Source organism: Photinus pyralis, unplaced genomic scaffold (assembly GCF_008802855.1).
Source record: "Photinus pyralis isolate 1611_PpyrPB1 unplaced genomic scaffold, Ppyr1.3 Ppyr1.4_LG3a, whole genome shotgun sequence".
Taxonomy (NCBI): Eukaryota; Metazoa; Arthropoda; class Insecta; order Coleoptera; family Lampyridae; genus Photinus; species Photinus pyralis.
The window spans coordinates 7,973,039-8,261,396 of record NW_022170509.1 but is presented as its reverse complement, the minus strand read 5'-3'; the positions used below and the strand labels follow the sequence as shown (position 1 = coordinate 8,261,396).

General features: G+C 36.1%; 4 protein-coding genes and 1 long non-coding RNA gene across 16 annotated transcripts; 3 read left to right on the top strand and 2 right to left on the bottom strand.

Moving 5' to 3' along the window:
- The first annotated feature begins 80,913 nt into the window (after positions 1-80,913).
- On the top strand, positions 80,914-229,439 carry LOC116165551 (protein grainyhead). Of its 5 annotated transcripts, XM_031480094.1 has the most exons (15): positions 80,915-81,096; positions 81,917-82,725; positions 200,111-200,407; positions 206,837-207,140; positions 207,358-208,026; positions 208,209-208,384; positions 209,181-209,343; positions 218,503-218,614; positions 219,743-219,837; positions 219,888-219,944; positions 219,998-220,096; positions 220,162-220,341; positions 227,363-227,743; positions 228,029-228,093; positions 228,221-229,437. In XM_031480094.1, the coding sequence occupies exons 2-15, from the start codon at positions 82,067-82,069 to the stop codon at positions 228,345-228,347; spliced, it is 3,384 nt and encodes a 1,127-aa protein (XP_031335954.1). In that variant the 5' UTR covers positions 80,915-81,096; positions 81,917-82,066; the 3' UTR covers positions 228,348-229,437. The 5 variants fall into 5 exon arrangements, with proteins under 5 accessions (XP_031335957.1, XP_031335954.1, XP_031335955.1 ...); XM_031480097.1 differs by lacking the exon at positions 207,358-208,026 and having other exon boundaries at positions 80,914-81,096; positions 228,221-229,439; XM_031480095.1 differs by lacking the exon at positions 228,029-228,093.
- On the bottom strand, positions 164,331-184,105 carry LOC116165552. The gene is made up of 3 exons (XR_004144165.1): positions 184,014-184,105; positions 164,793-165,010; positions 164,331-164,733 (listed from the first exon to the last, which is right to left on the bottom strand). It is a non-coding gene; the product is annotated as an uncharacterized LOC116165552 (long non-coding RNA).
- A 3,885-nt stretch (positions 229,440-233,324) lies between the features above and the next one.
- Positions 233,325-237,747, top strand: LOC116166278 (kinesin-like protein KIF3A). The gene is made up of 9 exons (XM_031481165.1): positions 233,325-233,561; positions 233,642-233,870; positions 233,921-234,448; positions 234,494-234,691; positions 236,141-236,347; positions 236,394-236,455; positions 236,506-236,686; positions 236,942-237,178; positions 237,227-237,747. The coding sequence occupies exons 2-9, from the start codon at positions 233,652-233,654 to the stop codon at positions 237,479-237,481; spliced, it is 1,887 nt and encodes a 628-aa protein (XP_031337025.1). The 5' UTR covers positions 233,325-233,561; positions 233,642-233,651; the 3' UTR covers positions 237,482-237,747.
- Positions 237,748-239,428: 1,681 nt separating this feature from the next.
- LOC116166279 (cysteine protease ATG4D) lies at positions 239,429-250,787 on the top strand. 4 transcript variants are annotated; one of them, XM_031481169.1, is made up of 7 exons: positions 239,429-239,745; positions 239,791-240,014; positions 243,824-244,127; positions 244,179-244,383; positions 249,755-249,831; positions 249,887-250,290; positions 250,343-250,787. In XM_031481169.1, the coding sequence occupies exons 2-7, from the start codon at positions 240,012-240,014 to the stop codon at positions 250,517-250,519; spliced, it is 1,170 nt and encodes a 389-aa protein (XP_031337029.1). In that variant the 5' UTR covers positions 239,429-239,745; positions 239,791-240,011; the 3' UTR covers positions 250,520-250,787. The 4 variants fall into 4 exon arrangements, with proteins under 4 accessions (XP_031337029.1, XP_031337027.1, XP_031337026.1 ...); XM_031481167.1 differs by having other exon boundaries at positions 239,430-239,708; positions 243,795-244,127; XM_031481166.1 differs by having other exon boundaries at positions 239,430-239,745; positions 243,795-244,127.
- Positions 250,788-259,425: 8,638 nt separating this feature from the next.
- On the bottom strand, positions 259,426-262,394 carry LOC116166277. Of its 5 annotated transcripts, XM_031481162.1 has the most exons (5): positions 262,091-262,393; positions 260,215-261,035; positions 260,068-260,169; positions 259,776-260,016; positions 259,426-259,728 (listed from the first exon to the last, which is right to left on the bottom strand). In XM_031481162.1, the coding sequence occupies exons 1-5, from the start codon at positions 262,224-262,226 to the stop codon at positions 259,571-259,573; spliced, it is 1,458 nt and encodes a 485-aa protein (XP_031337022.1). In that variant the 5' UTR covers positions 262,227-262,393; the 3' UTR covers positions 259,426-259,570. The 5 variants fall into 5 exon arrangements, with proteins under 5 accessions (XP_031337022.1, XP_031337021.1, XP_031337024.1 ...); XM_031481161.1 differs by having other exon boundaries at positions 260,068-261,035; positions 262,091-262,392; XM_031481164.1 differs by lacking the exon at positions 262,091-262,393 and adding an exon at positions 261,599-261,712 and having other exon boundaries at positions 260,068-261,035.
- Between the last annotated feature and the right edge of the window lie 25,964 nt (positions 262,395-288,358).

The window sequence follows — 288,358 nt, the reverse complement described above, 5'->3', positions numbered from 1 at the left end:
GAAGCTGAGCACGACGGTTTTTGCAAAACTCACATCTTGACCAAGTACTTCCAACGGCTTTACGCAAACTAAAGAACCAATTTTCGGTCGGATTTGATTCGCTACTCGCTCAACGCCTTGGTGCATACTCTTCACGTGGTAGTAGTCCAAAATTAACTTCGTGATGTGGTGATTTGACGACAGTATTGCAGGTTTTTTACGGTTTAAGTCACATTTGAACCTCCAATGAGTCCAGCAATTCGGTAAAGGCACTACGAAGGCATGACAAGCAAATAATAATGGCCTTCCTTATCTATCTGCTAATCACGGCACATAATTTCTCCTGTTATGCGTATTTTAAGGACTTTCTTTAGCATTCTGCAGCTAAAAAATATTAGCTTTCATAAAATGTATCTGGTAATGTAACTAGGTAGGAAAGTCTCACTGATTTCTTTGTTACTTAAATACTTAAAGATAATCTGTCCAAATTATTTTGTAAAATCTTACTTTTATGGGCTACTACGCGGTAAATATGTGGAGTGACTGTAGTAAGATATGCCATATGTCCGCAAAATAGGTACATGTTACCTGAAGCAACACCTTTATTCACAGAATTTCGCAAGAACACAAAGAAGAGTATAAACTCCTACACCAAAGTATAATTTTTTAGCCCCACTATGGCGACCTGAACCAGCGACCAATCAAAAACGAGCAAACATGCAAACCTGTTTTTACAGGTTTTTAAGTTTTTGGTACATCCGCAAATTTAAAAATAAATTCATTCATACAACAAAAGTCATGGCTATTATTATAGCGTGTATTCCTGAAGGTCAAGGTGAAAGTCGTGTGCGACGTGCGGTGACCTTGAAAAGTAGGTCGCGGTAAAGTTCAAAGGACAACCTGTAGTTATCGTATTTCATTTTCTGGGGTGTCAAATTACATTTATAAGGTCATACAAGGCCAATGACCAAAATTCTTGGGGTGTTCAATTACTTTTTAAGGGCATACAAGGTCAATGGCCCCATATTTTCGATGTTAATTAAATGTTCCAGGTCATCCAAGGTCAGTGATTTCAATTGTAATATCAAATTACATGTTCAATGTCATCTATGGCCAATGGCACTATTTTTACGTTGCGTTCAAATTACAATTTCAAGAACATTCAAGGTTTTATTGTTATGTAGTGTCTAACTACATTTTTGAAGTCATCCAAGGACAATGAACCCATTTTTGTGCTCTCATATTACATTTTTAAGGTTTAGGGGCAATTCCCTCTTTTTGTTGTGTATAATTACATTCTCGACGTCATACAAGGTCAATTAACCCATTTGTTTGCTGTATCTAATAACATTTTCAAGAGCATACAAGGTCAATAGCACCAAGCTTTGCGGTCCCAAATTATATGCTAGAGTTTATCCAAGGTCAAAGATTTTTTTTTGTAGTGATTTTTTGCTGTCAAATTATATTTTCAGTCCATCAAGATCCATGAATCAATTTTTCTGCGGTGTAAAATTTGCATTTTCAAAGGCATACAATGTCAATGGTCCCATGTGTTGTGGTTTGAAATTATATGTCCGAGGTCAATAGCCTCATCTTTATGGGTTGTTTAATTACATTCTCAAGGTCATCCAAGCTCAAGGAACCCATTTTTGCGGCGCCAAATTGCATTTCCAAGGTCGCCGAAGGTCAATGGCTTGGTTTTTATCTGGTATCTATTTACATTATCAAGGTCATCCAAGGTCAATTGCCCTGTTTTTTTGCGGTGTCAGATTACATTCTCATGGTCATCCAAGGTCAGTCCCCACTTTTGTCTGGAGTATAATTACATTTTTAAAGATCATCCAAGGTCAATGTCCCATTTGATTTTTAAATAATCTACCATTTTTAAGGTTATGGACATTCTTCTTTCTCTAAAGATGTCACAGTATTATTTGCGGTGTAATAGACATTATGTATTAGACGGTTATGTGACTTTTTACATGCTTATAAACAACGTTCTTGCTTTTTCTTACATCTACTTAACCTGTGCTTGAGTCCGAGCACGCTTTCTTCTCCTTCACATACTTTCATCGATCATCGATACTTCTTACATTCCCAGACACCGTGTCCGGCAATGTTGCAATATAGCTTTATACAACTGTTGAATGTGCAAGATTTTGTTGATTTTGTCACGCGGTAAAGTTGGTGAAGAAAGTAGGCTATTCTTCAGGATGACCAGAAAATTCAGGCAAGTTTTTAAACATGGATTGTCTTGACATCAGCTGTTTCAATGTTGTATCCGATGAACTGGAAATTTTGATAAATGACAAAATCGAAACGATCTACCTGAGTCTCCATTTCGAAATTTCGAAATAGAGTTTTTTTGGGCAACGAAGCCCTGACGATCCAACGTATTTAATGGCGGTTGTCGGTTTAGTCATCAACTTGTAGACTCCAGGGAATAACATCGGAAGAGGCGTTCTGATCGGGTTCAGAACATGAGTCTTCAGACTCTGACATGCTTGCTGTGACTTTCGTCCTGTTCTTCGTGGATTCTTGCTTCTTCTAGCTTCTTAAAAGCTATAGTTCAATGCGTTCGGGTTCTCTCGGAGTACTTGTCCTTCTATAGCATCCAGATCCAATTAGACAATTTTCGGCTCTGCCACGTAGAGCTTGACAACGTTCCTGTCATCGACATCATGGCAGAAAAATGAGTATTGACGCGGGTTGTGTCGTCGGGAGCAGTTGCTCTTTTAAAACCTAAACGGTTCAGCGGAGTGCACGGCTTGATCTTTTCAGACTATTTTCTGTATTGACACCAGACTAGATATCGTAACGGCTTCGAAGGACCAATGGAACATTTCATATGGTTTTTATTTTATAATTCTGACAATTCTATTTTTTGAAACATCAAACTAAAAAACAATTATTTCTTGGTCACCTCACTTATGGCACCGACACCAACACCGATGGTCAAAATTGATTAATCATATTGTAAAACTAGATGGAATAATTGAACCAGTTGAGGGGGAAGTTTACATGTATGTGGAAGAATCATCTGTAGAAGAAGTCGAAAGGTATTTTTATTTTATTGCCTTTATTTTATAGTGGGCGGAGTGTTAGCTAATTAGCTATTCTCCCTACTCAACCCATTATACAATCACAAACAGCCATGCCTTACCTAGGATTCGAACCCAGGACCCTTGTAGCCAGAGCTAAAGCTACTAACGTATAAACTCATTTGAGCTACGCAGGTCGTTCGAATTTCAATTTTTGTTTTTAGATGTAGGTACGTAGCAATAGAAAAAGTAGATTTCATAGGACAATAACCGTTGCCCCTGTATAGGGATAACAAAAATCAAATGCTAGCCGTTTCGCATTTCAGATATCCTGTTCTTACATATTAACTACAATGTATCCCTAAAAATCTGTATTTTACTTTATCTGTTACCTTCCTTGATCACTTTTAGTGTTAAACACCTTCAATTGCCACAAAACCATGATGTACTTTCACTTTACACGTTGCATAAAATATTAATGACTGCTTTAATCCTTGTGATTTGGTATTCGGCACGAAGGGTGGTTTACATTAAAGCCCTGTTTCAGAAGCTTCGTTGGGCGGTAACGACAACACGTTGAATATACTTTCCCGAAAAGAAATTTTCATTCGAGTGAACACCTTTGCTGCACAATTTTCGCGAGCGTACTTTCAGAGGAATACTGGCTCAACAGATAAAGCGAACTGAAAGCATTTCCAAATCGTTGAATTCTTTTCCGCACAGTACATGGGTGGTATTAGTAGTTTTGTTTTCAACTACACGTGTACATTTTGTTACGCATTCTTTTGATTGCGCCGGTTACAGTCCGAAATGTATCTATACAGCTGAAATAATAGTATTGTATTCATACTGTACATTCAGTAAATGCAAAGGTAAATGTAACAAATGTTTGTTATAGGTAGCTCTGGTCTCTTCTATACGCCCTTCTGATGCAAATATACGCGAGTTGTTAGCGCTCATTGTTATTGCTATCTTCAACTCTTAAAAAAGGTTTCTCCTCCTTTTGAACGCATACATTTCCTCAACCGTGCCCAATTTAAACGCGTAGTTACAGACATATTGTGGCATTTTATAGGTACCTACGATCTTCCGGTAGACGTTACTTATTCATATGTTATCACCAGTATTATGTTCATATAATAGATAGATAATTTAGGCATTTCAATGCCCTATAGAATATGGCACCAGCCTCGTTATCTCTAATTTTATTTATATTGTACAAGATTTCAAGAATCGCATTTCAAAAGATATATATCTCTAAAGTGTTTCTACAGAATCCTTACATGAACACCCAACAATGAAAAACAAGTTTAAAAAGTCATTATGCAATCATAAATGACGAGAGCGTATTTTCCTCCTAATAATATTAATGCCAGGACCAGGAAAAAATACCGGTAGGCACGAGATCCTTATCCCATTCTCTTTAAAATGAGCTGCCTACCGTTTAATGAAAAATAGTGGACCGTATATAAAAATACAAACAAATTTTGAAATGGGCATTAGTTTTACTTTTATTCGAAGTGTCTACATACGAAACTTTTTTTTAATGCTTTCGTAAATAGCATTACGCGTTGTCTACATTAGAAATTTCATTGCATACCTTCATAAATAAAACATACAGCATGCGTTTACAGTAATTTTGAAACCGGTATTAGTTTTAGTTTCATTCAAGATGCCTACATATGATATTTCGTTTAACTGTTTTCATAAATAGTCCATGGGCCAGCCGACATGACGGTATAATTTGGGGGTACCAATTTTCCTTTTTACAGTGGTTATACAGGTTTATTAGGATGCCAAAAAGCCATGATTGCCATCTCAAAGCGATAGCTAATAGAAATGGCGGTCAAACAAAGATGGCGGATGTTGAGTTGTATAAAATCTGGAATTTATTGATCCAATTTCATTATTCTTTTTTTTTCATCAAAGCTCTTTATATGTGCTATATTGTTATAAGTACTTTTTCGATAAAATCAACTGTTAATGAGTAATTTAAAAAAAGTTTTTTTTAAATTTTTTTCTGAATTTTCTTTACTGCCTGTATTACCTAATACACAATAAATGGTAAAATTGTGCGCATATATATGCAGAATATTAGTGAAAAATATGACTTACTAAACTATGAGATACATCGGATAAACTGTGTACACATACAGGCTTCTTCTGATAGTGAAAGTTCAATCTCATAACAACCAATCCAGAAGCGTTTGAAACGAAAAAAATCAGGCCTAGAAATTCAATATAAATATAAGAAGGAAAGTCGATCTATGGAACCATTACTTCATCAGGTTCTTCACCTTAGCACTGAGAAGAAACTTCGTTACTAAATACAAAAATCATTACGTCTACAAAAATATTGTAGCTGAAGCGGCATGATCAAATACAAAATGATGATGAAATTGGTATGTGCGGTTTATGTTTCTATAACTTCACTTCTCTACTTTAATGGAACTTGTATCTCAATTTGGACGACACTGGGTTCATTGTAATTACAGATGTAAAAGTGACTGACTGTCTTGCAATAAATACGATCAAATACGACTTTTAGCCATAACGTCAGCAAAGAGTTTGTTAATATTGGTGTAGGCATATTGTGCCAGATAATTTGACATAGATTATGTGAAAACAAAAAATACATTGGAAAATTGTACGTCAAAATCAAAGAGATGCTATTCTGGAAGCAGCAAAACGATGAAAGATAACCCTTAGTTTGGCTTCCATATCACCTCACGTAGAATTACCAAGCTGGCTTTTGACAACTACCATTATGTAATGCTAATAGCTTCAAATGTAGAAGCGCATGCCGCATGCAAACTGCCAACTTGTGGAAACGTCACTGAATAAAAGGAAGAAGGAGCAGATTTTAGTGTATATGAAACCTTTGAAAGTACCGAAGGAGTTGATTTAGTTTTCATTAAATGTTAAGAGTCAAAAAAAATTCCGTTCGTTTACATCATGCATTAGTTACTAATTGTTGATTTTATCGGAAATGTAGTTATGACAATATTGTACCACACACAAAAGCTTTTATTTAAGAAAGTGATGAAGTCGGACCAATAGTTCTAAAGATAGGTATAGTTGATTTTATAAAACTCAACATCCGCCAGCTGGGATTGGCCGCCATTTCTATTAGCTACCACTTTGAGATGGCAATTATCGTTTTTTTACATACTAATGTATGTGTCTAACCGTGGAAAAAAAGAAAATTGGTACCCCCAAATTATACCATTTCCTTATAATTTAGCCAGTTGGCCCATAGACTAAAATAAGAAAGTTGCCATTGCGCATGCGCAAAGCCAAACTTTAAAACTGGTGTTAGATTTGCTTGTATTCGAAGTGCCTATGTATCAAATTTCATTTAATTGCTTTCATAAATAGGAAAGTTGGCAATACGCATGCGCAAAACAACCTTTTGAAAACGTCGTTAATTTTACTTATATTCGTAGTGTCTACAATAAAGTTTCATTTAAATATCTCCATAAATAAAAAAGTTAGCATTGCGCACGCGTTAATCCAAATTTGTGACACTGCGCATACGCAAAACCAAAAAATATTGATATGCACGCAATCCTTGGACCAAGCCCTTTCAAATGAGCCCTATATCACCCAAATCGGTTCAGTGGTGTAGACGGAGTACATGTGACGGACGGACAGACGGACGACAAAGTGCAGCCAATAGCGATTTTTGCCTTTGAGGAAAATACGCTAAAAACCAGATAAGTGTAATTTAATTTCCGATCATTGTGATTTTCAAACGTAACAGAAAATTAATCATTCTCTCCAATAGGCGGCGACAAAGTGACTATTGAAATACGGAAAGGTGGCTGACATAGAAGGTTCAAATCAGTCGGATTTTGGTAGGCAGCTAATTGTTCGGTTATTTTGATGGAACAACAGACAAACCACTACCTACAGATCCTAATTTAAGATGGAAGAAATCAGATGCCAAAGTAAGGTGAGCCATTTCAATCGCTTGCACGAAGCAGTGCTGCATATTATGAACTATGACACAGCAAAGAAGATATGGACAAAGGTCAAAGGTACTTGCCAGTCATCAAAGTACTCGCGTAAAACATTCCATTTTTGCAACAAAAACAGTATGGTTACAAGAAGGAGCGGAACGATGCTATGGGAACGTTCTCAACCAAATTATTGTACAGCAATTGAAGATTGAAATCATCGTTTTCGCAGTGAATGTCTCTATTACACATATGAACAAATAGTGACTAATTAGGGCTACGTTTGATTGGCGAAAATATCAAATTGGTGAACTGATGACCAAGTGAACTTTTTTCAATCAAAGCATAAACTTGAAGAAAGGAAATAGTACAGGCAATATGGGTCTTATAGAGACAAGCTAATTGTTTTTTTAATGTCTAGAGGAGACATCTTTCTTATGAACATTCTAAAAGTCCCAGTCGATCCCACTATGCCAAATATTTAAAAAAATGTCCGTCATCTTTTTTTTTAAGTTTTGGACAATAACATATTTATTTATGTAGTTAGCAAAAATTATGTAGATATATAGTTTTTGGAGCATACAGACGCGCATATTTTGGCACCAAAATTATAATTGTCGGTTTAAAATTAAATAGTTACAGCATTTAAATGGCAAAAATATAAAATTTTCAATTTAACCTGATTTAAGTAATATTTTCATTTTTATAAATAAATTTAAGTTCGTAGATACATTATTTACAACAAAAACAGTCCGTTATTACTTCATGTTCCACGTCAAAAACTGCATTACTGGTAGGAAAAATTTGCTATGAGATGTTTTCAACTGGATGCATGCTTGAAAAACCTACGGACTTGAAATATCCTCTAAGCAATGGCTCTTTGGATTGAATTTTTTTGACGATTGATTGTGAAGTACAGGCGGGTTCCTGATGCTAATTCTTTTGTTGATCAGTAAAATTTTGTTCCGAAAGTGCATTGGCATAACACGCAATTTAGTTGGATTGATATTAAAACTGACGTTAGGAAATCTCTTAGGTAAACTTTTACACTAACTGCCTGTTTCCTTAGCGGCACGAATATTGCACTTGAATATTAGTTAACTTTACTAACAGTTTTCCGCGTTGTAATTTCTAGCGACACATGAAATTAGATTAATCTCTCTTTTACATTATTATACTTCGTCAATACATTTTTTTAGGAATTTGTTGATGAGCGCGTTCGTTTATAATGACGGGCAATGTTCCTTACTAACTGAAATGGACACGGTACGAGCTTTTTCAGATTCCCACCCTGGAATGCGTAAATATCCCTTGGTGTAATTTTATACCACTTTAATCTCTTGTGAACTGACCCCTCACAATTTATGCACGTAATTTATGCTGAATATTGCGGAACTACAATTCGCCTTCTGTAATGATCCAAAATGAAACTTTGACTTTATCGCCGCGTAATTTTGCCACTGGTGCCAATGATGATCTTCCAAAAAACTTGTTAAAAATGATCGCGTTGAAAGTACTTAAACTTAAATATGGTTTTGTGTTTTGACTCAAAGGCCGCTATTCGAATCTTTCGCATTGACTCTTGATACACAAAAACCAAACACTATTCTGATCAGGTTGACCACCCAAACCAGAATCTATTCGCTTTTACTCTCCAAACGCCAAAAAGAGTATGTTTTAATTTTGTTTAACTTTTAACTTTTAACTTTCAACTTTCAACTTTCAACTTTCAACTTTCAACTTTTAACTTTTAACTTTTAACGCCTACTTAATGATGGAATAGTAATGGCGGAGACATATTATTAATTTTCATTGGTTCACTGGGTTTTCAGGGTTGTCTACGGAAATTCTGAATCTGCAAATTCAGCTTATTTGTCCCCAAGGAATGCTTAGTTTGCAACGTAGTAGAAGTCACGACGCATCGAAAATACTTATTGTTATTATAATATGATACCTAAGGCTGTTTTAAAGAATAATCGACGTAAGGAAATGTCGGCGAGTTGAGTACACTTGAGTGCGTTATAAATTGAATGATAAATTGTGATCTTTATTTGTAATTAGAAAATTAAGTAAATTACGCGTTCAAGCTAATTCAAGACAGCGTCTATAAATAAACACCAAAAATCGACAATGGGGCGCCAAATTCAAATTAGAAAAATTAATTCATTGACGATCGTGTGAGAAACGAAAGAATGTTCGCCGTATTATAATCGACAAAATAAAAATTTGAACTTGAGAATAAGTAATATTTGTTCGGTTGAATGTTAATGAGACCTTGATTCTTTTTAAACTTAGAAATTTTCTTCCGCATACTTCAATGAAAAAATCGCAAAAAAATTAAGTACATAAATGCTCTGTAACGACAAAGGGCGCGAAGAAGCATCCATTGATTCAGTCATGAGAACACTTCAATGAGCGGTGACAAGGAGATGTGTGTTTTGGATTCAAGTGCAATCGACATGAGTCATCAACAAGACTTGTTCGAGCATTGCAAACAAATATCGGAAGAGGTGAAAATAGGTTCATTATTTATGCACGACTTTCAATCATACCTATATAGACAAGATGGTGCACTAAAGAAACAATTTCTCTTATGTGATGGTTTTGTCCGTCTGTTCGTCTGTTCCTCGTCTAATTCAAGAACGAAAAGACAATGATGTTAAACCTTCGCCAATCGATTTCTACGAGTTCAAAGATCAGTTCTATTGAATATGAGCCGGATTAATAGTTTGATTTCCGAATACGAGCTGAGTGGCAAAAAATCCCCCACTGTAATTCGTATGAGATTCTTCGGATCTTGTTTGTTTGTATAACGATTTAATTTTTTACGTCGGTTTTACGTAGAGTTACGCAAATGAAAATTTGCATATTTCTAAAAATGCTTTTAACAAATAATTGTTACACCTCTCGTTCCTCCATATACATTTATTATACGGGCCGTTATAAAAGCTTTCGTTAAAATAAAATAATTGTACACCAAATTACCATAAAGCAAACATTTTCGTCTATATTTTGCATTTAAATAAATTTGACAAATTTTAAATTTTACGTTTTTGCTGCTTAGAGGTTTCCTATCACTTGTAATTTGGAAAATAACGTTTTATTTTCGTGCGAAGAGTTTTCATACAATTTAGAATCCGCGGGGAACCAAGGAAAACTGGGTAAATGCAAATATAGCCCGCATCAATCACAATGCAAAAGCGGCTTTTTATGGATTTCAATTTCCTTACCCATATTGATGATTAAAGCAACGATAAGCTCCTATAAATTAGATAGAGGGGACGCATTCGGCTTCGATTTGAGAAAAAATGGGAAGGTGACACTAAAACCTTTTTCGATCTAGAAAATTACTTACCCACACTTTCGTTTCGTTCTTTGTTCTTATAGTTTAATTGCAATGATAATCGATTTTGTTTAGACGTATTCGTAAATTACGTCCAAAGTAGCACAAAGATGTCGAACAATAGTTGCGTCGTCTCAAACCTGTACAATGTAGCGTGACTGCCTCGCATGCGACGCTCTGACCGTCGTCCTTTGGGGGGTTAATTCTACGGACTTAATTACCACTATTATCTAGTTGGCTATCGTTTCATAATCCTAAATAATAGATACTGTATATTACTTGCTTATTCGTTTTACCATAAATCACAAGATTCCCTACCAAAAAATAAACGAATAGCATTTTGTTAGGTATGCTATAGGGATGCAAAACATCGAAATAAAGAGAATGTATCGGTAAACAAAATGAATTTGAACTATCAAAAAAACCATCAATGAATTTCTAATTCTACATGGAGGGGTTCAAAACTTGACCGATCACTGTAGTTTATCAAATAAATATTGTGGGTTCTAATGTCGAAATCGATTTCATAAAGAAAAAATAAAGACTAAGTTTTATCATTTTTCTGTTATTTTTATTACCCTACTAAAGAGTTCATTCTTATTTCAAACTCTAGTCCCCTATTATGTACTTTCCCCGTTCTCCCTCCGCATTGTTCTACTCTAATAGTAAGTTCTTCCCAGAAGGTATTTTGCGTTATTTGAATACAGCCAAGAATGGACAGTGTAGACACTTTGGAGTGCCCAGAAATGCTTCAATCTCAGTTCACAGGCTTAATTTGCCACTACCAAGATTTGTCTTGTAGCAAATACTTGTGTAATAAAGTCCCGAGCAGGGTCCCGAGCGATTTCGGTGCTGCCAGGAGGAGGAGAGGGGGTTGAATAGGTACAGTTTTGAACTTTTTCGGCTATATTTCGAAAATGGCGGGTCGTAGTAAAAAATTTTCTTTTCAAAATGGAAAGCTCATAAAATTTTCTACAACTCTGTTTCTATGCATTTTTTTCAAAATTCGGTCGAACTTTTCTTCGAGTTCATTACCTGTTCACTTTTAACGTAGGTACAATAAGTGATTTGGTATATAAATACAATGGAGGAAGATTATCTTCGTGGATCAGGACCATGGAGCCAATTTTGATTTGTTGTCGAGTTGTGGACTTCCATTTCGTACGGCGTTGCAATCCGGTCAGATATTCTTTGTGCCATCGGCTCCATACGTGTTGATACAGCTTTTGGATCAACCGGTAGCGTTTCTGAGAACTCAGAGATATGTTTACATCACAACTTTGAGGTATTGCATTCATTGGTGCCCCGATGATGAAATGCCCAGGCGTCAAGGGTTGCAGATCATTCGGGTCATTGGATAATGAGGATAAGGGTCTAGAATTTAGGATGGTTTCGATATGACAAAGTAGGGTATAAAATTCCTCATACGTAAAACTAACATTTTTTGTAACCCTTTTTAAATGGTGCTTCATTGATTTAACAGAGGACTCCCACAAACCTCCAAAGTGGGGAGATCTCGGAGGACTGAAGTGCCAATTAATGGAAGATTTCAAAATGAAGTCTTTAAAATTAACGTCATTACTAACAGTTTTTAAGTACGATTTGAATTCATTGTTTGCCCCAATGAAATTCGACGCGTTATCTGAATAAATATCAGTGCACGGGCCACGTCGTGCAATAAACCGAGTTAATGCATTAATAAATACTTGAGTAGACAGATCAGTTAAAAGCTCAATATGCACAGCTTTTGTAACCATGCAGACGAAAATGCAAACATAAGTTTTAATAAATTTTGTGTTACGGTGCAATTTTTCTTTAATTTGAAACGGACCTGCGGCGTCGATACCACACTTAAGAAAGGGCGGTTCAGCGGAAACCCTACATTTAGGTAAATTGCCCATTTGAGGTATATTAAATTTAGGACTTGCTCGAAAACATGTTACACAATTGTTAATAATTTTTTTAGTCAATTGAATCCCCCTTAATGGCCAAAATTTTGACGCACCGAGTATAAAGTAGATTGTATTCCCGAATGAAGATTTTTGATATGTTCAAACCGAATATTGAGAGTAGTAAATGGATGATTGAACGGTAATAAAGCTGGATATTTAAATTCGTAATTTGCATCTAAATGTTTTAGTCTACCTCCAATACGCAGTAAACCCCGGTCGTCTAAAAAGGGATTTAAAGAAATAATGTGACTGGATTTTGGAAGCAACTTATTATTCTTTAATATCTGAATTTCTTTATGAAATTCTCTTTGAGCAAATTTGGTTAAGATATCATTAGCTACATTGATTTCTTGGCCATTTTGAAACCCTAAACGTTTCTGATCGGGAAATTGACAATTGTGCAAAAACCTTAACATATAAGTGAAGACTCTTTGTAATTTCGTGAGCGATGAAAATCTGTTCAATAAATCATGTGCAAAATTATTTACGTGAGAATGTAGACATGTACTCTTATTTGCAGTTATTAATTCCAGCTTCTGTTCAGAATGAACGAAGGCTTGGGGTTGTGGCGGCCAAATAGCTTCGTTACCTTTGAGAAAATATATTGGTATAGTTTAATTTCAAAGAGTGTGTCACTTTATTTGCGAGTCTCGATAATAATACTGCGCCAGACAACTCTAGGCGAGGAATAGTTACAGTTTTGAGAGGACTTACCCTCGATTTGGAGCATAGTAGAGACACTTGGTACTCATTATTTTTATTTTTCGAACGTACAAGCAGCATAGGCGCGTTCCGAAGCGTCACTAAAACCGTGAATTTCTACATTTATTGACTCGTTTATTAAAATAAAACGTGGTATGCTGATTTTGTTCAAGTCTTTTAGACCTTTACAAAAATGCAAAAAATTAGTATGCATTTCGAAAGGAACCAATTCGTCCCAGTCTAACTTCTTCAGCCACAAACAAATTTTGCATTAATAATTTCGCAAGAACAACTACGGGACCCAGTAGTCCCAAAGGGTCAAAAACCTGAGATATGAAAGACAGAATCAATCTCTTGGTATTTTTAATGTGATCTATGTGAACGTTAGAACTTGTTTCGCTCGCGATTATGTAATTTTCAATTTGAGGATTATCGATCAAAATAGACGTATCATTTGAATTCCATTGACGAAAATAAAAAAAACCCTCACCTTAAAATATTTTCAACGTTTTGCTTAATAACACGCGCTTCTTGAGGATCGTCGGCTCCCGTAATAAGATCATCGACATAAAAATCAAATTTGATAATTTCACACTCTTTCGGGAAAGTAAATTGGTTTTCAAACGCCAATTGTTTCAAGCATCCAGTCGAAATGAACGATGCCGTACTTGTGCCGTAGGTTAAAGTATTAAGACGATAGACCTTTAATTTTTCATTGGGACCTTTGCGCCAGAAGATCCTCTGAAAGTCGCGCTGATTATTTTCAATTAAAATTTGCCGAAACATTTTGATTATATCAGCCGTTATTCCTATTCTATGTTGACGAAAACGCAATAAAATGGAAATAATATCGCTTTGGATCGTAGGGCCTACCTTAAGTACATCATTAAAGGAGATACCGGTGTCCGTTTTTGTGCTGGCATTGAAGACCACTCTGTATTTTGTAGTCAGACTGGTATGTTTTTCAACAACGTGATGAGGTAAATAATAAACATTGCCATTTGAAGTTGATAATTCTTGAGAGGAGATTTGAGACATATGTCCCAATGCTTCATATTCGTCCAAAAACCTAGTGTACTGATTCTTAAGAGTGTCGTTTTTCAGTAAACGTCGTTCTAACTGATAGAATTGCTTTAGGGTTGATTTGTACGAATTACCGAGATTGGAAATATTATCGCGTAATGGGTATTGGCATATGAAACGACCATTTTGTCGTTTGTGCGTACTATTAAAATACTGCTCGCATTCTCTTTCTTCTTGTGAATAAAGTAGTGATCGATTCTGTGGTTTGGTATTTAATTGGCCAGATAAAACCCAACCAAACTTTGTTTTTTGTAGGATTGGCATACATATGCCAAGCTTTATTTGTCCAACACATAGTAACTCGTAAAATAAATTCGCTCCTATTAATAAATCAATTGAGGCTGGGTGGTTAAAATTTGTATCAGCTAAATTAATATTTTGAGGTATATTTAAATGTCTAGGGTCGATTCCGAATTGAGGAAGCAAATCGGTAATTTTTTCGAGAACTCCTGTTTGTGTTTGATTAATTCCTCCAATCGCCATGTTTCAACTGGCCGTTTTTAATTTTAATTTATTTAAAAAGTTCGTCGAAATAAAATTAGAAGTTGAGCTGCTATCAAGCAATGCGCGGCCTTTTATTAATTCGTTATTACAATCGAAAACATGAATGATTGCTGTCGATAAGAGCCCTACAGAACTATCACTAGAAAAATGAGATAATATTGAATCCTGCGCTTGCAACTGGGCCCCGGCCTCCACGCCATCGGGCGGACTATCATCGGGTCCGATAGAATTATCTTCAGCTACATACGAATTGCCTTGAGCTCGGTACGATTGGGTAGGCGTGGGTGCCTTATACAAATTATCTCTATGAAGAGTATTATGCCGTTTATGACATTTTTTACAGCTGGATGATTTGCATTCCCACGTGGAATGCCCTGAGCGCAGACAATTAACACACAATTGAAGTTTTTTAATTTCATTATATCGTTCAGGTATCGGTTTGTCTAGAAACTGTTTGCACGTTTGAAGGATATGATCTTCCTTACAAAGCACGCATTTTGATTGTGAAGAAACGTGAACTAGAGGTTTTTCCCTTTTGAAATACGATGGTGGATTTATTTGTGGAAATTTGTTCCAGCAAATTACATCGGTCATTTAAAAAATCTAAAAAAATCGTTAATTGTTGCTCGTTCAATGGTTTTACGCTTACAATAAAGATGCCATTCGCTAATTGAAGGTGCATCTAATTTTGAAATAAGAATGTGTATTAAAATGGTACTCCAGTCTTCGACTCTTCGACATTTTCATTTAGCGTTTTCAACGATCTGAAGTGAGTTTGAAAATTATCTAAAAGTTGACGTAAGCGGTTAGCAGATTCCTTAGATATTGAGGATAAATTTAAGATGCCATCTAAATGCGAAGAGATAATTATTGCTTGCTTGTTTTCGTAACGCTTTTTTAATAATTTTATTGCTTCGTCATAATTTGTTTCTGTTAGCTGTAATGAACTAATTGTTTTGCTTGCTTCTCCCTTAATTGAACTTTGAAGATTAGTTAAGAGCGTGTTTTTGTCAATTAAAGATTCAAATGTATTAAAAAAGTGAGTCCATTTATCATATTCCCCGTAAAACTGAGGTAAAGTTATTGTCGGTAATTTGATTTCTGCAAAATTCCTTAAGGGAAGGGCTGCGTTTGGAGTGAGCGGACTGGTAGCTGAACAAGTTAATTGAGATTTCAATTCATGGAGCCTGTTGTGACCCTTGGAAATTAAAGAAAAATAGGTTGATTCGAAATCGGACCGTTCTTGCAAGTGACTGTCCCTAGTTGTTTGACTTTGATTTTCAAAATTAATTTCTTCAATTTCCGTCTGCACACACAAATGTTAGCCTCCCCTTTATTTGAGCGCGGCGATACGTTAATAATTTTATATCTTCCATGATTTACGTAAATTTTTTTAAAAAAGGTAACAAAGCTAGTTTGTGAACATACGATAAAAATTTTATGGTGAATGCGATAACGAGGACTATAATGGACGGTAATTATTGATGATAAAGAACTGAAAGGACTGACCTAATCCGGCTCGAAGGACCACATATATGTGTTTCTCTTCTTCTCTTCCCAATGTTGTAAATAAAATAAGATTCACTGTGTTGTAAATGTTTAATAAAAATGGCAGACTTTACTCGTAAAAAGACAAACACATTCCTCGCTCAAAGTCGCACGAAAACGCCAAGCGCACGCCACCTCGCCGCAATCACATAAAATGACAGTATTAATTAAATTTCCTTCAAGAATCATTGACATGTGTGGTGTAACATGCTTCAACATTTCGACTGAGCGAAGATAATGTCCAATTCCGATGTACGTACAATTCCTCTCCATGAGGATAGTCTACGTGCTCTTCATCTTCTTCCAGGACTGTTGGAGAAATAAATCAGCCCCCTTGCCAGTTGGCACAGAGAATGGTACAAAATATACCAGCCTTCTTGCACCCACAGCTAGCCCCGCAGTTCGTAGTAAAGCAACGGCAAAAAATGGCTTGTAAAATTTCCTCCGAGGCTGGCGGAGCGGTGTTCCTTACTTCACCTCTTTTCCAACCCCATTGTTCAGGAGGGAGTGATTTCTCCGGCCATTGCTGAACTTGGAGAAACTCTCTAAGATAGTGTTGCTGATGGCGGAAAAGAGGGAAGATTTGGTTTTAATTTGATGGTTGACTTAACAAATACTCTGTAACTGTGGTGGTCAAGGTCATTTTGATCGCTGGGGGCCTGGTACATATGGAGTAACATCTGTTTCTCCGCTTGAATAACTGCGTCAGGTGTTGAGTTGGGGTTGTAAAAAACTTAAGCGATTAAACTGATTTTCTTAGGGTTCTTCTCAAATAATTTGAGGATTGTTGTTTTGCTACGTCTGAAAATGGCAGAAGTAGTGTCACAACCCGTGAAGCCGTGTAAGAAGAGAATATACCCACTAAACCGAAGTTGTTGGAGTTGCTAGCTTGAAAATACTTTGGTCTCCGTTTTCCCCCTCCCAGGTTTGAGGAAGAAAATATTTTTCTCAGACGGTGTCAGTGCGATGAGTACCACCACTAGGTCGACATCCTCTCCAACAACTAGCATTGTGGGATGGGTAGAAAATTTTTTACTACGACTTACCATTTTCGAAATATAGTCGAAAAACTGCAAAACTGTACCTTCAACCCCCTCCCCTCCCCCCGGCGGCACCGAAATCGCTCGGGACTTTATTACACAATCATCAGGGGACCTTCAACCACACAATCCCGAAAAAATTGGAACTACACGAATTATTTTTTCTATTTGCCGTTTTTTGGCATAGAATGACTGGAGGATAACGCGACGAACCCGAGATCGAGAAATAATTGAACCATCCAGTAGTCCTTAGTGCTCCTGTAATGCTAGTGAAGAAGGAAAATAGCAGCATGAGTTTTTGCGTAGATTATAGGCAACTAAACTACAACTTAACGAACCGTGAATAGATGGGTACGCTTACCGGTACTACATAAATGGTCTTGAACATCGCATCCTTTAGGGTGGGATCGGGTTTATGACAATTTACAGCCATGCCATTTGGTCTGTGCCACGCTGCCGCAACGTTCGAGAGATTAATGGAACTGTTCTTGATAGGTCTGTCTTCGAAGAGGTTATATGCATTGGCGTTGCGAACCTCCAACTTAGTACCAATAGATGCAACCTTTTCCAAAAGGTTGGTCATCTGATTTCGGAGAATGGATTGACAGTGAACCCCTTGTCTTGCAGTATAAAAATGGCCTAGTGAAAGCACGAAAGTCGAGTTTCCTGGGCCTGTGCTGTGCACGTATAACTACTGACCATTTGTTCGTGGATTTGCAGATATTGAAAGATTTGAAATAGTATGGTAAGGGGACGTTTGAATAATCTTAGCTTTACTTACGGATCCGGTGCACAGCTATCCCAAAAGAGAAGGAAACTTGGTGTTAGATTCGGACGCATGTCGTAGCGTTTGCCGCCCTTCATTACGCACAAAACATTGAATATTCTTTCAAGTTGAGCTTCACCCATTTACTCGATTCAAATGGAGTCCTTCATTGTTATTATTATAATATAACGTGTAATTAAAAGATGATTATGAGCGATCCGATACCTACCACTTTTTCTATCTAGAATTCCAGACCAGCCTATTTAAATGTTTTAAATTTGAATTGAATTCAGACAGCTCTTCCTACGTTCAATAAACGGTTCACTTGTCAATAAAGCACTTTTAAGGGTGCAGAAAATATGATACTGGCAAGCGCCGATGTAAGGCAATGATAAATGTTTCATAGCGGAAACTGTATTTGCGTATTTAATGAGTATGTAAAGGCGCATGTGAACATAGAAATCATTCTTGGCTTCTGATAAACATCCCCGGTACGTTATTATTTTATGCCAAGATTGCTGATTTAGGGCAGTGAGTTACAACGGAATTACGAGAAGTGCTCCATTATTTCTGGAAAAAAAGCTGCTCGGAGTTATCATTCGAAACGCGCACTATTAAAACGTTATTATCTTTCCAGTTCTCCTAGAAAAACACACTTACGGTATTTTCTTATTGCAGAGGCGTCGGGGTTGCGGAGGATAGTGAGTGAAATGAGTTTTTAAATTACCTTTTTTAGGTGATGAAGGATAGAGAGAAATTTCATTATCTATGTGTACGCAAGATGCATCTATCTGTTTGTGCTCGAGGGACTTGCACGTATATACCGTTTCGTCGTAATTAATTGCGTTGCATCCTATTTACCAAATACGATGTTCATTAATAATTCCTGACAATATCGTCATTGCAAATATGATTTAGTTTAACACGCGGTTCTCTGCTTAGTATGCAAATATCAGCAATTTTGTGGCATGTTTTCTTTGGGTTGATTAAATATTGTAATAATTTGCATGTTCCAACTCATTTTATACGTAAATGTTAATACCTTTATTTAAAATCCCTTTCAGCGCATTGTGATGTTGCGTAGAGTATTGTTCTAATGTTTTTAATTAAACACGGAGGTATCAAATGTGCGACGCATACTTTGGGAATATTGTAGAGGTGGTTCAAAGGAGAAGCAATGAAAACTAAACCGCGACCTGGGCGTCAAATCATGTATTACAGTTATTGGAGTTGCTTCCCTTGACAAGAATGATAATAACATAATCATTTAAAAAAAACGCCAACAGGGTCTCTGGGCTTACAGCTCTTGCGTGTCGGGGCGAAATTCATCACCTTTTGCAAGGCGCGCGCGTCTTCGAGAGGTAGTTGACTTTCTTATAGGCGAAACCTGCTTATCTTCAAGCTATTCAGCTGACGCAACCATAACAAATTCTTATCGCAACGACCGGATTTAAATGAGATAACTTTATCAAAACATTATTTCCAAATGTTAGGGACATATGGAAATAATGTTTTGATGCTGCTTTACGCTTTAAGAGGAGTAAGAGGATACCGGAAACTATCAATCCTCGATGATATTTAGCTGAAAACTCCAAAATTTTGGGGATAAGAACCGCTACATTTCTAGGGCTATACTTTTATATGAATATTCCTTCTTAAAATTTTTCAGTAACAAATTTTTCCTGCTCTACAATGAAACCTGCAATGATCGTCTCATTACGTACCTTAAAGCCGAGATACCAGTCTGCGGGCGACTGTATCCTCGTGTAAAAGCGGTCTTGGACGCATACCTCTCGCATGCAGTATCGGCTACTAAATTTCGGTCGCCCGCTGAGACTGTATCTCGGATACAATATCTCGCAGACAGTATCCCAGTGTAAAAGAGCTCTTAGTACTCACTTTTTATTGCCCGAGGTATTGATTTTAGAAACATGGTAACTTACTGTTCTCATTAGGGACGGCGCACTCGTTGTTTGCGTAGATCCCACAAACAAATGCTTAGAACTTTATATCGGTTATAAGTAGTGTAACAACTTTGTTTTAGAAGCGAGTTAAACTTCGTAGTTGATGCTTAAATCAAACATTGTCATTATGTAGTATTAATTCCGGTACTTAATCTGTATCCCTTAAACACCGCACAAATGTCTTTCTGAACACCCTATACAAAAGACATGCACTACAACTATTATTTTAGAATATTGAGGTTAAGATCAAATGTTTTTTCCTGTATAAAGCATTTACTGTAATTTGTCTATTCGCATATCTATAAAATCGCAGGAAGCTCGCAATTTTTTCACAAATGCGAAGTTGTTTAATGTTTTTCTATGACGTACTCGAAAATTAGGATGTCCACTACTTAATATGCTTTTACCCGACGTTAAACTGCTAATTCTTTAGTGCTATTCGGATAGATTTCACTTAGATCTAACCTAGCGACCTTTTTAAACGAATAGTAAACCGGCATCTTTATCAAACACTCGGCTTTAAACAGAACGGAACGAAACTCTGAGGTTCGAAGAGATCGTGACAACCACGCTCGCTTTCCCCAATATGTTTCTTGTTATCTCTTCTTATCGCCAGACATACTTTTGTTCGTGTTGACTATCAAGCGGTATATGTGTAAATTTTGCTGTTTTAAAAAATACAAATTCAAAACATGTTGGTATATTTTGAGGAAGCGCTAAGCACATTTCTTGAAAAAAAGGTACGTAGATTTGTTAATCACAAACTACAGAATCTACAAAATATGTTCATAATTTTTACAATTTTCTATTGCCAGTAACATGAGTAAGTTCGCATATCCGCTTGGTTATACACCTTTGCCGTTCTAACACATGGCGTTTGGGTTAGACGTTAGAGACCACGTGGGTATCTAGTTTTACGAACCGCGGGTGGCCAACTAAAGAATGATGTGGTTTGTTATAGGTATTTTAAATGGAGGTGGCTGCGTTTCTAAAACAACGGCTAAAAGATCCTTTTCATCGGCTTACTTGTTCAGAATCTCAACATTTTATTTATTTTATTTTATTTTGGGCGGAGTGTTATCAATTTGCTACTCTTCCCACTCAACCCACTATATAATCACAAACAGCCATGCATTACCTGGGATTCGAACCCAGGACCCTTGTAGCCAAAGTTAGAGCTACTAACGTAAGTTCATCTGAGCAACACAGGACATTTGTGCACAAGCTTTGCTGAAACGGAAAATGCGGAAGCAACGTGATCTTGTCGTGATTTGGTGTGCTACTCAAAAATTAATGACCTTATCCGGTGCGGTGTGAGCTTATGAAAATCGCCAAAATTCTGTTTCGCACTTGCCCAATCAAGGTCGAACATCCACATGGTGCACACATGCACACTTATTGCTGTGTGTAATAGTATGTGGTCAACTACATCACTCACTAACAATTTTTTAACAACTTTCTTCTGTTCAGAATTATTATACCAATCACAAACTACGTCTTCAATCAATCAAATAGAGCGCACTCCCTGAGTTAAAAATGGAGAGACGTACGCTTTCAAACCGCCGCGAAACAGCTAGCCGCATTTTTCCTTGTCTGCGGTATTTAAGGGAACACCACCTCTACCATCCAATAATCTCCTTCTTCCAGTATTTACAAATAAAGTGCCAATTAAAATTGAATTAGATTCGAAGAAACACGTTCCTGCTCCGAACTAACACACACATATAGTAGCATCTGCATCTCAGTTATCTCTTCTAACAGCGATAAGAACACGTGCACTAATTAAACAAAAATTCTTATCGCAAGCAACCAGATATGTCTACATAAACACGCAATTTCACGTTGTACCATCAAATAAACAAATTTAAATAAACAATACGCAATTACAACAATTCTAAAAGGAAAAAAATAGCACTACAGAAATACGAATTCAAATGGAATAGACCAACTCTGTACTTATTTGTAAATACCCCCCACTTCCGAGTGATTTCAATAAATTAAAATAATTTCTATCCAGGGTGTCCCATTATTATTTATAACGTAACGTTTACACAACAATATCTACCCATGACAGCAGCCAAATGAAATTCCTCTAACGCGAGGAGATAGAGATAGACAGTCTATCTAGTTGCAGAACAATGAGATAATTTTAAACCTACCTGCAACTGTGTATAACTCTCAACAACTGGGAGCCTTGAAACGGAATCCAAACCAATGCAGTAATAACGATTTGCTGATTCTGAAATAAAAGTAAATTCTTGAATAGAATTGATACTCTATATCTAACAGAACATAAATTATGTTGCGGATTGATCTTAACTAAGGGAGTAGTGTGAGGTCATAAGGTTGAAAGACTAAGCTGCAATTGAATATGGGTGTAAGGTCGGATTACATCCCTTTAATAGGATGCGGAAGTTAACGCATTCCACAGATAATAGTTTATTCAACGATCTTGATTAATTAAAGGAAAAGTTCTTCCGTATAAAGATAACAACACAAACATAATTGAACCGGAATAAAGTAGTACAAAAACGATTGACCGATGTTTAGACACACGCACCCTTACTTTGGCAATAAGTCTATTATCCCCATTAGTCGGCGCTTGCCCTATAGATCTGATTGGAAACACGAAACAACTTAATGCGCTATAAATACCGGTATTAAATTGGTTAAAAGTTTTATGTGTAACTTAAAAAGTATTATCGATTCGAAAAACTTATTTCCTTATATGTGTCACTTCGGATATTCAAGGGGTGGAAACGATTTTACGAAGGGAGATAAGGCACAAAGCTTTTAATAAAAAAAAAACGTTCTGTTCATTTTTAGGTAACGGAATCCTTCCACAAACCCGATTCATGCCTATCAAATAATAACGAATTCCTTTTTCCATTGTACAGGGGGTTACGCATTACATCATCATGGATGTTCAGATGACGAGTTGGAAGGACTCTAAATTTGTAAATGACCCTAGCCAATATTTCTCAAGGCGCCATCTCCCAAACTTGAAAAACCGTACATAGCACATAATAATCTTCTGAGATGATAAATAGGTCCAATGTAAATTTGTGTAAATTACAACTCTTTTGAATAGAATTTACAATTCTAATTACTCCACAGCTATTGTAAGGGTCTCAAAGGCCTTTAAGTCAGTACGTTGTTCATCGCATTAACTACACTAAATCGGATAAGAAAATCTTTTAAGCGGAAATCGGTACTCTTCCTAGACATATTTTGTATCCATTTTTCAATAAGCCCATAGATTCCATTTACTCAGTCAACGCAGTAATATTCTGGTACTCGATATTTGATATTAAAATGTGTGATCAATAACCAGGCAAAGCAATTGCGGCAAATAGGAAATCGGTGCGGTACATTATCAATCCGGCCGCTGTAATTCGATTTAAATTCAGGTGTGATTCGTGCCCTTAATTGCCCACCGATATTCCGGGCGCTTTTTATTGCTGTATAAAAGACCGAGTGGTGTAATTAAAAAATCCCTAAGCGCACACGTTTACCGGCTTTGAGCGTCCAGCGCCATAATTCGCCCTGAAATTAAGGATATAAATGTAACGTTTAGAGCTCCTGAGCACCTATCTACGACGACCGACGTTGAGGTTAGACAAACTACTTCTTTGTTAATACTTGGGCTTGCTCCATAGGGGCTCGTAAGGCATCCAACAGTATGCAACTAATTAATTATTTAGACTTAGGTAACGATGTTGTGTTATGTTAGGACATTCTATACATTGCTGTCTTTCTTGGACTAACTCTAAAATTCCCATTATTGTCATTGTTTCAGAATTTATTTGTGTTTCTCTGTTTGTGATTGTGTAAGTAATTTAGTAATGTAGAAGCGAAGGATTTGTGTTTGCGTAATGCGTTACTTCAATTTGAGATACGGTGTTTGCGAAGTAGATACATTGAACATGATTCTTTTATTTATTATTATTATTAATAATTTATTCTCGTTATACACTCTGTCCAAGATAAGGATGTCTATCATGGATATCTCGGAAACCAAAGAAGATACTAAGATGGTTAAATTAGAGATCGGATGCGTAATTAAAGAGTGATTGCCATACTGTAAAGAAAACCAGAAAATTCCGATCGTTTCCGAAAAAAACCGAACTTTGCTGATTTGGTTGTGTTTTTTTCTGTTATTTAAACAACAGGAACAAAAAATTTAAAAAAACAACACTTTCTCATTACCAGCTGTACAACACGCCGTTGAAAAATCTACAACCTTTGGTTTAGGAGGACTAATCATCAATTTTATTTTTTGTATGGCCCGTAAAAAAGTACATACTGTATTGAGCAGCATTTTATGAGGAAGACAACGATGTATCGCACACACACACCAAAGAAAAGTTAGAAATTGTTGGTTCCAACAGGATGGTGCACCCGCGCACAAAGCCCTAATCGTGAGAAGACCAATATTGGCGCATGCTTTTTGCAAAAAGACGATAGAAGGTAAAGGTAATTGATTTAATTTCAGCCTCCGCTACAGTAGTTAGCTCAGCAATTAATCTGCCCACCGTTTGTAACCGTTCTTGTCCGGATATTTCAGTGGGTTTTATTGCATCCAAAACTTTTGTCATTTAGGAGAAGAGGGCAAATTAATAATTTCGAATTTCAGCCATGGTAAGCCATTTTGTCTCTTATTGTAAATGAAAACCAGCATTGGAACAGCAAGGCCATCTAGGTTTACGCCATTTTATATCCCTCGCTCAACATGCTTTACTAATTGTAGAGGGGGATATTGCTCGCTTTCCTGCCATTGCTTTTCCACCGCGTCAGCCGACTTGTGTCTAGGGACTCTGCTGTCATTTTGTTTTAGTTTTGCCAAGGGGATCGTCGTCATCTGTTGGACCTGGCCAATTCTGGCTGCCGTTTCTCCGGTTGCGTTTACTCGACGCTACCGAGACCAACCCGCCCGTCCGTGGCTACCGCCGACCTCGACCAGGCGCAAAATTTTCGCTTGGTGGCGACCGAGTCCATCCGTACGTCCATTCGTGCTGTTTCTTGCCGCCCTTCCATCGACAGAACTGGTTATCTCCGATTGCAGGTACTAGATATAAAAAGGCACCTTTAAAGCATTATGTGGGTCACTCTGTAATTGAGCGCAAGTCTGTTGAGGGCCCAGAACAAGAGAGGGATAAAAAAATAAGAAATAAATAAAAATAAAAAATAAAATAATTACAATATAATTTGTCTGTTTATTTATTTTTCTTTTAGAAATTGTAACTATTATTCCGCTAACACTCTTTCATTTTTAAAGCAAATATTAAAGGAATTTAAGTTTAATAACATCACATCACATTGAATTTATAAAGTATGCGTATGAAGGATTAACTACTTGTTAAAACAAATGAGCAAGAAAACGAGGAAACAGTGATGCAATTACCTTTATTTAATCTACAGTACTTAATCCTTATAATTAAAATAGGATTATTTAGAGATTCCCTTTCCAGCTGCATTGCAAATGTAAAGCTGCGAAAGCGCTTTATCAAGCATTACGAAAATGCAGACGGTTTACTTATGGTTAGTTTCATACATTTGTGACACTCCCTAAAGGTTTGTATTTCAATAAAGCAAATTTGTGTATTGGTACACTGTCTTAATTAATTAATTATACACTTAAAATGAAACAAACTTTTCTTATTCTGCTTCAAGCCACATCAAACACGTGATGAAATGAAGGGAACCAAAGTAACAAAATGAGGAGATGTGCAAACGCTCTCGTGGTGTTGTAATTGCTTCTTAGCCGAGTACGGGATTATTAATCACTTCTACCAAAGTTAAGAGGTGAGATCCCTTTCTTACGCTGTACAAACAGAATAACTTTCCACTTGGGTGTTGCAATACCGAAAGCTATTACACTGTTAAGTTGGCTTCCGTAAACCAAGTGTAATTTAAAAAAAATAGAATACTGCTCTTCAACTTTTACTACACATACACTATAATCATTTGGACAAGAGAAGTGTGAAAATAATTAAAAAGATAGCAAGAGGTTAGTTTTCGTATTATTGAATGACTGATAAGATTTTTTTCAGCACACAATAAAATTCATTATTCATGCTGGTAATGAGAATGGATTTGTTTCCGGTACAGCTTTAGTATTTTCTTCTAAGAGAAGTGGGGATTATCATGGCGAGATTAACCAAGAAAACTTCTTGCGTTGGTTTGAGAATCAATTAATTAGAAATCTAAACATATCATATTCATTTACAATGCTCACCACCTTGTAAAAATGTGATTGTCTACACTGAATATATGATTACAGCTTGAACTCTTGTTACAAGTTGTAACTTGAAAGTATTCACAATGTTTATAGATGTACATAGATTTGATTTTTATTTTGTTTTCAGAAATCAACTACAAAAAATGTATTTGGTTGCCCAATTAGTAGAGCAGTATGGGCATAATGTTTTAAGACTACCTCCCTATCACTGCATTTTCACCCCTATCCAGTTAGTATGGGCCAAATAAACGTAATAAGCCTGTGGAAGACCTACGCATTGCTTAAATATGTCGACTGAAGCACTCAGTTTTGTCTCAGAATTAAGCTCCAATTGTTCGTGAGCGAGAATTTTACAACCCCCTGTGCAGAAAACCGCGCGAAAAGACAACTCTTACAATAAAGCGGATCTATAGACCCTTTTCAATGTTGTGGTCTAGGAATGTGTAGTAATTTGGATATTATTTTATTTATTTAAATAAATAAAGTTTATGAAGTAATGGCGCATTGTATACTGCTTGAAAAGTGGAGTTATAAGCATAAATGAAATATTTCTGAGCTGATAAGGAATGAAATTCAGCATTTCTCGCGCTTGTCTTGCCCTGCTTAAAATTTTTTATTACATTTTAGTTCAAACGTTTTACTTCGAAACTTGGCACTTTAATTATTAATGCCACTCGCCCCTTATGAAGTGTCAGATTAAGCTTGAGAGAAAATCGGTCTTCAAAAAAGAAACATTAAAAATAATTTTGCGGTGAAGCGGGTATTAGTCAGGTGACATTACGTAAGTTAAGGGAAATATGTGCACTCCTCGCAGACTATAACTGATTAGATTGCGGTAGTAAACAGCAGCGCAGTTGAAAAACAAACAAATTTAAAATTTTAATAAGCTCTTTTGGAGACGCCTGAGATAAATCGAAATGGACTCCGCTAGATTCACTTATAAGTTTTAAACTGCCGAAAGCTCCACCATTAGTGGATATTAAATAAGACAGCGTAGTTTTTAAGACTTTTCAAACATTTGAATGAAGCCACGGAATTATCATATCGTAATTAGGGTAGAACAAATTTGTCAAAAAGATAACAATATGCAATCCAAACTGCTGTCTTCGTTAGTTTCTCATTTATTATTTTCCACGGAATAAATAGTTTGTTATGAAAATGCCGATGCAATTCACTAACCATGTCTTGGAATAATAAATACATTGTTGTAATGCTTTATTTGTATAATAAATTGAAGCTACACATTTGGCATCATTAGTTATTCCTTTTTTTGTGAACGAGAAAAACTGATATTCAACGTTTTTTGCTCCATGCCCGTATACGCTGTTTTTGTTTTAAAATTCCGTTTCATATTGTATGTAATTTTTCTTCTGTACTGTATTGGATATATTTCTACAATACCACGCATAATTTTCTTTACGTATTTTGTTTGTTTATTAGAAAGATTGATCATCCTACAGATAGTTCGTCTTTCTTTATTTAATTTAATGTGGTAGGCTATTATTTAATATGCGAGATTATTGCTCTTATTTAAATTGATAGGACATTATTTATAAGTGGTGAAATTTTGCAGGTCTTTCTGTGTGTGCAATTTCTTTGTTAGGCATTATTTTTCTATGCATAGGGTAAGTCTGTCAAAAGTTAATGGATATGGATAATAACATTTTGTTTACATGGTAAGACAAGTGCTTTTGAAATACGGGTTATAAGTAGAACTGTAGATTAACGTTGACGTTATGGTTATGAAAGGTACTAAACACAATGTGATGCTTAGATCGTCCGTTTTGACAGCAATAAGGTTTCTCGCCGTTTTTTATTTATTTATTTTATTTAGTGTTACTGAAGATAATTAAATGTTTGCGTTACACCGGTATCCAGTTTTGAGTCAGTGAAGTTCTCACAATACAATAATTGGTCGATCTGTATCGTTTTTTTTTAAATAAGTGCACTGAAGTTTATCAGCATAAATTCATAACATAAAGATACGCATTTCCACAATAACCATCTATTTTGAAAAAAAAATTGTTACTCCAGCCAAAATAGGATTTAATTCAAATTTCGGAAAAAGCGCCCACAATTAAAAAAGTTGTCTCTGCGCAAACGCGATCCTATTCTTGTCATCTGTTTTCAATTTGATTTTCTAAAATGTATTTCAAAAAGCGGGCCTACAAATAAGATAATTAGCACAGCGCATGCGTAATCCATTTTTGACGCGTTATTTAATTTAATTTTATAAGAAGCGTCTTACAGTGAATTTTTGGTTGCGTATTTTTAGTCTGCGTATGCACAATCTGTTTTTTGACGTTCAGTTAATTTCTTCCTTCTCTTAAAATTTTAGAAACATCCGTCCACAAATAAGATAGTTGAGTCTGCGCATGCGCAGTACATTTTTTAAAGATTTATACATTCATAGATAGTGAGCAACGTAACGACCGTGGCTGACAGGAGCTTTAATTTTCTTTGTCTCCGTCAATGTATGTAACCGCTTCCTAGATCAAATTGGGGTGTAGATCAAGATTTTGAGTTTCTCTGTTCAAAAATGGTCCCTAAAACAAAGCAAACTTTAGGTTTAGTTTTGGCATTTCAAGAAGCAAAATCGCCGAATGGATGAAAAAATCTCCCGGAATTACTCCATCCTTATAAATTTCATACTGATTAATGAACGCCTACAAAATGGCGTCTTATTAACAAAATGGGACATTTCTATTAGTTGATTCGTTTGCTTCATTTTACAGACAAATATCAAACAAGAACTGGGGCAATAAATCATTACTCAACACGGCCAACATATGCTACGTTGCATTGTCCACCAATGCTGAAAGGACCTCATGCCGAATTCCACCGGATCCACGCAATATTTATTCTTAAAATTCCACTACAAAATCTTTAGAGCCGTGAAAAATGGATCAGAATCTTGTACGTACGTAGTAAGTAAGGTTTAGTTTGCAGAAGCGCAAGACCCTACGCAAAGATCCCGAAGAGTTCGACAATTTGTTTTTTTTTTGTAAAATATGATTTGAACGTCGAAAATCGATGTCTGGAGTACATAAATGTGTTGGTTTATGAAGTTAAGGTTAAGATCCTGATACAACATTTTCAGTTAATTCAGTTTAAATTACTAATGGAAAACACTAATATTGTAACCCCAATTTGGTCATATATGGATAATTTTGTTAAAAGTTAAATAATGGCCTACACTGAGGCCTACAACATAAAAGTCAAAAAACTGTTGGTTGAGTGGATAGTTGAAAAACATCTCTCATAAAAACATGCCGGCCGGTGCCGCTTGAAAACCATGATAGAATAAAAGCGGCTTATTTTGACTTTAACACTTCTTTACCATCCCAAAACGTCAAATGAATGCGAGCAAAAGTTGAGAATTATTAAATGTATTACCACGAATAAAATATCTGGCAGCCCTAATAGAACTGACAAAGTTATTTCGTTCAGTAAATTTAATCCGCGAGTACGTCAATTTGAATGTCGAAACTATTACGTAAAAGTCTATACACTCTTTCTCCGGTTTATGTTTGCATTTTGCTTCCGAATTTGTTTCATTCTAATGCGGGACGTCGACCGTCAAGTGGTAATATATCCACTTATCATGTTTTTGCTTTGTTACATTCCGGAAGAAAGATCTGGTGGACGGAGTCGCGACGGATCATGGATTTTTATTCTTTTGCATTAGTAAATAGATGAGATGTCAATTCTTTATTTTCATCCTTTTAAAGGAAACGTTTTCTAAAAACATCACTCCTATGATTTCTAAAAATACAATGAAATCCACGTGGTTTGATTTTTATTGCCTTTCTTTTCGATTCTTGAGTGAAAATATATCACTTACATCTCCAGACGAGTACACTAACTTGAAAGGTGACAATTTCTACAACATGAAAAGGGCAGCTCATTGAAAACTCAGTTGACCGAAATACATACATCGTTGCCGGTTTCAATTGCAATGAATTATTGAACTAGATAATATGACGTATCGTTAAAGAATAGTAATTTATACATAATATTTAGTTGTATTGCTGTAGAAAATGTCAGACCCTTAATCTCCTAAAACGTGCTTGGGAATAAACAGTAATCATTTTCTTATTAAAATAACTTTTCCTTTTATGTGTTTCTTTCCAAAACGGCAGGATCTTGGACGGAGATTATAAAAGCTCATTAATAAAAATTACCCATTTCCTGAACAAATAAGCCTTGTAAATTCCGAGCGCCTGCAACGTTTTAAATATGGGAGTATATATTTTCCGAACCTTTTTATACTAAGACTTTGCAGTTGTGTTCTTGTTTAACTTCATTTATCGTCTGCAAGTATTTGAAAGAGGGTCTTATCCTGTTTCTCAAGTTACTTTAAGCTTACATTCTTTGTGTTCAGCTAATGAAAGGTTTTCAATATGATCCTAATATAAACTACAATTTCCAGAAAACCTAAGCAAATCAACTGTATCCAAACGCAATACTACACCTATAACCGTATTGTCATTCAAAAGAATCTTTGTTTGTACTAAACGTGAATTTAGACAGTGAACGTTCAATTTCGTCGGTAAAGATGCACGAAGCGTAGACTCCGCTCATTTACATTGTCGTACGCGTACTTACATACCATTCCAAACTTAAACCACCAATAGGTAATAACTTAATAAGGCACTCAGGGCCTGACAAAACACACCACGCAACAAGCGATCGATAGAACAATTAATTATCTTGTTTAGTGTTAATAATCCATAATATTTTCAGACACACAATATCAATCAACACAAACTTACCTTCACTTGAATCTTGATTTTAACTAACTATCTTTCGTGTAATTTTGATAGGAAATGTTGCTTTTCAGTTGTGCACAACTTTACTTTCACAGGTTCTTAGAACGACTCTCCGTATACGTAACAACACAGCGCCTTCTTAACTCTAACTACTTCTTTGTATGAGTGAACAAACCAACGCTTTATTCGATTCGACTATACACTTTTCTAACGATGACATCAAACTTTCTTCTACAATTGAAGTGAAGGTTTGTAGGGTGAGTAGGCACCTGTTTTCTTATCGGCGAACAAACACGTCTTTATCTTTAAACTAATTAACTTTACAGCGATAAGAAAACTTCTTATCTACGACCGGAGAAAAACTTTTACAAATACTACCCACAGAATTCCGGATGTATAAACTTAATCTTATAATAAGTAATTACCAAAACAAGATAAACAAAGCAATTGCTTAAACAAAATCAAACATCATTAACTTTGGTACAAAACATTGACCTCGAAACCAAACCAGGATGATCGAGATCTGAATTAACGACCAACATTTAAAATAAATGAAATTTACATACAGGGTGTTCAATCGTTATTGCAGATTCCGAAACGAAATAAAACGTCCGCCTGACGTACATACAATACATTTCTCAAAGGAATCCAATATTTGTCTATATTTTTGAACGCGTTTCAGAATGTCGCCAGAAGATTTGGGTCATCAATCAAACTCCGTGTTGCCAATGACCACAACCTCCATCTTCACACCTGACTTTTGAATGGCAAACTACGTGATCCGAATGAAAAGAATGCGGAGTACACAAGGCCTCATTCCTTAACCGACAATGGAACCACTTGCTTCTCACGACCTGCTTCAGTAACTGCAAGAAAGGTGGTACCAAAAATTATGGTTGAAGGAAAGCGGGACTGCTTGCCGAAGTGTACTTTGTGACTTTTGCCGTAACTTGGATCATTTGTGGTAAAAATAGCCAAGAACTTTAATTTTTAGTAATTGTAGGATAAAGTTCCTGATGCAGTTCTGTCGAATTGTTTGCAAATAGTGGCTTGTGGATTCATTGACGAGATGGAATAAAATTAGCAAGAAAACGTGTCAGATGAATCATATCAATTTGGGTTAAGTATACGAGAGAGGAAATCTTAATACGGGTTGAGCCGTAGTAGTAACGAATATGAGGGTTCGCGTTGGATCTTTGGCTGAACTCAGGTCAGGACTCCTCGTTAAAATGAGCGCGGAACTGTTCGTATGTCCAAATTGGAAGAGTTAGATATGTCGCGCACATCGTGAAAACACGCCCTTGCATAGATAGCTGCCTACCACGATGTGTTGTTTTAAAAGTAAAAGTTGTAATATTTGGAAAGGAAAAACAGGAAAAGAAATTTGATTCGCTGCCAAGGACCAATATCTTGAAGCGCTTTTTTTTAAGTAAATCTAAGTATTTTAAAATGTCGTTTCACTTTTTAGTTGAAATTTGGTAAATGCTTAAAGTTTTCAGTTGAATAGAATTTGGTTTCTTTAAAATCATGTACACTAAAGGACTTCCGTAATATGCACACTTTGCCCAAAATCTGCAATCTAACAAATCCGTGTGATCGACCATATTGTCTTTTTGAACTGCACCAGCTTACCGTTGTAACAGGTGTCCCCTCTACCATGTTAAAGATTTCTTTCAGCCGAGTAATCGTACGTAATATTTTTATTACCAAAGTGGAAGTTAATTGCCGAATAACAAGGGAAAACTGTGCCGCCAATTCAACGAAATTATTATCGGGTGTGCTTTTACATTCATTACCAGAGTTACCATCACGAGTAAAACGAATATAAAGTGGCGTATTCAGATGAGCGAATAATTTCATTTTGTTGCATTATTCGATCAGCCCGATCGCGTTTAAATAAATTGTTACCACGAAACCAGTGCAGGTGCAGAACGTTTCATTGCGTTTATACTTGAAGTTAGATCGCACCTATTTAGAAATAACTTTGTTTGAAATCAGGCATCACTATAAAACATTCATACCTATCGTTCTTTCATCTAAGAAAACGACCACCCAATTAAAGTTTTAACATGTCCCTTAATGTTTATTAAGAGCTAACCCAAAACGTAAAAGGCGATTAATTGTAAAACGCAAAGATCTTGCTTGTCTTTCTTGATATTCTCATTATATTATAACCTAAAGTATTACTTCCAGAATAGGTACCTAACGTAATTACATTTGTCTTTTATTATTGAGTTTCGGATGCCAGCAGTTGATTGTTTTAGATAAATCAAGCCAACACAAACGTATTGTTTTGAAAAATCAAGCACAGGAAAGGTGTACATTTCCGTTGGAAATCCCACTTTACATTTCTAATTTGCGACAAGGGCCAGTGTTCAACTGCGACGTAACAGTACCTATCGTAATTTTAAATTTGCGAAACTTCTAATTAAAAAAGTTCCCGCCTTCTGTTCCTCCAAAATTGAACTAATTTAATCGGGATTCGTGAGTGGCGCTCTTATACCCTGTCAAAGGCTAAAAAATCAAATGAAACCAAATTCGATCAGTCATAAGCCCAATTTCCTAGACTTATAATGTAATAAGGAATTTCCCGATCTCTCTGGCGTAAAAGCATCAAAATCTATTACCCGCATCGTATTTTTTCCTTTTAGAAATTTAGATCGGAAACCCAACTTGCACAAATCCGAAGCCTGCACGAGTTCAAAAGAAATAAATTTCAATGAAGGGAAGGCGTTTGTAGTTCCAGATTTAGGTAGGTACAATACTTACTTGTTTACAGACGCATTCTGTCGCACCTCTACGCCTTTTGCTATAGAGCTTTCCCCTGAATAGCCAACGAATACAATATCGTACTACAAGAGGCAAGATACAGAATTGGTTATTAAAACTCGCAGGAAAGGTTAGAAGAGAGACTTCAAAGAAAAACTTGGCAACGATCTTTTTACGAATTTGAAGAAACAAAACGGTCAGATAAACAAAAAGCGCTTTGATGTTGCATTGAAACAAGGATATTGGTTTATACCTGTTACGCGAAGTTTACATACGAAATGTCTTCACGCCGGTGGGTGTACAAATACGATGAGACCGGAATATGTAGATCAGAAAATGTCTGCTTTGCTTCTGAAAACAGAAACCCTTTAGTTATATTAAATGGTTTCTAATTTAAAACAAATGCATTATTTTTAAATTTGTTAATTCCCGAATGAAAGTTATAAACCATACACGTTACAGCTTCATCAATTTCTTTTTTCAACTCCGCCTTTATATTCCGATATTGTCGTCTTAATTTTTTCTTCGCTACTGATGTTTTTGTACTCTCTCCTCTCTTACACTTTTTCAAAAATTAGGCTTCTTTGATATTATCTTTTCTTATATCCAACTTTATCCTCAGCTGCTTTCATTTTTCCAAGCGTCTTGGTGGGTTAATAACAGTTCTGTCTTTCATGGTATTCTAATGAATGCTTGCCAAATGTCGTCCCCTCTCCCATCCCGTCGTGACAAAGTAGATTTAAAATCTTTGGTATTGGTGTTTCTTTGAGCCAGTCCATGCCGAGACAGCATTGGGGGGGGGGGGGGCGAATTCGAAGGAACATTTTTGCATTAAATAAAATCATGTATCATGACAAAGAAACGAAAACTTTTCGTTTTTGTAAAGAAAATCAGTAGGATTATCAGTGAGCTTTTGACTGATGTATGCACTAAACTTTGCCCTAAAAAAAATTGCACCAAATGACGAATGTTCAAGACGCTAAAACAACCCCAACGAGTCGTTATCTTCAAAATTTTTCCCGGAGTCTTCAATTGCAAGGTGATTTGGAAGCGGCAATCGCTTTTCGATCAAAGATCCAGTCGAAATCTGATAACTATAAACAGTTTGTTACATTGCACAGCAAAACCGCCCATCAACGATCCATCGGCAAATTTCCACTGCCGGAAAATATTTCATAATTATGTACATCTGTTTACTTAAAGATCTATTGACACGGAGGTAACTTCTTGGGAATTTAATAAAAACTTTCGTGTTACAAGGTTTATGGTATAAATATGTATATTTAACGGTGAAAAAATTAACGCTAATTTGGAAATTAAGTTCCTGTCTAGAAAGTAAACACACTCAGGAGTCAGAAAGGCGTAATAAACGAGACCCCGAATTCTAAATGTTGGGGAAAAGGGTTAGATTTGGAAAAGTGTCATCGGATCTTAAGGTGAAAATTTGTAAAGGATTGGAGCTGGATTGAGTTTTTCGTTTGGGTCCAACTTAATAATAGAACAACACCATTAATCTCATATCCACATGATCCTCATACCATGTTTTTGTGCTTATTTTGCGCTGATTCGGAGAAATTTAAAATTTTCCGTTATCTTAACGCAGCACCCTTTATAATCGGAACGACTTCAAACATATGGCATACTTGTGTGCTTGTTTTGCGCCATGTGCGCATATACCGATACCCAGGTTTTTTGCGCCTTACCACAAAAAAACTAAAGTACAGGAGTACTAGCAACACTGGTAATTTTGTAGAATGCTTACCACGCCGCGCCGATAACACTGATTGTGCAATCTCACAGATGTCACTGCTGCCGGCCGTTGCCACCGCAAGTGAATTCCAATAGTAATTAAGTAGGTACCTAGAAAGGCATTTTAGTTAGGTGGTATTTAAAGTTATAGGATCTGGTCTAAATTATTTATCTAAGCGTATTTACGTGAATGGTATTTGATTGTATTTTTTCCGTGGTAAAGTTACTTTCATAGGATTCCTTAATTCGTTAATAATTAATTAAAGTTAATTTCTTTTTAGGTTATGCCATATGTTTTAATTTAATTACCTTTTTCTGTTATCTAAAAAAAACCTATTTATTAATGGGGTACGTCTGATATTGCTATTGAAGCTCCTGTATGTAATTTTTTGTGTACGTTACGAGCATTGGGGTCGTGTTAAAGCAGTACCTTTTTCTGAATTAAATGCCAACACTCATTTTTGAATCGGGCAACTTTCTTCATAAAAAACAAATTTCATTACGAAATATCTAACAACCTATCAGCAAATAAATTTGCGTTTGGCAGAGGATGTAAACAACGACGACGATCCGGAATGTCCTGGAATCGTGGAACTGAAAGCATTTAACGTCAATATATTAAGAAAAATAGCAAGTCGTTTAGTATGTATTTAAAGATGGCGTCCTGTAATCGCTTTAAACTCATTCTAGCTTTTTCCTACGAAAATTCAGTTTTTCCAGGTTTTTTTAACTGGAATGCATTGAAGAGTAAATCTGAAATCTCATGTCTCGTATGTGTTATTTATAACGAGGTACCTGAAATCCAACTTGTTACAGGATATCCCGACTGTGCCACTAGGGAGGTCGTGGGACTTTTTTGAGTGTCATCCTGGAAGGTGTCCCAACATATTCCAAAAGGTCCCGGTTAGTAATTATGAACGTCTGGGTCAAAACCTAATTTTACTGTAGTAATAGCAGAACAGTTTTTTCCAAAGATATGTTACTTGCGCTGTCATGCCAGTTGACATTTTAATATAACGAGGAAGTTTTATCGGGAAACATGTCCCCTTCGTACCTATAATGTACGTGCCCTAGCGCGGAAATTCAATTTTTGCACACTCGCAAATAGCCTTCATTGGAATACGCGGAATACGTGTAAATATAGTAGCCAAAATATTTCACAAAAGCGTAGGAAAAGCAAATAACAGAGCGTCACAAACATATGTAACACCGAAGGCACATAAATTCTTCGAAACGCCCGAGATATCTACACACGGAATCCCTGTGACAATTGTAAAAATTTGGTGGGTACCGTTTTCCCTGTTTATTTAAAGCGCAAAACTCAAAGAAATTTATGCAAAGTTATCTGCCGCAATGCAAAAAAAATATTTCAAATTGAATGAAATTCAGTGGTTATTTTTATAACTAAGTATACGAAAAATAAGACAAACAATATGCAAAGAAGCGAATTGCAAATGAAGAAGTCGCCGCATTCCAATAAAAAGAGGTTCATGAAATTCAAGTAGGTGTAGGTTAGAACGCCGAAAAAGTCGGAATTTTAAGTGCTTTTGCATAGTTACCAAAAGATTAAAACTTTGTTCGCCCCTAATACCCGATTTTATCTAGTAATAAGAAGCGGAATTTAGTAAAGATTGTTTTAAACTAGGAGAGTAAAGTTACACCATGCTCTGACAATCAAATTTATTACGTAGCTTAATTTCTGTTAAGGAAATTTAATTCCTTCCACCCACTAGTAATTGGCGTACCAGAATATCGCAGCGCAACGATCATATTGGGGCGAAAAATCGTTTGTTTTACTAAACCCATTAATTTTGGAGTAACGTCAAAATTAGCGATTCGGTTAATTTATGAATCGGCCTCTGTGTTTATAACCACCACTCCCACGTAATTGGTGCGCACTTTATTTATCTGAAAAAATTGTGCAAATAAATTCTTTTCAGAAACTATAACACTAAACCTTGAAAATATATACATATATTTATAGCTAATCTAATATAGATTCTTAAGGTGTAATCAATATTCACGGCAGTTTCCCGTTTCGCCTTCGGAACTATTTTTGCTCAACTAGTGCATGAACGTTGCATTTTCAGCCCCAAGCTTTCATTTTCCAATTTTCTAGTTTCGATAAATAACGTCGAATTGAGCCCCAACGACGACAATGAACCAGAATTTATTATTCAAGTATAGCTTTTATGCTTACAAGAGGAAAATACACATTGAGCGAAAAACACCTCCACGGATCGTGGTCTATTTGACATAGGTACGGCGATACCGCACCTCTAATGATGTCCGCAACGCGTGGTGGCCAACTCAAGAAGACCATTATTATAAATCAATGAATCTACTTCAATTGCTGTAAACAGGGTGGAAAAGTGCTTCCACCAAACCGCTTCATAATGTAGGTAATTATTATATCAACTAAAATCACGTAATATTTCATAAAGCGCGTTTTACATGCTGCAAGTTTTTGTGAAGGTTGAAAATCTCTTAGCCGAAGTCATACGCAATAGGTACTTTTCTTGAAAGAGAAATTTCTCAAAAATATTACAAATAGGTCACTGTATACAGACCTGCTATGCCAATATTTGGAGTTAAATTAGTTTTTGGTAAAGAGGGGGATAACACGTATATTAATATCAAAACAGACTTCCTCAGAAAACAACGGAGCTATAATCGTTAAGTGAATACCAAGCAAATATAATAAATATAATTCGATTGTATTGAAAACCAATATGTAAACAAACTTTAAGTCACGGAATCGACGAAAATAACAGAATTTACCTTTGAACTTCGGGTCGCAACCTTTTGAGCTCAGAAGGATGCGTTCTGCTAATCTGTAACAGCTTAAAACAGAATAAACGAATAAAAGAGTTAGCGAATCGCGCTGCACATAATATTACTAAATAGGAGTGCCAACGTCTGACACGGAGGCCAATCGTCTACTAAAACTGTAATTCATACTCAAAAAGAATCAATAATCCGAAAATAGAGAACCACAGTAACGATAAATCTACTACAGTATGCTATAGAAAAACCTTTGATATTTAAAAAAACATTTTTTAGAGCACTGCTAATAAAAAGCGAACTTTCAAGAGTAAAGCGGCGTAAAAAAAATTAGTGTAAAAATCTCCTTGTACATAGTCAGAAAAAACATTAGCAAAAAGATATATCGACCAAATTTTCAAATAAATTTCAACAAATTTTAGACACAATATTCATTCGAAATTTTTTACGAAAACTTAGCGTTGAGTGAAGACATTCAACGCTTATAAATGTACAGTAAGCAACGCATCATACGTGCGATTTATTATTTGTTATTATGTGATTTATTTTTTGACGAATCAAAGTTTGCATTTTTTCCGAATTAGACGTTTTTTGTAACACCTCAAAAATTTGAGTGTGATACAAATTTGACATTATTTCCATGTGGCATCGATCTTTCGGAAAGAGAGTTTGCTTAAAAAGCGTTAGTTTGCATTCATTTTGTGTTGTACCCGAAATCAAATACTGATTTAATCAAAGTGATCCGATATTTGTGAAATTTTGCATTTGGTAATTTTATATTCTAAACAACTTTTCATAATAACAGTTTGCGTTTTATTGACCAAAATGGCTCTTTACCTCAACATAAATTTACTTTTTTCTCAAATATTCACAAATTTTTTTATCAATTACACGTATAGTGAACTCAATTCGGAGACACACTGTATATATCACCAATTTTTACGGACAATAAAATTCGTTATCGAGTCAAAATTTTGCTTTTGTTTAGTTAACGTGAATTGATTTATTGGTCTTTAATGAGTGTTAACACCGGTTTTAGTACACGAGTTCTCTCATATTAGTGTCAAACGTTAGGCATTTCTATCGCAATTTTTATCTGTTACAGATAAGGTAGAAAAGCAGCGTTCTGAGCTCAAACGGCCGTTACGACTAGAGTTCAAAGGTAATATTTTTATTTTCGAAGACTCCCTGATATACCGTTTGATTACATACTCGTTTTCGATACAATCGAATTATAATTATTATTTTTGTATGAGTAGGCATTTAAGAATTAAACCTCTGTTTTTTTGCGGAAGCCTGTTTTGATACCGATAATATTCCATTGATTCCCTTTTTGCGAAAAATTGAGTTAAATTTAACGTTTGTACTAATTTAGCTACTAAGCATCAGATGTTATGCACATAGGAATGTCTATTGTACCGATAGCGTAAACATATTTGAACCTTTAGAAATTTTCGGGGGCTGTTGAAATAATCGTAAACGTTACAGTTCAAATGAATAAATGAACGTTTGTGAATAGGTAGGTACACATTACTTTTGTGTATTATGCGAAAGGCATTCAGTTTTCAACCCATTCCGTAGTTCGATTCTTTTATTATTTTTTTAATATAGTAGACCTTTCTCCACACAACGGATTCATCGTTTGGAGTTAATAAACGACACATTCAATCAAATTATATGTTCAATATTAATGGACTAATCATAATTTACCTCAAATTACAGTACCTAATATTACATGACATGAATTGGAAGGAAAATTGCCACAGGGTTTAAGCTCGTGTCCACATCTGACAAAGCAGTTTCAGCATTAAAGCTTTTAGTACACTACCACTTAATATAGTCGAAAAGCGACTGTGTTTACCTTGCAACGTATAGGTATCTAATGGCGTGTATGGCGCGACTCCATTTAATAATATATAGAGAGTTTGTTAATAGTGCCGTTCATCTCGCCTTACGTACCTTGGAATCAAGCAATTGGCATCAAGGGTGTTTTTAACGTTATACATACAATATAAAAAGTCGCACGCAATAGTACAAAATAATGTAATAATGAATGCGGTTACATTGTTGGTTTTTGGTATATATAATATTTATACCTATTGATTCTCCTACCTACCAACAGTGAAATATTATTCCCTAGATCATAATTCTCGTATAATTTACCTGATTAAAAGTAATTTCAATTAGGTATATTCTCCCAAATTTCTATTCAGATTTGCTTGATCTTTGAGGTTAAATCTTTTGACTGAGCTCTGGAATTTCGATTTCGATTTACGAGTAGGTACTCTTCGTTGCACCAGTCCGGAAGTTGACTCCGTTTTTGGTTCCTTTTAGGTTCTCGTCAAACAACTTGAATAACACTTTTCACCGAAGGATCCATCCGATACCTTCAACAGGTTTACTCCTTGGTGGCGACCGTCGGGTATTGTTTCATTGCGTTGAATTGAATTTTAGATTTTTAATTAATTTTGCTTTAATTTTAACGCTGAATCTTACAATAAGCAGATAAGAAATCTTAATTCAGTTCAAGAGGCAGCACACATTACCAACCTTCACTTCCATCTTGAAAGGTCTGATTCCAACACGAATTTTACATTTTGTTGGTAACATACCTACCAACTTTCACGTATATGCGCGCAGTTCGAATAGTTCGGTGAACGTTCCAACCGAAATTAAAACCACCTGCACCGTAATGAAAGTTAAGGGTAGAATAGAGCGATTAATAACATTTTCCGCATCTGGCGGCTGTTAAATTGCAATGTAATGCCGTAAAATTGAGGCTTTAGGTAGATACCTATATGAACGATATTGATAATATGTGATGGAATATGATGTTTTGGATTGCATGTAACATAAATTTAAGTATGGGTTAGGCAAAGGAATGGAAACTTCCTTATATATCTTTTGCGCATTTTCACACAAATAAAAAATGCGTTATTGTAGCAACTTTATCTGTCCGTCTGTCCGTCCCTTAGGCGCGATTCATACTATACGTACCGACACCGTCACTGTCGCATATTTATTTATTTGTATAAAATTTATTAATATTAAATCAGATTACGAAGTCATGGCCATGTATAAGGAGTGACATTGGTCATTTCGATAGAAGGTATTGTTCGTACGCGACGTACATTTTTCAATAAATTTCATTTTTGGATAGTTACAATACATAATTTGTTTCGGATCGTGTTTTGTGCAATAACCACCATAAACTTCCCCCTCGACAATAATCAATCAACAATTCCTCCGTTTTCCTAATTGTTATATCCCTTCTTACACCACCTTCACAGAAGAAAGTCCGACGGTCCAACACATTTGGGGTAAGTGGATTGATTATTTTTTTATACTTCAAGCTTACAAATTAGAAAGATACTTAACATCAAAGATTATAGTCCATTCAAAGTCGAACAGTCACGTCGCCGTACAGAAAACGTAACGTAAAATATTCTCGTTGATAAATCTTGACGGTCCGAACGGTGTCGATACTTATAGCATAGTATAATACACAATATTATGCTTATAGTATGAATCGCGCTTTAAGCTGTGTCGCCACTAGGTCTTTATCTTAAGAGCTACACATATTATTCTCCTTTTTTCGCTATTTGGTTCGTGATGGTGTCGAGGTTTGTACGAAGGCAGGAATTTTTTCGGCGTTTATTACTAAAAAGTTATAGTACAACATCTGGTTCAAATTCATTTTTTTTCACGTACCTACTATAATTCTACACTTTGTCGTTTATTGTGCGTATAAATTTTATACGTTTGTTGCATTTTGATTTTTGATTAGCCAAAACTTAAACATGAAACTTGCTAGAGCGATAATATCGGATTAAAGAAACCCAACATTTGATTGAAGCAACGATTAAATGCATTGATAGAGAAATTGGTTCTGTTGGATACAACTGTTGTGGTATCATGGGAAACTGTTAACCCGTTGGGTCATTATGTACACTTTTTGAAAAAATAGATTGCGCATGGGCAGACCCAAACTTTTTATTTATGAGTGGTTTTTTTCTCAAATGAACTGTATAGTAATCCAGTAACCCGTAACAGACTGCCCAATTTTTTGAATTGTTTAATTTTTCAATGTTTTAGCTCCAAACTTGCAAAATTAGCTACAAAGGTAAGTAATTAAGTAACATACAATACAGATGTTATAACACTCAAGGGTATGATCTGAGCTCTTTCAGTGCGGGTAGCCTACCCCCTTTTGGTGCAACAGATACGTCATTTACGATTTATCTAGCGCCTCGCCATGCGCAAAACGGGCTAACCATGGTTAGCTGCTAAAGCTAGGGTTTCCTGAAAAACGGTACCGTATTTTAGCAGCCGTCAAAGTACGGAGGGTGACGTCACAGAAACTGAGGTACTGAATAAAATTGATCTGCAACGTTAGACCATCGGGTCGTATGTCACCATTCTAAAGGCGTCTTAACCTTTAAAAGCACACTGAAAAAGTCAGAACCGTATTTGATCTCATTCGCTCACTATACACTGTGTCCAAGATGTATATGGTATTTCCTGGAAAGTGGCAGATACGTACGATTGTCGCACGATTAGTGCGTTGTGGATGGATGCACCATCCTGTTGAACCCAACAGTTACCATCTTTTGTTGTTTTGTATGCCTCACAACTTTGTATTCATATCAAAAAACGCTACTCTACGCACTATGTGCCTGTTTTTACGGGCAATATAAAAAAATAAAGTTGATGATTTCTCTGAAACGTCAAAATGAATCATCTGGACGAGACATATCTATTGGTGAAGTAAAAGTGAATATCTTAAAAACGAAGTGTAGGAAGATGATACTCAAAAGGCAAGTGGAACGTCAGGATGAGACATATCTACTAGTGATGGCAAAACTTTCAGTGCAAATATCCGCGGAACTTAGTGTCGGAGGATACTCTCAAAGGGCGGAAAGATGGTCTAAACTGAGAATATCGTGATATACGTGAATATCTCGAAAGTGTGGGAGGAAGGTACCAAGGAAAGGAATAATACAATATTTCGGATGGCTTCATTGTTCTTGCATCATATGCAGTGCTGTATTGGAGGGTATACGCTGGTATACGTCGTATATGTTTAACAGTAAAATTTAGTTAGCGTACATAGCAATGTGTTAAATACCCAAATATACGGTCGTATACGAAACTTTAAAGTTTAAAACATTGATAAAAATCTTGTACTGATAATAGCGTTGAATTCTTTGCGTCGATTACTTTAGAACGTGCTTTTGCTGTTACTGTAACTTCTAGGTAGCCAGCTTTGAAATTCCTAAGGAGACTGCAAGAGTTCCCAGGCAGTTTCTAGCACCCGACTCTTCAATATAACATCTTGGTGGCAGATGACACTAGATCAAAAAATTATTCCGTCTACGGGCGCAGATTGTGCACTCGAATTTCTTTGGAAAATTTTCTGTTTTCAAAAAAATTACAATAACTGAGGAATTTTAAACCCCTCGCAGCCCCACCCCCCATATAACAGGTACTCATTCTACCCCCCCCTTCCTTTTAAACTGATCATATGCTGCTACCATTTACTCAGTTTAAAAAACGCGCTTCCTCTTAAGTAATCGGAATTTTCTGGTTTTCTTTACAGCATTATATCTTTTAAATTGCGCAACTTGTGACGTTATTTTCTTTACCATCTAACCTTTGGTTTGGCTTGCATTTGAATTACGATGTGGAATCCTTCTCGAATAACATTATACGAACTCTTACCTTTATATAACGCCATCTAGGTGTTCACATTGTAACCCGATCCGTTATTTGTGATATAGCTTTCTTTTAAAATTTTCCCGTCTAGATTTCTGTTGCGCGTTTTCTCCTACTTTCTGTTGGCGCGCGCAAACCTTGTTGAAGAACTCGAATCGATCTTGACTTGTACTTGAGCTACACGCCATTACACTTACTTGACATTATTGTCTACCTTTTTGGGATATTATATGTAGTGGTTGTATTAAGATTAGTGGAGTTTTTCTCTTATTATCTTACTGCCAACTTCGCTGACGCATTTCTGCGGATTTATCTTACAAGTTTAAGGCCGTTTACGGTATGTTATCTTTTTACTTTAAATAATCCATTTCAGGCTACTTTCGTACTCCCTGAGTTTTCTGACTTCTTATTTTGGAGTTACCAATTGCTTCCTGATTGTGCATTGATATTTCTAAGGGGAAACGCGAATTCCCGATTTTCGACATTGTGCAAGAGAATTCCAATTAAATTTCGACGCCATTACCAGTCAAAAACCCACTGCATATTTCTACCTTATCGACTGAAGAATTACCGCCATTTCGTGCGAAACCGATTTGAACTGATGACCCAATTTTGCGAAGTTCGTTGACCTACGATTGATTCTTCCGAAACGCAAGTACCTAAATAACAAGACGTGTGGAGTTGGTACTGTGTAAATCGTTCGTATATATTTGTATACCCAGTTACCGATTACGTTTAGTTTTGTCGTTACCGAAGTTTAGATTAACGATAATATCATCTACGATCGACATCATATTTGTGTTACCCCTGTTGAAGTACGATCATAAAATATTTTATAAATTATAAAGTGTGTTGATGTTAAAAAAAATATATGATGAATATTGAATGACATTTATGAACTTCTTTATTTTTCTATTATTTTGAAGCTCAAGACGTTTTATTAATGTTCTAACATTAATCTTTCAACAGATTATGAGACTTACGCGTTAGTGTTTCAAAAATTAAATCCGGAAAAGTGTTACATAGAATCACGTGTGTGTTACTGTAACTGGATTAAAGACGTCGTGCAGGTACATTTTTTCGATCGGTAGTTAGCAGAGTTTACGTATCCAGACATCAAGGAGGAGTGTAGCTGTCTCATCACATTTAGAAGGAGTAATAATGACGATGAACAATTACAATGATGGTCTTGATCGAGGACTCAAACTCACAGACGACAACTATTTCGCATGGCATATTAAGGCCAGGGCGATCATGGAGCAGCGAGAATGCTGGGATGCAGTTGATCCTGGTTTTGGCGGTGAAGATTTGATAGAAGGCTTCAACGCAGGGGAGAAGAAGAAGAACTCCAGAGCGTTGTCACTTATTTTACTTTCGGTAAGTGATAAATATATTGACTATATAGGAGGACATAAAACGGCAGAAAAAGCGTGGATAACCCTATCTAGTTTACACCAAGATTTTAGTGTGATGCATCAACTTGAATTTCTGGAAGATTTAACTACCATAAAGAAAGGAGATACTTCAATGACCGAGTACATTTCAAAAATTCTTGATCTCAACCGAAAAATATTACGTTGCGGTATAACTTTTGATGAACATGCTCTCTCATTGTTTATTCTGAGGGGTCTTCCAAGGGACAAATATGAAATCTTCATTAGAACACTGGAACATCAAGAAAGTTTAAGTCGTGATGACATCATAAGTAAATTGTTGGTGGAAGAGAAACGTCAAATCAGATTAGACGGACTGTCGACAAAAACAGACGAAGTCAAAGCTATGAAAGCAGTGCAGAACTCAAAAGCAAACCAAAGTATGAAATCGAAAAACTATGGAAACAATACTCACCGAGCTAAAGGAGAAAATAGAAATGACAATCGAGTCTATCATGGAAACAGTACTCAACGAGTTAAAGGAGAAAGTAGAAATGAAGATAGAGTCTACAAGTGCTACACCTGTGGAAATTTAGGACACAAATCTTGTGACTGTCCAGAGTTGAAGGAATTCTTGAGACAACAACGATACAAGAAGGAAGGTATGGCAAGTAGTGCTATAAGTGAAATTGTCGATTCAGTCCACAAAGCCAAAGCGTATTGTTCAGTAGGAGTTAAAGGCAATATGAAGCGGAAATGTTGGTATTTAGACTCTTGTTCATCAGATCACATGACACCATTGAAAGAAGAATTTGTCGAACTGGATGAAGATTACTGTGGCATCATCAAGATGGGAAATGGGGACGAAGCTCAAATAGAAGGCAAAGGCATCGTCATGATTCGTACACCTGAAGAAGACGGAGGATTCAGGATCACGTTGTCTGAGACACTTTTCGTTCCAGATCTTGAATGTGCTTTGATGTCTGTTTCAAGGTTGACAGATAAAGGTTTGGACGTCATGTTCACTGCTGAAAGAGGAGTAGTTTTGGATAATGATGAGCTGATCTTTAGAGTCAAGAAGGATAATCGGGTATACGTTGTAAATACTGCGGATATCAGAAGTGAAATTTTTAACATTGGACAGAAGAATGGATTAGCATGTAGAGCAGTCAACAACATGCAGCTATGGCATCGAAGATTTGGACATGTGAATAAAAGGGATTTGTTGAGAATTCCTTTTCTCAAAAATTTAAAAGAAGAACCAAATAAAGATGATGAGAAATGTGAAGTTTGCATTCAAGGAAAATTCAGTCGTTTTAGTTTTCCTAAGAAAAGAAGTGGGAAAACAACAGCAGTATTACAGATCATACACAGCGACCTAATGGGTAAAATTTCACCACCATCTATTGGCGGATCATTATTTATTATGACTCTTATTGACGATTACTCTCATTATATCGTTGCCAAATGTTTGAAGACGAAGGATGAGGCGTTTCTTGAATTTGTTAGATTTCATAAGGAAGCGGAAAATCAACAGAAAAAGTTACTGACCTGCAAAGTGACAATGGTGGCGAGTACATATCAAATGTTTTCGAGAAGTACTTGCATGAAAATGGAATAAAAGATAGGAGAAGTGCACCAGGTTGTCCGCAGCAAAATGGTCTGGCAGAACGGCAGAACCGCGCGTTCTGGTAGAAATGGCAAGATGCATATGATGTTAGAATCCGGTGTACTCATGAATTTTTGGGCAGAAGCAATTATGACATCAGTTTTTATCAGAAATCGGTGCCCCTCATCTGCAATTGACCTTACGAAATCTGGCACAGTAAGAAATTAAAGTTAGATACAGCAAATTTAATTAAGATTTTTGGTTGCCAAGCATGGGCAAAGAAATCTAAATCAACGAAATTTGAATCAAAAGCTGAAACATGTGTGCTTATTGGATTCGGCGAAAATACGAAGGACGGTTATCGATTATGGAGTTTGAAGCGAAGAAAGGTAATCATCAGGAGAGATGTAATTTTTCAGGAAGAGATTTTTCCATTTAAACAACCTGTATTGAAAGTACCAAGTGAATGTCGAAACCAAACTCAGACATTTAAGATTAACAATTTTGACTGCAATTTCCTAAGCGAGTTAAACAAAAACGAAGGATTGTTTTCTGAAATCTCTACAGATAAAAATTATTCTATTGAAATTGTACCCGAAGGAGAGATGGTTGCTCAAAATCAAGACGTGTTAGATGGAGAGCTGGAAATTCAAAATCAAAAAGCTGTAATAGCAGAAATGATTCATAACCAAGGAGAAGAGCAAACTGAAATCGATAATACTGACGATAAGGACCTGTACAATTAAGAAAATCTAGTAGAGCACCAGTAACAAGAAAATGATGTAAATTGCCATGTTGTATGTTTGCTCTACGATTATGAAGAGAAGATTCCGTCCAGTTATGAGGAAGCTGTGAATGGCTCAAACGCACTTGCATGGGAGGATGCCATTATAATAACGAATTTCGGAATTTAAATTTGCAAGAAACCTGGAAAATTATAAAACGACAACCAGGTGCAAGGGTAATAGCCTGCAAGTGGGTGTTCACAATCAAAAACGGAGATGGAAACATTAAGTAAGTATAAAGCCCGACTTGTTGCACAAGGTTTTCGTCAAACTCACGGAGTAAACTATTTCGAAACTATGAGTCCTGTAGTGGAGCAGAAATCAATCAGACTTCTGACGTATCTAGCTGTACATCATGGATGGAGGTTGGATCATGTAGATATGTAGTCGGAGCGTACCTCAATAGCAGTTTGGATGAGGAAGTATTGATGGAAGTACCTGATGGATTAGAACTCGATAAAGGTACATTCGTTTGTAAACTTAAAAAAAGTCTGTACGGCCTTAAGCAATCAGGTAGAAACTGGTATAATCACGTAACATCCATTATGTTAAGTTTAGATTTTGCCAAATGTATCAGTGAACCTTGCATATTTTTTAAGAAAGACATTATAGTGGCCGTTTATGTTGACGATTTTTTGGTTTCGGGAATTGAAGAAGAAGTTTTAAAATTTAAAGAAATTATTGGAAAAATTATCAAACTTAAAGATTTAGGTCCCGTAAGATCATTTATATCAATACAGTTTGATCGACCTAGTAAGAATGTTATAACCATAAATCAGAGTCAGTACATAAAATCCATATTAAATGAGTACAATATGTCAGAATCTAAAGGCACTTCTTGTCCACTTCAAGTAGGAGCGCATTTTGAAGTGAAAGGCGAAGGAGAAATTTTTGACCGTGAATTGTATCAAAAGGCGATAGGTTCTCTTCTTTATATTAGCACTTGTACTCGGCCTGACATTGCAAATGCTGTATGTAAATTGAGTCAATGCAACCAGAGACCCACTGTAAGAAATTGGAGAGGTGTTCAAAATGTGTTAAAGTATTTAAAGAAAACAATAGGTTATAGATTAACTTATAAGAAAAATGGTGTTTTCTCATGTTATGGTGATTCAGACTGGGCTAGTGATAAAAATGACGCAAAATCAATAACTGGTTATGTTTTTAATTTTGGGAATGGAGCAGTTATTTGGAAAAGCCGAAAACAGAAATGCGTAGCCAGTTCATCAACTCATGCAGAGTATATATCGCCCTTTATGAGTCAATGTGTGAATTTCTGTGGCTACAAACTTTGTTACGTGAATTAAGTGAAGAAGATTTAATTTATGGAAGAGAAATTGTTTATTGTGATAATCAAGGTTCGATTGCAGAGAGAGAGAAGTAAGCATTTTGTTGTTAAATACAATTTTGTGAGAGAATGTATTAATAACAGAATGATCAAAGTAGAATATATACCTTCATCAGAAAACCTTGCTGACCTCTTCACGAAATCCCTGTCGGGGCCCAAAACAGGAATGTTTGCTAAGGCTATAGGTCTACTCTAAGAATCAAGATTTTTTAAATATGAAATAAGGGGAGGTAATTTGTATTTTATATTTAAAAAACTGTATATTCCCTATTTTGAACTTAGAAGTAAGTTTTGATGTAGTATTCTTTATATGAATTTATAAATATTTTTAATCGAGGGGAGGTGTTGAAGTACGATCATAAAATATTTTATAAATTATAAAGTGTGTTGATGTTAAAAAAAATATATGATGAATATTGAATGACATTTATGAACTTCTTTATTTTTCTATTATTTTGAAGCTCAATACGTTTTATTAATGTTCTAACATTAATCTTTCAACAACCCCGATACTTTCATTTGTTAGTTTACTGTATTTTATCCTTCATATTAACTACTTTTGTTTGTGATCTAGTTCTTAAAATTGCCGAGACTTTGTCCGAAGTAAATTTCTACAATTTTAATTAACGTTAGGTATTTTGCTCTGAAGAACTTGCTCGTGTAAGTTTGCTTTCATTTGAATTGATAAGATTGCTTTGTCATTTAAGAGAAATTCAGTTATTTGTACATTTTATAGTATTTTTTTCCCTTAAGACTTCATGTCACTTTTTGATATACCGATTGTAAAAACCAAATCTTAGTCGAACCAAATTTTGTTTTGTCGTAAAGTCATTTGAATTTTTGATTCTTTTTAGTATTGATTGCAATTCTACGTATAAGAATAACCCTTAGTGTCTTACGTTAACCATTGCTTATGCGATATATTGTGCAACGCGAATCATTATCCCTCTTATATTTTTTTGTTTGTGTGTCTGTCTGTTTACAGATTTGCAGTTTCGCGTCCTCTGAGCTCAACAGGTTGCGACCGTAGTTTAAAGGTAAATTTAGTTGTTTTCGTTGTTTTTCCCTTTTAACGTTTGATTACATTTTGGGTTTTGATACAAACGAATTGTGACTATTACTTTCACTAGAGAGGAAAATCACATTTTGTTCATCCTTTTTAGAGACGAAAGTAGTTGTTTCTAAAGTAGTCTCAGAAAATAGTTATTTATATAACAAGAGCGCGGCGAAGTTCAATTTCGCGCATTGAGACTGAAGGTATTTTGACGAGGCGAAGCCGAGTTAAAATATCAGTCAAATGCGCGAAATAACTTCGCGCTAGCGTTATATACAATATTTTTTCTACAACTGAACCGATTGTTAATTAAATTTGCTGTTTAAGTTCAACTTTGTCACGTGCGCGAAATACTTTTTTTCACTGTTGACGATTTCGCGCACGTTGTCAAGGGCAACCTTACTTATTAATTAACCGTTTAAAAATCTAGTACTTCGCGCTTCGAAATTCGTCAGAAAATGACAGGTTTTTTTGACAGTTGTAGAAAAAAATATTTTCCACACTGGATACAATTAACCACTGTACATATAGAACAGTGGTAGAGCGTTGGGCTACATAGTCGGAGGTCGGGTGTTCGAACCTGGGGTAAAAATGTTCATCTATGGTAGAGATGGGAATTTTCTTAGATCAGTTTCGAGCATTCTACCGGCTTCTCCGAATTAGGTTTTCCTGCAGTTTTCCTAATTCGTAAGGTAAATATTGGAATAGTACGGAACAACTTAAGACTTAAGAGGGAGAATAAATAAATAAGTTTTGTACGCTGGACCTCCTTTAGAGTTTGTGTTCAAAGCATTGTTTTTTGATATTTTAAGGTATCTACAGTTTTTATTTCGTTTGGAAAACAAATTTCATTTCAGCATGTAAAGACTTGTTGCGTTTGTTTTAAGATGCACTTAATATAAACCTGTTAATAGTGTTCCACTAAAACGTTTTGTGTTTTACTTTGGTTTATCACCTATAGGTACTTTAAAAGCGTTATGTCGAAATCGCGGTACTAATTTAAAGGCAACTTCCAAGAATGGATTTGATTAAAACAGCTTTCGTAATTACCAGTCATCTGTCGGTTCTAAGACTTTATCAGATTTAGGTATTTCGCTACGTACGATACTGGCAACCTATTCAATTCAACTACATCTATAGGTAAGTCCTCTTAAGGGTTTGATCTACATTAAGAGTATTAAACTTTCACATGCCACGAAATAACATAGTCATACAAATTAACATGAATAATAATTGGTATTAATCCTCCTCTCCAGTTTTCGGGCTTGTGAATCACCTAGCTTGTATAGTACATACAAGATACAACACTTAACGATTGCACTTACGAAGTGATGAGAGCACAACTGAATTTCATAATTTCCAGTGAAAGCGTTTTTATCCAATTCAACTTGGGCTAACTTTATACTTTACAGCGTGACCGTGGTTCTTAGCGACGTTGTATTTCAAGTAGAAGTAATTTAATTACTTCTTGTTCTGTATTAATTAACGTTGCGTAGGGCAAGTATATCGAAATCTCTTGCCAATCATTTTCAAAGAAATTTACTTTAAATTACTGACAGATTCAGAAAACTTATGGGTTGGTCGAGTCTTTATAGAAAAACAATGTAAAAGTAATGTCGTCACCAGTGTTTCCTCTTTAGATAATTGAATGTCTCCTTGTAAATGATATACTATCCTCGTGCATTGTGTTTCCAGCCCCTTCCAATGTAAAACTGGGAAACGATTTAATAATATCGAAGGCTTGCCTCTCATTTGTAGACGACTGTATGGACTATGTCTTCTTCGCCAACTTTGCTAATTTAACTCTAAACTGATGCTTCGAATGAAGGTAGGTAATACATTTCTGTCACCACCGAAACAGAAACATTTTGATTAACTTGAGGCTACGTGGAAGACATCAATCTTCATCCTTTAAATATTATCTCGACGAAGAATGGGTGATCATTACCGCAACGTACAGAAATAAATAAAACGAGTTTTCATGTCACTGGGACGATGCGTGACGTCTCATAAAAGATAATAAAACTGAAATGGAGTAATTAAAAACGGAATGAAAGTTTTCGCGATAAATTGGTATTTATAAAAGGGGCACCATATTATGTTTAACGTCTTCCCTTGATTGCAACTTCAAAATTAAAGCGGATTAATGGCGCCCTTAAGAATTGGTGTCTATATATACACGCCGGCGTAATTGATTATATACCCTTTTCAATCTATGCGATACCGACTAATTACATTCGAATTGTCTGCGACGCCTTCAGCTAACACGTCACCGAATTAAATGGGAACATATTTTACATTTTCAGTCAAATTTTTCATTTGTTTATTGGAAATGTGCTCTCCATAAGTTGAAGGCCAGCCATTAATATACCTAGGTAATGATGAACGCTTGTTTCCAGAGTGTGTGATTTTTACGTGCACTACCTATTCATTCGTATATGTATACAATGCAAATGCAGAAACTCAAGGGGTGCAGAATTGGAATTGAATTGCAAAAAGACTCTAAACCTCCTTGATACTCGTTTACTACTTAAAGAGGGTGTGTTGGTTGCTACATGTTTAGACAGTACGTAATTAGTCACGCGTTCTGAATAAGACATTAATTTCGAGACGAAATTTTCAATAAATTAAAGTGAACTACATTTTGATAGGTGCTATGCTAAAAACTATAATTAAAGGATGATCTCATAAAATTTAAAAACACTTACGGAAAAAAAAATGAAAATCATTTGTACCATTTATTTTGGATTATTTACTAACATGGACCTATCCAACGATTGCTACACCCAACGAACACACTGAGTCCACCTCTTTTTCCGTTTCTTTCCCAAGTGCATCCAAATCAAGGCGAAAAACAATTGCCCTCAAGCAAAAAACGCAATCCGCCCAGGAAATATATATATCATTGGGATCAAGAAAGAAGTCCTATTTTTTTCTAAACAATATGTTGATGACAGGTTTTGGATGAAGCAGAACTACCCTTCATTCTTGTTTTAATGCCCTTAACACCCTCTACCCTAACTTAGAAGTCGAATCTATCAATAAATCTTTAGACCTAACTCTCGACTCGACTTTCCTGGAAACCAGTGTCAATAAAAACCTACCAACCCCTAACACACATCTTATCCTCCTTCAAATTCCGTTTTACAAACTTATGAACATTCCCCTCAATCGCGCCAGTTATTCTACTGAATTTCACGTTATACTGCACAATTTCCAAACCAAATAAATACACGAAGAAATTGATACCAGACCCTTGCCAAACAATTTCTCCTCCGTTCCAAACAAAATTTGCCGCAAGCCGGAATTGGCTTAAGCTTTTCGCTTAAACTTTCGACCTTTCGGAGTTCTCATTACTCAATATACCGGGTGATTTATTAGAACTGATGACAGTTTGAATGTCCCGCAAAACAAAAAATTTTAAAGGTTGGTAATAATAGATTATCATTTGCCTAATTCCAGTGGTGTATGTAGAATCACTCTCCAAGGAGTAATAATTTATTTTTAATTTACAAATAAGTTGTTGTTATTTAAATTGTTATTAAATCAATCACAATAATTACGTCGATTCTCATAATCAAGAGCATGCAGTTGCTGTAGAACAGAAACCCGGTACGGGTATATGTATACGTAGATCTTTATGCAAAATTCGTTGGCATGTTGCATAAGACACTCCTGTAATTCGAAAATAAAGTTAGTAGGTATAATATTCATTCTACGTGTACCACTTACCAGCTTGGGCACTTAACTGATGGATTGATTTTCTGGAACTCGCTTCCATTCTTTGTCTTCGACCACTTCATCGTTTCTTAGTAATGGTTGACCTGTTTTTTCTTCTTTGCAAATGCAATTCTTGTTTTCAAATCTATCAACGATTCGTTTCTTATGATTGGCAAATGCTTTATAAGAAATAATAACATCGGGAAACTCTTCCTTCCATAAACTGCTCTCAATAGGACTGGAGGATCCTCAAGAAGGGGATTTTTAACCTACAAATGCACATTAGTCTGATTTAACCGTTATTTAATTACTTACATCAACAAATTCTTGAATTTACAGCGTAGTATGGGAAAGAACTGTTTGATAATACGGATTGGAAAAGTAAATTAAAAACAACAACAAATTAACGAAATAACGACGGCACTGGTGACTAATAAGAATTAGTAAAATAACTAAAAATATATCATCGCCAATTCTATCCCGTAAAAAACACTAGAATTTTACGCGCGAAATTCAAACTGACATCAGTTCTAATGATTCACCCGGTATTTTTAACCCGAAGTGAAACTGTTAATTTTTTACTACCAGTGTGATAAATTTCACTCAGTAAATGCAAAACTCTCATATACAAAATGGTACGCGCTTTTTTTACTTCGCTATGAATTCAATTTCAACGTACTTAAAATGTTGGCAATCGAGCTCGCTTTCCGCAATACGTTTCTTGTTATTGCTTATTATTACCAGACATACTTTCGTTCACGTTCACTATGAAGCGGTACATGCGGAAATTTTCCTATGCTGAACAAACTACAAATTCAAAAACTACGAGAGGCACCGACGCTCAATTCAAAAATACTAATTACCGAACCATTCCGATCTTGGCAGTGGCGGCTCACTGCCCCGATTCAGTTTGGCTGCACTATCGTAATCGCGAACTGGTTGCGCTTCCCGACGGCATGATCCAGTCGCATGGATTGGAAAGCGTCTTATACATATATCTATTGAGAAATGCCCCGCAACCAGGGTGGTGTTGCCGGATCGCTACTGCCCAGATCGGAATGGTACCTTTTTCCGTTTGAAGAAAACTTTGGTGAGGTACTGACATCTAAATACATTTGTCCATGACTTAATTCGTCCTTTTCGCGCACTATACGATGCAGTCAATACTACTGAAGTATGGCATGGAAACAGTTTTCAAGGTTCTTTCTAATACATTTTTTTCAATTTGTTTATTTATCCTGGCAGTTTTAAGCGTTTGCTGGAGTCAAGAATCTTAGAGTCGAATAAATGGGAATCACCGGAGACAAGCTTTAAATGCAATATCCTCAAACTGATAAGAAGGTAGGTAGTTATGGGTTGATTGCGTAGCATTTCTAGGGTAACACAAAGAAGTTGAGGTAACACTTATGTGCTCGATTTTCCGTCGTCTGTCTGTTCCATTACATAAGAAAAAGGTATACAGCATTGGTAATCAAGTAAAGGCAGAAATGGAAAACGAAAAATTGACCAACTGAACATTTCAATGAATACCTTTACTTACAAATAAAAGGAAATAGCTCAAAATGAAAAATTGGGAAGTGAAACCGTAAGAAAATTGATGAAATGAAGGACACTGATAAATGTTCGACGTGAAAGCAGAAAATAACACACAATTTGGAATTTGGAAGTGGACAGCTTGAGTAAAAAAAATGATGATTGAGTATAGGAATGACAAAAAATCGAAACAGAAATTTAACGTAAAAGACAGGTTAGGCGAGTTAGCGAAAGGGATGTAAAGTCATAAAGTGGAACTGGACTTTCCGTTATCTTTTAACACACTCCATTAGTATTCGACCAATCGGCGTGGTAATTGTTTCAAATTTTAAGCAATTAGAGATTTGGTATGTGATTAAAAGCTATGTAGATTTTTATCAGCGATTAAAAGCTTCTTATTAGCGATAAAAATGCGTGGAGGAATGCGCAAAAATGAACTGTTTTTGTGAAATTTTATATTGTCTTAATTAATCTTCCTAAAACGCACTCGATCGTGTTTTTAATCAGGATAATTTTATTTCTAATTCACTCAAGTTTTGTTGCCTCCTGGAGAAAATCGTGAAATTCGTGTAAAAATTATCCTATTAAAAATGAAGCTCTTGTATACATATTTAACCCCGATTAAAGTTGAACACAAACTTATTTTCAGACGAATATTAGCAAAATCAAAGAGTACCCGACTCTTTGGCAAAATGTCTACACTATATAGGGGTATTGAGTCTCACTTTTCTAAATTGTCGAATTTCTACAAAAATGCATTATGCAGTTTATGCGACACAATGATAAATTCTAATCATACCTCAGTAGCTTTATCAGTACAAAGGAATTACCATCCACAACGACCTACAAATACTAAAGATAAGTAGTTCCTTTTCCGTTTGCATTGCAGCATTGAATACACTCGGCATTCGATTTGTAGGTATAATACATACCTTGCAATACTTGCAGTTTCTGCATCGCTGCATTTGGATTAGACGATCAAGTTCCCCAATAATACGAGTAGGCAAAAGGTATAGATGGAATAAAGTGACTGAGCTTTACAATTGAAGGATGGAATAGAAACTCTGTTGTACTGATATATACTTTCAATCTATGAAAGTGTTCATTGCGTTTCTAAATATTTACTTCAGTCCAGGTACATAATATGCGTTCATATTAAATTCGTCGTTATAGATCATCGCAAATAGTCATTTTTGAATCGATGATTAGTATAATAAGTAAGTAAATCCATGAATGTGGGATTTCATCAAGATCGCGGTGTCTCTAGCGCACAAGGTAAGCATGCTAAATTGTGCACAAAGATCATAGGTAGACGGTAGACGTGTGCTTGTTGAATTTTGTGTCGTTCGTTTTTGTATAAATATATTAAAGTTAATTGCTAATTGGATTTACATTTTGCATCGGTATATTCTCGTAGCACTGGCGGCATGTGCCACTAGCGTGCCATTATTGTAATTTGGAGTTTCAATTTATAGTGCGCATTTGTCGTTTAGATTTTGATGTTCGTTATATTAATTAGTTAATTTAATTAATTAATGTTTTAATTGTATTATACATTACTTGCACTTTATTTTCGAGTCTCTTAAGGTTTCATAACAACATAATTCACTCTAGTTAACTAGAGAAATATTATCTGCTATATGGTTATTTTCAATCATAATGTGCCAAATGCTAGATTTATTCTTTAGTGATCTCTTTGTGTGCCCAATGTATTGTTTTGTAAACTACAAGGGGGTGTCATTTCTGCAGGCTGAAACAATGCCAAAGATAAGAGCGGGCCACCCTGTAATGAAAGTTAAACGTATTGTTAACGAAATTTGGAAATAGCAGTCGGGACATCCTGTGTCTCAGAGTTATTTCATAGAATCTGGGGAATTTTATTTCAAATAGACACAGAATTAGAAAAATTTGTTAAATTGTCATTTACCTAGTGTTAATTATGTATTGTAAATTTAGTGAGTAATTGTTTAATTTATTTAATTCTTTTCTTCTTCTTTCTTGTATTTAGCTTAGGTATATGAGAAATTTGAAACGTATAAGTAGGAGAACATGTAATCGAAATTTAATCGTAACGTTTTGTATAATCTGGTCAGGTTTAGTAAAAAGGTCCTATTGGACGCCAATTAATTGGTTTTGCGATAAACAACGCCATGTGCAAGATAAGCAATGCAGTTCAGACAATGGTGACAGAGTAGCGAGTGTCGCCGGGGAACAACGATATTTAATTTATGAGTGGAGGGTTTTTTTATATAGGTCACTGTTGTGCTAAATTTTATGAGCAGTTTCGCCGAATAAACAAGTTTTTAAGATTTTGAGCTTGAAGTTGCTACGCATAAGGTTCCGAAGTTGAGAAGACAGAGTTATTGTAAAGTGTGTAATAAAAAAAATCATCCGATCATCCACATCAGTAATTGATTAATCTCATTAATCCAGTTATGGATAACCAAAGTTACGCGTTAAATAAATGTGAGTTTCTAAAAGCTGTCAGGTTTGTGTAAGGTGTTCGCCTTTCATCGCGTTCCTCATGTCCTGACCAGATAATTTGGATATCAGTTAACTGAACTGTGATAATTTTTTTGAGATCGCTTCATTATTTTTTAAATCGACCGTTTTGCAAACGGGGTGTATGTCTTCAAAAAGACACCATTAGCCTTATATTTTTCTTACAGTTTTTTGTTTTGTATTTGATTTTCTTCTCATGATGTGTGTTCGAATAAATGTTTGTAATTTCTTTTTATTATTTTTATTATCATTGATGTGTCAATTTGAATCCTAATTTGAAATCCAGGTAGAGTTTTATTTTTCTGTGTCAGATTTTTCTAATTTCTTTTTATCCCAATGTTAATTTCAATTCAAATTTGAGTACTGATTTCACTGGAATTTACGGAATTTCATTGTCGTTTTCGTGACTTCCAAATTTATAGGATGTCAATGTTAAAATTTTTTATGGTTGCGAAACCCAGTCGTGTCCTGAGAAAAATTTAAAAAGGAAAGGAAACTAAATGGTATCAAAATGAAAATGTAGGTTTTTGGTAACCGCCCAACTGAAGTAACCGTGACAGGGCAGCGTTAGAGTTGGTAACAGTCGTAAAAATGGCTGATCTGTAAGAGAATGGGAAAACACTTCGATATAATTTCACTAAGGCATCGAACGGGGTTAGTTAGGAAGCGCCTATTGTGCGTGGGGAGGTCGAGATTTCGTGAACGTGTCGAAATACGATGACCTACGTAAACTTCACATTTTGATAAAATATATACATTCTGAGGACGTCTACATGAAAAGGTTCGTCGAGTTATGCTTCAGAGTAGCAAATGTCTCGACAGGAAGCCTGTAGATGGAGCAGGAACTTTTCAGGGACCGGATGGATGCTACGAGCTAGTAATACAGGTGACAATGAGGCAATCAACGGAACACATGATAGCCAACAATGTTTACACGGGCAGAAAATGACACTGGATGAGAGGAAAATCATTTTGGTTAAGAAAATAGCTTGTTATAAATGTTTGAAAATTGTGCATCAGGCCAGGAAATGTCGAACGAGTACCCATGTCTTCCTTAAAACTTTATGTTGAGCTCTGATCGACACTGGATCAAAGCGCAATTACATTTTAAAATCAACGGTGTTTTATCTCAATTTAAAACTAAAAAGGGCAGAAAAGATTATCTATTATTATTTTGACGTTTTGGATCAGGCTCGCATTTGCAATGATGTTGCACCAGTTTTTTTATGGGCCACGGATGCAAGTGCTAAGGATACTCAACGTACAATTATCAGGTACAAATAGTCAGGGTCCCATTGAGATATTGTTGGGAGCAGATGTTGTCGGATTGTTATATATCGGAAGGCGACGCCTACTGAAATATGAACTCGCGGAAAATGAGATTTATGTTGGTTGGACTCTAAAAGGAAAAATTCCTACCGATAAATCAACTACCATGATAGTTCTCAATTTGTTTGCACAGTCCTCAATAACTGACTCATGGCAATTGGATAACTGGGTCTTTGTTTGTTAAGTGCAAGGTGTTCAGAAAACTGCTCTACACCAGGTTGCGAATATATCAGAGAAACTTTAGAGAATGTTGTCATGAGTTTTTAGGTTGACAGCGGTGTAGCCAAACTGCGAAATCTTGCATCTCTTTTTTAAAGAATCGTTACAGGCGATGAGCAAAGCGCCCTTTGAGCTGAGAGGGTGGGAGTTTTCTGGAAGTTCGAACAGAAACAGAGAGCGTGGCTTGGATTGAACTGGTTTTCAAAGAAGGATATTTTGACTATCAACTCAGATTTGTTGAAACTAGAAACAGATGACACGAACGTAAGAATCGGCTGATCGGAAATGACTTTAGTAAACGTATAGAGTGGCCTTTGGGATGTCTCATCGAAACAATACCGGGGAAAGATGGACGTGTGAGACTCGTGCGAGTTCGTACCCAACGCGGAGAACTATTTCGACCGATGCAAAGATTATTTCCTCTTGAATATGATAGAATTGTTTCAGACTTTCTAGAAGAACCTGGAGTTCTGGGATTTCCAAAAAAAAAGAAATAGAAGATGTGTATTGAAAGAATACGTTTCCGAAAGTGATGATCGTTTAGCTAATCAAGGTGTTACTGTTACACAGATTGCGCGTAAGATTAAATACCCAGTAGGTTCTTAGAATAACAAAAAGAAAGAGGGTTATAACGTTTGACTTGTTTGGTAATCTCATTGTTTCATGTTGAGTGAGAAAAGTTTTGTAGAAGCTTTTTCTCTAGTGGAAGAATGTAATTTTATACTTATATAAAATTGATAATTTAGGAAAGAAGGCAGTGAAATAAAGGTATTTTTGTATTAATTTCTAATCGTAGTAAATGTTTCGAACCGCCCAACTGAAGTAGCTGGTAGTGCTTACAGTTTGGCAAAGTATTTTGTGGAGAATACGCTACTTGCAAATATTATATCTCTAAGTCAATTAAATAGCGTTAATTGAAAATAATTTACCTTGTGCTCCGATAGTAAACTATATGCATGAAAAAAATTATCAAAGTCCTCGTTTGAGATCGAAGGGACTTCAGCGCATTTTTGTGTGGCAGATCAGTATTCTATTAGCCACTTTCGATTGAACCATCAATAACAGATCTTGTCGAAGGCTACTACATTCACTAACCGCTTCCCACTTTCCTCGTGCACCCGCAATTCGCTTTTAAAAATTTGACTCCACCATCAGGAAGATCGTGTCGGGGGCTACCACATTCCCTTTGACGGTACCCACTTCCGACGTTCGGTTCACCCGCAATTCGCGTTTGAAGATTTGACTCCGCCATCAGGAAGATCGTGTCGGGGGCTACCACATTTCCGTTGACGGTACCCCCTTCCGACGTCCCGTTCGCCCGCAATTCGCGATTGAAGATTTGACACCACCATCAGTGAGATCGTGCCGCGGGCTACCACATTCCCTTTTACGGTACCCACTTCCGACGTCCCGTTCACCCGCAATTCGCGTTTGAAGATTTGGCTCCACCATCAGGAAGATCGTGTCGGGGGCTACCACATTCCCTTTGACGGTACCTCCTTCCGACGTCCCGTTCACCAGCAATTCGCGTTTGAAGATTTGACTCCACCATCAGGAAAATCGTGTCGGGGGCTACCACATTTCCTTTGACGGTACCCCCTTCCGACGTCCCGTTCACCCGCAATTCGCGTTTGAAGATTTGACTCCACCATCAGGAAGATCGTGTCGGGGGCTCCACATTCCCGTTGACGGTACCCCCTTCCGACGTCCCGTTCACCCGCAATTCGCGTTTGAAGATTTGACTCCACCATCAGTGAGATCGTGTCGCGGGCTACACATTCTCTTTTACGGTACCCACTTCCGACGTCCCGTTCACTCGCAATTCACTTCTATTGGCGACACGAGAAAGAGAGACAGCGATTCGAGATTCACGAAACGTTAAACCGCGTGAGTTCGCAACGGAAGGTAAAAGGCGCCTGTCTACTTCTCGAAGACGCGCGCGCGCGCCTCGCAAAAGGTCGTTAATTTCGCCCCTATGACAAAAAACAAAATTCCGCCACGCAGGAGTTGTGCGCGTTTACAACATCTTTTCGACGACACCAATTTCAAAAGAATCGGACCAAAACTGTAGTAGAAGATAGGAAAAAACTGAAAAACCTTCACGTTAGTATACTACGCTCGAGGATGACGCCCAGATGTCGCCAACCCCACATCATGTAGCCATGTCCCTAAGGTTGACAAATTTCACGGCCCTGTAGATACACGTACACCCGTTGCCTTTCTACAAGAGTTCTTCTACGCGCCCACATTTGCTGCCAGCCAGCCAGCCAGCCAGCCAGCCAAAGTGAGATTAAAAGCTACTTTTTACAAAAAAAATTTTTGCAAAAATGCGCTAAAAATTAAAGCGATTAAAAAAAAACTAAAAAAAATATTCAAACAGGTTTTTAAAGGTTAATAAAGGTCCAAATGATTAAAAAAACTTTTTTGAATTGAATCAATTTGTTTGAATTGAATCAATTTAAAAAATGAGGTTAGGTCCGATAACTTGTTTACCTGACCCCGTATACTTATTATTACAAACAAAATTTTGTAATAAACACTTTTCCGAAAACTGTATTTTCCAAGAAAAACGAACTTTTACAGCTGGTGGTATTTGTGCGAAACACGGCAAATTATTATTTCGCCCGTCCGCTCTGTAGATTTTGTGGCCCGGTCTTCGCTACCACGCCTTGTATAAATCAGCAACGTTGGGCTTTCACATCTCAACTCAAAAAGTTCTCAAAATGGGAGAGTAACCCCTTGCATAAACATACTTTATTTCCATAATTCTGGACACCAGGTTATTTTAAGTGATTTAATTAATGTATACGAAATTTTGTATAAATATACAAGGCCTAGTAGCCAATCATGGGCATGGGTTGCTGAAGTTGTTTCCTAAACTCCATAGTCTCCTATTTTCTAAGAAATCTAAGATACTTGGATGTTAATATTTTAATAGTCCACTTATTTATTGTTTTCATTTATTTTAATTTTTATTATTATTATTTTATTATTTATTTATTTTGCTTTTATTTATTTTTTTTAAGTCGTTTTTAAAGGAGTGAGCTGATGATGCACTACCCACTGTACAAGCTATACATTGTGGGTTTCGTTAATTTTTGATTAAAGTTCTGTTTTCGCTGCGTTTTCATGAATTCGTCAAAATATCAAATGCTGTCTGTCCGTTTGTCTGTCCACCTGTCTGTCCGTCTGTGTGTCCGTGTGCACAATAACTTTGTATAAAAATTGATACACATGTTCTTAGGGACATAACAAAAATCGTTATTGTTATTCAGCTGCGTATCTAGACCAACGGGCCCAAAAAATTACAGCCCAAAAATTGCCCAGACTTAAAAAAAAAGGGTTTCTTTTATAATTCTTGTTACAAATAAAATATGAATCCCCGGTTTTCTGTGTTGGTAAATATTAAATTTGCCCATTCATAAGTATCAATAGTACCTCAAATACGAAAAGAAGTGTGAATGAATAGACGGATGAGCAAAGGACGTAGGTACCTACTAAATATACTAGTTTGGGAGAGAAGGGAAAAAGGTTCAAATTTTTGCGTAGAATTATGAAAATTGGCACATATGCTCCTTTGATCGTCTCTTTTAAAGTTTCGACGTGGGGCCACGCTGAATTGCCTCTGGAAGTCCCATTAAGGAGATTGCCTACGCAAATGTTGATTGCTAATCACTGGACCATTTTTTTCGACTCTACTAAGCTCCATGGTTATGAAAATACGTTTAGTATGGGTCAACCACTGGGGCACCAGGTAAGACCAAATAAGTAGGAATTGCGTACTTATTTAGGCGCTTTAGACGATTTCTATATTTTTGGATTTTTCCCAGTATTTTAGCAACACCCTAAGGGATAGGAACCTGCACTGAAAGGGCTCAGAATATACCCCTGATGAGTACCATAAAAACTGTATGTGATTTATTACTTTACTTGGTGGCTACTTATGCAAGTTTGGAGTTAAAGCACAGAAAAAATTAAACAAATATAGAAATCGACTAGTTAGCGCCTGAATGGGTACTCCTACTCGTATGAGCTTACCTGTGCCCTACTGGTCGACCCCAAATATTCTAAAGGTGTTTTCACAACGAGGCGAAAAAAATGGTCCAGTCACTAGCAATCAACATTTGCGTAGACACCCCCCTCTCCTCCTCCACGGAGGTTCCAGGGGTAAATACTTGTTCCAATATTCTAAATGCACCAATAGTTTCCCTTTAAAATGCAGGGTTTTTAAACAGCTGGAAAAAACCTGTTGCAACACCCAAATATTGACAGATAAAAATCAGGTAAGCCTTAATTATTGACATTGACGTTGAATTACTAATGGGGGTTGAATAAAACTTTATCTGAGAAGCTTGTGTTGTATTTAGAGTTTCGAAACAAGCATCAGGACTTTTTATAACAAAATAACTTTTTTTCCGAAAACAAAAAAAAATAGTCGATTGTAGGTGTAGGTACTGTACCTCACCTCGAGACATCCGTCCGTCCGTCTGTGGACAAGATAACTCCCGAACGGTTTCGAATTTTCCAATTCTATGTAGTACTGTACCTATAGATGCAGCAAGATTGCTCTAATGCTGGGCGCAAATCTTAAAATGGTGACGATGATGGCCATTAAATTAAAATAATTTAAATTGCAAACTAAAAAGTGAATTAAATTCCTTTGGAAAGAAATAGAACGTTCTTGTGAATACCAAAGCTTCAAGCTCAAAGCATATCCAAAGCTTTACGTGTAGAAAGCCTTAATGGGCTCTTACACCCTTATGGAGTCCAGTCTTCTATAAGTGTTTTAACAAGGACAAATCGATAAGTTATCTATACCCTACTCTATATATGAAAAAAATTCGGCAACTATTCGCAATGATAAAATTCGCATCTTTTACGTAAACTATTTTCTTGGGGTGGGTTTGTTCTCTTCCGCGGAGACTCTGAATTTTACTACGCCCAGATTTCGAGCATTGGTGGAATTTGCAAATCTAGTTTCTCATTGCCACCAGAATAAATTGATGCACTGTAAATACTGGAATAAAAAAACTACTGTAGTTTTCTCAGCTCGTACGTAAAATATAGGTAATTAGCAAGTCGATGTATAATTCAATCGGAAGTGACAGAGATTTGTATAAATTATAAGACTAAATCATTTAGATACCAACCTGCTATTTATTTTTCTAATTCCCTTCGTAGGTAATTATAGCGAACTCATTTTCTTTGCGGTAATGAGTTAATAAGTACGCTAATGTGCATTAATAAACCAAATAAATTCCAGAGTTAAGACTAAAGTTCAGTAAACACACCTAAAAATATGTCCATTTTTTACCTTAAAATACACATGTCCTTGAAAGACCTTCACATATTTTATGTCTAGATGGTATCTTGTCTCGAAATTGTGTTTTAAAATTGTTTATGATTTTTTAGTATAATTTCTTGTTATTTTATACATTTTATATCTGCAGATCAAATGGACACGTTTATGATTGTTTACAACTTTATCTGGTCAAGTCCTTGTTTGTATAAATGTTGCAAGTAATATAGTGAAATGAATGGAATTTTCTATTAAACAGCTTTGTAATTAGTTTTCACGCTAGTAAATTGTAAGTTAATAGCGACAATTTTCACATAGGTATTGACTTTTCCGTAACTTTAGCTGTTTGAATGGAAATTTAGGCATGACGTTATTTATATACTTTTTCCGCCGATCACTTCTCTGTAAAATATTATGCACATTAACGCCAACCAACGCATAATTTATTTGAAGCTTATAAGTACTAAATTCCTGTTTATTCAAAATAAATATACAGTTAACATCTGTCAGCCATTTTGAAATGTGTTTGAAGAAAATCGCTTCACGCACCGAGTATGTAGACGGATAATTGTATGTGGAAGTAAAAATGCACTGCTATGTTACAATGGCAATTTGCGGCCCGCAAAACAGTCGCAATGCCTTGCTTTAACGACAAGTATTGACGACAAGACGATAGTAGAATATCAATAAACTTTTATTGAATGCAATATTGACAACAGGTAAACGACCCGGTTTTGCTGACATTTTTCTGCGAGAAAAAAATTTTCCTGCAAATATTACTTTTTCTTATTCCTTTCTTCACTCGAATGAATATACGTGTAATTAAAATAGTTATAATCTTATACTGTAATTATTATTATCAAATTTAGGGAGCAATTAAATATAATTTCGTTCATTATAAGTTAATAATTCATAAATCCTAATCATTGGGAATGATGGAAGGTTGCCATTGTCTTTACTTTTTATCATGGGGACTAGAGAGAGGAGGGAAAAAAACGCCCACGTACTGTAAACAAAATAATTAAGATCAAAAGTAAATTAAAATTTATTTATTTATTTATTTCCAAACCCAAATCGAAATAATTGAAAAAAAATGTGTCTTCACGTAAGAAAATATAACATCGTTTACAGATCACATAAACAAACTGACTAGAAAAGGCTTTAGATGTAAACTATGGTTTATTTACAGTCACTTCGGGTGCTTTTTGATGGAAGGTCCATCAGCACCTTATTCTCATCATTTAATTCATTAAGTATAGCTACTCCTTTATTTCTTACTTGTAATGGACAGATTAATCTACCTACAGAACGGGCGGGCGAGGTGATAATTTACCGTGTCCCGTACCACCCGCTGTAGAACTTTGTTTTTCTTGATGGAAAATACAATTCGTATAATTTGGTAGCATAGGTATAATGTTTAATTTAATACAAACAAAAACAAGCACATTTTCAAAAGCTTTTCAGCTCAGGTCATTTGTAGATTTGTAGATACTACGTATTGCAGGTAGTAAAGGTGTTAATTAAAATGATAATATTCTACGTATATCATACGAGGATAATGTAAAAAATAGGGTTCCCACATTTTTTCAGGTACCTATAAGTCACTTTTAATTTTAACTGAAAAATACGCCATTGGAATTAGCTTCATCTTTTACCTATTTTTCAACATAATCACCAGATTTGTCTACACATTTTTGTTGAATCCACTTTATGGAAACCTACTAAAAAAGTCCACCACCAGTCCATTGAAATATTCTTCTTGGATCTCTTTAATTTTGGGAACAAGTGGAAATCATTCGGCGTGTGATCAGTGTTGTAAGGCTAAGGGGTATGTTGCAGGAGATCCCAGCCAAATTTGGCGATTACACCCGTGGTTTGGCGATAGACGTGCGGGCGTGAATTGTCATGGTGATGCAACCTTATGTCTTTGGTCAGTCTTCCTCTTCAACGATTTTGGATTGCCCGTCCAAGTTTTTCCAAGGTCTTGCAATAACGTTTTAACATCAGATTGTACAATTCAAAAATCGAATCACTGCACGAATTTCGCCCCTGGCGGTGACGGGGGTGGAAGGTTCCATCGCGGATGGCTGTCAGGCCGATACCGAGCCCCCCAGCGAGCTCTACCATGGTGATAAATAAAAGGGAACTTTATCGTCACAAGTACTCAGGGTTGTGGGATGCCCTAGGGACTGACCACCCCTGCCCAGTGTTAATAGGAAACACCTCCTTAATTAATATCGCCATTGAAGTAGTTGAACTTTTCTATCTCTTCTTTTTGTTAAATTTTCCAAAAACCAAGGTTTCAGTCTAGTTTTCTTCGAATGCTTAAAAGACCAAATCAGACATTCTTTGGTGAGACATCGAATACCTTTGTAACTTATTAATTCGTGTGACTATTGAAAATGAGGACCATTCACATCACACCAGCCGAAAAACCTAACACTGCAATTGTTGCATATAGCTAGGCATATAGCTTGTACGTTTTTTAAAAGCTTCCTTTTGAGAAGATTTTGAGCTAAACTAGGTGTTGAAAACCAAACTGACCTTTTTTTATTTTTGAGGTATGGCCAAAAGTTGCATTTTTCGATTTTTAGATAAAAGCCCTTTTATATTAAGTTATCGGAAATGTCTTTGTTATTATTGTTGTTTAATTTGCTCCTTTTAAAATAAGTATACGGGGTCAGGGTAAGAAGTTATCGGACCTAACCCTATTTTTTAAACGGATTCAATTCAAAAAGATTAAAAAAGAACTTTTTAAAGAAATTTAAAAATCATTCTTTTCATTTCATTCTTTAAAACTCGTTTTAAATCTTTTTGAATCTGTTTTAATTTGTTTGAACCACTTCAATCTTTGATTAATGTTATCCTTGGTCTGTTATAGTTTTGAAAAGATAATTGAATATGCTGTCTATTTAGTTTAGATTAAATTATGCAGGATGTTCCATCTAAAAAATGATAACTTTTTGATTTGAACCCGTATAATTAATTTGAAAACGGTAGATTATGCAACAATTTGTAATAAACACATTTCCCATAACTCAATAAACACAGAAATCATAGGATTTTATCTAAATTTTGAAACTTATGCCCATAATTCAAAAACAAAAAGACTGTAGGCCAGTTTGGTTTTCAACATTGAGTTTATCTCAAAAAAATACATCGAGACTGTGGGACGTCACTCATGGTTTAAGAGTTACCCCATACTAACGACCATTTGGTCACCCTGTAGGTACAGAGAAAGTAATTTAATATTGCTCTCTAAACAATAGTCTTTGCTGCTGTGGAGATACTTGTGATGTGACTTTCCTCGTGACGGTAGCTGGATGAAGATGATGGTTAGCTCTTTGCTTAATTTCTGTCTTCGTGATACGCCGATCGGACCGACCCGCTTCATTCGGCTCATTCCGAATATACACACATACTGCACTACAAATATTAATTTACTCTGCAAGTAAATAGAATAACCAGTAGGTTGTACGTACAACGACATAATTAATTTACTCTATTTAAATCTGAAATAATATTGCGCTTCTAACCGCGCTTGTTACTTTATGTTGCTAATTCCCTTTTAGCTTCAACGGTTAAAACTACAACTGTCTTCCGCGATTCTTTTTCGAGATTAGTGATTGGTGCCGGAGAGATATTGGTTTTATCTGTTTATCTGTTTCCTACCAACTACCGCCCTTCTCTCTTACCACCTATCAATTGAGGAGGAAGGGAGACCAATGACTTTTTCTTCTTGGTACTCTAATAAAAGGTCTTGACGAAAGGAATTAATTTCTACCAACTATAGATCTCTTCCTCAACCCCTTATTGTGATCGGATATACTTCCTTATATTTCAAAAACGGATTGTCGGAGGAGGGTACTCACAAAGCGCGATTGGGATGTGTGAATGAAAGGTATATATCAATTGGCGATGTCAAAGCTTTAAGACGGTTTGTCGGAGAAGAGTACTCACATAGGCAAAATGAATCGTCGACACGAGACGGATCTATTAGTGAAGTCGAAGCGCATATTTTGAAAACGAAGTTTCGGAAGAGGGTACTCATAAAGGGCAAGTGGAACGTCTTTACTTTACTTTTTGCCTTGGCTGTGCGGAGTGCGGTACCATGACGGCCCAAAATCCCACTGCTAAACAAAACACAGAAAAATCAATGTGGAGCATTTTTACCAATTTTTGCTACTGATCTCATTACTAGTCCCATACAATAAAAAACGAAGGGGGTAGGATAATATGATACAGTGTTACTTTACCTAACGCAAGACTTTACCTTACCCCGCTCCTGTACGTCCTGGTGTTGATTCTCATAATCTCTTAGCTTGTAATATTACAGCAGTAAATACTTACCAACATTCTACCAAAATTTTGATCACTGCTGATCAAAAAACTCTATCACCAGGCTATTTAAATTGTAAAATGTTGTACAGTTTGGGCCAATTCCAGCAATGTATTCATATTTTGCAGTTTTTTCTAATAAGATTAATGTTCGCGAATTTTGGAATAAGACGTGGAAAAATACAAAGCTGAACAAGGTCATATTACTATATAGGTTATACAGTTCACTATCTACGCTCGGATGATAATTAGTCAAATTTGAACCAAATTAATATCATTTTTTTATCGAAAGCTAAGGCATACCGCAGAGGACGAATTTAATCTACCTATAATTATATGGAAACAAGGATTTATGAGTAACTATCCAAAATATTATGTTCTCGAAAACGCCACAATGAAATTATTTGTACGTACAAATATGGTAACGTTACAAAAAAATTTTTACTGACTTTGCATTTAAGGTCTTAAGGTGTGAAAGCAACAAATCATTGCAATGAAGATTATCGAAGACCTCTAAAAATTTTCCCGAAGATGAGCTATAAACAATTTGACAGCATCTGGTTTTGAACTTGCGTCCGGTCAAGAGCAAAATCCAGTTTCACCTTTAATTTACTGTACGGCCCTGTACTTGATTCTAATTGGGTATTTAGTGGAATTAAATTTATAGCAAACTTAAATTTCAGTTAGATTAACCTTGTTGTACATAACCTCGTCTATTGTACGCTTTGCATACTTGACTAAACTCGCAATTGTTACAAATAACATTTAGATTCATAATATACGTTGGCTTACTTAAGAGTCGAAAAACATGAAGATTAACATAAAAATTCACAATTGCCTTACCTTGACGCAATTAATTCAGAAAAATTAAACTTAATTGCTCTACTGAATGAAAATTAAGACGCTAACTAACCGTCATTTGACCTGTCATTTGACAAAAGGTAAGGCTACGCTTTCTCAGTGCCAATAGGATAGAGTAATTTTTTGCTTCACGAGAACCAGGGTGGTTTCCACCTTTTCCGCAAATCCAAGATCTTATGGAGCTGAAAGTATGAAACTGTTGTTCAGAGATCATTACACCCTAGGGCGCCAGTTTCATTTAGCCTTTGAAATCCCTTTTTAAAAATAGCCCAAGTATACGTGTTTGCTACTGAAAAACTATTTCTAAATTTCAAATTTTGGAAGAGCCTGATTCGATTAAGGGGTTGGGGCCATGGGAATCGCCCCTTAGTATAGTTTCCTATACAAGACCGAAACGAGATTTAAGCTTCGTAGTAGCTTAGTTATTGCCTTTTGCATTCCACGCATGTTATATACGTGTTTATGAATTCCACATGAGGTGCGAATTCTCATTTCGATCAAACGCAAAAATTGGTAACAATAGCAAGGCCTCGTTAAAGCACCGACTTCTGATTATATCGGCGGTTTTGTTTTAAGGAAATTCGTTATTAAAATTCCTTCTGAAGGTTTTTAATAAGGTGATACGTCGCAGAAAAACATTGCATATTATTCGCCTAACTATAATATTCGTTATTCCTTGTTAACTTCAAGGTAAACATTAAATGAACACCTTTAATAATATAATTATTTTAATGACTTTCTTACTCAATTCATTCGGAGAGATGTATTTATTATAAATACGCATTTCAGAAAGAATAAGCACTGTCGTAATTATTCAGGATCTTCACTCCTCAGATCCTTTATAGTTTTGTATTGTTGTCCGTTCGCCTGTCCGTGTTGCGCTAAAAGTGGCCGATCGTATTAAAATTTGGCGTTCGGGTACTTTGGGTATTAAGGTAGGACGTCTTGAGGGTACTCTAATGAAAGGTCTCAATGTCTACCAACCATAGCCCTCCTTCTCGACCTCTTATCGTGATCGGGTATATTCCCTTATACCTCAAGAACGGATTGTTGGACGAGGGTACTCACAAAGGGAGCGATTGAGACGTCTGCAAGAAATATATCCATTGGTCATGTCAAAACAAAAGCTATTTCGCTTAAAAAAATGCGCTTTATCTGCACAGGAGTTGTGCACAATTTATACTTGTTAGTATTGGGCTCAATTTCTCCATCCACGTCTTAAAACAAGTGTAGGCTGATTATTGTATTGCCCTCAAAATCCCGATTTACACAACTTCACCTTATTTAATATTTTGGTTGTTACTTTGTGTGCAGTACAATCAACAGTATGTCTCAACCAAGTTTACGAACTGTTTTTACACGTTAAATTACCTTACAAAACGATAGCCAAAACATAGTTCTTTTAATTACTGTTTAAAATACAATGTTTGTATACAGCAAAATAATTTGTATTCATTTACAAAAAGGCCTTCAAGGTGAATTTTGTAGGGGCGTGTAAACGCGTAACGCAACAAATTTAATATACGAAATGTAATTATTAAAATGATTTTTAACGACATTTGCAGTCGTAAGCAATTAACATTAAATTACCTTCCTTCTCTAGACCTCCCATGATATTAAACGCGCAGTTACTTAATTGTCTACAAAATTAAGCAATCTTTTCAAATTTGTGCCAAATCCAAACATATGTTTTGTTTCCAGCAATTCATCTTTTAACCCTTTTAACCTTTAACTTTCATACTCTGAACTACTAAACCCAAATTCTGTCTTTTAAATTGAAACAGTGGAAAATATTTTGGAACTGTTTAGCTGTTCCGTTTGTACGGCCATATTTAACTGCTCCACTTATTTTTGCTGGCGATTGTATTAGGTTGATCTGTTTTTTTTTTAAGTGAACGTAGGCATTATTACATTGTCCACTTTTAAGAAAAACTATGCAGGTTATGGTCCTATAAATCTAATAGATGCTGATCCATCCCAAATCGAAAATATTTAACAGCAATAAATGAAATTTTGCAAATTATATTAATGAAAAACAAAAAAGCTTAAACGTTTTATTTATACCAAGGTTTATACGTGACATCTTATACAGGGTGGTGACTTGCGTAACGCATCATAGGGATTTCAATATAAAATTCATAACATGCGATTATTGGCTCCCCAAATTATTTTCGACCAAAAATGTATTAAGGTTTTTTGTAGAAAAAAATTTTTTACGTCAATCAACCGTATTAGTTTTCCATTTTTTGCATAATAAAGACAGAAAATTGGAAAAATAAAACCCCCATCTTTTTCAATAATCTGTGACGCCATGGAATTTTATAATACAAAAACTACGTCAATATCCGTCATGCCATGGAATGTCTGCTATAAAACAAATCAAATTCTATCAAAAAGTACTATATTTAGAACAGCGAATTCAACTTAAAGAAAGACCAAATGACTAAAAACGGTTTCCTAATATAACAATTTACAATAAATGTTCGAATAAGTCACCATTAACTGCAAGACAGTAATCAAGTCGATCATAAAATCCATTTCGAACTGCTGCTAATTGATAACTGGATATTTTTTTGTTTTAGAAAATTCCATGGCATCGCAGATTATTGAAAAAGATGCGGGTTTTATTTTTCCAATTTTCCGCCTTTCTCTGAAAAAAATTGAAAACTAATACGGTTGATTGGCGTAAAAAAAATTTTTCTGCAAAAAACTTTTTTGCTCTAAAATAATTTGGGGAGCCAATAATCGCATGTTATGAATTTTACATTGAAATCCCTGTGATGCGTTACGCAAGTCACCACCCTGTATACCTACATGGCACAACGAAAACGAAATAGACTCAATCACTCGTAAGGAAATACTTTTTGGAAAAAAGGCAAAAGCAAGTCGATTTTAGTTCGAAAATTTACACCCCTGGCGTCAACCTCCGCAACAGAGCTGCCGCCCTTTCAATAATTTTAAATCGAATGTTCGGTCGATTCCCTACACGCCTATGGTTTAAGTTTTTAAATTTGAGCGACTCTGTTGGAAGATACACTCGGGGCTCAGGTAACAAACTATATATGTAACATAAGTACGTCTGGTCCACTAAAATAAAATCGTATCAGTGTGTGTGTCACTAGACCCAGGTTCAGTTATTGAAGGGGTGGCAACCCTGCCTAGGGTGTCAATTTTTAAGTAAAACATGCTCCCTTCCAACCAAAATCGATCTATTTTTGCGTTATTTCCAAAAACTATTTCCTTATGAGTTATTCGGTCTGTTTCGATTTGGTTGTGCCACCCTGTATTTGCATAGGTAGATAATCGAATACTATTAATCAAAGGGAAAAGATTTTGTTTGTTAATTGAGTTCCTTTTATTTCTGCAACGTTGTACAGGGCGAATCTTTTTTCACTTTCACTATGGGGATCTCGTACACCGTATGAAGTCGTTTAAGTGGACAAAGTTATGCAGAATTTTAGCTGATTAATTTTGTAACTCTACAAATAGAGAAGTTAGGGCCAAACAACCGAAAAACGACATTTTCGAAAATGCGCGGGCGTTCATTTATTTTCAAAGATATCAAAAAATAATTTCAACAAACCCTTAGTGATCTTTTCCCAACTTTCTTAAGATGCCAAAATACAATTTTTATGACTTGTGGGTTTCTAGTAAAGCACATCAACTTCTTATTTCTTAAGGGCGCCATATTGGATTTTCACGTCACTCGATACATGCTGGCCCGTGTGGCGCAGTTCAGTTGAAACTGGACTGTGGTGCTAAGGGTCCCTGGTTCGAATCCGGGTTCGGGCATGGATATTTGTAAATGTATAGTGGGTTGGGTTGGTAGAGCAAATAAATAAATAAAATGCGATGCTAAATAGTTAGTACTTCATGTAGAAATTAATCTTGAATTTTTGCTTTGAAGTTTACAATGTCTTTCTTGTGGCAATGAACGAATGAATTTGGTTTCAATCACAATCGGCGAAAGCAAAAACCAAATGAAATACTAAGTATGTGGTATTGCCGATTTTGTAATTTTTTCTACATCGCCTTACGTAAAAATCGAATATGGCGTAAGAAATAAGAAAGTTGATGTGATTTCATTTTAGCACCATCACAAAGCTGAGGGTTTATTAAAATTATCCTTTTATATCTTTGAAAATAAATGAACGCCAGCGCATTTTCGAAAATGACATTGTTCGGTTTTTAGGCCATAACTTTACTATTTATAGAGCTACAAGAAAATCAATCAGCATGACTCCGAACAACTTTGCCCATTTAACCGACTTTGTATCCCTTACGGTTTACCAGATTTCCATAGTGAAAGCGAAAAAGGCTCACCCTGTATATGTATACCAAATTTATACAATTATATTTTTATTGTATTAAGTGTACTTTATATGACTCAACACTGGGTTCTATATATTTAAATGGGCCGACCACAGACTTCTCTTAAACTTGCCTTCTATTCTATATATTTGTACCTATGTTTCAAGATTTAATACTTAGCATTTATTGGCGCTTTTTTGAAATTTTTTTGAAATTTTTGGAAATAATTTGTAACACGAACTTTTAAACACCACAGCAGAAAGTGTGCTTTGTCATGGAATCAGCTTTAATAATCACTTTTGCTGTCCTGACGCTCCTCTTGCCCTTTATGAGTACGCTCTTCCGACACTTCGTTTTCAAGATATTTGCTTCGACTGCGCCAGACGATCCATTTTGCCTGTGATAGTACTTTCCTCCGATAAACCGTTTTCGAGATATTCGCTCTTAGAATTTTGACATCACCAATGTGGATTTCTTACAGACGCCCCAATCGCTCTTTGAGAGTACCACCTCCGACCATCTGTTCTTGAGGAGGGCGGTAGTAGGTAGAACGCAGTTCCTTGTATATTTAATTCTTAAAAATTGTTTGTATTATAGTCCTTCCAGAGTGATTGGTTCGGAAATTGTTCTGGTTGATGAAACGACTGTCCACGTTTTGAATTTTCATTGTATTCATAATACACTCCCATCAAGAATACATTGTGCTAGGATAGGAGCTTGATAAAGCAAAAATCTTTAGAATTACTAATACATTTACAATGTAATAGGCTCGGTAATAGACATTAGGCAATCAGTCGAAAATGCATTGTCACAATACAAATGTAGCGTACCAAGACGTGGAATCTTGAATCTTGAATACGAGCATTGGTCTATGGTAATGCCAAACCTTGCATCGACTGTTGGTTGGGTATGATTTTCATTCACAAATCAGGAAGAGACTCAAAATGTTTGAAAAAATGATTATGCCATTACAGTTAATTTTTTGTATTTACTAATTTACTATGAAACTGTACCAACTAACGTTTATTAGGCTTAGAAAGCGCAAGGTTTTTAATATGATTAGAGCTCATGACAAACTAACCGTTACTCTTTTGTAGTTGGGAAGGGAAGGAAAACCCTATTCTAAGAAATATTTATTGAAGTACTGGATAGTGAGTATCAATTTTCTAGCAGGTATATTATATCTATATTCATTACATTGTATTGATTACCTACCTTTTTCACAGTTGGTATGACTGTTGGAGATTTTCATGTATATGTTGCAACGATACATCTTCATTTAACCATAAGCATGAGTGTTTACCATTTTTATGTATTGCAGCCGTAAAAGGACTTGGCGGTTGCTAAAAATATTTATGACAGCAAAGCAGAAACTATTAAATACTAAAGGTAGGTAGATCACTTATATAGTGATTTATGGCTCTATGACAATTTGATGCTCTTTGTAAACGACCGAGGCGTGTTCCAAATTGCAACAGTTAATGTTATATTATTTGCGTTTACAACTTAAAAAACAACTTAAAAAATTACTACTTATTCAATGCTTAAAAACAATTATGTTTGGTCTTGTGTATACCACTTAGTGAGATGTTTTAATATAGGCGAAAGAATTGTGTACATGTACATAGTGCGTGCCAATACAATAAATAATTTTTCACTACCATTTAAAACATGTAAGTGCTTATATTATGAATACGACTATATTTTAGCAATTTTGGTCTGTAATTCCTAAATTATTTTCTGTGCGGGTTTAAGAACGACCCCTTGGATCCATTTGATGATTTCGTTGCTACCCATCTTCTCAAAAATCATTGAAAAGATCGTCTGCGAGAGACTGACGTCATTTTTGAACAACAACTTGTTAAGCCCATCTCGGAATGACTTAAGAGAAAACCATTCCACTGAAGCAGTCACAGTAGACTTTAAAAGTAGATCATAATGAACATGTATCATGGTATAATAACTATGTTTGCGGAGTTTTAATAAACATTTCACGTGCGTCGATACCATTGATCATAACTCATAAGATTCTGTATGTGACACTAAATACGGTTGATATTAGAGGGAAAATGAACGCTGTTCCTGATCTACATTACCGACATGATAATATGTAATGATGTAAAAAGGTATACTGTAGCGAATTTTCTAGAACGATATCAAGGCGCCATCAAGTCGATAAAGGATTAGGCACCGGAGATAAGCAATAAAAGCGGATGTCACTGGCCCTTTGGGATATGATACGCCTTCTAGATTTCTCTAGAATGTTAATTGTTTGCTATATAAGCAAATTGAATTATGTTTAGTCACAATCTTAACATGTAACGTGCCGAAGTCACGACACTAAAATGATAAAGCACTGTGTCGCCTTCTAGTTGCTGGATGATGCGCTCGCACCTATGGAAGTGATAGTTGAAGTATCGAAAGCTTAAATATAATAAATAAACCTATGGCAAGTAAGGAAAAAATGGCAGCCATCATGAATTTTTCCATTTTTAGCGCAATTTTTAAGGATTAAAAAAGTGTGCTATTAAATGCGTTTTGTCCATCCGTCCGTCCGGACCCACTTCTGCTTCTGCGGTTTTGAACTACTCCTATACCACTGAACCGATTTGGACGATATAAGGCTCATTTGAAAGGGCTTGGTTCAAGGATTCCGTGCATTTTTGGTTTTGCGCATGCGCAGTGTCAAAAATTTGGTTTAACGCATGTGCAATGCTAACTTTTTTATTTATGAAGATATTTCTAATGTAGACAACGCGCAATGGTATTTACGAAAGCATTTAAAAAAAGTTTCATATGTAGGCACTTACTTCGAATAAAAGTAAAACTAATGCCCATTTCAAACTTTGTTTGTATTCGTATACGCTCCACTATTTTTCATTATAAACTTTAACTTCGACGATAGGCGGCTCATTTGGAGAATGGGGTAAGAATCGCGTGCCTACCAGTATTTTTTCCCGGTCCTAGCATTAATATTATGAGGAAAATACGCTCTCGTCATTAATGTTTGCATAATGACTGTTGAATTTGTTTAATTTTAGACCTACAATTATTATATGTTGGTGCCAAAATATGTGCGTCAATATGTTCTAAAAACGATGTATACCAACATAATAATAATATTTTATTCGTCATGCTATACCATTGGTTTACGACACGTCAAGTTCTACACATAAACAATATAAAATACACAGTAAAATAATTTTTGGTAAATACATAAATAAATGATAAAAATTTAAAAAAAAGATGGCGGACATTTGTTTTATATTTACCATAGTGGGATCGAATGGGATTTTTAGTACCTATGTTGATATAAAAGATTGCCTACACATTCTAATTTGTTCTACCCTAAGACCAATATTGCCTGTACTAGTTGGGGATTGTTGCGCGCGAATTCCATAACTTGAACCTTGTAGAACAGTGTAACTTGTTCAGCAAGAAATAGCTAATAAACAAATAAAAAGAAAAATTCAAAAAAAAGGCAAAATGGCGTGCATACATAAATTTGCGTATTATAACGATACAAATTAATGTATAATTATGGGGAGGAATCTGTACCTATACTAGGGGTTGTAACTTAAGTTGTGACTCCAATATTGATTGGATCCTAGTGGTTGAAACTTAGTGGCACAAAATTTGATATTTACGTTACACATGAGCAGGGCCATAGCCAGCGCAGGGTACAACAGGGCGATTTTATGAAAAATATCCATGCCATCTTAGAAATTATTGCGACAAACGAAAATAGGAGGAATGGCAATGTGTGGTCCGAGATTGGTGAATGCGTTCACATGAAATTCCTAAAGAAATACTAGACAAGCATAAATTTTGCATTTCTGCATTTTTTTTAAATAGCTTAATAAATTATTGGGTTACAAGGTACTAGCTCGTACTTATCCTATCGATGTATCTTCTGATAGATATTAATAGGGAGGAAGCTCTTTACACATAAACATTTAAATACCGTCTGATACGCATTCAAAATCTACGCTATATAATGCAAAAAGAATCAAGCCGACACTTCGACATTCCAATTTCGAGATATTTACATTCAAGTTTCCACATCGGCTGTAGATATGTATCGTCTTGACGTTAAAATCGCCTTTTGAGAGTACCTTCTTCCGAAACTCCGATACTTCGTTTCGACATAACTCATAAGTACCTATGTCTTGTCCAGACGATTCATTTTGCCTCTGTAAGTACTCTCCTCCGACAGACCGTTTCCGAGATATTTCCTCTCTCCGAGGAGGAGGACTGTGGTTGGTATAAATTAATTCCTTTCGGATATGGTAGTGCCCCATTTCTTTATCGATCTGACAAGCATTTTTTCGGTCTTTAGCTCTATCCCAACGAAAGCCGAAAAAACTATATTTGTTAAATTAATTCCTTTCGTTGAGACGTTTCATTAAAATCTACCATGAAACCAACTACCCTCCCCAACTCCCCGATTATGACTGTGGTTAGTAGAAAACAGTTCCTTTCGTTGAGACCTTGAAAGATAAAACCAAATCTGCAACTCCCCCCCCCTCACCTATTGATCACGACAAGGAGTCGCGGAGAAAAGTTATAGTTTGTAGTTTGTAACCAATTCCTCGTGATGAAAAATAGTTTTCTCTGCCCTTATATGCGAGTCACTTCGCCGAATCCCCACATCGCCGACACGATATTTTGATGGTTAACACTGCCGATTAGGGCGCAGTGTCCCATTCGGCGATATGGACCATCAAAAAATCGTGTCGGCGCTGTGGGCATTCGGCCCGGCCCCGAATATGCACGGGATTGTAACGTTAAGTTGCAATTCCAAAATGAATTTGATCCTAGCGGTTAAAAAGTACTGCCACAAAATTACAGTACAAATTAGTACAAAATGAGTACAAAACTATGACACGAAAATTTGTATGAATTTATATACTCGGGGTTGTAACTTTAACTAATTTTAATTTGATAGTGCGGCGGTACAAAATGTGTTGCTTATGGTACATACTAGTACAAATTGTGTACAACATTATGGGACAAGCATTTATAGAAATCTGTATACTTGGAGTTGTAACCCGAAAGTATAGATTTGGTTCGAGTTTCGAGTGGTTAAAGGTAGTGGTACAAAACCTGTTATTTATACGATAATACAAATTAGTACAAAATTATGGCACAAACATTTTTATTACATTAAATTGCAACCCCAATGTAGATTTGGTCCTAACGATTGAAAGGTAGAGGGACCTAATTTGGTATCCGTGGTACCAATAAGTACAAAATATCTGCATGAATGGACTTGCTAATCTTATTAATGGGGGTTATAACATAATGAACTCCTTAAGATTTACCATCATTATTCATCTGTTCTTGATAAATATTTTATAATCAGTAAACAATAATTAGGGTCACAATAAAGTAATTTTAAGGTATAAAGGGCAACTAGAAGTGGCTTTAAAATTAGGCAAACATAAAACAGCCAATGCAATATTTTTACTAAAGTGCTCCATACCAAATAATAAAAATTAAATTAACGGATATTTGGATTATCCGAGAATGTGGAAAAGGTATACTTAGGTACGAAGACGTTCCGGTGGCGCGGACTCGAGTGGAAAGAATTGGGGCGCCACCTGCACTGAAGATTTTCAACAAAATTCACCAAAATCATTGCGTTTTTGATCGGTTTGCTAACTCGAAAAGTAAAACATAAAAATAACTTTTTTTTTTGTAAATTAGATTAGAATCATGAAATTTTAAATAGAATCGCCCCCGTGAAATCTTCCTCTGGATCCCCATTCGACGCGAATTAACTAATAGAAGCAATTAAACGAAAAAAGTTACATAATTGTGTAAATTAAGAAATGATCTTAGACATTTTCATTAATTAAATGTTAAAGGCAAAGGCGTAATTATGTATTCGATGTGTGTGTTTTTTAAATAATATTAAGTCAAGTGTCATTCACCGTTCAAGAGCGAAATGACTATTTCGGTTTATAGCGTGATGTATCGTTGAAGTCTCCAACGAGTCTAACGTACATATCGCGTTAGTATAAAAAATATGTCGAATTTTTAGGCATTGATTGGTATTTTTAATACCTAATCAATAAACGAAGGACAAGTGCGAGTACAGTGGCCCATTTTAAAGCAAAGGATTTTAATGCGTAAAAGAAAGAGAAGTCCACGGCTGACCAGCACGCAGTACTACTGTAGCTGTATCTCAGAATGCTGGTATCGCTCGGGGCATGTCTGGGTTTATACTTTTACTTCTTATTGTTCCTATTTTACGTCATTCTTTTTTCGATCGTTTTTATTTCCCTCCCCGTCTTTGCCATAAGATATTCGAGTGGAAGCCGACGGACCGAAGAGTCCTACAGGTGAAGCTATTGTCGTCCTTATTTAAAAAGTAACCTGTAAAGCGGTAGATCCTTGTCTTAAAATTCTTCGTTGTTGTGTACGCTGTACCTGGCAGCGGCCATGATTCCGAGCTTCACACTTAATCGAGTACAGGCAGCGGTCGGCGGCCCGCACTCCCACACATTCTAATGCCGGCAACGTGCACTAGACAAAGACAAGAAGTGCTGACCGGCCGATATCGGTTTTAAAAGCCGGAGGCTGATCACAACAGTGGTCTGCAGAATCTATCAACGACAAGCGCACCTGAGGTTACTACACCTGAAAATGGTACGAAGAAGGACGAATGCTACATAGTACCATTGAAAGTACTTCGCACCGCGTACTGCCGCAACTAACAGTCAGTAGAGTATTAGTTCGAAACACCTGTAGACGCTAGTATGTGATTGAACACTGAATTTTATAAATATTAGGGAATGTATGTTGCCAGAGTGTGCTAGAATGGAATCTGTCGCGAAGTGTATGTTGTTGTGTCCGGGAATGTGAGGTACAGGAGCGAACAAAGGGACTCTCATCTCCATAGGTAATTTTGGCATAGTAATTCTAGGCAGATCCTATCTTTGTTCACTCAACTTCTTGTTAATTTCACTTTCAGACTCGTCTAACTGATGCACTATTCGAATAACAAAACCAGCACGCCAAACTAAAAAGCAAAACACAGTCAGCTATAAAAACGTTACCGTCTGTTGGTTTCGCGCACGCACCGGCATCTAACAAGTTTGCCTAATTCTCAAGTTGTTTTCAATATTGTAATGATTACAATAGTACCTGTTATCCGGGAGCCGACAGACTTGTTCTTCATCAACTATTTGCTCATACTTGATCTTGAATGGCGACTAGTTACGCCCCTACTAGTTTACCTTATTTACACTTTCAGTTGCATGCTCCGTTAGACGAGCTTGCCTAAATAACGTCTCGCTGGTACGCTGTTTGCGTTAATTTTTTATTATCGCATCGTGTAAACGCGCCCTGAATCATCAATTTGAATCCCCAGGCGAACCAATCAGATCGATACATGCTCATCGACCAATCATCCACGAGCGACGACGTTTGAATTTTAAATTAAGTCGCTTAGAACATGACCGTTGAATCATAATTAAATTGGAGTACCCTACAAATTTAAAAACTCCGGTACAGTTAAAGAAAACCGGTTGCACCACCCCCTCGACACGTGGACGAGGTATAAGTAGATAGATGCACCGAGTTTTGCGGGATCCCAACACATGGCTGTCAAACCTGTCCCGTCCGGGCACGTGGAGGTTCCGGTTTACTACACCGACTCCACCACAAAACAATTTTTTGCTATTAGAAAATTTCCAATCTGGCATTGTTTATTTTTCCAGGTTAGCAAACTCTCCGAAACATCGCCGCAACCACGCATTCCGTCGATTAATTAACGCCATTAAAAGTGCCATAAATAAACATTCGATATACGTAAAAGTGCAATAACGCGAACTTGAATATTCAAAGTGAACACTGTGATACAAAAGACAATGACTCGCCGCAATTTAGAAGAACTATCTGCCAATTCCTCTTCGCCGATGGATTCAGATGGTACAATTATGTCTCCGCCTCCTCCCCAAGCGTCTCCAGCTGACCGTTCTCCTCTGCGAGACGCGCCCAGTTCACCCGCGATGTTAGCTACCATGACTCCAGTAAATGCGCTGGAATTAAAAAAAGAGATGGAGGAAAAACGTGCCATGGGACATTCTCCCCTTTACGCTCAAGTTAAGACCGAAGTGATGTACGAAAAAGACGATGAATTATACGCGCACGCAGTTCACGATAAAAACGACGCACCTATAGATCTCATATATGACGACGGAAACAAAACGGTCATTTATACGACGACGCCCCATCAAAAGGGGTTAGAAATGTATTCTTCGGATAATTCGGGAGAGATAACTATTAATAATATAAACGCTCATCACATTCAGGGACAGCAAATCGCTGACGTATTAATTGACAGTAATTCGGGTGCCATGGTGACAACGGGGGATGTAGCTGGAAGTCCTCCGGGAACCGTTTCCGTCGTTTTGCAAGGAAACGGCCAGGGACTATTACAGTATCCACAAAGTCAAGTACCTGGAACCACCGTCCTCGTTGTTTCCGAGCTGGTGGACGACATGGGTTTACCACTCGTCGGAATTAGGTAAGATTTTTTGACTAATTTTATTACAAGCGGTGCTTGAATAAACGTTGATCTTTGTCCAGTCAGCTTAAAATAGGCAACGACGCGTTTTCGTTGGTCCAAAGAGATATTCCAAGGTCAAATATTATGGCCTTATAAACCGACTACGAGATGTTGTGCTGTTGCCGAGATGAGTCTCGTATAATTACCTAAGATTCTCCCCGCTCTCGCATCACTATATATTTTAAACTCTAATAAGCGTTTAATCGGGCTTGACGATTTATATAAATCTGCAATATTGTAACGCCTCTGAAATTCACGTATTTTGGTATTCATTAACGTTCCCAATTAATGTTACCGGGTTTAATTTATTGTTGTGTTTACTATTGAGGTTTTTTTGTGTCCCAATCTCTTGCATTTCTTCATGACAGGTCATATTTTACCATGCTTCGTTACTACACCCAAATTTAACATAACCGATTAAGTGCTGGGCTTGCGGTTTTTTGTTCGTTTACGTACTTGTACTTTGTTTACTGGATAGAAAAATAATGGCCCAGTAAAATTGGATTCAATTTAATAGTGTGCTCCACTGTATCATTTATTTTCGATTTCATCTTAATCTTTCCATTCTACCTGAGCATTCTTTCATCTTAACCCTCATAAGTGTGGAGAGTCTTTGACCTGATCCCTTTTTCGAAGCCTATTAATTATCCACCAAATTATTTCTTTTATCATTTCTTCACTTGGGGTATGAATCATCGAAATGTCACCTTCACACGCTTGATTTAAGCATTTCATTCCGCTGCGACGATTTTGAAGGCAGAATCCCATTATATCGATGTAATCCCCTTTTCATGGACGCTTTGCTCGCCATAATTCTCGATTGCGAAAGTGAAGATATATGTATTATTTATAAATGATCTAAAAATGAAAATGATAAATGAGTGCAACCTTAACAGCGAGGGGTTGCCGACTTGGTACATGCTGTGTACAAGTGTAAATCAGAGGAAATGCGCTGTAATTGTGTCGATCAAAAGTAAATGTTCTACATCTAGAAAGAAGAAATGATGCGGGGCCATATTAGTGAAGCAAACTTTAACCTTGGTTTTTTCATGGGGGAAAGAGAGGTTTGACTGATGTGCAGGAAAAATTCGGCGGGCGCTGTGGTACACACCACACAGTTGTTAGGATCATTCGGCACGGAAACATTACATGAACTCATCCATCCATCTAACATCGTCAAAAGGCATCTCGCATTTGACGTTTTGATCTTATGCACGATAGTGTCGGGGCCTATCAGTTTCTTTGTAAGTACCCACTTTCAGGTCTACGCTTTTCGTCAGAACCTATTGTTTTATCGATTTAATACCGACTTTAATACATAGTATGTTATCAAGAGAAAAAGGTCTGCGACAGCATACATATGCGTGGGACGATCCGAAAATGTCTGCCAACTATGACAAAAACTACTCAGATATTAAGAAAAAAAACTTATTTTTATTGTTTTCCAAAATGTTTTTCTTTTAACTTAACACATTTTATCCATAAAACCAATAACAGTCGTGCCATTGCTCTTGAGTCACCTCCGATACAAGGTTTTGAAACGCAAGGACGGTATAATTTGGAATTAAAGAACGACGACCGCGTAATTTTTCTCTGAATTTAGGAAATAACAATAATTCACACGGAAATAAAATGGGAAAATCCAGCAACTTTACCTTTGGCTGCTCCAAAAACCGCATTGTTTGCACCGCTGTGTCATGTACCACTGATCATTAGGCAACTGTTTTTTGAACCCGGAGTAAATGTGTAAAAAACGCGGAATCATTTTCTTTCCTGCACTGCGAGCTGCGAGACTGTTTAACTTTCACGATTGACGTTTTGATTGCGGTGCCAAGACATAAATCCATCGTGACCACCTGTTGACCTACCACTGCGGTAGTTTTTTTGGCATCAATCAACACGCCGTTCTGACCCAACGACGAAAAACTTTTCTCACTGTAAGGTGATCGCGCAACATTGCACTCACACCAATCCCCGGGGTAGGTACTCTAAATAACTCGGTATGTAAAACGATTGTCTTCTTCAATCATTTCGGAACAGAAGTAATATTTCCTTCGTAACGGCAGAGATTGGATGTTCCCCACGTAATTCACCAACTCGTTCAAAAATGAATTCGTGAAACCAATTAAACACTTCTGGGACTAGAGGATTCAATACCAAATGCACCACAAAGTCTTTTAACATATTGCTTCGCGGTCAGACCACACTTGGAATAATAGACAATCATATTAGAGCGAAACGTTTCGAAAGAGTAATATGCACACTGAGACACAAAGAAAAAAAATGTCAAACAAAACTATGTAGACTTATTTAGTTTTATTGGCAACATAGGTATCTTGAGGACTTATTTCGGTTTGCAGAAATTTTCAGAGTAACCTACGTACCAGTAGTGGCAACTAAAGGCTTATTTTATTCATTTAATAACAAGATTTAAGTACAAAAGGATTATTCAAAATGGGCCTTTTAGCTAAAATATTTTCACTTTTGTACCATTTCCAGTTTTACTAAGAATTAATCATTTCTGGCAAAATAAAAAATGTGCGGTGGCTACCACGCGCACATCTGCGCATTCGCGATTCTGCACAAAACCTTTTCAGCTATTTGGTTCGTTATGCTATGCACCAAGGCTGGAATTCTTTCTGTGCTACAAAATCTATTTTTTATGCATCTTAATGTTAAACTTTTGCCACCTATTGTGCTTATGCGCTTCTTGCATTTTGATCCTTCTTTAGGCAAAACTCAAAAAAGAAACTTGCTCAGTTTTAGCGATCCTTTTGGCCCAGATAGAGAGACCCAAAGTCTGGATCTAAACCCCAATTTGGGGAAACGGTTGGAGCCATTATTTATTATGTGCACGTGTTTAACAAAAATGCATTTCCAAGTTTGGCTGGGCGAATTTGGTAGGGTAACTATTTTTTTGGGAAAAAAAGACTGTTAATATGCAATTTGCAAATGCACTTTTGGAATATACCGTTTACGATTACTTTTGTAACTTGTTGGCTTCCTAGCATGAGCTAGGGTAGCTATTGCGATCACCGTGTTTTGGTCATGTCAAAATTACGTTAAAATATACAACGAATCGATGTATAATATAATTCTGCATCCGATCATCAAATAATACACAGGGTGTTACATGATAAAACCAATTTTTCATTGTTGTAAATGATGAAGTTGGTCATTACAGTTAGGGCACCCTGTACGCGATAAATCAATTTTCATTGTGGAAGTCGAAATTATGCTGTAACGGCTTAATTACTATTTACACGTAATTTAACCTCTACGGCAGTGGCAAAGATTCCAACTCCAATCAATTTTTATTTTATCCACGGCTAGCTCAATAATAAAAAATACCCTTATCTTGCGGAATTTTGGCCTCTTGTCTCTTCTTAAAATTCAAAATCTAATGCTTTGGTTTTTTTGAACTCTAATAAATACGCATATGACTTTAGTTGATTGAATATATTTGAGGAAAACAAAGGCGATCAAATTCCATTTTTCTGTACACGTTCCTGGATGTAAAATACATTCATAAAAAGAACCGCAATACAATGCAATGCCTCGTGATCATGTAGCAGTACTAGAAATAATCGCATGTAAACATTGACGTGGGGTAATATTCTCTTCTGGTACCAAATTGATGTTATCTCTCTTTGGAAAATGGCGCTTCCTTTCGAAGTATGGCTACAGACCGCTTCGTTGATACAGTTGACTTTCTGCACGTACCGATCAATTGTTTTTAAATTCCCTTCCGTATTCTGTTATGTATACAATTTTATTTATCGCACCTGTCCAATGATGTCACTCATCTGTGAGGAACTGCGTTTAACCAGCCATTACATTTAGCAATCCCAAAAAACTTCTTTTTCACAATGAGTTTCAAGCTTAGTTTATTTAATCCCATTTTTTATATGAAAAACGATGTCTCGAAAATGTTCCTTCGCGTAAATTTTCTCACTTGTAAATAAAAGTCTTTGTTACGAATCAGGCGAAAAGTTTCTTATGTCGCAATCCACTGTACTTCGTCTATTCGCACACGTATAAAATTGCAGGTAACCCACAATGTTTCACAAACCCGAACAACGTACTAGAAATTTAAAAGGTCTCGTCACTTAATATGTTTTTCACTCGAAATTAAACCGTTAATCTTTAGAGTGACTCAAATGGATTTTATCCACGAAGTCCGCGTTCTGGTTCTTGCATCGAATTATACGCGAGGATATTTCTTGCAACCCAGCTAAAAATGCAGAGCGCGAATCAATTTTTTACGGACTATATTTATACCTGGTCGCTCATGAAGTTAGACGAAAACCTTTTGTATTGACGCGAAATAAACCAACAACAATAATAAATTAGCGTACCCAAATTGGTACTGCCTCGCACTCGTAACTTCTCTAAGAACGCTCGCGAAAACCAACTTTTTAACGCGCCCAAATGGTACGGATCCACTCTTCAAAAGTATAATCTCATCTTCCAAAAACCCCCTTGCAACCCGGTACCTCTCTTCGCTTATCTCGCACCACACACTTATCCAAAACGTACACGTTGTTATCTCCAGACATACTTTCGTTTTCGTTCGCTATGAAGCGATACGTGTATAAATTTCCCTATGTTTAACAAAATTCCAATACAATAAAGTTATAATAAAATAAAAATATAAGTAATAAAATTAGTTCATGTCATTTAGAGCTAAGAATGAAGTACGCTATTTTTCTGGCAAAAATAAGGGTGGGCCTAATCTTTCAAAAGTTATGAGCTGCACTTTGACACATTTTTATCTAACGTCGCTGTTATTTGAGAACTGCTGTAGTGACATTGTTCTTAGAATGCTTCTCTCACTAACATAAAAATAAGATACAAAGAATCGCATACGATTTTCAGTAAGGGAATTTTTTTCCACTCTGCTCGTATTCGGAAACCAGACTTTTATTCCGGCTCATATTCAATAGCAGTGATCCTTGAACTCCCAGAAATTGATTGGCGAATGACATCGCTGTCTCTTTTCGTTCTCGAGGTAGACGAGGAACAGACGGACAGACAGACGGACAAAACCATCACATAATGGAAATTTTTTTTCTTTCGAAAAATCTAAAAAAAACTTTTAGTTGAAAAGAGTAGATAGAGAAATATGAATATTGAAAAGAACACTTTTTCAACGAAAATTTTATTTTTGGATTTTTATTTGAGATTCTTTGTTCTGGCGATGAAAAGTGTGAAGGACAAAATTCCCCTTCTGTGATGGTTTTGTCCGAATATGAGCCGAATTAAAAGTCGTGCTGCGTGCACAAAAAATTCCCCTACTGAAAATCGTATGTGATTCTTCGTATCTTGTGTTATATTAAGGTAATTTACGATGGGGCATGCTTGCCCTAGGCGCCACTTGGCCATGCTACGCCACTGGTTGGGTAACTCAAATTCCACCTTCCAAGCATCACTAGCATTATTGAGTTTTTGTTTTTGAAAAAGATGTTTTGAACTACTAAAATTTTTTTCAAAATTAGGAGTTAATATTTGTAGTTTTGAGCACATAGTGGTCAGATATCGTCCTAAAATCGATTAAGGTCGCTACCTTCGACACTATAATCTTGATGTAAGTTTTGTCTTTACGAAAAATGGGCCTGTGCGTATACCAGGAAAAATAATTTGTAATATTTCCACCTAGAGAACTAACTCTATTACATTAATTTAATGAGGCAACGCGAATCTTAATTAGTTGTTGTAATATTAATGTTAAAATATTCATGAAGAAAAAAATATTAAAAAAGATGAAACTTACTTTCATTAACTTTATGTTTTTGCCTTGGGGAGTATTATTCAATATTAATACTGCGCGATCTTAAATTGTCATTTTTTGCTTTCCGATACTTTCGTTTGCGTCAGAAGCGCCATTAAGTTTAAATTTATATTCATCCGAGACGAGGTTAAATCGTATGGTTAAGGCCATACGAAACGCATTAAAGTTGATTCAACTCTAGTTCGGGAATTTCTTTATTTTAAGTGTAGGTTTTATCGTCAAAGGTCCCTCTGTTGGGGGAGTAATTTCAGAAAAGCTGAGTGTAGAACCCACCTAGTCTCAGGCTTGTATAGGACCATTGACACATTGCTCGGCTCCGCCTTCCACATTAAATTTCATAACGAAGACATCGCTCGGCTTCGGCAGCTGCGCCGCATCGCCTCGCACATTTACCCAATGTTTTTTGACATATTGCTCGGCTTCGCAGTTTTCAACTTTTATTCTCTTTGTGCCATATATATTCGTAATAGAAAATGCTACTCAATGCAATATGTACTTTTTTACGGGCCATATAAAAAATAAAATCATACAAGGAAGACATAGTTCGGCTTCTCACCACAAAAGACCTGTTCAACTACCTTAAAACAAATCAAAATTGACACTTCGAATTTTATAATTTCCCCTAGTATACATCTGGCATCTACTAGAAGAAGAATCCTAAGATTGACTTAAACTTTTTCAATTTCCGAAAATTCCAAAGACACAAACTCTATCTGGGTCGCACAACGGATTCGAATAAACATACAATTTATTGATGGACAATGACACACATTTATTCCGAAACACAAGAAACGATTAAAACAAAATCCCTGCAAGAAACAAAAACATACAACACTTGTTTCGACGTATTACCCCTCACGTAAGCGGTCGATAAATAAAAATTTAAAAAATCTTAAAATTACGTACAGTTTTAATTCAAATAACCTGGTCGTGAAAGGTTTGCAATATTCAGGCGCATCTTTCAAAGATACAAAAACACTCGGTAGCAGCTTTAGGAAACTTCACTTCTTCTTTGAAACCAATGCCTCGTACTGGCTCGATAAATAACGTAAAAAGTTTTTGTTGGCTGCTCGAACGAAAGATGAGCCTTTTAGAAAGGTCTTACTAACCTGACACTGACTGATTTGTTTACTCACATGCGAACGAACTTTTTCTGAATACGGACAAACCGTTTTTGCACAAATATTTACTACTGCACTGCACTTGACTATAACTGAAATCTTTTATTAAGATTACTTAACATCTTCTGTACACTTTTTTTCGAAACGAACTGCGTCTCCATAGGGCCAACTGTCCGAGAAATTAGCACACTCTTTTTTGTAGCGGAACTCTCAGCAGAGCCCCCATGTTTACGTTGACTCTAGTATTTAATGGAACACCACTTCTAATATAAAATAGTCTCCTTCTTCAGGTTTTTCAAAAAGACCGCCAATCACAGCTTCGAAGGAACGCGTCCCCACTTACGCCGAAATAGCGCACACCGTAAAACACTTTATCTCTTAAAAGCCTTAAAACACGTGCGTTAATTAATTTTCGCCTAATACGCTTATCACAACACAATCGGATAAAACCTTAAAGTACGCTAACCATCCCATCTAAATTGAACAAATTACAAAAGCGAACAAATTTAAACAAAAAAATAATACGCAAGAAATTCAAAGGAGTGTATATCAAATCAAAATTAACGTTGGATGAGCACATACAGAGTATTGCAAGAAAGTTAGGAAAAAATATCTGCTACGAATTATAAAATATTCGGTAAAGCATACAGTTTTACTCACTTGCTACTATGCTTTCACTATTTAAATCTCGCTCACGAGAAAAACCGAAAAGGGACTTACTTTCTGAACGCAATTACCTCGACTGGCGTACTGTAACAACCAATAGAAAACTTGTATTTTCATCACAAGCTCGGCTTTAAACAGAACTAAACGAAACTTTTAGGTCCCAAGAAATCGTGGCAACCGCGCTCGCTTTCCCAAATACGTTTCGTGTTATCGCCAGACATACTTTCATTCACGTTCGCTATGAAGCGGTCTATGTGTAAATTTTCATAATAATAATAATAATAATAGTTATCTTTATTTTGCTATACCTCATAATAAATACAAACTTAAAACATTGTTTGGCAAAAGACATATTCTCATGGTTCGTAGACCGTCTGAGGAGTTGCTTCTTAAATAAAAATATAAATACTATAAATAAAATAAGCCCCCTTTTGCTATATTTTCTATGTTTAACAAAATACAAATTCAAATCCAAATTTTTGAAATGGCTCAGCGACCATCTGTTACAAAGTGTAAGATACTAGTGTTAAGCACAGTATCCTCTTCTTTATAAGAGAAAAACATACACTGCTTGTGATACAATGTTAAAATAATAATACCTTATGTTCAATGGGACGTGTCCGTGCCTTAACTTTGAGTTCATGTAGGTGGATTTTGATGGGAGTGGGTTCTTTTTTTTTCTAATTTAGTATTTCTATACCAGAAACAGTGTTGACCATTTTTTGATATCGTTTGTTCTTGTGAGATATAGCCTATTGTACGTTTTTAAATTGGCACTCTGTATAAGTGGCATAAAACCGTAAAAGAACTTTCTAAGTAACGGGCTAGATATAAAGATATATTAAATATGGTACAATGATTTATGTCCCTTTTTTATGCTACTAATTATAGTTTTATTCGTTGTGTTGTATAAGTAGAAGTAGGAATAATAGTTTTGCTTATTCAAATGTATCTGTTAAGTACCTGCCTCTTTTCTACAAATTATCTATATGTAGTGTGCTGCTTTGTAATATTTCCACTTACTTGTAATGAAATAAACAACACAAACCAATACAAAGAAACAATTCGATACCAAACGAGTCGAGACTATGGTTAAAGTAGTAGCTAGATCGCTTGAACTAGAAATGATAGCAAAAAAAACCTTTTACCTTTGTTACAGATTAGTTGCTCCAGATAAGAATACAAACTGGTGTGTAGTGTTGGTAGTGCTTTTGGGATAGAACTATTTGCTCACGATTTTGGCCAAGTCACTCTCATTCGTTTATCAATTTCTTTTTCTCAACAGTATCGATCAATGGAAAGTGAGAATACGCTTTTGTAATTAGTTTCCTGTTACCTACCTTTTAAAACTGGTTTTCTGTTAAAACAATGCGAAAGGCACCATAAATTAATAAACGCAACAGCAAAACCAGTCGACCATTATTGTAGGCGCCTAAAACATACTTTTCCGTATAACCCATAGTACATTGTATGTTGAGTAAAAACAGAGCTGGGCAGAATACTTTCAAAAAGTATTTGAATACTAAATACTTTACACAAATCAAAGGTATTTGAATACTAAATACTTTTACGTCCAGCACAAGCGAATACTAGATACAGATACATTGAAAAGTATTCAAATACTTAAAAAAATAAGTATTCGAATACTTTCAAAAGTATTCTAATACCAAAGAGTATTATGGTTACTCTTTGCTAATACTATCACAGGTATTCGAATACTATAAAAAGTATTCGAATACTTTGAAAAGTATTTCATTATCTTACTTTGAAAAGTATTCGAATACAGTAAAAAGTATTCAAATACTTGTCACTCAAATGCATTAAAAATTTAAAATAGTATACTAGATAAAAAATCAAGTTATACTTTGTATGGGGTTAGCTTTTTTATATTTCTATTGTTATATACAAATTTAAGGGGAGTAAAAGCGTATTATTACTATTATTATATAGGAGGTACCTACCAGGACCTTTCTTATACCAGTTATATCCTTAAGAATATGTGTACCAGTTTTCAAAGCGATCGTACGTCGTGCACAAGGTACGTACGCCTTTCTGAAATTAATCCTAGCCATTTTGGAACAGATCCATTTTTGACCATCCGTTTGTCCGTGTGCATGATAACTTGTTTAGAAACGTGCGATCGCTTTGAAAATTGGTACACATGGTCTTAAGGATATAAGAAAGGTCCCTATTGTTTTTAAGTTACGTAGACTATCGAGTTCGGTATTCAGATGTATCGGATTTTTATATTTGATTTTGTGACAATGGAAACTTTCCCTAAACATTTCTAAATTGTTCTCAAACATTTGAATAACTTAAAAGTACTGCCTTTTTTTGAGGCCGGAAAAAAAATTGTCTGAGATCGACCGGGAAAAAACAATTTCTTATAGAATTTGGCCCGTAGAATCCATAATTTCAAACAGTTTGGAGATTGGGCTACTAGATCAAAAGTTACAGCCCTTTTTGTCCATAACTTTTATTGAGAGGTCTAATCGAAAACGTACGAATTGTTTTGGATTCTACGCACCAAAATTAATAAGAAAAAGTGTTTTCCCGAGAAATTTTGGTGTAGTCGATTTTTGGTAAAAAAGGAAGGTTATACACTGCCTTTTTTTGAGGCCCAAAAAAAAATTGTCTCAGATCGACCCGGAAAAAAATTTTCTTATAGAATGTGGCCTGTAGAATCCATAATTTCAAACAGTTCCAAGATTGGGCTACTAGTTCAAAAGTTACAGGCCCTTTGAATTTTCTTTCGAAATTGGTTTTCTCGAGAAATTTTGGTGTAGTCGATTTATGGTAAAAAAGGAAGGTTATACACTGCCTTTTTTTGAGGTCCGCAAAAAAATTGTCTCAGATCGACCCGGGAAAAAAATTTTCTTATAGAATGTGGCCTGTAGAATCCATAATTTCAAACAGTTCCAAGATTGGGCTACTAGTTCAAAAGTTACAGCCCTTTGAATTTTCTTTCGAAATTGGTTTCTAGTCTATAACTTTTGATTGAGAAGTCTGATCGAAAAAGTACGAATTGTTTTGGATTCTACGTACCACAATTAATAAGAAAAAGTGTTTTCCCGAGAAATTTTGGTGCAGTCGATTTTTGGTGCCTTTTTTTGAGGCCCGCAAAAAAAATTGTCTCAGATCGATCCGAAAAAAAAAATTTCTTATAGAATGTGGCCTGTAGAATCCATCATTTCAAACAGTTCTAAGATTGGGCTACTAGTTCAAAAGTTACAGCCCTTTGAATTTTCTTTCGAAATTGGGCTATAACTTTTGATTGAGAAGTCTGATCGAAAAAGTACGAATTGTTTTGGATTCTACGCACCAAAATTAATAAGAAAAAGTGTTTTCCCGAGAAATTTTGGTGCAGTCGATTTTTGGTAAAAAAGGAAGGTTATACACTGCCTTTTTTTGAGCCCCGAAAAAAAAATTGTCTCAGATCGACCCGGAAAAAAAATTTTCTTATAGAATGTGGCCTGTAGAATCCATAATTTCAAACAGTTCCAAGATTGGGCTACTAGTTCAAAAGTTACAGCCCTTTGAATTTTCTTTCGAAATTGGTTTCTAGTCTATAACTTTTGATTGAGAAGTCTGATCGAAAAAGTACGAATTGTTTTGGATTCTACGCACCAAAATTAATAAGAAAAAGTGTTTTCCCGAGAAATTTTGGTGTAGTCGATTTTTGGTAAAAAAGGAAGGTTATACACTGCCTTTTTTTGAGCCCCGAAAAAAAAATTGTCTCAGATCGACCCGGAAAAAAATTTTCTTATAGAATGTGGCCTGTAGAATCCATAATTTCAAACAGTTCCAAGATTGGGCTACTAGTTCAAAAGTTACAGCCCTTTGAATTTTCTTTCGAAATTGGTTTCTAGTCTATAACTTTTGATTGAGAAGTCTGATCGAAAAAGTACGAATTGTTTTGGATTCTACGCACCAAAATTAATAAGAAAAAGTGTTTTCCCGAGAAATTTTGGTGTAGTCGATTTTTGGTAAAAAAGGAAGGTTAAGTATTCAAATACTATGCGAAGTATTCGAATACTTCTCAAAGTATTCAAATACCTTGCGAAGTATTCGAATACTTTACGAAGTATCCAAATATTTTGCGAAGTCTTCGAATACTAAATATTTGTGAAAGTATTTGAGTTACAAATTCAAATACTGCTTCCATAAAAGTATTTAATTACAAAGTATTTGAATACTTTAAAAGATTTGAATACTAAAAAGTATTTACAAAATCGAATACTGCCCAGCTCTGAGTAAAAATCAATAGATATACGCCGAACCCTATCAAAAGACGACGCAGTTTTGTCGGTATTTCTGATCTTACCTTTTTTGGCACTTTTAACTTTTTAATTAAACAAATACTAGCTACAGCTAATAAAATCGTCTCTGTTGTCCATCATTAACAACTCAACTGCTTACAAATGTGCTACTGCACGTCGAACTAACCTTTAGGCAAATTATATTGACTGTGGAAACCGATTAAAACATTCAGTTTTATTTGCGCAAATTAGCATGCACAAGTCAATTTGCGAAAATTGCATGCGCGTGAAAACCCACATAGATTTTACTCAAGCCGAACTTTTAGGCTTGTGCAAGTACACGATTTTAGTTTTCCTGCACCAATTTTCGTCAATTTGCACAAATTGCATGACCGTAAAAACCCACCTTTAGCTTTCTCCAACTTTGTGCTCGTATTGTTTTTCAGGCGAATTTCCATAAGCGTGTTACAATGTACTTGAAATCTCGAATCCGTGTCAGATGTAGTCTTAAATGTGAACTTGAAGTATGCTTTGTTCATTACTCGAGGTTACCTCTGGTAAACAAGCAGTAAACTTGGTTTAATTAATTCTTGTGCGACAATTAATGTGTCAAACTTCTAATAGCAAGTTGCAAATAATAAAACTTATTATGAAATAAAATCGGTAAAATAAATACTTGAACATTTTGCAATGCGCAAACCTCATTAGTAACTGAAATAAAGGTCATTTAGAAATATTGACCTATACGTTCATATGCAGATATGGAAATTATAGTGTACACCCAAGCAGACGCAGAAATAAAATAAATATACGACTTCGCCTCACTAAATAAATATTATCAATTACGCGCAATTAAAATTATGGGGTTAGTAGTAAATCTTCTTTAATGCAACCATTTGTATACATCAGAAAGCTTTGAATAATATTAAAACGATGCAAGTGGAGGTGTTTTTGCAACCAAAATTAAAAGTCTTGGTCGGATCTGGTTACCGTTGTGCTGGTTACAAGAACGATCAATAAATTTGGATGTAGCTATTTTTTTAATTTTTCAAATCTCCACTTGGAAATCCATATTTTTGTATTTTTCATTTTTACTTTATAACCTTTGAGTATCTATTTCATTTATTTTTCGGTTCCAAATTAGATAACAGATAGTGTCCTTTTCCTTTTTTTATAAAAATTCGTGACAACATTTATTCCATAAGAATAATAGTCTACCTGTAAAAGGTTTAAATTGTTAGGGATTGACAGTAAACGTTACCGAAAATTTATTGAATCTGTTAATTTATAGGATAGTGCGGTCAGGTAGTGCAGGTAATAATGGAATGGAAATTTCCCATACTTCGGCTCGCCCACACCACAAAATAAAATCTTTACAGCCATTTCTTTTCTTAATGATATTGTCATTTAGATGCATTTCAGTGTTAATTATCTGCATAATTTTGAGGCACTTGGAGACATATTTTCCATTCATACGAAAATACGTCATTCAGGTTAGTGCAAATTCAATTTAGAAAACAAAGTTGCGTTACACGGCATGTTTGTGACGCATAAAAAACAGCTAAAAATAGCCTTTGATGAAACTTCACACCAGAGTATTTAAGCTGCGGGGTTTTATACCAAGTCTAAAGACTGTGTTTTATACCTATACAAATGTAACATGGCCGTTTAATGAAAATATTCGGTAACCCGGATGCTGTCCCACGCATCTTTTTTAGTGTGCGCATGAGCAACTTAACTTTATTCAGGTGTTCATTTGTAAAGGTTTTCCATAGTTTAGTACTCGAACACTTTTAATTCATTATAATTATTTTGCTACTTCACCTTGAACCTGCCAGCTCTATTGAGGTACATTGTAAATGCTAACAAAAAATTAATGATCTACAATAACGATTATTTACACTTTTTATATTATTACATTCTTATTTATTTATTATTGTTGTTTTATTAAAGAACACTCCTTGCCTCGGCGCACTTACAAAACGCCAGCGTTCAGGAAAAACAAAATGATCATTATTAGCGTTTGAAATTTTTATATAAACGAATCGAATGTTACTCTCTGGATTGCGTTTGCCTTCGGCATTTTTCTTATACTTAATTGCGATAATTACTTTTCCGACTGTAATTACATCGTATCGCGGAAATTCCAATTTTTCATTATCGCTTATTTCATGTAAGTATAGAGTGAGTGGACTTAATTAACGTAAGCGTAAATAGATCTAAACATCACACGCACCATTACTCCATTTATGGCAATATTCCATCCCCATCTAAATAATTCCATTTTATGTCAATACAGTCCAACGTACACCAAAATTTGGTGGAAAACTCTGAGATGTGTCTGCCTACTAACGAGTACACGCTTAAGGTGGCGTTTACATTGAAAAATTTGAAATTTGTTTCCACAATAACTGCCTTATGGGTACAAATTTTTGGTTGAAATAATATTCCTTCAAATATATAATGTTCCAACATTTGCAGGAAACAAAAATTATTCAGCTAATTCCTGCACTTTCGCCGTTATTTAGGAAATCAGTTGTTAAAAAACTCCCATATAAAATACATATATATCTTTCATTTTTATCACACACTGATAATAATTTGATATCAAATTTAACTTCATTCACAAGCTTAAACCCTTAGCAACCATCGGTCGTTAACAGAAGTTTATACCTCCAAACAACGTTATTGAGGAATTCGCAAGGCAACTTTTGCACTTTTTGTAAACGGCACCTTAAGAGTTTAATTTTTAGAAGGAAGATAATATAAAAATCGACAAATAAGTAACATGCGATTACTTTTCAGGTGCTAATTTGTTACTCTAAAACTAAATTTCTCAGTTTTAAGATAGAAAGATAAGATGCTCCACCATTCTTGTTTTGCTTCGCTTCGCTAACGAAATTTTTGGTACCGCATTTGTTGATTGCATAATGCATATTCTTATTCTTGCTTTACTCTCACTGTCCCGGATTAATTCGCAAGTAATATACATCTCATTTTCTTTTTAATACGGGGTGGCACATTAACACGAAGCGGAGGTAATGCTGAAACATAAGTAACTTTGAAGTTGGACGGTGACACCTTTTACGATAAGCGTTAGATAGCATATCTTGAATTTGGGGCTGTCATTTTTTGTATCGTTTATCTTCCAACATATTTGACACGGAAAAGATTCAAATACGTTCTTTTTATAGCCAGCAGGAATAAATTTAGTTCAACAAACCCAAACTTTTTGAAAATCCATGAACCAGTTACCTAAATTATTTATTGTGAATGTACCACTCTCGCTACTCATTCCAAGAGAAATTTTACTGAATTCAAAAAATGTTTTAAAAATCCATATTTCGTACAGATATGGATTTTGTATTTGAGGCGTTCCACTAAATTTCTAATGGTAGTAAAACAAAGTTTTCATTATTAAGAAATGGCAAAGTGTAATTTTTAGCGCATTTTTGCAAAAAAATTTTTTTGTAAAAAGTAGCTTTTAATCTCACTTTGGCTGGCTGGCTGGCTGGCTGGCTGGCTGGCTGGCAGCAAATGTGGGCGCGTAGAAGAACTCTTGTAGAAAGGCAACGGGTGTACGTGTATCTACAGGGCCGTGAAATTTGTCAACCTTAGGGACATGGCTACATGATGTGGGGTTGGCGACATCTGGGCGTCATCCTCGAGCGTAGTATACTAACGTGAAGGTTTTTCAGTTTTTTCCTATCTTCTACTACAGTTTTGGTCCGATTCTTTTGAAATTGGTGTCGTCGGAAAGATGTTGTAAACGCGCACAACTCCTGCGTGGCGGAATTTTGTTTTTTGTCATAGGGGCGAAATTAACGACCTTTTGCGAGGCGCGCGCGCGCGTCTTCGAGAAGTAGTCAGGCGCCTTTTACCTTCCGTTGCGAACTCACGCGGTTTAACGTTTCGTGAATCTCGAATCGCTGTCTCTCTTTCTCGTGTCGCCAATAGAAGTGAATTGCGAGTGAACGGGACGTCGGAAGTGGGTACCGTAAAAGAGAATGTGGTAGCCCGCGACACGATCTTCCTGATGGTGGAGTCAAATCTTCAAACGCGAATTGCGGGTGAACGGGACGTCGGAAGGGGGTACCGTCAAAGGAAATGTGGTAGCCCCCGACACGATTTTCCTGATGGTGGAGTCAAATCTTCAAACGCGAATTGCTGGTGAACGGGACGTCGGAAGGAGGTACCGTCAAAGGGAATGTGGTAGCCCCCGACACGATCTTCCTGATGGTGGAGTCAAATCTTCAAACCCGAATTGCGGGTGAACGGGACGTCGGAAGTGGGTACCGTAAAAGGGAATGTGGTAGCCCGCGACACGATCTCACTGATGGTGGAGTCAAATCTTCAATCGCGAATTGCGGGTGAACGGGACGTCGGAAGGGGGTACCGTCAAAGGAAATGTGGTAGCCCCCGACACGATCTTCCTGATGGTGGAGTCAAATCTTCAAACGCGAATTGCGGGTGAACGGGACGTCGGAAGTGGGTACCGTAAAAGGGAATGTGGTAGCCCGCGACACGATCTCACTTATGGTGGAGTCAAATCTTCAAACGCGAATTGCTGGTGAACGGGACGTCGGAAGGAGGTACCGTCAAAGGGAATGTGGTAGCCCCCGACACGATCTTCCTGATGGTGGAGTCAAATCTTCAAACGCGAATTGCGGATGAACGGAACGTCGGAAGTGGGTACCGTCAAAGGGAATGTGGTAGCCCCCGACACGATCTTACTGATGGATTGCGGGTGCACGCGGAAAGTGGGAAGCGGTTAGTGAATGTAGTAGCCTTCGACAAGATCTGTTATTGATGGTTGAATCGAAAGTGGCTAATAGAATACTGATCTGCCACACAAAAATGCGCTGAAGTCCCTTCGATCTCAAACGAGGACTTTGATAATTTTTTCAACATTTCATTTCTTTTTTCTATCTTCTATAATTTATTGACACGAATTTTTGTAATGAACACCCTATACATATTTTTTTAAAGAATTGGAAAGTCCTTGAAAAATATTTATTTTTGTATGTATGTGAACTTTAACGATTTCGCTGTTATAACCTCTTCCACTTGAAAACATAATTTTCTTTATTGAAAGAAGAGCATTTGTGATTGACCCAGGGCCGGCTCGTGGGGTGAGGCGGCGAGGCGGCCTCCTCAGGCGGCATAATTTTAGGGGCGGCATTTTTGAAATTTAAAAATATAAAAAAATGTTTTATTATAATAATGTAGTATAATAATAAATCTTTGTAATGTCAATTTACTGAAAGCGATTGTAAAATATAGCCAGGCCACTAATTTGCGATATATGTAATAGGATAGCATGGTTTTTTTTTTATTAGTTTATCGTACTTGCTACTGAAATACTGATAGTCCAGTATGTTATATAATTTTGACCTGCAAAAGGTGGTGTAAAAGATTTTATTGTTTTAAATGGTCCATTTGGGTCCAAATAACATGTATTGGAAGAGTACACACAAATTTTTTCCCGACACAACTTTTGGCAGCCAAAAAACCTCAAAATATTCGGACTTTTTTCAGTTTTTCGCTTAAAACTCGAAAACGGTCCATATTTTATGAATAACACTTTTGATTAAATTAAACAAAATTCTGCGTCGATAAAAAAAACGAACAAAATCGGCCCCATAGAAAATTTTTTATCAGCGATCAAAAAACGCCCTTTTTTGCTACGATTTTATTTAATTTTCTCGTTGTTTGGTGGTACTTGTATTAAAGAACCAATTAACAAACAAAAAACCTTTTGCCCTTTTCATTCGGGCGGCAAAGTTAGCGCTTGCCTCACCCATATTTTTTCGACGAGCCGGCCCTGGATTGACCTTTGCCAAATTTCTAAAATTTAAAATGCCACCCTCCTAAACAAATTATAGCTCAGAGTAGCCGAAATTAACATGTGAGATGGGGGGAGGGGAGTATCTCCAACTGGAAGGGTGGTTCAGGTGTCTTCCCCAAGAAGATGTTTTAATTATCTTGTGAAACCGTAATAAATATGTATCAAAAGGAACACTTGTGCTGGAGAAGCGGGAGCCTGCAACTGGCGATTCCTCAGGGTTCTCCTCTTCTCAACAGAATGTTCAACACTTTATTGAAGGACATAGGGACATGAGTGATCGTTTACAAACCTCAAAAAGGTGACACTGTCATTAAAAATCGCCAGGATGGATTACGTATGTAATATTGGATGGTCAAGTACACAAATAAAATAAACCAATTAGACACCGAGCGATAAACACAGACGGACCGACAGAAAGTCCAAAGGATCAAAATTTACTGAAATTACAACAGAATTGGAAAATTCAAAACCGTTCGCGAGTTATCATGTACACAGACGGACGGACGGACAGAAAGTTCAAAATCATAAACGTTAATAAAATATAAAAAATAAACAGACAACATCCAATCCCGATTACCTTCAACTTCCTCTACAGTACTTTTGCTAGCACATTGTGGACACCATATCATTACTTTTTATGTTCTTCATTTTGAAATGCATGTGCGCATTCCATCATTTACGCAAAACAGAATTGTTATTCCATCTTTTGACTTATTAACAAACGAACCAGCTCGTTTATGATTTTGAACTTTCTGTCCGTCCGTCTGTGTACATACATGATACTCGCGAACGGTTTCGAATTTTCCAATTCTGTTTTCAGTTGTAGTTAGACCAAGGGATTAACTGAATAAATCTTGGTTATTTGGATTTCTGTCCGTCCGTCTGTATTTGTCGCTTGTTTGTATTGGTTTGAAACAGTTTATTAAATCACCACAATAATTATATAAATAGTAGTGGTGGAAATTAAAATGAATTAAACTAATTATATGCTTCACTAAAAAAACAATAAATTTTCCATCCTTTGATTTGATTTGAACATATTCGCTCGCTTAGTATATACGGGAAAATCGAAAAATTGACAATTTCAGAATAACTGTATTTTATCGGTTAAGAGAGATACAAAAAATATTAGTTACAAAGTTTCTTTATGATTATTGAATAAATTTGCGGTTTTCAAAATAAGTATACGGGGTCAGATAAAGAAGTTAGCGGACCTAATCTTATTTTTTTAAATGGAACACCCTATATATTTTAGTCTAAAAAGATTGCGTATTAACTTATCTCTTCAAAAATACTATACACAGTGAAAGAAACAGATTCAGAAAGCTTTAATCAAAATTTTAAAAAAATGGTTCAAATTATTTAAAAAAATACAATTTTCAAACAGATTTTAGAATTTAAAAAAAAAATGTTTTAATCAATATTGAAGTTTTGAGTTTTTTAGTGAAATATTTTTGAAATGAGAATTTAATATGCATATATTTAGATTCAAATATACGAGGTGTTCCATTAAAAAAAAATAAGCTCAACAACTTTTTTACCTGATCCCGTATTTTGATTTTGAAAACGGCAGATTGGTAATCATTTTCAAGAAACTTTGAGCTAACATTTTTCTGACTCTTAACTGAGAAAATGTGGGGTCATTTTTTATAAACGTTTATAGGGCACTCTGTGCATCTCCTCATGCCATAGTCACATATTTATAAAGCTCAAATCTTAAATGAAATGCCAATTCTTGATTTTGGAGCTTTATTTGCCTTTTAGATTTTGTCGTTAAACTTAAAACTCCAATAATTGGGACTGATGACGTGTCATTTAAAATTTTGAGTCTAAAAAGGTAGGTAGCGAGCGAGCCCAAAATTGACAACTCCGTATCGTTTTCAATTCATCCAGCTGGTATAATTCTTGATTGCCCTCAATCGAGTAGTGATTTCCTCCCAAATGTTATGCATTTTTTAGCGCATTTCCAACAAAAATAAAAAAAACGCTATTGTGGCCACTTTGTCCGTCCGTCCGCTCGATCGTTGAGACGCTACTAGTTCTTTATCTTAAGAGCTATTGTTATACTTTTCTCGCTATTTGGTTCGTTATGGTGTCGAGACTTGCACCAAGGAATTTTTCTGCGTTTATTGCTAAAAAAGTTATTGTAAAATAACCAAAAAACCGTTTTTTTTACATGTTCCATAATTTTACACTTTTGCCGTTTATTAACGATCCTAGAGATCGTCTGTCTGTTGGTCTGTCCGTCTGTTCCTTTGTCTGTCTGTCCCTCTATCTGTCCATGGGAACGATAACTTTGTTTAGAAATGTTCGATCGCTTTTAAATCTCCGTTAGTTATGAACTGAATTGCATTAAATTCAATATGGGCATAGCTTTAGCCATATAATACGCAATGCCAAAAGTTGAGTCGAATCGATTTAAAATTCACAGTGCCCTTTTCGCATCTCGACCATTTAAACCGAATTGCAAACTTTTTTATTTATAATAGTATTTGAATGAAATTTGATACATAGGCACTTGGAATAAATGAAAATCAAACGCCAGTTTCAAAATTTTATTTTGCGCATGCGCAGTACCAACTTTTTTATCTATAGAAGCATTTAAATGAAATTTGATACCTACATAGGCGCTTGGAACAAAAAAAATCTAACGTTAGTTTCAAAATTTAGATTTGTGCTCGGATTTGTGCATGCCCAGTTCCAACTTTCTTATTTAGAAAAGCATTGAAATGAAATTCTTATAAACTGAAATTGAAGTAGCACGTCAAAAATGGATTGCACATTTGCAACGCTGTCTTTCATATTTGTGGCCGGATTTTTACGATTTTAACAGAAGTTGCATCTTACAAATGGGCTCCTGACAAGATCTTACTGATGATGGGGTCAAACTGGCTAATAAAATACTGATCTGCCACATAAAAATGCGCTGAAGTCTCTTCGATCTAACACGAGGACTGATATTTCGAATTACACCTTCAACTTGCACGTATTAGGGGTTTTATTACAATATTACCAAGCCACATTTAATGTTGTACGTAGTAAATTTTCAACAAAAAGACAAAGAGTAAAAAAATCTATTTTACGTAGGAATTCCAAGTTCTCGGTCGACATGTTGAGTTAGAACATACAAAGTGGAAGTTTTTTTGGGTCCGAGCTATATAACGGGAATTTTTTAATTTTTGACTATGTAGAGCATTAAAAAGTGTGAATTTGGCCGATATCCAAAAAATTTGATTCCATAGGGCAAGTTCAGTGTGACGATGTGTCAGACGCGTTGGCCTTTCTTGAACCGTGAAGTAGTCAGGGTGGTAGAATAGAAATATATTTCTCCAATTGAAACCTTTGCTCCTTTAGAGTATATCAATCACTGAGTGGAAAGGGGGGTAATGAATATTAAAATTCAAATGGATATTAGAACGTGTTGTATTGTATTTGTTTGATGACTCACGTTAAGTGTCACTATCTTTGAACGTTCGTTAGGTCAATTAGCACAACTACAGAATTAGCAACACCAAACATTTCCCGACTTATTTTAGCGTTAAAGGTCAGTGCTACTATGAAAAAATAATATCGTTTATTTACAAAGCAATCACGGCATCCAGGATACTCAGGTAGAAAAGTGGAGGACCCTCACATTGCATGATATATTTTTACTCGAAAGAGGAACTATAGTTTGCGATCAACGCAGATACAGAAAAATGCGTCCACGACTCCACCAGTGGACGCAAATTTGAAGATTTCAGGATCAATAAAGGGCCGTAAGCTTTCATGGTTTAAAACTTTCATACATTGGGGAGTTTTTTTAGGAGGTGACAACTCCAAAATTTTTAAATGACTTCTGTGGATGTTTTTAAATACCTTTACAATAATGTAAAACTCGACTCTTCAGTCGTTTAAAACTTTAGGCTCGTTACGGAATTTTTGAGAAACCCTGTGTATACAAATATCGTGTACAAAAATTCAAAATTGTTGTATTCGATTTAATAGTCTTCTCTACCTAAGCGCAAGTTTTTTACATTATGGTGTATAGATGATTATAGTTGCAAGAGACAAGATGATATTCTTGCTTAGTCAACTCCTATTTTGGTCCTTAGTTAGTTCCCGCCGACACTGTGCAGCGGCGCTACTTGCTACACTCAAATTGTTGATTTACCGCGCTCGCCAAGATACAGACTTTATCTACAAAAAATATGATTTCATTTTTTGGGGTTTTGTCGGTTTCCATAAACCGTTTTGATCGAGAGTAAAAAATAAAACAGATTAGCGCAATAAGCGGTGCAAAACATCTAATCTTTAAACAATCGGTATTCAGATGCTATAAACTTAAAAAAAAAATAGCCCGAACATTTTGTAGATAAAGGTCTAAATTTATAAAATAGTTCTTAAAACAAATTTTTTAAAAACACAACTTGAGTTTTTTTGCGGGCGCTCAAATTTACATTGGGTGCAGTGGGCACAGAAGACTCTTAACAACAAAATTAACATTATGGAGTCGGGCGGATTACGTATTATGATCGGTATCAAGGATTCAGGGATTGTATTTGATTTTTGTGTAAATTTTGTTTCTTAATATCAAAGTTGTGTATTTATTAGAAACCGCGCAAGGCAGAAATTGCTATACTTAGTCGTTAGGGGTTGGGGTGGATTACGTTTTATGATCTTTGTAGAGGGTAAAAGTGTGTAGATAAGAGATCGTATTGGGTTCTTAGTACGTTATCACATGCTGCACGTTTATGACTGAATATACAGTGTGGTCCATGGGAATTTCTTTTATTAGTTGCGCAGGAGAAATCTAAATACCATCGAAGGTTTTTATCTGCAATTGGAGTGGTTTCTATACTCAACTTGAAACTTTTCGAACAAGAGGTTTTGACCTGAAGATCCCGAATCCTTTTGTGCTGCGTGACTCACGCGGGATGGTGCAGATTTTGAATCGTCCAATGATGAAAGAGTTTTGTTTTTTACCGTCCCCTTCTAAGGCTTTGTCATGTGGAGAGTTCTTGCCGATGCTGAAAACAAAAGATTCACCTGACCTCTATTGGACGGATGATAGTGTGCTTTATCCAAAAATAAATGGACAAGAAGTGATAATTAATTTTAAGGTCGTTTTAAAGAGGTGTAAACGGAATGCTGTGAAAAAGTGCCCCGAACGAGAGAGTGAACAACTTACGAAGGATAATAGAAATTTTATAAAAACTTCACCTAATGACTTGAATCTTTTTATAATAGTGAACTTGAAACTAACACAAAGTAATACATCACGCAGGTGATTCAAGTAACAATTTGTCTATTGTAGCGTGACTGACTGAAAGTGAGTGTTTGTTGTTCATAGTTGATTGCGTGTTCGGCTGTTCTTTTTAGAGCATTTTTCGTAGAGCGTCAAACTCCAATACATATATTTACGCTATCCGTTATGACCTACGCTTCCATCTTTTAGGCTTACCTCCGTGTGGCGTGTACTTGGAAAAAATGTAATCTTCACTCATGCAGTTAATTTATTTTAATTTATACAGATTAGAATATCACGCGGACGACAAGCATATAAACCGTAGATGATCAAATTTGTGTCTGTCAGAATGGATAAAAGAATAGAGACCAGTGCGTTAGAAAAGGGTGTCCTTAGCAGTCAAGTAAAAGTTCATGGCCGTACATGTTATTCTAGTGCATTAAAATCCATCCACAAGAGCATACGTCCAGATTCGCTTTCAGCTAGAAGATAATTTGCAATGTATTTACGTATATCCCTTATATAATCGTTTGTAACTTGCGTATGGCGCTAGTTTCTATACAAGTCATTAATCAAGTGCATCCCATGTCAGATAGAAGAGTTTGACAACTCATTCGCACGATGACATATTACGAGCATATTATAAAGCGTGAGAATTCGTGGGATATCGAACAGTTCTAAGTTGCAAATGTGGAGGTATCTAAAAGTAATTAATGATCATCCTTCGGTCGCACTTAATGTCACGAATTTGAATTCGAGTCGAATAATAAAATGTTTGGAGAACCCCTGATGGTTCTTCACAGGTTAGAGTGGGGACTTTTTTTAAGTTCTTAATTTTTTATTTTTATTTACCATCTCATGTAAAGGCGATCATTATCAATAATATAAAATATGGCGCAATAACAATAAATCTCTGTAAAGTTTGTGCGAGTGTCTTAATTATGATACAACGCGGCAGCAAGTAACAGTGGTGAGGATTTAGAGTTAGACGAAGAACCCATTCATAATATAAATCAATCTGTTCGTGATTACTAGTTACCATAAATAAACCTGTTTAAGTTTAAAGGTAAACGGTAACGGATAATGGCGAGTTCGATACTGAACGTACTAGCAACCGATCGCTAGGGGCAATTCAAAAATAGTCCTCCCCGCTTCGTGGCACTGGCTCGGCGTCGTCCAACGCGGCCTTGACGATCTAGCAAAGGTCAAAGATTATTATTACCGTAAGAAACAAATTAACATATAGCGTCATCCTGCGCAAACTTTATTCGCTACGCAGATTTTATTTTTCCGAACCTGCCAAACGCCACGCGCGCCTTCATCTTGTCCAAGATCGTGAGCAAAAATCGTGAACATAATTTGTCGCTATAATTTTTTTAATTCGCCCAACTCGACCCGCATGACGATTTATTTCCTTTCTCAACTTCCATTTTTTCGGTATGTTTATTGATCCGAAACCTGTTCGCCTGAAATGCGACCGACCTGCCTCGCAACCTTGTGGTGCGCCCTAACTTCAAAACCCAGTTTTATTTCATGTCTGTCTAACGCTAACACTGTCTTGAGATTGTCGAAAAGTTCTGTTCGAAATTTTCCACAATTTGTCCCGAGGTCTGTCATAGAGTTCCATCAGCCAAATGTTCTGCAAAATAGCACTCGCACTCACTTTTCGCCCGAGTTATAGAGAAGTAGCAATTTTATCTTCTAGGCGATGAAAAGGCTTTGAGAAACTTTGGGAAATATAAGCTGTTTAAATTGAGAAAGTAAATACTTCAATTTCAGTAAAATGGGTTCGAGATTGCATACATGCTAGGGTACCTACTCCATAATGAGACCTATTCTTTGGTACGTTTGTAATCTAGACGTAACCATTTTTCTGGTCGATTACCTTTATCTGGCACTTGTCACAACAAAAGTATGGCTATTCATTACCTACAACAATTTTTTACACTACAGCTGTCAATCTTTCAATTGCTAATTTGTTATGTTACAATTATGCTTAAGGCGTTCTATTTAACGAACCCAAATTCTAAGTGCTGTAGCGCACATACTTTCTGACTAGTAGGTTAGGGAGGTCCTCGACCCCATCAAGTGGAACAGACGCATGACGTATCCAGGAAGGTTTTAGTTTTTAACTTTTCTTACCTTTAGTCTGGACTAGGCACAAAAACTTAAATTCGGCCTGGAAATCCATTGTTCAATCCTAAAACTAAAATGGCGTACCTGTATGAGCACAGGTGGAAAATAGGTGTTTTTGACGTAATCTTTTTCGAAATCATAAGTACATCCTATTAGGCGGGAGGTCAATGACGTGCTTAGTAGATTTATCAAAAGTTGTACATATAGGGGTTATTTAATAAACTCATATCGGCTTTCAGTATTTACTTAAAAAGTTACTTGTAACAACAGTCAAAAAAAATTATTTAGAGTGCTCAAAAATGCTATATTCTATAGTAATAAAATACAAATAAATTTGACGTTTAACCATGGTCACAAAGCTAAAAACCCACGTATACGCGGAATATCATGTAGGTTACACATGCTACTTTGTCACATTAAATTATTCATAGATCGCTATCGAATTGGCCGAAACTTGACAGGGCCAATTTTTTTAGCAACTCTTGAAGGCAACAATAGATCATTTATCCTACTGTAGTGCATCATAACAATAAATTTCCAAAATTTGCTAAATTTGACACACAAGAGGTTCATATTTTCTCATACAAAAAATTGCGTTATATTTTTTGAACATTTGCTACAATGCTACATATCCCAAGCGCTATCGAAGAAAATCTCTCTAAAATTATGTCTTGTGTACACCATAAAATGCAATTTATGTATTGAAGAAATTTGAAAAGAACGCAACAAACAATTGAATTTAGCTGTTCGTATTCGTCGGTCGTTGACCACCCTGTATGTTTTAAGGGCCAAAGAAGTCACTGCTGAATCCCCATTAAGTTAAGTTGCCCATCTACATACCCACTTGCCGCTATTTTACAACATAAGGGGACTCGTTTCCTAAAACTACTTTGCAACATTTCAAATTGCATTTTGTAAGTTTAAATCACTTTATTTCTATAAACAACTAGATTTTCCCCCGCAACTTCGTACGGTCGACATTGTAAACACATCGGCACGGTACGACGCAAAAATCCTATAATCTGGTCGGGCCCAATTGTGAATCTAAACCACCCGGGGACACACAGAGACACAAAACAAGTGCAAATTGTGCACAACCCTTGTGCAGGTAAAGCGCATTTTTTTTAAACACCCCTACGAAATTTCTTCCATAAATAAGAAAGTTGGCACACACATCCTACACATAACCAAATTTGGAAAATGGCGCTACATTTGCTTTTATTCCAAGTGGCTGTGTATCAAATTTCATTTAAATCCCTCCATAAATAAGAAAGTTGGCACTGCGCATGCGCAAAAACAAATTTTGGAACTGGCGTTAAATTTGCTTTTATTCCAAGTGGCTAGGTCAAATTTCATTTAAATACCTTCATAATAAATAAGAAAGTTTGCAATGGTCGAGATGCGCAAAGGGCACTGTGAATGCTGATCGATTAGGGTCAATTTGTGGAATTGTGCTTTATATAGTTAAAGCTATGCTCATTTTGAATTTCATGCAATTCGGTTCATAACTAACGGAGACGTCAAAAGGGCCGACTTTATTTTTTGGTCTACATTAGCAATTCACAAACTCAGATCTACAAATTTGATAAAGAATCCACCTGCAAAATTTCATCGTAATCGGTCCATTCGTTTATGAGTTATCGTGGTAACGGATGGACGGACAGACACCGCAAAATTATAAACTCGCTAGGAGCTCGTTAATAAAGCGCAGCGGCGTGGAAGCTCAATTGCGGCATTTTCGAATCCTGGTTCGAGCATAGATGTTAGTAAATGTATAGTCGTTGGGTTGATAGAGCAGCATTGGCTGAAACCCTACCCACTTGAAAATCAAAAATAAATAAAATAAAAGCTAGAAATTCAACTAATAAAAAATAAGATGCATGAGCTTTTAATAAAGTAGTAGTTATTTTCGCTTTCAACGGCAATCGCTTTATAGAATTTGGTTTGGGGGTTGTTTAGGGTTTATAGAGTAAACGAGGGGGAGGGGTCCCTTTTTTGCCTTTTATTTGTAACTTTTTTACATTTTAATGACATGTACAGGTTGGTAGCATCTAAGACCCCTCGGATCATAATTACCTAACCATAGAAGATATCGAAAAAATGCCAAAGAAAAATTGTGCGCATGTTTCTAAAATATTTCTGGTTACCAGTGGCGTATCAAACTTACGTTTGTTTAAATGGATCACCATATATTTTATTAAAGAATTGGAAAGTACTTGAAGAGTACTTATTTTTTATGCAACGGCCCTTAACTTTTAACGATTTTGGTGTTCATCTTCAACTTTTGACCGTTTTCCGAATTTGTTTCAGAGAAACTAAATCGCGCCGATGGTTAAGTTTTGCATTGAGGCACACGCTAAGACCTCTTCCACTTTCACATATTTTTTTTAGATTGTTCATCGAAAAAAGAAAGTTCTTGATTGATCTTCGTCAAATGGCACCCCTCTACCCAAATTATCGACACCACACCACACATGCTATTTTTTAAAAAATTTAAAAATTGTGCCAAATTCTTGACAGAACATTGAACAGCTTCCTAGGTCAAACCAAAAATCGCGCCGGTGGAAGAGTGTTTTCAAAAAAATGGATAAGCGTAGGGAAAAAAACGTTTCCCACGAAAGTCTATTATTTTCCGATGTAGAATATGAATATTCAATAAAAAGTATAGGTTTCTATTTGAAAGAATTAAGGTTGCCTTAAGGGTCAGTTATGTGAAAATGTGCATAGCATCATTAGGTACATGAGCCCCTCCATATGAAGAATATTTTATATATCTGAATTATTTCTTGGCATCCCCGCTGCTAGTTTCCGCAATAACCGACTATCTCAAGATAAATGGGACACCCTGTATGTAAATTGATTAAATGACTTTCAAATATAAGATTACGAAATTGGTAGCCGAAAAATTTACCGCAACTCGCAAAAGCAAGTACAGTTAAATCATCCCCTGAAACTGACATCTGTTCTAGGCAAAAAAAAAGTATCATGTAACCCGGTATTTAGTACTCGGGCAAACAGAAAATTTACCTTTATTAAATTAATAATGCTAATTAGTTCGCAATAGTTGATAATTTTTTTGTACGTATTCTCGTAAATGACTCATGCCGAGTGTCTTCAGGCGCTTTTTTTAAATTATTGTTTGTGTTTATTACTAATTATTCATTCATTATCACAGTCAAGCAACGTTACTCCCGGTAGTACTCATATTTGAATGTGTAATCACTCGAAAACTTCGCTCATTAATTAACAACAAAATGTGGCGTCACGGCGCTAAAAACTTAATCAAAAAAGCTTTTGATAGTTCTACAACCTTTAAGCCTAATGTACACTGCCAAAATCAAAATAACAGTGTTTCCGACAAACAATATTTTAGTTTTTGTAGTTAAACTCGTAACCAAACTTTTTGTATCTATACGTCATCCCCAGTAACAACCAGGTATGGTGCAAATGTCATTGGTTTCACGTCTATAGAAATAATTTTTAATGCACAGGCTATCCAGAACTATAAACTGCTTAGGGGGTGCCATTTGAAATTTTAAAAGATTACATTTGGCGAGGGTCAATAAAAAAACCCAAAAAGTTAGTGCCTCAATTCAATAATCGAAAAACGGGCCCAAATTGGCTTGTAACTCACTCAGAGCATGCAAGTTCTAATTAGAGGTAACGTCCAAATAGATCATACCACCCCAATGATTATATCCAATCATTGGATTAGAGACCCTAGCTTACAATTCATCTGTACTAGGCTAGAAGACCTTTTCGTCTCTTTAACTAACTAGTATCGAAAATATCCTTAGTTATAATAGCTTAAAATTCACTATCGAAAAATTTAGTATACTACAAGAATTTTATATGAGTAACTTTTGGTTTGGTTTTTTTTACAACACAAACTGGAAATTTGCTGCAGTAATTGAACGTCATTCATGTACGTGTATGCACGCATTAATTATGGTAATCATAATTTTACACACGATTTGTCCAGGAACTCAAAGCGGTTTTGAAATCGCCCTTTACCTTTTTCAGAAATGTTAAAGAGCAACATTCGCCGATATTAATTGGTTTCGCCGGTGCTTATATTTTAGTGGATTGTTTAATATCTTTGGGTGCGGTTATAAAACTGAAAACACGTATGAAAGGTAATCACTTTACCAACACACACCAAAATAAATGTCACGAACATGCATAATAATGTAACATCTAGATTATGTGTGTACATTACGAATTTACGTATAATACTGCCACTCAATTTCCATATTGCAAATTGTACAATAATTTATTGGTAAAATTAATATTTCATAAAATTTGACGTGTTTCTTGAACATGCCGAATTTCACTCTTACAAAAGCAATCGACGATTATGAATAATTTACGATTTCGCGTTAAATCCAATTTAATGTAGGTACCTACACTAATTTTTTTAGGCTGACATCGGTTACCATCATTTGCATATTGCATTTTAAATCAAACGTAACTTTTACTTATTTAAATTTATGCTGTACTTCATGGCATACCTATACGATTTCGTTAATTTGTTTTTAGTGAAGTTGCCATTTTTTTATTGATTTGCTTTAATTGAACACCGATGGCGCTCACATCCACTTTCTCTTGCAAAAATTTACTTTCATTCATTCACGGTGGACCCAGAGAACACCGAAGGTAGATTTCGCTTTTACGCGGTTGGGGTTTTGGGAATATGCGTTTAGACATTAATTCCACTTTAACCCATGGAGATCCTAGGGCATCTGAACACACAGCGCGCCATTTTTTGAGGGCTGTGGGAAGTCACTTCTAGTCACATGAGATTGCGAAAACCTAGGGTTGGAGAAAGTGGAAGGTACCAATTGTTGACCCTTTTGAAATAAATGACCAGTTGTTTTGTTCACGGAAACCAAACTGTAAACAAATTTTTTTAAAGAACTTCGCCCATTGCAGGATGGCGCATTTAAAACAGAATTGAGCCATTTCAGGTGATAAAAAGTTAATTTTTCCTGTGTTGGGAAGACGTCAATTCGTAAAATTATCAATTCGTAATGGGCTACGATTCTTCTTTCCATGAATTTGGAGCCGCATTGTCCAAACCAAGCCTTGGCAGAATTGGGAAAAGAAACCAAAGGTGTGAGGCTTCCCAGAGAGCTTTTCGTCATCATGCGACACGAATGACCCTTGTTACAGTCTTTCGAGCATCACAATGTTAAAGGTCTGAGTCGTCCTTTTTGGCCCGCCCGTTAAAAACGTTGAGTATAGCCCTGAATTTACTATGTGAACCAAAAATCTTAAAAAATGCCAATTTGAAGCAGCTTAATTAAAAAAAATTTGTCGTTTATGAACTGATTTGATTTGGATTTCAAAGAAGGGAGAGTCAACCCCAGATTTCTGGGATTTTGCTATATGGGTTTTGCAGCTTTCGTTCACAAATTTGCACATCCGGCTGTTTGTCAGACATCCACATCCAAAAGTTATACATTTCATGGGAAGCGGAATGGACTTTTTCTTTTCTTTTTCATCTCTTTCCCATCCACACTGCCGGGCGTCTACCTTAGTAGTACTAAAAGTGATGGTATTTCGCATACATGTTTTTTTCTTTGATCCGTAGAATAAACCATTGTCGCGGAACCAAAAACAAGATACGAAGAAGCGCGTACGATTTTCAGTAGGGGAATTTTTTGACAGTCAGTTCGCATTCGGAAAGGCGTCTTTTAATCCGGCTCATGTTCAATAGCACTGATCCATGGACTCCTAGAAATTGATTTGCGAATGTCGCTGTCTCTTTTGGTTCTCGAGTTACAGGAACAGGAACATACAGACAGACATTCATAAATATCAAACCAGCTTTACGCGCGCACTGGCAAGATGCCCCAAACTATCAATGTACCTTCTTCAGAATCCATTATACCGCAATGTGCCAAACTTGACTTGTAGTAATGCCGTTTTTTGAAAATCCGATTCACGATCAACCTTATTAGAGAACCAAAAATACTTCAAATCAATTCCAAAACATTTGAACAGGGGACATTGGATTATTACGGATTACTCCATGTTCATTACCAATCCAATCCAAGTAAAGTTTGCAATCCCTTTCTTGAGGTGCAGGAAGTCGCCATTTTTCTAAAATATTTTTGCTCACCAGGGGCGTGCTGTATTCCAGTGGCGTATCAGACTTGCGTTTTTTTTAATGGAACACCCCATTACCTGAAAAGTACTTTTTTTGTTTCCTCAAAATCTGACAGTTTTTCGAATTTTTTTATGCTGGGCGGATAAGTTGCACAGGCTAAGACATCTTCCACTGTCACAATTTTTTAACTTTAGCGACAACATAAGATTTTCGATTGACCTTCGCCAAATGTCATATTTTTTTATATTTTTTTAACTTCAAATGGCCCCCCCCCCCTCAAGAAATTATAGCTCTGGATAGCCGAAATTACCAAATATCCACTGATACGAAACCACGATAAGAAATGTCAAGATGTCAAAGAAAAAACAAGTCGAAACGCCAATTTGTAAAAAAACGTTCTTTTCCGAACCCAAGTCTGCCATGATGAAACAAGAGACGTTCAATTGTCACAATTAACAGTAAAGTGTCGGTAGCGTATCATTTTTTTGTAGCGGTGCGAAAATGTTCCAAAGTCAAGCAGAAATGGTTGATTTGGTATTTATTCTTGGAGAATGTTACTGGAATTGTTGTTGGGGCCACACGTGTACGCTTAGAGATATCCTGGCAGAACACATCCAAGTCCACGCGCGTTTCAAAAGGAGAGTTAAACGGTAGTGAGTTTTGACGATTCTCGGGGCAGCTGTTGACAATCCTCATATTAATTAGTAGGAACACAGATGACGCAGTCAGTCACCACAACTTCCATTATTATACCGATGAAAACCCGCATGTCATAAGCATTGCACATCACAAGCAAAAATGGTCACCGCATATTTGGGGTGGCTATACCGGGCTAACACCCTTACTTCTTCAAGGGGCCCTTAGACGGTAACCGCTATGTAAGGTTCCTTCGTGATAACTTTGTGGAACTCTTCAAAAATGATAAATGGTTTTGCAACACCATGGAGCTCCTGCACATTACATAAATTGGCCGTGGCGGCACAGTAAAGTGACAGCCAGACCTCACTCTTCATTATTTCTTCCTCTGGGGCTCCATCAGGAATGCTGAGGTGTACAGGACGGCACCAACTACTGTCGAGGACATGCGGGAGAGAATTCATGCGACTTTCTGTGGTGTCTCATCTAAAGTCTTCAGAGCAGTGTCTATGGCCTGAGAGTCCAGATAGCGGTTACGCCACCAATGGGAAGGCTGCCATTTTGTACATTTATTTTAAGTTGGTAGATTTGCTAACCGCTTAAGTTTAAGGTTATAAAAGCGAAATCGTTAAAGTTAAAGATGTTACAATAAGTAGGTACGAAAGTTTGGATACGCCACTGCAATACAGCACTTCCCTGGTTATCAAAAATATTTTAGAAACATGGCAACGCTAATTGTGTATAATTTTGCTGTAAGACTTTTTTCGGTATCTTTTATGGTAAAGGGATCATGATTCAAGGAGTCTTAGATGCTTGCTACGCCCTGTATGTATAACTTCAGTAGGCATACAGATTGTGCAGTATAAATATCTTGAGATGTGTTGCTTGAGATCATTAACCAAATAGGATTTATCAAAGCATTTCAAAAACATTACAAATACAGCAATTTTAGAGGAAAAGGTACATTAATTGTTTGGGAATTGAATAAAAATCTTTCCGGCGCTCGCGTGACGTTGACCGTAATTTTTTGGAATGGGTAACGGCAAAGATAAACTGAATACGAGTTGTGGTATGTACATTGAATTCTGAAGAAAGTACCTTAATATTTTGGAAATTGATTAAAATTTTTTCCAGTACACGCGTGCAAATAGTGATTTTTCGGAACCCGATTTTCCCAAAACGGTGAGGGTACAATGGAATCGAGTGTGGGTACATGAATCTTCATTCCAAAACCCTTGAGAAGTGAGATGCACTGGTTGAACCGTTAAATGTTGTAATTTGGTACAAATATCGAATTGCACAAAAGCACTTTAGACTTTTACCATGCCCTAATTGTTTTGGCTCAGAGAAACTATTAGAAAACATGTTACCCCACCCCAGTAAGTCTTTGCCATTAATTGACCCAGCCATCTTGAGTTTTTCTGAATGTTTATGGTTACCAGAGTGGCATCTACCGGATTCCACGAAAAAACTAAAATCACTACGTGTTCTTATTGATTGGCAACCACTAACACTTTGGAGTAAATTGCGATTTGATCATTTTTTAACTATCTTATATTTTTTGAGATTTTTGCTATAAAAAAAACATTGGTTCATCAAGACTATATGCATTTTGTATAGTCAAGTCACGTACGCGTAATGATGCCAAAAACCCTGAATACCATAATATTTAGTTACCGGCCATGAGGTAGTTTGCAAAAAGTACCTAGTTGGCGCCTAGATAAATATTTACACAGTCACTTGTCCAAACTGGTTGATGACCAGAACTCTATGAGTAATGAAAATAATGACAGGAATGTTTGACCACAATTGTTTTCAAAATTTTGTGGGAACAATACACGACTTTTGGGACATGGAATATGTGGAATGAACGTGGACCAAAAAATAAAAAAGTTTTTACACAACAATATTTATTGTTCCCGTCAGTTTTAATAACATTTAAATGGGATACATACTTCAAGCGAGTAGATACGTATCGATAATAATATATTGTAATACGGTATCTGTTCATTTATCTCTTCAAAGGTATTGAAGATTAAAAGCATAATTTATGTTCGACCGCTTCAGTACCTACCGATTATAATTTGATTACACTTCAATGGGAAATTAATGCATCTTGCGGACGTTCAAATCAATCGATCCCTAAAACAGTTTGCGTGCATTGGCGCCGATCGCAATGAAAAAGCAAATATCCAACGCAAGCAAATGTTGCTTAGTCATATATTTGCGAGCAACATGTTTAGGTATAGGTGAAATTGCACGCAAATTATGCGACTATTTTATCATAATTATAAGCCACAATATGCAAGGGCGCCATTTATAATAAATATTTTACCGATGAATATTAATAGCTAACGACATCAGTTGTAAGTAAATACTAGGAGGATTGACAAAAAAAACCTAATTTATGCCAACCGCAATCCGCATTCTTTGAATCATGATTTTGCTGGGGCCGAGGAAGGAAGCTTTTCACTTGGTGGTCGGAAAATATACTTGTATGTCACAAGTTAACTTATTAATATGTAAGCCAACGGTGTACTAAACATGAATAGTAAGGCACGAGTGGCATAATGCAGATGAGCCAAGAAGGCGGCAGGTGTGGTGTGGGTGCCGGCACGTGCCTACAGTTGATATTCCTGTTTGGGACACCCCAGAAGCAGCAGCAACACTTGGAAGCTACTTTTCAACCAGTTGCATTATTAAAACCTACCTCAACATACTTTTTGTAGAACTTACTCTATTATAACAGGTTTTCTTTAGCTATTCGAGAACTACTAGAGATGCAATCATTCAATACTCAAATCAGGTTTCGTACTGCGGAACCGGCACAGTTTGTCATTTATTATTGTAATAAACTGGTACCATAATGCGGTTTCTTTACCTTTTTTTTTTACGTAATTATTGTTTACGTTTCTAAATGATATTTTGATTAGATGCAGCTGTTGCCGAAGGCTTTTATATTCCCAAACAAGAGGTGTTCCGTCACTTGCACGAAGAAGCCATTTAACGAGACACCAATTAGCAGATTAAATTCTATATTTCCATAAGACAATGTGTCGTGAAGTGTTCGGACCGTTACCACAAGAGGAGGATAAGTTTATGCATTAATTACGAAATATACAGAAATGCCAAATTGAATATATTTATTTGGCCATTTGAATTCGTGAAAAGAGCAATGACTCGCCAAAGTTTCAAAATATGTGCATTGCGTTGGTGAAATAATATGTGTTGCCCACATTTATGGTAAAGACGTTTTTATCCTGCTTATTACGAAGTCTACGAAAGAATTTAGAACTGCTAGACACATTATCATAATTAATAGTTGGAATTTAATCCTCTGTAAAGTCTGCTTATTAATATGCAACCAGCGACGGTATGTCTAAGTACGCTCGTGGTTAATTAGTTGCATCCTTTCATTTTTGAAATACTGTTCAAAAGAACGGTTTGCTTTTGATACACTAACGCTGGATCTGCCACCATAATCCGCCAAGGAAAATGTGCGCTGCGCATTAATAAATATTCATTCGATATTTAAATAAGCTGTAAAGCTATCCATACAAGCGATCACTCATACCTTCATCTTGAAAGAGGAAGTTGTACGCGTAAATTGATTACTTCTAAGCAAAAAAAATTTCTTACCACAAACTTAAACAGGTGGAAGTAGTGATAGATTGTGATTTAAATAAGATGGATGGTGATTTTAATAAGAGTTTGTTGAATCCGTAGTCAATGACTGTCTCAGTCCTGGGGTTTGCAAAAGAAGATTCACGACAACAATCGGTCAGTATTTATACATTCATTCCTTCTCGTAAGCGCCCCCTATGGGGACTGACGACCGAGGAAGTACGTTTTTTTTTGCAATTTGCTTAGAGTTAGAAGCTCCAGCTGATTCGAATGGGTACACTTGGCTGTCAATAAATCATATTCCCTCTAGTTTCCGCAATAATCGACTGCCTCAAGATAAATGAAACACCCTGTATATTCCTGTGCAAAATACCACCCCACAGACACCTACCTAGCTACCTCACAATTACCTTACTATTATTTTTAATTTTTTTTATTTTGAAAATTAAACTCAAGGCACGACTGGGTCCCGGCACGGCTGGGTCCCGGCACGAAGAAAAATTCTGACGTTGATTTTAAACAAAAATAAAAAAAATTCTGAATCAGATTACGTAAATTCCAACGGAAACGCTACATAATTTTTGAAACATCAGAAATACCATTCGGGTACAACAAACTTAAAGGAAAAGTCGGACATAACAAATGAATAGAATTGAAACTGGGAATTCAAATTGAACACCCTTAAATGACTTACATAAGTCCTAAATTTACAATACAAAAACCAACATTACAATGCCCATTAAGTAAAATCCTCAAATTTTGTATCCATTTAGTGTGTCGTAAACAAATAAATTAAAACATTGTACAGGATATCTCGCCTGAAACTTCTAATGCTAAACCTAAATTACGTTTAGAGCCCGTAAATTTTCAACTACAGGGTGGCTCGCTCTTGACGTCGGCATAATTGCAACCTAGAGAAACGAGACACCCCTGCAGTTTACCCAGCAATATACATTAATTAAGTAACATTGAATGACATCACAAATGAAATTTCCGGTATGCTGCAATTCGTCTCGCTTATGCCTCAATAAATCATTCCCTGAAACTGATATCCATTTTAGGCAAAAATACTTCCTTCAAAACCTAACCTAATCCGCTATTTATTTTCGTTTGTTCCGAATTCCATTGTTATACTCAGACAAAAACAAATTTTACCCACTATTTAATATTTCTAATTAGTTCGATAATTTTCTCTCTACGTTCTCTCGTAAATTCCTCGGGCTCCACGTTGTTGTATTACGACTTCACGCGCTTTTTTGTGTTTATTATGTTACAAGTAAAAATGAAATGTAAAATGTAATTGAACTGGGAATCAATCAGACTCCGCCATCGTCACCACAGCAACGTCTATAGTGCCCACCAGGACATCTACATCTACAGGTTGCATCCTAGCGCCAAGACGATCCCTTTTCAATAAAGTCGCCACACAATCGGTCACCACCAAAATGTTTTTCAAATATCCGGTCCGTTATTTTTCGTTTCCGCATTCCTAAATATCATTCTTCGGAAAAGTGCCAACGCACGTACGTACATACATACAGACGGACCAAATTTTATTCTTTAAAAGTTGCTTAAAATGATCTAAAACGTCAACATTTGATGAAATTTTAACATGTCCAAAAAACGGTGATCGCAATAGCCACCGTTTTATCGCCTGAAACATACTTTTCAACACCCATGGCTCTACGAGACAATCTGAACACACGTTAGGATCAATCATGTATCATTTGCAAGTACCCTCTTCCGACACTCTATTTTCGAGATATTCGCACAAAAAGTTTGACCCCACTGAAGCACGCGTCTCGTCGAAATCTATCATTTTTCCTTTGCGAGTGTCCTTTTCCGCTTTGGACACTCCGTTTTTAAGACAATCGTATTTGAAGTTTTGGTCCTTCCGACGGATGCAGCTCGTGACATCTATATAATTTTCTCGTTGTGAGCACTCTCTTCCGGTCCTCTGTTTTCGAGATATATAAAGATGCGACATTAAAATTTCGGAAAAATCGCACCACCAGTAAGAAAGCGAGTTCTGCACATGCGCACAACGCACCCGTCTTTTAACATGTTTGTCTCATGGAATCGACTTGCCACTGCTCGGTAGGGTTCATCTACGAGACACGACTATCAAGAAAAAGTCCGACGACACCGTAACAAGATTTTTTCAATAACCATTTTTTTGTGTATTTTTAAACGAGAAATTGGGAAAATATTTTAAATTTTTTTGGCATAAACCAAGATTTCTTAAAAAAACGAATGAGGACATTTTTTGGAATTACATGAGATTACTATTTGAGACGACGAGGTGAGAAACTAATGCGAATAAATTTGTTTGAAGTGACTTCTTTTCACTCGGTATGCACTATATGTTTTCGATGGGAATAATCATCTCATTACAGTACCCTTCTATATTCTGTGGTCGTCACGCGAAACGCTCGGCAATTATTTAAAGCTCATTTGAATAGCATTAAAATAGTAAATGTGTCTTTGAAATTGACTTATATATACAGGGCTGCAGTGGTACTCTGGTTGTTCTCGACTGATTAGCGTATTCCTTCTACTACTCAATTGCATAAATATAGTTCCTTTTAAATTGGAGTGAGTACACTGTACCAAATAGTATCTTTTCGATGCATGTGCACTATACCCTCTGCTAATTTTACAGCTGCAGCCCTGTATATATACTTTGCCCTAGATATGGTTGCCTTATCTCGGAAATCAAAAAAGATACGAAGATGGGCAAATTAGGGAAACGTTGCGCAATTAAAGAGAATTATCATGCTGTACAGAAAAGCAGATTCGGATTACTTCCGAAGAAGAATGAGAAAGTGTGTTTTTTTTAATTTTTGTTGTATCTGTTCAAATAACATCAGAAAAAATTAGAAGTAATTAGAATTTTCTGTTTTTCTTGGCAGCATGATAATTACTCTTAATTGCACACCTTTTCTTAATTTGACCATCTTCGTATCTTCCATGGTTGTCAAAATCCCCATGATAGGTCAGTTGCAAGCTCACCGTTCCTCGATTTACAACGGTCGATGGCGCGGTTTCGAACCCAAGCGCGCGGGGTTTTTTTTTCTGTGATACATCGCTGCAAAAAGAATGGATCGAAGGAGTGTGAGAGAGTAGTAGTCACTTCTGTCCGCACTCCCCAGTGTTAGTTTCGAATTTTTTCAAAAATTTGAACATGTGAATTCGTTTCAGATTTTCAATTTTGTACCAGTTCAGTTGACTCAATATTGCACTATATACATCGAAATTTGATAAGATAAGAAGTGAGCATAGGACTTTTTTGCATCATTTGAGTTTCCTCCTCCAGAATTCGCTTAAATAAGGCATAGACTTTACCTTAAAATGTAGCAACTGTTCCAAAAGTTTACACAGGATGCTCAGAAATTCGTGTCAAATTTTTGATAAAAACTCCTTCTTCCTGTTCACCAATGGATTCTACATTGAGAAATAATAAGAGCGTCTAAAATTAATAATTTCTTTAGAAAGTTAAACGAAGCGAAAAGTATGCAATAAATACCTATATTTCATTAGAAAAATGACTAAACGCATTATTAGTTCGATCCCCAAGAAGTGAATTTGACGCATTTTTAATGACCAAATGTATTTTAACCAACAAGCGTCAACATCGTTACGTGAAACCCTTGATGTTCATTTTGAATTTCATGCAGTTCGGTTCATAACTAACGGAGATGTCAAAAGGGTCTTCCTTATTTTTTAATCTACATTGTCAATTCACGAACTCTATTCTACAAACTTGAGAAAGAATCCACCTGCAAAATTTCATCGTAATCGATCCATTCGGTTTTGGGATATCGTGCTAACAGACGGACAGATACCGCAAAATTATAAACTCGTAGGAGCTCGTTAATAATCAGCGAAGAATGGGAAAGATGTCGAACAATAATTGAAACGATTTGATGGTCTATAACGTACAGACAATAAATGCCTCTATTTGCAAGAAGTCATTATTAGCTAACTCAATTAGCTTTATTGATACTGAACAGCTTTTATCTAAATCCTTGAATAGGTACATATTAACAAAGTTATTTAAACACCATAACTGTAATGCGTGGGGAGTTATCAAGACAGATTCACATCAGCTTTGTGTAATTTATGTTTTACATTATTCTGTCAGTGGTAACGATTTTTCATCATTTTTATTTTAATGCAAATTTGTTGCTAGCGGAGCCCAGCTCGAGGATACTAATTTTGAGTAAGAAAATGCAAACGGTTCGTGCGTAGAAAACAAAATAAAGGCCATTAACTTAATTTCCTCCTTCTGGTTAGATAAATGCAATAAAATTTACGTTTCTACGTAGGTATGTTAAGTGCATTTACAACTTTCCGCACCCTATGTGTATATATAAATATATTATAAATATATTTTGATAAAAATGAGAGCGAACATTTGTTACAAAGTTACACCAGTGGAAAAGTAAACAGTTTTTGTAATAGAAAAAATTACTGTTCAAATAAAAAAGAAGCGGGTTAATTCGCTTCGACCCATTTTTATAATTTGTCAAGACCATTCTGTCGACATAGAACTAAATAAACATGCCACATACATCTCTATGCATATAAATCATTTATTAAGAATACAATGCACGTCCCTTCCTTTCTACCTACGAAAATGAATAGATCTACCTTTTTGCCTATCTAAGTTCTATAATCTATTAAATGTTCTGACAGACATTGCTCAACGTATTATAATAATCTTCTACTTTATAAATATACGCGCGATTCATTAGTATTGTTTATATCCGCAACACAAATTTTGGCAATTTTCCCTCTCGATATAAGCTCGTCTAAGGTACAAATATTGTGCAGGTGTGCCATCGATGCCCATTTTGCTTATAAATTGGTTATTATGGGACCATAAAAATATATAAATAAGTATAGCGTGGGAAGTAATTGCTTATAAAACGGCACACGAACGAACTGCACTTTATCTCGCAAAAATGTTACTACGCTCAAAACATTTTCAATTAGAAATGTATGCAAATTAGTACTGTTATAAAAAAATGTGTGCGTAATAGCGCCTTTTACTAAATCACTCTTTTTTGTCCATAACGACTCGTAATGATCACGACTAGAATTTTTCTGATCTTTGTCACCCCTTCCATAATTGCATATGTTTGTTAAGTCAGAAAAGTTAACACCCCCACTAAGTCCAAGTGAGATATTTGTGAGTGATATTGATAAGCAACAAACAATGTTGCGTGGTGAGGTAACAAAATATTGAAGTGGTGAAGTTAGATCGACTTCAGCTGTACTGCAATATAACTCCCACATGCAAATGGGTATATGCCCTTTAGCTTCAGATAAGAAAAAATTGTACAGCGATATGTTATAGTTACTTAAATTGGAAGGCAATTCAATCTAGTCTAGTGATTAAACTTAAGTGAAATATGCGAGGGTAAATCACTAGTGGAAATAGGTGTACAGGTACGTGGAAATAAAATGGAAATATGTGGAAATAAAGTGGAAATAAATGGAAATAAATGGAAATAAGTGGAAATAAGTGGAAATAAATGGAAATAAGTGGAAATAAGTGGAAATAAAATGGAAATAAGTGGAAATAAAGATGAAATAGAACGGAAATAAGTGGAAATACAGTAGAAAAATTTCAATTAGCTACAAAAACGATGAATCATACTGAACGAAAAAGTGTTAAGTTTACTTAAGGTACTTTCTATCCCAAACTCTAAAAATGACGAATCAGGTAGATATCCTTCAACGAAAACAATACGTTTTTGTATTGGTAACTCGTAAAACCGCCTCGAAAACCGTCTAGTAGGTATCCTTTTTCAGCACTGTAGGCAGAAGTTGCAGTATTGCACAACGGGTGAATATTTTTAAATTACAGTTGTAAGCGAAGTTATAGTAACGGTTGTACCTCGTGGCTACTAGGCTACAATTATTAATTTTAATAGCATAGTGTGGCGCGAAGTGTCAAAAGCAGTGTGCTTGGTAGTGTGCTCGCGAGTGTGCTCGGTAGTGTGCTTTTGATTTGAAGACGGCAAATCTGAGGACAAATCTATCTTTTTTATGTTTATTATATCACAATCAGAAGAGGGTAAGAACATTTTTTTTCTCCTTAGAACATACATTAACATAATCGTCTTTTAGTTAAAAACCGTCACAGAATGCCTTAAATGATTTAACATTGAGGAATAATTGCATAAGTTGCCATAGCACATTTCGGATCCTTAACACGGTTTTTAACTATGGCGTCTAATACATCACCTGAAAACGAAACCCGAGACGAAACCCCTACAAGTGCCACAGAAAAAGGGGAATTAGCAGATTTATATGAACGGCCGGAAAATGAATTAAACATTAAATTACCTCCCTATCTAAAAAAATTGCTCAATCTAAACGGATACGACAGTGCCTCTTTATTAGCTACAATTAATGACAATGACATATTAGAAATAGAAACCTTTGCTAGGGAGACTTTACCAACAATCATCAGTGAATCTGATTATGAAGCATATTACGGAATTTTTAAAACAAACGTGCAGGCTTTTAAAATAGTAAGTGGTCATAGAAAGATGCTTTCAATGATCTCACTTTTTTACAAAACATTACTCCAAAAAAAAGAATCAAATCTGAAACTGGCACCGTCACCCGCACCAATACAACTTTCTTGTGAATCTGCAACAACCTCGGCAACAACTAAATCTATAACCGAATCGCAAAATAAACCATTAATATGTTTAAATGTTAATATAAATGATGAAAATTCACACATTAAGCACATCGCTAGAGATTTTTTGAAAAGCAATTTCGGGTATGCTGCGAATGATGAAGATTTAGAGACGAAAATCAACATAGAAGGTAATGGGTCATTATCAGGTTCTATACGATGTTTTAAATGTGGTAAACTAGTGAAAATCTACAAAATAGCCAGAAACAGCAATCAAAAGGCTCGTTGGATTCTTACAAACTATTACACCCATTTGAAAAACCACATAAAAAATGAGGGTCGATGTCAAAGCAAAGTGCGAAAAGATCAATCTCGGGAACAACACACCTATCCGACTATAGAAAACTATTTCTCAGCAACACCGAAGGTCAAACCTGGTTCACACTCTCGCTCACACCGTAATGATCTTCAAACTGTTCCCTTGGAGGGGTTATGTGAACCCGAGTGTGAACCACAAGCTGGTCCATCATCTGGGTCCTTAGTAAAAGTGCACATCTTACGCGATATCACTATAAAAAAAGGAAAATATGTTGAAAATGTCACTGAAGATCTGAATGATCTGGAAAATCAACAAGTAACTTGTTCTAAAGGAAGAAATGATGTGGACCAAATCGAAGAGTTCATTCCAAATCAACGGATTCCAGAACCCAAACAACGTAAACGGGTAAGGGTGTTAAGTAGTTCCAGTAACTCCGAAAGTAACTCCGAGGGCCATTCATATAATAGGCAACGTTCGGATTTTTGTAAAAGCAGAGCCGCGCAAATCGAGACGAAAACAACTCACGGCTGTGCTGAAACATCGACCGATAAGCTATCGAAGAAATTGGTTTTGGTACAAAGTACTGTACAAGGACATGAAGACGCAATAAAAAAAGAAAGCAAGTGGACACAGAAAAAATACAGTAGGAAAGAGAGAAGACGTCGATCACGTGAAAAACAAGATGACAGACAGCCACTCATCTCAAATTATGCAAAACATTTAAATGCTTCGGAAATGATATTAAAAGAAAACAAACAATTAAGAGAAATGATCATGAATATTCTACCGTCCCATAAAACTGAACATGTTGAAGATAACCTAAATAACACAGATTGTATCAGTTCGTTTTTAAAGATACTACTGAATACTGCTCTCCAAAATAAAGACAGAGTGAGAAACAATATGTTTGATCCTAAACTTTTACAGTTTTGCGTGTATTTATTTATTGTAAGTGGAAGATTAAGCTACGAAACTCTACACGCTAACTTACCTAGTTGTATACCCTCGACGTCGACAATACTTCGAAACATTCATAATCTTCATCACACACAAGAAGGAAAATTGCAATTTTTAGAGTTGAATGAGTTTTTACTCAAACGGAACTTACCAAAAGTAATATGGGTAAGCGAGGACGCTACAGCAATTACGAACAAAATACAGTACTGTTCAAAAACTGATAGTATTGTTGGATTTGTGAAACCATTGGGTCCAGACGGTTTACCACAGGAAAATATATATCCAGCTTCTTCAGCAGTGGCGATTCAAAAATACTTTGAAGAAAATCCCCGTGCAAATTACGCGTACATAATTATGGCACAAGTTCCAATTGATAGGAGTCCATCTTTTTGCATAGGAATCTTTGGAACGGACAACCGATTTACACACCTTGATGTGTCACGACGATGGGCTAAGATACAAAATGAAGCTAAAAAGTATGGAATCACCGTTCTAGGATTTTCTTCTGACGGTGATACAAGACTGCTAAAGGTCATGAGAAAGACATCGAAGTTTCACTGTGACTATACCGACCAGAATAATGATATTGGTGTTAAAGATCTTGTAGACGGCGAAGATTGGAAATCTCGGTGGAAATGGTTTAATATGAAAATGGATAATGACAATATTTGTGTACAGGATACTATACACATCGCAACAAAATTAAAGACGAGATTCTTAAACCAGAATGTAAAGTTGCAAATGGGAGATTTGGAAGTTTCTCAAAATTATATAAAGCGACTTATAGAAGACGAAACCAAAGACAAACACCTATTGACTCTCTCTGATTTAAAGGCAGATGATAAGATGAATTTTAAGGCTGCCGAAAAATTGTCATCAGAACTGGTTACGTCCTTATTAGAAAAAATGCACGACGGTGTAAATGGAGGAGCTGCAAGAGCTACTATCATATATTTGAAAATAATGCGTTACGTTATTAGATCTTTTTTGTTTAAGGAAGAAACAATTAAAAACAGAATTCATTGCTTGTGGTATTGTGTATTTTTCCTAAGGATTTGGAGAGATTGGTTACACAATAACGATTCTGTCTCTTCTCAAAAATCTTTTATTTCTTTAAAGTGCTATTTATGTGTCGAACTTAATGCCCATGCAATGATAAAATTAATTAGACGGTACAGAGACGATAAAAATTTACGAAACTGCAACTTTACTCCGTGGTTGTACAGCTCCCAGCCATGCGAACAAATGTTTAGGGCCACTCGATCGTTGACTTCTACATTTTCAACAATAGTGAATTTCAGTCTTCTGGAAATTTCCCAAAGAATCAATAAAATTCAATACATTAATAATGCAGTAGCAGATTTGTGTGATAACTTTGTATTTCCACGAGAAATACACAAAAAAATTGGTGGTATGCAGCATAGTACCGATGTATTGCAATTCGACCATATAACAGACGATTGTATCGAAGACTGGGTTAAAAATTCTTTGAATGAAGTAAAGAAAGATTGTGAGCTATTAAATATACCTTTCAACGATTCATGGCAAAGTATTAAATATTTGCATAGCTACCACAGTGATGACAATGAACAACTTGAAGAAGGTGATACAAACAATACCCAACATATTTTTGGGATCGCTAATGAGGATACAGCATGCAACAACAAAACTAACTCTTTCGATGAAGTAGTGAAAAATGGAATAAACGAATTATTAACTGAAGACTCGATTTCTATGGAAGAGAATGAACAACCCGATGATGTTTCTAATGATCTCTTGAAAGGCTTTGGTGATACGTTACAATTAAAGGACTGCGGAAAACGTGATAAGAATTCCTCTTTTATAGATGTAAGAGTTGGCGATAAAGAACTCACTATTCGAAAATCATCGTTATGTTGGCTTCTGACTAATCAATCTTGCAAGATGAGTGCTGATCGGTTAATGAGATTTCGAAACTCTCAAAATTCTCCAGTGGCAAACAGTGATCATCAAAATAAATATGACCCTGTCTCGGACCCTGTCATAGTCAACGAAAACTATTATGCCGTATATTACTATGACAACTGGTATATTGGACGTGTCTTAGAAGAACCATCCCCCAAAATGTATGTAATTAAGTTTCTTAAAGAATCGTTAGATTCATACGATTGGCCAAAAACAGACGACATTCAGAATGTCAGTGCAGAATATATTTTTTTTGGACCTATCACTATGTACGGTACAAAACCTATGACAATAAGTAAGTTTGATAAACAAAAAATTGTGGTCAAGTACAAGGCTTTGAAGCGCAAAGAATGTAATGATAAATAATATTACAGTTGTAGGTATGTATACCTATTCTATATTACTCGTTAGATTTTAGTTAATTAAGCAATATGTCATACTAATTCCGTTTTATGTATATTAACCTCAATATTAACATTATTAACTAGAACAATGTGCATCTTATTTTCTTATTATTCTTTTGCGTTAAAAATAGTTGTTATGAACCATTTTTTAAGAAATAAAATAAACCTTTTTTCAAATAAAAGGAAATTTATTTAATATGTGGAAATACAGTGGAAATATGTGCAAATAAAATGGAAATAAAGTGGAAATGTATGGAAATAAAGTGGAAATATGTGGAAATAAAGTGGAAATATGTGGAAATAAAGTGGAAATATGTGGAAATATTGTGGAAATATGTGGAAATAAAGTGGAAATATGTGGAAATATGTGGAAATATTAAGTGTAGTGGAAATAGGTGTACACAAATTACCTGCGTGATTTACCCCTCGGAAATATGCCTGTAATATTGCTGTACCTGTATGAACTACCCCCCCCCCCCCCGGTCTATCCATAGGTTTTTTTTAATCACAGCGCTTCGTTTTTTCTCTTGGTAGGTTTCAGCTGAAAGGATTTTCCAGCTGAGTTTGACTTTCAAGTTGGAGTACTTTTATTAAACTGCATGTTACATAGTTACATTTTCACGTTTGTTAGTTGATCGTTATTAAATTATTCAAATTCAAAATTTGGGCGTATAAATTAGCCTCCCGCTTTTTGAATTTTCAAAATATGTTTTTGCAGTCGTTTGTTGGTCATTTGTTGGTGTTTGTTAGTTACATTTTTACGTTTGTTGGTTGATCGTTATTTAATTATTCAAATTTTAAAATTTAGGCGTATAGTTAGGCCTCCACTTTTTGTATTTTTAAAAGATTTTTATTGCAATCGTGTTTGTTAGTTACATTTTCACGTTTGTTGTTTGATCGTAATTTAATTATTCAAAAATGTGTACAGTTTTCGACGATGCATGTGGGCACTATCGGCGTACGTAGTGTCCGTCGGCGAAGATCAAACGATTGCAATGCAGATGTTTCTAAAATTCAAAGGTGGCGAGGCTAACTATGCACCCAAATTTTTGAATTTTGAATAATGAATAATGAAATAACGATCAACCAACGAAGGTGAAAATGTAACTAACAAACACCAACAAACGATTGAAATAAAAATATTTTGAAAATTCAAAAAGTGGGGGGTTACCTATACGTCCAAATTTTTGAATTGTGAATAATTAAGTAACGATCAACCAACAAACGTAAAAATGTAACTAACAAATACCAACAAGCGAGTAACAAACTATTGCAATAAAAATATTTTGAAAATTCAAAAATTGGGGGGCTAATTATACACCCAAATTTTGAAATTTGAATAATTAAATTACGAACAACCAACAAACGTGAAAATATAACTAACAAACACCAGCAAACGATTGCAATGAAAATATTTTGAACCTTCAAAAAGTGGGGGGCAAATTTGACGCCGGTAAAAAAAGTATTTGTGACTAGTAGAAGTTTCGATGGGGATACATTTAGATGAAGGTTCTAGATTCTTGTTAGCATTGGGCAAAGAAGTTTCTTCTTTCGTAGCTCCTTTGGTAGGTGCATTTTTCCATTTATACGATAGTAAATACGAGGTAGAACGTAAACACTAATAAAATAAATTAATTAGAAACTTTCGAACTTTTTATTACACAGCGACAGCCAATTAAAATAAGTTAAAAAGTAATTATACAAACATAAATGACGAGAGCGTATTTTCCTCCTAATAATGCATATTAGCGCCAGGGCCGGGAAAAAGTAGGTATGACATCCTTGCTCCATTCACTTCAAATGAAATTTTATTTGATTGCTTTCGTAAATAAGAAAGTTCGCATTGAGCGTGCGCAAAACCAAGTGTTGAAACTGGCATTAGATTTACTTTTATTCCAAGTGCCTATGTATCAAGTTTTATTTAAATGCTTTCATAAATAAGAAAGTTGACAAAAAAACAATATTTTGAAAACGTTGTTATTTTTACTTATATTCGTAATGTTTACATTTAAAGTTTCATTTAGACATCTTCATAAATGAAGAAATTGGCATTGCACATGCGTTACACCAAATTTTTCACAATGCGCATGCATATCTCTAATTAATTTTCTCCTAAAGTTGCTTCGATGGCCATAGAAACTGTCTGGATACTGGGTTACTCTAGGTTGAAGTTCTTATTCGTGGTAATATGAAGTACAGGAGTGGACAATGGTTTCCAATATGAACATGAATTTGCCTTATGGTTTCAGCTTTCCTGATGTCAAGGTGCGATTTGTTGATAAATTCTGCCGTGTTCAAAGTCTTAAACACATGCGCGGTTTGCGTCCCGTAATCTCCCTACGCGTACGATATTTTATTTCCTGCGAAATAGAATTTTCTAATTTAGTAGCACGACAAAGTTAATTTGCCCGTCGCTTAAATTTGCGTTGCCAGTTTCCAGTTCAGGCCAATACAACTAGGGTTTGGTATAAAAAGAGGAGCAGAGGTGGCCGTGCATTCGGCTCGCACATTCTTTGACAATCACAATTATGTAGATTTGGTTGTGAAATTTGACTTTGATAATGTAAGTAGTGTACCGAAGCTTGGCATCTTTCCAAATTCACTTTGTTCTTGAACCATGGTAATACGTCGTTCGCTTGGTAAAGAGGGAGATCCCTTGTGTGGGATGTAACTGTGATAGATACGCTTGCTACTAGTTATTTGAATTGTACCAGTAGATCAAGCTGAACGTCGGAAAAATAGTAAGTACAGGGACAGTCTTACGGGGTAATGCAACTGCGACATTGGGAATCATTCCACGTTCTAATGATTTTAGTTCTATTTTATGTAAATGTTTATAGTTTCCTTAATGTTCATATTAATTATTTGGTGTGAAAACTACTAAACTCTTTGAGTTTGCGCTCGATACGTAGAAACTTTTCCAGTAACGTCGAGTTCTAATTTTCTTAACCGCAAGCAATTATAGCTAACAATTCAAAATCTCCCATCCAGGAGATTGAGACAAAAGGTTTCCTATTCAACCACTATTTTAGGCTGCCCTTTCTTAAAATACCACGAGGCGGTAACATCCTCTGAACATAAAGCTCAATAAATTGATTCCTTTGTTGAGATTCGTGGGGTATCGATATCATGAAGGTGACAGAATTGCGCCTGAAAGTAAAACAACCATATCTTTGGAAACTTCTCAAAAGTTTTAAACCACGAAATCCAGATTCTAAAAACACCGATCAATATTTGCACCCCAAATCAAAAATGAGTTTAGAGCTCGGTTTAGAGGCGCTAAAATATACGATTTCGATTGTTTTGGAAGGACAACGTACGTATTTCACTTTCGTTTACGATGCACGCCGTAATCCATTAACGTGCGGATGATGTATTTAAGATTAGTCGCAAAAGAATGAATTAGAATAGAACAATAAGGCACAATAAAACATTTCAAAAACATAAAACTGAATTTAAATATCGTCACACAAAGGAAGAAAGGGTTCTAAATATATGTCGTAAATTTAACTTTATTATTATGCACTTCTTTAAATTGAATACGTTTTGTAAATTTCAATGAGGGGAGATTTTGCTAGTCACGATTTTGTCGCAGATTCGAATTGGAAGTAGGTAGCGATTTTTTATTTGTGCAACGAACGTTGTAATAATATATTTTTTTTCAATAATATCTTTGACCTAATAACATAATCACGATCAATTCGTTATCCTTGTGTATAGATGGAAATAATGTTTTTGAAGTAGGGTAACTGCAACAGCCTGCATTTCTTGATCTCCCTCCAGTTTTAATTAATACGTCACGTATTACTCACTGTTTCGTCATAATCTTCGCACTCCCATAAGCTTTACACGCTATACAAAATTATTTAAACACTCAATACCTAAATCACGTAGTTTTAGATTGTAAATTCCTTCATTGAAAATTAAAATTGTTTTTCGTTAGTGCATAAATATTTTTGGATCAAATCTGCAAGTCAAAACTAGACGAATGGCATTTCAACAATTTTGCAGGTTGCAAAAAAACGTGCGATTACATAATCCTACCTGAAATAGTAATTGCGTCTTTTGGTATCGATTTAATAAAAATTTATTTCGAACAAAGACATAGGGGATGGTTTTCAGGTATCTTTCGATCCTTGCGGCGTCGCACGTGTGTAGGACTATATGAGCGCATAAAGTTTACCAACAGGTTCTGTAATTCTATTTCCCCCTGAAAAAACACTAATGGGAAATATACGTTTTCTTTTGAATAAAGCTTTCAAAACCGTTATTCCTGTTAATATAGGAGTTCCCAGTAACAATTTCAAATTAGTGGCTAATAAAAGTGTTGAAAAAGGAGCTGAATTAGCATTTTGCTTCTTATTCATACATTTTTTACTCTTTTACGTTGTTTAGTGTTTTCTTACTTGCTAAAATTCCAGCAGAGGGACGAATGGTTCCTTTTGGGGGAATTTTTCGAAAGAAATTCCCCTCGTGTAATGGTTTTGTCCGTTCACTTAGCCCCACATTAGCCCAAAAATGAATCAGTTTTTTCGTATGTATTGTGCCTCAATTACGTTCAATTGTGCATTTATGCTTTATGCTCGCCATTTGTGCAACTTCTTTATACGACGTTATTCCGTCGTACTTTGTGCTCTTATACTCACCGTTTGATCCTTTTTGGTTTCGAAGATAATAGGAAAAATCCAATGAGGGCTAAGTGAACGCCTAGCCTCCCCCTCCTCCAACGACGGTATTGCGTAGTACTTCGAACGTGCTTAATTGTGCTCTTGTGCTCACCGTTTGTGCATTTTTGGTTTCGGAGATAATTGGAAAAATGAAATGGAGCTAAGTGAACGCTTAGCCCCCCTCAAAAATTAAACTTTTTTATACTGCAACAAATCTTCACTTACCTCTGCAATAGGAATTGCGTATTTAAAAAAAAACCCCCAGGTGGGTAGGACCAATGGTCCAGAAGGCAAAACTGCTGTGCACGCGTCAGTCCACCCTACGGATTCTGGTCAGGGCAAAAAAACGCCTAAGGAGTACCTTCTGCGAGTAGGAGCATGGAATGTGAGGAGTTTAGGAAGAGTAGAGTGCCTCTTTTCTAACTTAAACATTTCGAAAAATGCTCGAAAAAAGGTTAACACGTACAGAGCGATCAAAAAAGAGTCGAGTCACCTTTGGAATGGACGAATGGAAAATCATATTTAACTTGAACTTCTAAAGGCGACTCGACGTCAATCCCTTTTTTATCGCCCGTTATTCTCTGCAATTTTCCGGAAAAAAGTGAAAATCGCCATTTTTAAAAAGTTCAGAGAGCTATCGAAAAAAGTTTCAAATAAAAGTTGCAAGATTCGATGGGATAAATTCAATGGGAGTAGACATTTTTTTTCAAAATGGCAGTTTTCGAGATATTAACCTCAATTTCTTTATTTTAAATGGACGCCATATTCCTTTTTACGTCACTCCATAGAGAAAAAAATTACAAAACCAGTGATACTAAACACTTAGTATTGCATTTGGGAATCATGCATGCCTCGAAGTTTACAATTTATTTCTTATAGCAATAATTCCAAGGCCGTGTCGATGGTGACAATGCGAGACAATAAACGAATGAATTTGGTACTCTATTTATGATTTCCTCTATGTAAAAGTTAAATATTTTTATATTAATTTATTTATTTATTGTCACTCGCTTGTAATAGTGGCCCGTATAATGCTTCTTAGAGACGCCCCTGCAGAAGGTCTTAAGTTACTCCGGTATTCACCTTACGAATTAGGAAAACTGCAGGAAAACCTAATTCGGAGTAGCCGGCAGAATGCTCAAAACTGATATAAGAAAATTCCCATTTCTGTTCCAAATGAAAAGTTCTTACCTCGGCCCAGGTTCCAACACTCGACCTCCATGTAGCCCAACGCTCTACCACTGAGCTACAAAGTTGGTCTCGGCGCAGCCCTGTTTACCGCCCCCCCCCCCCCCCCGCCTTTGCACCTTGGAGTCCCTCTCCTCACCACGTTAATAACCACTCTCTGTTCCTTGTAGAGGTTATGTAAATTACTCTCCTATCTTTGTATGCTATCCCTGCCTACTTCATTATCCTAAATAAAGTGTTCCAATTAACCCTTTCGAATGCTTTTTCTAAATCTAAAAAGTTGTTTTTTCTACCCTTAACCTCTCCTGTAAGATTGTCCTAAGCGTTAATAGCGTGTCACAATTTTTCCTAAACCCGAACATTTTTCTGCGCCTGCTTTCTTCGGGATCATAATCAGTTTACTTTTTTGAAAGTCGCCCGCCTATCCTGCACTTTTGTTCCCGAGTGTTTTATTAATTCTGCTACGATTACTTTCCCTAGTTTAAGGCCCTTTATAGCTTAGTCGAACTGTCCTATGCTAAACCCTAGTTCTGTTGGTTGGTCTAATTCTGCTAACGGTTCTTGCGCCCTATATAAATGTTCCTACATTTTCCACCTCTCTGCTCTGTCTTAAGGTTCTATTCGTCGCCATCTGCACCTTGCAGAACGTTGGACTTTGGTCTTGCCTTAATAAAACTACTCTTAATTTTCCTATATCCTACGACCGTCCTACCTTTATTTAAGTCATATCCCCTTGAGTCACCGTTCTTTTGCTAACCTACATTCCCTATCTACCTTGTTTTTTAATTCTTTATATTTATCCCTACCATGCCGACTTGATGCGTTTTTATATTTTCTCCTTTCGTCCATTAGTTCTAAAATTTCCTCTGTGACCCATTTTTTTCTAACTACCCTTGTTTTTACTCTTATCACATCTCCAGCTACCTTCCTCAGCCCCGATCTAATCTCTGACCAAACCTCCTTCACTTCGGGATCATTACTTATTATCTTGTCGCTTTCGACCTTAAACCTATTTAGCAATTCTGGCACTTTTAACATTTTTAAATATACCCTGCCTTCTTTCTTAGACTTAGGCTTCGTGTTTAACACAGACCTGAGTATACCACTCTGTACTCTCCAGTCTCCTGGCCAAAAGTCACCCTGTTCTTTCCACTTAACTTCACTTACCCCAACAATATCTAAATCTAATCTTACCATCTCCCTTTTTAAGTTTTGTATTCTACCTACCCTTCCTAAACTCCTCAGATTCCATGCTCCTACGTGCAGAAGGTGCTCCTTAGCCGTTTTTGCCCTGCCCAGAATCCGTACGTCGGACTGACGCGTGCACAGCAGTTTTGCATTCTGGACCATTGGTCCTACCCACCTGGGGTCCTCTTTTTTTAAAATCCACCATTTCCATTGCTAAGGTAAGCGAAGATTTGTTGAAGTATAAAAAAAGTTTAATTTTTTAGGGGAGCTAAGCGTTCACTTAGCTGCCATTTCATTTTTCCAAAATGTCCACAGTTTCTTCAGTAGGTAGACTAGCCCTTGTTTGTTACGGTTTTCACCAGTGCCTTCAGGATAACACCATCTTCTGATTTATCGATGAGGTAAACTCCGAAAGCTATTATTTGATCCATCAAATTGCTGGGTAATGGGATTGAATGACACCTGAATAGATCGTTTGCGGAACCGAAATTTGGACAGTTATTCGCTGCCTGTACGATTTTTGAATTATTGTGTTTTAGTTTTGTAATTATGAAGGTTTGCTCATTTGTTTCCCGTGAATCATATCGTGAGAAAAATCTTAACTGGTCAACTATTTATAGCAGTTTCCTTTATTTACTAGGTGCCTTGTACTGCAGCTCCTGTTCCATTTTTTACTCAACATCAATTGTTCATAGTTAAGATTCAATTTAGCGGTTACTTCAAATTTTAAAAATAACAGTTACATTCGATTTGTGTCAAACTGCGGACTTTATGAGTGAGTTTTTTTAAAGGCCGGATCTACCATGCCGTTCATCTGTTTTGATTTGTAGTGACTTAATCAAGAAATGTTGAGGACAATCAAAAATTTTGATTAATCATATTATTTAGGTACGCCAAGAAAAGTTATTCGTTGTTGGCATATTAATGTGACCTTTAAAGCTTTTATCGTGTGAAACACAACATTATGTTAAAAATCCGTGACGTCAAGTTTCCGAAGGCTGAGTGGCGCGGTTCGTACAGTGAAGATTATACCAACGATTATTATTTTTAATTGTGTGTATCCAATACGTATTACATTTTTTAAATAATTTATTACATTTTCAAGGTCTATCCAAATAACATTTGGCTACTAGAACAGCGGCGTGATCAATGATCTTTGAAAGGACAGTGGAACTAATTACTATTTTATCAATTAACACAGTGGTCCACCGTACATACTTAACTTTCACCTAATTATTAATTATTTTGAAATAATAAAGAATTTTTAAAATTTTAATTTACGGCTATCATTTTGAATCTGACAAGTGTCGATTTTAGTGTGGGATTTTTTCTTAAATTATTAATAACGGTCTAGTTTTTATACTGTTTTTCGTGTTGCTAATCAAATCAGCGATTTTGGTACACATTTAGTGGGCGAAATAATCTACTAAATGGCCAACAAAAAAATTTGCTGTATATGTATACTTGTAATCCTTCCTTAGTAATCGATTTTTCTTTTTTTTTCAGGTACGTTATTTATCTAGGCCTGTCGAAGTAACTGTAGTTTTAACATCCAACTTCTGCACGTAAGTCAATTTCATTTACATTTTTATATGGACTACACTCACTTTATTAAAAACGCTATAGGCCCATAGTCTGCCTGCATTTTTAAAATATTATGCCAAAGAAGCAATTATCTTCCTATTTACTCTCAAATTATATACGTATGAGAGAACCGTGTTAAACTTTCGACCGCAATGTTGAAGTTTGCATGTTGCAGCTGCATTCGCATTTTTTAGTTTTCTTTCTTTTTTAAATGAGCCAATACCTTTATAATCGATGTAATTTGTTTACTTTTAAATACCATAACGTTTCTAAATTGAAACTTGAAACTTGAAACTTTGACATATGCCTGGCGTCGCCGCCTCTCCCAGGATTTAGTCAACTGTCGTGAGGATGCGTCCCTGGTAGACCCTATCAGGGACGTTTCTCCACTACTTTGTTGCCATCGCGCTGGGCCGCGACATATGCCAAACAATGTGGTGGATTTTGTGGATTGGGGGGGTTGTGGGGGGCGGCTAACTGGGTGTTATCCGACCCGAACGGGTACGGCCACAGCTTCGCCACTGGTATTCTGCCTTAGAGGGAACTCTGCTTTCTAGTGATAGTTTCTTCTCCGGGCGTTCATTGGCTTCCGATGTTCCTATCCTTTGATCCCGTTCCCTTCCCTGTTTTACCTCGTGTTAGGCCCTTTTTATTGTTGTCCTCTCCCTGCGTTACTTTCTGTCCCCTTTTCCTCCTCCCCTTGGCTTCTTCCTCCACCTCCAGTATTCTTCTGCTTTCTTTCTTCCTTGATGTGTGTCTTTGCTCGTCTCTTCCCATAGTAATCCCCGAGACCTCTACCGTTTGGTTTATGGTGGTACTCCATGTGTGGCAGGGTCGGCGTACCTTCCATTCCGAGGCATACAGAATCTTGGCAGCCCGTATGATATGGTCTTTGTTCCTCTTGTTGGTATGTCCAGTATCTCATCTGCCTCATCTTCAGTCTCCTGGTAATCGTCTTTCCCTCTAGTAGTCTGGTTTCTTGTGAGGTTGCTGTTTTCTTCAGTATCCTGAGTGCCTTGCACTCCGCCCTCCTGAATGTTCGTCTGTTGCTCCTTGTTAGCGCTGAAGTGTTATCCGTATAACATTGCCGGTGCTATGTTCGTGTTGTAAATCATTTTCCAGCTGTCCGGTATTTTCTTCTCTCGTAAGAAGTTCCAGATTCCGTGTGTGATTCTGAATGCGTTGGTTATTCAGTCTTGCACTGCGTTGTGCCTGCTGAGAGTGCTGCTTATGTACGTTCCCAGATATTTGACCTTGTGCTTCATGGTTATCTCCTTTATGGTCTTCTCTCCTTCTTTGTGCTGGGGGTGTTGTTTCTTGGCACTCTTATTATCATGTAGCATTTTTCATTGTGTATTTGTAGGTCCACCATTTCCAGGTGTACCAGGTACCTCGCTGGCCTGGACGAAGTCCTCAGTGTCATAATTTATCCGGGATTACAAGTAGATCGTCCGCGTACGCCAGTAATGTCGGTGGTAGTAATTGGCCGCCTGTGCTAAGGTTCGTCACCACCATCCTTGTTGAGTAACAAATTGACTTTCTCCTTTGAAATTGTCGTTTAATAAAATTTCTGGACTCCACCTCAAAATAGTTTTGCGACAACTAAGAATTCCCTAAATTACCGATAGCTATTTCCGATTCTACACATTCGACGAGTACTTTGTCTGAGGTCATTGTTAGAGGGGTTGTTCAATGGAAACACGCATGAGGTCTTTTTGACAATTGGCATATTATTATAGAAAATGTGGGCAATTGCTCAATTTTTTATTCCTGATATATGAGACTGTACTTCGGAAAACATAACTGACATAATTTGTTCATTGAGATGCAAATGCAATTTACATGATTTTGAAACATTAAGATATTCACGAAAAACAAATTAAAACTAAAATTGTCTGTTACGAAATGGTAGATTTTAGTAGGTACATACATTAGTACATAAAGCGCACTTACATAAAAAAAAAGATTTTTTCGGAGTTGCTAAAAGTGAACAGAATTGCATCTAGTCTCGTCAAAAATGTTATATTTTACGAGTCCCAGAGACCAAGATATGGTGCTTTTCCCGCCGCCTCCAAAGCAATCGGACCAAAATTGCTTGGACAAGGCATTAGGTAAGCACAATAGTTTGCCAACTTTAAACGGAAGGTCGAATGTACATTGCAGCTAAACTCTTAAAGGCACGATCGAGTGGATATATTTTAAATAAATTAATTTAATTTTATTTTCTTATCGTTTGGTATGCACTGTATGTTTTTGCACGGGAGTAAAATCATCTCATCCGTCACGTGTCGCGCTCGAGTAATGCCGTGCAAGCCGAAGCTAGCTCAATTAATGCAAATTAAAACTTCCAATAAACTTTATTTTTTATTATTAAAAAATTCAGATTAGCTGGTTTCCGAAACGCTAAAAATCTCAACACTGACTTATCTTGAAGTTCAGGAAATCCGTAATTCAAATGAAACAATATCACTATTAAATTCTGACATACTGAAAACAGAGCAGGGATGATTACTCAAAAAAAGTAATCGAATACTGATTACAATTACTTTGTCACAAAAGTATTTAATTACAGTATGATTACTTCTATTTTCAAAAAAGGCATATTTCTGTACACAACTTTCCTCTTTTTTTTTAAATCAGCAACACTGGTTCGGTGGCGATTGACATTATTAAACTGAGCCCGGATACATACTTTAAAATTGAAGAAACGCCACCTCTCCTATAACTTGAAACTAATTGCGTACACACTGACTTTGGTTGGACAGCAATCTGAAACTATTCCTGTATCATTTCTTCTCAAATTTAATTGTGTAACTTTTCGAAACACGGGCTGACTACCGGAAAAATGCGTATTTGAAATTTAAACGCAACGGACTGTTACATACGCTAAGTCAATTGAACCGAGACCGCCTCTTTAAATCGGCGCTCCATCCTTTTTAAGTGCAGACCACTTCGATTATCCAGGAGTGCAAGAGAGAAAGTAGTCACTTCTGTCGGCACTCAGCAATTACCACTTTCAATTTTTTTATTTTATATTTGAATAACTCGTCATTCGAAGAAAATTCATGTATCAAACTAGGATTATTACTAAACGCCACCACTCGAAAATTAACAATAAAGCAAAATTTACGCAAAAAAAAACAAAGTGGCTATAACAGATTTTTTTTATAAAATTGCAATTTAAGGAGCTTTTTGTATTTCAAAATACGGTACTGATTGATACATGATTTCATCTCTTCCATAGACAGCCTTTTTCTAAAGGGGACAACATTAACTTCCACCACCATTGTCATCTAGCTGTAGGACGCTAAAAATAACCGAAATTCCAATGTGTTGCAAAGAATTCAAGACAGTGCGGTTTTGTTTCTTAGCCACTTTATTTTTGTCTAAATTTTGCTTTATTGTTAATTTTGGAGTGGTAGCGTTTAATAACAATTCTAATGTGGTAGGTACATGAATTTTTTCATCATGGCAATATAGAAAAAAGGTTCATGTGTGTATTTAAAAAAAATAAAATGGAATGTCTCCAAAAAACTCACTGGTAAAAATGGGGTGCTATAACTAGAATCGTTTTTAAATAATAAATTTTTCTACATCCGCCATTTTCTTCTTAAAGTCAAAATAACGTGAAAACCATGCATGGATATCGACATGTGGGTATCAAAGGAACTGACCTCGGAACTGACATTTCAGGTAGGATCCAAAAATGCAATAAAAATAGAGGTTACCATTTAAACGAACTTACTAGGTAGTTAATGTATTTTGAAAATATTTACATCGATTCGGCATTCAGAGTAACTCCTCTAAGTTTTCAAAAACCTACCTATTTCACTTTCCCAGAAACGGTTAACTACAGCTCCCAAAAAATACCCTGTGTAGGTATGTATAAAAGTAAAAAATGAAATCTCTTTTTAAAAAATAAAAATATTTTCAGCTACCTTTAAAAAAGAAATTTCTGTTTCTTTGCTTCCGTAGCACCAACCCAGCTCTTAAAAACAATCTCTAGGGGGGAACTGAAGTTGCGGTTAAGTCAAAAAGTCTTTAGCCGTTAAACAGATCATCCTTATTTTGCGTTTTGCTTCGATACATCTCAAATATACTAAAATCGTCTTCTACGGATTCTTCCAGTCGACTCGAAAAAGATACGGGTTGGGTCGATGCTCGGCTCGAATGAAATAAGTTGAGCGGAGCTTTCGAGCCGAGTCGAGTTTGTGTCCATCTCCATCCTGGAAAGTCATCGTACTTTCACGAATGTTTTGTTTTTGTATTCCGCAGTGCTGTATATAACATAAACATAAATTACTGAGGAAATCCAGGGATCATTTCTGGAAATTGCCAAAAGTCGTGTGCTCCTGATGTGATTCTAATTAGTAACTACATCTCATTAGTCCCCAGAGCGCGTTAAGTTTACGTGTTATTTATGGACATTAATTTTTAAATGTAGTGCGGACATGACCTAACACTAGCGACACCCATCTGCTTAATTATAAGATATTACTTCTGTTGTAACAAGTAATAAAATGAGGCATATACGTTACGGCAATAAAAATGTAATTAAGCACGTAATTAAGATTATATAACTTAACGAATTCAGAATATAGGTATACGATATTGAATGTAATTTGGAAAACTTGGTGTGGGAAGCGATTCTCCATAAATTTTGATATTTTTTAGTCAACTGATTAGCTGAGTCATCCTTTCCCTTCACAATTCAAGTTCGTGAATTTTTTATTACCGGCATCTTCTGCTTGTCAGAGATACTACTTACTATATCTTGACCAGAATCTTAGATTCTATCCTTGTCTAAGACCAGTGCATTGGTCAGAACGGAATGAAAGTGCCATTTTTTGAGTTCCTTGATGATACAGTTGACACTTTGTGATTGTTGTAAAATTAAAAAAAAGGAAGATTTTCTTTGTTATGAAAATATGCTTTTTTTTACAATGGGAGTACTAATTTGATGATTAGATCAATTTTTGTAAGTTGCAAGTTATGATAATGACTTTGTGGGTCCGTGATCATATAACCCAAAAACTGCCACTTTGTTAATGCATGAGTTTCATGTCAATGCATTACATGGTCACTACGATGTCAAAAATACGATTGAGTATTCGTAACAGAATCTATCATATTTTTAATATGTCGAATCACTTTTACCGTCTAGAAACTTTGACTAGAACTTGTGCTAGATTCGACACTATACTAGAAATTTTAATTTACCACTTTTTGATGCATTGACTTTTTGTGTTTCAATGGCAGTGCTGCCAATTTCGGAAAACAAATCTCAATATAGTACATTTTGAGGTTAATTTAAATTGCTAGGAAACAAACATGAATAACAAGCAAAAGAAACTCATTTTTGCTATGTACATGTACCTAATTCAAGAGACTTATATTTGAGGTTATGCTCAAGAGTATAAAAATAAAGTTGTTGGTAGCACGGAATTTGTTCTAATTTGGTGCTAGTGCGCAAGTCACAAGTATGAAAGTTGGATGGAAAATGGGTCTGGACCTAGTTTCAGATCTAGTTTCTAGATTAGAAACTTGGACGGAATTTTCTGATTTACATTGTCAAAATTTTAACAAGTTCATCTAGTACAAGTTCTAGTTTCTGGACGAAAAAAGTATAATGTAAATTGAGTTTAAGGAAGTGTTTCAAGTTTTTTTTAATTCCCAGGCTCTTTCCCGGTATTTAAGAGAAAACCCACTACCACTAATAAATTCAACATCGTTGTTCCTCGCCGACACTCAAAATTCCGCACCGTCGCCCAAAATGATCGACACCTCTACTGATTATCTCGCACGTGGCATTCTTTATCGCAAAACCAATTAATTTTGAACTTTTTACTAAACCTGACCGGGTAACTTTTAACACTACGATTAAATTTTCCCTTATTTATGCTTTTTAAATTTGTTATACAAACTAAATAAAAGAAATAGAATCAAATAAATCAAACAATTACCGACTAAATTTACAATAAGGAACTAACATTAAAAATTACAATTCCACAAATTTTCCCATTCTGTGTCTATTTGAAAAAAAAAAATTGCCAGGTCTTATGAAATAACTTAAATTACGCTGTATACAGGATGTCCCGACTACCATTTCCGATATTCCAAACCAAAATTACGCAATACGTGTTTATGCATATCTTTGGCATTGTTTCAAAAAAATATTTGAATTACAGGACAATGTATAATTTGAAATATACTTTTGCCATATAAATTTATTTCAAACCAACCCAAGTCAAAAAACTTGTTAATTATTTTAAAATGAAAAAACTTACTAATGAAGGTTTTTCAAGTCGGCCCAACCTGTAAAAACTGGATTTTTTCGGGTTGGGTCCATTCAGGCGAACCTTGGAGAGAGATGTCACACTGCAATTTATGCATTTCAAATATTACAATGAAGCAAAAGCAAAGCGTTCAAGCAAAACAACAAAGGTTCTGTACTTACTTATTTGAAAATCCTTATTTTTCAAAGTTTACGCAATATTCACACGCAAAAGGAATGACTCAAAAAAAAAAGAAAAAAGAAAAAAACATCGGATTTATTTTATGTTTTAGTTACTAGATGGGTCCTATTCATATCGATTCTAATGCGACTGTACTGTAGGGATGGTAAGCATATATATATATCGGACAACATCAAAGTTGTTTAGTAACAGAAAGTCCAAAGAATTTCCCCGGCAAGTGCACATTTTGCGACGATTTCGATTCGATTTTTAATTGTCACTTTGACGTCCTATGTCGTAGACTCTTTTCAAAAATTTTCAGTGGATGAAAGTTTCATACGATAGCTCCATCCTTCTTCTGTCGATCGCCTTGCTAACCGTTGACCTTGAATATTAGCGAAAGTATTAATTTCTTTGTAAAGATATGCAAAATTCGAAAAATGAAATTTTTTTTATTTTTGCAATTTTAAAAAAAATTTTTATCGATTTTTCCGTGGCAAGGCATATGGATATTTTATCGTTTTGAAGTAGGCTTCGTATTTCGACAAAACCTTCTGTAACGTATAACGTGTTCTGTTGCAATGTCCAACATGTCGTTAGATCGAATCGGCAATATTTGTGAATTTTTGAGGGCTATTACCCATATACTTGTAGTAACTTTTTTGAAAATTTCGATTCAAGTCGCCGTCTCCGTATGTGCACATAAAGGAGTTTGATATTTCACTTCACTTAGGGCCGTCAAATCGCTGTCATTTACATTCATAAGACATACGCTTGGTTCTGGCGGCTTTAGCCGTCTCACCTCCGGATGTATGCGGTTAATGTAACCCGATTGTAAATGCCACCTAGTTTCACGCTTGTATAGGACCGTGACACATTGCTCGGCTTCGCTTCGCACATTGAAACACAAAAGAAGACGCCGGCTTTGTGGCGCAGTGGTAGAGCGTTGGGCTTCAAAACCGGAGGTCGGGTGTTCGAACCTGGACTAAGGTAGGAATTTTTCATCTGTGGCAGAGATGGGAATTTCCTTAGATCAGTTTCGAGCATTCTGCCGGTTACTCCGAATGAGGATTTCTTGCAGTTTTCCTAAGTCGTAAGGTAAATACCGGAGTAGTATAGAACAACTTAAGACCTTCTGCAGGCGCACCTCTAAAAGGCATTATGCGGGTCACTCTGTAATTGGGCGTAAGCCTGTTGAGGGCCTAGAACAAGAGGGAAAATAAATAAATAAATCTACCCAAATCGCCATAGATTCTATAATGTGGACGAGCAACATAGGTGATTAGTGTAAAAACCGCGTCTCCGAATAAACGCCCAATATGAAAAAATGTTCAAGTCCTCGTGTGAGATCGAAGGGACTTCAGCGCATTTTTGTGTGGCAGATCAGTGTTTTATTAGCCAATATTGACTCCACCATCAATAAGATCTTGCCAAAAGCTACCACGTTCACTTTGTCGGTACCATTTTCTCACTTACCGTGCACTCGCAATTCGCGTTTGAAGTTTTGACTCCACCATCAGTAAAATCCTTTGGGGGTTACCATATTCCCTTTGTCGACACCCACTTCTGATCACCCGCAACAATTCGGATTTGAAGTTTCGACTCCACCATCAGTAAGATCTCGTCGGGGGTTACCACATTCCCTTTGTCGATACACAGTTCCGACGTCCCGTTCATTCGTAATTCACATTTTGGTAGATTTCGCTAAAATCCCGGCATAAAATCGTATTCAACTTTTGGGTACTTCACATAGCTCGACCTTCTATTAGTGACACGAGAAAGAGAGACCGCGATTCGCGCTGTAAGAAACTTTTGGGCGCCCAAAGTCGACTACCCCTCGAAGCGCGCCGCGCAAAAGGTGGTTTATTTCGCCCCTAGGAAAAAAAAACAAAATTCCGCCACGCAGGAGTTGTGCGCGTTGACAAGATCTTCCCGACGACACCAATTTGAAAACAATCGGAGAAAAACTGTAGAAGAAGATAGATAAAAACTGAAAAATCTCCAGGTTAGTATAATACGCTCGGGGATGGCGTCCAGATGTCGTCGACTCCAAATCTTGTAGCCCCATCCCTAACGTTCTTAATTACACGGCCCCGATAGTTACATGTACACTCCTTGTCTTTTTACAAGCGTTTTTCTACGGGCGCGCATTTACTGCCAGCCAGCCGGCCAGCCAGCCAGCCAGCCAAAGTGAGATTAAAAGCTACTTTTTACAAAAAAAATTTTTTGCAAAAATGCGCTAAAAAGTGTATTCTGTAGGCATGGCGGAGGAGGGGGGGGGGGGGGGGGGTTAACATAAAACCCTAATGTGCATGCCATCCATCGCGAGAAATGCTCAAACATGGACCCTATAGAATTATTTTCTTTGATACTACATTTTTTTTTAAATGTCGCTAATAATGTTCGTTTGCATATCCCTTTTTTCTGTCGTATTATAACGGTGCCTAGTTTGCTTACACAAAATGCCTGCGAGCCTTTATAATTTGGCTCAAAGTGCTTGGAAGTTTTGGTACAGAAGGAAGTTTTTTGAGGGGTTAAATAGTACTTAACAAGGCTCGCAAGTATTTGTCAATTTACTACATTACTAAGCTTGCAGAGCCCATAGCCCCCAATTGAGTAATTCGAAAGCATTTTTATTGGAAGAGCAGTACCTAGCTCTGGCTACAATAAATGAATATGATCTCCATCATTTCCCTCCTATGCAAAATGATAAAAAAAGTCATAAATTAGCGTTAATGTTTTTCATAATTACCGAAAATTAGTCCTAATTTATTTTTAAAATCCTAAATCAAATGAATAGCATGCATATGTCCAAGTTTGGTTTTCTAAATTACGTAATTTATACCCGAATTCCTTGGGCCTTCTGAAACGATTACTTCCAATTTATTTGAAATATTATTTTTAATTTATATTCATGGGATTTTACGCATACATTCTACGTATCAATTATGGGAGGCTGTGACTTTTGATTGAAAAATCGACTTATGGGCAAAGAAGATCTTGAAAAATTCATACCGACGTCTGAAAAAGAAACTGGACGATTTCTTATAAAAACAATTTTAGGATTCGCATAAAAAGTTCTTGAATTGTTCATAAGATTTCTGATGGTTAAGGAGATGAGAAAGCGCATGTGTGGTGCATAAATGAGAGGAATGACCTATACCTGAACTGAACTGCCGAAAACAAGTTTCTGCTTCTTGCACTTTTCGACTGCAAATAAAAAGTGAAATAAATGATTAATGAAATAAAAGCGGACCAATGCAAGCTAATTATATATAAATAGCGGCGATCGCTGCAAAATGCCATTGCATTTTTAAAGCTCGCCCAGAAGAGCTTTTCGCTGCGTTGATAGAACCCTGAACCCCGATCAGAATGGCGACAATTTTTGGAGAGATTTTTACGTTTTTACGCACATATAATTAAAGTTGGGACTGAACTGAGCCAAGCTTCATACAAAATATGAAACCTCTTGTGCAAACTTATGGAGTAATTCTGATCGGGATCACGATTACATTGAAAGTTAATAGCGTAGCGTATTGAACAGTAATTAAATCCGAAATAATAATACGAAAATAAAATGACTGGGTAGCGCCAATATCCAGTACCCATGCATTATGAAAATTGAAATTTCCTTCGAACTAATTGTCTAGGCATGAATTTAGATTAATATAAAATTGCATTTCGAAGTTGATTAATACGACCCGTCGATTTTATCCCTAAGAAAGTTTCAGGTGTTAACATATATTTTCGCCGCACTTTCCAAAACCGTCGTCTGCCAAGCCCACGATTTCGAAACTGTTACATTTATTTATTTAATCGTTTAAATTAGTTCTGTTTGCAGATTAAGTCGATACGAGGTCGTCACTTAACAACAACATCGAATAACAATTTCGGAACGCACGTATGTTGTAATTCATTTGACATTTTGAATTCCAAGTGGACCTTCTGAGTTACGAGATTGCAACTGAAAACTAGTAACATGCAGGTATGCCTTCCGGCTTGCACACCTGCTAAATCTTTGAGATCTAAACCGATTATTATTTTAAATTTGCATATAATCATTGTATCAAACCGATCATAATTTACAGTTACTGTAAACTTGTGTCACCACACCTTCCGATCATCCTAACGCTCACCATGTGAAAAGACCAATGAAGTAGCGCTACTTATTGCAACACAGCCATAAATCACTGACAGATCTCATTATTTTGTCACATTTTTGAAATTAATTTTTTCTAAGCCATTATAAAATAATTTAATGTCCGGTTGCACAAAGACCGATTAAAGTATTCCTTTTAGTTAATCACCTGATCAAGAAACCTGATTGGCCGTTCAATTGTCGCGTATTTTCAAAATGTCAAAAATCTACCAATCACATTCCTTAATTAACTGTGATTAACTAACATACTTTAATCAGTCACAGTGAAACCGGACATTAGTTTTTATGATGTCTGGCATTTCTACGTTATAAGACCGTTTAAAATTAATGGGGAAATTGCGGTTATAGGCTTTTAATGGGCACGTCGAATGAAAATAACTCAATTGAATGAAGAGGCTACCAGTCAAATTTCGCAAGTCGCTCTCATTAACATCTAAGCTCATGCAGCTAGGGAAATTGTTTGGGTTTTACGTTAGGGACACATTGTAATTAAATATCTGGTTGGCACATGCGCAACCAGCTTTTAACTAGGCAAATTGAGGTGACTTCGACTTTTTGTGTAGTGAAAAAACTTGTTCCGACAGTTTTTTCTCAAATACCCACCTAATTTCTCGAGATTCTGAGCCTTTTTGTGGTCGGAGTAGGAATTTTGGAAATATTTTTGCAAATGCAGAAAGGGCATACCCAAGACCCAAGAAAGCCGCAAGTTTTATCCTTCCATCTGTTGGGGTTCCTAGGAAAATCAGATAAAGGCAAGTTTGGAACTTTTGGGGACGTAGCACCCAAACGAAACGTGAACCTTCAGACATTTCTATTTAACCGAAATATTATTATTTAATAATTTATTTAATAAAATTTAATATAATTATTTAACAGAACACCCTAGCAGGGGCTAACAGTACTTTCTTACAAAAATCACGATCGCGCTCTTTTAATTCAAAACCCAAGGAAATCAGGTAAGAATAAATGTATACCATATAAATTGTAGAGGACTACATTGGCTTAGTAACTTAGTTACATTTACAAGGGTCGAATACCACACATTAATAAAATAAAATTGAACCATTTTTAATTTGCCCGCGGCTAGTTCAGTAATAAAAAATGTTCTTATACCCTTTACCTTGCAGAAGTTTGGCTTCTTATCTCCACTAAAAACCTGAGAGTCAAAATGTAATGCTTTGGTCTTGATTGAACTCGAACAAATACGCATATGACTTTGGTTCCATTTTTCTTTACACGTTCATGAATGGAAAATATTTCGTGGTCACGTGTCCATGCTAAATGTGATCCTTATCTAAATATTTTACCTTTACTACATAATGAATTATTGTTGAAAATACCCCCCCGATTCTTAAAATCTGTTCATGCCAATGATTCTCACACGTCGATTTCTCTAGGAATATTAGAATTACTTCAAATAAAATTATTTATGTAAATTCTTAAAAATAACCGACCAATACGCTTCTGTGCGGAGAAGGCCATCTTTCCAGAAGTGTGTAGATTTATTTCTGTAGGTGCTTTCTAGGATTTCAAGGCACGCCTAACCCAGTAAATGACCTATAACACGCTAAAAGGCTCTACTTAAGGGACCACAGAAAGCTTTGAAACGATACGACAAAACTTGGAATAATGGAAAGAGCCTCCCGGAGACTCTTGAACCCTTAGGAGACTTTGGAAAACACTAGAAGACACAAACAGTGTTTCAATTACCCTCCTTCTAGAGCTATATAGGATCTTTCCAGGGAATTCTTTCTAGATCATCATCATCATCATGTTTGTCTCTAGACCTCCTGTGTTCTTTTGAGAACATTGTATGTGCCTTCAAGTCTTATATGATTTTAAGAAGTGGCCACAGGGTCTTTGAGAGATTTAAGGTGTTTCGAAAATGCACGTTATATTAGTTTGTCTGAAAAACCCTAAAGGGCAAGGAAAACGATAAGGAGGGATGGGTTGAGGTGGGAGTCGCGGTCGGATTTCCAATCCCTGAATTATTGATTTTGCGATCAAGAAATGTTGCCAAAAGATCTTTCGTGCTCGATTTTTCTGCTAATTAATGGTTACTATTCATCAGAATACCGCCATCATTCAGTTAAAGTAGGGAAACTATACCACTTGCTTCTAAATTGAATATCACAAGGTAATCGTATAAAAGCTTAGGAAAGTGATTCAATCAACTCGTCATTTGCATGATTACATTACATTAATAAGTAGTAATCTTAAACAGTTGATAAATGCTAAAATCATGAATAAGAAAACGATTGTAATAATGTTCCTCCACGTTCGTGTTACCTTAGTTGGTTATTTACGGTTATTATTGAAAAGGTCAGAAAACAGTTGCTTCAATAATTATCAATAATCACTGTTGAAATTGAGACGGCATTGGTTGAATTATATTTATAATTACTTTAAGTAATTGTTTATAAAAACAATGTGAAACTAAATGTTTCCCTTTATCTCACGATAACTATGATGATATACAATTAACAAGAGCCAGTGACTTACACTTCAGGCAAGTAAAAGAAACAGACGTCGCTTGCTGAATAAACCATGTTTTGTCTGCATTATTTAGTTTAGTTCTTCTTGTTGCTTTTCAATGAAAATTCTATTGCACGCGCAAATTAGAAACTTAAACATCATTAGCTTTCCTCGGAACTACGTACTAATGGCCTCTATGGCAAACGTACTCCTTTACTTATTTGCAATTATGAAAAATACATACCTCGTATAGGTATCAAGCGTTAGGTGAACCTACTAGCCCTCAGGAGACTTGCTTCCATAATTAGTGGGCATTACATTGTTCTATTGTTTTGAATGCCTTATTTGATTCTGTCAATTTTAAACAGTTCCAGCGGCAATTGATATAAAATATTTCACATGATCTAAAACTCAAATCAATGGACGGATTTACCGTTCCTTACGTGTACGTTTGTGGTAGATCAGGGATCCTAAAGCATTTTCTTGGATATTGTGTAAGACAATTTCCTTTTATCCCATTTAGCTACTTAAAGTAATTGAGATATTTGACATCAAATTGAGTTTATTATGTCATTGTCTCAACTCGAGATTTCCCTAGGTCGAAGTTCGTATTCGTGGTATATGAAGTTACAGAAATGGACAATGGTTCAAAATATGTAAATAGATTTCCTTTATGGTCTTCGCAGTTTGAAGAGATTTCCTTATTGGATTTCTAGGGCTTCAGCCTTCCTTATGTCAAGGTGTGTCTTTGTTGATACTTCCAACATAAAGTTCTTCCGCTGCGGTGTGGCTTGAACCACGCAATGCAAGCGTATAATGTTTTATTTTGTATCAATATAACTTTTCTATTTTTGCTTTTCGCAATTGTTTGCCGTTTACGATATAAAACCACTAGTATGTCTCTTACACAAAACAATGTAACAACTCGAGTACGGTGTCACGTATTTGCCAATGGGATTGAACTTGGTTTGCTTTGCTTCTTCGTCGTCCGCCCGAATTTTATTTATTTATTTATTTTATTTTTATTAGAAATTTTAGTCTTATTAATGCAACAGATACTCCTAGCATCCTGGAAGTTGGAGCTGCGCAGTCGCGATTAATCTTCCTTAAAAGGTTTTTACAAATTCGCCGCTGTGTTCCCACTAACCTTTACTCTACTTGACTCCTCGAGATTTCGCAATTTTTTTCGCGCGGACCACCTGCACTCTCAAACGATTGCTGCCCGCGTCTCTTTTTTAGTCCATATTCCAACTCATGGAAGGCGCTATTATGACCACTTTATCCGTCCGTCTGAGACTACTACAGTTTTCAAGATATTTAGTTCGTTCTTTTTGCATTCAGTAGCTCTGACACATCAACCAAGAAAAATCTTAACGATCAATGTGCGCATGCGCAAACTTTGCATTGTCATCTTTTTATGGAGATATTTTTTTGAAATTTTAACGACAGATGCTTCTAGTAAAGACACACATATTGTAAAAATCAGATGTGCGCATGCGCAGATAATGTTAACGTTCTTATTTGTAAGGCTATTTTTTGAAATCTTAACCAAAAACCCTTCTAGTAAAGGCAAACATCGCATATTATAAACATCGGGTGTACGCATGCGCAGACTGCGCAATGCTACGTTTCATATTTATAAGAATATTTATGCCACAACTTATTTTCCTTTGTACACATAAATAATCCATTACATGGCCTTTCGGGAAGTACTGATCACTTCATGGAAAATGCGCCTTCAGGCGAAACCCTTTTTTCATTTTTTTAGTTTAACTTCGCGTTTTATGCTCCCGAGTAGAAAAAACCGTTACAGCGCCAAACGCAACAGAACGCACTGATCGGTTGCCCATCAGAAAAACCGATACGGAACCAACACAATTCTCGCGACTCGCTTGGACTATAATGCAAAGCCCACGCATTTTTAGATGCACTTCGTTGTCACCATTAGATCTACTCGCGTTCACTCCTATGAAGCGGTACACATGCACTTTTACACATTTACACTTCAAATGCGAACAGAATATCACGGGTAGTGCGTGTAGGAAGTGAGTACTTACAAAGGGAAAGTATAGGTGTGTCCATCGGTGGAGTGAAAAGTTCATACTCTCGAAAGGAGGTATTTACAAAGAGAGAGTGGGACGCAAGTTACGCATTTTAGATTTTTCTGAATTGTTTCTATTATTTATGGGCTAAAGTTCATAGATACAGTCCTTTCGAATTATTTTCATGTAAAATCTTAAGGAGTTTCTAAGTCGCTGGATAAGATAAAAGTAAATGGTACATCGAGTGGTAGGTACATCGTAAAAATTCATTTTCGGTAAAAATCAAGTTTAGAGTGGTACTGGTAATCAGGTAAAAAAAGTTCCATTACGAAAGTACACGTTCCAAGAGATAAATTAAATCGGTTTTACTTCATTTTTGAATTTTCAGATTAAGTCCATTTTTACTAACGAGATTCAATTATCAAGGTAATTTGATAATTTAGTAAACTTGAGCTAATCGTGGATACATTTTGGGGTAAAAAAAAACCTGTTACAACCACTGATTTAGTGTGTACGTATTTGGGAGCTGTAAACATTATAATTTCCTGAGGGACAAACATTAGCCACGGCGAGTTTCCTTAGGGATGAGGGAAATTGGTTTCTAGTCATAACTTTTGATTGAGAGGTCTGATCGAAAAAGTACGAATTGTTTTGGATTCTACGCACCAAAATTAATAAGAAAAAGTCTTTTCTTCCCGAGAAATTTTGGTGCAGTCGATTTTGGTAAAAAAGGAAGGTTATACACTGCCCTTTTTTGAGGCCCGAAAAAAAAATTGGCTCAGATCGACCGGGAAAAAAATTTTCTTATAGAATGTGGCCTGTAGAATCCATAATTTCAAACAGTTCCAAGATTGGGCTACTAGTTCAAAAGTTACAGTCCTTTGAATTTTCTTTCAAAATTGGTTTCTAGTCTATAACTTTTGATTGAGAAGTCTGATTGAAAAAGTACGAATTGTTTTGGATTCTACACACCAAAATTAATAAGAAAAAGTGTTTTCCCGAGAAATTTTGGTGTAGTCGATTTTTGGTAAAAAAGGAAGGTTATACACTGCCTTTTTTTGAGCCCCGAAAAAAAAATTTTCTCAGATCGACCCGGAAAAAAAATTTTCTTATAGAATGTGGCCTGTAGAATCCATAATTTCAAACAGTTCCAAAATTGGGCTACTAGTTCAAAAGTTACAGTCCTTTGAATTTTTTTCGGAATTGGTTTCTAGTCTCTAACTTTTGATTGAGAAGTCTGATCGAAAAAGTACGAATTGTTTTGGATTCTACGCACCAAAATTAATAAGAAAAAGTGTTTCCCCGAGAAATTTTGGTGTAGTCGATTTTTGGTAAAAAAGGAAGGTTATACACTGCCTTTTTTTGAGCCCCGAAAAAAAATTGTCTCAGATCAACCCGGAAAAGAAATTTTCTTATAGAATGTGGCCTGTAGAATCATAATTTCAAACAGTTCCAAGATTGGGCTACTAGTTCAAAAGTTACAGCCCTTTGAATTTTCTTTCGAAATTGTTTTCTAGTCTATAACTTTTGATTGAGAAGTCTGATCGAAAAAGTACGAATTGTTTTGGATTCTACGCACCAAAATTAATAAGAAAAAGTCTTTTCCCGAGAAATTTTAGTGCAGTCGATTTTTGGTAAAAAAGGAAGGTTATACACTGCCTTTTTTTGAGGTCCGAAAAAAAATTGTATCAGATCGACCCGGAAAAAAAATTTTCTTATAGAATGTGGCCTGTAGTTGAAGTGGTGTGTTTGGGGGAGAAATTAAACCACAGAATCTCAAATTTACGTCGTGTACGTCTGTTCTTCAGTTGTGCAACCTTCCAGTCAAGTAACTATCAAATAATGTCACTTGGTTTTGCTATAGTTTTGCGGCGTAACGTATGTTCTGCGCGGGTTGTTCGTTATGTTTTTTTTACCATTTTGGACATTATTAAAGTATTCTTATAGGGCGCAAGTCTTTAAATTCCTTTAGAGTTGCCTTTGACATGGTTCGAAAATGGAGCAAAGCAGTCTTAGGTTGCACGATATTGAGGGATACAAGTTGTGTTAATTCTTTCCAAAGTTGTTTACAGTTGTTAACATTGATCTTATGCTTCAAAAAAGCTGCTTTTGTGCTTCACTTAGTTTGGTGTGTTTTTTGATCAAGTGGAACATATTCCAATAGAGAAATTCAACCATACCTATCGTTATCATCATCCATATCGGATTTGCCCAGCTTTCAGTATCTACCCTGATTTTAGACTTAAGAGCGCTAAAAGCAGCGGATGCCCTATTGACTATGAAGGCTGCCAAACAGCGTATTTGTCCCTATGCGTTTTGTGTGGGATGCTGGGGGTGGAAAAACTGGTAGACCAGAGTATGACTCTTTGTGGTTGGTGCTCCTATAAGGTATGGGAGAGATCATTTAAAAAAATGTAATTAACCATACGTTACGAAAAAATATTAAAATCTTACCACCGATCCCTCTCACTTTGTAAGTACAATACTTTTTTTTAAACGAGTTACTTCATCTATTTTTATATAGTGGGCTAGTGGTATTGACATAATCATTCTTGCATAGCATAGGTAGGTGGAAATACTTCAATATCGAAGAAGCCAGAAGGTAATTATCCAATCGAATTTGTTTATATATCAATGGAGAACTAAATTAAACCGTCAATACAGTTAACAATAAATACATTACGAGCGATAGTAATATTAGATAATATTAATAAAAATTTAGGCCCTGCTTGGTCTTTCTTGATACTTCATTATCTGATTAAGTAGACTTCCTGTGCACGTTTTCATACATAATAAACTTAACGTATAAGTGCATAAATAGCTTGAGGGTTAGCAATAAAACACTCTACTAGAAAAAAGAAATTGCCTGTCCTTTTTTTGCTGAATCGGCGACTGTCTATGTAAAGGCTACCTCGATGGTAAAATCAGAACAGATTGGTATCCGTGTATTTCCGTTCATTCATATACAATTTGCGACGTTGGTCGCCTAAGATTTGATGAATCACATCACATTATGTGTATAGAAATTCAATTATCTATATGCTAGCCATCCAAGTGGGAAATTCTAGTTAACCATAGTGAAGAAAAATACGTAATAAGTAACTATGGTATTTTTTTGATCAAAGAAGTGAATGAATTATTGATTTGATGCTGTTTACTTACCAAGAGAAAACCAAATTTGTTAGAGAAGGGGGTACTGATTTAATAGTACCACGCCCATTGCCTTTTTAAGTTAATCATCTCAAATATGAAATATTTATGTTCACTTCTGTAGAAAATGCATTGCATTAGAGACATAAAGTCAGATTGATGCCTTGGTGTTCGTGCGATTGATTTTATTAGGGACGATGTTCTACAACTGCACATTCCGATCGGTTAATTAATACAATTTTACTTCTTTTAATGACGATTTTCTCCATTTTAATCATTTAATGTGATATCGACGATGTTTCTACAATAATTGCGAGCATTGCCGTCTCGGTGATTTTAATATTGATTTAGTTGCGTATAGGAATGTACAATTGCAAACTAATTTGCATTACGTGGGTACTGGGGACTTTTTAAAAATTTGAATAGAACTATAAATAAAGTGTAAAGCACTCAAAGACATTCGTTCGAGTTCAATGTATCTAATATATTACAATAGATTAGCGTAAATCTGTTAGCTCGTAAAGCGATTCTTTAATACTCGGCAAATTTGTTAGGCAGGTATAATTGAAGGTGTGTCTCGGAATGTTAGATTTAGCCGTATACCTGTAATTATATCTAGATATTTAGATTTTTTTTTCTATAATCTCTTGGTTGTAAATGCTGTTTCCTTTACCGCTGTATATTAAAATGTCATACATGTATATCAAGGAAGTATAAAATGATTTAACGCCCCAAGCACTAAGCGGAAGAATTTCAGCAATAAAAGTATAAAATGGAAAATGAGTCGTAAATCAGTGCAGGTATAGGTGTTTTCCCGTCTATTGTTGGCGTGAAATCTGCAAAGAGCGGCCTTGCGAAGGTTGTGTGCTATTAGATCGTTAAGTGCATTCACGTTTAAGCACCTTCAACTACATATTACAATAACAAAGCTTAGTTACATTTCATAGACCATGACTGAAGCAAATGCTTAGGCAATTCATTAATTCAAACCGCATTTGTAACAAATTTCACTGATTAGTGATGAAGTGCTTACGCTGATGCGGATTGTTTTAATTTTTTACTAATTGAAAAATTTCTCAAACTGTTATAATTACATCACGCATATCGATATCGTTGATTTTATTACCAATTTCGTTCCGGCTATGATCTCACCGATTATCATTAATAAAATTCAATATGCTTTTTTTGGTGAAGCATCCCACAAGAACTCATCATTTATGGTTCATTTTTAAGGAAAATCACTTTAGTCCTTTGCCTTTGACTGTTTTTAAGGGTGGTTCTACGAAACGGCTAGTGATGATAAATGAAAGCTCGTAGAATTTTTTCATATATTCTTCTACACATTTCTTCATGTGATCTCACATAAGAACATTTTCTTCTCCTTATACATTTTTTTGATCTTTGAGCGGAAAGAGGTCGCTCTGGTCTGGCCAGAGTTACAAAATTGATGCTGCGACTCTGGGAAGTCACAATCAGTAATAACCTACGCACTTTTTCTCAATCACAATAATAACTAACGGTAACACTTACCTGCGGCCGATTTGAAAGCTAAAGGTTGAATATGGGGTGTTTAAATTTTGCTTATGCTATTATTTTTCAAATTCTCGTTGAGAAATACACCAAAAAATGGCGTTTGAAAAAAAAATCCTGTTACGGTGTCGTCTGGTTAGCACTACAATACCTGTGATGTACAAAAACTTTTCTTACTTACTTAATAAATATTGTTTACGGTGGCTCACACATGAACCCTACTAATTTTGAGCTCATTCCTCCTTGGAAAAATCCCCACTTTCGGGGAACCTAAAAAAATTTACTGTCTCGTAGATTAACCTTATTGATTTTGAGTGCATCCCTCCATGAGAGCCCTCCACTTTTCAAGGAAAAGCAAGCTAATCGCTTATTTCACATATGTTTCAACATGTAGGGGGAGGGGCAGAATTTCAAATGTGAATATCTCGAAAACGGAGTGTCGAAAGAGGGTGTTCACAAAGGGAAAATGGTAGATGTGCGAATATCTAGAAAACGGAGTGTTTGAAGAGGGCACTTACAAAGAGAAAATGATAGATGCCAACGAAATACATCTGTGTCGATGGTGCCAAAACTTTAAATGTAATGAACTCAAGATGGGAGTGTTGGGCAAATGATAACCTAAAAAATTCATGTCCAATAAATGAAGGGTGCGGAAAAGTGTTTTATGTGACAAATTGGTCAATTTATGTTTTCCCTATTGAAACAAAACTAAGACACGGGACAGTGATCTCATCCCATCTTTAAGCTCACCTTCGTAGCGGTCTACTAAAGGCCAACGTATCGCATATTTTAAACATCAGTATGCGCATGCGCAGGTTGCGCAAATTTGTTAATTAAGAGAATATTTATGCCCTAACTTATTTTCTTTTTCCTCATAACTAGACCGTTATATGACGGTTTTGGAAATACTGATCAATTTCTGGAAAATGCGCTGCTCGCCTTTTTTTATTTTTTTTAACAACTTCGCTTCTTCCGCAATTAAAATTCCCGCAGACGAACTATACTCTATTACGCTCTCTACCCGTCTCCTACCTTTCCCTTGCATATATTGCTGTGCTAGCTTCAAAACGGAACCAACGCAAACTTGGCGACTCGCGTTCATTTTCCACCACCCCCGCAAGCTTGCATTCTTATTTATTTTCGTTGCCGCTGCGCTTCCAGATGGAACCAATGCGAACTTGACGACTTGCTGCTATTATCGCGGTAGATACGAGATTTTACTCGATCGTAATGTAACTCAAATAAAATTTAGAAATTGAAAAAATGAAATGCTCGACGGGCTCCCGTTACACCTAGACTAGACTGTGAAGTTAACCGATCATGAATCCTACTCTTGTTGGGGTTGAATTTGCTATTTTTGTCACTCTTCGTTTTGCATCATTTCAGTGTTAAGTTTCAAAGGAAACCAGTCTTCTTAATTCTTAATTACTTTGTTGTAAATGCAAAACAAGTCCAATTCAGGGTATACTATGACTTGGTGGATTCTAACCACATTTAGGATTTTAGGATTATCTGTAGCGGTTTCGGAGATTCAATAGCATGTGATTCGCATTATCCGTCAAAGTCTAAAAAAGTTTTTCTAAATACAATGTTTATCCAATGACAAATGAGTAGGTACTATTAGGTATATTTCTATCTATCACTTACCTATTGTAATGTTACCAGTATATGGCGGTGTGAAAAAAATCTGATGTCGACGAAATTTGGTATCTGGGGTTTTTTGAAAATCACTAATCTGAATTTAGTTTTTAAACATTCAAAAAAAATTCCACTGCAATTTTTGACCGGACACCGAAAATGGGGAGAATTCCACGAAATTTGTTGTGTACATTCTTGATGAGTTAAGTAACAAAATTGTCAAACAGTTTTTTTTTTAATCACTTCAAACAAAAGCTCATTTGAAGATTGGTGCTTCCGGTCATAAAGTATCCCTCGCAGGGAGTCATCTAATTTCGCATGTAGTTAGTTGAAAATGTCGTAGATAACAAAAAATGAACGATTTAAGTTGATATTATGATACTCTTTTTCGAATTTTCAAAATCAGACTCATGGTTCTCTTGTTCAAAAACCCCCAAGAGCATTTAAGTTAAAATTTAAAAGACTAACAGAAAAACTTAAGGGAAATGTAAGTAAGGGTTGCAAAAAAACCATATTTAAATTCAAAAAACTGGTAAGAACTACAAATATTTAATAAGCACACAGAAAGACCACCCTTAAAAATTTATAAGCGTTTGGAAAATGAAAAACTTTCTGAAAGGGCGTATGAATTACTTTTATTAACGATCCTCGAGATCGTGTATAATTTTGTATTGCTGTCTGTCTGTCCGTCCGTCCGCGTGCACGACAACTTTGTTTAGAAACGACAGTTCGCTTTAAAAATTGGTACATATTTACTTAACACCAAAACGTTACAGCGCAAAAACGGTTTCGAGGATCGTTCGTTATTCGGTTGTATCGGATTGTATGCATTTTTTAATACAAAAGATGTAACAATATTTCTAATTAACTCAAATAACCTAAGACAACCAATTCAATTTATTATCGATGTTTTCCTCCATGGTGATTTGCTACAGTTGGTAGTTTCGCCACTTGATCGGTTAATAATTTTTTGGTCGAAATTTCAACAAAAAACTATCCAATGTCTTAATTCATCGATCGATAGTGTTGAAAATAGTTTTCATAGACCATGACTTCTATAATGTAGGTACTCCACATATTGTAACTTGTTTTTGCAATTTGCAAATACGTTATTAAGCGACAGAACATAGCGATGGAAGCTTGATAGGGGAGTCGATGGTGTCTGCCTCTAAACCTACCTAATAACTACCTGCTTGTTTCCTTTACAACTTTAGATATTTTCTAATAATGTAATAATATAAGATACCGTCCGAAACAATGAGCTTCTATTTTTGGTTTCTAGAAAGACCGATACCATATATTTTTCCCCAGCTCGATCTACCAGAGAAATGACGCAAATGAAGATATGGTGACGTAATTTAAGACCATTCAGATGTAAGTAGATTATACGAGAACCAATTTTATAAATGAATAATAAGCATGCATTACCTACTATATGCGCGTGCGCGAAGGTAGCCAATACACGATATCCAGTACGCGCCAGTACATCAGTACTCTGTAGAACCGTTTCGGTACTATCTTAAAATGACACAAACTAGGTAGGTACATTTAGGAGTACACTAGTACTGGCTACCTTCCAAATCTCCCCAGCCGGCAGCCAGTACAGGGGATATTAATGTCCAGAACATAAATAAGCAATAGTACTTTTCCGTACTTCCTAGGTAGTAAATATAGATCTAATCAATTGATTGGTACCTTTAAGGATACCGTCTATCGTTCAGATGGCGCTAGCTAGTACACGGGAAACTGATAACCGGGATATAAGCACACAGGAGTACCATTTAGTACTGTTCCAGGACTGATTAAATTAATGTACATTCAGTTTTCATATATTATCTTATTACACTAGTACTGGTCTACCTTCTATATCTCTCTAGGGAGTACAGGTGATATTGATATACGGTACATAAATAAGCAACAGTCTAGAATATCTACAGGGTGTCCCAATGAAAATTTGACCCTGCTTATCTAGAAACCAAGCATTCGGAGAATTTCTAAAACAGCCCAAATTTGACTTTGAGGGAGAAGAATTATGATATAAAATACACTTTAAAACTTAACCCCTGTAGGTGTCACAGCAACCCCCGCAAGAATTTTAAATGGCATGAGAGGTGCACATCAAATTAAAAGGAATTTTTACTCTCTAACGGTTGGTAATCGTACATCAGCAAAATTTAGAACATATCGAACTAAGAAATCGATTTCATTTCACATTCTGTTGTTAACTTAGTTGGTTAAAAATTCGTTAAGCCGTTTGTGAGGAAGAAGCGACTGGCGAAGAGTGCACTTTCATATTTGTTATTTTCGATTTGAATAGCCCATTAAATAATTTTTGATTTCTGATCGAATGACACAATAGTTCCGGAGCGTTTGTGACTCATCAGACAGACAGACATCAACAGCGCAAAAGTGCACTTTTTATTTTTTGAAAGTGAAAGTGCACTAAAAATACATAATAATCGGAAATATATCCTTTCGTTTGATAACCTTGTATATTAATATATTGTGCTGGTTATCGAGATCCAGTACTGATGGTGAGCGTCCAAGTACCGCCAGTCAGTACATCAAAATATCGATGCCTATTATATTCTTTATGGGAAATGTTCTTACTGTGACTTTTACATAGAAACATATCTATAGATTTGATGGATTAAGACCTTTGGGGAACGCGGCAAACAAATTATTTTTGAACTTTTTTTATGGAAATTACTTTCGTGACATCTAAAGCAAACTTCGGTTATTAATTTTACAATCACATTTACGATACCATCGCTAATAACCTGCCAAAATTGGCGAAATCTCCGCTAATTAAATAAAGGTGACGAACCCTGTCAAATCTGATTAATTATAACTGGCCTACGTAAAAATGGGTATGTAATCGTTTTCAGTTTGATGCTATTATTACTTGCGAGAAGTTCCCTGATCATCACTCATATCGGAATATGTCAGTTGATGTAATCTTCCTTACTCCGTCAACTCTTATCAGTCACTTGTCTTGGGTATTTAATTATATGTTCGTCTATTTGTTGGCGATTCATTGACTGCCCGTAGTCAGATGATTATCAAACAACTTGTTAATTCTTCAATCGAATTGTATGTATAGCTTTCACGTTACCGTTGATTTTGTGCTACACCTTGTTATTAATGGGATCAAATAAACGGTTTTTAACTAATTATGTTAACAATTATGCTGGAATTCGTAAACGATCTTCTTCCATATATGTTTCTATGTATAACAAACCTGTATAGTGTAGAGCTCGAGTATTTAATTCAGTAACTACCAAGTGCGAAGAAGATCTTTACCCCAATATCAATATTATTCGCCTACTACCGTAATTGCAAACATGAGTAATTTTGATTATCTCATATCTTGAATACGGAAGAAGTTTCATTTTATTTTTTCTTGTTTTAATTAATTACACACGATCATATACTACCGAGGAAGTAAATTGACACGCATTTATGCTATAGGTGCTACGAATGGTAACATTTATACCTTTTTATTTTGGTACACTGTAGAAGACCCTACGTTATAAATAGGTGATATTAATATTAACGTCTGGATGCTATTACGTTTATGGATTAAAAATTAAAATACACCGGATGTTGAAAATATCAAAAATATTTAAAATTGAACCACTCTTATACGAAATACCGCAGTCTAGAGTGTTTAATTAAATATACCTATAAATGTAGCTCGCCTGAAAAATCATGACAGATTAACTAAATAATCTAAAATTGACTATTACCCAAATCCAGTTTCTCCATGGTCCACTCTTCTGATAGCACTATAACGATGCTTCAACATACCAAGCAATATATATTGCTGTACATAAATTCTTGTCCCACGGTTTTAGTCTCTGTTGTTAGAAATTATCTGTGACTTAATGTATTATATTCGTCTACCTATTAGTAAAAAATACACATATGTACTTTAATTCTATGTGCCTACTAAAATGCATTAGGTACATGCTTGTAACATTAAAAAACATAGGTGTTAATTTAATAATTCCATAGTTCCGCCAGTAGAGCATTTAATAAAAACTCCATCACATTAATTAACCGATTCTTTGCGGAATTCCCTAGTGGGTAACTATTTTAATAATAAATTCGCATATTATGTGGTCGTAAAATTTGGATTGTAAAATACGACTTACATTTTTTTGTCAATATATTTATTAACATAATAAAATCCAAGGCACGAGTTTTACTTTCTAAGCATGGACGATACGATAAGCATGTACAGTTTTAGTTTGAAACGTTTAATTTATGCATTGATTAGTGATTTTTAAAGTTCAACTTTTCTTTATAGGTAATGTAATTTTCGCTTGACTGTCAGTATAATGCTAAATCTACACGTGCCAAACAGTTGTTACTTTATATTCAAATCTATAAATGAGTGAGTTGTGTAATCTCTTATTATAGCCAAATTTGAAAAGGAAATGATTAACATAATTTAGTGGCGCATAGTCTTGAAAGTTAGTTGCCCTGTTAGCAGATGGCGCATTATGGCACAACTTCTATGATTCTAGGTAATCTTTTCGGTCTCAATATGCCCATATGGTAGTAATTATTAAGACTGCTCAAAATGTAACTTCCATGGGCGAACTGTTGCATTAGATGTTCATGCCATTCCTACAAAGGCACTATTCATTTACCTAGTGCTCAGTTGCATGCATAGTTCCATACCAGAAAAGGGCCAGGGTTGTAAGTGTGTTTTATCTACTGTTCCTATTCCATATTCCGGATTATCCAAAGCTTCACTCTTAGATAGGAGACCATGGAACTTGAAATTTGACAAAATATTGAACATTTCACATTGTTACAATCTATAATACACTTTTTTAACATGATAGTTAGAGTATTGTTATTTTTGAACATAAGAACATTGTGTTTTATTATAGTGTGAATAAATTTACAACTTCCGGTTCTTATAAATCCGTTCAACTTCAAATCGCACATTGACAGTGAACATTACTTTTAAGAAATTCCCAATTCACACGCTGAGTAAAACTCGTCACGGTAGCCTATAATCAAAAGTCACGAGACGGATTTATAAGAACCACTCTGCCTAACTTCACCAGCAAAAAAGAGTACTCATGGACAGGTTTCAACTAACAGGAACTATTTATTCAGAATTCTGTATTTTTTCTTTATAAAACCTATACTATATCTTAACTATTTAAGGTTTTTTAACATAGAGCAAATCGAAAAATACCATGCCCATTGTGACTGTTATCACCCATGCCACAGTGCCAGGGAGTCGCTTGGGCGTTTTCAAAAATTTGTACCGCTTCATAGCGAACGTGAACAAAACAAACGATAAGAGGCCGAGGAGGATATATGTATGGTTGGTAGAAATTAATTGCTTTCGTCGAGACCTTTCATTCGAGTACCGAGAAGGAATTTCGACCTCCCTTCAACCACCCACAGATCTCGAGAAAAGGCCTTTCTTCCCCTTCCTCCTTAATTTCAAAAGTTATATTTGGCACGCTCAAACGTTATTAACACCATTTGGCTGGCTACTATAAAATACATAATTAAAATTTATGTTTCTTCCCTTTTTTCTAAAATCATCTTCGTTGATTCCTCTCCTCTTCCCCCCCCCCTCTTTTAGCACTTCATTCCTGATTTAACTGCTCTTTCCACCATTTTACATTCACATAGCATGTGCTCCTATATCTTCCTCTTTCTTTCCACAAATTCTGCATTTCCTTTCTTCTTTTTTCTCCTTTCCTCGTTTCCGCATCAAAACCATGCTATTACCAACTCCTTATCAGCTCCCAGGTCCCGGGTTTATAATGGGCTAACTGGGATATAGTCCAGAGTGCCACTTTCGGAGGGGGGACGGCGCCGGCGGCTAGATGTGCTAAATTATATTTGTTTTTATTATTTTCAATTTAGATGAGTGGATAATTTTTGTCAAAATATAGCCCAGAGCGTGAAAAACATAGTCCGGTCCCTCTCAGCTCCTTGTACCTACGTTTTCTCGTGAGCTTTCGACTTTCACCGTCTGTTGCCGCCGCATTTGTATAATCTTCCATCAATTTCTCTCATAGTATTTTTTCTTTCTTCCCCTTTTGTGTTCATCCTTGTTGACAAGCATTCTTTTTCCAATTCACTTTCTCTTACCGCCCTGCGTATAGGTTACCTATTGCAAAACATTCCAAGGCTCTAGGAGAATTCCCCTGAAAGTAGGTGAAAGAAACAATCACACATTCTTTTAATAATTAAAAAAATACGTTACCACAGTAAAATATCCATATTTTATCTGTGTTGTTTCCACGATGTGAGGGGCGTTTGGACTTCCTATTTTTATTTGGTGTAAGCACAAAGTGAATCGAGTTTATGGTTGATGCAATGTCAGATGGACGGCAAGCTTGGGCTACACTCGTACTTTCACTAGTGGAGGGTTTTCTTACAAACACCACGATCGCGTTCCATTAGTTCAGAACGCAGGGCAAACTAAAATAGATAGAAAAAAATCGAGAAAAAAAATTTCCCACAAAAAATGCGAATCTTCATAGTGTAAGGTGGGCAATCACAGTGACTGGACGGGACAGATTTAAATGTTGTTGTAAATTCCGTTTTATTCCGACTTTAAGCTAGAAGGTTATATGTACGACTTTTGGCATTACGGATTTTATTGAACCTGAGGCTAAGCTTTACGTAGGTTTTGGAATATTTACGTCTTATATTTATATGCAAGATTTTTCACAAAAAATCGGATAATTCAAATTCATGCAGTATGGAAAATTTCTGTAGGGCCCTTGAAATTCCGGGATAAACCGCCTCTACCCCTTTCCCTGATGCCACTTAGTGTATACAGGGTGCACATTTTCTCTGGAACACTGGATATATCTTCAAAACAACATTCTTTTTAAAGTTTTTTGTGGTACCTACCTAAAATTATAAAAATTTGCTATCAATCTACGTACTTTAAATTTGTGGTCAGTGACGTACTTCTGCATGGTCAAGGGGGAATTTTTTTTTAATGGCAACTACTAGTTTGTATTGCATATTATTAAAGGGTACATTTTGTTTTATAGCAGCATAAAAAAATTATTATACGAGTATTACATGAATTTAAAAGAAAAATTCAAATTAAGGAAAATAGTTTTAATTAGGTAATTTTATAATTGTACTAGTTTGAGCATGTTTTTTGTTGTAGTCAAACAAGGTGCATTCTTTAATAGTACCACACGAAAAATAGTGCTCTCCATTAAAAAAAGTGACCCTTTTAGTTTCGTAGACGCACGCCACTGTAAATAATTTTTAAGCATAGGTATAGATTTCGTTATACCTATATTTTAAAGGAGTTTTGATACAATAAGTTTCTTTGACATAACTAACAAAAGAATAACGTTTTTTTGTCAACGCCAACTAGTGAAATTATACTATTTTCCTTAATTTGAGTTTTGATTATGCAATATAAGTCGACAGATTTCCAAATATGACGTAATAAACGCATGAAACATACAAGATGAGGTAGGTAGTGCAGGGTCCCGCATTTCAGATAGTAATATTAATGTGTATCAAAATTTTCCGGCTATTTTTGTACCATATCTTGGGCCTAGTCTTGGGCTCATTGGTTCTCACTACTTTCCTTTAAACAAATAATGAGGGGGCCTGCTCTACGCGAATCTGATTCAACATGCGTCGCGAGCCTTTTAAATAGATGATTTGTCTACGTAAATGTCGGGCTTTTTGTGGATTTTAATAATGACTAAAATAATACTAAGTAATAAAGAAGTGTTTTATTTTTATTTATTTATTTATTGTCCCTCTCTTGTTCTGGATTGGCTTGCGACCAATTATAGTGACCCGCATAATGCATTTTAGAGGTGCCCCTGCAGAAGGTCTTAAGTTGTTCTATACTACTGCGGTATTTACCTTACGAATTAGGAAAACTGCAGGAAAACCTAATTCGGAGTAGCCAGCCGAATGCTCGAAACTGATCTAAGGAAATATCCATCTCTGTAAGTGTTCATTGCGCTGTTAAGCACAAAAAGGAGCGGTTTTGGCTATAATCATGCTACCGGGCGGCTAATAATTCGTTGTACATATAATGGTAATACTGAAATGATTAAGTGGATTGAATGGAAGCAGTGTTTCTGGGATTGAGAAATCCACGTAAGGATCAAAAATTATTTTTCCTCAATTGGAAAATTGAAAACATTGCAATCTGCTATACCTTCTTGGCCCGTGGTTGATAGCGCATATCTTAAGGGAGGTCCGAGGTAGTTACAGTCGCGGATTTAGGATTTGGTCTAGGGAGGGGCGCATACAATTTTGCATCTCAAATAACTTTTTAACAAAGTAAGGCTTGAGAAATCCCTTTCAGCGGTTGCTTCAGAAATTGTAAAAGTGCATTGTAAAAGTTTCTTAATGGTAGCATAATAAATTTCGTCACAATTTTGAAGAGCTTGTAATGCATTATCGTAGACAATGTCCATGGTGCAAAAACTCTGTTTATAAAGCTGCACTTCTCCCAGAAGTTGTGCTAACGACGGGTTATTTAGCAGATCTCCGTACTCATTTACCTATTATTAAAACGTTATCATCGGTGACGGCCTGAAGAGCATGGAGTGCCTATTAATATATTTAAGCCTCGATTTAAGCTTAAATTCGACAAATTTTTTTTCCAAAACGAGGTTTTAGGTCAACTATTCAATTGTCAAGAATTGGAATATAGATAACTTTCTTCCAATAGTCACTGGGTGACAAATTCTTAAAATCAGAACACGTATTCCTTGTGGTGTGTCTGTTGCAAAGGCTTATGTTGGCACTTTTTAGCCCGTTGCAGAGGCTGATTAGACGTTGCCATCTTCACAGATCATTTAGTTCTAACACTACCTCGAACACTACTAAATTCGAAAGTTAAATGAACGTTACTACGCCGCGTCTTATGGAAAATTCACAAAACGTAAACATTTGTGAAAAAGTCCTTCCCTAAAAATGATAATAACCGCCCAAATCTTTTTAGGAATTCACAACAGTTGTAAATTATATCGCACTTCGGTTTCTGTGCTTTGAGATCAGCAGCGTGTCATCCTTTCTTTCTTCTAATACTAAGACTAATCCTTTACCTTAGTACCTACCTGCCATAAAATAGACTGATTTAGAAATTTCAAGAAAATGTATCTAGGTATTAGAGATTTTGTTAATCTAGGTGCATAAATGAATTTGCATAAATAGGTCGGTACCGCCAATACCTAGCAAGCATCGTAAATCGTTATTGAAAAATCCTGTTTTGGACGGGATTTGACATTTACTTAGTAGCCTAAAATGTCGCAGAACTGAATTTTTTATCGCAAAAATGGCATAAAACGTAGCCCATCTCCCAATGTGGTAACACTGTCCAGAAGTGTCCCCCTTTAAATCCGAGTAATAGTAAATTTTCATAAAGCAGGCCAACGTTGTAGCAGAAAAATTGTTTTGAATAGTTGAGGCGACGGAGTAACTTATTTTGCCCATCTATTGGCACTTGTAGACCCCCTCTGGTTTCGTCTAGACCCGTCTTAGACCAAAACTAGTCATAAAGGATTTGTGAAATGACCTAAAGTTAAATCATTGTCGTGTTGTTTGTGTTCCCCTGTCATTCAAAGATACTTAAGAACTTCAATGTCGGTTTTAGTCTGCGTTTTCCACAAAAGTCGGCGCTGTCCTCTGCATCTCAAAACTGACCGACAGATAAATACAACGAATTTTACTAGAGATGCTTGTACAGCTTACATAAGATGAAAGTCTTGCTGAAAATTGGACTCATTAAAATAATTTTGAAAGCGTTACCCTAAATTGAACCGAAAGGGAAATCTTGTTTTACTTCAAGGCGTTTATTTGTGTAAAAGATAAAAAATAAAGTAGAGTGGAGAAATTGTTATGGAAGATTAAGAATATAGGTCACATTTAGAAAGGTGCATTCAATTGGTAGAGTAACCAGACGAAATAAAACAAAAAACAAAATTTTCGTATATATACGTTTAATTGCAACGTCCTTTCAAGAAAGGGCAAAGGGTATATGTTGCAAGTGTGTAATTTTAAAATGTTCGACCACTCATGAAAGTCGATGTTGATGCATTGTTAGCATTAAGCCGTATAACTTTTGTTCCTTTTTATTTCTTATGTCGTAATGTGGTTCGTATTCAATTTCAGAGGTGTATAATATGTACTTAAACGTACTCTGTAAGGTAACGAATCCGAGATTCATATTGCCGTTTATTTTTCAGCATCCTACTTAATTTGTGTGGTTTAACCCGTGTACGAGTCATCATTTTCAGAATGCATCTATAATAGTTTTTCAAAATTAGACACCTGTATGACATCGAATTTTTACGTAATTCAAACGCGAATCAGCGTTACTTTACTTTACAGGGTGATTTTATACATTTCCACTTTCGGAGTAATCCGTTCTGGTGACTAGGATAGTAAGAATCAAACTATCGTAGTGGTGTGATAAGATATCTTTGTAAATAACTTTTCGTCGACAGGTCTAGTTGTACGCCACTATGTAAGTATATAAGTTTGAAAGGCAAACCGTGGATGTCAAAGTGCGGAACGGACACCTGAGATCTTCAGTTATTTGATATGAGGTCCTTGTAAGACATTCTTCCATTATTCAGTAACAAAGAAGTTGCACTTTAAAGTCTTCGTCACATTTTTCCGTTTCACGAAAATTGATAGTCTGATCAAGGACCGGCCTAAAACTTGTTACCCATCAACAAGTTTCTATGAATGAAATTTTATAACACTGTACATATTTTCGTCACTCAATGCGTTTTTAATATGCACTTCTTTCGGTCTCTCCAATTATAATGAGTTCAAGCTGCTGCACTAATTTTGATTTTTGCTTCCAATATCACTGTCAGTGTTTTTGCAACTTAAAGCAACTTGACCACAACCTGTCACATCTCGTAAATGTCTTCTTTAATTTCATACAAATTTTCTACCCTCGTGCTTCTAGTTTACCGCGGATGATTTCCCAACTCAAACATTGTAGGACGAAATGATTTTTTTGATCAGTTTAAGGTCGTTGTAGTATAACATAATCAATACATGTATGTTAGACCAGACCACGTTTAGTACTCAATATCTTTGAAAGAATGTTAAAACGCACTGTTTTGGTGTACGGGATTGACTGACAGTAGACTTCATGAGACTCATTGATTGCTTGGTCAAAAGATTTCCTGTGTCAAACACAGATACCAATCGGAACCTGCGCATGTGCGCTTGTGCTCTTCCTCTTATGTCTAAAAATATGTGTACCAAAAATTTGGTTCTAATTGGTTTAGCAGTTTAGCCGGAAATGAGAGTACAGACAGACAGACCGACCGAGATTGTGGTGGTGGTCAACCTACCGCAATTACTGACGCGCGGGTGGTAAAAAGCACAGTATCAGTAGTTGGCGTGGGAACAGGAGATTTCCTAATTGCATGAAATGTGACCAATCATTCGCCTAAATTATATAAGCAACTTTACACTGCCAAATGCCCAAAATGTAAGTCAGACGTGAAGAATACAACACTTCTTTGACGAAATCTGGGATTATGCATTACAAAATTCGCTAAAAAAGGCATGTTACCTATGTGAAAATATCCGACAATAGATAAGAGATACCACCCTGTATATAACAATAATTTACCCTTATATTAAAGCAACATTTTAGAAATAATTACTGTGCAGAACATTTCATATTTACCTGAGTGCTTATATTACGACGCAAGTTACCTGCTCTTTACAACACCTTTCTTGGGATTAAATATTGACAAAGTCCGATGACTCACGTACCACCTTGCGACGGGGTTGGCGTAATAATTGATACAATGAGTCTACTTAGAATACCAGGAAAGTCGGAAATGGTTAACCTCCGCACTGAGGAACCGCATGGCGCCAGAAGGATAGCAAGTCTTTTTTTGTCTATTATCAAGGTGATTCATTCAGTTGTCTACGGACAATCTTAGATAGTCGATACTATGTACAGACGTGGTCACAAGTCAAAACTCACAGGAGATTTGGTATATTAAATTAATTATGTGCTACACTTGAGATAATCGAGGGACATTACTTCTGACGAAAACCGTATATCACTATGTAATAAATTATCTTAAGACAAAAATTATTGTTATCGCTTCATGTTACATATCGTTGTTCACTTTCATAATCTCGATTATCTTAAAAGCTACGATGTTGGATAGGGGGAAAGTTACTAATTTTAAAGCAATAACATGAAAACAAATAACGGAAGGTGAGGGGAGAGAAAAACGAAAGGAGTGGGAGAATGTACAGAAGAAAGAAATGATGGAGAAAAAAAATAGAGGTGAGCGAACAGAAAAAAGTACACAAAAATGTAAAGAAAGAAAAAAAATATGGAGAAACAGAAAGAATACGAAGAGCAAATCATGGAAATAAAAACAGAAAAAGATTTTTGTAAGGTAATAAACAGAGGAAAAAAGAAAAATGGAACAAGTGGGAGGGGAATACGATTAGAGGAATGGAAACAACATCTTGTCAAGTTACTACAATGAAAGCAGAAGAAAGAGGAAGGAAGAAAGGACGTAGAAGCAGATGAGATAACAAGAGAGATAGAGAAGCAATTAAAAAGACTGAAGAAAGGGAATGGCCCAGGGAGATACGACGCTTGGATTTTCGCTACAAATAGAGTCAAGGACAGGATAAGAAATCTAGTAAACAAGGTACGGAAAGGAGAGGGTTCACCCGAAAAATAGAAGTAAGGGGTAATAGTACCTCTTCAAAAGAGCGACCAACGATTGTGTGGGAAATTATAGGAGAATTACTATAATGATTACGGCGTGGAAATAAAGGGGCGATTAAATGGAAATGGAGGGAGGAAATAATAGAAGAGGCAAAAGAAATTAAATATTTAGCGTACCAAACGCAAAGAAACAATGGTGCAAAAGCACAGATAAGACAATTTATGAAAAAGGGGTAGTGGAGATGACACAGGTGTGGGTGATTGGAGATAGGGGGTTCAAGAAAGTAGCTGTTCGATGCAATGGTGAGAGGGGTACTCATATACGGAACAGATATAAGGGGTAGAAGATGTACAAAGAAAATATTATAAATGGATATTCGGGTTAAGCGGATGGACTCCAAATTATATATCAGAGGGAAAAAACTAAAATGGAAAAATAAGGATAGCGGCGGTAAGATTCGAGGAAAGGGGCGCGATAAAGAAAGCGAATTGGTTAAATAATTGTTGAAAGCGAAGGTAAACGCAAAAGGGATGTGAGAAGAACTAAGAGGAAAATATTAATAAAGAAATGGGTACGGACGAGCTGAGGTCGAAAGGAGGAGAAAAGTGGGAGAAAAGAGGGAAAATGAGCTGGCAAAAAAAGATATGGACAAATACCACAACGGAGAGTATAGTAGTTAAGTTATACAGTTACGAAAATATTTGGGGAAGAGTAACAATATTAAAATGGTAGCGAGATTCGGATGCGGAAATGAAGAGAGAGGGAAAGAGAAATGGAGGCAAAAAGAAGAAAGAAAATATAGAATCTGTGGAGAGTCAGAAGAAGACATAGAGGGCATGTTATGGAACTGTACGATTGTGGAAATGACAAGGAGAAGTGGAAGGTGAGAAGTGGATGACGTGGATTTTAAAGAAAAGAAGGAAAAGTTTAGTTTCATTTTGTTATAAGTTTAATATGTTAACAGGTTTAGCAAGCTGGCGTCTATTAATTTTAAAGCAGAATCTTACAAACTATTTTGACAATGACATTACTAGAACACCAATGTACCTTGGTTATTTTCGATAAATCGCTAGAGCACCTGACAAATTTTAAATCCCCAACTTATTAATGTACCTTCCTCAAAATGTAATGAAGGTGAATGTACCAAAACTCGTTTTGATTGTACCCTTGCCCTTTTCGGAAAATCCGTTCTTGAAGAATCACGGCCGAATTCGCGAAAATAAATTTTGAATAAATCCCCCAAGCTATTAATATACCATGCAATTTAGCAAATTTGAAGCCGATAGGAACATTTTCCTCAATTTACGTACCTTAAATATTTTAAATAAAATATCCAAGTGTTCCAATCGGCTTCAAATGTGCTACACGCTCATTGCATTCCATTTTAAACAGTTTATTTTTTTTTATTTCATAAAAAATCGATATGTTGTTGGTTAAATTGGTAAAAATGAATTGCGTAAAACACAAGTTTTCAATTGTGGAGTAAATGGGTGGTTTAATAACATTCTTATTACAACATTTTTTTGTAAGTAACATCTTTTCGGATTTCCCCAAACGCAGTTAAAAAATAAAAATGGCCTCGGACTTTAAAACTACTCAGTTTTTTGTTCTGAACAACTTTTCTTAATAACATGTGTGGATATCTTCCCCAAAGAGCATTTTATTTTTGCAAAAAACATTTTTTGAAAATTTCAAATGCACAAGACACCCTTGAGTTTTGAACCTAAAATTAGTTTCCAACCAAGCAAGGCTGATCTCCAAAAGCTCAAAATTCAATTCGAAATGTTTTTGTCTTTTACAGGAGACGAGCGAACTATCGGGAGACACACTATATAATGCGTATATAATATAACACATTTTCATTTTTGAATATGGCACCTGAGTAAAACAGGGAATCTGTTACTGGGAAAAATCTATAGTAATCATTGACAACGATTATTATTAGCAGTATTGGCAATCCATAGAAAATATGAAAGAGGATTACCTGTCTAGAAAAATGTAAATGGTAAGTTTTTCTATTTAAGTAGTGCAAGCGGCTAATTCATCTCCTTGAATTTCCTTAAAATCTTCAAGATGGATATGTTCAGTCTCTCACCGTTGTCATACGGATTTGCTCGAATCTCTCCAGGATATTGTGGATTGTTCCTGTAATCCCTTCCATCTCCTTGAGATTTGCTTAGATTATTTTGGCAAAAGGAATTCTACAGCGTGTAGCATCTAAGATCCCTCGGATCATAATTCTTTTACCATAAAATATACCGAAAAAAGGTTTAGAGAAAAATTGTACACAATTACCGTCGCCAGGTTTCTAAAATATTTTTAGTTGCGTTTTTTTTAAATGGAACATCCCAGGTTTATTGCAGATTTGGAAAGTATTTGAAAATTTTTTTTAGTAAAACTAAATCGCGCTGGCGGCTAAGTTGTGAATGAATTGAGGCACAGGCAAAGACCTCTCCCACTGTCACATAATGTTTTTAGGTACTTTATCGAAAAAATAAAATGTTTGATTGAGGTGTTGAATAGATTTGCAACTACTAGGAGTGTAAAACGAATTGAACGGAATCCAGTTTTGACGGAAGATAATAAATTTTATATCACAACTCTTGGAAAATGTCTCTGTAGCAGCTCGACGACAAGTGGTTTTCCAACACGATGAATGAGAATTCATGCGACTTTCCGTGGCGTATCACCTGAAGTCCTCAGGGTTTGGGAGCCCAGGTTGCGGTTATGTAACCAACGGGTTTTAGTTTTGATAAATTCTCTAACCCCTTTGTTCATGTGTTATTTTCATTTTTTGTAGTTGTAAATCTACCCAACACTTTTTTAGTAAACAACATGATGGCCGACTTGGGGTTCAAAAAAGTGCGTTTTTCTACAAGTTGACATTTCAACTTATTCTCCCTCCGCCGCCGGTGCGGTTAAGTTTTTCTCAAAAAAATTTGAAAAATGGTTATAACAGCGAAATCCTTAAAATTAAGGGTATAACATGTTACATAAAAAATAAGACTCTTCTGCCCACGTAAGGGTTACCTCAACTTCGTTGTGTTACGCTAAAAAAATTGGAATTTTGCTGAACATATTCTCTTTTTGTTATTCTAGTTCTACACCACACTGATGAACTAAGGAAAAGTTTTCATCTTCTTCATTCTATTGGGGGCCCCCTTTCACTTTTTTAATCTCCTTTGGGAAGGTTTATTTAATTGTTTCCTACCCTTTCGTAGAAGCTTTACCCCAACCCCATCTGTCCATTGCCGCCAGTTTTCAAACAAACAAAACGTATTAGTCTACTGTGGTGTAACTATAAATACTAATGTAAGTAATACGATGCACGTTTGCCTATATTTTGCAGATAACTCATCATTTTTTTCATTGTATTAGCTTTGGCTAATTTAACTGTTGAATGAAATTATAATAAAGTTTCCATTATCTCCAATCTGACAAAACCTCTCACGCCTCCCAAATAAATTTTGTCTAAGATTCCATAGAAAAATGGTCTGAGGTTCTTTCCTATGTGGATTTTTCCACATTCTACTGCATATTCGGCACAGTATAATGAATGAGGATCTAACAGGAAAAAAAATGTGTTGTTAGTCTTTTAATCGTTATAATTAATGGTTTAATGCTACAATCCGTGTAAAACAACTATTTCCTGTTAATGCCGAGTGGTTTATTGCGAGATTTTGCAAATTTGCGATGGTATGTGTACGTGCGGTATTTAGAAACTCGGAAGAGGCGCGATTTTTTAAGCTTAGTTTCTTCTAAACGCTTCTTTGCTATGCGTAATTGCTTCTGGAGATAATTATAGTACCTTAAAGTTTATAGCCTGAAGACGATGCTGAAAATTGCAGCGCGTATAAAATAATTTGAAAAAAACGTTGAGTACGTAATAGAGTTGGCCACCAGTGTTTATACGTTGATGTATTCATATTATGTAGATAAGCTTAGCGAATTAGATTTGCATACGATTTTTTTCAGATTGAAAATAATTGCAAGGATTACTAACCGTTTTCTATGCCCCGAGCTAATAATGCGTTATTATTTGTAGATTATTATTTTAATAATTTGCCAGTAACTTCTGCTTCTATAGTTAAATTAACGGCTAAAAATAATGGCAAAATTAATTAGTAGCTCTGCGATTTTGTGGCGAGAACCTAATTTTCGAGTAGCCATAAAATTAATCATACTTTAAATTACAAGGTATTTCGGTAGGATTACTTTAGTGAATTAATTTACATAGGGCAACCTTTTCGCTTTTTGTGGCACTTTAATTGGTCCAGTTGAATGGAAAATTTTCCCGGCCCCACTAGCAGCTTTACGACTTTATTCTTCACCTTCCTGTTTATTAAGTAATATTGCCACTAACTTTATATAATGAAGCTCAAAGTTCCTAGGCAAATTTTGGCATTTTATCGCCTTCAGATTAATGGATGAACTTACTATTAACCTTTATTTCCATCGTAATTCATGTAACGTAATTGACCCAATTTAATTTTACTCGTAACGACAACAATCCAGTAAGTGTATCCACAAAAATTAATTAAAAAGTGAAAGGAAATTGTTACTTTAATTACAATTCGTTTCATATCATTATATACCTGCTGCAAGTGACAACAACGAGTACGTGTAATGCAATATAATCAATTATTATTGTATTTTATTTTGTAATACTGCATTATTGAATCAATGCATAAATATTGAGCGGTTGTTTCCACTAATTAGATAGAAAATTGTAAACAATAACAAAAGCATAAGCTTGAAACCTTGAAAACGGCTTTATAAATGAATTCGAAAAATTGAAACACTGTTGCTAATCACATTCATAATAAGATATTTATACCTGAATATTTATCTTTAGATAATACATAGAAGCGAATTAGAAATAATAATCCTTTGTTCCATTTTTCAATTAAGTGTAGATATTATCTATTTAAATGTGAGTGTCCATGCCAATTAGTACACAATTTCAATATCTTAACTGTATCAACCTTTATTTGAATATACTGTAACAGTAAACATATGGAAACTATCATGATTTTTAACTAATCGAAATAACGGGACACAAAAAAAAGGTCAACGTGTATATATAGCAAAAATATGAATTTGTAGTTTTCCACTTAGGACTTCGAGAACGACACCGAGGGCGCCTCGGTAACTCATAGTTTTCACCTACCTACTTTTTTGCTGTCTATAAGAAAATCGCTATATAGAGTTTGAGCCCACCATGGATATCGATAACGATTACTCTATGTCCCTTTTTTGAATCCAGTCCGTATAGAGCCGATTTAATTAACTATTTAGCCTGGTATCGGTTTCGAGCAGGTCTTTGTCAATTTCGTTTTTTCTTTATACATCTTATACAATAGGGAAGTATGTATGATGTGTAAGCAAAGAAAAAAACAAACAAGTTAAACAAGTTAAAAAGTAATCGTAAACGATTTACATAAAGCGCATTTCCACTTGCATTCATTTCCCGTTTGTAAGATGCAACTTCTGTTAAAATCGTAAAAATCCGGCCACAAATATGAAAGATAGCGTTGCACATGGGCAATCCATTTTTAACGTGCTACTTCAATTTCAGTTTATGAGAAGAATTTCATTTCAATGCTTTTCTAAATAAGAAAGTTGGAACTGCGCATGCGCAAACCTAAATTTTGAAACTAATGTTAGATTTTCCTTTGTTACAAGCGCCTATGTATCAAATTTCACTTAAATGCTTCCATAGATAAAAAAGTTGGCACTGCGCATGCGCAAAATAAAATTTTGAAACTGGCGCTAGATTTTCCTTTATTTCAAGTGCCTATGTATCACATTTCATTTAAATTCTTCCATAAATAAAAAAGTTGGCACTGCGCATGCGCAAAACCAAATTTTTAAATTGGCGTTTGATTTTCCTTTATTCCAAGTGCCTATGTATCAAATTTCATTCAAATACTTTTATAAGTAAAAAAGTTTGCAATTCGGTTTATAAATGGTCAAGATGCGAAAAGGGCACTGTGAATTTTGAATCGATTCGATTCAACTTTTGGCATTGCGTATTATATGGCTAAAGCTATGCCCATATTGAATTTAATGCAATTCAGTTCAAAACTAACGGAGATGTAAAAGTGATCGAACATTTCTAAACAAAGTTATCGTTCACACGGACAGATAGATGGACAGACAGACAAAGGAACAGACGGACAGACCAACCGGCAGGCGAGAGATAGCAATGCAAAATTATAAACGATCTCTAGGATCGTTAATAAACGGCAAAAGTGTAAAATTATGGAACATGTAAAAAACGTTTTTTTGTTTTTTTTACAACAACTTTTTTTGTAAGCGGTACAGAAAAAATTCCTTCCTTGGTACAAGACTCGACACCATAACGAACCAAATAGCGAAAAAAGTAGAACAATAGTTCTTAAGATAAAAAACTAGTAGCGTCGCAAAGTTAGCGGACGGACGGACAAAGTGGCCACAATAGCGCATTTTTTTTTATTTTTGTGGAAATGCGCTAAAAAAGTATCTGTTCAAATAAAGATCTGAAAGCGACACAGCCGTAGGGACGGAAAAACGTACTGAAATGGGCCACAATAGCAAAGTTTTTATTTTTGTGGAAATGCGCTAGGACCTTGGGTCTGCGTACCCGCAATCCATTTTCTGAGATACGTTTTCAGTTTTCTTTTATGAGAAGCATCTGCTGTTAAAATTTGAGAGAAATTGGTCCACAAATGAAAAAGTTGGATTTGCGTATGCGCAATCTATTTTTTTATAGGTGCGCACAATTTAGTTGTACAAGAACCACATTCTGTTAAAATTTTCGAAAAATCCATCTCCAAATAAAAAAGTTGACCCTGCCCAACCGCGATCAATTCCTTGACGTGTGTTTTCGTAGTGCTGTTAAAGTCTTTGGTTAAAATTTCAAAAAACAGTGGGACACAAGTAAGAAAGTTATATTTGCGTATAAGTAATCCATTTTGCGACATGTGCATTCATTTTCCATTTGTAAAATGTAACTTCTGTTGGTCACAAATAAGATAGCACTTTGCATGCACAACTTATTCTTTGACACAGCATTTGTATTTGATTTTATAAGAAGCATCTTAGCGTATAGAATTTATAAGCAGGATAAACGGCAAAAGTGTAAAATTATGGTACAAACCGATTTTTTACTATAACTTGTGCCCTATTATCCACTTCATCCGTCCGTTCGTCCGCTCGTCTGTGGCCTTAACTTCTGCTACAGTTTTTAAGATTAAAGTGCGCATGTACACAATGTCATCTTTCTTAATTATGGAGCTTTTTTTTAACTTTAACCACAGATACTTCTTGTAAAGACAAGCATATCGCAAATTGTAAATAATAGATGTGCGCATGCGCAAACTGTGCAATGTCAACTCTTTATGTATGGAGATATATTTTTGAAATTTTAACCACAGATGCTTCTAGTAAAGATAAGCATATCGCATTTGTACACATAAATTGTTATAACCTTTCGGAAAGTACTGATCAATTCATGGAAAATTGATCTGACTCTTAAGGCGAAAACCTTTTTTCATTTTTTAGTAATAAACGCAGAAAAAATTCCTTCCTTGGTGCCAGCCTCGACACCATAACGAGCCAAATATCGAAAAAAAGTAGAACAAGAGCTCTTAAGACAAAGATCTAGTAGCGACACAGCCGTAAGAATGGACAAACGGGCGGACAAAGTTCCCACAGCAGCGCATTTTTTTAAATTTTTGTGAAAATGCGCTAAAAATGTGAAATTGGAAGTTTTTAGTTTTTTGATATAGGTAGGTAACTCTGTTTGTGCAAAATCTAAAAAGATCTGTATCCCACTTGTTTTGTCTAAATTTTGTTTATAGGAAAAATGTAAAACATTTCAAAAAAATCGAAAAAATGAACTGCAAAAGCCGCATTGAACATAATGTGAATAAAAATTATAAAAAGTGAGCAAATATCGTGCTCTGTAGAGCTGTGTGGTGCCAATAAGGGTTACTTCGGTCACACAAGGGGGTGTAATCGTAACTGATGTTAAAAATGTTGGTTCATGAGCGAAAATTTCCTTTAAGGTGGGTATATATAAATGTTAAAAAAGCATGCAGACTGCATGAATAGGGGCAGAATTTTTGAATTCGGGGATTTTTAGTGTTGCAATTTTTTTTGGTTTAACCTATGCGACTTTGTCTTTGACATTTCTTCTAAAACTCCTTCCCTAAATGGTGCATCCCTAAATGAGAGTGTGATGGTTTCTGTTCTCGTCAAAATTTAGTATTTGGGGTTCTCTCTGTATGAGAATAATGAATCCAGAATTAGTTTTTTTAATTCTTCTTTGTCGATGTGCGTTATTGGGTCAGGTGGCCACGCTTTAGAGTATCGACTGTATTATTTGCTCTTGCATAAGGAATTGATTTATAAAATGAACCACGGATTTAAATCGGGGCGGAATCGAACCGAGATTTTGAAAACTGTTATATTTACTTATGATGATGAGCTCGCATTCAAAACAATGGAGATCACAATTGAAGATTGAAGGTCAAAACACTTTAATCATCATAACTAAATATAAGCAAAACATTATACATGGTGTTACATGTAAGTATGTAAAAAACAAGCACTTTTTCCAAATAAATCGAGGTTTCGATGTGTTTCGTTTGGGAGCCACCCTCAAAAAGTGGTGAAATTTGCATTTCTTCTTTAATTTTGTTCCCAGCAACCATAAGAGACTGGGGGCAAGTTGCGCTCGGTTCGCTCTGCGCGTTTTCGAGCCTGCTCGAGTTGGTGTCGATCCTTAGCTTTAAATGTTTGAGTTGAATTTTTACAATAACTTCGACCCTTTGCAAGAATTGGCGCTCAATATTAGCAAAAGTACGTCCCCACAGCAGCCCCATAACAAACTTTTGTTGTTATCCATCAGTATTTTATTTGAAAGATGCTTGAAGGAAAAGTTGATGGCGTACTATATATTTTCGGGTTCTCACTAATACAGAACACCAGCCACGAAGAACAAGCAAATAGTCAAATTTGTTAAATCATCATTAGGAAAGGTATACATTTCCGGAAGGTTGCCCTGGTAAAATACTAAGATTTGAGCAAAATTCTCGTTTCTTGACCAATTTCCTGCCACCATGGGATAAGTGATGCTCAACTTTTGAATTCAGATTAGCGCATTTTCTGTTAACACAAAGCCCACTACCATTTCAACTTTGCGTACTGCGTCACTTTTTAATAGGGGATGTTCGCTTCAGTGGGTCCACGTTTTCATTTGTTTACACGTAGATACGAATTAAATCAGTCACTCACAAGATTTGCCCCATTATTTTTGACAAGCAAAATTTTCCATGCGTCAAATTCGAAGTTTATATTATAGCGAATCAACTCTTCAGTCAAAAACATATTTTTTTAAATCATATTTTTGCCTAATAAACCAAAATTCGTTGTTCGGTTTGGACTGTGATGAAAAATAAAACTTTCTGACGTTAATGGAGCTGTTGGAAAAAGTGATTTTAAATCAAACTAGACTCGTTTCATTTGGGATGTTGATGGAAATTCTTGTCCTTCAAGTGATGGCAAATAATGTGCAAATTATCTGGTTATATTTTTACGTTGTTTTCCATGATGAACGGTAGCCGAAGAAAAATTGGAAATGAAGTTATATTTAAGCAATTAAGACGAGCGTTCTTATAATTTTTATTACGAGACTTCAAACCGGTTGTTAGTTAATGTATGCCTGAATTTGTCAATGGCTTAAGATCTTCCTTAAGCAATTATTAGTGCAGGATTATTCATCGGCTAAGCAGAGTGATAGCAGATTATCTCCGAATTTTCTTTAAAAAATGAAATGTCCAAAATGGACGCATGCGTATATTAAGTAAAGAAATTGTGACTACTGGTTTCTTATATGGTACCCTTATTGAGCGGTCCGGCGGGCGAGTCACCTGGCCAGTTCAGTCCGACTGTAGACATCGCACTACGCACTACGTTAAGGTCACCCTACCTACTGATAATCATCATGTAGTGCGGTAACGTGTTAACGAAGTGATTGGTGAAAAGTAGTGATTATCCTAATAGTGTGCTTTCGTGACTTCTTTTCTGGATACGTCAAATTGTAAAAATTAGGTGAGAAGTTGTTTTTAAAAAATCACGTTTTTTTGGCAAAAATGTTGTCGCGGCGACGAATTTTATGGCGATATTAATATCGACTTTATGAGGTAGTTTTTTGCGATGTGCCAAATTTTCGAACATCGCGAAATTTGGTGATGGGTTAAGTGAATCGGGTAATTTCTGTGTGTAAGGTGGGATGCACATGAGCTTAATTATAGCGTCTGTGAACGTATAATTTGCTAGCTGTTTTTCAGTGGAGGTTTTTGAGGAAGTTTTCTTTGCACTGAGATTTTTAATTATTAACATTACCGTCTCGGTAATTAATATGATTTCGGGCAACGTGTTTAGGTTTATTTTATCAAACGCAACTTGTGTCCGTTGTCGCTTGAAGTCTATAGTCCGACGGCTAAAAGGTCTTACACCGAAAAAGAAAGGGTGCAACCCGGTCATACTGATGATATGCGGCCATAAAAAATTCCCACTGGCCTTATAGGGCTGTACAAAATCATTACAACTAATAAGGCGATTTAGTTTATTTGCTAACCTTCTATCGGCTATAATTTCCATACGCCTTCGCTGTTATCAGAATACTTTCGGTAGAAAACTGCGACTTTAGAACGTTGGGTGTTTAAATTTTGTGCAGCCCTATACTTTATTTATAGTTAGATTAGATTAGGGTACGGGACAAGGGCTAAATTTTCCCGTAGTCCACCGCTGGCCAGTCTACCTGAGTTCGTTCGATTGTCTCACGCAGTTCTCAAGAATAGGCTCTCCCTTTTAATTCTAATTATACTTCGCGGCTTCACATCATTAGCAAGCTTTTTACATTCTTAGTTGAGATGTCAAGCAGTGCATGATGATATTAAATAATTCCATTGTAATCCCATTTGATATTTCGTGCCATTTCGTGTACAGTCAGTACCTAAAAGCTCTGTGCACTTACTGTACGTCGAAATTGGAAAGCTAAAAGATGAGATTTATAACTAATTAGATGCTACTAACAATAGGGCGATAATTGCCTCGGCCACTTAAACACTCCTTTAGTGTGAAAGTAAATATTTGGGCAATGTGATTTTTTTTAAACGAAGGGTTATCAATGAAAGGTGAGAAAATCATGACTGTATTTATCCAGGAAATCTATGTACGTATCATTCTGACAAATAACGTTTAATATTACTTAGAACATTTACATAAACAAGCATTACCCATCGCGAACCGTTACATTAACGATAAGGAATTTGAAATTTTACACCATATTAAACAACATTACCGTAATATGCAGTTATCGGCAACCTTACTTGATAGCAAAGTGATCAATCGATAAAGTAATTGCCATTGCAACTGAGGGGTAACAATTGCGTGCGGGTGCGTTTTTAAAGTGGCGGTTCTGTGGTTGACGTTTTCCACACCGCGTACGTAATATTAGAAAGACCGGTTCGTGTTTAATCATATTTTGTATTTACACCGCAAGTAGAAATTTACAACTGTAATAATGTGATAATTATTACCTGTATGGGAGATTTTAATATTGATTTTCTTTATAGATAATTGAACTTTTAATTGCGAGTTATATAAATCACTCGAGTGTTGGTGATTAAAATGTTCGTAGGCGTTATCGAAGCTTCTTCTCATGTTTATCCGAAAGAAGCGAACCACGGTCATTTCTCGGTAGTTATAAAATTGTATCGATGGAACTATTAGACCATCCGGTTGAAAATAATAGCTTAGCGTTTGATATATAGACTCTATTAGCCAGTTAAGTACTTTGGACTAATTGCTACCTCCATACACATTATTACGCTGCATATAATATATATCCAGAATCTAAACAAAATTACACTCGGATTCATTTCCAAATGTGTGACCTGTCTATAATTTATAATAATACATTTAGTTGAACTTGCACCCTCATCTTCCATAACGTTTTCACATTATTTACCCCACGTGAGACTTGCAAAATGACGTTACATAATTGCAATAAGTTTGGTTTGAAATACATTTACATACATGCATATAAATCCCGACGATTCTTATATGCAAATAGCTTCCAATAAATAACTCGGGAGTTGTGCCCTAGAAATGCAACCCCTAAGACCTATTTCACGCCTATTCCAAATAGAAAAACCAATTTCGAGCAATGGATAGCTACTTATTCAGGACCTTTTAAACCGCTTTATTTACTTATTGATTTATTGACACCCTTAAAATCGTTTCCTTCCACCAATGAGTCGATTATTCGTCAGTGCGTACCTGTTGCAACTTTTGACCTACCCTGCCAGGAACCGATTTTAATAACGGTAAAAAAGGAATCAAAACCTCAACTGCCTTAATAAAGGAGCGACCGTTTTAAACAAATTCAGCGATCTAATCTATCGCTATTTATTTAAGTGGAAGAATTTACGAATTCGATAGGAAAAAAAAATTAAAGCGGAGATCTGATTTTAAGCCTGTCGACGTTAATTTATGATCATTGGTTATTTTTTCATGATCGAGATGTCAGCTCGAAATGAAATCGTAAAAGGATCATTGATATGCGTAAGTAATATGATTGATATATTGGGGTGTTGGGTGTTGAAAAGATGCAACACGTTACTTCATCTCGTTACCTGCTCTACACAAACACAAAGCTTTCATGCGTGCACACCTTTATATACATACACACTGCAACATACCTCTTAAAAAACACCCTTTGTTAGTCACAATAGTTATGATACCGCTTTATATCCCACGTCGCGTCACATCATCCACTTTTAACGTATCATCGTGCTACTGTACAGATTCTGCCATTTTCAATGTTTTGTTTTAAAATGTTCATTACATACCCAGAACAGGTTCTAAGCTGTGTTCATTTAAAATTTAAATATATTCATTAATGTTACCAGCGCGGTTTACACAAATAAAAATTATACCTATGGACAAATGAGATATAATGAAATTTATTAATTAAAAAAAAATTAAATGTCAACAAGTCATACTTGAACTTGAGCGCAAATAAAATTTGCTAACGCTGAGGTAATCGATAACACCTTTGCATTAATTCGATTGACGTAATTAAGTTCGCCTTTTGTTCAAAAATTCTAAGATTCTAAAATAAATTAAGAAAATTCCTACATCCCAAAATTTGTGATACAAGCCGTAGGCAAACTAAATAATTTTCATAATGGTTAAATTATTTAAATTCGTTTCTTTGATTTTAATCTAAAGTATATTTGTTTTTTTTTGTTTATTTTAATTACGAAGTCCGAATCGTGATATTTAAAAATGCTCCAAATAAAGAAACTGCTTAACCCATTTAGAATTCTACTTTAATTGAATTCATTTAACTTAATTAAATTGGTAAAGTTGGAAATGAAGTTCAATTGGCGATGAGAAAAAAACGAAGCTTTCATCTGGACTATTACCCATGATGTATTTTGGGGTATAATGAAGAGAATTGAGTGGTGGTATCCTTGAAATGATGTGGGCTTTCCCAACTAACGAGAACGCTCATTACCTGTGATAGTTAAACAATTATTTTAATGTCTTTGCTATTACCTTTAGAAAGTGTATATAGTGAGGTTCGATTAGGAGGGTATTATTTATTTCGTTTGAAAATTTTAGAGCCTACATTGAATTCTTATCGTGATTTTCTAGGGTTGCTTAGCTATGAATAGAACATTTTCTTCTAGAGAAGAGATAAAATTACGGCCATATTTCAAAGTGATTTAAAATATCATCGTTCCATTTCTTTGGTTGTTGACGACCACATCTAATTGTCGACCGGTTAGCGGTCTTCTTTAAATGGTACTCCGTTGTGGATAATGATAACTCACTTACCCTGTTTTGTGGCTTTAGCACCTCAAAGGAAACCGGTACCTTCGAGATAAAAAAGTATCACTAGAGCGTGACTATTGCACGATAATCAAATTATAATAGCAATGCTTGTTTGAGTATACAGAATTTATATAACATATAACTTCTCTGGTTGTATTTTTAACAAAATTATGCATTTATACCAGGAATTTCTCTTCGTCGGTAGTATGATCCACTTCATTTCGAGCTTGCCATTCATGAGAACGTAGAGACGATGCCTGTCCGTCGTTCCGCATTCATTTTGTCGACGCGTAGTATGACAGACGTTTCATTTCTAAAACAGTTCATAGCGGTCCATGAAAATCGTAATGTTCGAAAGGAAGTTAAAGGGTTTCCTCAATCTCAAAATCCCTCATTGATCTACATACATTATGTATTGGCTAAATGGAATAAATTCGACCATAAATAAATTGGGTCGTACTAAAAAAACGTTCGCACACGTCGTATTACCTTTATACTGTACGTGTCATGTAACGAACTTGTACATTATCTAATTTTTGTATTCTTCTAAACATTCAGAACATAATTTATGTACATTGTCCTAATCTTCAACTGTTTCGGAGATATTAAATGTTAGATTTATTGCAAAAATTTGCATTAAAATATTTAAGAAATTTGCAACAACACAAAAACGAATACGTAATACTGTTTATTTATTGATAGGTAATGTAAAAACACAAATACACGAATTTCAGCTAACGTTCAACATCTTTGTGTTCTTAAATCATCTAAATCGAGGGCTTTAGTTTTGTATATACGTAAGCAGTCATATCATGGAATCGTGGTGGCCTCCTCCCTACCCATGGATGGATTGTAATGGAGTGGTATCCCCTCTTGTTACAACTATATCATATTCACTGAAACTTGTGGGTTGCCGGTTCAGGATATAATTTTGGAAATGAAATATGTCTAGAATGGTTTGAAGAATCAAAAAGTTGAAAAATGTACGGGAAAGTTGGTACACGAAACATCCTGTATTAAAGTTTTTGTTGAGCAAAAATGGGCAACTAAAAATGGACGTGCCCGAGCAAATTTTTGGGCACGACCGCATGTATTTATTATCGAATTTACACCATTTGGCTGATGCGCACTGTACGTTTGGGGCGAATCTGACGCCGTCAGCTGCAAACCAATTCTGTGCTTCGATTTTTCCTAAATAATGTTCCAATTTAGGTGTAAAAACTCAAAGTGTACCTGCTGGAAAAGTCTAATGGATCGGTAGCGTCATACGTTGGATCATTTATAATAATATATATTTTTCCGCGTCTAAGAGCTGCCAATATTTTTCAACAATTTTCGCTCTTGACTTTTGAATATCAGGTGCAGACTGCGCAATGCCAACTAACTTTCTTAGTAATAGAGATATTTTTGTTGAAATTTTAACCAAAGATTCTTCTAGTAAAGACAAACATATCGCATATTTTAAATATCCGGTGTGCTCATGCGCAGACTGCACAATGATGAGTTTTATTTATAAAAAAAATATTTATGTCTAAACTTTGTACGCATAAATAGGCCGTTACATAACCCTTCGTGAAGTACTAATCAATTTATGGAAAATGCGCTCTCCTTAAAGGGAAAACCTTTCTTCATTTTTTAGTAATAAACGCAAAAAAATTACTTCCGTGATGCAAGCCTAGACACCATAACGAACCAAATAGCGAAAAAAAGCAGAAAATCGCTCTTGAGATAAAGATCTAGTAGCGTCACAGCCGTATAGGGACGGACAAAGTTTTGTGGAAATGCGCTAAAAGATACTATATTATCCGCGCTCTGTCCGTCTGTCCTTATCGTACGTGTTGGTCAACAATTACATAGATCGTATATGGATATGACACAAACGCTTATAATTAGTCAGGAGATAAACCTCTCCCTTTCAAGTTTCAATGCGCAATAGCAACCACTCAGGGTTGAGAAAGGGCTAGAGATGGGAAATGTAATTACTACAGCAAATTCGGAAGTATATAGTAGTAGCGCCCAAAATCTTTAATTGTACATCGATTTCGTTTTGAAAACGCCCACATGAATTTTTTCGATGCCAAAAAATGAATTAAAGCATTTTTGACCAAGATATATCCTTATTTTTATACACCGATTTCATGGAGAATATGACGGCGAAAGGCAGATACAGTAGAAACCAATTCCTTTCGTCGAGACCTATCATTAGAATACCATGAAGGGTATTTACCCGCTTTCTCCTTCCGTCCATTTTCAAAAGTTTTACACCGCACCACTAGAGGCATGCGTGTGCAAAATCTGAGACAAATAATTAATGGGGATGGCCCCCCCTTAAGAAGACAGGCCGTCTGGCACACCTTCAAGGTATAGGCAACCCATTGCAAGAAATTCCAAGGGCAATTCCCCTAAAAGTAAAACTTTCGGACAGACGGACGGACAAAACGCAAACAATTTTTTTAATCCTTAAAAATGTGGCCACGCTGCGGCCGTCTATCCTAATCCTAGGATGTGTTGGTCAACTGTTACACAGATCATATGGGTATGACACGAACGCTTATTTAATGTCAGGGAGTAAACCTGCCCCTTTTAAGCTTCTACGCACAATAGCAACTCCTCAGGCGGCGGAGAAAGGGATAGAGATGGCAAATTTAATTACTACAGCAGTTTCGGAAGTATATAATAGATTGCTCGCTCGTATACATGACCAAGAATTCATATGAATTCGTTCGATGGAGAAGAATTTAAAGCATTTCTGGTAAATAAATGCATTTTGGTTAAAACATATCCTAATTTTTAATCACCGATTTTATGGAGAAATTGACTCGACGCTTTAGAAGTAGTGAATTTGACGCATTTTTCCTTTCGGCTCGGTCGAACAGTTGTAGGTAGGTCTCTTTAACCGCATTAATGTATAAAAGTGTCCGCCATTTTGTTCCAATATGGCGGAATTGACTGATTCGCGAACTTGACAGAGATATTTATGAGTTAGACCGACCCTTAAAGTTTAGTCGAAAACGGTTTATAATTACGAAAGTTAGAGTGTTTCTTTGAACCTATAAATACACTGGTACCTACAATAGCTACATAGAAATAGTTTTTAATCTTACTTTGGCTGACTGGCTGGCAGCAAATGCGCGTCCGTAGAAAACCGCTTGCAGAAAGACGAGGAGTGTGCATTTGTGCAAATGTATCTACTGGCACCGGGGCCGTGTAATTAACAACTTAATCGGCGGGGTTACATGATGTGGCGACATCTGGGCGCCCATTCCGTGTTATACTAACCTGAGGATTTTTCAGTTTTTTTTTCTTCTACAGTTTTGGACCGATTGTTTTCAAATTGGTGTCGCCTGCATGACTGAATTTAAATAATTAATTTAAATAAATAATTTAGCGAAACCCACCCAACTGCGAATTGCGGGTGAACGGGACGTCGGAAGTGGGTACTGACAAAGGGAATGTGAGAGCCCTCGACAAGATCTTATTGATGGTAGAATCAAAACTGGCTAATATAATACTGATCTGCAACACAAAAATGTACTGAAGTCTCTTCGATCTCGCGCTAGGGCTTTGCCTTGATTTCTTCAACTGGTACGCACTGTATGTTTGAGGCGAGTCTGACTCTGTCATTTGAAAACCACTTCTGTGCTTTCATTTTCTTTAAATAATGTTCCAATTTACGTGTAAAAACTCAAAGTACAATGATAGAATTTTTACTTGGCAACATCTAATGGATCGGCAGCGTCATACGTTGGATTATTTATCACGTGGGAACGATGTAGTTTGATGTAATGAATTTTCAATGACTAATTGCATTGTGCCAAAATCTGATAAGCGTTTACAAGACGGCTTAAATCAAGATAGGAAGAATCACATACGATTGTCAGTATAGGGGAAGTTGTTGACACTCAGCTTCCATTTGGAAACCCCGTCATTTAATCCGGCTCATATTTAATAGCACTGGTCCTTGAACTCGTAGAAATCGATCGGCAAAGGTTTGACATCGCGCTCTCTCTCTTCATTTTCGGGGTAGACGAGGAACAGACGGACAAACGGACGGACAAAACCATCACATAAGGGGAATTTTTCGAAAGAGTGCCAATAGTTAGGTACGGGAAATACTCTTAGTACAACTATTTATAGAGACAATTCCATTGTAGGATTCCTAATCCTACTACAATACCTTTGATTCTGTTTGACTTTAACAAGTGATTTGTCCGTTTGTTCCTGTCCTTTGAGCCGGATTAAAAGTCTGGTTTTCGAATATGAGTGACAAAAAATTCCCCTACTCAAAATCGTACGCGATTCTTCGTATGTTCTACTAGTGCGCATTGCAGGGTGAGTTAGCAATAACGTTTGTTTTTACAATGTGTCGCTCTTAGACGATTTCAACTGCAGGAAATTAATATTAAAGTAAAGCAAAAATTTCGTTAAATTCTTTGTTATCCGATCCAAGAATTTCTTCTTAGTTATCAAGAACTAATTTTGGATTAGTTATTTTCATGTTACGGCCATCAAAACAAAGGGTCATTCTCAAAAACAACAGTAAACCGTTTCCGGCGTACTTCATGGGTTCTGAGAAAACAATTAAGATTGAATCGCCAATTTTGGGGATTTTGGGGGACTGCATCCAAATGAAACATGTTGGACTTTCGGTATATATAAAAAAAATGGGTTGTTTTGGTTTTTTTGACGTTGTACATACGATTATTTGGAATTCCCTCACTACAAATTCCAATATTACTTTCAGTTTAGCTCTATCGGGTAATTCTACCAACAAAATCCCGGTTCCTCCCTAATATGCTAAACTATACTAGACAGAATGCTGTGTTTATACAATACCTACTCCTCCCAGCATCCATGAACTGCGGTGGGAAATTTGACTTGTTTGTATAATGGGTGAAGTTTAATTTTGACATTAGTGAAAAACTAAAAGACACTTTTCACACCGTAAACCGCACTCATGCTAGTAGTGATTGATTCTAGATTTAACTATAAATCCTCCCTCGTGTATAGGGCATTCGAACTCTTTTGTCTAAATTTTATTCTAGAACGTTTGGAAAGTTTCGTTCACCATTGTGTGATTTAGGAGGAACGTTACATTTTTGGGGGTACTATGTATGCATCTGATAAGGGGGTGTTGAGCGGAACAAACTTATCTGAATGACAGCGCACTTTGAGGCAGCTAATTAAATCGGTGCAAATTTCAAAGTTTAATTATCTGTATTTACGCATCTGCAATGATTGATGTAATTAAAATTTACATTGAATATACGCACGCATGATGTCTTGTAATCACTTGATTTATACCCTAATTTGCACAATGCTTAATTTTACGCGTTTGCTCTAAAATGCGGAGCATAACCAATTATTACAATACGCGATACCATAAACAATTAATTATAAGAAAGGTTACCACCATAATAAAGGCTGAAAGAAAAGTTCAAGGCAAAAATTTTGGTAGGCTTATCAAGAATCTATCATTTGAATTTGTAAATAGTCTAAATCTACTGTTACTGTGGCTACGAAAACTCCTTAATTCCTTATTATCTAATACATATACATTGTTTATTATCAAAACATTTGCATAATTAATTAGCTTCATTTTACTTTTGGCAACTTTGATTTGTAACGGTAATTAATATTTACATATTGTCTCGTAAACTGTGAACAATCCACGAAACGGTCATTTAAATTTACGTATTTGTATTATGCAAACATTTTGTTGGTAGGTAATTAAAAGGGGTGCCACGTGAAAACGTAGTTGGGTCGCTCTTATGTATAGATTTTGATTCAAACTGGGAACACCTGTCTGCCAATGGGATGTAGGAATGCAACAGTACCTACCTAATATTTATGCAGCCATTATTTTTAATACATGAAATATGCATATTATTGTGATTATTCTTGGGTATATATTATGTACCCACGTTAGTGTAAGCTCTCCCGGAAGTTTATCTCTACAAATCATTACTAGTAGCAAAAATTACGAGCTATAAATGAGATGTCGACATTAATTCCGTACTTGAATAATTATGATAAATTAAATTTGCAAAAAATTATTATTTATTGCAATGGACCAATACGAAAATGATTGTTACCGTTATAATAATCAATACATATTATTATCTTACAGTCTTGTCTTTTGTTGCCGCTGTGCATATGATTTAGGTATATATAAACACACCTTACTTAAATATTTATTAACACAAACGTTACGAAATACCCCGATACGATCGAAGCCCAACAGTTTAATAAAGGTTGAACGTGGACGAAAAGGGTTCTTATAACTGTTACAGACCAAACCAAATGTACCTGGATGTATCTCATACCCAATCAATCATTAACTATTTTCTTAATTGGCAAGCTTGGAATTCGGTTGGTGCTAAATTAAATGTCACAACTTTTTTTACGGTCCCATTACAAAATTTCCGCTACATTAAAATGAAGAAAAATTAGACTCGATTCGGTTTTTTATATACACCTACTAAGACGATTTTTATTTGGATTAATCAAAATTCTAAACTAACTCGAATAAACTGATAAATTATTATAATGATTAAGCTTCACTCGCCCAATTAATATTAGGTGTAGTGGAATTTTCATAAAAAATGGCACAACTGAGCAAATACACCGAATGTGCAACGTATAGATGGGACTTGGGTTAATCAGCGATCAAAATAATTGCCAAGCTATTAAAACCGTTAAGCGATAGCTCTAAATCCGTAGTGACAAGTAAAGCTGATAGATTTACGAAAGTTTGGTCCGTAAAACGACTTACATTTATGCTTTCGCTCATCTAAGTTAAGTGCTGCCTGTGTCTATAACAGTGCCACACCCTCTTAATTAATGATTTGCTTCTAGCAGATGACATATGAAAGATAAAATACGTATGATAGATAAAGAAAGCAGAATCCTGTTTATACATATACAATGATGAGCATAAATTTCGTTGCACGAAATGGTTTGTTACGTCTTTTTCTCTCGATCTCGTTCACTTTCAAAACATATCGACGAATTTATTTATTATCTTCCTTGAAGTGAAACTTTCCAAGATTGTCATTAAAACCATGTCACGCCTTCTTGTGCTGTAAGCTTCCAACTAAACGCTTCAGAAAGCGGTATCGTTGCAGAAATGCGAAAATAGAGTATTTATGAGCTTAAATTTCCTGCGGTTCCGTATAGTTGACTGGTCTGAAAAGAAGTTGGTGTCATGTTTCAAAATTATGTTGGACGATTTTGGATCTGAACTTTTATTCAACTTATTAATTTACAAAACGGATATTTGTTGACATCTATATTAGACTGGTGTGTTTTGTATGGTGCATGCTGTATATGCTACGCAATGCCTCTCCAGAACCAATGTTGACGCACTACAGTGTTGTATGTTCGTAATTGGCGTAGGAATAATAAAAATTCATTCATAAACTGTTACACGCAAAACATGAATATTGAACGTTTATAGCAAATATTGTGGACGTCGCTTGAATTATAATGTCAAGTGTAGCACAATGCTAATTTGTAAAACAACCTCGTGCACAACATCAATTATGTAATGTTTGATTTATCACTCGTAGAATTCTTAAGTGGCCTTTCGGTTTTTTTCTCTCCGTTGTGAAGACGTTTAGCCTTTTCGTTTCTTTCCATCTTCTAAGGCATATCATGTTGTAGTATTCATATTCGAAGTCGCTTTTGTAGCCAAATCCTCAAGTCGTATCCTCTTACCATTTCAGTATTTTGTTGCGAGCTGGTTACCATTTTGAGAGCATCTAACACTTATCAGTAGCAATTTTTTTACTACAGGGACTACCCATACTACCCATGTAAGATAGAAAGAAAGGTAAAAACTGTTTATTTTAGATATTTTTACGTAGAATCCAGTGACGTAGTCAAAAAATTGTTGCACCAGCGTTTTTGAGTATTCACCCATACACCCTGTATATCTTAACGTTAGTTTTTTTTGCATTTTTGTCCTGATTATATTCTTTTATATATTTTTTTATATAATTGTATGTTATATTTTTCAAAATTTTGAAATGACATGTTTCTACCGTCAGCCATTTTTATTCGTTGGTCTTAGTTACCATGGAATGGATCGAATAAGCAAAACAAAATCACCACGAATCCATGGCTTACTATTTAAAAACCGTATAGTTTTATTTTTGGTTCATGGCCAAAAATAAAAATATATATAGGTTGTGATAAGATCAATGTAATCAGGAAAAAGAATGCAAACAAATTTACGGTAAGATATACAGGGTGTTACATTTAAAAAATACCAATCACTGAAACTGTGGTCAAAACATTTTTTTTTCACTCCGCCGCTGGATTATACGTAAACATATCTAAAAGGGGCAGTTATTACATTTTTTCTATCTTACATGGGTAGTAAGATGTGATAACATCCCAAAAAGTGAAACTTTTCGTTTTCGCTCTGTATCTCAGAAACAAGCGTAGCTAGATTTGATTCTGTTTGTTCACAAAAACTGGCACAGGGTCGCGAAAACCTCTCTTTAACAACAGTTGAGATACACCGCTTTTCTTAACTCTCACTTAAATCAATATCGGAAGTCAGAACCTCCGCCAACGCATATCAACTTTGGTGGTATGGTTTTGTAGTCCAAAGTCCAAAAAGGATATGTTGATTCATATAAAGATTAACGTGAAAATTATTACCAAATTTAAAAGTAGACGTGAGACTCAATAGTGTAAATTTTGGTGTGTTGGGTTTTATTAGCATTGAATTGAAAATAAGTGTTTTTTCAATGGTTGTACTGAATGGTTAGAATCTACTCCACGAAAAAATCAGGAATTGCCATTGCACTTACATAGATCGACGTATATGACACACCTTCCAAAAGAGGAAAGGCGTGGATAAAGAAATGGGACGAGTCGCATTAAATTTAGTTCCTTGTCACCAAAGTAAATACAGCCGATCTGCAAGTATACCAACAAATAAGGGATATTTACAATTTTTAGAACTATTATCAGGTTGATATTTAAAGCACACAAAATTCTTATGTACTGTAGCAAAAACGTAGACAGAAATCTTGAACTTGCAAATGATTTTGTTGAACTCGATTGTGTGTCGTGGTGCCTCAGGATCAAGGCTGTCCAGTACTGCTGTATTATATAGGGTGAACATTTTGTCTGGAAGAAACATTAGGGTATCCAAAATTATAAAAAGATTGCTACCAATCTACGTACTTTAAATTTGTGATCAGTGGCGAATATGTAACGAAAGCTAGTAGTTGCCATTAAAAATATGCTCTCCATCACCATGCAGAAGTACATCACTAATCACAAATTTAAAGTATGTAGATTGGTAGCACTGTTTGTATAATATTGGGCACAAAGCTTCTTTAAAAAAATTCCGTGTTTTGAAGGTACAGGGTCTACCAATAAGGGTTACCTACAATTTGATTGGAATAAAACTCAAAATATTCAAGGACAATGTTTATTGAATATTAAAATATGAAACATCTCAAATGACCGCCGTGGTTCCTTTGGCAGGTGTCGATCCGCTCGATGAAATTCACAGATTGAGAATAACACTAAAGATAGTGCGATCTCCATCCGTAAACCCCTTAAATCCACTGTTCCAGTCAAAATGTTCACCCTGTATACGACAATGTGTCAATGTGGGAAAAGATTTATCAAATTTCAGTTTAACAAGCTTCTCCTAATTAAGTGCAGATCTATTAGCCAACTTATTTCTATTTCTATTTTCATTTCGTAAGTGTCGAGCTTTAAAATTTACCGGAAAAAATGAAAAGCGGCTGACCCACGATGTTTATACCGTGAGCTGACCTTACATTGTTCATAAGTCCAATATCTAAATTGAAATACTAGTATTTAAAGGTCAACAAAACATAAAACAAACCCGCATTTTCAATGGGTTTGTAAGAGTTTAATTGAATGAATCGAAATGTTTTTATCACACAGTATCAAGAAGTAAAACTTCACAACTAAGTGGTACCTCATGCTCGACTCTTGCTAAGCGTCGCGCGCTGCCATACTTCATTAAAGACAATAGAGTTTCATGTACACAGACGGACGGAACAGAATCCAAGATCATGAACTCGCTTAGGAGTTCGTTAATAAATCAAATAAGATTTTGGTGTCGTGAGTGAACGAATTTTGAATGGTAAGCAAGTTGGCTGTTACAAAGGAAATTTTATAATGAATTCATTCCATCTGGACGTGTTAATGAAGATTGAGCATACCCACTAATTAAATCACTGCGAAATCGAGAGTTTAGGTGATGGAAGGCTGATAAAAAACAATTTTTTTGTATTGGCAATCTCGTCGTTAACGAGGTCGTTAATTAGAGTAAAATTATGGCCTGTAAAAGCATCGTCCTAAGCAAATGGTCACTTTATGTATTGCTTGGTTGATCAGTTTATGCACACGCTTCCTCTTCCGACTTGCTATAATTAGTTAGTAGTCTTTATGAGTACGATCTATTACACGTGGGTACCTGGCGTGTACGACGCAGGGGTTTTTGCGAAGAGTTCCTATTTGGGCATCAATTTAGTGGGGAAAATGTTTTCACCATCAAAAAGTGCTTCCCCATAGAGAATGTGCGATATACCTACGCATCAAACTCACTTCGCCCACCAGTCTCTACTCTCTACTTTTTTGATAGTTTTATACAGGGTGAAAATGTCTAGTTTGTGGTGAGTGGCGTACTTCTGAATGGTTAGAAGGGGTATAGTTTTTTTTTAAATAGCAACCACTAGTTTTTTTTCATTACATATGCTTAAAGAGTACACTTTTTGGATATAGTAGCATAAAAAGCACAATCAAATTTAAGAGAAAAACTCAAATTAAACAAAATAGTTTGTTAATTAGTGATTCTCTTTAATCATGTAAAATTCAATTATTGAACCCATTTTTAAAAATTTGCTGTGGCCAGCATATATACCACCCGCATTACAGTTAAAACTATTACCGATAACGTAATGTACTGGTAAATAAACCTGAGCTATTATTATACGTACCTAATTAGAAAAGCACAGGTACCATTATTTATGAAATCAGAAAATTATTTGATGAGAGTACAGATCGACAGATAGATCACCATCAACGAGATTTTGTTTGAGTCGGATTCTTGGTGATTCAAAACGTGTATTACCGTAAAAAAAATGGAGGGGAGGGGGTCATTTTTTAGTTGAGTTTGTTTTATCCAAACTTTTTTTCATTATCATTTTTAATCATGGAGTGGGCTGTAACTTTTGTACTAGTAGCCCAATCTTGGAACTGTTAGAAATTATGGATTCTACAGGACACATTCTATAAGAAAAATTTTTTTCCGGGTCAATCTGAGACAATTTTTTTTCGGGGATCAAAAAAAGGCAGTGTATAACCTTCCTTTTTTTAGCAAAGATCGACTACACCAAAATTTCTCGGGAAAACACTTTTTCTTATTAATTTTGGTGCGTAGAATCCAAATCAATTCGTACTTTTTCGATCAGACTTCTCAATCAAAAGTTATAGACAAGAAACCAATTTCGAAAAAAAATTCAAAGGGCTGTAACTTTTGAACTAGTAGCCCAATCTTGGAACTGTTTGAAATTATGGATTCTACAGGACACATTCTATAAGAAAAATTTTTTTCCGGATCGATCTGAGACAATTTTTTTTTCGGGGATCAAAAAAGGGCAGTGTATAACCTTCCTTCTTTAGCAAAAATCGACTACATCAAAATTTCTCGGGAAAACACTTTTTCTTATTAATTTTGGTGCGTAGAATCCAAATCAATTCGTACTTTTTCGATCACTTCTCAATGAAAAGTTATAGACTAGAAACCAATTTCGAAAGAAAATTCAAAGGGCTGTAACTTTTTTTGCAAAGCGATGCTTTTCAGTTTATTTTTAAATAACTTTTAATCGGGTTCGATCTAAAGTCTAAACGAAACCCCGTATATTTTTGGAAATTTTTTATGGGACATGTTGATGTTATCACCTTAACTTTGACCATTTCGTGGTTATATAAATTCTTTTAAAGAAAATAAATCGTGGTGACGACGACGACCTCTTTCACTGTCACATGATTTTTTAGGTACTTCATTAAAAAAATAATCTAAAAAAAATTCGAAATACTGTCAAATTTTGACGAAGAAAGGTTATAACAGCGAAATCGCCAAAGTTAAGAGTATAACACGTTACATAAAAAAATACTGCAACAAAATATGGGGTTCCATTAAAAAGTTTGATACGCCACTGGCGATCATCAAAAACAGTTTGGAAGCATGGCGCCGGTAACTGTGTACAATTTTTCTCCAAAACTTTTTCGATATATTCTTCCTCGTATATATTATAAACTAGTAGACCCAGCGAACTTCATAACCCCTATCAGTCAACGGGATGGGACATAAGCTCGGTTTTAGCGGTTGCAATTTTACTAAATTGAAAACCTTCGCGGCCATACGCCCAACCATTCTCCAAAATTTCATCGTAATCGGGTCAACGGTTCGGTAGGCATAAGAAACATACAAACATTCAGTTTTATTGCTATAAACTTAGGTTTGCCTAGGTAATTCCAGCATTGCCAATATTGGGTTTGCCAGGTGTCGGTTAGGCAATGTTCCAAGTATCCTTTAGAAAACCGCGAGAGACGGAAAAAATTCTGTATTTTCAACTAAACAAAATTAAATAGGGGATGGGGATTTTTTTTAAATGTGAAGCTCACTCGTTGAAACCGTAATTTTCATCTTATTTGTTTACGGTTAAAATGTGTCAGTTTCAACGGGGACAATCCTGTATTTCTAATTTTAAATACCTACATAAAATAATTTTGAAACTCATCTGGCAAACCCGGATGAAATAATAATTCGTAATACGAAATAACCTCGAACTTTGCCTGGATAGGTCCGGCAATCCTAAGTTTTTATTCAATGCGCTAACATAATAGAATAAGTACGTGTACACATCCTGAATATGGGTTTGATACCTACTGAGCTGCAATATAAGCAAAGTAGATGTCGGCTTGGGTTTCCAAAAGATAGATCGATGATATCTTTCCATAAAATTATCTTTCTGTCTACCTACGCATTTGAATGAGCTCCTTATCAAAACAATAAACACTATAAATATAAAGCAACAAGCGACCGCAATTACCGAACGAAGTTAAAATAAACCATTGATTCTTGTGTAAATAAAAATATAAACGCAGTTTCATCGAGGATGCGAGTGCGATAAAATTACCAGGGGATCGTGTGAAACTTTTCTTGTAGGTTTTAGTCGAAAAGACAAACTGATTTTGCTAATTGAAATCTATTCTTCGATCGTTCGTAATCGTTGCCCGTTTTTCACTTTTCTTTATTGTTCCCCCGTGTCCCGATGCCAACAAAATTGTTCAATTATAATTTAACTTGATAGAATCAGTACTGCAATCGTCTGTGAATAATTGTTCAGGTGTGGCCCCTTTTGATCAAAACTCTGCTGTGTCAAGTTTTAAACTGCAATTACTCGTTTTACCGTTAAGACATTATTGTGCCATTTATCAACTGATACGCAAAATTAAAAATGACCCGTTGTATTGAACAAAACGATAGGGCAGTTTGCCACTGCTCCCACGGGACTAATTGGCATTTATTAGAAGATCATTGATTTTCTTGGATTTCTATAGATTGGTCAGTTTTAATAATTCCGTCATCATCAAACGTAGGTAGGTTATAAAACGTCTTGAAAAAATCACATTTGGTTTATGCAAAATGCCGCACCTACCCACTTATATGATACAGTTGCGTATTTGTAACATTCTAAAGAATAATTAATTGATTTAAATACCAAGATTTCAATTGGAGTATTTATTTAAAAAACTCCATCCATTATTAAACAATCGCGGTATTTTTTTAATGAAGGCGTAGTTGCGGATATAAATCGTCATTATACCTTGTACATCTAATTATTTATCCATAAGTTTATTTAAATGGGATAGTGTGATATAATTAGTGTGACGCTTTGTGGCAATGCGAACGGGAAGGTTTGTATCTAATGTTTCAAAATCTGGGTAAGGTAATCAAATACAGTACCGTTAGTCTATAACGTCTGATCTATTGCTATTATTAATGAGCTTCCATCTGTATCTGTCATAAAAAATTGTGCCCTTCCCGTTCCAAATAACGTTAAACATACACACCACTCGTAAATTTTGCATCGCATTTTGTGGCATTGCGACTATGATATATTCACCTCTTCTGTTTATGGGTAGTAAAAACCAAAAAAACGGATGGCATCAATTAATTTCCCGTTTAAGCTGAGCTACCTGGGCGTAATTTTCGGAGCTTTGATTAATTCCTATTCTCGCGCGGTGCGTTCTTCCAACGATGCACAAATGGAAGAAAAACGCCCTGTGACATTTTACTTTCTAAGTTGTTTATAATAGCATAACTAATATCCTTGAGAATTTGTAATTGTTAAAGGTATTAACATTCCACTTAAACTTTTAATAACTGCCTAATCGATTCGTTGGTAATGCTTGTGATCTTTTACCAAAACACGTAAACATATTATGTTGTTGGTCACCTCCATCAAGAGAGTACCACTTTTATAATTTACATTAAAAATTTGCTCACGCCTCTCAGAAAATCGCACGTATTTAATTACACGCAAAGCTGTCGGTATTTCTGCCTTCAGTTTAGTGCATAATAGGTACACACGGTTTGAATGAAAATAAACGGGTTTGACTACTATAAAGATATTTCAGCCTAATCTCTCATCAATGCCCACTCAATACTACCATTTAATACCGGATTTTACGAGAATCCCTTTTTCATTAACACAGTTACAAGGGTAAGTTACGCAGTCAGTATTGGGGCTCGTTTTAAATTGGATATCGCCAATACCTCGATACGCCGCCGCTAGACACAAAAGGCTGCCAAAAAATGTCCTTCGATGTAACTAATTTATCTAAAAATATATTCAGTTAGTAAATATTGCTTTTTCATTTGTCGTAGAAAACGAAAGGACAGTTTGGAGTCCAGTGGCAGCACTCACACAGGAGGTGCGGGTGAATTGTCAGCGGCGGCTCCCCGGGGTATGGCCGAGCTGCCCGAGGGGGGAGCCCCTCAAGAAGACCAACAAACCTGGCGAACTTCTAATTACGAGCACCCCCTGACTGCAGCCACCACCGCTATGCTAAACATCGGTGGCGGCGCCGAAGACCAAGCCACCACTATGGGGCTCATCTACGAATATTATAAATTACCTGCCCTTCCTGCGGATTCAAAGGATAAACTCGGCGATATTTGGTCGTAAGTTGATTTATGTGATATTAAATACAAGAGACCTCATTAGTAAAACGACAAGGAATAACATTTAGGGGTTGGGTTTTCTATCTAACAACATTCAACCGTCCGTATTGTACTAAAGACAATAACAAATTCCATTCGCATTTGCCATTCGAAAAAAACTTCGTCGGAACATTTTATCCCTCTCTGAGTCATTTAATTAAAAAAGAACAAATCTCTCAAGATTGCTATCACCCCATATACGGTGTGGATTTATGTCCTGAAATTCGTGGATCCGATCTTGATATTTACACTAAATTTACATTGTTCATCGATATTTAAGTTATACGAATGCACTCTGTAGACCAGCATTTTTTTCTAGTATTTTTTTTCTACTACTTAATGTAATAAGACATTTCTTCCCGCAAGTGGTAACTGTTTCGGGCGAGTTGTAAATTCACCCTCGAACTAGCAATTCATTACTGCTATAGTTCCACTTTCTCTCAAATTAAAATAAAACAAAATATATAACTTTTAACAGTTTAACATGTACCTACTCCAAGTGGTTAGTTGTGTGTGTGTGGGTGACAGGGTAAAAAGGGGTTATAGTCGAAAATATTCACAATGAAATTAAAAGGTTACTGGGAAGGAAGACAGGGTCTTTGTTGAAAGCAAGAAAATTCTTAGGAAAGGTAAAGCTGGATGGATTAAAGGATTAACTAAAATACATTTTCTCGGAAATTCAGCTTATGATGCGTTGAGGATATTTTCTTGAAAGTTTGCGTTAACAGTAACTATTGGAATCAATTGCGGCAATAAACAAATAAAATTGTCAAAAATTATGGACCCTAAACGTGTGATTTGTTTATACGAACGGATAATAAATTCGTTTTAGGAAGATGATAACGTATTTCGTTTACTTGAACCATTTTTAGCTAATTTTCACAAAAATTTAAAAAAATGCGCTATTGTCCGTCCGTCCGGGCATTCGTTGGGACGAGCTCCATCAAGTTAGCCCCCGCAATTAAAAAAAAATGTGTAATGACGATTTTTATATAGTGCTAGGGTTGGGCTAAATTGTGCTGATTCGATTTTAATTTGTGCTGATCTGGAAAATCAATTTTTTTTAATTGAAACGCGGGGGCCAATTTGACGCCCAGCCCCCCGGTTTTTTTAACTTACAAATTCCATTACTACTTTAACGAGTTGTGCTCACTGCATATTGGATTGTGCCGTTCAAATATTCGACAATAGTTTTACGGTACACGATAGTTACTGCGTTTAAATCTCCTCACTTACGTTTCAATCAATCTGCGGGGGTTCAAATATTCCAACGGTTTGACTCTCATTTGACCCCCCGGTTTTTTTAACGTGCAAATTCCAATGCTACTTTAACGAGTTGTGCTCGATGCATATTGGATTGTGCCGGTCAAATATTTGAAAATAGTCTTCCGCTACATGGTAGTTCCTGCACTCAAATCTCGGGGGCCAACTTGACTCCTAGCCCCCACGTTTTTTACAGATATGGAATAAGCAATAATGGTAATCATTTGTGCTCGATGCTTACTGAATTGTGCCGTTCAAACTTTTGAAAATAGTCTTACGGTACCCCACAGCTCCTGCACACAAATGTTGGTGGTCATCTTGACTCTCAGCCTCCCCGTTGTGTATTCACGAACTGTGCGCTCTAGAGGTACCCGTAGATTCTCCTCTACGTCTATACGGCCACGAACGAAATAAAATGAATGTATGTTTGATGATTTGATTCTCGTGGCCCATTCTTGATTCTGGATTACGATAGGAAGGTAGACAGGGTCTACGCGTACCTACGCCTCAAATTCGGGCCCTTTGTACTACCTATCTGACTAGAGTCGTTCGACCCCTCAACGTCACTCAAGCCATCCCACACGTGAGATGAACCTAAGGATGCTGGAAGGGGAGGCGGCTCTAATCATCGTAGCCATGTCCGGTCAGGACACCCTTAACATGGATCGTCTGAGTTGGACTAGAGCGAGGCATTCAACAAAGTATGTGGTGTGCCGTTTCATCGTCCGTGTAACTTCCTCTACAAGATAAGTGATTCTATCAAACCCGTGCGAACCCATGCGGTGCATGTGTTTGTTTTGTTTGCAGTGCCCAGAAAGTATTCCCACGAGTAACCTCAAGTTCAGCTTCAGCCAATTCCAGTCGAATCGATTCAAAATTCAGTGCCCCTACCATTTATAAACCGAATTGCAAACGTTTTTATTTATAAAAGTATTCACTTTGAATAAATGAAAATCTAACGCCAGTTTCAAAATTTGGTTTCGCCCATGCGCAGTGCCAACCTTTTTATTTATGGAAGCATTTAAACGCAATTTGATACATAGGCACTTGGAATAAATGAAAATCTAATGCCAGTTTCAAAATTTGGTTTTGCGCATGCGCAGTGCTAACTTTCTTATTTAGAAAAGCATTGAAATGAAATTCTTCTCATAAACTGAAATTGAAGTAGCACGTCAAAAATGGATTGCACCTATGCAACGCCATCTTTCATATTTGTGGCCGTATTTTTACGATTTTAACAGAAGTTTCATCATACAAATGGGAAATGCGCTTTTTGTAAATCGTTTACGATTACTTTTTTAACTTGTTTGTATCTACTGTGCCTCAATTGTGCTCTATCGTGCAGTATGCTCACGGTGTATGCCTTTTTGGTTTCAGAAATATTCCGAAAACACAAATGGGGACTAAGTGAACGTTAACCCCCCCCCCTCCCCACTCTTCCCCCAAATGAACTTTTTAATTCTGAAACAACGGTATCACATACTACTTTGATTATGCTTAATTGTGTTTTTATGATGCTCACAGTCTATGCCTCGGTCTATGCCTTTTTAGTTTCGAATATATTTGTAAAAATCAAATGGGGACTAAGTAAACGCTTAACCTGGTTTGGGAGATGTTTGGAAAAATCAAATGAGGGCTAAGTGAAAAATGGCGTGTTGACTTGAGTGTTTTTCAAAATATTTGGGTTAGAAAAGAGGAATTTAAAGCGATCGAAATACTATACGTAAGACCACCGTTTAAGTATGAAGAAGTTACATGTTGGGGGGATGTTTTTCAATTATCTCCGAAACCAACTGCACAAACGGTGAGCATAAAAGCACAATCGATTATATTTTTCACAAAGACACAGACTGTTACAACCCTCGGTCGAGTTTATATTGTGTTAGTGCTTAATTTCAAGTAGGTCCACATGTTTTAAGATAATTCTGTGCAAATCCGAAACATACGTTTTGGAGGCGATACTAAAGACGCTTGAGCGTAAAGTTTTGAAAATGGAATTATGTGTTAATTAAGGCCTGTTTTAACAAATGATACAGTTTTGTAGACCACCAAAGACCGCTGGGGCACAGGTTCTAAACTCGGGGAAATTAGGTTTAATTGCTAATTAAGGATAAAAATGGGGGAGATTAACCCCTGACCCTATCCCCACACAAAATCCCGTTTCTGAATTTTTTTCCGACCTCTTGGCTGTTGATCTGATGCTAACTGTGCAACAGCAGGGGAGTCAGATAGTTAATTAGGGTTTGTCGTGTAAACGCAGAGCCCATCTCAGTTGCAAAGGGTTGTACCGGCATGTTTTGCTTCGGATGAATTGGGTACCTATTGATTGCTGAGCCTTTACGGAAACCATGTAAATCTGATGCCGCACCCGTACGAAGTGAACTCTGATCCGGATGCACTCAGTATATTCGCCCCGGAAAACTGGCGTTCGAGGAATTTTCCTCGCGGTTTTTTTAGGAAAATTTTCCGAAAGAAAGAAATTCCAATTGTGTGATGGTTTTATCCGTCTGTCCCTCGTCTAACTCGAGAACGAAACGAGACTGCGATGTCACTATTGAATTGAATATGAGCCGCATTAGAAGTCAGATTTCCGAATGCGAGCTGAGAGGCAAAAAATAGTTTCTGTGGGTTGAAGACTATATAGGTACTGTTTGGTAATTGGGATGAAAGTATAAATTATAGATGGGGTTGCCATGGAAAAGCTTCATCAAATTTTTTCTTGGAGCGAGTTCCTGGTGATGGAGTATTCCGACGGAAGCTAATTTTACATTCCAGGGGCAAATTTTCCGGGGGAGCTTTAAGTACCTAGGTATAATGACAATATTGGGCAAATCCGAAGCCCTCCATCTGGGTCTTTGCCCGCAAGCGTCTTTGGGAAAAAGACTTGCCTGTGGTATCCATGAACTTTTTCTCGAGTTTGTGATAATGGTGCTTATGATAAGTCTTCAATTTCTTTGTGAAATCTGGCGAACTAAATTTAGTGGCTGTTCGGCAGTCTGAAGTTCATTCAAAAATGCAAATACTTCGTCTTTTGGAACCAGTCCAAATTTTAGTCATAAACTAAAGCCCTGCAGCTGGTAGATGAGAAATGCATGAACGACATGATGAAAGTATAAGCAGATCATACCGTATGAAATCATTTTTCCTTGCATTTTGGGTTTCTCTAGTAATAGCAATTACTTACTCACTTCCACGCGCAAATAAAGTGAAAAATATGGATCTACTGTGAAAAACACTGAAAAATTCTGACCAAAAGCTGATGTCACAGTTACATGCCTAAGCACAGTCAACTGTTATTCCTTATTCGGCGTTTTTCTGTACAGGGACTCAATAATTAATCTGTTTTTCTTTTACCTAATACTCTAGTTACTACTCTCCATTCTGATGCTTTGCTTGAAAATACGGATTGAAATGATTCATTTTAGTAAAGCTCCTTGCTTTTGTACGATCTTGACTTTGATTAACTGTGAAGTGCAACGTTTAGATTTTCTCCCTTTACGGACACCCACATCAGAAACGGTGTCATAAAATAGATTTATAAATATATGCGTATTATTTATGTGCATTAGAAGTATGTTTTAAACGTTGCGGAATGTGCGTTTTTCCCTTGCTTCTTTTCAAATTAAAAATGTCTGGAAAGATATTTATAGCAGCAGTCTGCTTCATTGCACTATATATTACACAACACAATAGGATTAAAGTAAAAAAATATTCTGAATAGCGCCTGTCCTCGTCGCAAGCCCTCTCCGGGACTGCTCCATGCATAATTTGTGCCGATTTATTTTTGCTTTTTTTTACCTCGCTCTCTGTTGAATTGACATGAAAAAGAAGTATTTCGCGATAAATTCGGAACGAAAACTGTGGATTTTGCGCAAATATCTCATTATTTGTAAATCAAGATTTGCGAGATTATTACCATATTTCATTGATTATTCTTTTATAATGCCTCCGGAGAAAAAGCACTCGTAATTTATGTGGATGTGTGAGGTCACCAGTTTCCAATGCAAGTCATTAACCGCTCCTGCCTTTTCAAGATTACCGCACTAAATTTTTTCGCGCGACTGATCTCTTCCATGTTTTTAGAAACAAAACAAAATACAATTAATGAGTCGAACGGCAACAAAACGTCAAACGTTTCTCTACGTGTGGTTTATCTGCTAAATAAATCAAAATTATTCAAAGGAGCGTAATGCTTGATTGTAAGTCCTTGCTCCCGTAGCATTTCCCAAAGAATCTTGGTTTTTTTACCGTGACCGCTTCAGGCAAATGCATGGGTTTGGGTATACAATATGAGCTACATATGTAATTTTAATCCTACTTATTAAAATGCCTATCTGAGATCTACATAGTAACGTGATACCGATAGTATCAGGTTGGAACCCTCTACATTTCTATTTACAAATTATATCCGCGCGATGAGGATGGACCCCCAAACGTGAGATTTATTTAGCGGTTATCCTTTCAGGTAATTCTTATGTGTTTCCTTTATTTTCTTAGTAGGAGTAAGATTTTCTTACACACAACGTTCATTTTCTCCTTATTTTTCACACGATCTTTATAATTAATTCGAGTATAAGTGTATGAAACCCATGTCTATATGGGGTGACATGCAAATTACAATGAACGGATAAATTTTGCAAAAGATAAATGTTGAGATGCGCATTTGAATACATTACAGTAAAACGTTGATATAAAGTTTCGGGGAGAATCAAATTTCAGCCCCTCTTAACCCTTTCTTATTTGAAAGAGTGTAGTTTATAGACATCGCAGTTTCAAGAGATGTACCGACTTAGTATGAATAAGAACAGTCAGGAACACAATAGGTTTAAATTTGTATAAGATATTACCCAAAAGGGTCCGCGCGTACAATAAGAAGAGATGAGTGATGACGAGGTTACTAGATTTGCGTGAACTTTTTGTTTTGCTCTTAAAACTGATCGGACTGGGTCACCTTCACAATGCCGCGACGTTCAATTACTCAAACACGTGATTCCGGATTATATTTTATTCAAACATGCACCCACATAAGTATCTAGCACTGGCTCCCAAATCTCGCAGTGTGGCCAAAAACATTCTAAGTGCACGTAAGGTGATGTGCAATTGTTGTAATTAATACGTTTGTTGCAGGACGAGTTCCCAGGCTGGTGGAATCCTGACATCGCAGTTAAAGGCGGCCAATGGGCTAGTGAGTGGGGCTGGCTTAGAGCTGACAAACCCGCCTCTAAGCACCGCAAATCAACTAAGTACTCAAGACATACAAGGTTTATTTATAAACCAACACGTTGGTTATGCACAGCCCACGGCCTCCGGTAGCCAAAGTTTGCACATAGTGAAACGCGAACCGGAAGACTTGAGCCACCACCGGAAATTGGACGCGAGTTCTCCAGGTCTGGATGGATCGATAATCGTTAGCAAACAACCGCGACACAAGGTGATTGATTAGTGTTTTTTTTTGTGTAACCCTCTCGTGCTCGCCTGTTGCTTCTTTAGTGATGGAGTGCGTATATAGTTGTACCAGTAGTGATTTTGATTGATAAATTAATTAAAATAATTTTGCGCTTTGGAATGATAATGATTAAAGTCGTGGGCATTCTGAAGCATTGAATTTTATAAACTGATGTAGGTATTGTAACATTTGGTGGTTATAGGTTGTGCTGGTATCTTCCGTGAGCGGCCAGCCGGGGGATTTGGTGGTGGATGTCAACACAATTAAAGACGAAAGTTGTCTTAACTCTCCGCAACATGCTTCTCGTTCAGTAAATGGAACACCGACTTCTTCACATAGCAGTTTACTTGCCGATGGCTCTAACACCGGTCCCATAGAGTTTGTATCTTCGGATGGCCTCAAGCCGGCAATGTACAGCACTCAAATATTTGCGACTATGAATAATACTCACAGTGGTAGTGGAACTCCTTCGCCTATCCCTTATAGTGATCATGTAACCCAATACACCCAAAACGCGATTAGCGGCGGTTATACGAGTTCTACAGTGCGAGCGTCTAGCTCAGGAGCGTTTACCGTCACCGATCCGTATTATCGGGAGTATTTTACTACCGTTGCCTCCGGGGCTGGCACTCCGGAGCCTATTTATACGAGTCAATTGCGCCAAAATCAGTTAAATTATGGCGAGGAAGCGGTTGGCGGTGGAACGACAGCTAGTTTCGTCGAACGATATGTTCGGCAATCCAGTGCGTATCACAATAAAGGAGTTATTGCCGCCGCCACCGCTGCCGGCCTTACCGTGGATTTACCAAGTCCGGATAGTGGAATTGGTGCAGATGCCATCACACCTCGCGACCAGAACACGATGCAACAGGTGAGCACTAATCCCCGCAGATCTCGATATGCATGAAATGCGAGTATATACGCTAAGTGAATAATATAATGTGCTATGTAACGAGCATTGTTTACTTCTTAATAGCCTATAACTCACGCGTGTCACTCGCATTTACAACATTTAAATTATTGGATTAACAAAACAACGCTTGGTCATTGCAGTCGTTTGACTACACGGAGCTATGTCAAACAAATCCTTCGCTGCTGGATCCCCTATCTATGAGTCAACGCGGCGTCGTTACTACTGCCCAATCTGGTGCTCAAACTGGCAGCAGAAGTCGTCCTTGGCACGATTTTGGCCGTCAAAACGATGCCGACAAAATACAAATACCTAAAATGTAAGTACTTCCCTCTTCCTCATAGTGAAAACTTTTACATTATAAAAATGGACATTACTTTTATTACACCCATTATCGTAACTGGGCAATGCTAAACCGTTATAACAACGATACATAAATTAATCCAGTTCGATGTAAGTAAGGCATCTGTCGTACAACTGGAAAGCGCGTTAAATATATAAGAATCTGATGGCGATAACAGTATATAAACGCCTGCTCTACGTCTATGCGTTAATCCATGTCTTGTCGCCATCGCAATTCACATATACGTGATAACTGCCCGTCGTAATGTTTCCAGTAAATATAAATGAGAACATTTTTGGTCAATTCTCGGAAGTACGGACATTGCCACTGGTTACACATACAAAGCAGGAAAATAAAACGGACAGGGTACATGAATTTTTTGACCTCGGAATATAGGTAGTCCACTGCCATGAACCGGACAAACTCGATTGCTAGTGTCACTTGATACAAGTACCTTATGTCATACAGCGCAAAAGAAAAAAAGTTCGCTCAACAAACGTTTTACTTCCATGGTCTTTCACGAGGTCGAAATTTCGTTAAATGTCACTCCAGCTTATTAAATTTTCTTTCTGGCGACATTAGACCCGTTTTGCTACGTGTCCAGTCGTAGGGTACCAACTGAAAGAGCCCATTAACAATATGTCCCTTCGCATTCCTAATTGTCATGTAACTCGTTAGAAAACCAGTTCAATTTCAACATGTGCCTAGGCAATAATTGAAGTACTTTTATGACCGGCTGTCAAAATTAACTACAAGACACCTTTATTTTCAGATTTTTGCCGTATGGTTTTAAATACTTCCTAGAAACGCCGATATCAACATCGCAAAGGCGTGAAGACGATCGTATTACTTACATAAATAAAGGACAATTTTATGGAATAACCTTAGAATATCTTCCAGATCCCGACAAACAACTTAAATCACAAACCGTCAAGGTAAGATTTTTTTTATTCTTTGTTGTATTAGCGCACTGGATTGTGTCGTTTATTAAAAAAATATTGAGCATCAGAACTTTATAACTATGGGTTCCCACTTTTTGAATTCGTAATAGTTTTTGTCAGTCGTCTCCATCTGGATAAACGATACCTTGGAAACAATAGCAATCATTTTTCAAATAGATTGACTGATAGATTGATTAGTTAGCAGCAATAAAATTGTTAGCGCTGTCAACAATAATTGGATGCTTAAAACTATCAATGGCAATTAATTAGCAACGATAGAAATTTTTTGCCATAATTTTTGCTGTCTAAAGGCATGTAACCGAAGATTTCTATCTATCTACCTATTGTAATGGTACCATCACTTCCAAGAAACACTCTAGCTTTCGTAATTATGAACTAATTTCGATCAAACTTTAAGGGTTGATCGTTGATGCAACTTATAAATATCCCGGTCAAGTTTGTGAATTGGAGCAAAATGGCGGAAAGATATCTTCCCTACACCTGATCGGTCCAGCCGAAAGGGATTTTTGATACTAAAGCTGATGCTTTTGTGTAAATTCAGAATTTTTTCACGCGGGGATTTTACAAAACTGTATGGCACAAGTTGTTTAGCAAAATTTGACTATAATTGATTAATTAATTTCTGGACTGATATGTTCGAAAGGGTTATTGCAACATTAACATCATTATTTAGCTCTGTTGAGAGGGAAAGGGGCAACGTTCTTGAGTCCAACATATCTTTTCAAGATTGTAATATTTGTCATAAGAAATAAATGAATCCAAGATGTTCATTTTGGACAAAAATAACCCCTATGCTTTGTTAAGATTGTGTAGGTTATTGAGTATTGCAGTGAGTTCCATTTGTGACATTCCGAAATATACGGACTAAAGTATTTGATTCATCAAAGACCATCTGCATCGGCGAACAAACATCTGCTTTAATTTAAAAGAAATTGATGTTACAACCAAATTAAATAAAATAATTTATATCCCAAACAATTTTGGGGTAATTCGCAAATATTTCATATATCAATTTGAATCTGTACTTGGTTTGGTCCTGTATCTCCTTTTAAAAACTGAAATTCAAAATCTAATGCTCTGGTTTGATTGAACTCCAATAAATACACATATGACTTTAGTAATATTAATAAAAGCAAAGGCGGTCAAGTTCCTTTTTTCTTTACACTTTCCTGGATACAAAATATTGGTTTGTCATAAACAGAAATAGAAAAAATGCAATGCCTATGTCATGATCACATGTCCGTGATAAATTTGATCCGTATCTGAATATTTTATTTTTACCACATAAGGAATTACTGGTACATTCCTGGTAAAAATATATGCACTTCTGAACGCTAAACGAAATTTTAATCCAACCAAAGGAATGGTATGCAATTTCTCCAATCAATGAAGCATAATAACCAAAATCTTCGATTTTTATCAATAAATGTAATACCTACAAATCTGTTCATGCGCAGATAATTCGCATGGGTCGATTCCTATAAGAAAACCAAAATTACTTCAAACAAAATTAATATGCAAATTCCTGAAAATAATCGACCACTTTATACAATGAAAAAATATAAAATAACTTACAGTAATTGACTGGGATGAGATTCTTTTCAGGTTACATTTCAGGGCGAGATTGCAAACCGGCTTGCCAATATCTTGTCCCTTTTAAATAGAATATTGTATTTTAGTGATTATTTTAGTTTGGAAGCTCTCCTTTTTGTTTTATATTATCTATTTAATAAATATTATTATTATTATTTGGTCTTGGTCCGCTCCCCTTTGAAATATGGGAACAGATGGCTTCTGTATGGTACAGCTAAGTCCGTGAGTAACGCAAAACAAAAATGAATCCGAACAAACCGACTTAAAATGCGAGAAAGTAATACTCGAAATCGTAATTAAGCAATATTCCGCCGGGTTAAATTTGCTCGTTTATTAATTTGGCGTTGCTGTGAGCGAGATGCACAAATTAATCGTCTCTAAACTATTTCCTAGCAATTCGTCGCAGACTCGAATTTTACGAGGTCACGACACTTGATATGTTTTTTACCAGAAGTTGAATCGATAATTCTTTACTTCTATTAGGATAGATTTCATTCAATAAAATGCCCGTTCTTGTTCTTGAAATTGCACACCAATATTCACACCTACGGGAGGATATTTATACTTGATCGCTCCAAAATTGTTAAAACCTCGCCCCCGTAACATCACTAGGAATTTAAATCCCGCGTACCCAACGTAATACTTGACCGCTCACGAAGCTTAAAAATGGGAAAATAAATAAAAATCTCACGCATACAATGCCCAACTCTTAGAAAGTCCTCCAACATCCAACATTTTATCTACCTTACCTAACTTTTATCTAAACGATCTCATTATCGCCAGACTTACCTTTCTTCAGTTCGCTATGAAGCGGTACATGTGTTTTCTTATGCTGAACAAAATACAAATATTCGGAAAAATAAACTTTTTTAAATCTAATGCGACCACCCATTTACAAGCATTACAAATTCTACTGAGAACTGATTTGACGAGGTTATTTCAACAATCAATTATCTTTATAACAAAAAAAGTCATCAGAGATGTTTGAGGTTAAATTCAACCAAACGGCCCCTCTAACAGCCAAACGGTCTGTTTGTATCAGTGACTTTTTCATAAAGTTGGAACCCCGGACAACCTGATCTGTATCTATTTGATTTTGATTGTTTCCAGACCAAAGCGTCCACTTGATTGTTAGAGGAGAGGATGATCAGATTCTCTCTAGTTTCTATGGTTTCTGGCATTTAAGTCACCTAAAAGATAAGAGCGCCAAAATTATCCAAAGCAGTGTGATATGTCGGACAATAAAAAACAGTTCCAATGGCCCCCGCTAGGCAAAATGACTTTTTCTACTATTATCTAAAGTTTCGAGCAGAGTTGCGAGTCGAACCGAAATTATTTTTTTCAACCCGAGTTTCGAGCCGAGCTGGGCATCCATAATTTCGAGCCGAGCTATGGGTTTTCGAAAAATTCAGTTCGGCTCAGCTCGAAGCCATCCCTAAAAGAAACGGAAGAATCCGAATATAATGCGAACACTTTAAAATTTTGGTGAATAATCAAACTACCAAAAGCATTTGAAGGCTCATAACAATTTGAAGAACCGAAAGAATTCGACCAATCGTTAGAAGAATTGAAAGAATTCGAAGAGTGATGAATCTTCAAGGAATCTAATTTCTTCAGAAACTGAATGAATTAAAAACAAATGCAATTTAAGAATCGAAAAAGTCTGTAGCATCTGAATGAAAAAAATTGAAGAAATTGATGGTGTGGACATACAAAATTTCATGAAATTCGGTTCATAAGCATAACTAACGGATATGTCAAAAAAACCTTTTGGCCTTGTCAATTCACGAACTTCGATCTACAAATTTGATAAAGAATCCACCTGCAAAATTTCATCGTAATCGGTCCATCCGTTTTCTTTTAAAGCGATGGACATGAAGCCATCGAGCAATCGGACGATTGGGAGAAAGCGTAAGCGGAATCAACAATCGTTAATAAAAACACGACATCCACATATGCAATCGTATTTTCCAAAGAATTCTAAATTTGAAAACTAGGTAAACTCCTGATTTTCCTTACGGATTTCATATCTCGTTTTTAAATAAATTTGTATTATAGGTATGTTCTAAAATAACAGTAAAAAATGAAATTAGTCCGTTTACAGGAAGAGAAGCACCAGTCCCAACTACCTTTCGCATTAAAACACCAAAGCGGCTCTTATATGTACCAGAAATTTAGAATTACGAGGTTTTAGGGTGTATAGTTGTATATGTAAATTTGCGCGCTGTTGTTTTATGTTTTTATAACCATTGGCGCCTTATAGATTGACACACGATCAAAATTCCCATGAAATGCGCAGTAATTGAATTAATTAGATCTCGCAGTTAATGCTGCATGCACATTAGTAGGATATCTAATCAAATATTGCAAATTTCATTAGCGGCTTGGGTAATTAGCTCTAACGTATTAATTTCTCATTAATAGGTATATTGCCATAAATGATTTTAAAACACTTTCATTATTGGTACATGTTATAGGAAGACGTTAACGTTTTTATTGATCGCTTTATTTATTTAATTAAATGTTTGACAATTTAATAAATTCCCAAAAAGGATCCACCTACGAATTTTTATACCATTCAAGCATCGGTTTATTCAAATTATCGTCCATGTTAGGTATTTTAATTACAAAAATTATCAACAAATAAATTTTTTAATTGCGTGGGTATGTAAAATAAACGGGGCATAAATAAATTATTATGTAAGCCGATCGAATTAATTACACAGGGTTTCATTATAAAATGTCCAAAATTCCAATAAATTTAGAGATTAGTTTTAAATAAAGTTATATTTTAGACGTAAATGGCGCATAATTTAAGCGTCCTGTTGTCGTAATCACAATTAACAAGAGAAACTAAATCACCGTCCAGTAAAAAAGAATGGCTTATAAATCACAACTGAAAGCAATTGCATATTGACTTGCTTGGGAGTTGGAGACGTGCGTTAGCAACTCATCTTCTTAATTTACTCCGAGAATATCACATACCATAATAAGTAGTGTGATTACTAATAATTAACAGACGCATATAAACTGTACTATTAATTGGTGTAATTACAGGTAATTCCCCTGGTCAGCGGTTAATGAGCGAGTGTAATACGTGATTGCCTCCCAGCTTATTATACTTATCACATTTGTCATAGCCGTATGGAATCTATACCATAATAGGGTCAGTTAATAACTGCATCATTTAATTTATCTTGAGAGTAATTGACGGTGGATATCAAAATACTGGGATACTTGATTGACAGAAGGCAGGGAGTATCCTCGAGTCTGTATTACAAGAAGCATTTTTCTTCTACACCCAACCAAACAATTTTCTTTAACTCTAGAACGAAAGTGTACTTAATTATTGCTCTAGGGGCATTTAAAAAAACATACGTAATTATCACTTCATAAGTGTTTTATTTAATAATACCTACTTGAAGACGATGTGTCTCGCTTTTTCTAGCAACCTGTATTGTTTATTATACTTCATTATGTGTTATTGCGCGTCCTAATTAACTAATAGCAAACGCATAGTGTAATTTATTTAAAAAGAAATATTAAATTGCATTTGTCCCTGACTGTTGACACTTGTATATTATAATTAATAATCCACGTGAGCATTGCAAAACATTTTTCATTCGGCGGTAAGCATAAAGACATTCTCAATGCTTCTGTTCTTTTCCTTTTTGTACGTATCATTTTTGTTTGGAAGGTTTTGCCTTTGACACCCCTCATTTGGAATGTGGACATTTTTCCCCCGTCCGTATTTTACTATTTTAATGACGAACGCAAAACCTGAAAAGGAAAAATTGAAATAAAACATCTTAAATATGCGTACTTATTATTGAGTAAAAAGCTTTGTACCGGCCTATCCTTATTAAAGTATTTAAATGCTTTTATGCCTATAGCGCCATAAATATCGCATGCCCTTTTTCCTTTTTTAGTAAAAGTGATCTGTTAATGACCGTGATAATGACTATAAATGCCGCGAGATAAAGTTTTTGTAAATTGTCTGCTAAATATCTGGCAATCATTATTTTGCCAGTTTAGATAAGTCATTAATTACAAAAATAATTACTCGATTGAAACGGATGTTGACTTCACATATACAGCGAGTAATCATAATCGCAATTTCCGTCGGCTTATATGGGAAATCATCTCGTCTAGTTCATTTTCAAAGAAGGCTGCGACACATACATTATACATCCTTTTTTGTCCTTTTTCCATTGTACGCAAGTGAAGTTACATTATTTTGAAAAGATCAACCAATAGGTACAGACGCCTATTGATTTATACAAAGATTAATAATAAAATTAGGTGCATGAAGTTATACTCTAACCATTGAATAATTTTTTATTCAATGCTCTAACTTAATTTTTATTAGTCAAGATACACTTCAATTACACCACCACTTGGATTCAGTTTACAAGACCATCATCTCTTCATTTGTTCTCCTTTCCCACCTATCTTCTACGTTCTTGCCTTTAAATATTCTTCTCAGTACTTTGCTTTCCCATATTTTCAGATTTTGTTGTTCTGTTTGGGTAAGAAACCACATTTCACTCCCTACCATCTGGTACATCTTCTGTCTTATGTATTGGGCACAGTAGTTTCGCGTCTAAGCTTCAGCAATTCCGCTATCACTTCGTTCCCTCCTGGGCTCTTATTGTTCTTCAAGTGGTTTATTTTATTCACTTCCTCTTCTGTGGCCTTAGTATACATCCTTCTTCCTCATCTTCTCTTCCTTCTCGTTCGTGTTCCGCCTTAGGATTTCTCTAAAGCTTTCCTCCCATCTGCTCAGACTTCCTTCTGTGTCGCCCACCAGGTTTCCCAGATAGCACCAGCATGTACTTTAAACGTTCTCAGAACATTTGCAGGTGTGCATTGATGCGTTCTGGAGCCATCTCTTCAATGTACTGTGGGTGTTCCTGGAACGTGCTTTTAATGGCCAAATGGCACAAGTTTGGTTGTTCACATAACAGTCTTAAGAAACGATACATGGACGTTCATAAGGATGTGTTAAAGACATTCAGTGAACATTTTTGAACGCCCATTGGAACATTACTTAAGCGGTTTAAAAATACTTTGCAATAATAGTGTAACTTTATTTTTAACATCCTTATGACACATGTATAGTAAATTATACATAGGCTCCTACTTAAAATATTAATTAATTTATATCATATTTTTGGTGGTTTTTCAATATTTATACCTACATGAAAATTACTTATTAGAATGGCGTGGATACCTATTCTGAACGATCTGTGGACGATTGAGCTGTACGTTCCGGGGATTTGTAAAGAAAAACGTCCACTGAACGTACATTTTAAGTTCCGGGATGTTTTGGCATTATTTGGACTTAAAGAGAACGTCTTTCTAACGTTTGGTGCTATCTGGGTTCCTTCTTTGTCTCTGCAGTATGGAAGTATCGCATTTTTCTTATTTTCTCATTTTTTGCTTCTTGGGAAAAATTCTAATGTCCTTATTCATGAAGTTTTCCTCTAATGTTTGTATTTCTTCTTCCATTCTCTTTCTCTCACTAGCACTCGCTAATAAAAAAAACTTCATATAAAAGACCATGGTTCGTACACCAAATCTTTTTTGTTTCCTTTCTGATGTCTTCGTATCTTCTCTTGTTTTCTTGGATATTCCTAGTTATCATCTCCATCCTGTCATTGTTTCGCGTTTTAATAGTTTTTCTGGATTCCCCATCGAACCAGTCTGTGTCTTTTTCTTGTAGTCCCGATCGTTCCATGTTTTCATTCTCAGTTATGTTTCGCAGGGTCTCTTCCAACCCCTTTCTATATCTTTCGATGCATTCTTGCGTTTTCAGTTTAATCTTGTTACACTTACGCTAAATATACAAGGTGATCCAATTAAAACTTGCAACACCTTCTAAATCAGTTACCGGAAAATACTCGAACACTCCAAATTTGCATTGAAAGGGGTCAAATTTCATATCATTTGCCGATCTGTGTGGCTCACTTGGATTGACAATATTGACTGTACACACACGGGTTCCGAGTTCGAATCTCTGATAAGTCATGACAAGGATCAAATAATGCCATGACCTCACAGAATGAATTGGCGAGATTTTTAAGCTCCATCAAAGATCCTTCTGTTTTCACCTCTCTGCCACTGCGTACGTAGAAATGGTACCGTAGGTAATTACTATTTACATATTCAAATTCCATTGTGCGTCTATCAGATTTTCAATACATCACTGGGCGTTCAGGTTGCCCCCCAATATATGCCGGCTTGTGTGGCGCAGTTTAGTTGAAGCTGGACTGTGGTACTAAGGGTCCCTGGTTCGAATCCGAGTTCGGGCATGGATATTTGTAAATGTATAGTGATTGGGTTGGTAGAGCAGCCTTGGCTGAAACCCCGCCCACTCAAAAATAAAGACAAAATAAAAAAAATACCCTACCTCCAACAGATGCCATGGCCGATTTCTCAAAACTCTACTCCTGTATCTGCAAATGGCTATCAACCTTATATCAGAAAAACCTGGAATCAGCAGTTGTCCAAAGTTTTGATCTTTGTTGCAAACCGATTGAATAATGCCACTTGAATGTTTTGAACGAATTGACATTGATTTATACTGCTAAATCATCTGGGCACTTGTACTAATTAAATTAAGTGTACTTGCTACAAATCGGAAAACCACTTGTATTAGACCAGTGGTTCCCAATCCGTACCTACATGTTCATCAGAACGAATGTATTTAGGTAGTTAATCATGGTCAACGAAAATCAAAGCAAATTTGACGTAATTATGAACGATTTTTCGCTGTCAAAGAAATTTTCCTACTGCCTTAAGATTCAGACTTTTCTGATACATCAGAATTTATTACCTACCCTGGTGGATAGTGCACATAGAAAATTGAAATTCAAAAATCAAAGTATGTACCTACTACTTTAAATGTTACGAATGGATAGATCGAGTATGCAGAGTATGCATTATACAAAAACAAATGAAAGCAGTTTTGCCCAAGTGTTCCAGAAAAGCGTTGATTGAATCGATCAGATTTTCACCTAGTACGGCACCTTTGGCTTATGTTCAATATCTTGGAAAGGCGGAGGGTCCCCTATATACTTTCCAGACGAATTTTTTTTGTAAGTTAACAATTCTACCTCGTGTTTCCACTTTTGCCATATGGTTTTTTTTGGGTGAGCTCTTTTTCTGTGATTTATTAAAACATCCCGGCGTGTTGATGTGGTGGAGATCTCTATCTTAAGATGTGATCCAACGCCTATACCTTAATTAAAGGTTCACATACCATTTGCCTTTATTAATTTTACATAAATTTCTGTAATGAACCCTTGCGCAAATGATATCATTTAAACTAACCACTTTAATAGCTAATTAAGGTAACCTTGAAGTAAATTTATATTCTGTTATTTTCTCGAAAAGATTAAGTATCGCAGTTGTTTTTGTCTCAGTTCCAATTAAATTTGATGGACTGTTGGAATTTTAGATGCGCTATTTATTTTAAATCGATTATATCTGGATTTACAAATCCGGTCGATGGTTTAAATTTTTTTTTCCTTTCAGAGTATTGTTATGCTGATGTTTAGAGAGGAGAAGAGTCCGGATGATGAAATAAAGGCATGGCAGTTTTGGCATGGACGGCAGCATTCTGTCAAACAAAGAATATTGGATGCCGGTAAGTAATATGGGATTGCATTTTTTTCTAGTACTTAATCGAAAATAACTCGGCCTGAGATAGTTGAGTGTATCTGTCTGTATTTTTGGATTACAAATCTACATTTTGACTGTGTATCATCCTATTTCTTCTTATATGGGCAACAATCTAACTTTTGTGTAATTGTTTCGAGATTATCGTGTGTGTTTATTTTAATTAATTATTAAATAAATTAGCAGGTGCGTTTCGGAATTTCCAACAAAACGGTACCTTATACTGTGGCGGATCATACCATGACAGTTTTACTTCTTGGAAATATGATTATATCATTGCGGGTTTCGAAAAGATTGTAAATGCCAATGATTCTGACAGTAAAAAGTTAAATTTAACTGATGATAATCCTAGGAATGAAATTACACTACACTGCATACATTTTACGTCCATTTCTAACATTTTATACGATGGTTATTTTATATGTTTGTATAAATGCAAATTCATTTAAATATAAATTGATAATATGTTAGTTGTAAAACAACAATAAAAGAAGAAAGGTTAAACACCTACATGATTTCACACAGATACGCTAACATCCTCACTGACGTCGCGCACATTTTTGTGCTTAAACATATTATACTGATTGAAGCATTTTTCAACCCTGAAAATTCATTTTGTTTGATTTATAATTTATTACGTTTTTGGTAGCTTGCGTAGGTATCACGTAGGATGTATAGATACCTACCATTTCAGTTCGTTCGTCGGTTTTTGCGTAGGAATGTTTTATGACATCCTTCAGTTTACTAAATTTAAATACATTTCATTGTCACGTAATTTAGAGCATAAATTTTATCATCACCTCTGTAGTTAAACGCATTTCTATTTATTAGTCAGCTTTTTTTTTAAAATAAAGTTATCTTTGCATATTTTTGTAAAGCTCCAACACCTCCTAGTAGGTACTTTCTGAGTTACAAGTTTACAACCCACCAAAGTGTATGCCTAACGCCAAAATTCTTCCACTATTAGGGCCTGTCATAAGGTGGATTCACATTTTTTTAATTTTCCATGCTGCTATATTAGTACAGGATAGGTGAGTTTAGTTTACATGCAAGTGTCTCGTGATTATCTTACGATTAATTGCAATTTTCCTTGCAGACACAAAAAATAGTGTGGGACTGGTGGGATGTATCGAAGAAATTGCACACAATGCCATCGCGGTTTATTGGAACCCACTAGATAGTCCTGCAAAGGTAATGGTAATTCTATTTTAACCATATTTCTGTAATGCACACCTTTCTAGATCAATGTTGCTGTTCAGTGTTTAAGTACGGACTTCAGTAGTCAAAAAGGAGTGAAGGTAATTTATCTTTATTATGTCTCACGGGAACTTGCTTAAACTGTCTTGTGTAGGGACTTCCTTTACACCTACAAATCGACACATACGAAGACCATAGAGAACCAACGGTGAATCACCGAGCCTACTGCCAAATAAAAGTGTTTTGTGATAAGGTAAAAGAAGATTTTGACGTAGAGTTGTCGTTTTTTGGTAACTAATTTGTGTTTACACTCGACAGGGAGCCGAACGCAAAACAAGAGACGAAGAAAGGAGGGCCGCGAAACGAAAAATGACGGCGACGGGACGTAAAAAACTCGACGAACTGTACCATCCAGTCTGCGATAGGTCCGAATTTTACTCCATGAGTGATTTAACAAAACCGCCAGTTCTATTTACTCCCGCAGAGGATATCGATAAGGTAAATGCCTAATACTTTCATCATAGTTAGGTAAAACTGAAAACATAATGATCTGCGTAAAAGTCATTTATGCGTTACACCCCAGAAAATGCCAATTTATGTCTTATTATATAAAATAGTGTAGGCTTTGACTATACCTACTCACAAGTGTAGGTCTTTTGAATCACAAAATAGCTTTAAAATATCAAACTGATAACAGCATGTAGGTATCTCCTTTTGGGGATGGTGTTTAATGACATTTAAATTCAAAAATAATCGGAATGCCTACCTAGCGTGTTCTTAAATTCTGCATTGATAAACAGTAGGTATAATAAGGTCATTTTTACGAAGAAAATATTAATATAAAGGAAGTTTTAATGCAACTAGGTGATTTTTAGACAACACTAACTGGTAATAGAATATGCATTTTTGTATAAAACATGCCAACGTCATGTTAGACAACAAACAAGAAATTTAGTACTTTGTCCTATGATATTTTCTAATTGGTTCCATATAACCATTGTATTTATAATAAATACAATCTGTGACTCATCAACATTGCAGTTAAATGTAATATGGGCTTCATTTTTTGAAATATACGAGTAATTTAGCGTTTGGGCAAGACCAGCAAACGTTCTTACGTTCTCATTACCTGTCGTTCAAGAGCGAATTGTTCAAGAATTCAAAAACCAGTACCTACATCTGAATTCTGGATTATGATAGGAGGTGGACGGGGTCCACGCGTACCTAGGCCTCAAATTCGGGTCTTTTTTTACTACCTCCCTGACTAGAGTCGTCCCACCCCTCCACGTCACTCAAGCCATCCCACACGTGAAATGAACCTAAGGATGCTGGAAGGAGAGGTGGCTCTAATCGTATAGGCATGTCCGGCCAGGGTACCCCCAACATGGATCGTCTCTGTTGCACTAGAACGGGACATTCACAAAGTATGTGGTGTGCCGTCTCGTAGTGTATGTAACATCCTGGTGAGGATCAAGAGCAATCTTGTTTTTCACCGCACTGTATGTCCACTGCATATGGAGGTGCGAAGGTGCGTTAGGTACGTTTGAGAATTAAGACAATAGAGTCTATTGTGTCTCGGCGTTATGAGACGAGCGCGGTGACGGCGGGGCAGTCGATTACGTAACCGCGGTAAGCAGAACTTTTTCAACTTGGCGGGAATTTTAAAATTTGGCTGGACGGGGCTGCGGGCATGGGGTTCAGTACTGAGCAACCTTACTCTAGCGCGTGGTGACATTCGGAAACCAACCTAGAGGTAATTTTACAGTGAACAAGTGACTGCAGGACAGCCCGGCTGTCAGTGGAGATTCTGGTAGTTTTGTTCTTATGTTACGCACCTACCAACTCCGATTGGAATACAACAGGAAGTTTACCTAGGGGTTGGGTGATATGGAATTTCAGTTTTGTGGAGTAAATACCACTGCCTGTTCCTTCAATTGTTTTAGACCTATGCTTGAGTGAAGATGAATATGTCTGGTTGGGATGCCACATCCTCATCAAGAAAGATGTGATAGTTTTTCCCTAATATGATTTGAGAAGTGAGTGAGTCCAATTGCTAATTCCACAGCCCCTTATTTTTGAGACCCAAGGATGCTAGAGTGGCCTGCTGTCTCACGTGTCTCTAGGCCACCAGGCAATTCCTCCATAGCAGAACATAGGTCTTATCACGGGAGTGGATGGCCTCCAAAGTCTCCCAATTGCGCGGTGACTTTGCCAATAAGGATTATTTGGTTTTTCGCCTTCGAGACGGATATGTTTTCTCCAATTCAGTTTTTTGTCAAGTGTGATTCGTAGATACTTCACTGGCTCTGAAAATTGGAGGTGTGTTTGGAATAGCAGGGCAGTTTGAAGGTGTTCTCTTCACCATTATTTAGGTAGAGCTGATTGCATCAGTCGGCATAGAGTAAGCTTCAAATTTGCCGTTTATTAGTATAGATATATCATCCGAATACCTCAGCGTATACTAGCCACTGTCATTGAGGCGACAGAGGAGGCTGTTTACAGTTAAGTTCTCAAGTGATGGTAGCACCCCACTTTGGGGGCATCCTCTCACTACTGTGCACCTTAGTATTTTGTCGCCAACGCTGCTCTGAGATTCAGCAGCTGCGCAATCCAGCCTCGTACGACTTTCGTTACGCTATGGTGGCGTAAAGCCATTTCTATTGTTTCGAAGGTTGTTTTGTCGGAAGCTCCTTATAGCCCTTTATAGTTCAGCGATCTGTCAATCCGCCCTACGACGTTACGGTCGGCGTTGTGTCCATATTACAGTTTCTTCGAATAGTCGGCGTTGTCGGCTTAGTGTCCCTTGTACTATTGTAGTAGTGTCCGTCGGCATAGTCTCCCTAGTCGGCGATATACAGCATCAAAAGATTGTTTCGGCGCACTGTACGTCCTTGATACAGCCCGTATATATTCTCACTAGGTGGATGACAATAACATCCAGTCCCCATTGCAGGAGGGATGGTATTATGCCGTCCAATCCTCATGATTTGTATGCTGAGAACGATTTCAGCGCTCAGGCCACCCTCACCACATTCACCGCATCTGACTGGCAACTGCCCAGTCATTCCTGGGAAAGTGGGCGTCTCTCAGTACCTACTTCGGCTGTGTCTGAGAGGTTGCCCGTGTAGGCACTATTCTCTCGTCCGAGGCTAGCTGGATTATAAAATATGAACCTTTTGTTATAATTTTATTTGGCGGAATGCAGAAGAGGTGGATTCGATAGAGTTGCAATGCCTCTCTCTGACGCCTCTTAATATCTGTCTTATATCACCTTAGGCAGCTTTGCTCTTCTTTTCCCTATTGGGCAGTTAGCCCAACTGAGTTTTCTGCTTTTCGAGCACTCTGCGGTTATAGGGCGTCTTGGCATTCCTCAGAAGACATGCCTCTGTTCACATGACTCCACAATGGAGTTGGTAAGAAGATCTACTTTGTCCTGTAACTCGGCAGGCAGGACCCCAAAAGAGTGAGTTTCTCTCCAAAGAGATGTTTGTAAAGGGGAATATCCGTTAGCTTTGGGGTTGCGACAGCTCTTTTCGAACGGCTCCCTTGCAGTTAATTTCAAATGACATTATTCTATGATGTAAGATATTCGTTTCTGGAGTGACTTGCCAGTTCGTTATGTGGTCAGAGATACTTATTGACGATGCCAGACTGAGATTAATCACAGTTTGGCTTTGGGTAGTTACAAAAGCGGGTTCGCTGCCCTGATTGTGAATCTCTAGATTAGTATTTGTCAGATATTCAAGTAATACTCTTAGGGTTGACGTTACGGCTCCGTCATGTAGTATGGAGACCAATACTGAACTCTAAAAGAAGGGACGCATTAGACGGTCGCGGTCCGGTCGAATAGGTACCGAGCTGATCTGATCACGGTGTTAACAAAGTCTGTCCCTTTTGGAAATCGTGTGAAGAGGAAGAAAGGCGCCAAATAACAAGGAACGCCTGATTTTGATTTCATCCAATTAATAGAAGTAGGGGGGTGAATTCCAGATTGTATCCAAAAAATTGTTAATGGACGATTTTTCATTCTCCGTTACAACACTGCATAGAGGTAATTCTATGCAACACTGTGAAACAGCACACACAGCAATTCAGCAATCACAAAAACGAGTATAAATACTAACAGCGTCAGTGTACGGATGTCAACGATTTATTTCGCGATTATAAACTACACAAAAGCGCGCGTACTAGACGTTCCCGTACTCGAGATTCTTTTGAAAGAATCGGAGCATAGCCCAGAACAAGACTTGCAATTGGGAAATTTTATAAATTGTAACTTTTGGCTCTTCCGTTTCAACAGGTTGCCGACACCCGGCCTAATGCGTTCCCTCCTTTTTGTTCGCATCCAATAGAAACAAGATACGAAGAATCGCAAACAATTTTCAGTAAGGGGAATTTTTTGCCACTCAGCTCGTTCGGAAACCCAGACTTTCATTCCGGCTCATATTCAACAGAACTGATTCTTGAACTCGTAGAAATCGATTGGCGAAAGTTTGACATCACTGTTTCTTTTCGTTCTTGAGTTAGACGAGGAACAGACGGACAGACAGACGGACAAAACCATCAAATAAGGGAAAAAAGACGTTTGCCAACTTTCTTCCCAGTTAAATATTAACTTCACGGGGCTGCGATGTGTCATTGAGCTTTTTTACTTTAAGGAGTTTTTCATTTGGTCATGTCAGGGGCGGTTTTTAGGGGTGGCGACAGGGGCGATCGCTCCCCCCCCCCCCCCCCTAAACATACTGCTCAATTGTTTTTTTTAATTCATTAAGTTTACATAACAATCGAATTAAATAGACCTAACCACAAACCACCTGACTGAAAAGTAAAATTAAATAAAATAGGTACACAAAATAATGTCGGCGGGGGCGGAATCGTGTATTGTCCAGACTGCGACTCACGACTGTACTTTAGCACTATCATTATCGCCTCTCGTATTTTTTCTGTCCTTCGTCAGCATTCGGAAATTAATGCGGCAATATATAGTTTAACAAAAAAAAACAGCTAAAATTGGGTCAATAAGCTACTTAAAAAAAATTCCCGCGCACCTCTGCATCTGCAATTGTGTAGCTTTTTATTTTCGCCCCCCCCCCCCCCCTGAATGGATGTATAAAACCGCCCCTGGGTCATGTAACATAAGTGTTATGTTGATATAGATGGTTGAGAATATAATTCTGAAAATATAAAAAGTGACGGATCAGGTGTGCCACATTTTGGTCCAATCATTGAATAAGCACTTTAAAGAACTACATAGGAAAACCTGAACTTGGTGTAAGATGTGTTGCATACACTGCAAAGTGGTTAATTACCACAAATATTGAGGGATATTTGGCCTCGGGCGGTAAATAATGACTATTTTAAACAGGAAAACCAGTTATACTTAGGGGCCTTTGTTTTCCTTGTTTAACAGAGTTGAACAGTGTTGTCATATTTACCAGATCCTTATATGGAGCTAGGTAAAGTTTGATTGTTTATTTATTATGTAAAGATAATGGTCCTTAGAACAGTTCTTGTTGTTTCCTTAAAACTACATTTTTTACTTTATTTATTGTTCCTTATGATCTTACATTTCAGATTGATCCTCCCTTACATAATATTGTTATTGGCATTGAATAAAAGCTTATTCAATATTTTAATCTAGTTTATTCAAACTCAAAGCGCTTGCCAAAAGTCTGGCAACGTTGGAATTTTAAAGAAGTAAAGAAATCTGCAAAGTCGGTAACTAGTTTTAAATTTGTGGTTCACTTTCCCCCACAACAGAGGGACGACCGAATCCAGGGCAGATTTTCTTATTTCATCAGTTAACACGAGCGTTATACTTCTTTAAGGTGCTTATTCAATGGTCCAATGCTATTTATCATTGGGTTGAATGAACTGTATAGTTTTAAGCCAAGACCACGTTCTATCCAAGAGCTTTTACTTTTTTTGCGCATCCATGTGGTTCGACATCGTGACCTGCACATGCAGATGTCATAGTTACGCAGACGATATGCAATTAATTACCTATATGTATCATGATCTGATCAACAGTATAGTGTTTGTCTAACTAACAGGGATTTGTTACAATTTTATACAGTGGCACCATGCTCAGAAAAACCCTGACAAGGCGTATCCGAGGGCGCTATAAATTTAGACCGTACATTCTGATGCAAAATTGGATTCTTTAGTAAAAAAAAATCAAGAGGCATATATATGTGTATAGACAACCACTACCGTTAAACTTAAGGTGAAAAAGTGGAAATTTGTTTCCACAATAACTTCCTTCCGGGTATACAGTTTTGGTTGAAATAATATTCATTCAAATATATAATGTTCCGACATTTGCATGAAACAAAAATTATTTAGCTAATTCCTGTACTTTCGCCGTTATTTAGGAAAGAAGTTCTTAAAAAACTCCCATATAAAATATATATCTTTCATTTTTATCACACACTGATAATAATTTGTTATCAGATTTAACTTCATTCACAAGCTTAAACTTTTAGCAACCAAAAGTTCATTTTTTACCTCGAAACAAAGTTATTGTGGAAATCGCAAGGCAACTTTTGCACTTTTTGTAAACGCCACCTTAAGTGCTGGTTCTCTGTAGAAAACGTGGTTTTGCCTATACAAAATTACGCAAAAAGTTTTTTAGCAGATAACCTGTACGGTAAGTTTGACGCTTCTGATACATCACAAGGCTGAATATTGATATTGACAGTAATTGTCCATATAAGTACCTATAGGTGTATTAGAATCTTTAAGTCGCATCTTAAAAAACACACTAGCGTAGCAATTCCAAAGGTTCTCTTACTATGTAGGATATTCTTTTGTAAAGACATAATGATTATTATTGTGTAATGATGTTTATTGTTGAATTTACTATAAGTGTAGTAATTCGATCAATAAAAGACATTGACCCATTTTAAATCAACATCATACAACCTCTAACTGTAACACACCTTACCATTACCTAAAATTCAGTACTGATTCAATACCTATTCATATCGTCCACTAAGGCGTTCAAATTACCAAAAGATCCGTTTGTGGAAAATGACCATTACCTACCATTCATGAAATGCAGAGATTGGTTCAAAACAAAAGTAGTTACGATATAATTCAATCTATTGCATTGGATGAGCAGAAAGGGCATTTCGTATTTTTAAATTCGAGACCAAGTACACTCACCTCACCTATTTAATTGTTATCTATGTATATGTTTTAATTGGTCTAGAATCATAAGGCCATTAGGTAGACGCTAAAAACCTAATTGTGTCATATTGCTTATGTTCCATGATTGTTTTTATTGTTATGTTTGCCCGTCTGGAAATAGGTACCTACTCAGAATCTCACCAAAAGGTGCCAGACGATTTGCTAGAATCGCATATGCTCTTGATTTTTAGTCAGATAGCTCAAACCTCTGTAGATTATTTAGGCTGTCACCTAGGATTTTTATGATTATTATTAGGTATATAATCAGCTTAGTAGTGCCACGCATGTTAAAAACTGTACTGTAATTTATATGTGTACATGTGTTTAGTTGACATCAATGGAGCTGCAAGGTTTTTATCCACATGACACGGACAGTTCTCTAAGTGGACCTGCCGATCATGTAAAATCTGGTTCGCCCTTCCTTTTACATACCGCCGGCAAACCACCGACGACACCCACTTTGAAATTTCACAACCATTTCCCTCCCGATTCTGAAAAGAAAGACAGCCTTCTGGATACTAGTTTAACTACTGATGGAGCATTGTTCACTCCACCATTGAAACGTGCCAAAGTGATTGGTAGCGTGTCCGGATCCGGAGGACCGCCGCCTTTAAACGAGCGAGTAATGCTGTACGTACGGCAAGAGTCGGAGGACATATACACACCATTGCACGTGGTTCCACCGACGACGGTTGGATTACTAAATGCTGTAAGTTCAATTCCTTTGTAACGCTTGGCTTCCCGCTTAACGTGCATGGACCTGGATGTACTGGGCTTTTATACATTTTCATTCCAATTATAACAAACTAAACTAGCATGTCGAATTAACATCATATTCATTACCGACGTGATACTCACTTTTGTTTAGCTCCGTAATGTTACTTTTTTTTGAGTAGTCAAAAGCTCAGTACTTCTTCTAAATCTATGCTAAAATTAAGAAAGACAGAAAGCTCTATGCTGTTAGAAAATTAATTCTGTTTTCCTTATTTTGCAGATTGAGAATAAGTACAAAATTTCTGCTTCGAGCATAAATAACTTGTATCGCAAAAACAAAAAAGGGTAAGTTAGCATATATACCTACCTATTAGTTTTGAAGTAGCTAAATTAACATTTCGGGGCACTAACTCCTTGCATGTTCTAACCCGTTCGCATTATCAATACAGTTCTCACTCATTACGTATTTTAGCATTACGGCCAAGATTGATGACGATATGGTAGCGTACTATTGCAATGAAGACCTTTTTCTCCTAGAACTGAAAGCGGTCGACGAAGAACTGTTTGATATTACTTTTATAGAACTGATGGATCATTAACTCTCTTGTTGCTATATAAGTTTTGCCCTAACATACTCATTTATCGTTTGTTGTGATTGTTTCTAGAATATCTTTTAAGAACAAAGTGTTGAATGTAGAATTTTATTTTTTGTTTATAGAATCTAGAAAGTGTCATCGTATTAGAACTTCCGAACACTTTTATTTCTTTAAGTTATTGTTATTATTAGTTGATTTTATGATGGTCACAATTTTGTTTTACAATTAGTTTGTGACCTTTAGCATTCAATGTATTTTACATTCTAGGCTCGAATTTTTATATTACGGCAATATCGAACTTTTTCAAACCATACTAAGTAATTAATGAACGTATACGTTAAGCCAATTAATGGCGAATTTGATTTTTAAAAATCATGGTCACCAATGATCTCACAGTTGTATTTATACAGGTATTATAACAACCCTTACAGCGACACAAGATTATGTATCAAAGGGAATGGGTTATGGAACTCTAATTGTAAATGTAAATTGTACATACATACCAGATCCAGCCATGACTTAGCAATAAGAATTATTGAAAAAATATTACATTGTGATTTTCGTTAATTTAAAGTATATTATATGTTAATGTTATGATTGATAACCAATTGAAATTCGCGTACGTTAATTTCACTTTTAAAATGTAAGATTTTCCCGGATTTCAGTTGGTTTATTCTAATTTTGAGCATTCCATTATGCGAGAGGGTAGTATTAAAGATAATTTGGCCACTCGCCCAAAAAACATTTAAAGCGTACCTGACTTATGCTTATATCTTGATAAAGCCAATTTAAAAAATGGCAGTTTCCAAAAACTTATAATTGAGTTTTATGTAGAACATCTTTAAGTTTTTCTCATGAACCGGAAAATTTAGCACTGATTTGAATAATTTTTTGTATAAATTTCAATATTTATTGAGCGTATTTAATCATTATATTTGATTCCGTACATTTTTATATATTTTTATATACTTAGACTTCCTTAGGGTTAAGTATTGCTAATTTTAGAAATAGCTCTCTTTATCATCCATTATTTTTAAAATGTATGATAGAAAAGCTATATGCATATCACTGCAACGAATCATCACCATTGTTTTTGCCAATATTATAGATTAGTTATCCAATGTTGATATATTTTTGCAATATTAATAAGTTTTTTATAACTGTATTTGTCATAAATATGTATGATTAAAATGTAAAGAAAGACTTGTAAGCGATTTTTTAATTTACAGCTGTACTCAATGAAAGGGAGAGTTGGTAAGTCACTCACGTTTACTTTTCAGAATTTAAATATGTCCCCTGAAATGTTTAACAATCAATCCAGGAAACAAATCACAGACGATTTGCACTATTTATTTTGCTCAATGACCAATAATAAAAATAATAAGTGGATTGGATATAATGAAAAGTCTAAGATGAGTTTAAGACATGGAGTATCCAACAGTGTCATTTTTTATTCGTTGGTTCAAAACAACAAGAGGATTTGCATGAATGAGACATTGTACAGCAATCCGCTGTGCAAAGGATATAGGGTTGCCATCTCAAAACTCTGCCAACTAGGACAGGAAGCGTGAAAACCCCGGATTTAGGGATAATAAATCCGGACATATCAACTGAATTTTAGAAAAAATATTGTCTAAAGAAATAGTCTTTGAAATTCTACTTTATTTTTATCACTGACTAGACTGTTTCAAATTCAATAATAGTGTAAACGTGTAAAGGAACAAGGGATTAAAAAGAGTTTTTGTTCCTGAGAGAATGGTTTAAATTTAATATTTTTTTAAATATCTTTAAGGGAACAAAAACTAGTTTAATCCAGTGTTGCTTATACTATTTTTTCCAATACCGATCGATTTAAATCCATTTTTCCATGAATTGTTTACAAGAAAACAAAAATGAGGGATTAAAATTTTTTTAATCTCTAGGGATTAAAATTACCAGTTAATGTACAAAAATTATGGATGAAATTCAAGAAAACAATGTAGGTATTGGAAAAATTCCTTTCTTTGGTCCACTGTTATGCCACTAGTGAAAATATTCTTTCAACGTTGGCATTATGAGCAGGAATGCAAAAAAAGCACCAGACAATGTTCAATAACTCCCAAGTTTAATGAGGATTCGGTGTTTTAAAAAATTGTAACCAAAGCTGATTGGCGCCTTAAAAGTTTATCTTGGTTTGACAGAAACTCATAGATATCTCCGTAGCCTAAAACCCGGACTACCATTGAAACCCCCCCTGCAGTTGCACCGTTCGTGTTGTTGGGCGACGTTTAAGCATTGGTGTTGCACGTCTATCGCGCTCCCTCACATTGGTGCAAAAAAGTCATGTTAATTTGCTGATACATGTATGCGCCGCTTTATTGTTAAACACTAGGTATATTGTTCAAATTCCCACAGGAAATTGTTGACCTCTTACAGAATTCAATGCAAATTTGGATGTTATTAATTATGGTCAATAATGCGAAAATTGTTTAAGGATCTTTTAAAAGAGTGCCCAAATGTGAGTGCTCAAATCCCCTAAATCTGCGGCGCGTTTGCATCCTTTTTGCGTGTTCGTTTTTTAAAAAAAAATTCTGCAATTGTTTAGCTTAGAAAAACTGCCAACATTTATAAATAACGGCCATACAACGTCGAAACATATAATTAATAATCGTAAATTAATTAAGAGTTAATTAGTTTTGTCGAAAAAGAGATCTTAGTTTTGAACTTTGAAAAAAAAGTTCGATGCTGCTGCGGCGCTCCATAATTTTTTTGCAAAAATCCGACCCGTTATTTGTCGTTTCCGTATGCCTACTATACATATCAAAATTTTAAACAAAACCGTCCAGTCGTTATCTCAGAAAATTGCCAATATACGCATATACATACCTACATACTGGAACGTACCTAGGGCAGCTCCGAGAGACTGTGTAATTCACGATTTAAAATCAAAATCTTTCCCTCCTTCCAAACTAACATGGCACATGATTGTCTAGGCAAAGCTATCTAACCTGAATCACAAAATGCTAGGACCATGTACTGCGTACGGTTTTTAACGGTCGCTATATACCTATGTGTTGCTTGTCGAAGTGAGGACCAAGTAAGGCACAGAAGTAAAGCTTTAAACACAGAAATTTAATCAAAATAAAGTACATTGCAAGAATAAATTTAGAAAATGGTAGTTTACCCAGGACAAATATAAAAATAGGCTGGGAAAAAAGAACTGACCTAGAAAAAAACCAGCCAATAAATTAATATTAAACTTTATAGCAAAATTAATTGTTTGTAGTGATATGAATGCGTATTAGAATGGTTGTCAAGTCAATTAAAGAAAGGTCGAATCCCATCAGGCTCCACTGGAATTCCTCTTGAATTAATATTTGACACACATAACATAACATAAAAAAAACATCAAAATATTATTCAAAACCTGCATCAGACCCATAATCACATACGCATCCGCAGGATGGATGGTATTTATCGCCAACCAACGTCCGATTGATCGAAGGGGTGGATCCCCGGCGGAGCAACCAGGGTGAAATACCAAGCCCCCCAATCGACGGATATGAAAAATTTTGAATTCAGAATTATTTGCTTTATATAGGTTATTTTGGTCTGGACTTTTAATTAATCGGGATAATGGTACGTACGTATTTGTTATGTTTGTAAAGATACCTAATAGTTCATAATATGCAATTAACGTGAAAATAAATGTTTAGTTCCAAAATAGACGTAAGCATTGCAACAGTGCGACGTCACCTAAAATTTCTCCGCATTTTCTGAATTAATAAAATTTCGTTGATCGTACCATATTTTAGGAAAACGTACTCGTTTGGGATGAGCTTGACCTGCAGGTGTTCGCGCGGGGAGGGCAATGCGAGGTATAGATCGACGGTGGTTGATCTAGATTGACCGAGGGCCGAGGTGAAATGGGTATCCTCACTAACGCGTGGCGTAACCCTTCCTCAAATAGAGGTAGCAGTAGATCGGGGCTGAATGCCCCTCGGTGAGTTATTGAATTAATTGGCGATGATCGCGGATCAGCAGTCGCAATGTTTGTTTACATCACCCTCGAGCGCAAAAGACATCAGTAGACATCGCATCTTTAATAAACCCATAAAGAGCGTTTAAAAAAGCGGCAGAGTACCTCGGCGTGACCCCACGGAGTCATTGGATTTGACCCATTTTCAATTGGCTTGTTACATGTTGCATATAGGTCAACTGTGCAAAGTTTGAACTAAATAGTTTCAAGCGTTTGGTAGAGACAGAGAGACGTGACCCCAAGGGGTCATTGCGGATTTGACCCATTTTCAATAGACATGTTACATATAGTATAAAAGTATACTGTGCAAAGTTTCAACCGAATAGGTACAAGCGTTTGGCAGGGACAGAGAATCATAACCCCACTGGGTCATTGGATTTGACCCATTTTCAATAGGCTTATTACATGTGTAATATAGGTCAACTGTGCAAAGTTTGAACTAAATAGGTTCAAGCGTTTGGCAGAGACAGAGAGGCGTGACCCCAATGGGTCATTGGATTTGACCCATTTTCAATAAGCTTATTACTTGTGGCATATAGGCCAACTGTGTAAAGTTTGAACCAAATCGGTCGAAGCGTTTGACAGTTATCGTGTTCGCGGACAGACGGACAGACGGACACCATCAACTCCCCTATAAAGTTTGCATCGCTTTGTTCTGCCGCTTAATAATGAGGTCTGACCAAGCGCGCCCATTTAATTTGCTACTTCCCCTATTAAAAATGCTACCCCTTTCCTTAATATGCATATTCTAGGGTTCGATAACTTATTAGTGTGCTACTTTGTATTGTAAACGGTCATTATCGCTCTATTCAGAATGATACAGTGTAAATCATATAATGATTGATAAGAATTTATTATTATGTCAAAGGTGTAGTATTATTCATGTTTTTTTATAGTAGAAAAAGTCCTCTAGTAGTTCTACTACGTCGTAGTTCACACAACTTGTAGTTCAATGCTACAAAAAAATAGTGCGATTTTCACACACCAATTGCAAGTTTAGAAATCAGAATTATTCATTATTGGGTTTATATAACGTAACATACATAACACTTATTCGTGCTTCTTATTTCGTTTTTCTGCCATTGTCCATTATAAAAAATCGTGATTTGATTTTCAAACTCCAGCGAGTACGCGTGCGCAGTGCGCTTTTCACCGAGTTACGTCGGAGTTTAGGTGCAATTGCAACTACTGCAATGCAAGTTGGTATTACCCGTTATTTGTCTCCAGAGAACAATGCCTACAAATTTTTCAATAATTATTAGAATATAATTTTATACAGGTAACCAGCCATGGCAAAAACTAAATCCAATCGCCAAGATGAAATAGAAAATGTTCGTGTTGTAATTAGAGTACGTCCATTAAGCAAAAAGGAAGAAATTAAAGGCCATCAGAACATTGTAGTAGTAGATCGCTCTGAAAATGTGATTACATTAACAAAGCCAGACACTGTAAATGGGAAATCAAAATCGTTTAAATTTGATTACATTTTCCCAGAGGATTGTACGCAGGTACGGGTAGCAACTTGCAATCGCTTATGACGAATGTCGCTCTGTTGTAGATGGATTTGTATAGACTCATCGCATTGCCTATTGTTGAGAAGGCATTCCAAGGATATAACGGTACAATCTTTGCTTACGGTCAAACGGGTACTGGGAAAACCTTCACAATGTCAGGAGTTTCTAATCAAAATGATTTGAAAGGCATCATACCGAACACATTTTCGCATATATTTACTCAAATATGCAGAGCAAGCGGCGAACGATTCTTTGTAGTAACTGTGACATATTTGGAAATTTATAACGAAGATGTACATGACCTTTTGTCATCAAATCCTAATTCAAAATTGGAAGTACGAGAACGTCCCGATGTTGGCGTCTACGTGAAAGATTTAATGGGGTTTACCGTTGATTCTATTGAATCAATCACGGAATTAATGAACAGAGGCAATGCCAATCGAATGACTAGGTCAACTTTAATGAACGATGTCAGTTCGCGTTCTCACGCCATCTTCACGATCAATATTGAAGCTAAGGATATGGCCGATAATAAAACAACGATAGGAAAATTGAACCTTGTCGATTTGGCTGTATGTCACAAATTTGTAATGACTTATTAATGCTTGCGATTGTAGGGTTCGGAACGTCTGAGCAGGACTCATGCTACCGGTGATCGTTTAAAGGAGGCCAGCAATATTAATCAGTCCTTGTCTGTACTTGGTAACGTTATATCCGCTCTTGTGGAGGGGAAGAGTAGTCATATACCTTATCGGAATTCGAAGTTGACCCGATTGCTTCAGGACTCTCTGGGTGGAAATTCAAAAACCGCAATGGTAACATAATTTTAATGTTGTAGGCTCCATGTTAACTCTGATTTATAGCTTTTTTCACTGTTTGATTGTAGTTGGTAGTACTTTTATGTTTCCGCTCTAGACATTAGTTGTCATATATAGGAAATTTGCATCCATAAGGCAGCCCTTACAATTTCTGTGTAGTTCCAATGAACTTATCAGAAGTGTCAGTTATATGGTAACAATATTGTGATGGTTTGCAATAGTTTAAATTCTCAAATGTAGAGGTCTATATCATTTTTAGCGCATATTCCAACTCATGTTGGAAGGCACTATTATGGCTACTTTCCTCGCCCATCCGTCTGAGGCCTTAACTACTAAAGTTTTCAAGATATTTAGTTCGTTCTTTTTGAATTCGGTAGCTTACAACTCTAGCACCCGAGCCAAGACAAATCTTGACGATTAATTTGCGCATTGTCAACTGATTTTTATGGAGATAATTTTTTTTAAATATACCCCCAGATGCTTCTTATAAAGCAAGCATATCGCATATTGTACACATCAAATATGCGCATGCGCTATGCTAACTTTTATTTATAAAGAAATTTTTTGAAATTTGAACCAAAGATTCGTCTAGGAAAGGTAATTATATTGCATATTTTAAACACCAGGTGTGCGCATCCGCTTGCAAGAGAATCTTTTGGTCAAATCTATATTTGATCTTGGAAGTTTTGTGTGCAGCCTTAGCTGACACTGCTCATTTAAAATTAAAAATTAAAATAATAAAATAATAGAAAAAATAAATGAAAAAATAGAGGAAGAGTTAGGTTAGTGCTATGGACTTACAGCATGAAGGTCCCGGGTTCGATTCCCGGGACCGCCCACAAACAGCCTTTGGCGTTTTTCCTCCTTGAAGTCGACTCAGTCTTGTTGAAAAAATGAGTACCTGGGGTAATAATAGGCGTACTGCTACTTCTCTGAACTTCGTTTCAGTTAGGACCGGGCTAAATTAAGTGGTCCATATTCTGTAAAACGTCGTCAGCTGTTTTAACGCGGGGCTATTATTATATATAAATAATAAAATAAATATTTGAAGTATGGTTTATTGGGTTCATATATACAGTGCTTGGTAAATAATTTGGTATGTAGGGGCTGACTTCATGGATGCTTAATTTTATTGAAAATTTAATGACGCGAAATACCAAATGTATTGCCTTTTTCCTGGATTTCACGCTTCAATTACAATAAATAAGTAACGAGGTTATTCTGCAAATATTTAAAGAAATTTTGTAAGTCACTAAAACAACAAAAATCACAAGACTTGAACTTGAAGCTATTTTGCTCTTCCATTCAATCGGAAATTTAGTGTTGGGCAGTAGTAATATTTACTGACAAATAATCGTTTTCAAAACTAAAGGGCTGTTAACTTTGAAACTTGGCACTTTATTGTTCTGAATAATAATAATTTGAAAGAATTGCATTTTCACACAGATTGCTATGGTTAGTCCATCTGATGTTGACTATGAAGAGAGCATATGCACATTGCGATACGCCAGCCGTGCTAAATACATTAAAAATCATGTTCGCGTTAATGTAGAGACCAAGAAGGGTCTAATTGAGGCCTTTGAACATGAAATTGCCGAACTTCAAAAACGAGTAGCCCAAATATCTCTCGCTGAAGAAAAAGTCATAAAACTGGTAAGCAAACTTATAAGTAATTCATGCTACTCACATTTACTTTTAGAAGAAAAAAGAAAAAGATAAGGCACAAATCGAATCGGTGTCCGAAGAGTTGGTAAAAACTGAGTACGCCCCCTCAATAGTATGTATTTTAATTGTAACACAATCTCTTGTAGAAAAGAACGTTCAGATTTGCTTCAAAAGATTACTGTCATACAGAAGAAAATTTTGGTCGGTGGAGAAAACTTATTCGAGAAAGCGCAACAGCAACAATTTTTGCTGGAAACGTCTTCTGCGGAAATTGAAAATTTAGATAAATCGCAACAACAACTGAAGGAAGCTCTGGAAAAGAAAGGCGTAAGTATTGGATCCATAATACAAAATTTTCGTGGATAAGTTTTTCTCTGTAAATAGGCCCATTTCATTTTTCAATTTTTTTTGGTTAATAATATGGAGATGACAATCCAGAAAATTTGAGATCCCTAAGTTAATTATTTCAGGGTGTAATTGGCACAGAGTGCGATGACGTCACTAATTCCAGAATGTTGAGCGTTGCACAAAATTTCAACTTTGTTGTAATTTATTTATATAGTCACCCACTTTTTTTTACAGGCCGAACGAATTGATGTAGAGGAAAAATATTCTAGTCTACAGGAGGAAGATATAGCATTAACAAAGAAGATAAAAAAAGTTCAGTGTTTATTAAACGACGTCAAAGAAGAACACGCCGATAAAGAACACGAATACCAAAGGGAAATGCAAGCCTTACTCGATACTAATCGCCTGACCGTTCGTGAAATACAATTGGCCAGTGTTATGATAGATTATTACATTCCGAAAGAATATTTGGTAATTTTGGTGGTACGATTGTTAATTTTTATTTTAATTTCTTTGCAGAAAAAGATTGAACTTAACACCCAGTGGAACCAAGATACGACCGAATACCAAATGAGGGGCGTTGCGTACACCGGTAATAACATGCGCAAAGCCGTATCGGCGTTTTGCAGCAAGGAAAAACCAGTAAGACCGAAGATGAAAACGGTCTATCACTTATACAACATCAGCAAGAGTAAACAAAGAGCTCGAACCTCGTGGGTCCCACGTCCGAATGGAAATAGACAAATGGGGTGTAGGTCTGCCCAAGTGAATTAGGGTTGTTACCATTTTTATTTTTGTGGTATTTTTAATTGTGATAAAATTACCAATTTCTAGTCATTTTGCAATTGGCATGCACACAATGCATTTCATTATACCAGTATTAAGTAGGCAGCTTTGTTGTAGCTATTTTGTTCATACATAAAGGTATTTTTATGTATGTGGTGATCATTAAGTTAAGTTTCACAGTATTTGTTAGTGTTTGAACTTGTTCACCTGTGGTGTCATAATTCCAATTTCAAAATAATAACTTATTCTAGCAATGCGAGTCTTTAATTGCCGTTTGAATTGAATTTAAATGTAATAATAATCAAAAAAATGCTTAATGAATTCGGTATCAAGGTAAGCGATTGCGGTGGCGAATATAACATGAATTTTCCATGGTAGGAGAGGCTGTTCTCACTTCCACTTTAAAAATCTCCTTTAAGATTTCGTAAAGAGACAGCCAATCAAAACGAAATGTGAATACCTTATCGGCGGTAACACGTGCTTATCTTGAAACTAATTAAATTTCACTTTATGCAACTCGATAATAAATGTTCTTATCGCATTGACCAGAGGAACTTTATAATGTAACGCGCAAACCAACAATGTTTCTACCTTTTACAATTAAATTAACAAATTACAAGGCGATCAATTTAAACAAAACGTAAATATTTAATAATTGTTATACAAGACAACGTTGAACTCCAATCCAAATAAATAGAATGAACATAGCAAACGTAGCGGTGGCGAATTTTCCGTGGGCGAAGATTCCGGAATCTGTGTTCTGAGACGAAATGGGCACTGCTCAAATATGCCTGTTGTGACATGTTCGAAAAACGGCCAGGAAGCTAAAAATTGGTAAATTTAAAGCGGGCAGAGGATACACTTTTTATACTGTAATTGGTGGAGCCTGGACAAAATCAATCGACAAAACAAACATATTTCATGCAGACAGAAGTTCGGGTCATCGAGTACGAGCAGACTGCTACAGCTACATTTTCACTGTTGCTCATTCAAGTTGTGTAGTGTTTGAGGAAATAACCGGACAACTTTTTTTATTATGTTTATTAGCAGAAAAAGGACAAAGAAATCTTAGGATCTACTTTTTATACAGGATGTCACAGAATCAATATTCCCAATTTTCAGAAACGATGGGGGGCACTGAAATTTCTGGTTTTTTTTCGCTAGCTTAAACCGTATAAGCTGCCCCGCCGGTCTCAATATTTGTAAAATGATGCATTTTCTACTAAACACTTACCTAACATGACAATGAAACATACGCATTTATCTCACAATGAAAATAATTGTGTTTCATAGGCCACTTGATGACACCTAGGTATTTCCGGACATTAGTTTATTAATAAAAAATGTTCATTTGAGCGCCTTTCCATTATTTTTGAAAATTAGGAATAGTTTTTCTGTGATGCACTGGCCAAAGACTTATTATAGGAGAATTCAGTGCAACTACAACCCATATTGGAGATAGGGCAACAATTCATTGTTCGGTTTACTTTGGAGGAGAACAGGGACGTTGGGTAACCCTACTCATTCGACATTATTGACTATTAAAATAATTAATCAAAATGCCAATTATGCAATTGTAGATTTATTTTGCTCGCCTTCTTTTATTGTACTTTTGGATTATCCACCATGTGTCATTCTTTGATTCAAATTTAAGCGGGATCCGGTTCGCTTTTGGAACGTTGCCGTTTTTATTTTAATTCCGAGTCACTGTAGTGATTGGCGTAGAACAGGGGTTGAGTATACTATAAACCTAAATTTGTTTTATTTGTGTCAGCTTAATCTAAATTGCGATTTTTTGTTTTTACGTAATACATGGTAATACATATACAATGGGTGAGGTTGGTTTTCTCCAAGGCTTATAATGATTCGCGGTATGCTAGCCACAGCTTTCTGGTGTGATTACGACACTGTTGCCAACTTATTGTTACAATACCCTAGCTCGTGTACTTTAATTTTGCTGTTTGTGATTTGAGTCAGTTGAGTATATTTAAATGGTGACAGATAAGGAATCTCGAGGTTGACAATATTTCCTTATTGAATAGCTGTTATTTGTAAATTCTGCTGATTAAAAAAGTGACGTAATTAGCGTACGTTTTTCTGATATTCTTATCTTAAAGTTTTGTTATTCATTATGGAATGAGCATGTAGTTCAGTAGTGCAGCGCAGAGTGTCTTAACTGTTCAGGTTGTTTTGTGTTCGCTTAGGCCGTTCCCGTGTACGTAAAAATCCTCCCCTCGCAAACAAAAACAATGGTGCCTTCTTTTGTGTTTGTTCCTTTTATAACTTTGTATTTTTAGTTACGACTGGTTTGAAGATGTCACATAGTCCATGAAGATATTGGGGCAATTTAAGATGAATGCACAATTGGCATCCCGGGAGAGGTCGCACTTCTTCTTCCGCTCGGATATATCTAGCTCGCCGTCTAGTTCGTCCAGCCTTAAGCTTGACGACTATGGGAATCTCTTCGATGAAGGAAAGGTTAAGACTAGGCTTCTTTCGATGTGGAACAACGTGAAGTATGGTAAGTGCAATTACCCAAATTTTTGTAACTGCCGCCTCTCTGATTTGAATAGTATGCGTCCACAGTGTGGGGAAAAATACGTCGGTTGGTTTTTCACAATAGTGGGAAAAACCTGTTGATTTCCTGGATGTAATTTATCAACAGGTGAATTGAATATTATTTGTTGCAATTTTTTAGGTAGCGGCAATTGTGTGAAAACTACAAATAGGTTTATAATTAGTATGTACACAAAGTTATGACGTTAGGCACGTGCGAAAAAATACGTAGCCAGTAATTGGTTTGTTGATACCTGAAGAACAAATATAAATAGTTAATTGGGTGTATATAAAACCTGTTTGAAAAACTAGCTCTTGATAAGCAATTTTAGCCTGTCTAAGTAAACACAGACAGACAGTAAAAACGCTCTTCTTATCTTAGCATTATGAAATTTTAAACTGTAAATTCCATGCCCTTAATGGGTAGGTATTAGTTAAACAAGGCAAGTTTTATTTAAACAAGATACTTTGCCTTTGTGTGCGGTTGAGGAGTTCCCGAAATACCTTTTTGTAAAACATTTAAAGTAAGCGAGGTACATATGCCCATGCCAAGGAAAAAGTTCATAACATACGAAAAAACTGTCATTTTTTGTTTGCCAGCATTGCAAACAAAAAAAGGTAAATTGGACATATTGACAATACGGGTTGTGGTTGAGAATATGCCCACTAGCAATTTGAGCAAATGCACACTAATTTGTTTTTGTATTTTTTCATTATCATTCTTATAACATTGAATAATAATTCAGATTCTTTATTCCATGCATATAAACATTAAAGAACAAAAATTTGGTTTTCACAAAAGTAATCATTCGCGCAAGGAAAAGGTGTTTTGTGTATAAGCATTAAAATGATGAGGGGTCAACCACTTATTAAATTTGGTGTACATCCTGAGTAAATTTAGTCATTGTGGGTAATTATGTAAATAATTAGTAAATCTTGGGTAAATTTGGTATATTGTGTGTAACTTTGGTATAAAATTAGTAAAGGAAATTGCATTATACAGTACTGTGGGATATTTGAATGAATTATTTGCAAAAAGCACATTGTGTGTATCTATAATTATTACAGATTTCAACCGACAAATCGAGTTGATTCTTTGCACATTTAGTAACTTTTCTTAAATGCGGTCCTGATTCTGCAAATGCGTTTGAAAACTTAAGGCGGCGGTGAATCGTAAGGTATGGAGTGATTGGTTCAGATTACAGGAAAGAGTTTGTGGAAATTTGTTGTTTCAATGCAACCGTTAGGCAATACACATTGCACCGTGAGCGAAGTTGGGTCAACCACCTGTAAATTACTGCAGGGTGGTTTTATATTTTGTGTTAGAATTTGCCTTGAACCGCGAGCGAATTTAAATCAACCACCTCTAAATTATTAGAGAGCGGGTTTCATTTGTGAAAAGAGAATTCGTCTGAAGCGGTCGACTGTGCGCAAATAATATATTTTATACAACATCTACATTTTACTGTCGGTTCACCTAAATTAGACTGACAAGGAACTTTCAAAAGGAACCGTTCAGTACACTAGACCTACAGACTCGGTCGTTGAAAAATTTAAAAAAATGTTTTTTTTGCGATTAACGCCTTTAATATATTTCAGTTAATTCACAACAATGAACAATTAAAAGAAAGGAACAAACAAACAAACGCTTAATCATCCACTTCGCAAACTGTTTACAAAAAAAACATTAAAAAAAAAACAAAATAAAAAACACTAGCTGCATTTAAAATTTAAATTTCGCTATACTATTGTAACGTAAATTTAATTACGTGCTTTATTTATTTACAAATAATAAACAATAAATATATGGCGCCTCGATATCTATCGAGATTTCTGGAATATTCTCTACACTACACCACATGACATAAACTACATACGTAATATGTGCGCATTACTGAGTGTATTATTAATTTTTAAGAGCGAACTGATCACACACATTTGGCGCAATGTCCATCTAAAAGTCACCACAGAACCATCTTCAATCGATTATGAGATTGATTGTTTCAAAGGGGATCAAATACCACAATTGATCAAAGATGTCGTCCTTCACTGGCAATTCAGGTATGCAAATAATACGGTTGGCAAAGTTCAACGTTCAATGCTTGTACGTAAACGATAGTTGTGTATAATTACAGCAGTAATATCGATTTTTGAGATTCCCAATCCGAAACTCAAAGGGAAACGACAGAGCTTGACTCTTCTGGTCGTGAAGCGAAATAGCATCTTGGACCGCTCGGTTCATAATTCTTTTGCCATAAAAGACACTTCAAAAAAATTCCTAAGCAAATTTCATAGAAAAAAAATAGTCAAAATGCTAATTTGTAGAAAAACGTTCTTTTCGGACTTTGACTGGGGTTCGGAAACGAACGTTTTTCTACAAATTTTTTGTTATCAGTGGAAATACCACAATAAATTATGTGAAACTGTAAGAAGTCTGTGCTTCAATTCAAAACTTAGTCGCCGGCGCGATTTAGTTTCTCTAAAAAAAGTCGAAAAACGATCAAATGAGGGAGAATGCGAAATCGCTAAAGTTAAGGGTATAATATGTTACATAATACTTTTTGAGTACTTTCCAAATCTGCAATAAAATATGGGGTGCCTATATAAAATTTCATTTAAATATCTTAACAAATAAAAAAATTGAATCGCGCATGCCCTAAACAAATTTTTTGATTCGGCATTAGTCATACTTTTATTCGAGGTGCCTACATACAAAATTTCATTTAAATCTCTTAATAAATAAAACATTGGATTGCGCATGCGCAAAACAAATTTGTTGACTTTATGAAAATGTTGACTATATATCCCAAGGCACGTCTGACATCACTGCTATTAGGAAAACCTCGATAAAGATTTTTATTATGCGAGAACTCGGCTGCCTTAGCTTGCCTCCCCACAATTCCGAAGAATTAGGTAACAGATTTTTAATTAACACGTAACATAATTCTCCTCTATGAGAACTCTTATATCCTGGGTCGTAATTTGGGCTCGATTAAACACAAAGCTGGTCACAAATTTATTTGACAAAAATGACAACAATGCTGTAAGCAAGAAACGCACTCAGGGCCAATGTACCACGCAGATGCGATCGATTGAAATAAATTAAATTTAAAAGAAAATTCTAATTACCTTGAAGAGTTAATCACTTCTTTACTTTCAATTGATTCTTGATTTAAAAAAAAATGACTTTGTTGTAATTTAACTTGTAAATGTGTCTTCGATAAACTAACATCTGGGTTTACTTCGGCGAACACCTGCCTGTAAATTATTAGCTTTCACAGAGCGATAACGAACTCCTGGAAAAACACAACGCTCTTGACGTACTCGAACTTTACAATAAGTCAACACAATATACAAGACGATTATTTAAACAAAATTAAACGTCTAATAACTCAAATATTTGATGATATGATCGAAATGGTGTTCATTCTAAATTAGCGACCACATTTAACTTTAAGAAAAATTGAGATTTAGGGTGATTCATTGTTACTGTAGGTGTTGATGTCAATCAAAACGTCCGAATGACGTAGTTTATGTAACAATTGAACAGTTTTTGCATATTGGCAAAATGCGCACATCCACCTCACCTACCCTCGACTTTTTGGTTTCGCATGTTAAAATTCGTCTTTACAATGGCCCATCAAAGTTAAAATTATTCTTTTGTTGCGTCTTAAATACAAATATGTCCTACTTAATATGCGAATTACTGTCGATACTTAGCATGTTAATCAATAATTTCTTATAGGCATGAAACTAAAGACAAATTTTTCGAAGGAATCTCCAGTGTGGTTATTGGGGAAGTGTTACCATAAGAAAGTTGAAAGCCCGTGCTCCGATAGTACCGAACTTGGTACCGACGTCGTGGCTTTTCAAAGTCAAACGGACATTGCGAATAGCGACGAAGAGGGATTCGAAGGATTTAAAGCGGATTTTATGAGTCGTTTATGGTTAACATATCGTAGGGAATTTCCGGTACTAAACGGCTCGACCTTTAGCAGCGATTGCGGTTGGGGATGTATGGTGCGAAGTGGTCAGATGCTTCTTGCCGAAGCATTAATACGTCACTTCCTTAATAGAGGTAAGTGTTTAATGCGCGCGCGTAATTGGCGATATAGTTTATTATTGACAGGGTGGCGCTGGAACCCGGAACAGCAACCTACCACCAAGCAAAGTTACATTGAAAATGTAAATCATAGGAAAATTATTAAGTGGTTCGGAGATAAGCCGTCACGAAATAGTCCATTATCTATACATTCTTTAGTTCAATTAGGTGAAAGTATGGGCAAGAAAGCCGGAGACTGGTATGGTCCTGGATTTGTCGCTCATCTTTTAAAGTAAGTTAACTTGACTTCGCATCCAATCTGTTTTTTCTATATCATACATGCTTGGCTATATCCAGGACGTTTCTTGTTTTAAATCTGGGTTTGGGCATGGACTTCCAGCGCACTTTAACATACAAATCATCCAGTTTCGTGATCTCAAAACAGATATAATTCGAGCTTATCAGCAAATACATAAATTTGGTTGTATCTTTTATCATTTACAAGTAAGTACTTTATTGACTTCGTTTTGAGGGTGCTTGTTCCTATCTTGTAAATCAACTGCGTACTTGTAAAATTTCCATGTCTCAACTGAGATTTTAATCAGATACTAGTTAATTGTGTAATAATAGTACCCACTTGAAAGGTCAACATGGGGGGGGGGGGGAAACGACAAGAAGGCCTTTACAAAATAAGGTATACAAAAATGTTAGAACCTAGTGATTTTCTTCATTCTCAAATTGACGCATAGCAATTCAATTTTAGTTAGTTACAAGCCACTTGATTAGTGATACTTGGAAAATTTTGAATTGCTTACGATGGTATGAATTGTAATAGTCAGATAGTAACGACTAACATGATACAAGAGTTAGCTATGCAAGCAGTTGCATACTTCAACTCTATCTCGCATTTTGTAGTAATGGATATCTACTTAATAGGATAATACTGACAATTTTCGACAATAATAATAATAATAATAATTTATTAGTTATACTATAAAAATTAAAAAAAAACATCTCTGTATATTAACAAAGTTTCAGTTAACAATATAATCAAGATAGCTGATATCTGAATAAACTGTTGCCTCCCTGGTTCCCACCCACAATATTACCCAGACATGAATAGGCGTTTGAAGTCAATCGGCAGTCGCTAACAAAGAGGCGGTCCATGGAAGATGCGTAAGATGTTCCTTCTCCTCTCGACTGATAAGGTTGTCGATATGGAAGAGGCGATTCTTGCCAGATGCAAAATGTAGCTCCCTCTATGACATTTTTCTTTCCTAAGACATTCAAGTTTAGACTGTATGCGTTTGTAAAAGTGGTTTTATTAAAGTATATTCACATGTAACATGGAAGTGTCGCTTATTTTGTGTATATGTTACCGGCAAACAGCGAAATCCGGCATTTTGCGAAATGGCCAATGCAGCAGGCAAAGTGATAAATGGAACTCGAGTTCGCACTTCTCCTGCCTCTCTTTAGGGATTTCGCAAAATGCCTAAACGTTCAGGCAAAGTGAGAATGCTCGGTTATTTTCCACAGATTGCGCGTACAGCGGTGCAAAAGTAAAACGGTCGCGATAGTACCTTCCTCCATCTGATATATACTCCACAGTAAATCCAAAGCTTAACTCAACAGAGAACCCATGGAAGATATGCAGTCTAAACGTGAGCGCAATATTTAGCGAATACTTAAATAAAATCGCAATAGTCGCGTCGTTTACCATCCAATGGCAACGCTGTATGCACAATCTGTGGGAAATGACGAAGCCCTCGCACTTTGCCTGCATGTTTAGGCATTTCGTGAAATCCCGTTTCTCACTTTGCCTGTTACATTCGTCATTTCGCGAAATGCCTAGGCATTTTGCAAAATGTCGGATTTCGCAGTTTGCCGGTAACATATACATAATATGTTGATATAAACTTTTCTCCTTAAAATCACCCGAGGATTCACACCCTGTATTATCGGCACTCAATTAATTAACACCCTGTATAATTAAATAATGTATCTTCACATCACAGTGTTCAGTGTATGAGGTAACTAGGCGTTGAGCCAGGTGATCAAAAATGGACGATTTGGTTTCCTTTCTGGGGAGTAAGTAACCTACAAATTTAGATTCGTCATGACGGTAGAATAAATGTTTGGTATGATACTTCGTAAAATTCGGTAGCTTAGTGACGTCACAAGGATGGCCTCCGGGCGAAAATCTTCGTTAAGCATTCTTAAGTCCGGTTTCATGTGTAAGGATTAAGAGTACCATATTCAAAATGATATTTTGTCAAATTTGGTAGCTTAGTGACATCATGACGTCACAAATATGGCCGCCAAGTGAAAATTATACCGTTTTAAGGCCAGGATCAACTTGTGAGGACTACCAGTATAATACAAATTTTAATTTCAATCATACATAAAGATCAATGATTCGGATGATACTTTGTGAAAGTTGGTAGCTAAGATGGCAGCTATTAGCTAAGAGGTTTTCATGATACTGCTTTATAATTTGATATAGACTTTGTATTCACTTAAATTCTGTTTAACAATTCGTATTGACACCTAAATTCTAAACTTAATTTAAAATAAAAATGCTTTGTTTTATATTGTACATCATTATATTAATATTATTATGTATTGTATAACATTATACAGAGCATATATATCTATTTTCAAAAGAAACAATGATTATTCATCATCTGAACTGTCGTCTGAACCCGATGAAGTTTCGAAATCATAATCTGGTCGTGAATAGTTACTGCAAACCTGAATTTTACACATATCCGTACATTTCAATGAATTTTTGATACAGCAGCATGTATTCGGCTCACAATTTTCCTTGCAGGAACATGACAATAATTCAAGAACAAGCATCAATTGTGGGCAAGTATCCAATTTCTGTAGGATTTGTTACAATGCCCTTTCGCAGTTTGATATTAAATCCTGTCTCACTGGGAACCACTTTGCGTTTGGGACCAATACAACGCATCATAGTCCACAAAATATTAATTTTTTTATTTTTTAGCGCATTTCCACAAAAAAATGCGCTATTGTGGCCACTTTGTCCGTCCGTCCGCTCGTGTTGAGACTCTACTAGTTTTTTATCTTAAGAGCTATTGTTCTACTTTTTTCGCTATTTGGTTCGCTATGGTGTCGAGTCTTGCACCAAGGAAGGAATTTTTTCTATACCGCTTACAAAAAAGTTATTGTAAAAAAACGAAAAACCGTTTTTTTGCATGTTTCATAATTTTACACTTTTGCCGTTTCTTAACGATCCTAGAGATTGTTTATAATTTTGCATTGCTGTATGTCGTCTGCCTGTTGGTCTGTCCGTCTGTTCCTTTGTCTGTCTGTCCCCCTATCTGTCCGTGTGAACGATAACTTTGTTTAGAAATCTCAGATCGCTTTTACATCTCCGTTAGTTATGAACTGAATTGCATGAAATTCAATATGGGCATAGCTTTAGCCATATAATACGCAATGCCAAAAGTTGAGTCGAATCGATTCAAAATTCACAGCGCCCTTTTCGCATCTCGCCCATTTATAAACGGAGTTGCAAACTTTTTTAATTATAAAGGGTGTGGCATTTTTAACGCACATTTTAAATTTGAAATTAAACACATTAAATAATTACGAAATTGAAATATTTTTATTGGAATTTGAAGTTGTGTTCATGACATTACGTATGGAATATAACATCATTTAAATGGCCACCTCTGGCTTGGTGGAAAGACCGCATTCTTTTATTAAAATTTTCCATAACATTTTCGCATAATTCTGGATCAATCTCCTCAATACAGCGACGAATTTCGTCCTTCAATGCATCGATGGTTTCAGGATTGTTCACATAAACCTTGCTTTTAAGAAAACCCCAAAGAAAGAAATCCAATGGGGTTAGATCGCAAGATCTTGGAGGCCAGTTAACATCGCTGAAACGAGAAATTATGCGATTTCCGAATTTTCCACGCAATAACTGCATGGTTTCACGTGCCGTGTGGCATGTGGCCACCAAGCCAGAGGTGGCCATTTAAATGATGTTATATTCCATACGTAATGTCATGAACACAACTTCAAATTCCAATAAAAATATTTCAATTTCGTATTTATTTAATGTGTTTAATTTCGAATTTAAAATGTGCGTTAAAAATGCCACACCCTTTAAAAGTATTTAAATGAAATTTGATACTTAGCCACTTGGAATAAAAGCAAATTTAACGCCAATTTCAAAATTTGGTTTTGCGCATGCGCAGTGCCAACTTTCTTATTTATGAAGGGATTTAAATGAAATTCGATACATAGCCACTTGGAACAAAGGAAAATCTAACGTTAGCTTCAAAATTTAGGTTTGCATATGCGCAGTTCCAACTTTCTTATTTAGAAAAGCATCTTACAAATGGAAATGAATGCAAGTGGAAATGCGCTTTATGTAAATCGTTTACGATTACTTTTTAACTTGTTATTTTTTACGTATGTCTTTGAAATTTATTTTTATTTTATTTATTTATTTATTTATTTAGCCTTTATTTTTGAGTGGGCGGGGTTTCAGCCAAGGCTGCTCTACCAACCCAACCCACTATACATTTACAAATATCCATGCCCGAACCCGGATTCGAACCAGCACCACAGTCCAGCTTCAACTGAACTGCGCCACACAGGCCGGCCATCTTCTTGTGTACAATGGGTAGGGCCAACCCTCCTGCCAGGGTTGTAAGGTCGTACAGCGGCGTCATGCAATGATTTGGTATGGGCTGTGTTTTAATCCCATTAACTCGATGACTGGTTCCACTGCCTGAGAAAGTTCCTTCTAAACGATCGATATTATCCCATGCGAGGTGTGTAAGTAATTGCATTTGTAATTCGGAATTACTAACTGTTGCTCTTCTCAAGCTGAAATCTGCATAGCTATTGCTGTTTCAATTTCTTCGATTTAAGAGTATGAAAGCTCATGGCCACATCTATTTAGGAGTTTAGTTAACTCAACGACTTTGCCAGACAGGGATTTAAGAGCAAATGGTAGCAGAATATGCTTTGTCCTTCTGTGACAGCATGAATAAAATCTTGACCTAATGACTAACTTAAACGCGACACTCTCCCCTCTCAAGAGAAACTGCAGGAACAGATGGGTATCCTTGGAAGATTTTCACTTGGCGGCCATATTTGTGACGTCACGATGTCACTAAGCTACCAAATTGTACAAAATATCTTGAATAATAATCAAGTATCATCTCAAACATTGATTCTAGCTTTATGCTGAATCAAAATTTGTATGATACTTTTACTCCTTACACATGAAACCAGACTTTAGAATGTGTAACTAAGATTTTCGCCCGGAAGCCATCTTTGTGACGTCATAACGTCACTAAACTACCGAATTTTACGAAGTATCATACCAAACATTTCTCCTACCTTCATGACGAATCTAAATTTGTAGGTTACACTTACTCCCCAGAGAGGAAACCGTACATGCCCTCTGTCTCAACGCCTAAACCTGTCAATTCATCATTTTGTAAATTGCTGCATGTAACTACTTTAGATAAAAATTTTAAGACAGAGTTGCAGCAGTGGTTACTGTGTATTTGGGTTTAAAAATGCACAATTTATACTTGTTTATAATTATCCTAGCCATTATTGCCTACTTTACAATTTGTATTTGGTATTTACTTATGTTTTCATTGCAGGAAGGCTGTAAACTTAGCATCTAAGGATAATTATGAATTTGACTCTCTTCACGTTTATGTCGCTCAGGATTGCGCAAGTAAGAGTCATTTGATCCGACTGAACGTGTAACATTGAAACAAACTTGATTACAGTTTATGTTAGGGACGTGTTAGAACAGTGTTCCCCGAAAAAGGACGGAAATTGGAAATCTTTAATTTTGCTTATTCCCGTTCGTCTAGGCGCCGAGAAGTTTAACCCAATTTACGCTCCATGTGTGACGGCTCTTTTAAGCATAGAACAATGTATTGGTATAATAGGCGGACGTCCGAAACATTCCCTTTATTTTATCGGATACCAAGATGATAAATTAATACATTTAGATCCTCATTACTGTCAAGAGATGGTGGACGTGTGGGCGGCAGATTTTCCCCTATCGAGCTTTCATTGCAGATCTCCTAGAAAAATGCATCTTAGCAAAATGGATCCGTCTTGCTGTATCGGATTCTACTGTAGTACCGAAGAAGATTTTTTGAATCTTATTGAGAATGTGCAAACAGTAAGTTATTTAATGGCACTGTGCCCATGATAGATAGACACTTTCATTACAGCTAGTCATACCACCCGGCCAGGGGGGTCACGCCGAATATCCTATGTTCATATTTTGCGACGGCTATCAAAAGGACGCCGAATTACCTCCTATAAGACAGTTACCTCCCGACGTTGAATATCCAGTTGAAGGCCAGGATAGTGAATATGTCGATGATGAGGAATTTGAAATATTATAAAAAGGCTAATCGTTCTACGAAGTTGCGTAATATAATTAAACTTCAAAAACTTATGTGGGAGCAAATCATTACGTTGATATCAATTTGTTATTTTTAGGAAATTTATACAGTTATTGACTATCGATTAAGAAACCCTTTCTATGAAAATACAGATTTGTTACATGCTTCCATAAAGTTACAAAGCGTGTTAATGAAGTGTTTGTTGATATTTGTTATGTTGTATGACAACAATGTAATAAAAGGTGTGTTGAATAAATCATACAGTTTATATAGAGTCCACTAAGACTTCAATCAGAAATTTTGATTGCCGACACTTAAGTTAATATGTGATCATGTACTTTAAATGATAACTAGTTTTTAATTAGAAAACTAAAATTGATCATCCCCTTCCATTTCCATATCTATTTATTTTGTATCCTTAAGTTATTTCTTTATTTTAGTTACAATTGTATTCACAAATCTTCATTAATTGAGAAACGAATAAATTTGATCTTTATTAACCCTTGAAATTATTTTCAACTATACTTGTTTGTGGTGTAGTGGATGAATTGGAGGAATGCAACCAGTCATTATGTGATAAGAGCATAGTAAGAACGGAGTGATTTTAATATCTGGAGATATGGCCTTTCACTGAAAATCGACTATCCCAAAAATGTTCGGGAAAACACTTTCCTATTAATTTTGGTGCGTAGAATCCAAAACGATTAGAGAAATTTTGGAGTAGTCGATTTTTGGTAAAAAAGGAAGGTTATACACTGCCTTTTTTTGAGGCCCGAAAAAAAATTGTCAGATCGACCCGAAAAAAAAATTTCTTATAGAATGTGGCCTGTAGAATCCATAATTTCAAACAGTTCCAAGATTGGGCTACTAGTTCAAAAGTTACAGCCCTTTGAATTTTCTTTCGAAAGTGGTTTTTTGAGCCCCGAAAAGAAAATTGTCTCAGATCGACCCCGAAAAAAAATTTCTTATAGAATGTGGCCTAGTAGAATCCATAATTTCAAACAGTTCCAAGATTGGGCTACTAGTTCAAAAGTTACAGCCCTTTGAATTTTCTTTCGAAATTGGTTTCTAGTCTATAACTTTTGATTGAGAAGTCTGATCGAAAAGGTACGAATTGTTTTGGATTCTACGCACCAAAATTAATAAGAAAAAGTGTTTTCCCGAGAAATTTTGGTGCAGTCGATTTTTGGTAAAAAAGGAAGGTTATACACTGCCTTTTTTTGAGGCTCGAAAAAAAAATTGTCTCAGATCGACCCGGAAAAAAATTTCTCTTATAGAATGTGGCCTGTAGAATCCATAATTTCAAACAGTTCCCAGATTGGGCTACTAGTTCAAAAGTTACAGCCCTTTGAATTTTCTTTCGAAATTGGTTTCTAGTCTATACCTTGATTGAGAAGTCTGATCGAAAAAGTAAGAATTGTTTTGGATTCTACGCACCAAAATTAAATAAGAAAAAGTGTTTTCCCGAGAAATTTTGGTGCAGTCGATTTTTGGTAAAAAAGGAAGATTATACACTGCCTTTTTTTGAGGACCGAAAAAAAATTGTCTCAGATCGACCGGGAAAAGAAATGTTCTTATAGAATGTGGCCTGTAGAATCCGTAATTTCAAATAGTTTGAAGATTGGGCTACTAGTTCAAAAGTTACAGCCCTTTGAATTTCTTTCGAAATTTGTTTCTAGTTCATAGCTTTTGATTGAGAAGTCTGATCGAACAAGTACGAATTGTTTTGGATTCTACGCACCAAAATTAATCAGAAAAAGTGTTTTCCCGAGAAATTTTGGTGCAGTTGATTTTTGGTAAAAAAGATTTTTTGAATAATTAGTTTAAATACAATTGGTACAAGTGCGCCATCTCCTTGGCAATCGATACACTTTCTTTCATGTTCTAGTATTACAAGTTTAGTTGAGATGTCGCCACGTACGTAACTCCTTCAGCAATAGCATTTTAATTTATGCGATTAATAGCCGCGTTGGGCTTAGTTTTTCTTAAATAGCATTTCAAGATGGACGGAGTCTTGCAAAATCTGTAGAGCAATTGTAGTTCAATGCCCCGGTTTTTGAATAATTATTTTAATACAATTGGGACAAGTGCGCCTTCTCCATGGTAATCGCTACACTTTCCCTCATTGTATAGTTTTAGTAGTTTCGTTGAGATGCCGTCACGTACGTAACTTCTTTAGATATAACATTTGAATTTATGCGATTAATAGCCGCGTTGGACTTACTTTTTCTTAAATGGCATTTCAAGATGGACGGAGTATTGCAAAATCTGTAGAACAATTGTAGTTCAATGCCCCTGTTTTTGAATAATTAGTTTAAATACAATTGGTACAAGTGCGCCATCTCCTTGGTAATCGTTACACTAACTTTCACCTTATAGTATTATAAGTCTAGTTGAGATGTCGCTACGTACGTAACTTTTTTTTAACAACTTTTGAAATTTAGCCACGATCGACATACAGATTCAAAAGGCGACGGGACGACACCTCGCTAACTCTCAATCACCTTCTCGGACATTATATTCTCCTGATACAAGTTTTGTAAAGGTTTAAAACGAAGTAAGGCGTTGAAATGTTTCTGTGAGAGCAGGTTTACATCGTGAGCACAGTGTCGTTTAACAAGGTGACGGACGCGCACGGTACGGCCACGGGGAACCATTTGAGGAGCCTCTCATTGTCACCTAAGCTTTGAAATAATTACTTCGACACGAGTAGTGTGCAAAGATGCGTGGGGGTGTGTGTCCACCAACTCCATTCTCAGCGTCCATGTACGCCTTTCTCACCTCTCACACTCAAATAAAGCATGTCCTGGAGTGTCTGTATGCCCCAGGTCCGCAAAGGTGTCGTCCCGCCGCCTTTTGAATCTGTATGTCGATCGTGGGTCGTGGTTAAATTTCAGAAGTTATTAAAAAAGTTACGTACGTGGCGACATCTCAACTACACTTATAATACTATAAGGTGAAAGTTAGTGTAACGATTACCAAGGAGATGGCGCACTTGTACCAATTGTATTTAAACTAATTATTCAAAAACCGGGGCATTGAACTACAAATTGTTCTACAGATTTTGCAATACTCCGTTCATCTTGAAATGCTATTTAAGAAAAACTAAGCCAAACGCGGCTATTAATCGCATAAATTAAAATGCTATTTCTGAAGGAGTTACGTACGTGGCGGCATCTCAACGAAACTACTATAACTATACAATGAGAGAAAGTGTATCAATTCCAAAGGAGATGGCGCACTTGTACCGTTTGTTTTTAAACTAATTATTCAAAAACCGGGGCATTGAACTACAATTGCTCTACAGATTTTGCAAGACTCCGTACATCTTGAAATGCCATTTAAGAAAAACTAAGTATAACGCGGCTATTAATCGCATAAATTCAAATGTTATTCCTACAGAAGTTACGTACGTGGCGGCATCTCAACGAAACTACTATAACTACACAATGAGAGAAAGTGTATCGATTCCAAAGGAGATGGCGCACTTGAACCGTTTGTTTTTCAACTAATTATTCAAAAACCGGGGCATTGAACTACAATTGCTCTACAGATTTTGCAAGACTCCGTACATCTTGAAATGCCATTTAAGAAAAACTAAGTCCAACGCGGCTATTAATCGCATAAATTCAAATGCTATTTCTGAAGGAGTTACGTACGTGGCGACATCTCAACTAAAATTGTAATACTAGAACATGAAAGAAAGTGTATCGATTACCAAGGAGATGGCGCACTTGTACCAAATGTATTTAAACTAATTATCCAAAAATTTTTTTTTTCGAGACTCAAAAAAAGGCAGTACCAGGCATAACCTTCCTTTTTTACCAAAAATCGACTGCACCAAAATTTTTCGACTGCACCAAAATTTCTCGGGAAAACACTTTTTCTTATTAATTTTGGTGCGTAGAATCCAAAACAATTCGGACTTTTTCGATCAGACTTCTCAATCAAAAGTTATAGACTAGAAACCAATTTCGAAAGAAAATTCAAAGGGCTGTAACTTTTGAACTAGTAGCCCAATCTTGAAACTGTTGGAAATTATGGATTCCACAGGCCACATTCTATAAGAACATTTTTTTTCCGGTTCGATCTGAGACAATTTTTTTTTCGCGTCTCAAAAAAAGGCAGTGTATAACCTTCCTTTTTTACCAAAAATCGACTGCACCAAAATTTCTCAGGAAAACACTTTTTCTTATTAATTTTGGTGCGTAGAATCCAAAACAATTCGTACTTTTTCGATTAGACTTCTCAATCAAAAGTTATAGACTAGAAAACAATTTCGAAAAAAAATTCAAAGGGCTGTAACTTTTGAACTAGTAGCCCAATCTTGGAACTGTTTGAAATTATGGATTCTACAGGCCACATTCTATAAGAAAATGCCTTTTTCCGGTCGATCTGAGACAAATTTTTTTTCGGGGCTCAAAAGAAGGCAGTGTATAACTTTCCTTTTTTACCAAAAATCGACTGCACCAAAATTTCTCGGGAAAACACTTTTTCTTATTAATTTTGGTGCGTAGAATCCAAAACAATTCGTACTTTTTCGATCGAACTTCTCAATCAAAAGTTATGGACTAGAAACCAATTTCGAAAGAAAATTCAAAGGGCTGTAACTTTTGAACTAGTAGCCCAATCTTGGAACTGTTCGAAATTATGGATTCTACAGGCCACATTCTATAAGAAACTGTTTTTTCCCGGTCGATTTCGGACAATCCATTTTTCCGACCCAAAATATAGGCAAATATAGGCCTTGCTATTAACCGAAAATCGACTACCTCAAAAATGTTCGAGAAAACACTTTTCTTATAAATGTTGGGGCGTAGAATCCAAAACGATTCGTATTTTTTCGCTTAAAAATCTATATCATAAGTTATGGGCAAGTGGAAATGCGCTTTTTGTAAATCATTTACGATTACTTTTTTAACTTGTTTACAATACTTTTAATTCCGCTTAGACTGCTTAGGCTTAGTCCGTCGATTCCCATTCCGGCTCCATAATTCCCCCAGGTCAAGCCTCGTATTCGTGTTATATCATTGAATTGATAATAGTTATATTATGGTTATATGAAGTTGATATGAATGCACACTTGTCCGAAAGTTGTAGACATATGAGTTGAATGAAGTTCACGAAAGATGTGTCACTTGGGATGAAGGAAAACGGCCAAACTAATCTGCCAACGTTTTGTGCGGCCTAAAATAAGGTCCAACATCAAACAATGGTGACTGGACTGCCACCGATCCAAAGCTAATCGTTATACAGTGTCACCTCCTCCAGGGCAGTTTCACGAATTCTGTAGGCATTAGTTCCCGATATATCCATTGATCGACCTATAGGTGCATTGGACGCCCTATACATACATATGCATAGTAAATTGAAAGAATTGTACACTTGTTTCTGTTAGCGATTTATCTTGTTTATTTAACTAAATATAGGTAGCAGCATGCATAATTACATAATACCAAACAAAATAACATAACACCAAAAAGAAAAAATTTTTAATATTTTATAACGGCCATTTTTGATTATTAACGAGCGAGTTTATAATTTTGCGGTGTCTGTCCGTCCGTTAGCACGATAACTCATAAACGAATGGACCGATTACGATGAAATTTTGCAGGTGGATTCTTTATCAAATTTGTAGATCGGAGTTCGTGAATTGAATGTATGTATGTAGCCCAAAAAATAAGGAAGGCCCTTTTGACAACTGCGTTAGTTATGAACCGAATTGCATGAAATTCAATATGCGTATAGCTTTAGCCATATAAAACGCAATTCCAAAAATTGGGCCCAATCGATAAACATTCACAGTGCCCTTTTCGCATCACGACCATTTACAAACCGGATAGCAAACTTTCTTATTTGTGAAGGTATTTAAATGAAATTTGATACATATGCACTTTGAATAAAAGCAAATTTAACGCCAGTTTCAAAATTTCGTTTTGCGCATGCGCAGTGCCAACTTTCTTATTTATGGATGGATTCAAATGAAATTTGATACATAGCCACTTGGAATAAAAGCAAAACTAACATCAGGTTTAAAATTTGGTTTTGCACATGCTATAGTCATACCCAGGAGCTCGTTTTCTACATTTGTTTAGTTTATTGAACATTAGTTTTTTTATGGTCTGCTGAGAGATATTCTCCTACACAAATCGGGAATATATTTGGTGACCAGTAAGCAATATTAAACAAACTAAAAGATCTTCAACACTACATTCATATCTCTCAATATGTGATATGTTATTACACTATACTAGTTGCGGGTGCGATTCCAAATCCATATAATCGCTGCGGTGGTGTTCTTTACACAAGTAGGTACCGAGTATTGCAGGAGAATCTCCCCTCTCTCCTATTAAAGCTGCAATTAAAGTTAAGAATATGACATCGATAAGGTCGATTCCAAATGGCTTTAATTTCGATCTGATGGTAATGGAGAATCTTGCATTAGTGACTTTCAATTCGGACTCTGAGACCTAGAATATTTTATCACCAGAGCCGGATAAATCACACGTAGAAAATCTTTGGAATTTATGAATTATTCAGGGTAATTCCATTTGATGTATAAGTATAAAGTAACTGTTAACATTGCTTGCATACTTACGAGTACCTACCTGTACTTGTATGGCAAGTTTGTGTGCCAGTACTTTTTAGCGCATTTTTTAAAAATTAAAAAAAATTTGCTATTGTTTGCGTTTTGTCCGCCCGTCCGTCCGGACCCACTTCTGCCGTTTTGATCTACTTCTAGCGGAATGGTCCTATAGTCCTGGAATTTTTTGCAGTAGGTAGCCTATACCTTCAAGGTGTGTCAGACGGCCATCAAATTTCGCTGTCTAAAAGGGCCCCCCCACGAATTCTTTCCTGCGAAGCTGTTTTTGAAAGTGGAACTAGTTTTATCCTTCATGGTACTCTAATGAAAGGTCTCAACGAAAGGGATTAATTTCTACCAACCATAGCCCTCCTCCTCGACCTCGACCTCAAGAACGGATTGTCGGAAGAGGGTACTTACAAAGAGCGATTGAGTCGTCTGCAGGATATATATCCATTGGTGATGTCAAAACAAAAGCTATTTCGGTTAAAAAAATGCGCTTTATCTGCACAGGAGTTGTGCACAATTTATACTTGTTTGTAATCTCTGGTTTCCTATATTTATATACGTCGTCGCTGGAAACCAAAGCGATTCCTCAAATCTCTTCAAAATTGTACCTTACAATGGAACGTGATTCTTTAAAAACGGAGTACCTACATAATACTTTTAATTCTTAATAAATATGTACTTTTCTTTTGTTAATATTCCATGAAAATACAAATTTAGGAAATAGCAATATTGAGCATTTAATATAATAAAGAGTACCGACGTCATTTCAGAGACGCGAAATCATTTAAAAGTTGGTTGAGTTTGATGTTAATGTTTTTAGTTTCTTCACGTTCCACAGCCATTAACATCAGGGAGCAAAGTCTTTCAATGACCAGTGGGTAGTGGAAGTTCTTTGCTCGTTTCAATATTGAAAAGACCCTTCATTTCCCGCAGTTGTAATAGGCAAGGTAGCAATTATATAAACGTTCAGGACATTCAAAAATGCAAAAATATTGTTCGCGAATTGCGAGTGAATGGGACGTCGGAAGTAGACACTGACATAGGGAGTGTGATTACTCCCGGCAAGATCTTAATGATGGTGGAGTCACAACTTCAAATCCGAATTGCGGGTGAACGAGATGTCGGAGTCTTATCTTCAAACGCGCATCGCGGGTGAATATTACCGAAATTAATTAGTTTGCACAAACTATAACTTTCCTGCGCGACCTTTCCTAGATCAGTAGGTGGCCGGGGGGAGGAGGGAGGGGGTAGAAATTAATTTTATCTTTCATGGTATTCCAATTAAAGGTCTCAATCAAAGGAATTAATTTCTATCAACCATAGCCTCCGCCTCGACTCCTTATCGTGATCGGATATTAATAATTCCTTATATCTCAAGAACAGGTTGTCGGAGGATGGTATTCACACAGGGCGATTAGGACGTCTATAAGAAATATATCTATTGGTGATGTCAAAACTTTACGAGCGAAAACTCCAAAACGTCGGAGGAAACTACTCATAAAGGTAAAATGAAGACATATCTATTGGTGAAGTCTGCCCATTAAACATCTAAGAAGAAAGAAAACATCGATAAATATAGTATGCATCCATTTACTAAGCTAATTCGGTTTTAAAAAAATGCGCTTTATCTGCACAAGAGTTGTGGACAATTTATACTTGTTGGTATGGATAAGGCACAAAACTTTTACGCAGAATCCAAAATTCATGTAGAAATAAGAAAGATGTAGAACGGTGCCACCGTTTCCCATAAGAAGAGGATGTAAATTTCGCACGAGTTTCCTACGGCCGAAACGCTTTGGATAAACTATTTGCAAATTGTGCAAATCATGAGGACAAGATTTTTAATTAGCAGCACCTAAGAGCACGAAAAATGGCATAGGTGCATAAATCCGAAAAAGGAATACGCCATTGTAACGGATCTTTGGATATCTTCATGGAAACAACGAAATACTCGTGTCACATGTATGGGTGCGTAGTTTTAACAGAAGGTAAAGTCCTCCTAAAAGATGAAATTCACTGTTTACATATATGTTCATGGTTCCTATCGCTATCAATGATAAGTACTGTGTATCATGAATAAACATTAGTTTTTTTTATCGTCTGCTGGGACACATTCCCCCACACATGTGGCGCTAATCCAAAAAAAAAGGTGCGAACATAAAATAAAATACGACCCGTTTTTGTTTTGTATGAACTTGACGAAATCCTGCATCAGAATAGCCTTGGTATATTGTGGTTTACCTAAGTAGAATGGATTGCGTCAGTTTCCAAATATTCAGACTAGTCTGTAAGAATCTGCATAATGACTCAAGACTTCTAATGAACTCTTGCATTTTATTCAGATAAGCAAAATACGTATAAAAGTTAGAAAATATAGGTATTAATAATAAAATATTAATTATACATTACGCAACTGTGGTGAATCTTTGGAATATATTATTTAAAGCTAAGGAATGCATTTAGACCACGGGCGGAAATCGTTCTTTGCGTTTGCGGACTACTCTTCTACCAACGTGAAGAAGCACAGAACCCATTCTTATCTTTTTGAATACGCCAATCGCTTCCTGGTGCGATAAGCCGTGAAGGACTGTACCGTTAACGGTTAATATTTCATCACCTACCGAGCAAAGTTTTACATCGATTTATAATCGCGCCCCAGCTTACCTTCTTTTAATGTTCCACTATCGGCCGCTTGGCCGTTAGGGAAAATGGTTTTTACGTAGATTCCTATGCTACCCTTAGGAGAGTCGGTGCCGCCGACGATGCTAAAGCCTAAAGCTTTATACCCAGGCCCTTTGTGAAACGTTATTTGGCAAATAGTGAAGGCGCTACCACCGTTCCGAGGTAGTGTGCAAAACTTGCTCTCCTCTTCCTCTTCTTCTTCTTCTAACTCCTCGAGCCAGTCCTGATCAATTACGCAAGGGAAACGATTAACAAATCTAATAAAGCGACATACCTGTTTGCACTCCTTGCTCATCCGGGCGTAATCGACATTCGGATTAACTTCCGGTCTTTGTTCAGGACTAATAAACCCATAATGACTTTTAGATGCAACTACCTTAGAATTATAATTTTTCGTATTTGTTTCTTTGGTTACGCTTACCGACGACGACGACGTGTCGATCTGTTTCGCATTTTTATTTTTGGCCGGAGAATGTGAGCGGGTCCGTTCGCGACTTTTTGAAAGTTTGGCTTTCGGTATTCGATTAGTGGTTTCAATTATTTTACTATTCGATGTTTCTTTATGCACTAATGTTAATGAAGCGGGACCGGAGTCGGACTCTTTGGTATGTATGACGTGCGGTTGCCGACAGAAATTTTTGTACATCATGAAGGTATCCGCCATTGACCATCTGCGATTGCAGCTATTTGTTGTTAGGGGAGGATCGTCGTAATCTGGTTCGGGTTCGAACGGGAGGGAGTCGTACCCTTGGCTCTCGTAGCTATGATAACCACCATCAGTGCCGATGATAAATTCGTTATTGCCGTTTATGCTAAACCGGGAACGAGATCTGCTGCGCCGATTTTCTTTAACCTTACGTTCTACTTTATCACAGTTATCGATAGTTTTTATCGTGGCGTTGTTTCCGTTAGGGGAGGGTACATAAAATGTGGGCTGCTCGTGAACAGGACTACCGTTGCTGAAGACCTCTTGAACGCTGAGCGCTCGCCGCTTCCTTAATCCTGCGTGAATTCTATTTAACTTTGACCTGAGGACTTCCTGTACAGATTCCCGCTTGCCTGGAAGACGTAGGGATGAACTGCTGTGTGGGGTTGTGACTAGAATACGCGGACTTTCCGTTTCTAATAACGCATTGCGAGATGTTTCTGGGCTGTTGTGCGCGCTGGATGTCCTCAGTGAGGCGCAACATCTCCTTAGTTTCCTCCATCGCTGCGATATACTCCCATTCCAACCACTTAAGTCTGAAATGAAAATATTGTTAATTTGCGAATCTTCTAGGTGCGTGCATGCTAAACATTCCGCCGTGTAATGCGTCAATTAGCATGTAACAGTAAATTTTATTTATATTCAGATAGAATTTCGTAACGTTGCCAATTCCGATTTCCGGTTGAAAGTTCTCTTGAAGTTTGGAGGCAAAAGGTGGATGAATTTGAAAAGGAAGCGCGCATTTAAATGTTTATTTTAAATGTAAATGTATGATTAATTCACCTCCGCAAGGCCACGAACAGGTAGGTTTGGCTTGTATTTTGAAACAATTAAGCAATTGCAAAATGTTGAAGGCGTAAAATAAACAAATAGAAGAGTCTGGCGTGCGTTATCGTTCATATTTCCGCACTTAATTACTAATTACTTACTGATATCGCCAAATGGCTCACACAAAATCATTATTTACATAAAGCAACGTGTTGTACCATCACTGTTTGTACTCACATTAAACTACAGCTGAGTAATTTAAACATATAGCACAACTTGATACGCTCGATGAGCGCGAACAGTAATCCAGGACCGGATTTTAAGTATTTACCTTGTTTCTGCTCTTTATTCGAGACTGACATTAGTTCAAGTTTTAATGGTGCCTAATTATAGTTTCGCATTAAATTACACGATGCGTGTACCCACATGATTTACCAAAGCACGACAAGCAATAGCATTTTATATCAATTTTCTTCGATATGAACGTGCCCTTATTTGTTTATTGCTGATAACAGCCAACATTTTCACGTACAACTTTTCACCCTACTTTCACAATCGCATCAATTTAACAAAAAATTAAACGATGTCAATATGAAGTAAATCCATAAGGGTCGTAGAAAAGGTCACCGATAGCGTTTTTTCCTACTTATCTAGAATAAGAGACATCAACTCCTATAATTGTTGACAATTAAGTAAATAATAATAGTTTTTATCGACACTAAGAAAAAATTAGAAAAATGGTCGAGTCAAATATTTTTACTTACATAAGACTTTTATGTAATAAAGACGGAAACAATTACCAATTATTGCCAAATTTGAGTACCTTTGGAATTTCTGTGAGCATCACATGCTACTTGATTTACAATATCGTGCGAACCCAGACTGTGTCGTAGCGGTGACATTCTCAATAGTTTTGCAGCATCCTCGGCGTCGGTCACACCCTCTACTCCTAGCATCATTTGCGCATATCCCAATGTAATACAACCATTGCTAAAGTGTTTCGCACTATTTACATAAAACTCTTCGTTTAGTATTAAAATAATTATTACTTGCACATTTTCGCGCACGCGAGCTATAAAAAAAAGCTTCACTCGCGAATGTCTGCAATGCGACTACTGACTGTTGGTACAGACGCCACGGCGCTGCATATATCCAAGGTTAGCCATCAGAATCCCTATCCCCGATTTGAAAATTCGTGGACCAGGGTGAAAGAGGGGAGCGTTAGCGAAAGCATACGGGAATATAGACAGGAAACGAGCCTCATATTTTCCCAGTCGTATTCCGTCAGATACTCCCTCGGAAACGCCGACCGTAAGTCTGCATTTAATGCACAATGCAAGCGGGATAAAATTAGGGTATATGTGAGCGTTTGCCTTTTATCTGAGCCCCTCTGTCTATTAAAAGGATCTGGCGATAAAACCCCCTGCAGTAAAAGTAAAGTAGTTCGATACCCCTTTCTTTATTACCTACTGTTACCATTTATTGAAATTAAGCGTGCACTAATCAAAATGTGCGATTTTTACTCATGAAATGCGCATTCCAGAAATACCAGCTTCTAGCATTTGCATTATAATTATAGAGGCGTCACCGCCACAAGAAGCTTTCGTTCAATTAGCACATTTCAGTAGGAATAAATGTGTTCGTCTATTTATGAAAGTAAAGAAAGGTCAGATATTCAGAAAGAAAAGTTATTCACCTGCAGTATATACCTACAAAAGAATGCAATTTGGCGCTAATTATAATATAACGTAGGCAATATTACCTAGTTAGGCATGACCGGAAATAGAAAATCAGAGCAGTATCACGTTTTCAGCATTAGTAAGTCGTCGAGGGGTAGCTTTAGGGTTACATTACTATATTTTTTTAAATTCGACATTAAGCTTTCAATTAGCACATTTCACATTTATGAAAGTAATTTTCAGAATTGAACCACTTGCACTCTGCAGTATATAATATACCCAACGATGCAATTTGGTGACGCCAATAATTACAACATATTAATATGTAATTGCCTATGACAGAAAGTAGAAAATCAAAGCTGCGTCATGTTTTCCATATAAGCATTTTTGTAAAAAAGTCGGTAATTTACACTTTTTCCTACAATATGCATAATCTTAGTCTCGATTTGATTAAGTAAGGCGTAGAAGGGAGCGGTGTCAAATTAGCCCCCCCCCCCTTTGAATTTTCAAAATATTTTTATTGCAATCGTTTGTTGGTCGTTTGTTGGTGTTTCTTAGCCACGTTTGCTGGTTGATCGATATTTAACAATTTAAAATTCAAAAATTTGGGGGTATAGTTAACTCCACATTTTTGGAATTTTCAGAATATTTTTATTGCAATCGTTTGTTGGTGTGAGGCCGGGGCATTTCGCCGAATGGCCACAACGCCGACACGATTTTTTGAAGGTCCATATCGCCGACTACACTACGCCGACGGACACTACGCCGACCGTGCCCACATCGTCGACAAGTGTGCAAGGGACACAACGCCGACCATGCCCACTTCGCCGACGGACACTACGCCGACCGTGCCCACATCGCCGACAAGTGAACAAGGGACACTAAGCCGAACGTGACCATAACGTCGACTCATACAACACTTCTTAATCAAGCTGGACGGTGTGCAACACCAAGTAGCTTTTGACGTTAGGTTATTGTAGGTTCAGAATATTTTTTTTAACTTTTTTCGAACTACAGACTCATACGAAAATTCTTAATCAAACTGGACGGAGTGTGAAGCAAAGCAGCTTTGGATATTAGGTTATTTGTAGGTTTAGGACATGTTTTTTAAACTTTTTAAAATGCAAACTCATACACTGGACAGAGTATGAGGGGCCTGGATTTTCGAACAGTCGGCGTTGTGGTCACGTTCGGCTTAGTGTCCCTTGCACACGTTTCGGCAATGTGGGAACGATCGGCGTAGTGTCCGTCGGCGTAGTGTCCCTAGTCGGCGATATGGACCTTCAAAAAATCGTGTCGGCGTTGTGGGCATTCTGCGAAGTGTCCTAGACCCGTTGGTGTTTGTTAGTAACATTTTCACGTTTGCTGGTTGATCGATATTTAATTATTTAAAATTCAATAATTTGGGTGTATAGTTAGCCCCCATTTTTTGAATTTTCAGAATATTTTTATTGCTATCGTTTGTTGGTGTTTGTTAGTTAGGTACATTTTCACGTTGGTTGGTTGATCGCTATTTAATTATTCAAATTTCAAAATTTGCGCGTGTAGTTAGCCTCCCACTTTTTGAATTTTCAGAATATTTTTATTGCAATCGTTTGTTGATGGTTTGTTGGTGTTTGTTAGTGACATTTTGACGTTGGTTGGTTGATTGTTATTTAATTATTCAAAATTGAAAAATTTGGGCGTATAGTTAGCTCCCCACGTTTTGAATTTTCAAAATATGTTTATTGCAATCGTTTGATGGTCGTTTGTTGGTGTTTGTTAGTTTCCTTTTTACGTTTGTTGGTTGATCGTTAATTAATTATTCAAAATTCAAATATATAAAATAATGACTTACGGTTCAATATGGTACCTACATGTTTTTACCTTCACTCGCATTTCTTAGTTTTAGGTCGTTTGGTGTGCATTATTGTACCTATCCATAATTCTTTATGTAAATCATCTAACATAAATCCCAAAGTTCTTGCTATTTATTTATTTCCTATCCCTCTTGTTCTGGGCCCTCAACAGGCTTGCGCCCAATTACAAAGTGACCCGCATAATGCTTTTTAGAGCTGTCCCCGCAGAAGGTCTTAAGTTGTTCTATATATCTACTACTTGACATGTACCCTACGAATTAGGAAAACTGCGGGAAAACCTAATTCGGAGTAGCCGACAGAATGCGTGAAACTGATCTAAGGACTCCCCCCTCCCTCCCCATCTCCATCCAGAACTGGGTCGAGCGTTCTAAAAAACCGCTTGAGCGACGAGCGCTTTAATTCTCTTAAAAATGCTCGCGAGCGTCGAGTCGAGTTGTTTTGCAAAGCGAAACCGCTTGTGAGTTCCGAGCACTCCTAAAAGTGCTCGAGCGGTTTATCACGAGCACTCAGGAAAAGTGCTTGTGAGCGGAAAAAAACGCTTAAAAGCGGAAAAAGCGCTCGGGACCGGGAAAAAGCGCTCGAGAGCGGAAAAAAACCGCTCGGGAGAGGCGTTGAACCCTTCCGTGCTTGAGGGCGGTTAAAAGCGCTCACGAGCGAAAAAAAAACGCTCAGGAGCTGAAAAAGAGCTTGCAAGTGAAAAAAGGGCTTACGAGCGGAAAAAATGCTCGTGGACAGAGAAAAGCGCTCGAGCGCCAAGCACTTGAAGTAAGCGCTTTTTTCCGCTTGGAGCGCTTTTTCGAGCGGAACGCTCGCGAGCAGTACCCAGCTCTGTCTCCATCACAGATGAAAAATTCTTACCTCAGCCCAGGTTCGAACACCCGACCCCCGGCTATGTAGGCCAACACTCTACCACTACGGCTATACTCTATATTGTACAGATAAAGTGGATACAGACAAAAATACTTCATTTTCTGCTTTTTTGGTTATATCTGATGTCGCACGCATTAATTTAAGGGTCTAGGACACTTCGCCGAATCCCCGCAACCTCGACGCGATTTTTTGATAGTTCATATCGCCGACTAGAGACACTACGCCGACGGACGCTACGCCGAATGTTGCCCACATCACAGACAAGTATACAAGGGACACTAATGCGAAAGTGACTACAACGCACGCCGGCCATGCCCACTTCGCCGACGGACACTACGTAAGCCGACAATGGCCACATCGTCGAAAACTGTACAAAGGACACTTCGTCGAGAAATTTAATTGCAAACTCGATCTTTAATAGCATAGTACAGAAGTATTAACTATCAAATTAGGGCACTACGTTCTGATAAATTTAAAAATTCGTAAATCTATCTACAACCATTGAATAAAAAATTTAATGCTACAACGGAATTTTGTGTTTTTAGATTTTTTAAATTTCAAATGAAAAGGTTGGATGTGGTTTGAAAGTTAAAACGTTGACGTTACATCGGCATGGGCACCAAATTTTTGGATTTTTGTATAATTAAAGAACGACCAAAGAACAAACGTGAATGTCGGGGGCTAACTTCACGCCCAACACTTAAATTTATTCTGACCAACAAACGCCAAAATGTAACTAACAAACACTAACAAGCGATTGCAACAAAAATATTCGGAAAATTCCAAAAATGGGGGACCAACTTGACCCCGGTGTAGATGGGTCACATACACATTATTTTTTTAAATTTCGAATCTAAATTCTAACTTTAAATCCAAAATTTCTGGTTTATACGGAAAATTGCCTAAATGTTTTGTTATTTCTCTTCGAGTTTCTCTTTGACTATGGTCGAGATTAAGAGAAACTTTTTCATTTATTTACAAATTGGATCGGAAAAACAACAAAACACTTGCCTTAAAAAGCATGAGAAGCTACTCCTCGTATAAAGTTGAGCGGCACCCAGTTTCTTTTAATGCTCAACTTTCCCTGTATAAAACTGGGATAGATACCAAGGAAATAACCCCTAAATTAACCAATATATTGTAACTGATATATTTCTCCACAATAAAAATAGGTGTAACTTTATTAAACGTTCTTAAATTTACCCCTCGAATACAAAATATCTGCATATATCAAAATTATTAAATTAAAAACCCCCAATGAAATCCCAAATAAATTCCCTAATTCAATAGTGATCGATTACAACATAACATCAGTCAGACCATTTATGTCAGTTACAAGGTTTGGATTTCGTCCTCCATTTGTGGCCATACAGTTTCCTCTATACCATAGGTCACTAACTGAGCGTGGCGTTAAGCAACATTAAACCAAAAAGCACATATCAACTACTAAACGAGTAGGTTCAGCGTCCAGCGATTTCTCAACCTGATCCTATTTCTACTGTTGACGTAAGCTTGTTGCATTTAAATAAAGATACTGCAGCAAGTGAGTCGATGGGAATTCCTAGGGAATTGACCAGACAGTGCGTGCAACTGTGGAAAAACGAACCCCTGAATTTCTGTGACAACGTCTTTCTGTGGACGTTCAACGGGGTAATGCGACTGCGATGTTGGGAATCATTCCACGTTCTAATGACTTTAGTTCTATTTTTTGATTTTATGTAAATGCTTGTAGTTTTCTGAAATTACATTTTTTACATGTAAAATGATTACGAACAAAAATCGCATCCCTAATGGAGGTACAAGTAACAAATAAAGCAATTAAAATCTTACCTTTTAGTGATGTAAACCTTGACCTAGGAAGGGGGCTCTATTACAAACGCTTCAACAATTTACCCTAAAACAAAACGAAAGGAAATGCACATCACGAGCTACGTGACTCGGTAATAAACTAACTAATCCTTGAAGAGCTTAACCCAACGGCATGTATCCAGCTTCGTAATCCAGTGCGCTAGAAAAGCACAGTGGTCTCTGAATGACTAAGAAATGACGTTTACTTTACAAGAAAATCAACATTCGTGTAACCCTTGAAGAGGAATTATCCAATTCCAAAATTAATAACTTATTCTAATTGGCCCATTGGCCCAGTTTCTTACCTCCATTCCCAGCGTTGTTATAACAAGGTATTCGAGATTACAGGTTGGCCTGGCCGATTAGGTGACTGTGATAAGAAACGGATGGTGAAAACTGGTAATTAGAGTGGACGTGAAGTTGAACTTGAAATTACACTCGAACTAGGATGTAGAACTGGTACGATTAACATAAATCGGTTCAAACCTCTGGGAGTTTGCCGACGAAAAAGACCTTGGTGAAGGGGATTTCCCGATGACGTAACAATTGAGCCATCTTGTTTGGGTTGGTTTTTTTGGTAAAAATAGTTGAGTTTAATTTTATACGGTTTGGGCTCTCTCACAAACGAACGATAAAAAAGATAATTGATAGACAGAAAGATTTTAAATTAATTAGAAATTGGATGATGAATCCTGTACCATTTCTTCAGAACTTCAGAATTTAAGGAAGATATTTGAAATACGCTTCAGAAAAATTGTCGAGTTTAATTTGATCGCACAAGAGACATTAGCAAACAAGGTTTTCCCATTAAACTCATGTAATTCTATTGTACAGTATTTTAGAATATATTAATCTGAAATGTGCCTCTGAATTTCTCTTAATTCTGTCGAAATTACATTTGCAATTTACTCAATTATTACAACTGATCCTTTTCTAAAATACAGTGTAATGTAAATTTAATTACGTGATTTATTTTAACAAAATTAATTATTGATGAATGTATAAAGTTATATATTATACATATATCACTTACTTCTACCCACATTTATCACACGAGCGCGGATTTCACTATTTATCACTTCGGCATCGGTGTTAAAACTCTAACTAAATACAATTCAATTTGATTATTTATATCAAACAAAAAGCTTCTAGAGAAATCTCAATGTATTATTATACATAAATAAATCACGATTTTTTTTAAATGTTTGTACTTTCTCGGTCCCATAACTTCGAAACTATTACTGTACTGTACCAATTTTACAAATTCCGGGATCTTTTTCCTTCGATTGGCCTTTATTTGTGTAATTTTACTGGGAAATTGTTGTTCTTTTGGGGTAAAAATTATTCGCCTGACAACCGCATTTTGTCCAGAAACTCATTCCGCCCATAACCTTAATTTTCGAAACCGATTTCGTATCTTCAAAATTTTCAAGCTATCACTTGTCATTAACTCCTATGTAGCACACAGGGCAAGGGTGCAATTGATGACTCAATCAATTAACATTTTCAGAATAAGAACTGCATTTACTAGTTTAGGTCGAAAATAGTAACAATTAGTCAGCTATTGCAAATAAACAAAAAACCGATTGCGTGTTTTGGATTTCCGTAACTTCTTCATTCATAGGTGCAAATTGCAGATAAGCCCAACACGATTGCAAATATTTACAGGATGCCGTTAATTGAATTCATTATGTGTGTATCTCAAGATAATGCAGTTTATTAAATTTCCGGGGTGAACCACGGATGAATGACATCATAGGCGCAGTTCATGGAAAAAATATAGTTTAGGACCTTAAAAATGGGCTTCGCTGGCATTCTTAATTGTTTGTGAGCTCATTTACTTGCTAAATACATAAATAGCGGTCTAGATAGATAATTTCTTTGCGTTATCATAAAAAAGAGTATTAATTAAATGAGCTGATTGCAAACTAAAGAATTAATGGCTAGCTTCAACCACTCTCATTATTTGTTTGCTGTCACTGCAGAGCATAACTACGAGTTTAGTCATCGGGATTTTAAGACCCCCTACAAGTGTAGGCGAAAGAATCTGATTATATAAACCATTTACTTTCATATCAATTATTATAAAGCGCGTTTTAGTGTTAATAGTTTGTGTAGGTTCTGAAAAAAATGCATTCTCTTATTTTTCGATTACTAACATTTAACATTGCACTGCTTTCTAAACAGTAACACTTGACTGTTGTTTTTGCTAATTTGACATTAACACGCTCTGGTATATTAGGAACATCCCGAACATCTTCACTAATTCTTCAGTATAAGCATTGAATAATAAATCTGAATTATTATTCAATGGTATAAGCAAAAGCACTACAACGCGTCGAACGAATACGGAAATTTCGGTCACGCTAATTTCTTCATCCCTTGTGACCCCAGCTCCTAACGGTTTATTAAATCTAATGATAGAGCGAATGACCCATGGTTGGAAAGAGGTTGCGTCCCCCAAATTTGTGACTATCATTTTCCTCTTGATCTTAATCTTTTCTTTTGCTTATACTGTTCGAGATTCGAGATTATGTATGTACCTATTTTACATGCACATATAGCACGGATCCGTCATGGGGGTTCGATGACTACTCTATTTACGTGTCATAAAAGGAACATAGCTCGGATCAGGCACAAGGGAAATATGTGCGAAGAAACAAAACACCCTTTCAACCCTAAAGCTTGTTTCACACCAAGGCGACGCTCAAAATCAAATGGGAATGCTAAAATTCTCGCAATTCAGAAACCTTGACCGCTTCTCCAATATTCCAAGCGCTTAATTATGAAAATTTTGATTAATATCGAACATAATTCCGGTACCATAACAAAAAATTATCAATAGGTTTTAATCTGGGCCGTTAAACACACAAGCTACTTGATTGACAAAGACAAAAATTTATTCGGTGAGGCATAAAAAATTAATCACATAAACACATAAGCTGAACCAAAGATTTACACATACCATGCATGCACGCGATCGATTGACAATTAATTAAACAAAACATAATTCCTTAATAATTCAATAATCTGGTTGTTAGCTGCGATATTCTGGCGTACATAGAAATAAACAATATATTCGCTGACAAAGTCAACATTTCAGCCATGGGGCCAATGTGCGAGAGGAACAAAGCAGACTTCGAATATCAGCACAGGTCGTGAATTATTTTCGCAAATTAAATAGAAATTCGCAATAAAAACGCAATTAAACACCACAAATAAATCAAATTTGATGTGAATCTTCACCCAATTTCTAATTAATTAAAATCTATGTCTCTCTATCAATTAATTTTTTTATCGTTCACGTATTTTTGAGATCAAAACAACAAACCAGTTACACGAGCTTGCACCATAAAACAAGGGAAATCTCAGGCCACGACTGTGAAAGTGAAGAAATGGATAATAGGAAGGGGACGAGTATAATTACGTACGAGGCGGGGCCCAACAAGGTTTCATAACTTCTGTGGGAATTTCTTGCGATACTTTTTAAGAATGACCCATGCCTTAATCCTGATTTTGCTACACAACCCTTAATTCTCCATTAAAGTATACTTCTGGAGAAATAATAAAGTGCTTTAAGGAGTTAAACACCTTTCTATTTATTTATTTATTTATTTATTGTCCTTCTTGTTCTAGGCCCTCAACAGGCTTACGCCCAATTACAGAGTGACCCGCATAATGCTTTTTTTAGAGGTGCCCCTGCAGAAGGTCTTAAGTTGTTCTATACTACTCCGGTATTTACCTTACGAATTAGGAAAACTGCAGAAAAACCTATAATTCGGAGTAGCCGGCAGAATTGCTCGAAACTGATCTAAGGAAATTCCCATCTCTGCCACAGATGAAAAATTCACTCAAAACCAGGTTCGAACACTCCGACCTCCGGATTTATACCTCAACGCTCTATACGACTGAGCTATAATGCCGGTACGAAACAACGTGTGGATGTCTTAAATCGGGGCTGTTAATAATTTCTACAATAAAAATCTGTCAAGGAATTTTTCTTCGTATTCAACGTTCCTCCTTTGTTTCAAAACTTTGTAAGTATTTGGAGATTTGACAGGGAGGCTCGAATTAGACAATTTTATAGTGTGCATCACTCTACTATAACAAAACAAAATTAAAGCTACCTACATAACACTCAAATACTGGAATTGGAAGTATATACGGCGAGAAAATAAAAAATGTTGCATTTTAATTTAACGCATATTCCCACCTTGATTTTTCAACTGGAACTTCGACCTGTTGAACTTCTATAAAACCACAAACTGTATAATTAACAATTAATTAAAATACACGAACTCCTTGTATTCTCCTCGGACCGGAGGCACAATTTAAATATGCCGCTCTTCTCGAACTTATCAACTTAAATAAGCTAATTAAGGAAGGTAATGGTAAATATTTGGTCTAGGAGTAGATTAAACTCCCGAAAAATTAGTACTTAGGTAATTTAACTGCAGGCGTCTGGGATTCTCATACAAGGCAATGACTGAACCATAATTTTTGGGAATACACAATGGACAATGGCGTGAAAAACGATTTCATGTAATTACCATTATTTACAAAGAAGTACACGTAGCAATTAATTAACTCCTAATCAGTTCTTTCTTTTAATTTAAAAAGTTATTGCCATTTTAAATAAAATTAATTACCCTATTGGAAAACCAAACAAAATAATTCACAACAGCAGTATCCGTTGCTTCTTTCTCTATTTCGACCCCTCTGAATGTCTGTCTGAAAATGGACCGAAAGGGAGGTATTCAAGAGGGCGTCCAATATGACGGTTTTTGGACCACTCTGGCGTATTCTCGGTCTAAAATGCCCGATTTTTACAGTTCAAGGGTCTATGCAGACGATGGAGGTGGAGGCCGAATTCTCATACTTGACTCCCGATAAAGTAAAGTAGAGTGGGACGTTAACTAGAATTTCCTGATGATACTGCTGAGCCAGATCCGCTCGTTATCAGTGTACGGTGTGGGGTGGGTTTTGCTGATTGTGAGTCAATCGCTTCTCGGCCTATGGCTAAGATCAAAGTGTGAGTCAATGTGAACCAGATTTATATACCTCAATTTGTTTTAATCCGTAGGAAATGCGCGTTAAGTTACGAGAGCGTTCACGTTAAACAGTGGAGAAAAGTTACGTCGAACTGAGAGTGAAGTTTTGGTGATCTCAGAGTTAAGGGAGAAATGGGGAACACTTACCATAAACCCCAGCAGAACGTGTCAATCCAAAAACGCTGATTTGGGTTGGCATTTTAGGAATTTGGATCGGATTACACGTCTAGTGCATCACACCCGTAGCACACAAGTTTCTTCAAAGTTGATGCAATTTGTAGTTATGTAGTTTATCATTTTGCGTCCCATAACAAGAAAATATACATAATGTCGCTTTTAAAAACAAAAAGTTAAGGTCATTTCCGATCCGATTATTAAATGCATTACCATTTGTTATTTAAATAATCGACTATTCTGGGACTTTTTACTTACCCTGTATAACTTTATCATAGTATTAAGATGTTTGAGCAAGGATCACTCTTCTTTATGATCGAGAGAAATTGCCCGATTCTACAAGGGTTATAATTGTAGAATTCTATAAAGTGTTCATTTTCTGATAAAATACCGTTTCAGGATAATTTGAGGGAACAACCATAATCTTCTAATTCAACTGTTTTTTCCACAGCCACCCCTTATTTTGAAATATTGGGTAAACTAACGATTATTTTCGCAACATTCTCTGCATCTCTATCTAATTCAAAATAGGTTTATTCGGTTCCATTTCTTTTCATTTGGAAGAGAATTTAGAGTAGGCGTTCAACGCAATTATAGACATACAGGACACGTTTCACGTATGTAATATAGCGGGTGAATAATTAAAAACCAGGTCTGAAAAGTAAATGTCAATATTCACAAACTACTTTATAATCATCTTATCATGCTGCCCGAACGTCAGTATAGATAAATAAATTTCAGATTCGTAATTTTCTTGATGTCTAGAGAGAGGTTATCTCCCCCCCTCCCCCCGTTCCATTTCTGTAAAATCGCTTTTTTGCCTTGGATTTTACTGTCCATTACTGGTGGATCTGTTTTCCATTATACGTATCTATTAGTTTTCTGTTTAATAAGCACACAATTGGGATGTTCAAACATGGGAAAAAACTTTCCACGTATTCCACGAGTTACATGGATTTTTAGTCCTGGAATCGTGTTGATTTTTCAATCTGTTATTGGACGTTTTCTGGAAGATCTTCGAATACAGATAGAAATGATCTCATAAAACACACGGTCATTACTAAACTGGTCATTATAGACTTTGACACCCCTATCATACCACCACTCACTTGGAAAAATGGCCTACTATGTTTGTGCACCCCAATAAAACCCTTTCTTGTGTTTCATTTTACATAAAATGAAGAAAATGGTAAAAACTCCACTTCTTTTATAAATGCAAGCATATACAGAAATTGATATCTTAAAATTCAGCTGTTGGACTTCGTGTTTATTTTGGTGATCACATTTACTTCTAAATTTAGATTAACAAAAATAGTTGGAGACGCGAAGACATACTTAACGGTAGAAGTACGTATTTATAAATTCTAATGCATATCGTGCAGATTTTGCGAATCGGCAAAATTTTAGCGGAATGCACAACAAATATTTGTTATTATCCGTATGGTACTTTTACTTATAAAACAATTAGTCTTGTCAAGTGACATTCTATTATGTTATAATGAATAATTCATTCCAAGTGCATTGACATTAAAAGTAAGGAGTCATACGGAATTCTATAGTTAACGTAACGAATATAAATTTTAGTAGTTACTAAAAAGTGTATTCTTTATTACGATAGCAAAGCAAGTGGTCTTGCACGCTACTTCATTCTTATAAACTCGTCAGATAGTATTTAAAATTCAATTTGTTTTTAGGTTTGAAATCGGTGGATTGTACATCCATCATTGTTTATCTGCGGAGGTTAATGTCAATGTAAGATGTTTATCTCAATTTTCCAGTGGGACTGACGCATATAAATCGACCTACAACCCACAGTTTATTTAAACAACAATAATCCTTTTAAAGGATAATATATACCGGTACATTTGTAATTCGTATAAAACGCGTTTAGAAGACGCTATTGCTAAAAGTGTGTCACTAATTTTTTAATTGCGAAACTCTGACTGCCCAATGTAATACAACTTTGTGGAAGATGACATTTTAGAGGAAATATGTGTGGCGTTTTATTTTTCACTTGTAAATGTTTACATTAACTTCTAGTGTAGTCACGATGGCCAAGTGCGTGCAGCGTGACAGTAGCTAAAGGTCAAAAATTCATATTTACAATATTATACCAGTTTATTACATAATTGCATTTTTTAGCGAGAAAATATTATGTTGTGCAGATGTGTGGATGTAAAACTCGTATTTTTGGAAATAAATGAATTACCTATTGTTTATATTTTGATCTCTCGGTGACAAATTGAGCCTGTCCCTTCACGTGTGTGAAGTTAGCTTGGGATTTGGATTTTTTACCATCCGCACGTTAACAATTGCATTGGGTTAAAAAATGATCCCCATTTCTTTGACGGAAGCAGGGCCGCCGTTAGCCTCGACGGGCCCCGGGAATATTTTTTGACCGGGCCTCTATAATTGAAATTTTTGTTGTCCATCACCCTTAACTAGAAACTAGACATTTTCAATCTTGACTACCTAGATTTGAAACGAGAACATTTGAATAATTTTCATACAGACACAGTAATTTTCATAATTTATTATGAATTGTTAGAATTCAAATAACCAAATTACAATTTGACTCTGCGGATTTTCTTATTAGCAAAAGTGAATATCACTCGCTCAAAATTAATTTCTCTAGCAAGTTGAGTTTCAAGAGCTAATGTACCGAGATTGATCTAACGATCTTGACTCATAGTCGATCTCAAACGGTTTTTACCTAGCGAGCCTTCTGCCACTGTGCCGTAATTAGGAAATTTTGCTCAATGGTATGGTTTTTTAAATCTTCTGCTGTGCATTTTTTTTATATTCTACTCTCTCATATTCAGATTTCTGTTAAAAAGTACAATTAAAACTTTTGATTGAGAAGTCTGATAGAAAAAGTACGAATTGTTTTGGATTCTACGCACCAAAATTAATAAGAAAAAGTGTTTTCCCGAGAAATTTTGGTGCAGTCGATTTTTGGTAAAAAGGAAGGTTATACACTGCCTTTTTTTGAGGCCCTCAAAAAAAATTGTCTCAGATCGACCCGGAAAAAATTTTTCTTATAGAATGTGGCCTGTAGAATCCATAATTTCAAACAGTTCCAAGATTGGGCTACTAGTTCAAAAGTTACAGCCCCTTGAATTTTTTTCCAAAATTGGTTTCTAGTCTATAACTTTTGATTGAGAAGTCTGATCGAAAAAGTAAGAATTGTTTTGGATTCTACGCACCAAAATTAAGAAGTAAATGTGTTTTCCCGAGAAATTTTGGTGCAGTCGATTTTTAGTAAAAAAGGAAGGTTATACACTGCCTTTTTTTGAGCCCAAAAAAAAATTGTCTCAGATCGACCCGGGAAAAAAATTTCTTATAGAATGTGGCCTGTAGAATCCATAATTTCAAACAGTTCCAAGATTGGGCTACCAATTCAAAAGTTACAGCCCTTTGAATTTTTTTTCGAAATTGGTTTCTAGTCTATAACTTTTGATTGAGAAGTCTGATCGAAAAAGTACGAATTGTTTTGGATTTTAGCGGAAGTACAAGTCGATGATGTCGGTCGGTCTGTTCGTCTGTACTCTCATTTCCGGGTAAACCGATTGGAACCAAATTTGGTACACATAAAAGGAAGAGCTGAAAAGCTTTTGGCAGAATCACGCATGCGTAAGTGTGTCAAAGTAACAAAAAACTGTCAATTTTTGAAGTTTTTCCGTATTATGGCTAAGCTATCGCATCGATTTGAACCAAATTTAGTATCTGGTTCAAAAATCACGGTCAACGTGAACGCCGGAAAGAATTTCAATACATCAATGGATCTTTAAAATTTAATGTACCGCAAAACTCGTTTCCACTGTGCCTCTGCCGTTTTTGAAAAATCCAGTTCTGAAAGATAATTACTTTCCAATTCGGCCTAGCTTCCCTCGAAAAATTCGTTTCCCAAGTCATCAGTGATAATTTCGCGAGATCGTCGCAAAAACTGGCGTTCGCGTGAAGTTGGCCGTGATTTTTCGGAACCGAATTTTCTGAAAACGGTAGAGGTACAATAGAAACGACCTTTGGTATACATTGAGGTACAGTGTTTAAATTTGAAATATTGGGAAAGAAATTTATTTGAATAAATAAAAAATATAAGTACATAAATGTTGCGTTGACATTTAACGCTGACCAAAATATGCTTAATTTTTCACCAAGAAAAAATATAAATGTATCAAATTATTGAAAAATAACCAAAAAACAACTACACATAATATGTATATAGTTGTTTTTTGGTTGTTTTTCAATAAATAAATATCAGAAATCATATTAGGGTGTGCACAATTACCGCCTCCATGTTTTTATATAGTAGTTCTGATCACCAGTGGCATGCTGTATTCCAGTCTAGTATCAAACTTACGGTTATTTTTAATGGACCAGATGATATTTTATTGCAGATTTTTCTTCCACTTTTAAAACTTCCCTGTATATTGTTTTTTTTAATAATAATAATAATAATAATGCCTTTATTAAATTGGCGAAAAAAGAAAAATACAATTAAAAATGGTGAAATGGGGCGAAGTTCAGTTCCACAGTAAAATACTGCAATGACTACTATAACTAGATTATAACAATTAAATGCAAGATTAACAAAATAAATTCAATGTAAAATATAATATATAGTATAGCTATATATAATAAATATATTACTAAGAAAAATTATAAATTTTGTTTTATGACACAATGGCGTTATTTCTTGTTTTTTAATTTTCTGTTAAACCGAAACCAATAATAATAAAATTTTCGTTTTGTTCCACTTTCTACAAAAATCGTGCACTATAAATAGGGGTAGGTATGTAATTCGAAGCTCTTCATATTTTCCAATGTTGATAGGAGAAAAGGGACTTTCCAATAAAAAATTAAGTTTTCAGATTTTGAATACGGGTTCATTCAACAATCCATATGCACCCCTTATATTCATGAAGTAAAAATATAAACTAAAAATACAAAACATGCAAGCAAAAGGAAGTCGCTCGCATATTAGTGAGCAAACTTAATGCCAATTACAAATAATTGACGTTAACCGAGCGCATAATTTCGGCGGCTTAATGTTGATTAATAATAATTAACGTTGGTCAGAAACATAATTTAGTCAAGGTTACATTTTAAGTAAACAAGGTAATGGAACATAAGTTTCGCGAATTATTAAGGCTACGTACAAATTACGTATTGAGTTCAATTAATGAATGTTAAATGAAAAGAAATTACCTTGCAGTACTGTAGAATTCATTCATTTACAGTGTCCACAACATTGCACACTTTACTGCAATCGACCTTAATTGACATTGAACATTGGAAGATAAGTTTCGCGAATTATGAAGGCTACGTACAAATTTTACGTATTGAGTTCAATTAATGAATGTTAAATGAAAAGAAATTACCTTGCAGTACTGTAGAATTCATTCATTTACAGTGTCCACAACATTGCACACTTTACTGCAATCGACCTTAATTGACATTGAACATTGGAAGATAAGTTTCGCGAATTATGAAGGCTACGTACAAATTTTACGTATTGAGTTCAATTAATGAATGTTAAATGAAAAGAAATTACCTTGCAGTACTGTAGAATTCATTCATTTACTGCAGTGCCCACAATATTTCACTTTACTGCGATCGACCTTCATTGACTCCTCTGCGTCCTTTATAAGTTAAAAATATACTTTTTTGATTGCCACCTTCTAGAACCCATATCTTGTTAAAATTAAAAAATTCTTATTGCTTTATTAAGCTGACCCACGTCAGTATCTTTTAGAAGTTTCTGCGAACGGATGTATTTAACAATTACGTGTCTGTCGAAACATTCGTTGAATTCCGGCCATGAAATCTACCTAGTGGAATCGAAAAATAAGCGGAAGTGAAAAAATATCTTTTTGTAATTTTTACCGGAAAAGCGTAGAAGGGAATTTGTTTTAAATGGAAGAGACGGGCGTTAATCATGGTTTGTTTGGGGCAATTGAGTTTGAAACGTAGTCATTTGTTTTGGTGTATTGCCGTATTTGAGCGAATTTGAAAAGACAAGAATATTTTAAAAATTTTCTTTACGTCGTCATAAAAGTCGAGCTAAGCGGACGCGTTTTTTCCTGTTTACGAAAAAATTTAGTCGGAGTGCTATTGAACGTTTGTCGCTGAAGAGAAGGTGTTCAAAATATCGGTTTTTTTCATCACCATAATTGTCAGTGTCACCTAAATCGAGATTCAAGTGCAGTCAAGGAAGTGAAGGTTAGAAGCATCATTGATGTTTGATGTTTGTTTTATGTATTAGTGCGTCTGTTTGTTGAAAAGCGCGATTATGATCAGGTGATAAGGACTACCTAATTTAAGGTAATTAAAACTTATTTAATTTGTTTAATCGATCGCTTGCTGCGTGGTGTGTTCTCTGGCCCTGAGTGTCTATTTCGTAACCAGAATTACATCAGATCAGATTAAGGCTACTGAATTTTTGAAATTAATAAATTATTTACGTCAATATTCGTTGTAGCGGAGGCTGTTCTAAAAAAATTATAATTATCGCTTTTAAAAAAATTAAAAAAGTGTGGTGAGAAATGAATTTCACATTACACCCACATTTTATTTGTTCATTCATACAAAGCCAAACTGTAAATGAAAACGACGCATCTTCAGATTAATATTTTGTATAAATTAGCCACTGCACAAAAGATAAACGAGTGGGATTAACGATTTCTGGACTAAGAAAAGTTAGTAGTTTATAGTGAATTAGTTTTATATCTTGTACTTGACTGCAAAGCATGTAAAATACAAGCGCTAATGTGTAATAACTTATATTAAGGAGTGCTGTTTTGTTGCTTGTATTCTGTTTCGACCCACTATATTCATAATTAACATACCATGAAAATACTATTTTATGGGGTAAGAAATATTCCACTTAATCTAAAAAAATTATACTTTCATTAAATGAGGAACCCTACCTTTAGGCACTCCTCAGCAAAAGCTATAGGTTACGACTAAATGGTATCTACCAACATAGAAATTAAGGACACTCATGTCAAATTGATTCAATCCCAAAGCTAATATCAGTTACAGTTTCTCTGTAAAATACCGTAATTACAAAAAAAATATTATAACTTCTCGTAAGGTATTATATCTCGAATGTGTCGTAATAAATGGTACAAAAATCCAGTGTAAAGGTATTGTATTATTAATTATACCATAATTCAAAATTATATAATTATATTAAGTAATGCGATGGGAAGCCTTTTACATGTCTGATCAATCAAGTACCAATTCTTGTACCTAAGTTATAGACCATTCAACTATTTAATTTAGCCCATTACATTACAAGCTTAGTTACAAATCACGTGGCTGAATGGACTGATGTAATTCGATACGAATTTATTTTAGTGCCAATATGGTCACGCCATAATTGACGCAGCGATGCTGTGAACAAATTAGTAGGTAACAAGTCTTTCACTGGTTGCAACTGAAACCCAGACAGCTTTTATAGCACGACCGTTTTTATTATGATTTTAAATTCATTTCATTGCGGACATTTTATGGTAATTTTAACGACGTTGAGAAGTTCCAAAATCTTCCTCATCGTTCGGCTGACTTTTACTACGGTAAACATAAGTTCAATAGCAACTGGTTTATGGTGCTACCCATAATGTGTAGGTACACAGACTTGCTCTTGAATAGACAGGACCAATATAATTTTATAAAGATGGGTAGCGTCAAATTCCGTTACAAAATGTTAATAAATTTTAATGTGCGATTTGTGCTTTTATTAAAAGTGCCCGTGGTTTATAATTTCATCGAAATAGAACAGACGAACTAATCGATGCTGCGTACATAATAGTTAACTCAATTGAAACATTGAAGAGCACACAAAATTATTCGGATAGAAGGCATAAGTAAAAACGCAACCCCGTACCGGAACCCCATTCCCTTACGCAAACGAGTTAAGTGGTCTTGCGCAGACTTTGTACTTTTTTGATTATTCTAGACCATAAAAGGGATGTGTCACTGTATGTGTCCTCTCTCACAGGGCGCCCAATATTTTGAAGGTTAGAATCAAGAGTTGACGAGAACACTTTAATTTATCAAACTTCAAAACGTCAAAGTGTCACAATATAGCTACTACGAAAAACTTTTATCTGGGTCGTAATTTGGGCTCGATTGAACACAAAATGGATCATTTACAAACAATATAAAATTTATTCGACATTCACCATGAACTAATAAAGCTGCAACAAATAAAAACGCCAAGGGCCCATAGACAGATAAGCAACAAGGGATCGATTGAAACAATTAATTCTTAATTACCTTAAATCCAAAATATCCGGTCGTAACTGCGATTTTCAACAAACAGAACGCACAAACAAACACAAAAACCAACCGATGTTGTTTAAGGAACTTCACTTCTTTGACGGCGCTTGAACCTTAATCTAGACGATACCGAGTTCGTTGTACTGATGTAAAATTGGCTCTTTGATGATGGAAAAAACTCCCTTTAATACTTGGACAATTTTATAAAAAGGCTGTCATGATTAACGTCTTCCGTTTGCTATTTAAAACAATTTCCCCTTTTTTCAACTTCCGAACTATCTCTTCCTTCTTACTGCGTCGTGCGTTTTTTTCGGCAATAAGACGCGCTTATCTTCAAATTAATTAGCGCAATCAGAGATAACGAAACCTTATCGTACACAATGAAATTCCACATACAGGGTGACTCATCGTTATTTTAGATACCGATTCCAAATAAAATGTCCGCATGCCGTAGTTTACACAACTGTATACAGCACTAATAAGGATGATATCCGTTGATCGTTCAAACTTGAAGATCCATTAGGTTAATCCAACAATTGAAAAAGATGTCTAGTAGATACAAATTCCTAGGTCTCGTATAATGAATGGTTCCTTTGATGTTCAAACACGGTCACTCAACAATTAAGCGATCCGACGATAATGTCAATCCCATATAAAAAATACTATTTGTATATAATCAGTCGCTTCAAACTTTCGACAAGTACAACATGAGTCTGTAGTAACACCACAACGTGCATGCAACGATCTAGGCAACACCGCTAACTACTATGTGAAAATTCGAGCAGCTAACAATGACTTACCTCTTACCACAGAAATGAGATACAAAAGAGCGTGAATTCAGTCGACTTCTGTTCACCCATGGCCAAGAAGACTCTCCCTGGACCCATACGGTAGGAACACCACGCCTACCTATTCGCCCATAACGTAGGTGCCCCAGGTCCTATTGTTCACCCATACCCTCATTCGTGTTACAGCTGCTTTGACATTTAGAGCTTTCACTGTTTGAATAGCGTGACAGTCCTGTCAATAAAAGTCGTTGACACGAATCTTCATATCTCCTTCCCTGGAAGGTCCGTAGAAACAGAATCGGCTTAATTATCAGCACTTCCTGTAACACCTCAGTCGTTGTCACCAAGAGAAAAAATCTCCAAACCGTCAAAGTGGTGAAAATTACATTAAGAGTCCCCTGGCGCTCAATGGCGGAAACGCACCATACACACTAAAAGTCCATTCTTCTATAGTTTTCAAGGTTCCAGAATTTTAATTCCGCGAGGTTCAAACCCCCGCTATTGTTCGTATTCACGGTAATAGTTTCTTGAATTTGAAGGTCACCATTTAAAACACTACGCGTTTGTTCTACACGTAAACCTCTCCAATGGTAAAATATGTATGCTCTCGATTATTAGGATCACATCAATATATAAAACTACTCCACCCTAACGGCTCTACTCGAATTAGAATAAAAAAATATAACACACTTCGCGCTAAATTACATGTTGTCGACACAAGTGCGCTGATGGCTCAAGGCGAAATCGAATAACACAAAAAATACACCATGCGATAATTTGTTGCGTGACCAACGACCGACTATAACTTCGATTCAACGTGGAGTAATTTCCCACTGATCTTGCACTGCTAAATAAACAAAATCTTTCCTGTACTGTGAAGTAATTACGCCATATTTCACGACTTACCGGCGTCAAAAACTTTCAAACGCATTTATAAAGTTAGAGCCGTATTTAAGGACCACTCGCCCCCGGAATGCAACTAAGGGATTTTAAGAAATCCTGTCAAAAAACTACTATCGTCTAAAATCCTCACAATTTAGAAATAAATCATAATCGGTAAAAAATAGAATTAAAAATCTCATCATTACACAAATAACTCATCGCCCTCCAAACACCAGCGCTGGAGTTGCTGCTGACTTCCGTTATTTAGTCCCTTCCTATGACATGCAGTTCTCTGCAGTGCGGTTATTCTTTCCCGCCCCTGCACGGGTACATTTTTACAAAATCGATAAATCTAAGACCAACGGCTGAGTTACATTTATAAGGGTTGAAAATAACGTTGAATCGCCGCGGTACTGGCCCAGCAATAAGAATATTTTTATACCCCTTACCTTGCGGAAGTTTGGCGATCAAATTCGATTTTTCTTTACCCGTTCCTGGACGTAAAATATTACTTATTTCACAAAAACAAATGCAATGTATATCTCGTGATCACGTAGCAATACTAGAAATAATCCTTATTTAAACTGTCATTTTTTTAAACATAATAAATTCCTGGTACCTGTTTAAAATATGCATAAGTACATCCCTAAATGCAGAATTCCCAATCAATGAAGCAAAATAACCTTTAATCCTTTATTTGGATTCGATTCTCATCAATAAATGCAATACAAAGTCTGTTTTATGCAAAGAATGTCCACGGGTCGATTCCTTTAGGAATATCAAAATTAATAATAATAATAATATTTCTTTATTAAGGGGTAGGAAAAGCTTTGCAGCCATCAATCCCCCCTCTACAAGCTTACATGACAATAAGTGGCATTCTACACCAAAAAATACAATAATATAGCGATAGAAGAAATTAAAACAAACAATAAAAGAAGAATGAAAGAGTAGTAAAGAATCTATCAAAAATTTGTGACATCATTTTTTATGATATTCAAACACACTCGAGTAAAAGTCTTACACTCTCCAATCAATTGTACACTCACTGGTAAATTGTTCCATAGTTTTGCCGCATGCGATCCAAAAAAGTCTTTGTTTATCACAATGAGTTTAGTTACAGTTTATTTACTCGCGTTTCTCAGATTCGCGTCAGTTTTTATCACTCGAAAATGAACGACATTGCTTTTTGCTACGAATGAGGGTAACTTTTGTTTTAACATAAAATTAAGCTTGTAGGTAACTCACATTTTGTCACCAATCTGATTGCAATTACCGCGATTGAAAATTAGCAACAACGTTCTTGTTTAGAATTTTGCACTCAAAATAAAATTGGCAACACTTGATAAATTTTGACTGCACCTAAGCCGCTCGCGAAATTAGCTGATAAAGTTCTCACCGACAAATAATACGCGCTAGCTCTTTGAAAGTCTAACCTCGTCTGCCGAAAACCCCCTTACAATTCGGTCTAACCAACATTTTATCTCAAAAATGCACACCTTTATCGCTGTTATCGCTTTTAGTTGCAGATATACTTTTGTTCATGTTCACTATGAGGCGGTATATTTGTAAATTTTCCTAAAATACCAACTGCAAAACCAAATTTTTAAATCGGTAAAGCGGCCACCTGTTACAGTATGAAGTAATAGTGTTATTTAAATACGAGGGAAGGAAAATCAACAATACAGAAGTTAAGACAAGCATCTTTGTTGTTGAAAAGAACCTTTTGAATGCAAGGATCTCAAACCTAATTTCATAAGGGGTGGCTACCCCACCCAAGACATTGCAATAATGACTGTTTGAAATAACCGTCCATACCATTTTGTCGCCCTTTTTCTGTAAAATGTTTCGAAACTTTACAACTCGTTTTTCCAATGACTATATAGGGTGTTCCTAAACATGAAGTACATACGGACGGGACTAAAAGTGCATATAAACATAGGTTCGCAAACGCAGTTTTTATTATAATCATGTTTATGTTTATTTTATTGCAATGGCCTTATTTTTTTGGTTGGTGGGCTATTCTACCATCCCAATGTACATATTATCCCTCTTGGGTATAGGCAGACCATGCGGACCCGTACTTGTTTATTTCACAATGGCTCATGGAATAGACAATGGAAACAATTTAGAATTCAAACAGAAAAAAAGCAATGAAAATCCCAAATCATTTTTGAGAACTCGACGTAATGACTGGGTTTCGCCAATTCATAGAAGATGCTTACGTTCTTCTGTTTGGTAAGGATTAAAGTGCGTGGGAATGTGCAGTCAAGGTATTTTAAAGTAAACATTAGCAACGTCACCGAGTGGAACCTATCCATTTAACAAGTGAATGTACCTATATGGAAGTCTTGGGTACTTTTGTTAAATCGGGGAGGTTCTTCATCCCAAAAATCGCTTTCATCTACGATTTCAATTAGCATAATCAGGTAGTCCCTTGGCGAATTCTAGATCTACCTTTCAAAAAGTAGATTGAGATTAATTGCCGTAATACATGCTGTAATTAATGAACACGTTTATTGTTCAGTGTCGGTGTTTTGTAACAGTGCCGCTGTAAAACGAGAAATTTCATGTAATTTGATGATCTGGATTGTAATCTACACTAACTGTCGGAAGTTCTTTTAATGTTATAGTAAATTGAACTTACAAGACATAGCGTAAGTGAGCAGCAATTAAATTAAGTGTTCATTTTACTAGTAGGTGTGTCGCCTTGATCAGCAGCCCACTACATATCTATTACATAAACTTGGTCAGAGAATGTGACAAGGATGTTTGAATACGTGTTTACAATCCTTTTGTTTCATTAAGTTTCCCAAATGGTATTACAAAATGCTTCTTAATCGTTGCAATGTTTATATTATGGCGTTATGTTCTGTTTAGCCCATAGCTACACTATTGGGAAGAAACGTTCTGCGTTTCTTCATTGGTAAATTTAACATTTACTTCCTCCGGAAAGTAATTCAGATCACTACAACTGTGTGTGGGTGTGAAAAGTTATTGTTATCACACGAACTTACTGAAACGTTACCAGTGACAGTAACTCCTCGGATTTTGTAATAAATTAAATAAATAACGAATGAACGACTGTAAGTACCCAGATACATTCTTGAATGTGATGTGGGCTGCAGTATACCGCATTCATTTAATTTTTAAACCAGTAAACGTCACAATTTCATCGCTTCTTATGTTACCTAGATACGCGATGTTTACGGTTTAATTCCTGCAACTTGTACCCACTCGTTTTTATTAGTAATCAATAATTCCATTCCATTTGGTCACATCTTCGCCACTTTCGGGTTTCAAGGTGTGACGAACTACATTTTTGTAATATTTAATACGTTCTAAAACTGAGATAACCATCAATGGTATTTTGGAATCTGAATTTTTAATCCATTTTTCTTAAACCACCATATTATTCTTGTGCTGCTATTATTTAAAGAGTGGAAGAACAAACCATAGTCATATTCCTCATTTTTCGATATACATAGGCACACTGTGACATAGGTATTTGGGACAGGAAACCCCAAAAAACATACAGTGTGAGGAAGCATTTCTCCAAGAGGGATATTTTGTTTTATATAAATAACGGAAGATAGCTGAAGGTCTTCCATTGTTTGTTGATACAAGTCTAAATAAGGAAGTCAAACTGGGCAAACAGGGAGAAGCTTGAAATACATGTCATCCCCGTTATCATGACATTTATATGTTTGCAAAGCGTATAATAAATAAATAAATCAAACATGTTTTTCCATGCCTTCTTCAACTATATGGTGTTTTCGTATCGTGTGATTATTCAAAAATCTGCCTTTATCTTCAGTCTACACCCCTTCACAATAGTGGCCACTTTTTTCTTTAAAACTAACTCATTGTTCCCCTGATTAAATAATGAAAATCATTATCGCCTCTTTTTAAAAACAACATATAAACTTAAAATCCACAATTTGAACTCGGCTAGAAGATTCTCATTATTTAATATTACACAAAAACTTTGCTTTCCGCTAGCTGGGTCCATACAAGAAAAACCCAGTATAGTTCCTCTATTTAAAAAAATGGCCGAATTTTTAAGGGTTCTTTCTTTATTATTTGCTTGGCAAAGAAAACTTAAAGTTCAAACACTATTAAGGGTTCGGTTGAATTTCAATATAAAATAAAACATTTACCTTAAATACACAGTAGGAAAGATAACGATGTTCCCCCGATGTCAGTGAATTAAAAGCACTAATCTTCTTCTAAATGGGTCTAATCGACTTCAGTGAGCGTCGCAAAAACTTCAGTCTCGTAATCGGGTGATTAACCTGGCATTTCAAATTTTTTCCATATACAAATTCTTTCCACGAAATATAATTCCTTGCTAATTCATTGATGGACCCTATTTCAATAAAATCATAAAATCGCCCCTTAATGGCTGACGGATAAAAAAAGTAAAAAAATCCCAGCGTACTTTCTACTGTCACTTCAACGCGATTTCTTTCGTGGCTTGACGCGTATTTTTCCACCAAAAACAAACTACCTCGCCCAGAACTCACGAGTTACACACTCTGTTTGGACAATAAATTATTATTATTATTATTAGACTTAAACATGGCTTCATACCTCATATCACACACCACATTACATACTACCCTGCTTTAATTTGCAGGTGGTCGAATCAACTTTACGCTACGTTTATTTATTTCCCCGAGGCCGTTACCGTTTGGTCTATGGTGGTGTTCCATTATTTATTTATTGTCCCTCTCTTGTTCTGGGTCCTCAACAGGCTTGTGCCCAATTACAGAGTGACCCGCATATTGCTTTTAGAAGTGTCCCTGCAGCAGGTCTTAAGTTGTTCTACGCTATTCCGGTATTTACCGTACGAATTAGGAAAACTAAAAGACACCCTAATTCGGAGTAGCCGGCAGAATGCTCGAAACTGATCAAAAGAAATTACCATCTCTGCCACAAAAAATTCTTACTAAGCCCAGGTTCAAATACCCGACCCTCCTGCTATATAGCCCAACGCTCTACCAGTGAGACACATAGCCAGACTATGAGACTATTGTATTATATCTATCAGACGTTCGGTCCAAAGACTCTCTCGCTCCCTGAACGACTTAAATCCCACCACATGCATTTTAACAAAACTACGTCATCGAATATTGGAATCTGTTCCACAAATAGAATTCATTTCTTGCAGACAATCATATCTCCAGAAACCCATTATTGCCTGCTATATATATTCGTAAGAACTTTTACACATTGCTGTTATAATCGAAGGGTAGTTTCCCGAAGTCACTATTCTGCTTGTGGGGGGACATGAATATTTTCAAGTGTGCCATTAAAAAGAGTGTATGGGCTTCTGTGATTTGCTTAGAAGCACCGAAATTCTCATTATCACACTCTAATTCTCTGTTTTAAGCCATTTGTTTAAATGCTATAGCTCTGGCACCTCAACCTCAACAAAAATCTTAACGATTAAACTGCGCATCATCTTTCTTACTTAACGGAATTTTTTTTTTGAAATGTTAATCACAGATGCTTCTAGTAATGACACGCATATCGCAAATTGTAAAAATTGGATATGCGCATGTGCAGACTGCGCAATGTCAATTTTCTTATTTATAGATATTTTTTGAAATTTTAACCAAAGTTTCTTTTAGAAAAGGCAAACATAT

Coding starts and splice junctions, on each gene's coding strand:
- LOC116165551 (XM_031480094.1), top strand. CDS start 82,067: ATGACTCGCCGCAATTTAGAAGAACTATCTGCCAATTCCTCTTCGCCG. Junction 218,615..219,742: donor ACAAAGAATATTGGATGCCG/GTAAGTAATATG, acceptor TTTTCCTTGCAG/ACACAAAAAATAGTGTGGGA. Junction 227,744..228,028: donor CGGTTGGATTACTAAATGCT/GTAAGTTCAATT, acceptor CTTATTTTGCAG/ATTGAGAATAAGTACAAAAT.
- LOC116166278 (XM_031481165.1), top strand. CDS start 233,652: ATGGCAAAAACTAAATCCAATCGCCAAGATGAAATAGAAAATGTTCGT. Junction 234,692..236,140: donor GAAATTCAAAAACCGCAATG/GTAACATAATTT, acceptor ATTTTCACACAG/ATTGCTATGGTTAGTCCATC. Junction 236,348..236,393: donor AAGAAAAAGTCATAAAACTG/GTAAGCAAACTT, acceptor ATTTACTTTTAG/AAGAAAAAAGAAAAAGATAA.
- LOC116166279 (XM_031481167.1), top strand. CDS start 239,822: ATGAAGATATTGGGGCAATTTAAGATGAATGCACAATTGGCATCCCGG. Junction 240,015..243,794: donor GTGGAACAACGTGAAGTATG/GTAAGTGCAATT, acceptor AATTTCTTATAG/GCATGAAACTAAAGACAAAT. Junction 249,832..249,886: donor TGTCGCTCAGGATTGCGCAA/GTAAGAGTCATT, acceptor ACTTGATTACAG/TTTATGTTAGGGACGTGTTA.
- LOC116166277 (XM_031481160.1), bottom strand. CDS start 262,226: ATGATGCTAGGAGTAGAGGGTGTGACCGACGCCGAGGATGCTGCAAAA. Junction 261,036..262,090: donor TGCTCACAGAAATTCCAAAG/GTACTCAAATTT, acceptor TTTTCATTTCAG/ACTTAAGTGGTTGGAATGGG. Junction 259,729..259,775: donor TAGTGGAACATTAAAAGAAG/GTAAGCTGGGGC, acceptor TTTGCTCGGTAG/GTGATGAAATATTAACCGTT.